Source organism: Anomalospiza imberbis, chromosome 19 (assembly GCF_031753505.1).
Source record: "Anomalospiza imberbis isolate Cuckoo-Finch-1a 21T00152 chromosome 19, ASM3175350v1, whole genome shotgun sequence".
Lineage (NCBI taxonomy): Eukaryota > Metazoa > Chordata > Aves > Passeriformes > Viduidae > Anomalospiza > Anomalospiza imberbis.
The window spans coordinates 8,511,128-8,784,334 of record NC_089699.1 but is presented as its reverse complement, the minus strand read 5'-3'; the positions used below and the strand labels follow the sequence as shown (position 1 = coordinate 8,784,334).

The following is a 273,207-nucleotide window of genomic DNA, read 5'->3' as shown; positions in this document are numbered from 1 at the left end:
GGGTCCCGGGGGGCTCGGGCGGGATGCGGCCCTCGGACGAGGTTTGGGCGCGGCCCTGTGCGGGGGCAGCGGGGGAAGCGGGCTGGGAAGGGGCTCGACGGGCGGGGGGAGGCCGAGAGAGGGTCCTGGTATGGGTGTGTGCACCGGAGCGGCGGGACCCGGGCCTGGGCAGATAGGCCGTGGGGTGAGGGGGGGGCTGCCAGGGCTGTTGGCGCTCTGTGGGGCGGGGGGAGTTCCCCCGGAGAGGACAGGGAGTGCAAGCAGTCTGGGGTACAGGCCCGGGGGGAGCCAGGCCGGGGTAAGGCCGGGGGTCCCCGGTGCCCTCGGGGGTCCCCGGTGCCCTGGCGGGACCCTGGTGCCGGTTTCCCCCGCCTAGGGTGGGGGCTTGCACGGGGACACGCTGGCCCCGGCCGCGTCCCCGAGTGTCCGTTTTCTTGTTGCTTGCTCTGTGTTTGCCAAGCTTGGCTTCAGTGTTTTGAGCCGAGGTTTGTTGTAAAAGGTGGTGTTTGATCTCTGCTCCTGAGGCTGCTCCAGTTATGACCTCAGTGAGCTATGTTGCCTGATTCTTTTCTGGCATTCAGCGTGGGTGTACAAGCTTAAAACTGGATTTTTTAGTGGAGCTCAGCTTGTGCTGATGGTTTGTCCCAGCTGGTATTGCTGAGTAGGAGCACATGTAGAAGTGTGAAGCCCTTAATTCAATTATGGCTAGTCATTGATACTGAAACCTTCCAGAAGGCTTCAGTTCCCCTATACATGTGTATTTATTTTTTTGAAACAATGCAAAGCTCCCCAAATACTTCTGCTTTGGAGTTGTCGGTGCATGAAAAGCATCTTGGTGTGTCTTTAATAGGTCCCATATTTTCACTTATCTACTTATTTCTGTACTTGAATTTAGGAGGAGAGACTTTAGGCTGGTTTTTTGATTTGTAGGAGGCACATGTTTGCAAGGAGTAGTAGCTGCATGAGAAGCAGCAGTTTGAGATCATCCTCAAGGCAGGCATTTTTCTTCTTGAGGTTTTAGTTGTCTGGAACAGCCCCTCTGGCTGTTTGGAGAAGATGAAGTTTGGTCATCACATGCTGTGAGAGGGCAGGGCCATTTGCCTTTACACCGGTTTAACAGGTTTGAGAACTTCTCACAGAGCATTGAACCACGTGGTGCTGGTGAGTGGGGTCTGTCTGAAGGGCAAGACCCTGCTGAAGTCTATTCAAATACCAGAAAGATGATGTGCCAAAGCTAACAGGCGAGTTCTTCCTTTTTCCAACAAAAATAACACATTGTTACGATGTTTCCCTAGGTTAAAGGCGACAGAAGTTGAAAACACCCTCCCAAAAATACCCTTCTGGCTTTGCTCTGGGGTTCCCCACCATCTCCAGGATGGCAGGTGGCATCACTGACACCGGAGAGCTTTACTCTCCCTATGTAAGTTCCACTGCTTGTGGGTTTGCTCACAAGGTTTTTTTGGTTTTTTTTTTTTTTTTTTTTCCAAATCCTTTTTCCTCAGCATTGTGTTTGCAAATCCTACTTCCTCATGGACATAACCCCAGCATTTCAGGAGATGGTGGAGGTCAAAGGGTGGTTAAAGATGCTTAGTGTTTGTAGTTATATGTGGGTTTTTTTACATCACAGATCACTTTTCATAAGGAAAAGGGATGCTAGAAAGAGCTTCATGTCCCGTACCAGCTCTTCATCCTTTTGCCCACTTTCTTATATTTTGTTAATTTTTTCATCAACCCAACTTGTCACTGGCATAGGCAGGGTGGACTGGGACATTGAAACTATCCCACTTTCTTCCCTTTTGTTGCTTTATGTAATATTTTCCCCTGAATTTCTCAAAGTTTACTTAGCTGCAGCTGTTGCAGTAATTTGTTTTATACCACTTCAGTGGAAGTGAGTAATTTAGAGGTTTCTTTCCTGTAATGTGGTGTCCTGTGCATCTGCAGAGCCAATTACTGCTTTCCTATACTACTGGAAATACCGGTTTTCGTAGCCACAAGTCTTCACAAAATGTCAGCTTTTAAAAACAGCGCTTTGTAAACACTTTTTTTTTTTTTTTTAAAGTGAACTCAATAAATTTAGAAGCAGCCCTGAAATCTGTGTGTTGGATTTTAAATGCTTTAAAATTTTCATCTCCATGTTAATGATTAAATCTAGGAGAAGTGGTTATTGGGCTGCAGAAATAGGTCACAACTGAGAAGAGGGAGAAGTGAGACAGTAACTGGGATGTCTGGACCCTCAAGGATTAGTGTCACCTGCTCTTACATTGTTATGCTGGTGCTGCATGAATTTCCTAGAGTAATCTCAAAGGCTGAGGCTCTCCTCTTTCCCTGAAGGTGTCTAACCCAGCTGAACGTTACAGGCACCATTCTCATTTCTGCCTGACCAAAGGAAAAATCATCGTTCTGGGATGTTCAGCAAAAGATGAATTTGCTGTGCTTATGCCAGTGAAGTGCTCTCAGGGTCACTGGAGAATCATTCTCCTGATGTTAATTGCTCCACGCCCAGAAAAGTCTGCTCATACACAGCTCCTTACTGGCTTTCCTCTGGAGAGACTCTGACCTATATTAAAAAAAAAACCACTAAAGCACGACAACTTTGGCAGTTTCTGATCTTTAATTGAGCTAAATTCTTAGCCTGGGGGGGGTCCTGTCCATGTGCAGATTTCTCTTTTGTCTCTGGACACTGAAAAAGCTCATTGCCAGAGAAGATAAAATCCTTTCCCTTCAGGAAGTAAAATCCCTTCTTCACAATATGCTCAGCTTCTTACTGGTAAAATGCCAAGCGGGCTTTGAATTAGAATTCTGTTTGGATATTTCCTGCTTGACTGAGAATAAAAAGTCCTGAAAGGTACATAACCATAACTACTTGTGTTCAGGTCAGAAAAAAAAGGGAGACCTCAACCCACAGCACAGACCTTCTGGTAGAAGGCAGTGATTTGAAAACAAACAAACAAAAAATCTCATGCAGTTTATAACTTTACAAGCAAGACAGAAAAAAAATTAATTAAAAATAATTAGAAAAATGGAGAGGAATATCTGTTTCTCCAGAAATGTGCTGACACTCAAATTGTTCTCTTTGGATTTCAGTCCCTTCCTCCAATTATTTCTCACATGGATTTTTTCCCACCCTGCTGGCTCAGGGATTGCCCTCTCCATTTTAATATGTGAGGTGTTTTGGATGATTCCTGATTCCGCTCTGATGCTGGATCATGTGGCTGATTGCAGGTTGGCCTGGTGTACATGTTCAACCTCATTGTCGGAACGGGAGCCCTGACCATGCCCAAGGCCTTTGCCACAGCAGGGTGGCTCGTCAGCCTCATCCTCCTGATGTTCCTGGGATTTATGAGGTAGGATGTGTGTGTGTCTTTAGGGGACTGGGCAGTTCAGCTGGGTGAGGACAGTGTAAAGTCTTTTGCTGTTTTCCTGTGTGCTCTGTCTCTCTGTTCCTTGAGTGCTGGTTTCTGCGATGGTGTTGCCTGTGGACCTGATTTGGAGGGATGCACTTCCTGACTCTCTGGTACATCCCATTTCCTGACTTATGTGAAGGACTTTTCCTCCAGTCCAGAGTCTTCTGGGACCTTTATCCCTGCTATGTTTTTGACATTGTCCTCACTGTGGATCCATTCCATGCTTGCCTCTGTCACAGATCAGTTCCCCAAACACCAACCAGGTTGCAGGTGGCACAGGGTCAAGTGTTTGCTTTGTGACTTGCAGATGTGTAAGCTTTCTCTTGGCTTCTGGCAATGCTCTCACAGCTGAGTGTCAGGAACACAAATTCCTGTATAGCCAGGCCTGTCTTAGCCCCTCCAGACCTTTGCTGCTCAAGACTCTGGAGATGGTCTCCTGTTTGTCATGCTGGTTCACTGTGAGCCCCTGCCCAGGTGCCTCCCTGTTGGAGCAGCAGGTGGAGCTGAAGGCTGTGGATACAGCACTGAGTTACTGCTACAATTGCCATCTTCTGGTGGGCTGGGAATCCCTGCTCGCTTCTTGTTTGGTTTTAAAATAAAATAAAACAAAATTCCCTCCTGCCATTTGTACAAATGGACTTTTGAAGTGCCAGCCTTTTCAGTAACCAGTTCTGCCAGCCTGAAAGTGCCTTTGGTTTGGAGGCAGAGCTTTTGGGATCTGTTCTGTGCTGCAGTTCAGGGTGACTGTATGGTTAAATGCTTGTGACTGCCCCACCTCAGAGCTGGGTGCTGCAAAGGCTTGGTAAAATTATATCTGTGGGGTTACCAGTAACTGGGAGCTTTAGGAGCAATTCCTTTTAGCTACATTAGTTTAAAAGCATTAATTCACCATATGGAATTCAGCAAGAGCAGACAACCCTTCAAGGTCAGCAGGAGAGCACAAACCTCCAGATCTGTGTACCAGAACTGCACTGAATTACGCTCAGAAGACACAGCTCAAAGTGCTGCATGCCTTGGGAGCTCTGTTGCTTTTGTTCTGGTACTTGTGACTTCCTCATGCCCACTGGGCACCTTTGGTGCAGGAAAAGCCTGGGCGGAAATTGCTACACAGGCCTCAGCACTTCCTTTTATTCTTGCAAAACTGATCTCGTATTTGAACTTGATAGGCAAGTCCAGTTCCTGAAGCACTGAGAAAACACTTTAAAGCCTTAAATAAGATTGATTTGAGGGGGTTTTAAAATTTATTGATTAATATTACAGGGCTGGTTTTAGCTGAGATAATGATATTCATTCCATCAGTGGCTCTTCCTGGACAGCTTTTCCATTGGCCTGCAGTATTTGCCTGTATGTGTGATGTGCTCCTCCTTCTTGTATTGCTGCTTTGCTTCTGATGCCATGTGTAAGGTTCTTTAAGGGATCAGAGTACCTTTGCCATGAGCTTCAGAGTAGAACTGGGTTTGTCCTAGGTTCTAAAAAGAGGAAGGAAGCTTGCTTTCTAGCAAAGATCAAAGTTCTCTTGCTGTCTTCAACCCACAGTAGCACCAAGAATGTGCTTTCCAAATATCTGAAGTGTCTTATTATATCTGAAGGTGTGTTATATTTTACATCATATTGTGGTCTGCTTGAACACCTGAATCTCAAGAGCAGAAGAGAGCAATAAACTGAGATGAAACACTGTCAAAACAGTGTGTGGGGTGCTGGCAAAAGGATTGTTTTGGTTTGTTTGTTTTCTCCTACAAACAGATGGGAATTATTCTCCATCTCTCTTGACTATTACTGATGATATCAATTGAATTCTTCTCTCTGTAGCTATATGACTACGACCTTTGTGGTGGAAGCCATGGCTGCTGCAAATGCCCAGCTGAGATGGAAGAGAATGGAAAAACGCAAGGTTTGTGTGGGGTTTAATTCTTCTTTTCCTCCTGTTTTATCACATAGGATTTTCCTGGCATTCCCCTGTATCTTTGCCTTGTCTCGTTACTAACTCTAAGGAAATAAATTTCTACTGTACTTAACTTTGCCATATAAAATATAGCTGTTAGTTCCCTGTGGGGTTGCTCATTAAAGACAGGATTTTCTGCTCTTGCTTTGAAAAATCTCTTGTGCTGTTCACATTTCTTACTGATTGCGCTCTCCTTGCCCAGAAGTGCTGCTCAGTGAATGTGGAGAGGTGGCAGCCAATATATTGGTGCTATTTGGAGTGTGCTGAGGAGTATAAATCCTTGCTGATCTCAGGTCATTTAACTGGGACAGGCTGGGATGTCCTTGCTGTTACTTGGGCAGTATCCCAGGTTGTGGACAGTTCTGAATTATGTCCTTGCTGTAAAACTTACTTGTGGCTTTACTGGATCAGAGGGAGGCATAATTATTTGCACTGATTTAGACCCCTGGCTTGGTGTTAGTGGGATGTAGTTAGGAGCTAGACCTGCTTGTGTTAGCTAGATATGCTTGGATTTATTTTTTTTCTCCCAGTTCTGCAACACTGCAGATCTTTCTGAAGTTTCCAACTTCTTTGTGCCACTTATTGCTACATGAATTGGGCAGTGTTGCTGTTATGTGTGTGTGTGACCTGGGGCTGGGACAGCAGAGCCTGTCATTTACTTCACCCTGCTCTGCTAGTGTCCTGTTCTGTCCTCCACAGCATCCTCTGGGTTCCCTGGTATTGCCTTTGCTTGCATGTCCTCCCCTCCTCTTTGGGACTTTACCTTTGAGTGTCTGAAAGTGACCGTGACACTGGGGGTGGCACAGCCCATACTGTGCGTAGCAGATATCCCGGCAGTGGTCTGGTCTTTTCATCCAGGAGGATGATGAAGATGAGGATTCTTCCTCTGGAGTGTCTGACAGTGATGTTCTCCTCCAAGATGGCTATGAGCGAGCAGAGACACGGCCTATCCTGTCAGTTCGTGAGTACCCAGTTCATGCTTTCACTGGTATGAGGCCTCTTCTCTGCAGACAGTGTTCCAGTGGAACTCCTCTGTCCATTTCACCCTTCCTTCCACATGCTCTCATCCCAAAGTCCTCAGCACTTGCAAGATAAGACACATTGAGAATTCAGTTTGCCTTATGCAGCCTGATAAAGATCTTTTCCCTCTGTGTCACTAAGATGAGAACATTGTATTTTCTAAACACCTTAGACTAGCTTCAACAGAGTAATTGGCCCAGTGACTCTGCAGCAGTGGAGTTTTACATACTGTCCTTCAAACTGCTACTAGAGGTTCCCAAGTATCCAGGTAATCTGGCCTTAGGGCTTATTGGAGGGACTGGTTGAAACACTTACTGTTTTTTAACTTGCAGAGAGACGTAGCTCAGCCAATATCTTTGAAATCACTGAGAGGGTAGAAATGGGCCAGATGGCTTCCATGTTCTTCAATAAAGGTAAGTGATGAACATTTTGAAAAGTCCCTTTGGGTTCTCCTGCATGTTGTGCGTATGGCTGTTCTGTAAGTTTGCATGCTTCTCAGAGTGAGTTTGCATTCTAAATTTGTGATAATTCCACCTGGATGTGCTGTTCCTTCTCTCTGTGGACTGTATTCATCCTCCTGTGTAATGTTTCTGTAAAGTATTTATGGGCCAGGTGGGCCAGAACCTCCTGTGGTGAGCATGGAACCACCAAAACACTGCAGGTTATGGGACCAGTGTCTTGATACAGGCAAGTGTAAGTCAGTGCCTTTTCTGACTGCAGTTCACCTACCTCTGAACTGCATGTATCCTCTGTCATCTCCACTTTCTGAAGCAGTAGAGCCCAGCTGTAATGTTTTCCAGTTGCATTTTGGTTGTAGCATTTGAGAATAAGACATTCAGGCTTCCCTGAGCCTTGTAGATAGCAGTCTGAAGGAGAGAGACTTCTGATAGGAGCTTCTAGGAATTGTCTGCATCTGGGCAATTATCAAGAGACCTGGGACATGAGCTGCTGAAGAGGTCCCTGCTGAGGATGTGCTAGGCAGCAGGCTTGTCTTTTTGCTTTTAAATGTCTTTTGTATGCCAGGGAACAAGCTTGTAACCCTGCTCTAATAAAGCCCCATCCATTGCTGCATGTGATAGAAACGCAAACCACAGTGATGAGGATTCTGAAACCTGTAAAGCAGGACAATGAAATTCTGCACAGAGCCAGAACATCATCAGACACCATGGCTGCGCAGTTTTGAGCCTGTCAGGCCCCATTTTTTGTGGAAAGTGATGTTCTCCCTTGTTCACTGGCCATCTTGCAAAGTGGTAATGGAAGGCTGGGTTTTTTCCTCTACATTACATCAGTGTATACCAGCATGAAGCTGTTGCCTCTCTAGGACAGCTGGGCTTAAGGACTGAATATTCTTTGAATTTTATTTTTTGCTTTTAAAGTTAATTGGAAAAAAAATTTTTAATTTTCCTGCATGCCTCTTCTGGGATTTTGTAGATTTGAATCACTTAGGACTATCAAAATAATCCACCTTGGACTAGGCTGCCACGTTTTTAGTCAGAGAAGTGAAGTGTATGAGAAACATCTCGTTCTTGGTCTTGCCTGTACCACTGAGTAGTTATGACCTAAGGCAAGTTTTCTTGCTTGTTTGCTTTGCTTTGTGTAAAATATGGTGAACACATCCCTGTCTCACGAGGCTTCTCTGAGGAATAATATTTGAGAAGTGCTTTGAGAACAATCATGTAACAGGGTTTAGCTGTATTGCTGAGGATTGGGCTGTGGAGGGATGGGGATCACAGGAGTCAGAGTGTACTCATCAAGTTTCAGGAGGCCTCTTCTTTGCATGTGCTTCATAGAGGAGCTGGAAAGGACCCCCAGGAGCCAGGCAGGTTCTGGGCCTCTCTGGTACTCAGCCAGTAGAGGGTGTTGGGAATATGTGTCTTCCCTCCATCAGCGCTGATGTAGCTTCTGAGCAGAGTGAAATAAACTGCTTAGTACTCTTAAATCTTAATCCCTCTTCTTAATGTTGCTTTAGCCAGAGTTATCTGATTTCTGTGTTAGGGATCCCTCCCCAGGGTCTACTCAGCCCATCACAAAGGGATGAATCTATCTGCAGGAAGCTGGCTGGAACAGCTACAGGCCATGGCCTGACCTACATGTGACTTCCAGGTGGGATGAGGTGCCCACAGCAAAGGACCTGGGGCAGCTGTAACTCATTGCTGCTTTCCCTATGTCAGAGCTCAGCAGTGGGGCTCTGTCCCTGTCACCGATTCAGAGACACCCCCTGGCCTGCGAGTGGCTGCAGAGACAGACAGGTGAAGGACCTCCCTCTGCAGGTCCCTGTGGAGGTGCTCCCTCCCCACAGCTGCACAGAAAGGTCTTCAGCAAGGGCAGCTGCTCAGTGACCACTTAGTGCTGAGAAACTGGGCCACACTGGGGAATTCCCAGCTCCAAGCACCAGCCTGTGAGGTTTCACAGCTGGCAAATGTCTGGGTGTTTACTGATGATACACAAAGTATGGATCCAAACCCAAGATGACGGAGGGCTTTACAGCCTCCAGAGGAAAGGCTGATGAAAGCTATGCAATAGCCCTCAAAACCCCTGATTTCTAGTGAGTTCTTTGCTCCTTTCCCTTGACTGATTTTTATTTTCAACAATCTGACAGGAGTTGAATCTGCAGTCCTAGGAGGTAAGCTGGGGATAAATCTCAATTTCAGATTGTCTGCTTTCTTAAAGGGAGCTGACTTAGGTTTAGGCTGTGAAGAGACTGTGTTCATTTGAAAGAGCTGCCTCTGAAAAACTACTTTTTTTCTTGATTTGATTTTTTTTTTAATGTTAGGTGCTTTCTTCTGGGACTGAGCAGTCATTTATTGCAGTAATAGATTCTAGGCACATCTATCACGCTGTTTCCTAACAGGAAGTCATTGCTTTTTTTTTCACCTCGTTTTGTGCCAAGTAATGAAAGTATTGATCAGGGAGGGTCAGCAGCAGTTTATAAAATAACTGATGCTAAAGTGTTCCTGTCTTGGAGCAGAGTGTCACCTCTGCTTCCTGCAGACAGAGAGGTCTGCATTGGAATGGGGGTGCTGCTGGGTACTGGCTGGTGCTGCTGTAGCTTTATTTTGTGTGTGGGGGCATTTGAGTCCTGAGACCAGTCACAGATGCCAAAACAGAATATCTGAGTCTGTCTAGTCCTCAGCTTCGTTTCTCTGCAGCTTGTGTCCTATCTCAGATATTTTTTTAAACCTTCAACCCTTCTTAATGGAAATTGGAAAAGACTGGTAGGTAGTTTGTTGCTGTCTCCAGAACAGCACAGAGACTCCCTAACTGTGAAGACATCTTTAACAGAGCAAGAAAACAATGGGAGAACTGTATAGAATGATCTGACAATTTCTGTAGTAAATCCATTTGTCTCCAGGAACAGCTCTAGAGCACTGATTTAGTGTGCTTACTGAACAGAAGCAGGGAAGCTGATACAGCCCCTTTCATGCTAAGAAGGCCCAGTATATGGAATAATTTATTTAAACAAAGGAGAATGCCTAATAATGTTTCCTGACATCCAGAGATCCAGGGGCAGTATGATGGCAAAACATGGTAAAGCTTTGGGGCACGCAAGCACTGAAGGAGTCTTTAGTCCCACAGCAGTGTTGTCCTTGTTTGATGGTTGTCACAGTTGTGGGTGTGAGGTTTACTCATGCTGCCCTGGGATTAAGCATCAGGTGGCATCACAACTTGAAAGTATGGGCAGGTTTCTTGAGCTGTTTTCCTTCAATGTCAACTTCCTAAATTAAATGAATTTGAGGCTTTTATTCTGTAACTCATTTGACTCTGAAATAAAATATCTTCCAATTTGATGGTGAGATTTATACAGACGTGCTTGCAAGAAGAGAATCCTGGAGTCTCATCAAACATTTCTTTATCCCTTTAGATTTTACCTGTTCACAGCGGTGTCGTGTGCCTCAGTGAGGCTGTTCTGTGCACCCAGTTAATTTGTGTAAGATTTTCTTATAATCTCACAGGTTAAGGCAGGGCAAGCTTTAAATTGAAAATAATTAAAAAAAAAAAAAACAGAAAAAACTTATCCCAAAAAATTGCGTAGGGGCAGGAACAGTGTATGTAGTAGCATCAGGGTAAGTGGGATGCAGAAACAGTTTTAAAGCTTTGCAGGACTGTGCCTTGGCTCAAGTTGCCAGTGGTAGGGAATCTCCCAAAGCCAGCTCCATTTCAGCCCGGTGGAATCTGAGCTCTGCAGGGCTAAATCCCTACACGTCCATATTGTGAAGGTCCTACCGGTTTGCAGTCAGAGGATTTGGAATCAGCAGAGCCTAGAAACATTCTCTCTGCATTTCACTTTGTCAGGCTGCGCTCACACTGAGTCTGAGAGCATCACCCGGATGTTTGCCTGTGGCTGTTCAGAGCTGACAGCTTCGTCTGGCAGGTGACTTATGTGAGACCTGTTGGTCTTGTCTGCAGGATGGGCTTGAACTAGAGGGTTTATTTAGTGTCAGTACCAGGTATTGAAGGAGGCAGAGTGGAACTCTGAGACCCCTCATGCCCCATCAGTTCCTGTTCCAAGCTTGGGTGGTTTGCTGCAGAAACTATGGAGGCAAATGGTGATTTAAGATCTTAAAAACTTTGTACATTTGAAATGCAGAGAACAAGAGCCTCTGTGTACTCTGCTGAATCTGGACAATATTTTCTTTTTCTGCAGTGGGTGTCAACCTCTTCTATTTCTGCATAATTATCTACCTCTATGGAGATCTGGCAATCTATGCAGCAGCGGTGCCAGTCTCCCTAATGCAGGTGACCTGGTAAGTGTGCTTACACCTGAGGGGCTGTGTGCTGCCAGGGAACAGGGCAGGCTCAGGGTTTGATGGGGTGATAAGTCTTACTAGGATCAGCTGTACTTTCCAAAGTATGGGGTGGAGAAATGACTCAAGGACAGCTCATCTCTTGTGGGTGGGTGGTGAAGTTGTTTTGTATTCCCCACCTGAGTGCCTGCTGCCTGACTGCAAAGTAGCTGACCTGGTTCCAGACAAGTGCTCAGGTGTGAAGTATTTCCAGCTTCAGCACTTTCAGACGTGAGACTTGTTGCTCCACAGTTTGATTGCAGTACTCTGCAATATGTTGCCTTCTCTCTCTCTTTGGGTAAGAGTTGAGGGGTGTGATGCTTACTAAGCCTGAGGCCAGTGAGTGGTGATGGTACATGGACTTAGCTCTGGACTGGCAGTGGTGCCTTTCTCAAAGAAACAGATAATAAGAAAGATCAGTTTGATCAAAACTGGGCTGGATTTGGACTTCAATCTTGAAAATGGAAAACCTCAGCAATCCATAAAAGATCTAAGCTCACCAGCTTGATGATTAAATGAGAAAACTTGCAAATAACTGCAGGCAATCCAAGAATTTGTCTTTAAACCTCTGGTACTCAGTGACTCGCTGTGTTACACTGTCCAGAAAATGTAAAGAAGTGAGTGTGACCAGAGACAGAGAGGAGAATTGGTGTCTGCCTATTCTTCTTTCTTGAATGCAGGAGAGGGGAAGACATCTGCTAGGAGTTAATTATTCTCTTTTGTTTCTCCCTCCTTTCCCAGCAGTGTCACTGGCAACCATTCTTGCAGTGTTGGAGACAGCACAAAGTACAACGACACAGACAAGTGCTGGGGGCCAATTCGAAGGATTGATGCCTACAGGCTGTATCTGGTGAGCTTCTGGAATTGGGGTGACCACTGTTGCTATTTAAACTCTGCTTCTAGTGCATAGGGAATTTTTTTTTTCTTGTAGAAATAATGTAGTTCGAGTGAACAACAGAATATGAAACTTTTGGTTCAGTCTGACTTTTTTGACCAAATACCCCCTCCCTATTCTTGGTGACATGGCTGTGTTTGAACTAGTTGGCCATCAGGATGATCCTTATGGTTTTGAGTTTCAATTCTGTCCATCTTGGTGTGTAGTTTTATATTGCTTAAGCAGGTGAGATATTTTTGCCAAAGGCTGGGTTTTTCTTCACTGTTTTTTTTTTTTCAGTGGCTGGCTAATTAATACTTGCTTGGAGGTAATTGTTGTCAAGATACTGAAGTATATTAAACTCACTTGAGTGCTTTAGAATATAAAATACCCAGAGTTGGAAGGGACTCACAAGGATCATTGAGTCTAGTCTTTATGTGAATAAAATTGTTAATGCTGCAGGAGAATTTGCTACTTGAAAGATGATGGAAACAACCAGCTTAGACAACATCCAATGCTATACACTGCCTTAGTAGTAGCTTTGTCAAGTTCAGGATTGTCTATTGCATCCAGTGCTGTGCTGGGGCTCTGCTCTGAACCCAGGGTTTTTCCCAGAGGATGATGAACATGGCTTCTTTAGAGCCTGGGGAGTGCTGAGCGCTCGTATTTGGAGACAGATGTTGGTAGGGCAAAATGGGAGGAGGAAAGGATGCTAGTGCTCCATAGTGTGGCTTCTGTTAAGGGTCTCAGTGAGAATTTAAAGTAAAAGGAATGAGAGTGGCTACAAGTGTACAGAGAAATCCAGAGGTAATTTTGGAGTTAGTACATTTTGGACATGCAGTGGATCACATCCAGTGTCACAGCAAAAGTAAGAGCTGGGCCTCAAAAATATTAGTGAATGTCAAAGTCTAGTTAATTATTTACGAGAAATATTATTGCTTTATTGAATCTGTCTTGGTCTGTTTCTTTAAAACTTCAAGAAGATTGAAGATTTCCTTCCTGAATTTCAATAACTCTCCCTGACCCAGCAGAAGGAGCTAGTCAGAAAAGGCAGACATGCATTCATTACTGCCCGTGTCTCTCAGATATTATGTCTATAATTCATGAAGATAATTGTTGTTAGGACTTGCAAAATTAAAAAAATTAAGACTGTGTAAGCATTAGACTTGAAGTCTGTGTACATAACTCTCAGAGGAGCTTTTCCCTCTGCTTGTCTTGTGGATTTGGAGAATAAATATCTGCAAAGTCTTTGCTAGTCGTTAATCCTTCCCTGCTCTGTAACTGGGATGAGGCTTCAGTGTTGTTCTCTACGCCCTCTTAGGTGGAGGGTGAGATTATTTGTGGGAGAACAGACCAGTCTGTAGTGGGTTACTGGTTACAGTTCTCACAATCACTATTTTCAGGATACTTTTGGGTGTTAGCATTATCTCCAAGTTTTGCTTTTCTGTTAAAAGTCTCTAATGCCTCTTACTGGGTGAGGATGGGAGTAAACTGGAACTTGTTCTGCCTCCAGCTCTTCTGGTCCCACCCTCTGCTTGACCTGTGTGATATCATGCTCCAGAAAAGAGAGGATGGTGACCTCTTCAGAGAGGGATAAGAGATGTTATATCATTTGTGAAACAGTCACACCACAGTACTGACCCTGGTTTTGAGTTTGGGGTGCCTGCAAAGTGGCTATGCTGGCGAATATATTTCACCTGCTGTCCTGGTTAGTATTTTCCCCACTGTCCTGTTTGTAGTGTGGACAACTAGTGACCAGTTGAGCCCTTAAAATTTCTGAGAGAAATATGGGGATGGGACAGCAGGGCAAGGAAGTCACTTGACTTCAAGCAAAAAAAATGAGTAGTAAACCATTGTAATCATCTCTACACATTTTGTGCGAGCTTCTTGTGTATAGAAGTAGAATTTTGAACATGCCAGAAAAGCTGAAATCTATCTGTCTGAAGGGGAAGTGTAACATGAAAGGGGAGAGATGCATCAAGAACACAGCTTCTCTTGGTCCCAGGGGATCATACCCATAGAGAACTATTCTCTTTTCTTAACTTTCTATTTTGAATTCTTGCCTGATGGAATGATTCGGGTTCCACATTTCAGTGGACAAACAAGGTCTCTTTTTGCAAACAAGTTCCCCTGTGGCAAGGGGACAGATGGACACTGTGATCCCAAAAGAAAGCAGCTGAGTTTTGGATCAGCCCTTTTGTCCTAGATGCCTGCCTCTAGTTTTCCTACCTTATCTTGGTACTGTACTTAGGTTTAAGTGACTTTTAGGAGGAAGATGTGTGGCTGTAACTGAAATATCTTGCCTGTTCCAGTGAAGCAGTTCTCTGGAAGTAGTGTTATATTTCATACTCTGTGCATGACCCTACAGAAAACCTGTTTTGGAGGAGAATAATCTATTTGAGGTTTTCTGGACAAATGGTGCCAATGGGAGCTGCTTTGTGCCAAGTCCCACCAGTCTGCCAAAGACCCGTGCTGCCTTCCTCCTGTCAACTTTTTCTCTCCCAGCACTGTGTCTTCTTTTTGACAAAAACCATTTCAAACATTGACTCTTCAAGCTGGGGATGGAGAGAGGAATAATGGCTGATGTAAAAATCCTTTTTCACGCCTTACTGTCTAAAAAGGCTTCTGGAAGCTGTCTCTGCTCTGATTACTGTGAATGGAAGCTGAAAACTATGTACATAATGAGAATATTTAGACAGATTAAATTCTTCTCTTGAGACTTGCTTGTCTGTGCAGCATCTTTATTGCTGCTCCAAGATTTCACACCTAAGTGTGTCTGCAGAGTCTTCAGAGGCCGCTAGGCCCCTATTAACCTTTGTCTGAACAAATGGTTGTCTCGCTTCTTGTTTATAAATTGCTTTGGAAAATAAAAACTTGCAAAACAAATAAGTGACTGCAAGTGCAGGAACTATGTAAATAGACTTTTGCTTCTGTCCCATCACCTGCTGCTAAAACTTGCCTCCTTTTTGGGACCATAAAAGACTCAGGAGGTTTGAAGGGTGAGCCTTGCTGTGCTGTCCCACTCCTGTGAGGGCAGCACCCTGCAGGACAAATTTTCCTCCAAGAAAGATGTGTGTTGGGCAGCCCAGCGACCTTGTTTAAGGCAGGCAGTGATCACAGTTAAAGCAGATCGATGACTTTCTATCTTTGCTTCAGACCCGTTACCACCCTGCCACGTCCTCAACAGCTGGAGTGACTGACTCCCAAGTCCCTTGGCTGTCTCTGGCAATGCTGAGGACAGGCTCACATTCTCTCAGTGCTGAATTCACACTTCAGTGCAGCTGCTTTATCATGCTCTCTGTAGGTTCCACTGGGCTGTGCTGGGGAGGTCGTGGGGAAGGGGCAGCAGATTGAAGTTTCAGATCTTTCATTGTAACACTTCCTTGTCTTTCTGTTGAAGTCATGTGTGAATGTGATACGATAGTCCCTGTTTCTAGAAAGCAGGTACTGAGATAAATAAGAGATTAAATCCTGGGGATCACGAGCCATTCGGAGTTTCTGATCCAAACTGTGTTCATGACCTGGCAAACAATGCTTCTGTTCTGCACCAAGGCAGCTGTTGAGGCTGAAGCCTCTACGCTGTTCTCAGCCCTCCTCTTCTGGCAGTCTGGGACATGGTGTCTTCCCATGATGGAAAGGAAATGGCTTAAATTCTCAAGGGGAGCCGTGTGCTTTTCAGAAGAGGCACTGGCACAGGTACTCCTGGTAGCCTGGCTCCAGTAGCGCGTCAGAGCCACCAGGTGCATCTGTTCTGTCTGAGTCTCTGATGGTTTTTTTAGCTGATTGGGAAAGGGACGTGGCATCCGGCATCCGCTTGCGCCGGTTCACAGATGCTGCAGTATCGCAGGCAGCCCAGCGGGTGCAGGCCAGGCGAGGATGGGAGCGCAGATGGTTTAATGGAGATTATCCCAGTTGGAAACGTGCTTGTGCAGTGAATAAAATGAGCGGGCTCACAGGCGCTCACTGTCCCTCTTCAGGAGGGGACAATGTCACCCTGGCCCGACACTCTGATCGGTGAGCAGAGCGGGGCCGGGCTGCAGCTGCAGGAGGCTGAGCAGGGGAGTGAGGGGGTGGTCTGAGGACACACGTGCTGTTGTACCATTGCTCATACCGGCAGAACTTAACTGGCAAATGCAAAGGCTGAACTGCTAAGTGCTGATGTGGATCCCGTCAGCCTTGGTGCTGTGCTTCCCAGCCCGCTCCGGCTGCAGGCCGGAGTGCTGGGCTTTGTGTGCCTGCTCTATGTGCTCTGCTTCCCTCCACGGCATTTCTCCTCCCTGGCTCTGCCTGTGCCGTGCTCTGGCAGATTTTTGTTGTCAAAATAGATCTTTCCAAATGCATTTAGCTGCACTGGGGCAGTTTTATCAGCTTGTTTGGTACACTATGCTCTTGTGGCCTCTCCGTCCATTGTTGGCTTCTGTTGGTTTCTCTTTTTTTTTGGTTGTTTTATATTTTGCCTCCCAGCAGTGATATGAGAGGAGCCCTCATGGCAGTACTTGAACATCCATGCTTGAGCTAAGCTGTCTGTTTCCAACTGGGAGCTGGAGCAACAGAGCTGGAGCAGTGCTGCAAGCAGAGTGCTTCTTCCAAGGGCACTTGGGCTTTCTCCACTGTTCCCTTTGCAGCAAGTGCTTTTCCTCTGCCCTGCCTTCCTCAGCTGTGCCCTGCAGCAACATTCGGTAATAAATGGGTCACAGCTGTCTCCTGGATATTTATTCTTACAGGTCTCAATGTCTAGAGACCTTAAGAACCTGTGGTGGGGAAGAAAGCTGCCTCAGTGGCAGGAGCTGGACCAGGGAGGGCTGATTTCACAGCACATCAATCTAAAAGGTTTGGTGTGCTTGTCCTGGGCTCCCAGAGTGAGCCAGTAAAAAGGAAGGAAAGCTGGTGGAAGTTTATCCTGATGGTGTGAAGTCATCATCTTGTTTAAATAAATTGCTTAAACTGTAGCATTGTTGTGTTCTAGGTTACTTCAGCTTGCAGTAAGGATGCAGCAGGACTGGGGCACTAATAACTTGTCACCCTGCATATCCTATAAGTTATTCATGGTAAGACTTTCTTGACAAAAATATTGCATTATATTCCTTACCACAAATACTTTGATGTGGTTCACTATGATACTGATATATAAATAGAAATAAATGTACAAAAAAGGCAGCTGCTACTTCTATGCATAAAGGCAGTTCTGAAAGCCTTCAGAATAAGAAAAAAGCTTTTCAAGAGTCCAGAATATCGTGCCATTTCTGTGTATACAGGCCACCTGAGTTTTGAAGCATTGCTGTGACACGAGATGAATTTGTACTGCATTAAGTGTCAATATCAGTAGGCCAAATTGTTATAGGTGCCCCTGAAATACAGCTTTGCTTGGCTAAAAGCCCTGACTCAGAGGCTGACTGGAGTCTTCTCGTGCTTCTCGTGTACTCAGCCTCCAAAAAGTAAGGTCAGTTAAGTTTTTGCTTTGGTCTGAAGTGGTTGAAGAGGGATAGGAGCCAAGTTCTGCTGAAATAAATGGTGTCTGGATGTGGGATGTGTAGGCAAGTTTCAACTCTTTTTATTGTGCAGCTAATAGGTTGAAATTGGCACACAGCCTTGTTAATATGGCATAAATCCTGCCTCCTTCATCCTGGTCTGTTCTTCTGTGGTCTTATCAATAAATCCTTTCAGTTGCTTGCTCATCATATGCCTGTGACAGATAAACTGTCTCTACTGGAGGTTGCCACACTCCTTGTGTTTCCTAATGCAAAGGGATCTTCAGATAATAACTGGCCTTGTAAAAAAGAGGTTCCTTCTGAGCTGTCAGGAGGAGAGGCAGATGAGTGTGGTGTTGTGGAAGTGAAATATAAACTTGTTGTTCCAGTGACCTAAGAGCTGGAGTTCATCTTCTGATGGGTGATTTTTCTTGCTTCCTTGGAACTGATGGCATTTTGAGTAAAAGAAATACCAGCCACAAGGCAAACACTGGTGAGAGAATCAGCCTTTGGGACCAGACTGAAGCAACTGCAAGACCACACTTTGAAGCAACTAACATTAATGGATTAGCTTGTCTCTTTACACTGGAAAATCAATAGTGCAGGGGACTGGAATGTGTTTTCTGTACAGAGCTGTCTGTTCACTTCACTATGAGAAGTGGGTTTTTCCTAAGTGGAGCTTGGGTTGTGCTTGTCGCTTGTATGCTGAGCTTTTCCAAAGGACCAATTGTGTCCCTCTGGAACTTCCAGCAGGCTGGCAAGGGCTGTCTGGAAGGGAAGGGTGCTGTGGTGCTGCTTGAATGCATGGCCAGGTGTGCTGCAGGTGCTACCAGGCCTTCAGAGAAGCAAGGTGCAAGAGATGCAGAGATCGAATGGGCAGAGGCCATCAGTGAGCTCAGACACTCTCGGCTTCCCCAAGGAAGAATATCCTGTACACTTTGGTGCTTGGTTTGACTTAGGTGGTGTTGGATGGTGGTCATGAACCTTGGAAACAAACCAGCTAAACAAACTGGGTGAAGCAGTGGCTTTACATAGATCTTTGTTTGCTTTTCTGCACATTCTGCAGTTGGGAGCTCGCCAGAGGTGATGTTGGGCTCAAACCACAGCCCTGCTGCACAGCACAGCCACCTTGCCAAGGCTGAGAGGCTGTGCTGCTGCTTTCCCTGAATAAAGCTGTCCTTTGGAGTCAGCTCACTTGGGCAGCAAGGCACCAAAGCTGACACTGTTCTCTCCTGATACTGGAGACCAATCTCTCCTGAATAGGGCAGGTGTCAAAACTAATATATGTGATCACCCACTCCCTATAGGGAGTGGCAAAGGTTTAAAAAGGGCCTTTGAAAATTCCTTTCTTGGACTAGGCTGTTCCAGCAAAGCCACAAATCTTATGTTTTCAGAACATTGGAAGAAAATAAGTAATAAATAGATTTCTCCTGTGCGGTGTTACTTTTTGCAGTGATTGTGACAGCATCCTAGGAACCAGAGCTGGAGAAGATCTGTTAAGTCAGCTAAACAATCCTCTGGGAAATGCAATATAAGCCTTTTTCTTAACAGCATATTTTCCAGTATTCTGTTTGGTGCTTTAGCACCAGCTTTGTTTTTAAACAGAGGTCTGACCTTGCTGCCTGCCTGATTCACATAATTGTTTTCATCTAGTAAGACAGCAGTCTTGATCTCTCATCCCCTGAAATTACCATTAATTCTTTAATATACAGGCAGAAAGTATCAGGACTGCAGAACTGTGCAGTTCTGCTGCTATGAACACTATCAGAAGCTGTAGAGGAAAGCTCTGGACAGATCCATATATCTTTTTATTCCTAAATAAGTCTGCAACTTAATGCCATCCTAAATTGCACCGCATGTCTGAGTGAGATCACTGACGCTCTTGTCCAAAAATGTGGATTTTTGGACTACATCAGCAAATCCCACACGTAGCTCATGCTTCTGTAAGCAGGACTATAAATACAAATAATGCAGCTGGGATTTATCTTGTAAGTTGAAGTCGTTATAATGCTCTGGGGCAGAGCTGTTCTCCCAAGCCTGTTGCACCTGCTTGGTGTGCAGTGTGCAGGGAGGAAGGCTGGAAGTGAACAGACACCTACTAGCCCCGGGCAACAAGGCTTTATCTCTTCCTTTGTGCTAAGTAGTTTTAAAGTGAGAGACTTTCCTTCCCTTCAGGCAACTCCTGCAGGACACAGTGGAAAGGATGATGCTGCCCCTGACGCTACATCCTCCAGGCAGCTGGAGAGTCCTGAGAAACTCAGCTTAGAAGTTTGTAGGGGAGAAAAGCAAAGAGGACAAATAAAGAGGCTTAGTAGTGTTGGTGTTGTGGCAGACAAGGTCTTAGTGGCCGTCAGGAACATTCATCCTTGCTGAACCCAAGTACCTCCTAACCCTGGCAGCTTGTAGCTTGATATGTTTGCAGGGCCCTCTGTGCATCCGTGTCATGCTGGTCCACATCTCCCTTGCTTTGTGCTGTCTAACCCAGGGGCTTTTGTAGTCAATATAAATATTGTTGTAGTTGCCAATGCCCTGACAGGAGAGGCTACAAATATGCAGGAATTTGGGGTTGTATTTGTGTATAAAGATGATGCCCTCACACTTTCTTGGAGGAAACTCATTAATCTCTCATACCACGGTAATGAATTGAGGAGGCAGAGAACAACTCCTCAAGGTCACTCAGTGTTAGGAAGCAGGAAAGCTCCACTTTCATATGCTATGGGAGATCAGAGCAAGCTAGTGGTGGGGGGTACAGCCAAATTTGGCTCTGCACCTCCTCTGCCGTCCTTCAAAGTATCACAACCCAAGCATTCAGCTCTCCTGCATCTATCCACTTTGCTGCTTCCCTCCTGCTTGTTCAGATGCAATTAGGAGATGCAGAATAAGGGGGAGCCAGGGGTCAAGGAGGCGGTAAAGTGATTACAAGATGCTGCAAACGGCTGTGCCATAAATACTCCAATGATGAAAAATTAGATGCCAGTCACCTCGGGGTTATTGCTGGCCCCTATCTCTCTCTTGTTGTGAAAAATGATAATGAAAGTGTATTTACCCCAGAGAGTGTAAGCTTGCCGCTGGCTGTGATCCTGCACACCCCAGGTATGCCAGGAACAGAATCCTTGCACCTAATGACTTTCCGAGAACACTTTGTGCCTGAATTCCTTCAAATTAAATGGAGAAAGAACTGGTATTTCAGGGTATTCCTTCCAAAGTGGAAAGTTCCTGGTGCTCATAGATTGACCAGCTTCAGAAACAGGCTGTGGCCCTGTGTAAGGATAGGGAGAGGAAAGGAGAGCAGCACCCTCAAGTGCTGCCTTGCTGTCCACGTGCTGCTTCTGCCTTGGCCTCCCAGAGCTGCATGTGGAGGCTGCCCAGTTCACAGCTGGTTTTTGGTGTGTTGGATGACCAGCAAGATCAGAGCTTAAGGAGCTGGGATGACTACATCTTTTTACTGGGTGGGCAGTTAGAATCAAATGCTGGTGCTGGGCTAGAGCCTTTGAAAATCTATAGATAGTAATCAGATCCACTGAAGTTGGTATCCTTGGGGATACAAGCACTTCTTTTCATCCCTTGCAGAAGGGCTTCCATTTCGGAAAAGTCCTAAGGATCACTGTGGCACAGGAACTGTGGGAGGCAGCATCCAGCTTAAAGGGTACTGTGGGTGAAAGGCATCTTTGCTTCACTGGCAAAAACCAGCCTGGCAGCATCCAAGGTCTTAATTCCTGGAGGATACCTCCTCCCTGCCTGAAGGAACTGGGGAAGAAGGTGAGGGCTCCTCGGTGCCAGGAATATGCCTGATGTGAGTTATGATTACAGAGCTCTGCCAGGTGTCCCGAGAGCAGCACGTTAATTACTGGAGCTGCTGTGGCAGCTGTACCCAAAGCATAACTGCCCTTGTTTCTTCAGCTATAAATATTCCTTGTGGATTGTCTGGTGGCTGTGGCCTCCCTCCATTGTGACTTCCTGACTCTGCCGGGGATCTGGAGGTTAAAATCCCTCTTGCCTCTCAACTTCTTTGAGCAGTCCTTGTTCTGTGGCTGGTTTATCTATTTTCAACCAGCTTTGAGCTTCATAACAGCTTGTCTGCTGATAACTTACTGCCTATCAGCATGGCCCCTGCTGCAGCCCTGCCTCTAGCCTTGAGAGGCTGTGGATTTTCAGCTTTTTTTTTTTTTTTCTTAGCTCTCTAAAAAGCTCCTTCCTGAACAATCAGACTCTTTCCATGTATTTATATTTGTACTGTCTGCTGCAAGGGGTAGAGCTTTACCAAGGGAAAGCTTGGATCGCCGCCCTTGCTGATTGGCCATCTGGCTCTGTAGCTTGAGATATGAGCTCATGTAGGACAGAAATATGGCCTTGTCACTCTCGTGAAGGGGACGAGACATGGCAGAGGGGACACCACACTCAAGATATTTTTCCCTTAAGATGTTTTAGCTGAAAAGCTCTGGGGCCCTGGCAGGAGTAACTGGAGCCCACCTTGGGGTGGGACTGCAGTAGCCACAACTTGAAGTGGGTTCAGAGGAGCTTGCAGAGGCTGGAGGTGTATGCTTGGGGGAAATGCAGGTAGGTCTGAAATGCCATGAAGCTGTTTTCTTTAGGAGTTCCAGACAAGAGTGGGGAAAGCACCATGCATTTAACATTTCTCTCCAAAGTTAGCCCTAAAAATTCCCTAAGGATGTGAACAGAACACCAGTTCCTAAGGAATTACTAAAGGTGATAGGTCTGGTTCAGCCTTCCAACCAGGAATAAAACCTCTGACCTGTGCCCATGCCAATAAATGCAGTTTTGCTTTTTGGACTTCTTTTTTCCTACATGTGACACATTCCAGTGGAAAGCACCTGAGGTGGGAACAGAGTATTCCAGTTCCCTGACATCTTGTTTGCTCTCTGTACTTGCGTAGTCTGGTTTTGTTGGATTGTTTCATCTGTCCCTTCTACTGCTCATCTGAGTTGTGAAATAGCTCTGAGCTTGGGGATGTCTTGCAGAAGCAGAGTGAGTGTCACAGTTGCCACTTCTGACAGCATGTAAGAAATGTCTGCTTTTTCCTGCCGTGCTCAAGGAGACTTTCCTTGCATCTGAGCACTGAATCAAGCAAAGCTTCCTTTGGGAAGTGCTCGTCGAGTCAAGCCTGTGTCTTATTGGTGTCAGGCTTTGCTGTGGGAATGTTGTGTACCCACAGTCCACTATCAAGCACTCAACCCTTGGCTTCCCTGCAAAAGTGTCAAAGTCTACCAAGGAGAGTGATCCATTTTATTAAACCAGTGGCTTTTTTATGAGATCTTATCTTACCCCTCTTTAGACTAGGGTTATTTGCTGTGCTGTCTTGCAGGGCAGCAGTACCATTGCTCAACAGCTGTGAAATCTAAACATCAGTATCTGCAGAGAGGGAGCTTGATACCATCCTAAAGTGAAGTTTGTCTGGGATGTTGTCACTTCTGTCAAAGGGAAGCTAGAACTCTAAGGAATGATATGGTTTGAGGTGTGTTGTGTGTTTGAATGAGGGTGTAAAAAGCAGGGAGGAGGAAAGGAAAAGGTAGGCTGGCTGGGGAGATGGATATCTGAGGAGTGAGCACTACAACACCTCTTTTCCATCTTTGCATTAAAACTGAGGAATCATTGCTCTGTTATTTGAAACTTAGTAACTTCTCATTGGTATGATAGCCCTGTGCTGCACAAATTATTTTGTTCAAAAACTCTTGCACTTTTTGCACTGCTTCTGGCACATTTGCTGCATTTAACAAACATGGTCTCACTTTGCTCAGGTACATACCCTGCTTCCATGCCATCTTTCTTAAAGTTTCAAGGCTCTGAATCAATAAGAAGCAATAGCTACTCTTTTTAATTCACTACTTGGCAAGCACCAAAACCAGATGCAATTCTTACAGATGAGTTTGTGTAGCATGAAAACAAGCAAGTTCTGATGACAGTTATGAATGAGGCTGGCTTTCAGCTGGTCCTCTTGCAAATCTATGCAGGCACTAGCCATAATGCTGTAACTACTGTATCTAATACATGAATCAGCCACGTTTTGGATGCTAATTGTGCTTCCTGAGCTGTATTGGTTGCTGCTGTAAAAGCCACATGCTGAGCAGCAGATGAAAGCTATTGAAGTGAACTGGTTCAGAGTGATAGATGGACCCTTCAGGTCAATAAAGAACCCATTTGGTCAAACAGCCCTCTGACTGGCTTAAAGCATGTTTGTATGGTCTGAAAGACTCCTGGCATTAGCTAGCCATCACTTAGTGGTTGTGAGCTGTCTTGGTGGTCCTCTTGGCTGCAACTAAGCTGATAAAAACCAACCAGATGTCCTATTAACACTTGATCTTACTCTTGCTTTTAGAAGATAATCCAATAACCAAGGTTATGTAACCAAGTTTTAACATAAGAGCTTTAATAAAATATACTTTTAGAAATATATAAATATATATAAAAATATATTTTAGGCAATGGTAAGCCCTAGTTAGTTCCCCCGTGGCAAGAAGACTCGAGTTGACCAGCCTGCTTTTTCATTTTGAAATACTGAGAGCTGACAGGTGCAGAGGCTGGGGAAGTGGTATCAGCTGAGTTGCCAGCTCAGGGAAGATCCCAAACCTTGGTGCCTGTGTTACTGTGGCTTGGCTTGGTGGGAGGAATGGATTTGAAGACCCTCCCAGGGGTTGAGCAAGCTGGTGTGCTGCTTGTGCTCCTACTAGCCTGCAGGGAAGAGTGTAATTCAGGGTGACAAGCTGCTGTTCTTTCTTCTACCCTCTGGTAGAAGAGGGTAGAGGAGAGAAACCCTACTGGTTTCTCTTTTTTTTTTTTTTTTTTTTTTTTTTTTTTTTTTTTTTCTGACTGGGAATGTCAGTAAAAGCAACAAAAACAGTCTCTTTTAGTCCTTAGTGTGCTGGATTTTCATGCTGGTTTTTAGCATGAGAAAGGAAGAAAAAAAATAAAGAATTTTGCAATATTCCACATACCCTCCACTATGAGCCTGGTGATTTACCTGGCCTTTCCCATTTAATGGAGGAGCTTGGAAGGAAATGAGGGCATCATTCCTAATAGCCAGCCCTGTGCAAAAGGACTGTAATGGTTTCTTTCTACCATCCTGTGAATTTAGACAGCGTTTAATAGATTCAGTTCTCCTCCTTATCTGAAGGAAACATTCCTTTACCTTGTTTCAATTTAGTAATGAATCAGCCCCCAATGCCTGCTTGTTTCTAATAAACTACTTCACTAGCAGAAAAATCTTAATCAGACTTTGCCAATTCTGCCTTGGGTGGGTTTATTTGCTGAATCTTAGGAAGAGAATGATAAACTCCTAGAAGATACCTGAGCTGACTCAAGAGGTGAACTGGAAACTTTGGGAGGGTTTTCTCATGTGCCAGGGCTCTGCATGTTTGACTTCTGACAGGGCTGACTGGTACAGTTTTCTATGTAGCTTTTAGATTGTTTGAATTACATGTGTAATGAAGTACTTTGTGAATTATTTCCCTCTGGGAGAGACTGGAGCTTGGAAAACATCAGATAGAAAGTTTAGGTGTATGTCTGAGGTGCTTATTTGGGCTTACTTTTTCCATAGGGAGAAGTTATGAATCTAATTAACTTAATGAGTTGGAAGACAATTGAGGTGTCTAGCACAGCGAGGTAGAGGAAGTAGACACCCTCCTGCTAAGCACTGTGGTCTTTTCTCATCCTTTTGGGGATGTGGTTTTAAATAGAGTTCCTGGCCTTGAGACTCTTGGTGGTTGATGGTGAGATTAGCTCTAATCCAGGGACTGAGTCCTTGTCCTTATGTTCTGGTTGTTGGTGAGAAACTGGCCCCTTTTTCCTGCCCTGTGCTCAATCCTGTTGAGCTGCACGCAGTTTCACTTCAAAATGATGTTGGTCTGAATCTTTAATGTTCAGTTCTGCTTAGGTTTTCTGCTTCCAAACAGTCCATTGTGTTCTGTAGCTTTCCTTCCTAACAGTAGTTGGCACAAATTCCTGCAAAGCAAGGCAACCTCATCTCATTGCACGCCTTAGTATTGTTTGTATTGATCCATGGATATTCATCTTGGATCACTAATGGGTGTCAAGTGAAGAAGGTAATAAATTTCTATTGCACTAGAATTAATCTCTCACTTGGCTCTTTTGGACCAGGATCTTGTTAAGAACAGAAGACACTGATCATCCTAAAGGATGGGGGGGACATTCAACCATTCAAGCACAACTTGTATCTCTTCCCCATGAGTTAAGCAGTAATGGCCAGACAGGAGGAGAGTTTAAAACCTTGCTGAATGGATTTGGTTATTTAAGGTGCTCTGCAAAAAGTGAAGAACACCCAGGTTCTTTCAGTGCCTGAGGATACTTTTCAGCAGCTGAGCCCCAAATCCACCTTGACATGTCTCCTTTCCTCAGTTAGTGAGACAAATCTGGGTTTCAGACCCAGCTGCTTTGGTGCTTGGTGATTTTGTGTCAGTCCTTGCTATGGTTTGAGGGACTGTTTTGCCAATTGGTTCTGGAGCATTCTCATTTGCAGCAGACACCTGTTCCTTAATTATAATATCCTTAGTCCATCTCTCTGTGTTCAGCGCTTTCTGACGCAGGAGCTATAAACTGATTTGAGGGGAGGCTGTGTAGAGCAGTGTTGGGAGAGATTGGTCCCAAACTCAAAAATACTTGTCAATAAGACAGTTGGTGTCAACTTTTGTTTGCTTTGGGCCCTGCCCTACATCACTTTTTAGTCAAAGGTTTCTTTAGTCTCTTGGGGTTTGTGCATTGCTCTAAGATGGAGTGGCAGTCCCTAGTGGGCAGATGTCATGGTTTAACATAATTTGGTTTTTTATTTAAAGAGAAAAGAGTGGAGTTAAGGTCTCAATTAGAATAAAGGAACAAGAGGGAGAAGAGTAAAAAAAGATTTGTAACTGACTGGTTTGCTTCTATGTTAAAACCTCAAGTCCCATAACTGTTAAACCTGATTTGGCTCTTAGTTTTGCCAGTTATGCCTGTGGCATTGTATTCTGTGTGATTTCAGCATTTCATCCAACAGCCATCAATTGCTTCACAAATCTGAATTCTGTGCATGCTTCCTATCCTTTTTTTTTTTTTTAATCTGAGCAGTAAAAGCAAGACTTGGTGTAAGCAATAGTCTCAGATCAGAATATATCCCCACCCAGCAACATGTTAAACCGAGGGTTCTCTCCCCTGCTCCCCTTCTGGGTTTACTTCCGTCACCTGAGAATACTTGTGATGTGAAGCATTTCCAATTTGCCTTGCAGATATTCTGAAACTGTCTCAAAAAAGGTTTCTCGGGGTTGTGCTAGTCTTAAAATAGCTTGGATTCTTTTCTGTCCTGACTCTGTTGGGGTTGACAGAGACCTTGAGGCTTGGCAGACCTGCCCCTCTGAGTCCCAGTTCTTCACTTTTGGTGACACCTTTTCTTGAACTGCTTTAAGAAGTCATGGAAAAGAGCAATGTGTAAATATTAATGTTGAATATTTGTCTTTAAAAATCTCTTTGGGATGCTCTACAAACCTATGCTGTGTGTGCTGTGGCTTTCTAAGTACTGCCTGCTTACAGCATTTGGGTCTGTTAGTGTATTGCTAGCTGGTGCCATCCCATGGAGGACAGGCAGGGCTCTCTTCTCTTAACACCCATTTTGTCTCCCTCTTATAAGTAGCTTCTCTCAATCTCAATGTTCAGACTGCAGCCAGGGTCTGTTTCTTCTTGCAGTGAAGATTTTTCTCTTCTCTCTGGGGTAGGTAAGGCTTGAGTGCTGCTCTGAGCAGAGGTGACGGTGCTGCACAGGACATGTCACCTCTGGGCATGGGCTGATAGCGTGATTGCCTTGTGTGCTCTAGGAGGTGCTAGAAGAAACTCTCATGGGAAGCTGTATAGTCCACATTCCTAGGATGGGTCTTTGTTGGATGTATTTTGCAGCCCAGCTGGAAGAGATGCAACAGACTGGTGCTGCAGTTGTACCCCAATTTAATTTTCCCTATCCCTGAAAGTCTTCAAGGCCAAATTGGACAGGGCTTTGAGCAACCTGGTCTAGAGGAAGGTTTCTCCCCATGGCAGGGGGTTGGAACAAGATCGTCTTCAAGGTCCCTTCCAACCCAAACCATTCTGTGATTCTATGAAACACTGGTCTCTTAATAGATGTCCAAGAAGGCAGTGAGGAAGTTCTTCATGGAAGAACCTTTACTTTCCACACTGAATTAAGTTCTCTGAGTATCTCTTTGATTACTTTCCCCCTCATTTTGCACAGGTTTTTGGCTTCCGAGAGCTGACTGTTACACTGTAGCTTCCCACTATCTGTTTTTATGTGTATAAAAAACCCTCTGTGTTTTACACAGGTGACGTAAAGCATGGGGGGAAAAAAGCTCCAGGCAGACTTGGCTCCATTGCTGTTGAGCCTGGGCTACCCTGAAGCCACCCCATCAATGTTAATAGAAGTAGACTGGTGAGGGCTATTGCTATTCATACCTAAACTGAGCATGTACTTGGGCAAAGAGGCCACAGTTTAATATTCAATGTTCTGTAAGGCTGCACTGAGAGCTTTTACTGAAATGTGTCAGTAAAGGGTAGCAGTGATAGCAAATGGCTGAGAGCCAAGAGGATCCTGAGCTCTACTTGTGCCCAAGGCATGTTCTCTGATACCCAACAGCTTACTTGACTGCCCGTGTCTCAGCCAACTTAGCTGTAAAATTAAGAACAAAGAAAGCTTCATGACAAACAGACGTGTCTGGAGGTGAACTTTCAATGCAAACTTTGCTCTTCTGATAAATTCATCTTGCTGGCAGAATTTCTGGGTTTTAATCTAATGTGTGATTTTGTTGTCCTTCCAGGCAGCGTTCACGCTCCTCCTGGGTCCTTTCACCTTCTTCAATGTGCAGAAGACAAAGTATCTTCAAATCATGACGTCCCTCATGAGATGGATAGGTGAGTCTTGGCAGTGGCTCGGCCATCTCTTTACCATTGATGGAACCCGAGTCACGCAACTGACACTTCTCTTTGGCAAGATCTCTTCTTGTTTGGAAGCAAGTGCTTGTCAAAACAACCTCTTTGAGGACAATTGTGCAGTCCTAATAAATCTTTGAGGAGAAAGGTTTTAGTCTAGGATTAAATTTCTGATTAAAACAAATTGCTCTCCCTCAGACATGGCTGGTAAATGAGGTTTTAGTCTGGTTTGTATGAGGGGTGGAAAAGGTTTGGCGGAGTCTCCTGTCTGGGTGCTGGCTGTGATACCCACCAGTTGGAAGTTTCTTATTCTCACACATATGCACAACAGACTTTAGACAATCTTTGTTTTGATCTAAGAAAAAAAAAGGCATTTCTTTCAGACTTTCCACCCTTAGTTTTATCATCTGCTTGCATGTATTTTCCTCAGTCTTCCTTTATAGTAAGATGTGCTGCATTGGAAACCCCCAAACCAATGTGTGCTGTCCTTGGGAAGTCCTGCTCCCATGAATTCTTTCCAAAATATTGCCAAGAACTTTTGGGAAGACAGATCATTCCCTTAAGGGAAGTAAGACATCACTCCTGGGTTTTTTTCAATGCCTTTGTCATTCAAAGATGCAGCTGCCTCATGTCTGGCTTGTGTGTGTTCATGCTGTTAAAGGCTGAGAGGTCTGTGTGGGTTGTGGAGGTTTATGTTCAGGTTTGTCTATTTTTGTGTCACCTAGACAGAGTGACTGATACTCAGGGCTAATAAAGAGCATTTCTGCAGGTTAACGATCAGCATTTCTGCAGGTTAACAGTCTCCTGGTGTATAAATCCAGACCATTCAGACACAGAATTAGCTCTGTTTATACCTATCACTGGAATAAGAAGAAAAGCTGCTTCTCTAACTATTTCCCATTACACACATATTGTTGGCCAGACTGCAGTTGGGTATTGTACTTTCTCTGTGAATTCTTCCTGTTTGGAGGTGGCTGGCAGTCCCTGCAGAGGAATAGAGATCCTCTGTTCTAGAGGATTCCTAAGATGGGGTTAAGCAGTTGACACCCAGGAAAGTTAAGCTGGGTTTTAAGCTCTCAAGTCTAAGATGTCGAACAGTTTGAGTTAATGAATCCTGACTTTGGATGGTGTGAAAATCCTGAATGCCAGTTTTTCTCCTTTGTTGTCTGAGCACATGAAAGGTTTGAAAGCCCCCCCTTCTTCAGAGAAAGAGGTTATCTCATTAAGGGGTACTAAAGGAAATGAGGAAGTTTTGCATGGGGATTTTTTGTTGGTTTTTTTTCTTTATAAGAGTGATCTCTGTTCAGCTGACTGGCCTGATTCCAATCACCCTGCCTCCTCTTTCCTGGTAAAGACATCAGTCAGACCTCATCCTGTCTCTGTGACAATCTGATGCCTGCCTCATCTGCCATTGGTTTCCCTTTAGCCAGCTCCTTCCAGTACGAGAATTGCTAAACCTTGGCATGGTGGCAAAACTGTTCCTCTCTTTCATGGCTTGATGGAGACGGATAAAGGCAGTGTTTGGAGAAGTGTAGGGGAAATTCATGCTTTGGCCTGATTGATTCCTGCATCAGCACGCTGGGGAACAGCTGCCCCAGATAATGATAGTTAATGACCCTGACAGCACCTCAGTGGCTACTTAGAAGAACGGATTCCGTATGTGTACAATGAGGGATAGATTTATTGGGAAAGACAATTTGTCAAAAAGCCATGTGATGCAGGGAACAGAGAAAAAGCTCTTGCTGCAAATCCTGGGGTAAGGATCAATCCCATACTGCTGAGATTTGTAAAACTGGCTTCTCCCATGTCCTCTCATCACTGCTGTCCCCTCCTCCAAAAGCAGGGCTGTGAGTTAAACACAGGTTGGAGTTTAGAGAGCTTAGGTCCTAAAGAATGGTCGTGGGTAGTGTTTTGTGGACTTCTGGACTTTTCCTGCCTGCATGCCAGTGGCCAGATGTGAACTCTTTGTCCTGATATAAACTGTGCCTTTCCTTCACCTTCCTTGGGTTGATTTTAGCCATGTGGTGCTAGGGGTAGTTCTGCAAAGCACTCTGAGCAGCAGAGCAACACTGCAGCTTCCCACCTGTCTGTTTATTGTGTTGGGGAAAAAACCTTCCCATGTGGACAGTGGCTTATTCAGCTTACCTGTGCTCATTGGCTTGGTGTGGATGGGAATCTGACCCATGCTTTGCATCATGATTTGAAAAAAAATCAAGCCTCTCTGAGCTGGGAGGTCAGTACAGACTTTGCAATGTGCCTCCCACAGGACCCACCACACACCCTTCTCCCCAGCCCAGTGGAAAATCCCTGGCTTTCTGAGCAGAAGAGGCTGATGTAAAGCAGCACTGCCCCAGGTGTACTGGTGATTTAGATGATAGCAGCTGAGAGGATGGTTCTTGGCAGCAGAGAGAGCTAGCTGTGTGTGAAGGTCATTTCTGCTGGTGTTTGTAACAGTGTCAGCCTTGCCTTTGAATGTTGCTTCCCCTCTTTCTCCTGATCTGAGTGATAATCAAATGTTACCAGCCTCTTCCAGAGCCTTGTGCTCAACACGAACAGCACATTGACTATCAAAGCCTACAGCAGTCTTATTCCACACCTCACAGATTAAAAAAAAATATCATTCTCTCTCTGAAAAATAGGCTTAAACACTGGGATCTGAGCTGGAAATTAAAAATGGACCAGTTCAAAGAATGTTAAGATGTTCCAGGGATCAGCCCTTTATCTGGTATTCTCCCAGGATAAGGGATTAAGCCAGGGCAGGCACCTCTGAAGCCTCTAAAAGCAGAAAGTTGAAGGAGGAGCTTGCAAGCCCAAGTGTTGTGCTAGAGAGCCCGGACAGATGGGCTCTCCCTGACTGGGCCTGTTGATCATGGACAGCTCATCTGGAAGGAAGGCTGGCATGGCAAAGCACTTCCCTGCCAGGACTGATAGGAGCACAGAGGGTGGATCTGTGTCTCCAGGTGGAGTGGGGCTGGTGGCAGAGAGGGCTTCCAGAGGAATCGAGCTGTTGCCAGTCTTCTGAAGAGTAGCAGCTTACACACTTGGCTGCAGAACTGATTGTCACTTGGCATTGGTGAGTGCCAAAGGCTAAATTCAGTGCAGCAGTTGGTGCTTGCACTGCTGGCCTGACCCTTGCTTAGAGATCTCTGTTCTCCAGGAGCTGGCAGATGAGTAAGTCTTTGCCTACCCAAGTTCTCATCCCTTTCCCAATGCAGAAGCTCTTCAGACTGCTTTGTCAGCCTTTTGCAGGTACCTAAGCTGCCTTGGGAGATGGAACAGAGGCACCTTAAGGGGTGCAACAAGGAGCCTGCCTGCTGTGCTTCCCTGGAGAAAGGGCCAGTCATGAAATATCATTTGGTTTTAACCCTGACAATGGTGCCTACAGTGAAGCCTTGTTTTGATTTGTGGTTAGAACCTTGTTGGCTCACCCAGCTCTGGAGCCACGTGAGTACAAATTGTTCCTATGGGGTGAGGAGGGTCCTTCCCCAAAATATAATTCCTGCCTTTCTTTCAGCTCTCTTCCACCTCAGCCTCAGGAAAGTGTAGAGCTGTTATTAGGCCAATTCCTTTACCAGTTTTGGAGCCTGTTTCCAGGTCCCTTTCAGAGTTATTGGAGCAGGGCTTCCTGCAGAAGGCTAAACCAACTAAGCCATCAATAAATTTAGAGCTGTTGGTATTTCCAATTCTGCTGTTTGGACTTCAGACACTTATTTCCTGGAGGGTTTCAATCTATGGTGGCAATGGATTGCTCTCTAAAGAAATTTGCTTCTCTAGCTGTTTTTTTTCCCTCTCATTTCTTCAATCCTGATCAAGTGGGTGCTTTTAGGTGTAAGCTGCTGAAGGGCACAACCCATCAAGAGAGACTGAGCCAGGCAAGTCCCATTCACCTCTCACAGCAGAGGGGATGCAGCTCACTGGGGCACAGCCCTACCTCTTTATTATTGGATAATATTGGATAATAACTGTCTAGCAGCATCATGGGATAGGATATGGATTAGGAAAGATAACAAAAGGACAGAGCTTGGTGGAGCTGAGCAGCAAACATTGGGCTATTGTGTATTAAGCAGCTAACCCGATTAATTGTAGCCTGTTGCAGCCCGAGATGTCCAGCTCTATAGGTGAGGACTGCTGGCTCTAAAGACATTGGTAGTGTGATTATTGCTGCTGTTATTAAATTGTCTCTGCCAAATGTTCCCAGACAGCTCCCACGTGGGGCCTGTGCTCTGTGTGCTGCTCATGATGCTGTATTGTAGTTATTAGAAAGTATTGTATTTTAATGAAGTGATAGTTCATAGAGTAATAAGCTTCTGGGTTTGGTTGAACAGGCTCAGTTCTCTCTCCCTGTTGGATCACACCACATCTATTCAAGTGAATGCAGCCCTTGAGACAGAGCCTTTGCAACCCTGCCCAAACAATGATCTCACAATTACATGTTCATGAATAAAATCTCTACCCCAGCTCTTTCCCCCGGCCAATAAGATAGAGGGAAAGCAAACAAGAATTTCTGGGAAGTCTGTGTTAAACCCTTCTTTTCTCCATCCCATCCCCTTCCAGGATACATGGTAGAAGGCTTCTGGGGCAGAAACTACAAAAGGGCTGTTCAGAGCATGCTGGTGGGGCTGACTTTCTGTATCTGGTGGTTTCTCTGCTAGTTCTGCTCTTTCTGCCAGAGCTCTGCTGTTTACAGCATTGCTCTGCAGAGAACTGGTCTCAGACCATCTCACCTTGCAAGCAGTCTCAGGTAACTGTCACTGCCATCCTTAACAGCAGAACTATCTGTGCTGGAGTTGACTCGCTGCAGAAACCTGGAGACAGTGTGCTACATCCCTTCAAGTACTGAGACTGAGAATTACAGAGGAGGCTGATTTAGGAGGGGGTGACAGTTATCTGAAGTCCTGCATTTCCAGTCTCCTGCTGAGAAATTAGTCTGCCAGTGCCCACAGTCCTCAAGGTGGGTGGCCTCTTTTCACATCAGAAATTGAGCTTTCTGCAAATAGCTTAAGGGAGAGATCATTGTGATCTCTGCCCCTCTCCTTTCACACTGCAGGGCATACAGGAGGATGAGGGAATTGGACTGTAAATCAGGACACTGTTGCATGTTCATTCTGACACGCTGCTTCAGCAAAGTTACTTCATGTTCTTATATCCCTTTTGGAGCAGATGAAGCTGCTGCTGGAGCCCAGGATAAATAATTCACTAAGAGAAGTGAATATATTTATGAAGAGTTAGTTAAAATGCTGTGCTTCTGTCATGCCTGCTTTTGGAATTGTTGGCTGAGGAGCTCATTTCAGTGCTGTTTGTGGAAGGCAACGGGGTGAAGCAGTGCCTGTGTGAGAGAAAGAGCCATGTGAGCTTCAGACACAGATGGAGAGTGATTTGCCGTTCTGGACGGGACCACTGAGATCCTGCCTGAGGAGTTGATGCTCCTGAAAAGAGCACTTTGTTCAGGCAGCAACAGACGCTGATGGGCCTGAGAGCTGAAGAAGGGGAGCTGGACATGTGAGGGCATATTCAACCCTGCAGAAGGGTCTGGATGACTGTGCCCAAGCAGATTTTCAGAGTAGGGCTGTGGCATGAAAAGCTGCTTTCTATTCAGAGTGGACGTTGGTGGAACAAGATGATAAAAAACTTTGCTGTGTAGGGCCCAAGGCAGGATGGGCAAGATGTAGCTAAGTCTTCAGAACATCTGGATGTTATGGGACATGGGTGCTCTGCAGCCAGTGCTTTCCATAACATGCACAGCCGTAGTTCAGGCTCATAGTGACACCAAAGTGTGTATTATTCCCTTCTCTCAGAAGAGTAAATTATGACACGGACAGAGAAGTGACTCTGAGAGCTAATAGGCCAAGCCAGCAGCAGAGCTGAGAGCAGAGTCCTGGTTGCAGAGGTTTTATGGTTCTTCTGCCAAAGGTGACCGGCAGAGAGAGGACCATAAACTATGCGGGTAATTTTCCCCCAGAACAAACAAGCCGTGCTGGCTGCTCTTTCCTTCCCTTATGTTGAGAAAAAGCATCTGTGATAAACGTCTGAGTGCAAGGCCATTTTTCTCCTGTGAACTGTTGCTGGTGTGCAGATGTCTGTGGGACCAGCTGATGTGGGCTGAGATGGGGCAGCTGCGCTGGTTTCATGGCAGGCATTGTTACCACAGTTGGGAAAGCTACTTGTAAATCTTGGTTATGGTATTGCAAGCCTGATGAAGAAAACCAGGAAAATGATGCCCTTAGAGCAGAGAAGTTCCACTGAACTGCTTTTGGTTGCCGAAAAGTCCTGGTAGTACTTTTTAAATGGAATTTCCCTTTGTGAAGTAAAGGGGCTCCACTTGGTCCAAGGCAGTAGTGTCTGAGTTTGCTGCAGCAGAAGCAAGCCAGGCCTGGAGGAGTGCAGGTGCCTGAGAAGCTTTTTCTTGCCTTCTTGTTAAGCTGTGTCACACTTCTGTGTGTAAGCAGCAGTCCCTTGCCATGTGGACCCTCCCTCAGGCTTTGGGGCAGGGAGGGTAACACTGTCCAGACAAGTCCCTGCTCTCCATTAGAGGAAGGAGCCACAGTTATGTTCCACAACTTTTTGCTCATACCTTTTTTCTGGGAAGTAATTTCCCTCCTCTTTTCTTTCTGACGCTTCTCTCCGGAGAATTGCTGTCTTCTATGAACATATCCATCTTGCTTCCCCACAGTCTCTGTACTCATAAATCCTTCATCTTCCTAGAGATGGTGTTTTAGGCTCTGTCATTGTCAAATCCGATCCTTAACTACTCCAGCTCCCACATCTAATGGAGCAAACCTGGTTTTCATGTTACCTCTTTACTGTCAATTCATATAGAAACCCCCTCTGAAGGATGGAGAAGTTAATCAGTTGCTGCTCTGGAATTTGTGGAAAACTGGAGGTCATGAACAAGTGGCAGGATATAGCTTCTGCAAGAGAAACTGGCTAAATGAGCTTTAAATTTAAAAATCAATGTCTTAATTTCAGATACTTTGTTCTGCCAGCATGTTGGACTCCAGCTGTGCTTTAATACTTCAAATGCCACAGGATCCAGAATGCCTGGTGGTTCCAGAGTTGTTGTGGGCTCTTCAGCTTTCCCACTTCACTGCTGGAAGCTAGATGTCTCTGAGAAGGGGCACTGCCATCCTAGAAAGACATCAGCAGGGAAGTAGACAGCACAAGTGTCAGGTGGGGATGCAGAAGGTAGGACTGTCTTGACGTGTTCCTCGCCCATTCAGCGTGTACAGAGCAGATGCTCCTGGTTTTGTGCCCTTTTAAGAAAAAACTGCCTAATGTTCAACTGAATGAGATCTGTTCCTCTGTTTAAGAGTGGCCTGCTGTGTTTTGACTTGGTACAGGATTGAGGTGGGGAGAAATCTTCCCCTTTCCAAAGAGACTGGGTTTAGGAAGCTCCTGAAAATGTCTTCTTCCTGGCATCCATCAGGCTGCCTAATGTATGAAAAGGGAAGCAAGCGGCATGTGTTGGGATAGGGTGATCCATTATAATTATTTCCTGGCATATTGATTCTCTGCCTGGACAGGAAAGCTCTGTCACACCGTCAGCAGTGGTGACGGATGGCCCTGCCACAAACGTGTCATGGCACCAACTCAGACAAATGGCTGGGGGTAGGGGAGCAGCCAGGCATGGGATGGCTGCACACCACTGCCTCTCTGGTCTCTGTAAAGGGTGGCAGGCAGTTGTGGTGATGTTCTCTTCAGGTTTTCCTTGTAGAAGGAGGAATGGGAGTAGCTACAGGGCTGAAGAAGATGTGAACATCTCACAAGTACTGTGTCTTGCAGGGATGTAAGGGGGGTTAAGCCAGAAGCTCATTCTGAGCATCAGTTCTTGCAGGAACATACCATGACAGGGGGAAAAAATGTGTTTGAGTCTTGGACTTATTGTCTTTTCTGCAATAGCCTTTGTGCAGAGAGATGAAACTCGTGTACGAACACCATTTTTCATTTACAGAGATGTTTTCTCTGACTCTGTAAAATGATCCTTAAACTCAGAATGGCTAAATTATCTTCTCTGCAGCTCTGTTATGTTTCTATCAAAATGCACAAAAATGTATTTCTTAATATCTCCAGACTCACATATTTCCCAAACTGTACTACTTTGGACGTCTGCTCATCCATATTCATCCTTACTTCACCTGCAAGAACCAGAGCAGAACTGCCCTCTGAATCAACATCTCCTGAGTCAAGCAGGAGAGGAGCAGTAGCTGACTGCAAGGTCTGTTTTATCTGAGAACATTTGTTCCTCAAATAGTGAGGGGAGCAAAAAGAGTGCAGGAGAGGCAGTTGGATGGCTGGGATGAGATTCATCACAATTTTCCTTTATGGTGTAGCCCCTCTTTATTTTTTTCCTCAGGCTCACTTAGATCCTTCACTAAAAATGATGCTTGAACATCTAGAAGAGATGAGACAAAAAGTGGCCTCTGTGCCTTGCTGACTGCCAAGCCTGTGGTGTGGGGGCTTGGAGTGGGTTTAACACTGTGGAAAAATCAGGACAGGCAAAACTATTCATTGCTTTTTAAGCATTTATATAAAACAAGGCTTAAGGCAAATTTTTCATGTAACCATCTAACAATCCAAGGTGCCATCTCTGTCAACCTTACTTCGTGGCTCTGGGTGCTGTTGATTGTGGTCTGAAGGTGTTTCATACCTGGAACACATGGCTTGTATCCTCTCTTCTGTGTGGACAGGAATGCATCAAGGGTTTTTTTGTGAATCTGTGTCTTCACCAGGATTCTTGTGGTGAAGGAATGCTGTTGGACAGTTGATATGACAACAGTAGGTGACATTAAATAGTGTCATGTGAGTCTGCTTTCAGCCTGCTGTCCCAGGTAGGGGATGCGATTGGGAGTTTTGTGTGTGCCTGAGGATCTTGTGCTGCCTCTTTTCTGCTCAAAGATGCCTGTCCATCAGCCTGTCATCTTCTTTTCATTTTGACTTATCATCCAAACCATATCTAGGTTTCAGAGTTGGATTTTTTGGCTCGCCTCCTCTCAGGGACAGAGATAAATTTGACATGCAAGTGTTTTAGCTCTCCAGTTCCAGGAGCGAGAAACTCTTCTGCCTCAGGGACTGAGAGAGAACAACCATGGGGCAGGGCTTTTGTTATCCTTTCTGAGGCTGGAATTGTGCAGGGGAAGTTTCCAGTTTACTCAGCACCTTTCCTCTCAAGGGTCTTGCATCTGCGGAGCACCAGTGCTCAGGAAGGGGAAGCAGAGCTTGCCTTGTTGGAAGCAAAACTAGTTTGCATCTTAGTATTGGATCCTCACTCCTTGTAATTATAATAAATTTCTGAAATGCATATTTAATGAAAAACAAATATATTAAATTCTAGTTGCTTAAGCCAAAGACCATCCATCATTTAGGGAATCCACAAGAATTCTGCTCCTTCAGTGTTCCCTGCCAGAAAAGCACATGTCAGGGCAGAGGAAAGTCTGTGGGAGATGCTTCAAGGATGGGGTGCCTGCCTGAAAGTTCTCCTGACCTGGTCCTGTTGGCACTGGTGCAGAAAGTGGGACTTTGAGCCAATGGTGAGAGTGGGTTTGGGGGATGGAAATAGATTGCTCATTACTGTGTTGAGCAGAGCATGAGGAGATCCACTGCCTAGTGTACAGGGAAAGAGGTGTGAGACTTCTGAGTCATGTCTTAGCCCGGATACAGGACCAGTTCAGGACGGGGCTGCAGAGCCTGAGCACCTCTCCCAGGCAAGAAGGAAAGGAACAGTCTCAGCACATTTCCAGAGCTGCCCAGCCTGCTTTGTCTTATTACTCGGGGCATCTTTTCCTCTTCCTTGTAGCATGTGCAACCCCAGGGAGTGCAGCCATGTTGCATCACCTGGAACACAGCTCTGTCTGGGTCTCTTGCTGAACAGATATGGCTGGCAAGCATCTCCCCTCCGGGGAGCAGTGGGGGAGGTACAACATTTTACCCCTGTTCGCAGTGTCCCTCACTTGCTGGGCTTGAGTGAAGGCAAGGGGAATTGCACACCCCCAGAGCAATGAGCTGTTGCCTTCCATAGCTCTCTGTGACTGCCCTTGGGGGAGGAAATAGAGCCTAGCACTCCCCAGATGACCCGGCCTTGCGGTATCGTGGAGGAACGGATCTGCTGCTGTCAGCGCGGTGTTCGGGGAGGGCTGGTAGACGTGCCCTGTCACTGGGAAACAGTTGGAAGCGAGAGGTTTCCTGAGGCAGCACAGGGTGAAATGCAGCATGTGGCTTGGGAAGGGTTCAGCATGGAGCTGGTGTTTGCTGCAGGGGAACGTGAATTTCTGAGAGAAGGTTTTGAAGAGTGCTGGAGATGGATGGGAGGCAGTGTTCAGTGAGAATAATCTGATCTTTCTGGGCACAAGAGAGGCAGCATTCACTAACTTGGTCTGTAACTGTTTTCCCTAGTCCCACCCCTCCAGCTGCCTGTTGTGGGGAGCAGGACTGGGCACAAGCAAGCCCGTGATCTTGTCACTGGTGAGCCTGCCCAGCTAACACTGGTGCCAACCTCCTATGGACTTGAACTATGCACTGCTCTGTTTAATTCCTCTGGATTTATGACATTCAAAGTTCTCTGTAGTAGTTGTTTCAGCATTTTGTTGATTTTTTCATTACCTGATAATTCATGGCTCTGTTCCTGTGCCTCAGACTGGTGCAAGGACAGCTCTGTGCAAGCCACAGTGGCTCACCCATTGCAGCACCAGACTGTAAATCTCACTGCTTGCTGCCCTGCCAGGCAGGTCCTTTTCTCCCCATTACTTGTTAACTCCAGCAGCTGATGATCATCTTTCCTAGGTTGATGTAATTTTTGTGACACCAGAATTAGTTTTCTGCTGCTTTTATATGCCATGGTAGGAATGAGAGTCTCACAGTAACTGCTCTGGCTCAAATTTCCACCCTCAGAGTAATAAGGGCATTAGCCCAATCTCCTCAATTCATTTTGTCCCTGGCATGTTGTTATTTGTAATAAGCTTTGTAAAATGTTGTTAGGCTTTTTCCTGACATAAGTGAAGGGTAGACAAGCAGACTTTGTGTCTAGAAATGATGAATTTTAATAGCAGTCTTTCAGTGCTGCTTTAGTCCCTTTCCAGACTGGCTTCTCCACCCTGGGATTAGCTATAGACAGCCTGTTCTCCTACCCAGGAAATGGCTGGCTAGTTCTTGCTCTATCATGCTTGACAGATCCCAGGGACAGGAAAGCTTGCTAGTAGCTGCTGCTTCTGTGCACGTAGGGGAGGTCTTGAAAACATTCATCCAGTTGTAAATGTGTAGGACTGTTACTGGGGTTGGCTGGAGCCAAGTCAGAGCTCAAACATCTTTAAGCCTTTTAGAAATGACAGTATTTAACCAGTGTGTGTGTGGCAGAAGCATCCATGGACCGAAACCCTTGAGGGCTTAGGGTTCATCAGCCCTTCTGCTTCTGAAGGGCTCAGCACAGCCCTGTGCTCTTGGGGGTGGGAGGGTGAGTCCCTGTGGGAAGGAGACTGGAGGGAGATGCCTGAGCCCATTCCCTTATCTGCTGACTGGCATTGACAGCAAATCAAGATTAAGTCCCGTGCACCTTGCCTTTAATGTAGCACCCTCAGATAAGGTGGTGCATCAAAGAGATAAGGAGATGCTCTTGCATAGCAGGAGAAAGCTGGTGCCAAGACTGACAGTGCAATGGGAGGAGGTCATGAGGAGCGTGGGCCTGGACTTGACCTGAGACCTTCTCTCTCTCTCCAGCTTTTATCCTCATGATTATTCTGGCCCTCATCCGCATCAGCAGAGGCCAAGCCGAAGGTCACCCGTCCATGGCCCAGCTGTCGGGCATCCGCAATCTCTTTGGGGTGTGCGTCTATTCCTTCATGTGCCAGCACTCCCTGCCGTCCCTCATCACCCCCATCTCGAAGAAGAAGCACGTCAACAAGCTCGTGCTGCTCGATTACATCCTGATCCTGGCGTTCTACAGCCTCCTGTCCTTCACTGCCATTTACTGCTTCCGCAACGACACCCTCATGGACATGTACACGCTCAACTTCACCAACTGTGAGATCATCAGCGTGGCCTTCATTCGGTACTTCCTGGGCCTCTTCCCGGTCTTCACCATCAGCACGAACTTCCCCATCATTGCAGTGACCCTGCGCAACAACTGGAAGACCCTTTTCCACAGAGAAGGGGGCACCTACCCATGGGTGGTGGATAGGATTGTCTTTCCTGCCATCACGCTGATTCCCCCAGTGCTGGTGGCTTTCTGCACCCACGATCTGGAGTCCTTGGTGGGGATCACGGGAGCCTATGCCGGGAATGGGATCCAGTATCTCATCCCAGCTTTCCTCGCGTACTGCAGTCGGAAAGACACTCAGCTGGTCTTCGGCAGCGGGACGGTGAACAAGCACCTCTCCCCTTTCAGGCACAGCTTCTGGATTGTGTTTGTGCTCATTTGGGGTTTCTCTTGCTTCATTTTTGTGACTGCAAACATCGTCCTGAGTGAGTCAAAGCTCTGATGAGGGTTAGCAGCACACTTGCTCTGGAGCTCCAGAGACTCCAGCATTTCACCTTCCCCTCTGGAACTGTGCAGTGAGGGGGAAAGGCAGTATGAAGGAAACTTTCCAGGCTGTTGGCTTGGTGACAGAGACTTTCTTCACTCTACTTTGGGAGTGGGTGGAGTGGACTCAGCCTTGTTACAGTTCTGGTTCTCAGACAAAGCCCTGGGGCTGAGCCCTTGGCAGCCTGCACCGTTAACCAGTGTCCAGCCACTCCTGCCTTTGGCTCTGTCAGAGCAGCACATTCTCTGTCTGTCCCTCTGTGGTTCTCTGTGTGCTGCAGGTCTCGGCACACAGGAGAGAAACAGTCGTGGCTGCATCACTAAATGTCCCTTCTCCCAAAGGCAGGAATGTGCTGTGCAGAATCCAACAGGAGTTTGGGATAACTGAGTCTCTTCTTTCTGCTGAGACTCCTTCAGACCAACCTCCTGTGCCAGCTGAAGGAAAACATAAGGATGGAAATAGACCTAATTCAGAAGGAAATAATTTTGTGCTGTTACATTTTCTTTTTCTAGAAGCATTATCATGTTTGTGTACATTGCCTGGGATGGGGGATCTTTTGCTTAGAGCTGGATTTCTCCAGCCTGGGAGTTTACAGTCACACTTCCATCCTGTTCTCCTGTGCTGTGACAGCTCAGTTGGGCAGAGCAATGCCCCTCTGCATGCAGGGATACAGCTCTTTCCACTGGCAGAGCCCTTCTCCCTTTCTCAGCTTTGCCCGGGGCTGGTACAAGCAGCCAGGCCCCGAACTCCAGCGGCCGGATCGGGATAGGTTTGGGCTGGGGAGGTGCTAATTACCCAGTCCTGACATGCCAGAGGCTTTGGCTGTGCACACTGATGCGTCCCGGCTCCCGCGTTGGGTAATTAGCCTTGAAACAAGGTGGGTGTTAACTCAGGGGAATGAGCCGCTGCCAGGAGGAAGCAGCTGTGCCCCTGCTCAGCCCTGCCTGCAGCAGCAGAGCTCCCGAAACAAGGGAGCAAAACCTGAAACCCTGCTGGAACTGGGCTTGAATTCCCCATCTTGTCGTTCTGCACAGGGTTAAGGTGGGCTTGGGGCTGCTCCTGCTCTGCTTCTTTCAGAATTGGGCTGCTCCTGCCTTAGGCAGCTCTAGGAGAGTCTCTGCGTTCGGGATGACTGTGGTCACTGTAACACCACACTTTGTCACTGGGTCCTGTGTTCGGAAGCCCTAGGGCACAGATCATACGCGGTTTCCTGACAGAAGGAAGAACTTTAAAAGTTTTCACCTGAACTGTTTTAAACCCCCTGTTACCAAAGCGGTTTCAAAGCCAGGTGCACGTCAGATCCTCCTGCCCTCTGCACTTGCTGCAGTATTAAATGTCATCGCTCGCTAAAGCAAGCTTTGAACTGCAGCTCTTTTTAATCAAGCTCTGTTTTCAAGTAGGACTTTCTGGTTTCCATATGACCTGAAGTGCTCCTCCTGGGGGAATATGCAAGTACCTGGAGCTGTATAAAACCACTTCATAGCTTTTAAAGCAAAACCCTGCACCTCTCAAACCTGAGCACCGCCACTGTGTCCTTGCCGAGCTGCCTGGAGAGAATCTGCAGAGACTGCTCATCTTCTCTCCAGCTTGATCCTAAACAGGCGTTTGCAGCCCCTGCTAGTGAGTTTAAATATCCCCAAGTGCTCCTGGAATTATGTGGTATCTTCGGTACCAAATTAAGAAGGTATTTTAGAGGTATCTGGTGCTGGTGTCTTGTTTAGGAAGCAGTAGTTTTGAGGGCAGATTCATGGGGCAGCTGAGCTGGGAACCACCTACGTGGCAGCTGGAGCTGGGCAGAGCTGGAGGGAGAATTGAATGCTGATGAAATGAGCCTTTGGAAGCTGGAGAGGCTGAGGGGGCTGTTCCTCGGCATGAGTGTGCAGGTGTCGGTTCATGGAGGGGCTGAGGGCTGTCTGCCCTGAGCTGTCCGTGTGTTGCAAGGCCCTTGGCTCAGCTCCTGCCCTCCACATGACCATTTCAGTCTCTTGCCTTCACATTTCATTGCAGCCAGGAAACAGGGCTGTTCTCTGCTATTTCATCTCTTTTTCAACCTCCCTTCCCTTCTCAGGAGGGAGGGAGTCTGGCACCCTCTTTCCTGCCATCTCTTACATTTAAAGATGTGCCTTCTCTTCCCTGGCCTGTGTGTCCCCCTCTCCCCCTCAACAATGTGTGACAGTGACTTCTGAGGGGCTGCACCTCCAAGAGCTGCTGGGATCCAGGTATTGGATGAAATGGGATGCTCAGCACTTGTGTTCCAGCTCCAGCCTTTGCCATGGTACCTTACTGAGTAGGACTGTGCTCCCCAAGGAGCATGAGTGCTTCTCAAATAAATATCCATGAATTCCCAGACACCTGCTGTCCTTGCACAGCAGCAAAACAAATATATCTGAGGAATTGGGGTGATTAACAGAAAGAAGCTCTAAACAGAGAACATTTTTCATATAAAACATGACATAGCAATGCCTTAAAAATTACTGGAGAAAGCAGGAAGGGAATGGTTCAGTGCAGCCAGCACTGGCTGAGGGGACACTGAGTGACCCCATGGTGCAGGGCATGAGCTCTCTCCTCTCACTCACTGCGAATAGTCTATTTTTATTCGGCCATTATTAGCACTAACAATTCATTATTGCAGATTCACACATGATGCTTTGTCCTGACTGTAATTCGTTTTTTAAAAATGGGATTAAAACCAATAAAATGCACATTATACATCTGGTTTAGTCTGACTTATTTTTCCATTCCTTTTCTTCCTCATGCTTAGGCACGGAGCAGCTATTCCTGGAGGGGATGGCCGTGATGGATGGGGCTTCAGGCCAAGGAGAAATGGCAAGTGGAGAGGGTAATGGAGACCCTCACCTCTTCTCTATTAGCCTACTGCAACTCTGGGTGCTAGCTGCAAACTCAATTAAAACATCTGTACTTCCCCCTTCTCAATTACGGCTCCTTACACTTAAAGCCAAACAAATTGAATTGCTCCGCTGCCTCAGGCTGCAAAGGCAGTTTCTGCCAGCAAATTTATTATCACCATAAAGCGCAGCTTGATTTATGTTAAAATATTAAAGCAGATCTTTATGATGGAAATAAACACTTTCTACTGTGATTCTCTCGAAGGACCTCACAAGCAGCAGCGAATTTTGGGGCTTGGGCTGTAAATCTCAGGCCAAACTGGCATCGGGGAGGAATTCAGTCTATTGCAGCACTTGGAATGGCCAGGGAAAGAAAAACTTTGAACCTGAGGAGAAGCTTTAGGCAAAGCTTCACCACCATTAAGGAGCCATGTGTCCCTGTGGGGGTTCAGCTGTTTGAGGGTTTGGGGAAAGTGGTCACCAGCCTTTCCCCTGGATGGATTTGGGCAGCCCAGGAACTGTCAGTGGGTCAGGGAAGGGCACCTGCTCCAGGGTCTCAGCTGGGGAAGGTTTTGTGCCATGGCTTTGCCTTGGCAGGAGGCAGGAACCAGGAGGTGGCTGCACCTGCTGCTCCCTCAGGCATCCTTGGGCACAGGCATGGCAGCTGTCCCCAGCGCCTTCTTGGCCCCATATGTGTCCTGGTTTGTGATTTAACCAGTTTCCTGTGCCCTAACCTGAGTCACCATCTCCCCCCAGCAGTACCAGTATGTCCTTGCCATTGGAACCCCTTGCCAGTGGCTGACCTGTGCTGACCTGCTTTGTTCCCCCTCTCCTCATCAGGATAGGTCTTACGATGCTGAGCAATGGGGCAGTAAAAATAGGACCTGCTACGGAGATGCCAGAGCTGGCAGAGGTGGGGGTGGGTTTGGGAGGACAGTGCCTGTCCCCCTCAGTGGGGCTGAGCCCCAGAGGTGGGTACCCAGTAGTGATCCAGCCTTATTTCTCTCTGCATAGCAGCCCACAGCCTCCCAGGGTACCAGAGCAGGCTGAATTAAAAAGTGATTGATTAGACAATTTCACCAAAAAGAAATAATATTTCTCAACGTCTGTTAAACACTAAATTACCCAGCCCCTCTTTGGAAAGCCTAGCCAGAGGGTGCTTCCAGACTGCTTCTTCCCTGAAGGCTTGTCCCTGGTGCACCATGAGCAGGGAAATTCCGCAGGAGCAGCTTAGTCCTTCCTTGGTCCTTGAAGGTCACAGATCTCACCTGCACTGGACTGGTCATGCCCCAAACACTTCCTTTCCCACCAGTGCCCAGCGCCTGGCACCAGAAATGGGAGAAAAGCTCTGCTTTACCATCCCAACTGACATGTAAAGATGATTATGCAAATGCCACCATGGTGGCTAGGGACCTGGGCATTCACATGGGGCACCCAGAATAGCCCTGGCCTTACACCAGATGCTGACACCCAACCCTGGGGCCACCTCCCCTGGGAGCACCCCCTGCACCCCATTTGCTCTGTCCCTTGCTGTCCTCAGTCTCCTGCAGCAAAGCCCTTCCATAAAACATGAAGCAGCTCCATTTGGTCTCTGCTGAGTCACCAGGGACATCACTAATTAATTTAAAACGTGGGTTGGGGATTTTTGATACTTATTTTTTTCCCTTTTCTGTTCCCCTTTGCTGTCACAGCCCCAACCTCAGCTCATGTTTGACTGCAGCTGTATATGCTGGCTTCCTTGAGCCAGAGAGCCACAATTTGATGGAAGGTTCCCAAAGCTACACTGAAGCTTCCTGGGGACCAGCCTGTCACTCCACGGGGCATCTGGGGCACTCGACTGGGAGGAGCTGCCCCGAGTGAATGGGTGCCATCACCTGGGGCAGCCTGGATGAATACCCTCCTCTTCAACCGGATTTATTTATTTATGGCTTTTATTTATACATCAGCACCTCCCACCCTCGCCAGGAGGCTTGGAGGGGCTGCCAAAGCCATTAAGAGACAATTGCAATGATAAATAAGTAAAGGGAATTAAAGCTCCGGCACCAGTGTGTGATGGCAGCCAGGCTGGGGGATGGGGGGGACTGGCTGGATTTGACCCCAGACAGATGGGTGGAGGCATTGACGGACAGATGGATGCACAGACAGATACTGCCAATTCTTTTGAGCCTGGACCACACGTGGCCGGGCCCTTCTGGACCTCCTCGGGGTTTTGCAGCCATCCCTGGGGCAGGGCTGGGTGTCCCGGAGCAGTCCCTGCCATCGTCCCCTCGCTGTTACCGGCCCCAACTGCTCGGTGGCTGCCAGCAACCCACAACAACTGTGTTTTAATAGGAAAAGAAAAGAAAAGAAAAGAAAAGAAAAGAAAAGAAAAGAAAAGAAAAGAAAAGAAAAGAAAAGAGAAAAGCAGAATAGGAAAGCTCTAGAGCAGCTTCCCGGGAAGATGTTCATGGAGGAAGGCGATGCCAAAGCTGGGAAGAGGGGCTGGGGGTTGGCATCTCCCTGGGACAGCCTGCCAGCCAGTCACGGGCAGCTCTGTGTAGTCCTGGTGGTGCTGCTCTGGGATGGGGCTGGAACCGCCCGACAAAGCCCTGGCTGCAGCCCGGGGCCCCGGAGCCTCAATTTCCATTTCACAAAGACCCTCTCCCCTGCCTGAGGCTCCTGTGAGTCACGGCCGCCTCTGCTCGCGCCCCAGCCCGGCAGGGAAAGGGCTGTGTCAGACGTACATGAAGAGAAGAATTAAACCTGGCTCATCTATCACACCTGATTTATGGCTCCATCAGCCTGGGAAGGTGGGAGGAATTTTTCCCTTTCTCATTCCCCACAGCACACCTTCCCGGGGCTGCTCTGCCGAGCTGGAGATCCCTGCCAGGCTGCCGTTTGCAGCCGTGACAGCATCACTCACTGACCCGAGCCCAGGGCCATCAGTGCCCGGCACCCCAAAGCCTGAGCAGGGGCCATGAACCCCGGCTCCAGTGCTCGGCTCCAGCCTCTGCACAGGCTGACGGCTCCTAATTAAACCCTCAGAGCAGTTGTCATTTTCCTTTTCCATCTTTCCCTTGCCGGTGGGACGAGCCTGTGCCGCGGCTCAGCAGTAACGGGACACGGACGGGGCGGGGGTGCACAGGACAACGAATATTCATGGGAATCCATGATGCCAAGGACAGCCCCGGAGGATGGAAGAAGGGTCCCCAGGCAGCTGAAAACGTCTTTTTATTGACCTGGACATGGCGTTTCGAGTCCTTCGAATGAAACAAAAACGTGACGGCGAAACGGCGGCGATGCATTTGGCGTTCCCGATGCCAGCCCCGCCTGTAGGGAGAACTTGACCCAGCATGTGCCAGCCCTTGCCAGGCTCCTCTGATTCTCCCAAAGAGCGCACCGGGACCCGCCGAGCCGCTTGGAGCATCCCGCTGCCGGCGGTGCAGGACCCCGGGAGGCCGGAGCCCGGCCGGGAGCCGCTGGCTGGCCCGTGGGGATACCCGGGCAAAGGGCAGGCAGAGGGGTGCGGACACCCCCCTGTCTCCCCATCACACCTCCGACTCCAGGCTGGAGACCCGCCGCCAGGACCCGCCGGCGCAGGGACTCGCCACCCCTCGGGCCACCAGTGGGTCCCTCCTCTCCGCCCCCACCGCCCGCAGCAAGGCCAGCTCCCCGCGCCTCCCACAGTCTCTGCAGGCGCTGTCCCAGCGCCCGGACCCCCGATCACAGGGGTGCACCCCGGGGTGCTCCCGGGACGGCGCGGAGCCCCGCGAGAGGTGTCTCGCGTAGAGGGGCAGGTTGGCGTAGGAGTTCACGCAGGCGTGGGGAGCGCACGCCGGCACGGTGAAGGTGCCACGAGGGTTTTGCCGGCAAGCCTCCCGGTAGGACGGCAGCCTGGTCACGGGCGAGCGCGGTGGCAGCCGGCCAGCGGCCTGCGGGCAGCGGGAGCCGCAGCCGTAGCCGGCCTCGGCTTCGGGGAAGAGGTCGGGCACATCGGCGCGGGCAGCCAGGCGCGGGGCCCCGCAGCGCCGCAGCCCCGCGGGTCGCCGCTTCTCGCCGCGCTCCCCGGGCGCCCTGGCCGAGCTCGCCCACCGACTCAGCTTCTCCCGCTCCATCGCCGCCGCCTCCGGCCACGCCGGCTCGCCCCTGGCTCTGCAAGTCCTGGTGACTTTCGGGAAGGCTCCGCGAGAGCAGGATGGAGGCAGGAAGGCGCTGCCCGCCTCTCGCTTCTTCTCCGCTGCCGAGAGCAGCCGGGGCAGAGACCCTGAGCCCCCGTGTGCCCCGTCCCTCTGGAGCAAGGGGTTGTTTTGCAGCCGGTCCCCCCGTCCCGACGGCCGCTTGTGCTCCCTGTAGATGTCCGGTGGTGGGAGGTCCCTGGGGGATGTGGGGGGCGGGAGGGGAGCGCCGACATGGTTCCCCACCAGCATCTGCTCCCCATAATCCCCTCCTGGGGAAGTCTTCACCAGGAGGTGGGGGAAACCTGTGAGGGCTTCATCCCCTACACAGCCACCCCGAAACTTCAGGGGGTGTAGCAGGTGGGGGTGCTGGTTTTCCCCTCTCCAGTTCTCCTCTCCGTGCAGACGGGAGTCCACGGGGATGGGCTGGGGCAGCGGCAGCCCCAGGGGAGCACCCTTGGGAGCGTAGGTTCTCCCCAGCCTCTCGGCAGGGTGTGGGCCGGAGGGGGGCCCCCGGTGTGCGCCGGTGCTGTTCTGCACCACGAGCTGAGGTGTCCTCAGGGAGAAGGTGGTCTGGAGGCGCTCGCTGTGGTTGCTCCAGTCCTCAATGGTGCGGGTGGCCTGCTCCAGTGAGCCGCCCACGCTGGCCGTTGTCACCATCTCTTTGGCCGCCTGCAGCATTTTCAGCACATTGGCCTGGGCTGAGCTGGCAGTGACATCGGGTGTGGGTGCCCGCCCGGGGCTCGATAGGGTCTGCACCCCATTGAAGCAGCTGTAGATGCCCTGTGGGGAGAAATGGGGAACCCCCCCATCGTCAGCAAGGTCAGTGGGGTCCTGCCCCCCTGAGCCCACCCTGCTGAGCTGAATTCATGCTGCTGAGTCTGGCGTAGCTTCAGAGCACTGATGCCCCCTCCCCAGGATTCCCAGAACTTGTCAACATGGGTGACACTATCCACTATCACCCCTTTCCCCGGGGTTGCTGATAAGGATGTGGGGTCATTCCCAGGATTGAGCCCTTTCCCCAAAAGCTGGCTTTTCTCACCAAGATCTCATATCAACAAGATCATCTCCAGTCCTTCCCATGCAGGTCAAAGGACAATGCCCACCAAGCCATGTTCATCTCTGTGACACCACGTGAAGACATTTGGGTCCCTCGAAAGCCCCTGTCAACATCCCTCACCCTGCTGATGGCCAGGAGGAAGTCAAGCTTGTGGGACTTCGGGACGGAATGACGCAGCTTCCAGTAGACGAGGTGCTCCCAAGCGAAGACCAGCAGGCTCAGCCCCATGGCCACCAGCAGCATGTAGAAAACCCCAGCCATGTTGTCAATGTCCAGCTTGCTGCTCATCACCTCATTCTTCTCATTCTGGCAGATCCCTGACAGCCAAACTGTCTCCAGCTTCTGGGTCTCACCTGGGACATGCATAACAGTGCAAGGGGTGAAAATCCACCCCTGGGAATTATCTTCCCAAGCACATCCCTGCCCCTTTCCACCCCACTGTGGGTGGAGGAGGATAAAGAGACCCCTGAGCTTCTGGAGCTGGAATTACCTAATGCTACTGCTGCCATAGCCCTGAGAATCCCACCAGTCATTTGTTCTTCTCCAGGGTCCTCTCCTTACTCTGTTCTCCCCCCATGTTCCAGCCAGCCATGCTTACTGTCCTCTTCCCAGGACCCTCAAATGTTGTGCACAGCCATCTCCAGGATTTTACAGCCCCAGAGGGAATGATACGCACAACATCCAGAGGATTTCATATCCCCTGAAAGGAGCTGGTGAAGTCCCTCAGTGCCATCCTGCCATGAGGATGTCAGCTGTGAAGGCTGCACAGGGTCTGAGGACCAAAGCCCTGATTCCTGGGTTAATCTGCAGGGCAGGGGTGGGGTGAGGATGGGGACAGGGCTAAGGAGGAGCTCATGCAAACACCCACCGTCTCCCAGGAACTGGAGCAGGGCCAAGTCAATGGCTCGTTTCCAGCGCGAGTCCTTCTGCAGGGCAATGCCATAGCCCGTGGTGGCAAACACCTTCCCACTGCCGATGGTCACCAGCTTGCAGCCCTCGTCCTTGCCTGCCATGTAGTTGAGCACCGCCGCATCGTAGATGAAGGCATCCAGCTTCCTGCCCCACCAACAGGAGGAAGGGTGAGGGGAGGTCTGCAAGCCCATTAGTGGGGGAGGGCTGTGCCTGTGTGGGGGGCTCTATCCCTTTCAGAAAGCTATAGCCCATCTGGAGGGGGTTCTATGTGCTCTTGGGGTCCCTGACCCATCCTGGAGTGCTGTAACTACACTTGGAGGGGAAGTACCCAACCCTGGGGGGAGTTGGGTACCACCTGGGGGAGCCATGCCCCATCTGGGGTGAGTTGCATCCTTTTTGAGGGGAGCTGTATGAAGCTGTACCCCATCTGCAGCAGGTTGTGCCATGTTTGGGGGTCCTGTACTTCATCCAGGGAAGATGCACAGTCTTACACTGTCTGGGAGAGCTGTACCCAGCCTGGGGGTCTCACATCCAACTTCTGGGGGGGTTGTACCCCAGTTGAGAAATTCCTTCTCCATCTGGGAAGTCCTGTACCCTATTCCAGGGAGCCATAGTTATTTGGGGGTGCTGGATGTCATTTGGAGGAGCTCTGAGAGCCATACCCCATCTGGGGGGCTATACCCCATCTCAGGGAGCCATACCCCATTTTGAGGCTGGTGAGGGCGTCCTCCACAGAGCGCTGGTTGTACTTCACCATGTGGGTGTGCATGTCGGGGTAGTTGCTGCGGATGTTCCTCTCGGTGCTGCCGTTGGGGACAGTGCCAAAGCGGAAGGGTGGATACTGCTCCTGTGGCCTCTGGAACTGCAATGGGGAGCCCCAGGGAGTGGCATCACACGGTGCCCATGTCTTTCCATGTCCCTAGCATGTCCCCTCCCCGCAGCCAGCCCTCTACTCATGCATTCATGCCCAGCCAGCTGGCAGTGATGTGTAGCTCCACACACATCACTGCCAGTAACTTCAAAAAGGGTCTTTTTTAGGGATTTTTTAGGGTTCCCACCCCAATGATCACCTTCCTGTCACTCAGCCCCGACACAGTGTCAATGTACTGCTCCTGGATCATGAAGGCAGCCAGGTTGGCTGTGTAGCTGGCAAGGAAGATGACAGCGAAGAAGGCCCAGATGAGCACCATGATCTTGCTGGTGGTGCCCTTGGGGTTCTCAATGGGGACTGAGTTGTTGAAGACCAGAGCCCACAGCAACCACACGGACTTGCCGATGGTGAAGGAGGGACCTCCCGGCCCTGCAGGGACAGGGAACAGTTGTCAGCCCAGCCAGGGACATGTCCCTCCCTCCCAGCTCCCACTTTCCCACTCACTCTTGCCACTGGTGAGATTCTGGTTGTAGCCAACAGGGCTGAAATACTCGAACACAAAGACGGTGATGGCCACCACAGTGAGGCACATGACAAACATCATGACCCACACAGCTGGGCTGTAAGGTTCTGCAAAGCAAGTAGAACTTTGTGAGCCTCCAAGGGCATCCCCTGGTCCTCTGAGGACTGCCAGGAGGCTTCCTGGATGGATGGGGCTCATCCTGAATATTGCCCCTTCTTGGAGAGGAGTTGGAGGTTGGCTGCACCATGGCCAAGCAGCTCCACAGGGAATAAGGAGGGAAGGGGGTAGCTGCAGAGCTAGGGGATGCAGCCATGCTTCCCTACCTAGACCAAATCCGGTTCTCACCAACAGGGAGATCTTTACAAAATACTACCCATCCCCTGGATCACTGCAGGAAGGTTTCCCATGGGATCCCAGGTTGTCCCCCATGATGGTTCTGCCCACAGAACTGTGCCTGCATCAGGCACAGAACCAGCTCCCCAGCCCTGCTCAGCTCTGGGGAGAGCCCCCCATGAGTGGCGACAGGCAATGAGCCCTTGCCTGCCCAAGATGATCTGGGATGGAGCAGCAGAAGCACGGGGGATGCATCCGAGCCGTCAACGTGCGGCCACCGAGGTCCATTTATCAGCACGTCCTTCGCTGTCAGAGAGGAGAGGCCTCCCCTGATGGGGATGTGACTCACTAGCGCAGAGGCAGGAGACACGGGGACATGGGGACAGCAGACCCCGGCCCTGCCAAGCCAGGGTAGGATGCTCCGTCTGTCCCTGGGGCTGGTGAAGGTGACCCTGCTTCCTTGGGAGTCTGGGCTTCATGGTGTGGGGGGGACAGGAGGAGGAGGATGTGCCCAGGCTGATGGTCCCACCTTCTGTGGCATCCCTAGCACCCACCTGCACCCTCCCCACACAAGAGCCCAGGGCCAGCTGAGCTGGGACATGGCTGCTGCGCCCTTGCCAAGAGCAGAGAGCCCTGGCCGAGCTGAATTTCTTGATGACATTGGCCCATCCTCCCCTTCCTGGGCTGCAGCTTTGCTGGTGTAAAACTCATTAAATAAAACTTAGCACTGGCAGTTTCCTACACTTGGCTTAACCACTGGCTCTGGTGACGGTGGCAGAGATGGGTCCCCAAAGCAGAGCTCCAAGCCAGCAAATCCTCCCACGTCCCCATCTTCCCTCCTCCATGCAAAAAATGAAGAGGAGAAAACCACTGAGCCCAGCCTCAATCTTCAGTCTCCATCTCCATAATAAAAGGATTATTCAGGCAGGGAAGAAAGAAGCCCTAAAGCTGACAGCACAATCTCCTTCCCTTATGACTTAGGCTTTTTTTCCTTGAAAGTTGTTAAAACTGAATGATAATTCCAATTTGCATTTGTAGGAAGCATGGGATGAACCTGCAGAAAGACACGGGGACACAGGGCTCACCCAGGAAAGCGGAGGGGGACACGGTGCCGTTGCTCCGGGCCACCATGACGCTGATGCCTGTCTCCACAAAGGGTACGGAGAAATCCACAATCTCGGACCGCTCCTCATTGATGGTGAGGGAGCCGATGGCCATGTCTGCACGCTTGTAGTACACCTGGAAAAGGGGCAGGTGAGCTCGGGATGGGCAGAGGGACAAGCAGAGGGACCCAGACCACTTTGCCCAGGCATTTCCTCATCTCCAGCATTTCCAGCCTCAATTTCTGCCTTAAAAAAAAATATTAGCTTCCTAAGTGAGGAGTGGCACAGACACAACCTGCTGTGGGGCTGTAAGTGTTCATCTGACAACTCCTCCAGGGAGGAGCTCATGCCAAGCTGTCCCCTGCCTACAGTCCCACCACAAATCCCATCTTCACCAGGAAAGCCCCAGGTCAAGGGTGAGTGGTGCCCTGCAGGGAGTGTCAAAGCGGGGTCTGAGCCATGCCCATCCCTACCTCACCAATCATGCCATTCCAGACCCCACGGACGATCTTGCCGTGTTTGCCATTGGTCACCAGGTAGAGGTCGTAGGAGAACTTCACTGCCTTGGCCAGCTTCTTCAGGATGTCGATGCAGAAACCTTTGCAGCACAGCTTAGTGTAGGGATCCACAAGGCCATCACCACTAGAACCACACCAGGAAAGATGGGTTGGACCAAACAGAGATGCTCTGAGCACCCTGGACACCACGTGTCAAGGGAGGGGTGGCCAGAATTGCCGAGCTCCATGTCCCTGCTCACCTCTGGGAGGAGTTGGTCTGCTTGCGGCAGGGCACGGTGTTGCGCACGCAGACCCCCGTGCTGGGGTCCGTGTTCTCCACAATGACGAAGGGTCTCTCCTCCAGGGTGGCCACTGTCAGGTGGCGGTTGTCGACCACGGGCTGCATGAAGGAGCCGTAGCGGGGCCACACCGGGTATTTCATGTGGATGATGCCTTTCTCCCACTTGCCCACCTGCCCCCAAGGCAGAGCACATGGTCACCCCAGCAAGGGGCTCTGGGGGTCACACATGATCCCATATCCATCCTCCCAGCTTTGGGGCTTATTCCTTGGGAGCCCCATCTCAGCATCCTTTCCCCACACACCCCTGGAACCATGGGGTGAGGTGTTTCCTCCTGAGCCCCAAACTTCACACTCATGTGAGCACAAACCTGGCCAAACTTTACCCAAAATATTTTCAAACTACAAAAAAAATCCCCTCCATGCGTCTTGTTTCAGGTCTAGGTGTTTGGCTGCTGTTCTCCAGAAGTGGGCACCTGCATTTCTGACTTTTTTTGAACTTATCAGCCAAATTGCAAGGAAAAACTGACAATTCCTGCCAGAGCTTTGGTGCTCATCATTGCTGCAAACCCCCACCATGGCACCATGGGTACTTTTGGGGCCAGCCATGGTACTTTTGGGTTTTGCATGGTACAATCCTCCCCTGGATGGGACCCCAGCTTGTGCATGGCCCCAAGCTCACCCTTCCCAGCCACCCTACAGTGTGCCCATTTCAGGGGGCCTGGGGGTCCTACCATCTCCCAGAGCCGGTGCTGGTTGAGTGTGATCACCACCATGGTGGGCTTGACCAAGTAGCCACCTTCATTGAAGGAGAAGTCCCTGTGCTCCCATGTCACATTGAGAAGGTGCCTGGTGGGACACAGAGCCTATAAGCCATTGGCTGTGCGGCCCTGCACTGTGCAGCCCTCCTCCTCCTCCTCCTCCACCTTCAGCCAGGCTGCCACAGGTCACATGGAGACATGTGCGGCTGAGAGCTGGGGACCAGCTTTAACCCCCGTGCAAGGGGCAGAGGGGAACTGGAGAAAGCCCTTCTAGCAAGGAGGCACCAAGGATGATGGTCACTGCAGGGCTGAGCATGCACAGACTGCCAAAGCAGCCCTGAGGTGCCACAGAGCTATGATAGCCCCCCTGAGACCCCCAGGTGTCCTGGGTCACCAAGAAACATGGGAAAAGGCAAGGGAGATGCTAGGAGATCTCTGGGGAGATGCTCCAGGAGAATCCCAGCTGAGAGACATGGACTAACAGCTGTAGCCCTCTGTGAGCACCATCCTTGCTGCTTGCCAGCTCCATCCCCCTCCTCCCCTGCCCTCTCCCTCACCTTTTCCCCACTCCTCCCCTTTTACACCCCCCCCCAGGCGGTCCCTGATCCTCACCGGTAGAAGCTTGTGTTGGTGGCAGTGGCCCTGGTGGGGGTCCAGCAGTCCCGCCCCACCTCTGGGAGGTAGCCATGGGCACGGAAGAAGCTGGCTGCCCCCATGGCAATGATGGCCACGCCATCCCGCACCTTCTGCCGCAGGCTCAGCTTCCAGCTCTCCGTCACCACGCTGATGAGGCCGACTGGGAAGGAGGAGGGTGGCACCTCCATGTTGCCCACTGTCATGCTGGGCACAATCCAGATGTATCCTGGCCCCACAAGCCCGGCTTGTTCTGCCATGGAGAAGAGATACTCGGCCTCCTCTCGGGAGCAGTAAACAATGAGGACCTGGGCATCAATCTGGCGCAAGAGCCGCTGCGTCCTGGAGCTACTCTGCTCCTGGCTCATCTCAAAGGTGATCACCTCTTGCAGCTCCCAACCAAAGTAGCTGGCATCCGTGAAGGAGCGGATGACATCCAGGAAGATGTTGTAGCCTGGGTAGAGGCTGGTGATGACAGCAAAGGAGCCCCAGTCGTATTCCTCCAGCACCTTGAAGATCACCTGGATTTGCTGCTCGATGGAGACACCCAACTGCAGGAAAGCTGATCCAGGCTCCTGAGGGAGGAGAGGGATCAGGGGCTGCTCTGGCATCATGATCCAGTTCTCATGCACCCATGCAAGCCTCCTTGAATTTGCCATCATGAAAAGTTCAAGATTGCCGTGAACCAGTGTGGTCCATGGGCTGGAGACACCCAAAATCAGACTAATACTCCTCCAAAGAACTTTACCCCATGCAAAAGGTCAACTCCTGCAGCCTCACATCCATTTCTTAGCATATTGAGCAAAAATTTCTCCATCCTCCAAAGGAGATCATCAATTTCTTCTTAAACTAGGAGAAGGAGGTGGGTGAGAGCTCTGCCAGGAGCATAAATCCCATCCCTGCTCCATCTCACTACCTGCAGCCAGAGCCTCTGTGTCTCCTTCCCTCCCGTTCCACCTCCCTGGCCATCTGGCCTCTCATCAGCAAACCTTAATTGGTCTGATTCTGTCTTAAATGATTCAGGGAACGGCAGTTGCCGAAGGTCACGTGCAGGCAGCAGGTTTTGCCACCCAGGCCCTCTCCACCTCCAGAGAAGTAGTCTGGGGTGAGCCCCAGAGAATCCTAGACAGGGAGGAGGAGATAGATCCCTCCACTGACCCCAGAATACGCAACCCCTGGAGAAAGCTGCAGATAATCACCCGGACTGCAAAGCCATGGATATTTGTCCATTACTCTGGGCTCCATCTGAGCCCTCTACCCCCACCTGAGTCCACTGCATCAACCAGAGCCCACTGCCACCCACCCACAATGAGCTTGAGGTGCTCCATGAGCACCAGTGAGTACAGGCAGGGCTGTGGGGGTGCAATCCAGGGGGATTAGACCCCAAACTGCTATGCAAGAAAAGCACAACATCTGCTCCCTGAAGGATCAGATCTCCAGCAGGATCTCCAGCCACAGGAAAGGGCAAGCACTGAAACCACTCCAGCACCCAGGCCAGTCAGGCTGGGATGAGCTGCTATGAGGAGATAACTCAGATCTCCATGCCCAGGACCCTCCAGCCTGGCTCCAGCTCTCCCTGCCACCAGCAGTTCCCAGCAGGCAGGTGACAGTAACTGACAGTGTCTGATGCCAATGAGGAGCGGAGAAGACAGAAATCCTGTGTCAGCCATGGTGCACCTGGGACCACCACCACAGCTGAGCAAGGCTTCTTCATGCTGCCCACACAGCCATGCCAGGGCTGGATCCAGCCCCAGCAGGGCAGGAGGAAGATAAGGTTGTGATAACCCTGCTGCCACCCCAGTAGCCGCAGTGCCACCAACCCAGCATCCCATGGTGGGCACAGGAAGCAGCACACCAGGGAAGGTCCTACCACTGGGCATTGAGGTCCTCTCCCATATCCCATTAACAGGGCCCCTCCTTGAAGTCCCCACCATGTCCCACTACCCCAGTCAGCCACACTGCCACAGCCACTGACCCACCATTCCTGCCCCTAATCCCAAAGCTGCAGTCCAGCAGCTCCTCTGTCCTCCAGCATTCCACATCCCTTACCTACGCCACTCTAACAGTTCCTCATTTCTCTCATCCCCCCTGGAAATCCTGAGTACCTCACCTTTGGGGTCAGGACCACTGCAGACCCACCACTGATGCTGATGATGGGGACCTGGGTCTGGGAGGAGATGAAGTCAAGGATCTGGGCCACGGCCTCCGTGCCCACGTTGTCTTCAAAAACGATGCCGTGGATCTTGTGGCTGGCAAGGATGTTGCAGATCTGGGTGAGGAGGGTGCTGGGGTTGGTGTTGTTGACGACAACAGTGATGGGGTGGATCTCCAGGGGCATGTCCAGGAAGCTCTGGGGGCTCAGGCGGGAGCGGATGTGCAGGGGGTAGGACGTGCCCCCAAACACCACAGCCACGTTGACCACCGGCTCCTCAGCACCCGGCAGCAGGATGTCCGTGAAGGCAGCCGAGCAGCCCAGCACCATCGACAGTAGCAGAGCGTGCGCCGGCGCTCTGCCCATGTCCACCAGCGTGTCCCTGCCAGCACAGCACATAGCCCCTTGCACCCAGCCTCACACCAGGACCCCCAGCCCCATTCGCCCCAGCCCTCCCCACTACCCTGGGGCATCACCATTGGGGGTTGACCCCAGGGAACGAGGGGACCCTCATCCCTTGGACACTGGATGTGCTGAAGGAATGACCACAGGGTTGTACTCACCATCCACTGTACACCTCCTCTTGTCTCCAGTCTTATCAACCACTAACCCTTTACAGCCAGTCCCTGCTTTCCACCACCACCCTGTCCTCACCATCACCATCACCATCACCATCTCCCTCCACTGCCCTCCCACCCCATCCAAAAGCCATCACTGCTACACTGGTCCATGTCATCCCTTCAACAAGGGACAGGGACAGCTGCAGGAGATGCCAGGAGGGGCTGGCAGCTCTTTGGTGCCTCTCTCTGCAGCAGACAGCCACCTTCAATATTCAAAGGCTTTGCCCTTGAGGGATGGTTCAGCTCTGCACCCTGCTTGTTGAGATTTTATAAATCACAGTCACTGAAGTAGCTGGTTCCCTGCCTCTCCTGCTGCCTGCCTGCTGCCCATCACCCTACTTCAGCCCCTTCTCTGCCACAAAATCCCAACCAATGCACCTATCTCGCTCCATATCTCCAATTTTTCCTTCCAAGTTTTCCACAGCATCCTTCATCTTTCCTTCTTCTCCTCTTTACCCTCAATTTGTGTCCCCTGCTGGCAGTGCTCACCCCGATGGGACACCCTTTACACCGTGTCTGTGCTGGCTGCACCCCAAATCCAGCCTCTCGGGACTGTTTGGGCACATCCTCCCTGCCAGGTCCCCAGTTCCCCACTGCAGCAGTTGAGGTGATAGTCCCCTGAAGCGGGACACATCCCTGCCCACGGTGATGCACCCCTGTGCTGGAGTTCACTTCTCAGAGATCACCAGCAAAACCAACCTGTGGCCAGGGGTATCCAAGCCCCTCTGAGCCCCATTTCCCCCAGAGCAGTCACCTTTGTGCCAAGCAGGGCAGCAGGGAGGGGGACAAGCAGCCCTCCACAGTGGCACCTTATGTCCCCAACACACCAGTGTTGCTTCATGCAGCAAGGTGCCAGCTGGTGCTAAGAAACGTCACTTGCAATTAAAAGCTGCTGTTTCTTAATGTGTCTCCAGCACAGCCAGATGCTCCTCTCACTGAGTCCCAGCTGGTTTTGGGGTCTGGGCTGCCCCGATGGCCTGCACCCCAACACTCCTCCATGCCGCAGTCACGGCCATTCCTTCAGCACACTGCAAAAACATTGCCAGCATGTTGGACTGAAAATGCAGGACATAAACCCAACAGCTGCTGGGATGGGCACCCTGCAAGAGCTGCTCGGTGCAGATTTGAGCACTGGGGCTATTCCCTCCAGGGAGCACAAACCACACATTTCCCTCCTGTACCCCATGGCTACCAGGAAGTCTTGGGCACCTGTCCGGGCTCTGACGCTCACCAGGCAGCATCTCTCTTAACTGGCTGAGTTTCATCAGGGAATCATCCACCCCCAGCACCCACCACCACCCAGGGAGTTCACTCTACCTGACTGCATTTCCCACCCCACTCCACATCACAGCTGGTGGAGCTGCAGGAACCACAACGGCACACCGATGGCCGCAGCCAGGGCCCGTTGGCCAGAGAGGGCAGCAGGTGAGTCATGCCATGCTGGCAGCGTCCCATGCTCCGGCACGGCCAGCTCAGTGGCAGGGCAGCCTGCACTGCCTGCTCCTCACTGTGAATTCCCAAGTATTTTTAGTCCTGTGATAAATAATTCATCGGGAATCCGGCATCAGCTACCCGAGCAGAGAGGAAGGGGAGCAACACGCCACCCAAAACAAACAGAACCACCCTGCCAGCAGCACTGCCCGTCTGAGCCCTCCTCAAGGACGTTTAAATATACTCCGGGCCCTTGTGGTGATTGATTGGGTTTGCTTGCTCCAGCCTTGGCACCTCACCTACTCCAGGACCTTATCCTCCTCTTCCTCAACTCAGCTGTTGCCTAAGCTTGGGAGCCTCTTCCAGTACTGAGTAATCCAGGCACAGACGTCCCTTGCAATGCCGATCTCTGTCACCCCCATCTCCTGGTTGTGACTGGGGACAGGGTTGAGCAATCTGGTTTCCCATGGACCAAGCCGCAGGTGGAAAATATCCCCATCCCTCACAGCTGAAATGCAATGGCAGCAGCAGAGGGGAGGTGGGCATGGGCTCATCCCATCGTTCAGCCAGTGCTGAGACAACCAGGGCAATGAATTTCCATCCTTCCCAGGAACCTGGTGCCACCATGCAGAGTCAGGCTGGCTCACCACAGCCTTTGGTGGACATGGAAGAGGGTGGAGAGGTTTAAGGCCAGAGAGCCTATGGCTGGCAAGGGCTCCATGTGCAGGTTGGAGATGGGGCTGCTCCAAAATGGCCGAATTTGGGAGGCAAAGGGCAACCAGCTCCTCCAGCCCAGCTAACACCGTGCGTTTCCAGCCCATTGTTTCTCCTACTGAGCTAGAGGGGTACAGGAGAATTTTGGGGTTTTTTGGGGGGGATGACAGATTGCAGGAAAGTGGTGGAGGCTGAGGAGAAACCGAGCCCATTCCGGAGCTACTGCCAGAGCTGGGGCTGCTCTTGGGCTCAGCACAACATAGCAAAGCTCCTGCCAACTTCAAAAATCCACATTTTCTAACCCCTTGTAGGAAACACTGCAGAATTGGTCCCTTAGGTGAAAGACTTTCCCAAAAGGAAGGTTTTCCAGGTGGGTGAAGGGCCAGTGGCCAGTCAGGGTCAGAAGGAAGGTGGCCATGGCCAGGAGCCTGGGCAAAGCAATGCCACCTCCTGGCAGCCTCCCCAAGGACCAGAGGACACCACAAAGCTGCTTGGTGGCTTTGGCACTAGTATTTTGTTGCTTTGGGGTAGTTTTGAGCAGGTTAATCACCTTCCTAGGTACAACTTCCCCCGGTGCACCAAACTCTCAAAAACCTTGTGCTAAAGGCACCAATAGAATCCTTACCTCTCACCAGACCCTGAAATGCCATTTTAATGCAACAGGGAAAGTTTGCTCCTCATTTTAAACCTCCTTTTTTGCCCTCATTCCTTTCCCTGCTCCAAGACAGTGAGAGCTCATGCAGATATTTTGACCTCGGTAATGGGAAAAATAAAATTCCAAAATGCAAAATATCGTTCAGGAAAGAGAAACCTTATGTCCCCAAAAAAAGCCTTTGGTCCTGAAATCAGAGGGAAAACGCAGCCTGTGCCGGGGGATGGGGAACTGCTGCTGATGGACGGAAAGGACAGAGCAAAGCCAAACCTGACGGGAGCCATTTGGGGAGGAGAGGGGGCACAGAGGAGGGCACTGGGATGTGCCAGGGCTTGTCATTGCCCCAGTGGTGACATCTCTGTGGAGCAAGGAGACCTCGATGAAGCCCCTCAGAAGGGGAGAAAGCAGCAAAACCTCCTCAAAGACAACTCATCACCATCCCTGTACCCATGCAGGGGGGATGACTCGGGACAGAGAAGCACTGGCAGCCCTCGGCAAGTACCTTCTCCTTTCAACCTTCATCTGTCACCACCCGGCATCACCCTCCTCTTCCTCATCACCCTCCCCTTCCTCGCCCGCACCTCCGACAGCAACAGTTGCGGGTCGGGGGCTGCGGGCCGGGGCGATGGTGAGGGCCCTACACACGCACGCACCGAAACGCAGCTTAAAAAGGTCGAATATGGATTAACCAAAAATAAACGCCAAGTGTCCTGCCTGCCGCTGGGTTATGCAAGGTGGCGGCGGGGGACACAGGGCTGGTGGCACCCAGGGAGGTCTCCTCAATTTTTCCTGCCACCCACTCCCCGCAAAACCCCCTAGAACAGCGCCCAGGATTAAGGCTCATTTCTGTCCCGTGCCCGGGATGGGGAACAGGAGCTCTGGGGATGCGGGGTGATGCTGAGGTAGGGGAAGACGGACAGGGAAAACTCCCACCCCAGAAAAAACAGCCGCCTCATCCCTAAAAGTTGCTGGCGGCGGCGGCGGGGCGGCAGCGGAGCCCGTCGGGCCCCGGATGCCCCCAGCCCGCCCGGTACTTACGGAACCGCCGCTGCTCGGTGCCTACATGCCCCGCGGCTCCGGCGGGGCTCGTCCCACCGGGGGTTCGGTCCTTCCAAAGCTTCTCCTCCTGCGGGGCAGCCCCTCGGGGCAGGGTCGGCCCCCGCCGCGGCTGGCGGGGGGCTCCGGCGGCCGCCGTCGGTCCCGGCTCGTCCTTGGCGGCGGCGGCGGCGGCGGCGGCTCTGCAGCGGCGGCTGGAGGCAGGGACGGGAGCGGAGGAAGGAGGGAGCGGGAGCGGAGCGGGTGTGCACGGGGGGGGGCCCGGTGGCAGCAGGTGTCTCGGCGACCTCCGAGCCCCGGCAGCCATCTCCCCCCGCCCCGGGACCGGCGGGGCTGCCCGGGCGGGACGGTCGGGAGGAGCGCGGGGGAGGGATGCGGGGATGGAGGCTGGGGGGAGCCCGGGGGCGGTGGAAGGACAGGACGTGTGTCCTCCCGCCTCGCCGCAACTTCGGGGCTGGCCGCCAGCCCCAGTGGAAGGGGGGGAACGGGGGACAGGCAGCCCTCCCTCCAGAAACCGGCCCGCCTCTCCTGGCACCCGGTGCCGGAGAGAGAAGGGGCTAAAACCCCCTCTTTTCCTACGCTTCTCTCCTCCATCTCCAGGAGGGAAAACCCATGGTAAAACGGCACAGACTCCCTCTCTGGGCAGTGCCCGTCCCTAGCCCCGGTGAGGGCTGGAGGAATGCGGTTGGACTCATTCCCTCCCGCCAATGTCTTCCATCCCTTTGCTGATTGAACTGGTGGATAGTGGCCAGCTGCCCACCATGGTGCCCCCCAGCCGGTGCAGGACAGCCTCAGGGTCCTCATCGGTCACAGGGAGGGGGATGACACTGAGCAAAGCCCCCGCAGGCAGCAGCATCCTCCAGCTGTCGCCAGTATTAAAGCATCAGCTGATCCCGCAGCACTGGTTTAGAGCAAGCTCGACCGGGGAACGGGATGGGGCGGGGGGGTAGAAAAGGGGAGCGATACAGTAAGGGAAGAGGGGAGACAGGCAGGGGCCCTGCTGGGGCTCCCTTGTCCCTGGGTGGTGCCCACTCTGCCCCAAAATGAGCCAGTGGTTGCAGGCAAAGGGACTATGGCTCTGGCAGGACCTGGCAGGAGTTAGAGCTCAACTCAGTCCCCACCGTGGGGGGAAAATTCTCCCAAACCTCCCCATGTCCCGGCTCAGAGCCACCAAAACACTGGGCACCACCCCAAGAGCACTTGCCCTCTCCAACGGAGCCGGGTGCCAGCAGTGCCCGTGCCCAGGCACTGCCGCCCTTCTGCCTTCCCCGGGGACAGATGCCTGGCTCAGGGACAGGGCCACCCAAATGGGCTGGGTGTTGGGCGTCTGCCACCCAGGCTGGCACTGCAGCCACTTGCAACAGCATCCTTGTGGCTGCTGGGCTTGGAGAGGCTGTTTCCAGAGAGGTTTCAACTTGCCCAAAAACCTTCTGTCTGTGCTTAGCCATGAGCTGCCTGATGCAGGACCTCCACACACCATCCCTGGTCCCTGAGACAGCCTGGCCACCTTCTGCCCAGGTGCTGTGGGTGCCTTTGGGGCACCTCGGGGGTGGAAAAGGTACCAAGAAAAAAAAAAAAAAAAAAAAAAAAAAAGACAAAAAGGAAAAATGCATCTAGGGCTACATTTATTTTAATCCCTGTAAAGCAGCACCCGCTCTCTCTGCAGGAGAGCTCAGCCAAATCTCTGAGGCTGCTGCAGTGCGAGGGCTCAGGGCAGTGGGGGATGCAGGATCTGTCCTGTCCTGGGTACCTGCCTGCCATGTCCTGCTCCCCCAGCCTCAGGCTGCTCACCTCTGCCTGATTCTCACAGCACTGTCCGCTCTCTTGCCCAAAGAGAGATTTAAGGGTTGGCAACAGGTCTTCAACACCTCAAATTCTTCTCCCACATCGACAAAAGGGCCGATCTTGGGTTTAAGGAGGCAGTGGCTGCATTTAACCCTTTCTGCTGCCTTCATGATCCAGTGTGATAGAGCCTGTGGGACCAGCTTTCCAGGGATCTGGTCTTTTGGGGCTGGCATAGAAGCACTGAGCTGTTTCCATGTCGTTATTACTCCTCCGGCAGCTCAGGGTCTTCATTTATCTCTCCCAGGACTGGCTGCTCCATGGACTGGATCCCTCAAAGGGTCTTGGCTCACAAATATTTCCCAGCAGAGCAACCCCATACCTGGGACAATACCCAGCTCCACCATCACATCCATGGCTCCCCAGCATTCCCATCCCATGGCACATTTAATCCCCATCACAGCCCAGTCCTCACAGAGATAGAGACAACCCCAAGTCTGGTCCACCACTGGGCACAGCTGGAAGGTGTCTGGAAGTGGGGACAAGCAGTGGAGGGCAAGGATTGGTGGTGACACTTTCATGCCAGGCCCCCCAGCCACACCTCCTCTCCACTGAGTCCAGTGGCTCGCAGTGAGCAACTGCCCTGAGAACCCAACTGCAGTTTTGCAGTTTTCCTGGCAAAGTCCTTCAATGTCTTAAAAAACAAAACCCCCAACATTTTTTTTCTGGGAGAAGGCAGTGAGTTTCCAAATCCAACCTGCTGCTGGGTCTGGGTCACCAGACATAATGCAGCTTGTGGGGGCTGTTCTGCATCATCAAAATAATTTATTTGTGCATTTAAACACCTGATGGCCTTTCTATATTAAAAAAAAAAAGAAAAGAAAAAAAGAAAAAAAATGCCCTGATGGCTACAAAGGTCCAGGTTGAAACAGAAGCACCACTGGCACCGCAGGATGAAGCCCACAACCCCAGGAAATGCAGCTGCACTTTTCCTCTTACTTTCCCAACTCCTTAGTGCCACTCTCTCAGGGGATGCTGTACCCTCTTTGCCCAGCTTTCGGGGCTGGGTGGGGACAACATAGGTACCAAGTGCCTTTCCCACCTTCATCCTCCCCCTTCCCACTGCTGTGGTAGTGGCCCAGTGTGCCACCCTCGGCATCCCAGCTGGTCCCTTAACCACGGCACAGTCCCAGCAAAAGGGAGCTCAGCCAGCTTCTCCAACGCCTCGTTACCTTTGCCTGGCATCTCCTCTTGCAGGAGGCTCTGTAAGCAGGTTGATAAATGCAAGGCATGGTGCTCTGACAGCTCCTGGTGTGCAGCCACCTCCTGCAGGGAAGAGCTCACTGGCAGCCAGGCTGAGGGAGCAAGGAGAATGTGGAAGGCTCATGTTGGGATCCTGATATTTGTCCAGGTTTGCACTGGCCCACCCAGGCCAACACCAGTCAGAGCCCTGGGCTCCATGCAGACTCCTCAGAGGCAACTGCAACCCCCTGGCATCTCACATCCTAAACTGGGGTAAAGCCCCACATCCTGCCCCAGCCCCCTCCATTCTGGCTCCCCAGAACTCCAGCCTTGTGTGTTGTATTGTGTTTTCATATCTTTGTAACAGTTCTGTAATGGTTTGCCCCTTCACCCCCCATTTTCTCCCAATGGTTCCACCCTGAGCTCTCCCGCCTCTTCTCCAATGCCACCCCTCCCTGGTGCCTTGTCCATCACGCAGCTCCTAATCCCACTCTCCCAGAATCTTCCACCTTGGGCATTGAGTGAGTGGACAAAGGCCACGGGTCCCTCCCTTAACCTTCCTCCATTGGCTTGTGTTTCTGTCTGTCCTTCTGCCTTCCACTCCCCTGAATTCCCCCATTGGGCAGTGGGCATCCTTTCCCCTTGTCTCTGCCCCGGTACTTAAGGTGATTACGAAAGCCACGTGGCCACTTTTGGCCATCGGACATGGAATTCAGAGTTACCCGGAGCTTGCATTAAACCTGAGACTTTTCCCCCGGCCGTGAGTCAACTCCCTCATGAGTCAAGTCCCTCATTACCTCCTCGGACACCGCCTCTCCTCCATACAAGGCAGACAGCCCAGCGCTCTGTCTTAGCTGCTCCCCGAATCTGCCATGAGAAACAGGGGAGTGTCCCTCACTGCTGACCATGCCTCTGCCGGGCAGGCGAAGCCAGGGGCTTCAGAGTGAGCACAGTGGCAGGTTTGGCGCCCAACGTGGGGCTCAAACCCACGACCCTGAGATTAAGAGTCTCATGCTCTACTGACTGAGCTAGCCGGGCTTGTCCCAGTCCTCCACACTTGCAGAGCTCCCGGGAACCCCCACCTCCAGCATAAACCTGCACCCCAGATCCTACTCAAAGCACCCACCCCCAGCCACGAGAGCAGCACACCAAGACTTCGGTATCTCCACCTCTGCGAGGCAAACCCCAGCATCAGCCTCCTGTCCCCGGGAGAAAATCAGCATAAGGTTTCTCACCCATGTGCATCCTAGACCAGTACTTGGGGAAGGAGAGGACCTGCATCTGTGCACTGCCAACACAAAGCCAGAGCTGTCCCTGGAAAGGTAGGGTGGCATCTGGGTGACACAGACTTCTTGGGCTGTCCCCACAGGCATCTGCACCCCGCTAATGGCATCTGACATCAGATGCCCACAGGTCCCTCTGCCAGAGCTGAGTCTTGCAGGTGACACTTGTGACACATGGGATTTGGCCATGGACCTACATCCATTCCCTGCCCTGCATTCATCCTGGAACTGCATTCATCTCAGTCCTTTCTGTTGGCTGCCAACCTCTCCTTCCCAAGAAGTCTGGTCAAAAATTAAGAAGGTCTGAGCCCAGGTGCTCCTATTCCTGTCCCTGTCCTGTTGGGTCACACTTAAGATGTAAACATAGGTGTAGATTATCTTCCTCCATGCTCTGCCACCTTGAGCTGCCAGGGCCACCCCTCCTTCCCCAGCTCCCCTGTCTGCTCCATCCCCCAGAGAATTCAGGGCTTCAGTGCTTAAATAATCACACAGAGCTGGCCGATCTTGGATCCCAGCTGCCATAAAAGCAATCAAGGCAGAGAGTGGCGCAAGGAGAAAGGCGGGACAGAAGTCACGGGGATGGTGCTGTGCATGGTGCATGCCTGGCACGGATCCGGTGCAGCTCCAGTCTGGCACAGCTCCGCTGCCACCATGTCCTACCCTCACAGTAATTAAGGGAGCAAAAATAAACAGGGATGGTTTTATCCCTGCAGGGTTAATTCCTCCCCCTGCGGTGGCATGTGCCTGCAGGGCTGCCCCAGAGGTTGGGAATGAGGCAGACAAAGCTGCTGGAAATGGAAATTTCCCAGGAAGGAAGGAAATCAGTTCTTTCTGGGGCGTAACCAGCCATCACCCACCAACAACTTTATTTGCCGCTGTTGTATCCCTAAATAACTCCTGGAAACAGCTGCTTGGAGTTTGCATCTCCTACACCTCTGCTCCTCTCTTGACCTTGAGAAATGGGCTCATGCAGTCCCAAAGTCATTCATCCCAACAAGCAGAGGGAAAACATCTAGACTTGCAGCACCACTGTCTGACCCTGCACAACCCTTCAACCATGAGCAAGACTTTGGCAAGTGCAGAACCCCGGCAAGGCTGGATCTGTAAGACTGGGCATGGAAACCATGAGCCTGTGGTGGGTCTGGAGTCAAGGACGTGCTTGGGGTCCTCTGGAAGAAGGGATGAACTTGTCCTTTAAGTGAAGTGGCTTCCTGGACACAGTGGGGCTGGTATCCAGCTCCAGTGACCCCAGAGCTTGGTATGCCAACGTGTTCTCCAATCCCTGCCCAGGGCTGGGGATGGATCTGGAGGGGAAGAGCACATGAGGGATGTGCCCAGGAGAGCAAGAAGTGAGGGTGGGTTAAGGCAGGGGCCGGAGCTGTGCTCAGCCAAGGCGCTGAAGTCAGCACTCTCTGGAACCATCTGTTCCCGGCGAGGCCCCGGCGCAGACGGACCCACCCGGGCTCCCGGCAGCGGGTGCTGCAATTTGGTGATTCATGCGGTGAGGGGCCGGAGCAGGACTGGACACCGCCTCTGCGCCACGCCAGCTCTGGGGATGGGGCTGGAAAATTGTGTATTAGCCACACTGGGGAAAAGCCTTTTCAACCATTTTTTCTGGTCGTGTGAGCTGGCTTTTAAACAGCAACACAGCTCCTCAGTGCCAGGCCAGAAATCCAACTCAAGCTGGTTTTCTCCTTATTCGAGAGCACAGGAAACCTCCTGCTTTGTGGGCTCTAAATGCTCATTGGAAAAGGCCAATGAGCAGCAGGCAGTCAACTAGCAAAGCCAGTGAGAGATCTGCACTTGTCTTCTGGGAGTGGTTGGAAAATGAAGCATCAACAGGAGCTTCTGGGATGTGTCAGACCTGCTACTCCAAGGCAGGAGTCCACAGGCACCCCACGAGCCTGAAGAGCTTGCCTTGACAGTCTTCAGACAGGGAAACTGAGGCACAGTAGTGCAAAGCTACAAGAGGAACTTGCAAAGACCCAAATGCAACCATGCCATCATCCCACAGTGTGACAAGCTCGGCCCCACAGCCAGCCTGGCTGCCTTGCAGAGAAGCACACAGGAGACAGCAAGGGAAGCGTGGAGCAGGGAGCTGTGTCCAGCCACTCTCCAGGCCATCGCTCACCACATGCTGACCTCCAGCAGCTTTGTGCAGCCTCATTAGAGCTAAGCTGAGCCATAATTCATCCAAGCAGTTCAAGCCACATGCAGAGCTGGCAGCGACGACTTTCAGTGTTTCAGGCCTCTTTCCAACAGCAGACGGGTGTCACTCACAGCATCGCCTTTCCAGCTCCTCACTTGTGTCAGAAAACGGCCTTGGAGCTGCTCCAGTGGCAGCTCAGGAGAGCGGAGGGCGAGGGGCATGGCTGCCCAGCCTGGCTGCCCTCTTGCACCTCCGCGGTGGGGACACACCTGGGGCAAACACAAGGTCGTTCATGCCTAAAAGCAGAACCCGGATGCGAGCCTGCAAGGGTGCACCGGGAGGGCTGGGACCCCCGGCCCGGGGGTGCCAGGTCACCCCTCTATCCCCGCCCGGCCCCTCCGCTCCCCGGTACGGCCTCCCAGCGCCACCTAACGACGCGGACCTTCCCGGTGCCCTGAGGAGGATGGAGGGCAGCGACAGCGATGGGGAGGCAGAAGAAACCCGGACACAGGGCTGGGGCTTGGGCTCCTAGGCAGCAGAGGAAAGGGAGCTGGAAGCGTTGAATAAGAATTTACATGATTGTGACCATCTTCCCTCTGCCCAGGAGGCTTAGTCCCCTGTCCCTGCCCTTCACTGACCTTCAGCATCCCATGGTTTTCTTACAGAGCAGCATTAACCCCCAGGGTTAAGCAAAGTCACGGAGCTCAGCAAGGACAGGCACTCCCGTTAATCTATTATCACAGCCCAAAAACTACCCTGAAGCATCCTCAGTTTGGGAACAGCCACGTGCCAGGCTCAGCATGAGCACAGTGGCCTTTACCACAGCTACAAAAGCATCCTGGCATCAACATTCAAGGCGATGTGAAGAAAATCCTGGGGAGGATCCATCTCCTCTCTTCCCAAAGCCTTCAGATTTGATGCAGCCACAATAACCCCTTTGCTGTCACATTCCTGGCTGGGCTGCCAACCTGAACGGCTGCTCCTCCTGGTAGGTGCAGCCCCCGTCGCCTCCACACCCTCCCCCTTCCCAAAGCTCTGATTCACCTCGGAACCCAGCATTGATGTAATCTCCTGCTCCAGAGTTCAGCATTAGGACTGCATCAGCCATGAGACGTAAGGAGAGCCACATCACACGAACAGCTGCTCCACAAAAGCTTTATTGCTCGTTTGAGTACGAGTTCCCATTATCACATTTCCTGAGTTTCTTAATGAGCTTTCAAATGAGATTTAAATAGAAAAGTATGGGAGAGAAAAAGGGAAAAATAGGGGGAAATCAGAGATCTCCATTCCTTGAGTCGAGACAGAGATGAGGTGAGAGAACAGTACCCTGTGGACAAGTCCTCTGCTGTGAGAGGCTGGGCTGAGGCTGCCCTAGCTTGATTTCCCCTCTGCTTCCATCACAGAGCCAGCACCACTGTCACCATTTCCAGAGGCCAGGGAGGAGGGGTTGCAATCCTGCAGTGCTCTGGCAGGGAACACGGGGGGGTTGGGGACAGCCAGGGAAGGGGCCCCACTGACGCTGCCCCTGTGCCACGGATAAAGAGGAGATTACAGCTCACGGCTTGTAATCTGGCTTAAAACCTGACACCGTCACCATAGGCAATCTGGGCTAAGAGAAGCATTTAATAAGCTTCAAAACACACAGACCAAAAAAAAAATAACCCCTCCAGTGAAAGGAGAGAAAGAGCTGAAGGCACTGCTTGCACCAGTCAGCACTGGCAGGTATCAATGGACACAGGATCCCCCATGATCCTGATCAAGGCAATTACATGCTTGTTATCCCAATCTACCCCATAAGACGGACTGTGGGAAGCAGAAGGCAAATTAATGCCCTTTTCTGCTTGTGGAGAGCTTACAAGTGGAGATCACCCAGAGCTGCCTTGCCTTGGGACGTTGCAGGAGCTGCAGCACTTTGGGGGCTGCTCTGAGGCTAAGGCAGTGGCAGACAAAGAACCCAGACTCAAGCTGCAGGTCCATTTTGGCTTCCCTGGAAGGGTTTATTAAAAAAAAAATATTAAAAGATGCCTGCTCTGGCATGAATGACAAGGCAACAAACACATCTGGCTTGTGGCTTAAAGGGGAGGCAGCAAGACACAGGGTAACTTCTCCATGTGACTTGCTGTGAGAGAGTGGCTGGCCAGGAGTCCCCCAGGTGCACACACACCTCCCTTCACCTGCACTGCATGATTCATTAATGCTTCAAAGACAGACAAGAATCACCCCCAGGAATGGTAGCTGGCTGCAGGGATGTGGGGCCAGCAAACAGCCTCAGGTCTTGAGACTTTGGGAACCCAAAGTTCATTGTTACCAGAGAGGCCTCAGTGTCACACACCCCTCCAGAGCCACCATCAGCCCCAGACACAAGCCCTGTGCTCCCAGGCTCTGCTCATGACGCACTGGTGTTGCCCCAGGATGGTACCACTGGAGCAGTGCCACGTTCCCACCGCTGCTGCCTTAGAGACCGATGATCTGCAGCATCTCCGCAGGATCCACAATCTTCTCCCGGGGTTTGCCAGCAGCTTTGCCTCTTGCCACTTCAGCAGCATCAATCTTCTCCCAGTCCGAAAAGGAAACAGGACGGACCCCTGGGGTGATGGTGAGAGACAGGAGAGAGAACTTAACCAAGTAAGAACAAGTTCAGCCTTAGCTCCCCATTGGCAGCAAAGCTGCCCTTTTCCAACATGGTGTCAGAGCTCAGCCTCGCAAAGGAGAAATAATTCCTAACACCAGAAGGAGAGGGGTGGCAGGTTCCAGTCGGCTCGCAACAGCGAGCACAAACCACATCAGGGGACAAAATGCTTCCAGTTCACTGTTAAACCTCAGACAGTTTAAGAGGCAAAACACACACACACTTTAATTGAATGTCTTTAAACGCAGCTACAGCAAATTACTCTCCTGGGCATTTTAATCTTTCCCCTAACTTGCTTGGAAGGATTACTAGGAAAACCACTCAAGAGCAATAGCTCACTGTCTCGGCAGCTGACACTGACATTTTACCCAAGGTCTGTGCTGCTTTTATTGGCCCTTCCCAGAGAGTGGTCATTAACCTTAGCAATGACACACATATTTGAGAGAATTCAAGCCCTGTTTTCCCTGGGCCTTGGAACATCAAAACAGCAGAAAAATCCATTCCCATGGTTCAGACTCTGCTCCCTCACAGATCCAGGAGTTTGGCTGTATTGAACCCTCCTGCTGGCTGCTACCGAGCCTCGCACTGACCTCGGCTGTGCAGGATGCTCTCCACCAGCCCAAAACCTTCTCTGGAGGGGGATATATCCAGTACACCCCCCTGGAGATCCTCCAGCACAGACTGGGCAGTGTCAAAGCTGTCGTTCATGGTGGTGATGATCACGCCTGTGGGTCCTCTCTTCACCCACCCGCTGCAGTACAGACCTGCAGGGGCACACAGAGCAGCCAGGCTCGGGTCAGCATGTGGCCTTGGACCCTTCTGGCTGCAAGTGCTTACCCTCTTCCCCACCTTGGTGATGTGAACAGACTATTAAACAGTGCTGTGGCAGGAGTTTGTGTACCTACAGATCAGCACTAAGCAGCTGCATGGGCTATGTCCCTTTAGTAACAGGATGCAGTAAAACCCCTTTGCTAAACCAGACAACTCTAAAAAGAGATGGAGGCTGGCCAGCTCTTAACCCCGACAGAGGCAGCTCATTTCCTCAGTTTCCACTCTCCAAGGTGTGCAATATCCATGCCCTTGGTGAATGAACTTCCCACCCCAAAGCCCCCAACCCACCAGCTGTGCTCAGCATGTCCCATGCAAATCCCTGTGGATACAGACCTGGGACACCCTCCACTCTGCCCGAGCTGTTGGGGATGACCCCGCGCTGGCTGTCAAAGGGCACAGCCGGGTCCAGCGGCAGGCTCCGGTAGCCAATGCTGCTGACCACGAGCCCACACTCCAGCTCCTCCACATCTCCAGTGGGAATGGCTTTGGCAGAGTCACCTGAGCCCTGAGAGAGGGAGGAAAAGGCTGACCACCACAGTCAGAGCAACAGCCCCCTCCAGCCCCCTTTTGCATCTTTGACCCCTGCGTATTTGCTAAAGGCCATTCTGCAGTAGCATCAGGGACAGAGCTCCCTTTGGAGAAACTCTTAGTGGTACCAGAAGCTCTTTTGGTACCAGATTCCCTGAGAGCCTGCCAGAGGCCACTCCAGCCAGACAGGGAACACAGAGCTCTCTTTGGGGACCAGATTCCCAAGGGATGGATGTGGCCTGCTCCATCCCAGCCTCCCAGTACCTCCAGGCGGGTCAGGGCCATGCGGATGCCCCGTGCCCTCCTCCCATCAGCACTGGGCAGCACTTCCTGGGGGCTGCGCTGGAACTTCAGCCCCCACTCCCGGGGGGCTGCTGCCCCTGCTGCTGCTGCCCGCATCTCTACTGGCTTCTCCAGGGCTGTTTTGATCATCAGCTCAGTCAGTCGCTTCCTGGGCCTGGGAGCATCTAGGAAAAGAGAGAAATCTCCACAACAGGAATCAGCAAAAACCCCTTGAGACACACCGCTGGGCCAAGGCCGTGTCAGGGCACTGTCAGTATGTGAGTCTGTCATGTCGGTGGGAGCCTGACACCTTTGAGATGACAAACTGCAAGTCAAAGTGACCAGGGGACCTCCTGAGGCTTGAGGCCAGTGGGACACACAAATCAAAGTCTGTAATTTCCTGTCTTGCTGGTGCTTGGAGGCAACAGCCCATGGAGAAGAGCAGGTCTCTGGACACCCTTGAACTCAGTGTTTTCTTTTTATGTCTACAGGAAGCTCTTAAATCAACAGCCTTGGGATCTCCCCTGCAAGGTTCCCTCAGCCCCCCTGAGCCTCCTGCCCTCATCACTCAGAGTGTAAGCACTAAGGGGCTGCACAGAGATACACAATGTTCCCTTGTCTTGGTGCCTCCTGGCACTCTGAGGACGTGGCACACCATGGTAACTGAGCCTTCATGAGCCAGGCATTAAGTACAGGACAAGAGTTTCTCTGATGTACACTCTGGACACTTGCAGATCACTCCTGGTTGCTCGCCTGCCAAGGTGAGTCCCTGTCTGGAGGAGCATGGCACACTTCCCTCACCTTTGACAGCACTTTCGAGGCCTGTGAAGTCGGCAGGGTCCAGGACAGCTCTGGTACCAGGCAGGTTTATCATCTCCCGCAGCTCCTGGGAATTGTGAGCAGGAAAATGTTACCTCCAGCAGAGAGAGGACAGCCCCACACCGCTAGGAGCCAGGAAATGGGTGCAGGAAGGAGGGTGCCTGGGATCCACAGTCACCCCCAAACCACCTCTCCCCACCAGGGATGGGCAGTTTGGGGCTCAACTCTGGGAAACAGCAGCACCTCCAGCCTCACCTTGATGGTGAAAGCGACTTGGAGAGGTCCCCTCCTCCCAACCAGCCAGACACGCTTCACCTTGCTGCAGGCAAGAGCTGCCAGGGAGCTGTCAGTGATGTCTGTCTTCTGCAAAACAGAGACGGCAGAGTGGGACGAGGGCAGATCTGGAGGGAGCTGGGGGGAAGGCACAGCCTCTGAAGGTGAAAAATCAGCAGAAAAAGCTGGCTGTGCATGCAGAGAGCCCAGGCGAGGACGGGAAACAAGTCATCTCCCTTTGCACAGAGCTATTTGCACAGCTGGTCCCTCATCACTGAATGTTCTTTCTGAGGCCATAATGCACCAGAGGTAACGAGCCAGCACCCCGTGACCGCCTCAGGGGATCCACCCAGCAGGTTCACCTTGGGGCTAACACAGCAAAGCCTTCCAGTGAGCTCCATTCTGAGGTGCCTGCAGATGCTGGGGGAACTTCTCAGCTTAGGATATACAGGCTCTGGATGAAACCTGCTGCAAACCACAGTTCAAATCACCACCTGCCTGCCCCAGGCAGCTCCAGTACAAAGCACAGGCTTGGCCAGGCCTCACCCTGGCGTTGGCACCTCACAGAAATCCTGTGCTCTGTTTCAGTCATGTGTGCTTATCTAGACTGCAAGATCTTTTCCTGAGAAAACATGACTGGTGAGACACAAGGTAACCAGGATAAACTATTCCAGACCAACATTCCTATCAGGGAACTACCTGCCCGCCCTGGCACTCATACCAGTGTCATGTCTTTTGCAGCACTGCTCCCAGTTGACTTAAGTCACTGGTTGGCAGTGTCTCCGAGTTTGGGTTTTTTTTAAATTTAATTTAGATATTAATACAGGAAGTTGCTGCACAGCTGTAACAAACCTTGTGGCATTTCTCCCAGAGGGAAAGCCTTTGCTTCCAACATCTGGGGCAGCAGCTGTATGGAGCAGCTGGTGCACACTAGCTCCCAGCTGGCTACAGGGACAAAGTCCACCAGTCTGCCCAGTGCCACCAGCTGAAACCAGGCTGCTGCCCTCAGCACCAGTAGAAAAATATAAACCTCAACAGAAGTTTCTGGCTTGGTGGCAGAGGAGAGAAAGTGCCTCCTCTTTTGCTTCTCACAGGGATGATGCTCAATTTCCAACTTTTTGGATGCCAGCAGAGAAGTCCAGAGGCCTCTGCAGCATCACCCAAGTCATGGCCACAGCCTTGCAACACTCCCTACAGACTGCGAATCCATGGGTGCACCTGACAGGCAGCAGCCTTCCCTAGGGAAAGATCCTGAAGACAGAGGAGTTCGAGGTTTTGTCTGAGATGGGTGGGAGCCAGCAGCCAGCCAGCAGGGAGGGAATTTAGGGCCTGGGCTGCCCTCATGGGGCAGAGCACCCATCACTCACCCTGAGGAGCTGCAGTGGGGACAGCAGGATGCGGGCAATGTCCAGTGCCACATTGCCGTGACCCAGAATCAGCGCTGTCTCACAGCTCAGGTCAGGCTTTAGCTGTGGGGAGAGACCCAGCTGTGACTGAATCCATATGGCCTCCACAATGTCTAAAGCAGCCCTTTAGACCTGTTCCTACCACCCAAACTCCCTTCCACCCTGCTTTGCCCAAAAAAGAGGTGATGCAGATTGGGAAACTCCACACCAGCCTCCTCCCCAAGCACACGCAGCAACACAGCTGCTCCAGGCACCCCAGATGATTCCTGTCCCCACCTTTCCTGCTCTCCTGGAAGCAGGAGCTGTTTTGGCCAAAAAGCCTCCTTAGGAAGCAGAGCATCACCCCTACAGGTTCCCATCTGGCCCTGCCAAAATGTGCTGCCAGCTTGCAGAGCCAGCTAATCCACTCTCACTGATGTGCAAATTGTTCACATTTCTACCATCTAAGAAGGATTTAACATGTCTCCTGCTAATCTTTTCCAATTGCAGGCCTTTCAGGACTTAATCTTTCAGGAGCTGAATGCCTGCCTTGGGATGGAAAGCAGGACTGGAGGAAGGGCAGAGAAGCACAGGGCCGTACTCACATCCTGGTTCTCGGGCAGCCCGTTGTACCAGCCCACGAAGGCTCGGGCTGAGTAAACACCAGGGAGGTTCTCCCCTGGGATCCCCAGGACCCGGCTGTCTTCAGCACCGTAACTCTGAGGAGGTAGCAGACACAGTCAGAGATGTCACTATGTGCAGGGTTTGACACCAAAACACAGATCTCCCCTTCCAGCTGCTGCCAGGGTCACTGCATGGCTGTGATATCCCCTCTCAAAGGCTGAGATACTCAGTGGAAGGGCTAAACACAGCCCAAGCACAGGGGCTTCATCCACCTCATCATCCTTAGCTCCAGAGCCAAATTCGACGTCCTTGGTCCAAGGCAGAGCATGACAAGCTGAGGACTGAGCAGCAAGGACAAATCCATGGCAGGCTAAAATAAGCATTGGCCAGCACAGGGGGAGGTTTCAGAGACCTGCACTTGATGTCAAGCTCCAGAAAATGCCCCCTGCAAGGGCTTTGGACAAGCCTGGGAGCATCTGAGCTGTCCCAAGGCTGGGAAGAGTTTCCCATGGTAACAAGGCACCCAGAAATACCTCACCTAAATACTCCTCCCAACAGCCCAGTGGAGAATAACCCTGCAGACCTTTCCCAGGACTCCTGGGACACCAAGGCTTTGGTACCCACCAGCACCACGGCGTGGTACGCCTGCTGCAGCTCCGGCACTGTCACGTCCCTTCCTACGGTGACGTTCCCGTAGTAGGCGCAGCGCTCCGAGCGCGCCGTCTGCGTGAAGGTGTTGATCACATTCTGCAGAGATCACAGACCTGGAGTTACATCCCACAGCCAGGGCCAAGGCCTGCTGTTGACAGGAGCTCCCTGTGCCCGTCCCCTCCAGCCTTGAGACGCTTCACCGCCTCATCCCAATCAAGTTATTCTGAGACTGTTATCTACCAACAGCCAGAGATAACTCACAGGGAGATAAGCACAGCTGTGACTTGGCACTCTCTCCACCACCCCTTGTGAAAGGAAAATTCATATTTTGCACCCACCTGGGGACGACAAGACCTTCCCAGTACATTCAGCCCCTCAGAACAAACCCCACTTCAGGGGAAAACTCCTTCCCAAAAGTGATGTCTGCAGCCCACCTGGCCCCCTCTGCTGGCATCTCATCTCAACCCTCCTGAAAGCCACTTCCTCGAGAGAGGATGCAGGGCAGGATGCCATCCAGACCTTTTTCTCCTGAGTGATCAGGGCTATACGGCAAAACCACCACTCCCACCCCTGCAGCCCCACATGGACTCAGCCTGGGGACAGGACAGATACCACCATAACAGCTGGGGCAGCATCTGCAGTATGTCCATTCCTCCCCTCCCACACAAAAGGATCCAGGCATTTTGGTCTTTGGATCTCCAGGGACTAGAGGAAATCATTGCAAGATATCGCCGTGTCTGGATCTCCTGTGTCCTACACTTCCAACCACCTCCACTCCAGCTCAGATACAGCAGATACTCCTGTGTACAACTCACTGCCAGGCAAAGGAAAATGGCTGGGAAATCCTTGGGTTAACTTTTCCTTGTCCAGGAGAGCACCTACAGCCCAACTCCACGGAGCCCATGAGGAGATCTGTGTGTTCCCAGAACGGGCACTGCTTGAGGGGCAAGCGGCAGCAGCAATGAGCAGCCCAGGGACACAGAAACCCATCTGTGCTCCTTGGCCTTGCTCTAGGCCAGGCTGAGCAGCACTGGGAGCAGCACTTCCCATCACAAGCCCCTGGTTCTGGCCCGCTGTCCTGAGCCCTTATGCCAGGTGTGCCATGCCACCTGCCCATGGCCTTAGCACGGACAAGTAGATCTGGACCTCTCTGGCCTGACAGCTCCATGTCACAGCGAGCCTGGGGCACCAGGGAGGACAGTGACCAACTCAGCTGCACCCACCACTGTCACCACACTTGACCACACAGGCAAGGACAGGGAGCCAGCACCAACCTTCACCTCAGGGTGGTCTGGGGCCACTCCAAAACGGACGAGGCCGAAGGGAACGGGCAGCTTCTCGTAGATGTCCACCAGGGCCCCGCCATGGTGCTGCGGGAGAAGAAAGTCACAGCTGGGATGAGGACAGAAAGGTCACAGGAGCCTAGCAACACTCGTCTGCAGCTGGGGGAAACACAGGGCAGGAGGATGGGCTGCAGCAAGCCAGGAACAGCCTCTTCCAGACTTTTCCATGAGCAGGATGATGCTGCACCTGGTACTGCCAGCTCAGACTACAAGATGTAGCACAGTGACCCCAACCACCACTGAGTCCATCTTGTGGGGCTCCATCTCCCTACCCAGGCCCGAGCTCCTTTTCCACACTAACCTGGGGGGCTGATCGAGCTCCTTTTCCACACTATCCAGTACCTGGGGGGCTGATCACAGAGCCCCCACACCAGCTGGGAAGCAGCCAGTACAGCACCCTGGGTGCTGGGGGACCTGCCAGACATCTGCCAGTCCCCAGCAGATGCCCATGCCCTGAGATGGCCTGGGCTGAGTCACCTCAGGGCCAGAGCCTTAGACAGATGCTTGGCTGCAAGGCTTTTGTTATCTTGTATTTTGAGTCAGCCTCTTCCCGAGATTAAGCAGCCCTGAAATTTGTCCCTGAGGCTTAGTAACAGCTATTTTCCAACACATTTCAGAGACAACACAGCATGGTTTAATGATGGGGTTAAGCTGCTGTATCTCTGCAGGGTGCCATTAGCCCAGTTCTGTGTTCAGGTCTCATTTCCCAACAGACCTGACTGCCCAGAGCACTGAAATTTGTAGACACAAGGTAAAGCATCACCCACGTGTCTTAATTCTGCTGGGGAAGGAGGAAGGAGGAGAGCAGGTCCCACGCATCCACTTTAAACACACAGTTTATGTCATTCCTGCTGGGTGACAACAGCTTTGAGCAAGACAGATTCCTGCTGATTATTTGATTCTAGAAGAATCACTTGGGATGAACTCACAGCAACCAACCTAAGTCCTGAAGGGATGACCCAGGCACAGAGCAGGGAGGACAGCAGCGGTACCAACCCCAACCAAAGAGCCCCAGAAGGACCTTGTGGGGTCTGGGCAGGCCCAAGCAGCCCCCCAACAACACCGACCTGGCTGAAGCAGGGCCAGGAGCCCACTAAACCACCCCAGAACCTGCTGAGAGCCAGGCAGGGCAGAGATGCCCCCCTCGGGCCGGTCCCTGCCCGCCCCCGCGGTACCTTCAGGATGTGCTGAGCCGTGTAGAAGCCGGCGGGGCCGCTGCCCACCACGCAGACCCGAGGCGCCGGGGCAGCCGAGGACAGCCACCGCCGCAGACCTGCAGGGGAGAACGACGGGCAAGGCGTGAGGCCACACGAGCGGCCACCTGCCGGGGGCGGCACGGCCCCTCCCCGAGCCCGGCACCCACCCAGCGGGGCTCGGCCCCCCGCGCCGGCCATGGCCGCAGCGGAGCAGAGCGGGGCCGGGGGTTATGTACCGCACCCGGGGAGGCGGGAACGCCTCGAGGTCAGGGACAGCGGCCTTGGCTCTTATAGGGCCGGGCCGGGGCCGGGGCCGGGGCCGGCGGGGTGTCAACTGCCCCACAGCCCCAGAACCGAGACCTGCGAAGCCGCGCACCGGGGTCCCGGGGGGCCCCGCGCCTCTCACAGCCGCAGGGGCGGAGCAGGGGCCTGCCGGGCGCGGTGCCCGCAGCCCCTCGGCCCGCAGCCCCTCGGCCCGCAGCCCCGGCCGCGCCGCCCGTCCCGCTCCGGCCCCGCGGCCCCGGACACGCGTCCCCCGGGCCGGGTTCCGCTGCAGCCGCCGGGCCCCGCCCCTCCTCCTCGCCGGCCAATCGTGAGGCGGCACAGCACCTTGCTTAGCATAACCCCTCCTCCCGCCACGGCCTGGCCCCGCCCCCGCACCGGCAGCCAATGGCAGCTCGCCGTTCCCACCGCGGCTGACCGGAAACGCGGTGATACCATAGAGAGGCGGGGAAGGAAGAGCCGCCTGGCGGCCGCTCGCGCCGCCGCTCTCCATGGTGAGACGTCCGCGGTACCCGGCGCGCTCTCGCAGCATCAGCATCATCATCATCATCATCATCATCATCATCGCTGATGCTGCTAATTGCCTGAGCCCCTTTGTCGCCCAAAAAGCGACCAGCTGCCGAGGTCTACCGGGGAAAGCGAACCTCAGACTGATTTTAACCATGCGCTGCGCAGTGACCTTGCCCTCCAGGAGAGAACCCCAGCGTCCTTTGATAAAGAGTAAAACATTAATGCCAGAGAGAGTGGATAATTTATGCTGACAGAACTCCTGCCCCAGCGTCCCCATGGTCTCTGCTTTATTTCCTCCTTCATCCCCATCACTCAGCGCATTTGAAATGCCGGTGCTCTCACCTCCCATGCAGGAGCACCACATCCCATCTTGGTTCAGCCCCTGCACAACACACCAGACACAAAAATCATCTCAGCGGGCCCAGCAGACATTTAAAAGTTGGCCAGATGCCAGAGCACGCAGGCAAGTGCTTGACGGGGCTTTTTAAATGCAATTAAGACCATGAGGAGTTTACAGCCAGGAGCTGGTTGTAATATGGATCATAAAATTCACACACTTTCTCTCCTGGTCTTAGAAATTAGTTAATGGCTTTCTGCAAAGGCACGCTGAAAATGGCAGCTGGCTCTGTGCCTCCTTCTGCACCCATTCCTTCAGAGGGGTCGTGGCGAGGACCAGGAATTCCGACAGCTCCAAACCTTCATCCTCAGGTCAGCACAGCACTCACTGAGCCCCTGCCCAGAGAGGCAAGGCTGAAGGCTCCGAATATCACCATAGAGGTCATCCACAAAAGCAGTTGGTTTAAATTTGGAGGGTTCCAAGCACATGAGTCAGAATCCTCCTTTTTCCCCAGAATTCTCCATTTCTCCCATTAACTTCTGTATCCACCAGTTCTGGCAGGGAATAATCCATCTATTTCCCAAATCACAGGCTGTCTCCCACTGGCTGAGGGACCTGCAAACACTTGCCTTCAGATGGCATTGCTTTGAACAACAGCCATAAAACCCAGCTGGGAAAAGAGCCGTTGCTCCGACCAACGCCTGGGAACATTCTGGGGCTGATCTTTTTGCCGCAGGAGAGGGCAAAAGAGCATTTTGTGCCCACAAACAGGAACATGCGAGGTTAAGATTACCCTGCCTGGACCAAAAGCACCTCGAATGCTCCCTCATCCCCTTCCTGGAGCTGGGAATGCCAATAATTTTTTACATTTATCTTATCTCTGGTGCTCAATTGAGAAATGAATTGGGGGGGGCGGGGGGGAAGGGGGAGGGTCTTAGACCCCCAGAGCATTCAGGCCATTTGCTCAGGCCATACCCCTCCAGCTGCTCCCCTACCTACAGTCCCAGCCTAAGCCCTGCTCAAAGGATGGGAATTTGCCCTTTGGGTGTTCCATAATGTCCTGGATCAATGACCCACATGGGCCTGGATAGAGGTGGCAATGCCACCAGATCAGTGCATCAGCAGCCCCTGGGCCCCAGCCCAGGACAAATCAATAATTCAACATTTCTGATGCCAAAGGGGTCACACTGGATGCACCCAGGGCCACTCTTCCTTGTCCTGAGTCCGGATCATCTGCACAGGGATGCCACAGCCATCCCAGCTCCAGCCTCACATCACAGGGACAATTCTCCAGTGCATCTGAGGATGCTCCTGGACTTGGTGGAGGAAAAGCCGAGTAAAACACCATGGATTGCCTGCTGTAACAATCTCCCTGCCACGGGCCAGGACCAGGGCAGAGCATCCTTGAGCCTTGGGACACATTTGTCTGTGAAGACTTATAAATCCACAATGTGGCACTGCGGGGGTCCAGCCTGGATGGGAGGACAACTCAAATCAGAGAGCAAAACCCCAGGCTGAGAGCAAAGCCACACTGCTCCCAGTTTGGCCATCGGCCTTTTCTGCTGCCAGCTCCCCACCGTGACACTGGGGTGGACTTTGCCATCGGTCTTGCAGGTCTGGGACAGCACAGCACCCTGGTAAAGACAGACACAGCTTCCCATAGGTGGCTTGAACCGGGCACGTGAGCATCCCAGCCCCTGGCAGCAGCACAGGGGGCAGAGTTCACCCTCCTTAAACAGGGAAAGCCTCCCGAGCCCTGGACACCTGCCTGCATCATCTGGCAGATGATTTCCTAGATAAATTCTTGCCATAGCAATGACCAGGTCTGCAGCCACCTCTGGCACCCCAACACGGACACCCCCCATGGGGTGAGGGTCTTTCCCCCACTCCTACCCTGGGCACCACAGGATACCAGTAAGACTTCCTCCAACAAAAAACAAACAAACAAACAAACAATGATAAAGGAAATCCACCCCAAAGTGTTAAGGCTGAACTTGCCAAATCTTTGTTCCTAGAAGGGACTGATTTAGCCCAAAGTCAGGCAAAGCACAAGCAGTAGTGACACAGCCCCCTCCCCACATCCACCCCTTCCCTGAGACCCCGACCAAACAGCTGCAGCTCCATCCTACAGATCCTGGTGCTTCTCAGTTCTGGATGTCCTGGACGTAGGTGCCATATCCCCCACGGATGGGGCGGTTTCCTCTCCCCAGGTGTGAAAGCAGAGTGGATAAAACGAAGCCCTGGCTGGGAATAACTGTGGGGGAACCCCGATTTTTCTGTCCCTGGTGTTACACCACCTGGCTCTGCCCCTGCAATGGCTCTGTGCACCATTTTCTAGCCAAAAGCAAGACTTCAGGGAGGGATGTTTCCTACACCGTGACTTCACGGAGGTGTTGGTCCTGCTAAAACCATCCCTCTGAATGTCCCTGTGGGAAACAGCCCCCCGAGTGCTGCAGCCCCCGTGGTCCTCACTGGATGCCAACCAGCTCTGTTATGGGGGGAGCATGGACCATCAGCTCCTCATATCTCTGGAGGAAGAGCCAGAGCCTGGAGCTGTAGGTGTCCTCGTTGTAGGGCAGCTTCTTCTGCTTCAGGTACTGGGAGACGATGGGTTTGATCTGCAAAGGCAAAGGTAACGTCACTGCTGTGCAGGATGCCCTGGTGTTTGCACAAGATGCCTGAAACGTGCCCAGAAAACCCATCCTACATGCCCAAAGCTGGGCTGGAGCAGGCAGGTAGTATCTTTACTGTGAATGTAAGAGGAAGGTGGTTTCCAATTGCAGCATCACAGGGAGTTCACCCTGGCAAAACGCCTTTGGAGGGCTCCAAATTAGGAGAGATGCATAATGAGGCTTCTAATGAGAGCCAGCCATGAATGCTCGTGGTTCACACCCATCGTTATTCCCTCGTGCCCACACAGCCAGCTTGGTGACAGGACTGGGAGGTTGCCACAGACTTAATTATCTCCTTCCCTGCAACACCTCTTTGAGGGAGGAAGGTCCTGGCAGCCCCGTGAGCTCAAGCAAAGGCCACTGAAAAGAAGGGCACAGCACTAAGCGAGCGGCGATCCTGTGCTGAAGGGTGGTGTACAGACTTGCCTTGGGATCCCCTCCAGCCGGGGCAGTGCTCAGAGCCCATGTTTTGAACGCACGCCGCACCTCAGAGCAGCAAGCAAGGGCATGACGAGAGCAACAGGAGGTTTGCCTGGATGTTGTCTGAACAAAAACCTGACTGTGCAATGCTGGGGACACTTTCCCAATGGAATAACTGGGAGGATCCTGGACTTGGAAGGCTGCTGCAGGCTGGAATTGGGACCAGGGGAAGGAGCAGGGAGCAGAAACCCAGGAGAAATCAGAATGGGATGGCAGGAGATGGGTTAGGTACTGTTGCAAAGCAGTGAGTGGTTTCCAACGTGAGAAGGAGCAGCACAGACAGGTCTGGCTGTGGGGGCGGGAGGGGGTGGGAAGATGGATTTCTCGTCCCCATGTCACCTCCCAGTCACCCTGTGGAGACATCTCACCTTCAGGCACATGTTGTCAGAGAGGCTGGGGAAGAGGTGATGCTCCACATGGCAGCTGATGAGTGAGTGGCCGAAGGACCAGTCAAGGAGGGGGTTGCGGGGCAGGTTGAGGACACCCAGGCTCATGAGGTGGATCCGCTTGGGTTTGCGGTCGGCCGCGAACATGGGGAGGCCAATGTGCTGTGGGAGAGGCAGGGTGGGCACCCTGTGGCACCTGTCACCTCCCCAGTCTCTTCTCAGCAGAGCCAATGGCAGCTCTGCCTGTGTATGGGCGCAAAGAGCACATTTTGGGGTCTCTCTGTCAGCCCAAGAGCTGGGTTTGTCTCTAAAGTCACCCCATCTTGTGTTTGTCCATGGAGCCACCAAGGAACTCCCAGGCTCTGTTCCCCCAGTATATCCACACTTAGAGCCACCAGCCTCTCCCCATCCCAGGGCCTGTAACACCACCTGAAACACATCAGCCCTCCCAATCCTGCCAGCCACTGCAGAGGACATCATCCTCACACCCTTTGCACTCATCTGCCCTGACATTTTCCAAGGGCCACCACTTTCCACCCAGCACCACCAGCCTGATCCTCCTGGTGACAACATCAGCACAAGGGAGGTGACAACTGAACCCACATGCCTTAAGGTGACACAAGCTCCAGCTAGCAGCATCAGAGCACTGCGTGGTGGCTTGCCTGTCTTCAGCACTGTTGGGATAACTTTAAGCTTCAGGTCTCTACCTGGAATATGTTGACATGGATGTAGGGATGGGCCAGGAGGGAGCGGGTGACCAGCATGCAGAGCAGGGCGGACCACGGTGACTGGAAGCCCGAGACGTGGAGCAGGAGCCAGTAATGGCAGTAAAACCCCAGAAACATACAGCAGAGGGTCCGGAGAGCTGCCTTCCGCTCCACGTTCCTCAATAAATCTGCACAAGGAAGAGAAGGCAGCACATGGGTGAGGTGTTGATGTTTCCCTACCACCACTGCTGCTCCAGCAGTCAGGCTGCCCAGCCCAGCCCATGAACTCACTTTCCCCATCCTCCTCCAGGTTGGCCCAAACCCTATAAAACTGCTGGGGTGTGGGTCTGAGAGACTCCTCAGAGCAGCAGATCCAGCTGTGTAACATCACTCAGGGGATTTGGATGCACCTTCCTTTCTTACAATTTACCAAGTCATGGTCTGTGCATTTGGCACTGCCCAGAGCTGGGTCATGCAGCCTGCAGAGCTTTGCTTCCCCAGCCTCTTACTGCTTTCTGGGCTCTTCTCCCTGATTGTTTTCTGGCACCATTATTTCCCTGGAGCACCACATCTCCTGCCCAAGCTCTTTGTGTCTGACCTCTGCAGCCCCCAAACCACCCCATACACGGCCACCAAACACCTTGTGTGATGCTCTGATCAACCTGGGACCCACGTGTGAGACTGACCCCATTATGGCCACAGATCTGAGTTAAAGGAAAATGGATTTGGGGTGCTGCAGGATCACGATGGCTTTTGCCAGAGATTTCAACATCCAGCACAGGAAAAGGTGAAGTGTTTTCTCAGCATCAGCAGAAAGTAGGTGCAGAAGATGTGGTTCCCAGGGCAAGTGCAGCATCTCCTGTGCTTCCTGCAGTGTCCCACCAGGAACTGGTGTAGTTAATGTGATGCCTCCAAACAAAGCAGGACCCTTGGGTGGGGTGAGACCTGGGCAGTCACAAGCTTCCCGCACCCAGCACCCTGTCCCAAGGCACCTGGAATGCGTACCAAGTGCAACCAGAGGGGTTAGGATGGGCACTGCAAGAGGAGCGATGAACATGTAAACATAGCGGTTCAGGAAAGGAAGTTTCCACGTGCTGGAGTCCCCCAGGCCAATGACATTGGTGTAGCCGTGGTGGATCTTCACATGGTTGTAGGTGGCCTCCTCGACTGTGAAAGCTGAGCACAGCTGGGAGGGAAAAGAGAGAAGTTGTGGTGCCAGAGTTGGGCACTGTCTGGCTTGGGCTTGTGTGGGAAGAGCCTGGGGAGATGCTCTGCACCCCACAGCCCCAAACCAGTCTGGAAATGGACTTTTAAGAGTTAAGCACTAAAAACCTTTCCCACCATTCCAAACATTCCCCACCACCACAAGGTGCTGATGGGGTGTTTTTGGGGGCTGCCCCACTCACCTCGATGAAGAAGATAGCCCACACTTTGCCCCAGGACTTGGACTCAGTCAAGGCATTGTGGCTGGCCAGGTGGCTGCCCTTTACAGTCAGGGTATGATGCACCACGCCAAGGGTGAGGACACCCGCCAGGAAAGGGATGGCCTGGGCCGACCGCAGGCACAGGAACCCTGTGGAGAAACCAGCTGGGCAGGAGCTCGGCCATGCACATGTCCTGCAGCCCTCTGAGCCAGGCTGGAGGTGTTGCTACACTTAAACACGCCAGCCACTGCCCTAAACCTGTTCTTCAGCCGTAGTTACAGGTATTTAAACCACGCAAGTCAGAGATTGCCTCCTCATCATCCTCATGACTGGAACAGCCACACTCACCCTTGTGCTGAAGATTTGGCCACTTCCAGCCTCGACGGCAACAAGTGCTGCAGGTGCCTGATCCCACCCCACAGTTCTGGGATATGGGATTCCACTGGTGTCATAATTCTGCCAGGATTTCAGCATCCCCAGGAGTTCAACAGCAAGAGAAGGTCCCAGCTTTCCAGCCATGCCACCAGAGACCCATGCTCAACTGTTTTCCCTTGCACCCACCACAGCCAGGGCCACTGCCACCAAAACCACCACGTCCCATGGTGGGACACTTCACCCACTGTCCTACCCTGTGAACATCTGCCTGGGCACCATCCCCTCAGGCTGTACCCCAGATACCACTGTCCCCTCAGCCCAGGCTGTACCCCAGGTGTCATCGTCACCTGCTGTGGGGTCAGAGTGCACCAAGTCACGGGGTGAAGGTGTTATTGTGGCTTTGTTACAACCTCAGCAGGTGCCAACAGGCCCCCAACACAAAGCAGTCATGAGGAGGCAGTGGGACCCCGGGGGACCCCCCGGCCATGGTTTTGAGGGGCTGAGCCAGATTACCTGCTGGGAGCAGGAGGAAGCTGCAGGCAAGGATGCTGATGTCCACGCCGTGCCGTTCCCACCAGCTGCTGCTCTTCACCACCTTCTGCACCAGCTCCGAAAGCTCGGTCATCAGGGCTTCCTCGGGCTGCCGTGCTCGCTGTGGGGCTCCCTCGGGGGTCACGTCCCCGTCACCCAGTGCTGGCCCCGGCTCCCAGCCCTCTGCCATCACGTCTGTCCTGCTGCCACCAGGTGCTGTCGTGCTCCGGAGCGAGGGGTCCCCCATCCCCCTGAGCCGGGGGACACGGCTGACCTCACCGTTGAGCTGCCGTCCCCTCGGCCTCAGCGGGTCCCCATCCTCCAGCGGCATCTCCCTGCTGAGCAGAGGCCCCGCAGGGTGTCACCCCCAGGGGATCAACCCCAGCCCCGCGAGCCACCGCGGACGGGCTCACCGGCTCCTGCTGCCGCCGAAGGACACGGGAAGGGCAGCGATGGAAAAAAATAAACAATCCAAGGAGGACGCAGCCAGCGGAGACGGCCGGAGAGCCGCCCAGCCTCCCACCACAGGGACAGCACAGCCGCCACAGCCCCCTGCTCACGCCAGCCCCGGCTCGGTGGCTGTCCCGGCGCTGGCCATTCCAGCCGCAGCCCCGCGCACCGGGCGAGCTGCGATTGGGAGGAGGAGGAGCAGGGGAGGACTGGGAGGAGGGCGAATGCAGATGAGCGGTGGCAATAATCCGCCTTCGTGGCCCATTTAGGGGAGCAGCCGTGGCAGCGGGGGCCATAAGGAGGACGCTCGGCGAGGGCAGAGGGAAGCGACAGCAGCAGAGGAGGGAAGGAGCGGAAAAAAAACAGAGAGAGGCAATGGAAATGTTGGAGGCGAAGGAGCCAAGTGCCAGGAAGAGCCCTGAGAAACCCAAGCGGAGCACTGAGGACAGGGATAGGGTTTCCCTTTTGCCAGGGAGAGGGAGCAAACCTTGCCTGTCCTACGTGGGAGCCGTTTTGGGGAGAAAAGCGGCCTTTTCCAGAGCGAGGAGCAGGCTGCAGCAAGGAGGGGCTGCATGTGCCCGCCCGTCCAAACTGCTGCTGCCGCGGAGCCTCCCAGCACCTCCACTCTGCCGGAGGGCACCCGCCAGGGACCAGGTCACCCCAAGTCTGTCCCTCGCAGCTCTGACCCCCACAGGGTCTCTCTTCTCTTTTGACCTGATTCTCTATGAATTTCCCCCATTTTCCATCACTTCCTCCTGACTCATCAGCCAGACACTGGCATCCAAAAGCTTTGGGGATGCCCCTGCACAGAACAGGGCCTCCAAAGCTCTATTTCTTTATGAAGGAAAGCTAAAAACACATTGTTCCTGCTGTAGCACTGGATTTCTTCTTGCTTAGTCATTTCTCCTTACCAAACCTCAAATCAGCTCAACAGATCCACCAAAACCTTAATGAACATCGACATCCATCAAATCCATATGGATTTGCAATAAGGCTGGTTTGCTACACCCATCACTAGCCCCAGAGTAGGATGGGCTCAGCACCTCCAGTAACATCACATCACTGCCGTGATTTGCAGGGAAGCAAACCTCACACCCAAGTTACACCAAGCCCCAGGGAACCGTCATCATCCTCTGGAAAAAAAAAAAAAATTAATAACAATTTTTAAAAATCCAAGCTGCTGCAAAGGGGGCAGAGCTGAGAGTGCCTCAGAGACCTGCTGAGGTTTCATTTCCACTGTAAGAGCGTGCATTAGGAAAGACCATTTCTAGAGCCACAGGCACTGAGGAATCACAGTGGTGTGTGAAGCCCAGCCAGTGATTCATTCTGATGAGCAGAATGGCTTTTGCCACCTGCCCACAGCTGGGAGAGCACCCATGGGTGCTGCCAGGCCAGGGGAGGTGGGTGTCAGGCCCAAAGGCACATCGGGTGGGGCTGCTCCTGAGATAGACACACCTTCATTGTCACCACAAGGGACAGTGGCAGGAGGGTGACAGCCCTGCTCCAAGGGTGCCATTTGACAGGAGCAAGGGTGAGCTGTGCTGGAACTGCCATTGCACAACGGAGCAGAACCAGTTATGTGGGGGCAGCTGAGGAGGAGGAGGGGGTGGGGATCAGCCACACATCCAAGACCAACATGATCCATGAGGATCCCACTGCAGCTGGCACAGGGAGAGGCAGGCGCATGAAGAAACTTCATTCAGTTTCAGCCACCAGGACCAGAGACCACCTGGGAGAAGAGAACAAATAGTGGGTTGAAAACTACGTGAGAGAGGCTGAAATTTGATTTCTGAGGAAAAGTGCTGAACTCAAAAGAGGTACAGCCAAGACAGGAGTCACAATGCTGACAGCAGACCAGCAACTGTAAGAAGAGTCTGCAGAGCCATAAGGACAGTCAGCAGGTTCAGGATGGTAGCCCTAAATCTGCCACCTTACAGAGCTCCATTTCCAAAAGAAACTTTTAAACATCTGATTTCCCACCACACACAGGCCAAGTCACACAATTCCCCTGACCCAGCTGAGATCTTAGGGATCAAAGCAAACGCTGACCTGGCCCTTGCACTGTGGACATAAACACCTCCAATTTAGCAGGGAAAACATGTGTAAGACTCAGAAATCCTTCAGCACACAGCAGGGCAGCTGGAGCGGATCAACGTAATCCCTGAAGCAGCGAGCTAGGGCCAGCAGCTGCTGACCCTGTGGCTGTCCCTTGCCCTGGGCACCACGAGGGTCCCGCAGGCAGCCCCCACTGCCTCCCCAGGCATCTGCCATCCTGAGGGAGCCACGGGAATCAGACCCCGGCTCTGTCCTCATCTGACCCACTCTGCCCCTAGAACTGAGCTCAGCCCCTAGAAAGGCCAAATCTGGCTCCCAGCAAGATCCTCCCATGTCCCTGCTCCCCAAAGAGGAGAAAACGGGCCACTTTTAGCCTGCCACAAGGACACACGTGTCAAGCCATCAGGACCCAGCAGGTACAAGTGCTTCCTTGCTGAGCCCTCCCAGGGTGCCCCCAGCCCCTGGGACAGCACGTGCTGCAGCCCAAGAAGTGCAGTTTCCAGCCCAAACCCAGGAGTGTGGAATAGCTGCAGGGTAGCTGCACCGCAGGGTTGTGGTGAGGAGGCAGAGTTCCCTCAGCAGCCCTCCCCTCCCTACGGCCCGCCTTGCACACCCTCCTCCTCCTCCCTGGGGGAGGAAGGCTCAGGCTGCAGGCACTGGCGGTGGGACACCACCAGATCCCCTGGCTGCCTCAGCCAGACGCTCCCAAAAGCACCGCCACCCCTTCCCCTGACACCGATGGCTGGGTCTGCAGAGATGCACTTCTGTAATACCCGGCTTTGGGCGCACTTCCTCCCACCGCTTTCAGACCAAACGCTTTTGGGTAATTAACTTAATCAGGGATTAATTACCACCATCCCCATCAGGGAGACCTTAAGCACCGCCTCTCTTTGTCTTTTGGGGTCTGGCAGAACTGTGGGGTCCTCACGAAGGAGAAATTCTCCGGATTCATCACCCTGAGCCCAGCGGCCAAGCGAGGAGCTCCATCTTCAGGCAGATCTCTGCCTCCATCACCCCGAAAGCAGCTCCCTCCCCCCCCAAATTCGGGCCCTGGCACACGGGTGTTTGGAACATCCCGAGTTTCACAGCCAAGCAGCTCCCACAGCTGCTGCCCAGGTACGAGTTTAGCTCCGGTCCCCACTCACCCATCCACTCCGGGGCTGCCCCAAGGCCAGCTGGGGCACCCCAAACCTCCCCTCCTGTGGAACGGGGAAAGGGAGAAGAACGAGCTCAGGACCACGGGGCAGGCACCAGAGGGAGTCACAGCTCTGTGCAGCGTCTGCCCGGATTGTCTTTTGGTCAAAGTGCAGGAAACTGAGCTGATGGGCTCCCAAGGGATGCTTAGCCCTGAGCTCGTGGGCTTCCAAAATGTGAGACCCAGCCTGATTTGTGCGGCAGGGAAACAAGCTCTCCGTGGACGCCAGAACTGCCATAGCCAGCAAGCCCTCTCCTGTGGGATGCAAATTCTCCTTCCAGGGACCAAAACCTTGGATGCTGGGGGCACAAAGCCACTGACCCCATCCCATGGGTTGCTAAGTCCTCTCCTAGGGATCAAGACCTTGGGTGCAGCCGCAGTCTCTCTGAGAGCTCCATTGGTGCCAGGCTGGGACAGAGCTGGCGTGGGGGTGAGATTCCAGATCTATCAAGGTCTGTTTTTTGGTCCACATCCTCCCAGCCCTATGAGACTTAGCAAGGTCATGCTTTTAACCTTAAATAAATACCCTTCCCAGGATATCTCACTGTTTGCATGGCCCAAATGGCCACTTCAGGCCACAGAAAACTTCCCGCTCGTGCTCAGCAGCTCCGGGAAGAGGCAGGATCCTGGTGCTGGCTAATCTGGCCGATCTGTTTGCATGGCACAGGCCGGACGACGGCGAGACGGGGCGGGCAGAGCCCTGGGTCATGCACTGGCTGCGGGGGAGGCATTGTGGACAATGCCTGGTCTTATCCAGGCTCTCTGTTGGTCTAGTGCTGCCCTGCACTGCCCCAGCACCTCCGCATGGAAGTGGCTGAATGGCAAAACCCCTCAAATTGTCCAAACAGAAAGGGGTTGGAGGCTCCACACCCTCAGTGTCATTCTCACCATCTTTTTCATTGCTGCTGGTTTTTTTTTTCATCCATTTGACCCTAAGATAGGTGCTGGAGGGGTTGTAGGTGGGGAATTGCTCTGCCAAACCTCAGTGATGTTCACCCCGGCGTGAGAACAGCTGGGATTTACCTGCCAGCAGCAGCCAGGTATGGAGACATCAACCTAACTCCTCACTCTGGCAAGCTTGAGGGGCTACGTAGCATTGTAGAGCCTGAACCCTCCTGGCTTCGGGGTTGGGACAATGGTCCTCCGGGTCCTGGCTAGGCCAGAGTGCTGCTGTGCTGCAGGGATAGACCATGAATAACCCTACACTTGCAGGGTGGGGACAGACACTTGGGACAGCCTGACATAGTGGGAGATTCTTCTCTGCATGGAGTTAAACACAGGCCTGGTATCAGCTGTGCCATGGGTCCAATGGCACAGCTGACACGTGGGCCCCCTCTTCCCTTTCTAGTAGCCACCTGCAAACACAAGAATCCCGAAGCTCAGGGATAAGCACCCTGGGATAAGGTGTAATTTTTTTACTTCCCAAGGCTGCATGAGACTCACAGCAGTGGCTGGTGAAGGGAGGTTTATTCAAAGTACATGGAAACCAAACCAAACACAAAGTCCTGCCCCAAGCCCTTGGACATCTCAGCCCAGGGCTCAAAGGCACAGCACCAAAACCCACCTTTCCCCGTGAGCAGCCCCAAAGCCCCTGGGGACTGGCTGCATATCCACCACTAGCATATCCTGATACCGTACCTAGGCTGTGTTTTCAGTTTATTCACTGCTTTATTCACTGTATCAGCAGTGAATAAAGCAGTTGTCATCCACCCCTGTTCCAGACCAGCTTCAAATCCAAAGCCTGGCTGGAGGTGTCAACTAATCACAGACTTCCTCCACTTAGCAGCTCAGGGCCACGGTAATCACTGGTTTGGGTGCCTCTGCTCTTGCCCCGACCGAAACTGCTTGCCCCCACCCCTGTGTCCCTGGCGTCACCGCCTGGCCAGGTGTTACCCAACGCAGGTGCGCGGTGGAGGTGCCGTGGGCTCCGTCCTTCTCAGCTGCCATAATGCTGAGCCTGCCACTAACAGTGTCACCAAGGGATGGTCGACTCTTCTCTCCTGCCAGCCTGGCAGGTCTTCTGTATTGCTGAAGTTCTGTGGGGTCCTGTTCTGGCAAGGATCAGCCCTGAGGAAGGAACCAGCCATGGCTCCAGTTCCAGTCAGCAGCCAGCGACTGGAATGATGCTCCTGGACACAACTCTACACTTCCAGTCCTCAAAATTTAAATATCTTTCTCCTTGTAAATATGGCACTACCCAACCCCAGCCTTCCCAGCTTCCAGGTGCCCTTCTGGTCCCCAACCAGAGCCACTGGGGCTGGCCACACACATGTCCCCGCAGGCAGGCACCCGTGCTGGCAGCTCCCTATCAGACGCCCACACAACATTTTTACCACTCGGTGCAGGCAGTGTAACTCCAGGCTCCATCCTCTGCCCTCTCGAGGAAAGAGGGACATTTCCAGCCTCCTCAGTGTGCAGAAGGACCTCAGGATGGCATTAGCTGGCATTTGCCACCTTGGGCTGATCTGTGACCAAGCAAGGATGGTTTGCCAGGGTGGCTGAGTGTTACTACCCGCAGCTGCTTTTGGGGGACAGTTCTCCCTGCCAGCTTCCACTGCTGGCTTCACATACAAGAAGGAAAGGGACCCGGGAGGGAGTGCAGGGCTCAAGGCCAAGTGCCTCTTCCTTTCTCCCCCAGGAGTTTTTGAACAGGCTCTGCTGGGGCTGTTGCATTTGCCCAGTTTAAGAAACCAGAGCTAAGGTGGGTACTGACCAGTATCTGTGTCCTTACTCTGTTCCTGCTCTTTGTGGTATCAGGATACCTTGAAATCATGGAAACCAGGAATTCCTGCAAGACAGAAAGCTCCCTGCTCATTAAGAAGCCCAAGTACAGCTTTAACTGGCAAGAGGAGAGATTGCACAAGGAGAGATGCAGCCCCTGCACCTGAGATGGGCACTGCCCTCCTCTGGGCATGTGTCCATGCTTTTCCCTGGCATGGCAGGTGGGTGCCACCCTGGGTGCAAACAGCAATTAGGTGCCATGGTCCCTGGGCAGGTGCCCTATCCCACGCTGCTCCAGCCGCAGGGTAGGTGAGGGCAGCCAGGGCCATGATGTAACCGGCTGTGCCCGGGAGGCAGTGCTGGAAGGGAGCGAGCCGCCCGCCCAGGCTGGGAATCCAGTGTGCTGCGTCACTCATGCGGGCTGGAAAGTTGGTTGGGAGCCAAAGGGCTGCCCAAATCCAGCTGGACTCCAAGAATGCATCCCCACCTTGCTGGTCTCGCGTGGCTGGAACCTATTTTCCCACTTTTGGCTGCTGCGGAGAGGTTATAGTTGAGGTGAGGGGATGAGAAGAGGGTCTGTCTCAGCTCCATCTTCCTGCCAGGCCTAGGGACACATCCAGCCAGCACCCAATGCGTCCACTTTGTCCATTACATCCTTCCCAGTCGGCACTGGCAGCCCACCAGAGCCCTGCTGAACTAGGCACTCACCAAGGGCAGTTTTTGTTTCTTCTTCCCAGTGAGAGCCCAATGCTCCCTGCCATCCAGAGGGATAACTCACATGCTGCCTGGTAGCTATTTCATCAGCACAGCCAGACCCATACAACCAGTTAGCTCGGAAAAACACGATTCTTCTAATGATACCTTTGGAGAAGTGGTGCTCTGGATCCCAGTCGACCAAGGGAATATCTGGAGGAGCCCTGAGGAGGTTGTGGGTCAGGTCTGGCTGGCACATGGCTTCAAACCCAGCCCTGCAAGCAGCACTGGGTGAAGAAGCTGCCTTCCATCCCCAGCGCCTTAAAAATGGCATTTTTCAGCCCACTAAGAAAACACAAGCACCAGGAAAGCTGTTAATCCTCCAACTGGTTTTCCCATGAAAGAAAAGTCTCCCTGGCCCCATTCCTCCTGCTTTTCCCCTCCCACCATAAGCCATTGCAGGTAAATCCAATGTGTTGCTTTTTAATCCCAGCCTGGGGAAGCAGGAGCCACCCTGACCCAAGCAACCTCACCTCACTGGTGCATTTTATTACTGACTTCAGCCAGGTCCTGCTGGGATCAGGGTCAGCAGCAGCCAGAGCTCACTGGCGGGAGGGCAAAGTGGGACACAGCAAAAGAGGGAGGAGGCCCACAAAAAAAAAAAAAAAAAAAAAAAAAAAAAAAAAAAAAAAGGTAGGGAATAGAAACCAGGTTAGGGCTAAACTGTGGGTGTAGAGGCTGTTGTGGCAGGTAGAGCTGGCTGCTCTGCCAGCCTAGGGGACCAGAGGGCCTCTAAGATATCCTCAGCATCCTCACCAGATTTCCAGGTTTTTCCATCCTCTGGCTCTGGGAGTTGCTGTGCTGGAGGACTCAGGGAGAGCAGGACTACAGGGATGAGGCTGAGTGCAAAATGAACAAGAGCTCAGTCCTAAAGCCATTGCTTCACCCTGCAAGGTCTCTTCTGATCCATCAGATGGCCATGTGCCTCCAGAGGGTCCTTGCTGCCCCAGAAGTGTCAGACCTGGGCAGTGGCACATCAGGAATGGAGACTCAGAGAGCAGTTCTGCAGAAAAAGTAGGGTTTGTTTTTACCTTTCTTCCCTATTAGGAAGAGAACAATCAACAATGAGCCAAGCTTGGCACAAGGTAAGATAAGACTGGCCTCCTGCAGCGCCTGCAGTGGTACCATGAGCGTCATGGGGCCTTGGCACAGCCCAGAGAGTTCCTCTGAAACACACACAGGGCTCACAAGGTGCCACCAGCACCACCCTGGCACCTGCCAGCCCAGGAGGCTCAAGGGCAGCTGGATCCACTGGAAAACACAGAAGGCATCTTGTAGCCACATCCCTGGCTGGGCCATGGCCAGCTGGAGCCAGGCAGGGAGCTGATAGCAGAATTTACCAAGAGAGGCCAGAGGCAGTTCTGGGAATAGCCCTGCTGCCCAGCCTGAGTCCACTTCCAAGAAGAATGTTTCTTTCTAGCATGTGGCAAAAGTGATATCCTCAGAAAACTGGGAAAATTGCTGGAAGAAAGGTGACTAAAACTCATGTTTTGTTGGAAAAAGAGGTGGAACCAGCCTCCTTGAAGCTCATGGGAAATCTCAGGTTCAGCCTGAACATGGATTGATGGCTTTTCCCAATCCCACGGGACAACTTGTCACCTAGGAATGCACTCCATCTACTCCAGAGTGGAGAAAACCTGCTGTCAGACATGGAAAAATATCCCTATAAGCTCTGCTTTCCCCTAGCAGTAGGTCTCCCTTTCCCATAGTAAAAAGTCCTCTGGGCAACAAAGTTACCTTTCCAACAGACAAGTCCACAGTGATATTGTGAGTGGGTTCCCGTGCCCATTCCCTGTCCCATGGGAGTGCAGGGCAGATTGCCCTCGGTCCCTTGGGAAGGCATTGCTGGTGGCAGGGCTGATGGGAATCCAGGGTGGGGAGGACGTGTGAGAAGAGAGAGTCAGGGCTGTCAGCTCCCACCTCTTCTTTGCATACATAATAATTTTGGGAAGAAACAGTGTAAAAAGGTAATTCTTTTAGCCTCCAGTCCCATCACAGCCTTATCCTGCTGTCAGGGCTGGCACAGTCCTTGGCATCACCTGTCCCTGGGGTGGTGAGAACGCGAGCTTGTGGTACCCTTCAGAGAAGAATACACCCATTCCGTGTCACCTCCTCCAGCCCCTGGTGTCTGTAGGATGCCTGGGGAGGGCTGGGGACCTGCTCATACCCCCTGGCATGGAAAGCCACCCAGGAGGCACTGGCTGTTCTTCCCTTGGGAAAGGAGGTTTGAGCACGTGGCACCTCTGCCCGGCCGAGCGGAGCAGCCCGGGGCCAGGTGAGTAACACCTTCAGCCGCCTGCCTCGAATACCGGGGGCTGATCTCTCACCTGGTGCCAGCAGCAGGGAGGAGCCACGCTGCTCCGCTGGCACCAGGGATCCTATCTTAGCACCTCCAAAATGCCTCCTGGGGAGGGTCAGGGAGCCCTCAGTGCCATGCCGGGTTTTCATGAGGGATGCCCAGCACAGGGCAGGGCTCTCCCCATTCCCGTAGGTGTTATCCTGGAGCCGGAGCAGGGCTCTGGTCACAGACATGCCAATGTTGCTCCCAGCACCCTGCCTGCACTGCATTGTATAACCTCTTACGTCAGGCCACGGCTGGGCCCGCTCCTGTCCCAACGCATCCTGGCCTGGCACTGCATCCAGTCCTGGGACACAAAGCTCCAGGGTCCCACTCCCTGGAGATCCCTGCATCTTCTGAGTACCCTGGGGGCCCTCCATCCTGCAGCCTTCCTGCAGGGATGCTGGCAGGTGCTGTCACCTGATCCCCACTGTGACCCAAGGATGCTTATCCTCCACCTCGGGACCTTTTGGGGCACAGTCCTGGTTCACACAAAGCAGCACTTGTCACTGTTTGTGAAAGCAACTGGGTGGGGGGAGGGAGGCAAAAAAAGGGAAAAAAAATGTGTGCTTTTATTCTTTTCCCAGGTGAGAGGAGAAGGGGCAGGATGTGGCCAGAACTGCTCCCTGAGCAGCAGTGGAGATGAGTCCAGCACATCCCATCACAGTCTGACAGGTGCCCATAAAGCCTCCACCTCCTCAGCCATCTCTGGCCTGCTTTCCAAACCCAACTGCCCAGGTTTCAGGGTAGTGGAGGGGTGCCAAAGCACCAGTTCAGTGGGGTGAAGGCATTCCCTGGCACCAAAGCAGGCAGGACACCATGCCAAGAACAGCATCTGCTGCTCACCTCCCCTTCCCTGCCCCCAAAACGCAAGCAAAGCCCCTGGGGAGATGCTGTGCGTGCGTGTCAGCGAGTGCCCTCGAGGGCTGTGCAGCACCCATGAAACCAGAGCCGGGGTCCACTTCCCTGGGCACGGGCGGCCGAGCCCCTGCCCCGCCAGCTAGCACCCACTGTCGCCCCTCGAGCATCCCTTGAGAGTGTCCCAGTGCCGCAGGGTTTGGTTTGGAATCGGGTGCTGTTATGTAAAGGAGCAGGAGAGTGGCGGGGACGAGCCGGGCTTTGTAGGTCAGAAAATGGAAGTGCGGGGCAGTTCGGGGATTGGGCTGGGTCAGCTCGTGAGTCAGTGGCAAAGGAGGGACCGGCGCGGCGGAGGCTTTATTAGCGGATGAGGGGTGGAGCGAGGCTCCGCAGGCAGGCGAGCAGCCGCGCCGAGGTTCGGCACCGACGGAGCGGGGGCTCGTCCTCCCGCCCGCCCGACGCGCCCCCCGCGCCCCGGCCCGCCGGCGATGCGGCCCCAGCCCCGCTCCTCCTCCTCCTCCTCGCCGTGCCCCTGAGGGGCCGCCGCAGGCTCGCCCCCCGCCGCAGCCCCAAACGCCCACGGCGCAGCCAGAAGGCGGTGATGGAGCAAGGTCAGTGAAACAGGTTTCTCCTCCCGGATCTCTGGAGCAGGCGTCCTTCCTGCGCCGGCTGGGGAGCTGCGGACTTGTTGACAGCGGCTCTCGTTAGCTTGGTTATTGAGCGGGGCCGAGCGCTGGGCTCCCCGCTCCTCCGCAGGTAGCGGCTCCGACGGGGTCATGGATGCCCTGTGCAGCTCCCCGTCCCTCCCCAAGTGGGCAGCCGTGCTGCTCAGCCTTCCCTGGCCTCGTGGGACCCCAAGGGATCTCCCTGCCCCGGGAAGTCCGCTCCAAAACACTAGTGGGGTCAAGGTGCTGAAATAAGGGGTGTTGGTATGGGAGGTCTGCAGTGCCAGGGATGTAGAAAGGTTTGGGGGTGGCGTCCCCATCTGACTCGGGTGCTGTGACCTGCAGCCACCCCGGGTCAGCCGAGCCTCAGTGCCACGCTCAGGGGTTGTTTGTGGCTGTGGAGAAGGACCGGGCTGTGGGTTTATCACCGCAGACATAAAAGGTGGCACCAGGCTGGCTTCCAGAATCCGCCTTCTGCCCTGTGCAGGCCTTTTGGCATTCTGGAATTCCCGCACATTCCTCTACGCTGGTCACCAGCACTGCCCACAGGCGATGGCACTGCACTCCAGGGAAGGGGATGTGTGAAGTCCGGCCATCCCAGACACGGGTGCATTTCCAAAACACAGCCAGAGAGCCCAGGGCAGTGTCCTGGGGGGATGAGCATGGGTGAGGGTCCCAGGCTCTGCCTGGACATGGTCATGCCTGCCCAGTTTTGTTGTTTCCTGGGGCAGAGATAATGGATGGGAACAAATGGATGTTGTGGCAGACAGATCTGTCGCCGGCGCCTCCTGCGAGGGCAGAGCCCGTCCTTGGACCGGAGCAGCGTCGTGCTGAGCCTGCTGCTACCTCTGCCCAGGCAGCGGTGGCTGCAGCCTCAACAGAGAGGAGATGGGACTCTTAGGAAGTCCATCCATGCTTGCTTACTGTCTGGGCTTAGGTGGTTTCTGGGCTGGATACCACCCTGGCAGCCCTGCCCTTGCTGCTCCAGCCAGTGCAGTTCCATGAGGAACTGGGTGGCCCAGCCTTCACCCAGGTGTCTCCTTTGGTGATGGCTGCTCCTGGTCCCACCAGGACTTTCTGGGCTGGGTGTCTCGGTTGGCTGTGTAGCGTGCTGATGTGTTAGAGCTTGGTGTCCTGCAACAGGAGTATATAGTTGTTGTCAAAGTACAGTCAGAAAGGTTAAAGCTTAGAGATCAGGAGCAGCAGGAAGCTTGTCTCTGTCACTCCAAGAAAGTGAGAGACAATGATGAAAGCTGGGATCACCACAGCCCTCAGAGCCACCCCGGAGCTCAGGTTCTGTGAGCAAAGATCCCTGGTGCCTGGGCAGGCAGTGCCACAGTACATGTAGTGACAGTCATTGGCCTGGCCCCACACCAGCCAAGGGCTCCAGAGCACCCTCAGTGCCTTTGCCCCTCAGCAAAGTGTCCAGAGCAGGATGTGTAGGTCATCCAGAGCATCGGTCCTGCAGTGCAGGTGTTTGCCCCAGGGACAGCATGGTCACAGCTACCAGCACTGCTGAGGAGCCACTGTTGGTATTGTCCCAGCTTCTGAGGGTTTCCCACCTGCCATCACCCCTGGGATGTAGATGTCTCTGCTGAGCTGAACCTTTGTTCACACAGGGGATGTTGTGGTGCTGGGGCTGTGCCTGACTGCTCAGTGTTCTCACCCCAGCACGTGGAATGGCACAGATCCAGCTCCATCACTGGGCTCCAGTCAAATCCTCCTAAAATAGTTCCCCAGTTTCAGTTTCCCTGCAGCAGTGTTTCTGTGAGCCCATCCTCACTGCTGGTTTCAGGGCTGTGCCAGAGCCCGGGTTTCATAGGGGACCAGGGATGTTCAGCAGCTGGGGATGATGATGTCCTGGGTGATGACCTGGAATGATCAGGTGGTGCCTGTGCTCCAAGCATACTTTTTCCCAGCAGTACTGTCTGTGCCCATTGGGACAGATCCAGAATGGGCCCAGGGCACTGGTGATGCCTCACACCTTTCTCTGCCCTGGCTCCCCCCTGGGACGCTCAGTGCTATCTGCAGGTGTGTCCCTGTGCTCCTTCCTGGGGGCAAGCCAGGATGATAGGTACCAGGACAATGGGTACCAGGGAGTTCACTCCAGCCCTGAAAAAACTGGTGTCAGAATCCATGGCATTGCTTGATATTTTGATAGTACTTATGAATTGCATTAAGTAGAAAATTTATGAATTGCAAATGTAGACAATTGTTTTCCCTGTTAATATCTGAAGTCAGAATTTAAATAAAATGGCTCTCAGCTTTTCCCACCTTCCCAGCCCACTCAGCAACTGTCACTGGGAAGACATCTGAGCTGTGTCCATGCTCCTGCCTTTTGGGGCACTTTAGTTTTGGGAATAGCCATGGAGACTCCCAAAAGCAGTTTCAAGGCCCCCGTGAGGTGCTGCATCCAACCCAGGCCATATCAGCGCCACATCCATCCCTGTGCTGGGCTGCCAGGGAACACCATGCAAGGCTTGGCAAATCCAGAGCATGCAGGAGGTGCTCTGCAACAATTCCCTTGCCTCCATCCTGGCCATGCACCTTCCTGCAGCCATGCATTACTCAGCTGCTGGGCCAGGAAGTGAATCCTTGGTGGGATGGGCAGGAAATAGTTAAGCAAGAGGGGTGAAATGGCCCATGCTGGCCTGGCAGGTCCTGGACCCCAGAATCATCCTCCGGTGTGGGCACTGTGGCTGTCACCAACTCCAGGTGAACCTGGGGAAAAGAAGCACCAGGCAGGGCTGAGGGCAAGATGCTCCAGCCCAAGTGAAATGCCTCCCCCTGGTCCTCTCTGCCTCTAGGACCTCTCTGGTGTCCTGTGGGTTCTACCTGGTGTCCTGTGGATGATGTCCTTTCTCAGTTCCCATGTCAGTCCCACATGGCAAGGCCGAGCACATGTGCCATGCAAGGGCAGCAGCCAATAACCGGGTGCTGCCAGAAGTCTGGAGAAGCAGCCAAGTCCCCATGGGCCAGCAGTGGTACCCAGCAGCCAAGCAGAAATGCTGCAATGGTGCCTGCAAACCCACATCTCCAACACCACCTCTGTATGACCTCTGTCACCCCCAAAACCCTCCCCTGCTCTCTCCCCACTCCAGACCGTGGTCTGGAGCACCTGAGTGCTAATGAGTGCCACCACATCCCCCCTTGCAGTAGCTGCCTGGAGATAAAGGCAGGGCCTGGGAATCAGCATCACTTTCGTGAACAATGCTCCTTCAGTAGAGGAGCTGAGGCTGTCCAGCTCAGCTGAGGCTGAGCTCAAGGATGAAGTGTCCATGCCACACCTGGACCACTGGCATGGCCCACTGGCCTTTCTCCGCTCCCTACACACCACCTCTAATACAGACAGGGACAAGGAAACACATGTCCAAGCTAAACCCAGGGGACTGGTTTTGCTGGAAAGCCCCATTTAACACAGACACAGGGTGGTTTGGGGTTTGTGGCTTGGGGTGTTACAGGACAACCATCCCCAGGATCGCTGGTTCCCTGATGGGGACATTCTGCCATCCACTGCAGGACTTGCCCTGTGTCTGACTGCTCTGGTGCCACAGGCAGGGACAGTGCTTGCTCCTTGGCAGCAGCGGGTCAGGGAAACCTGCTGCCTGGCTGGGTTTCTGTTTGGGAGGGTATTTAAGGGTGTTCTCCAGGGTGTGCCAGCCCTGGCCTCCACCCTGCTTTCACAAGCGCCCTCTCCAAAAGGAGCTTGTTGTTCTCGGTCATGGAGTGTAATGAGCACCATGAAGTTTCTCCGTGGAAGCTCCGACGGTCAGATCAGCCACAGGGCAAGCTGAGCTCTGAGAACACGGGGACAGCAACCTTCCTGTCTCATGCTCCATCGTGAGCCCAACTGGACAGAGTGGGTTGGAATGCAGGAAACATCTCTTTGGCCAGGGCTTTGGATGTTGTGTCCTGCAAGGGTTGTGGCCCCACACTTTGTGGGACAAACTTGGTTGGAAACCATGGACCAAACCTCGAGACAGAGAACATGCATGAGATCCAAACGCAGGTGCTTGTTCTGGGGTTTTTGGTGCCAATGACAGCCCACCCCCATGTCCACAGACCACCCTTCTCATCCCACAGACCCCATCTCTTGGGCTCTGCCACACTGCATTGATGCCACAGCTCAGTTTTGGTCTCTTCCTGTGTCACGGAGGTGACCACATTGATCTCAGGGCTTGGTGATCCCAAGTGGCATTTCTAGGCTTGGTCTTAGCTATGCAGGGACATGTCCCATGGCACTTGGGTACTGTCATGTCACCAGACCTTTCACTGGCTCTTTGAAGGAAAGACAAGTTGGGAGAAAGGATCTCTGTCCACATCAGCTCAACATCAGCAACTGCTTGGGTGCTCCTGAGCAAAACGGCAAAAGTCAGGGAGTGTGCACACCCCGGGTGCCTAGACCTCTGAAATACCCTCCACATCCCAGTGCCTGGCCTGCTAAAGTCTCCAGTGGGTGCCAAGCCAATAGATCCACTTCTCTTTGTCATCTGCTGGGATAAACTTGTTCCCATTGCACGGGAGTGGCAATGGAGTGAGCCATAGCAAATCACTGCTCTCCCGCACGCAGCACAGACCCAGAGGCACAATCCATCCCGGGGAAATTGGGGCTGGAGACTGGTTCATGGTGGGCAGCTGATACTCTGGCAGTTACCCAGAGAAGGGGCAGAGGGCTTGGATGAGGGTCACATGTTCATGAGGAAGAGGGTGAGTTTAGTGATCACGGCCTCACCTGAAAACTGGCCCAAGGGTGCAGGTCCTGCTGGCAGCAGTGGATCCCAGTGGGCTGTAGGTCCTATCCTGCTCTCCCAGATCCGGCCCCGGCAGAGGGAGCTGTGACATCAGCCAAGCCATCGCTCTCCCTGCTGGGACACCAGCCTCAGGATTTGGAAAGGGACCAAAGAAAACAGTGCTGGGGCCGGGGTAGTGCAGCCTGCTTGGAGAACTCACTGACTCAGCACATCTGATCGCTCACCCTTTTGCCTGTACATTGAGCCAAGAGTTATTCAGAATTTGTAATTTCAAATATAAATGCACTGTTAGGTCTTAAAAATGCTTTAAAAAACTGAATCAGTTTACATCTGTGCAGAAAGATCTCAGACCCTCAGTGCAGTGATGGTGTTTAGGGGATGCCAGAGCATCTCTGTGTGCAGTGGCTTGAGGCTGGGACCCCACACTCTCCTGGCAGGGATTCAGCCACTGGGGGAGCAGCAGGGCAGAGAAACATCAGAGTATTTCTAACTTGAAAAGAGTAATTTTCCTCCCCTACACCCACACACCGAGGGCAAGCACAGGCAGGGAGCAGCACAGCTGCTTCACACCAAACAAATCCCCATCTTCCAACTAGCATAATCACAGCCTCTGGAGTTCCAAAGGGACTAAGTGTGGTCCAAATCCCAGCCTGGCCTGGGATGAGCACACACAGGTAATTCCTTGCCATTTGCATTCCTGAGATAAAGTGAGATAAGCAACACCAGTAACGTGTGCAGCATTTTTCTGATTTGGCAGTCTGCATCACAGCCTGAACAGGCACTTTGCCAACACCCCATGTCACAGGCTGCTGACTCTCCCTCAGTAGGATATGTCACTGCCCATCCTGCTGCTGCACCCCAGAAACTCCTGCAACCCAGGAGCCATTCATAGATCACATGTAAAATGGCACAGTGGTGCTGGGAGTGCACTGGTCAGTGGGATGGGTCTGTGGAAACACCTGACACTGCGGTTCAGAGCTGTGCTTAGAGCACTGATACATCAGGGATGCTCAGAAGAGGCCTGGGCTGCAGCCTGGTGCTGTGCTCAGTCCTGGGAAATTGCTGGATTTCAGAGACAAGGTCCTTCGCACACAAACTGCTGACACAGCTCCGTGCCCTGGAGAGATGGGACAGAAACATTGCATTTGTGAAACAACCATTTGACCAGTTGGAAGGCAACTACCAACATGTTTGAAACATCATCTTCATTCTTGATTTTGCCCTCAAGACAGCACAGACTGAACTCACAGACTTGTTGGGCACCAGCTGGCCAAAGTCACAGCTGGCACATCTCAAACTGAGACCATGGCCATCAGAACTCCCTTCCAAAAACATAGCACCAGACAAGATGATGCTTCTCACCACATGAGAACCAGAAGAGAGAGCAGAATTCCCGAACCCTCTGCTCCTCAAGCCCAAACCCCAAAACAACCACTTGCTCAGGGAAGAATAGCTTGTAATTATTTATTTTGTATCCCTTTGAAAATATCATGTTATCTCCTTCTGTTCATGGCTTGGTGTGGTCTCACAGCCTGTGACAGCAGCGTCCCAGCCATCTGTGCAGCTCACTCCTTCCTCCAGCGAGTGGGAGACCATGGTCCCTTGAAGGTTGGCAGGTTGGACCTGCCTGGTCCAATCTCTGCTGTCATCCCTCCGTGCCAGGAACTGCCCAGGAGCATCACACAGACAGGGAGCAGAGTGAGGGAGCAGTCCCGTGGGACTGGTGGGGATGGCTGTAGCATTCAGCTGCCCCAGAAAGGGAGTCTCTGGCTTGTGTTTTCTGGCAACTTAGAACTGGGTTTGTTTCTTAAGAATTAAAAAAAAAAATGCTGCTGCTATCTGCAAAGGAAAAGAGAAAAATTTATCAGCACTGTGAGGGTCCAAGAACAAGCTGTTCTGAAAGGCTGTAAAAGCAGCACACAGATATCTGAAGGTTGGGAAGCCCAAACAACACAGTGAATTGGGGTGTCAGTGCATGTGGCCTTCCCTTCACCTCTCTGACAGGTACACAGTCCTTTAAGCCTACCAACCAAACCCTGGAAACACCATAAAACAGCAACAACTCCAACCCAGATATGCAACATCCAGAGGCCTGAGTAAGATCTCAAGCATTTGGGGAAGGATTCCCAAAGCCACCTGGCACTGCTGTCAGCCTGCTCCCACCGGGAATTGCGGTTGATTTCCTAATGTCTTCAAAAGGTGAAGAGTCAAGTCAAGCCTGAGCGTGGTTGAAAATCTCAGCTACATGGACTGAGAAGCATCAGACCACAAAGCAGTCTGCATTCAAATGGGTAACAAAACAAAACAAGGGCCTAATGTCCTGCCCAGTTACATTAAGGTTGTTGAGTAATGAACTAATGCTACTGCCACCTCTCCAAACTCTCATCCTTTCCACATGAGCAGGAATTTGCCCACACACAGAAGTGCTGAGGTTATCTGGACTTTTACTCTTCCAATGCAGGTTGAAAACAAGACCTTACATTATCCGTATCTCCACCTGCTGAAGGGTTTAACCCCTAAGACACCCCATCTCCCACTTACAGTTCAGTGTCTACAATGACATCTGGCTTCTCCAGCGTTTGTCGTCTCCTCTGGATGGCATCCACAATCTTTTTCCTGGGGCCCAAAGGGATATTTATGCTTTTCAGGTCATTGTCTGAACACAGCATGAGGGCCTCCAAGTCAATCTTTTCCTTCTTCAGGATGGAGATGAATTCAAACATGTGCAGGGAAGCCAGAAAAGTTTCCAAGGGGCTTGTGTCTGGTTCATCGTCATCATCTAAGCCCAGCTCCACCTCATCCCAGGGCAGCTCCTCCGCGTTCCTCTCCTGCAGGCTGTTGGCACTGCCAATGCTGTCGTTGAGACTTGGCGAGCGCTGCAGGCGGCTCCGCAGTCTGATGCCCATCCCATCGGCACTGTCCTCCCCCAGCGCGCCCCCGTCCTCCCGGCCGATCCCGAAGAGCCCGCTGCTCACGTAGTTGCGCCGGAACACCATGGTGCCCAGCCCGGGGCGGTTGAACAAGGAGTCGTGTCCAGAGTCAGTGCTGACCTCTGAGTGGGCCGAGTCCATGTGCAAACCTGGGTCGCTTATGGCACGGGAGACAGTGTCTTCATCTGTGAGGAACATGTCTCGGATATTGCGGCGAGTCCACTCCTTCGGGCTGGCGTATGTGCCCTGCTTCACAAACATGACGTCATTGCCCAGCTGCAGACCAGACAGAGACCGCACGCTTTTCCTGCCATCCTCGTAGATCTTGAATGTCCCGTCCACCTGCTTTTTCTTCTCTAATTTCTTTTGTATTTTCGTCTTTCCCTTGGCTGTGCCATGGATGGTGGCTTGTGAGTATGGCAAGGAAGTCACCATAGACATGTGCTGGAACTTCTTGCTTAAGGTGCTGCTTGAATAGCTGGAAAAGCTCATGGTATCCGAATTATCTGACATCTCCTTTCTGTACCGTTTCTCCATCCTTTCGTGGTGCTTCTTCTGCAGCTTCACGCAGTCCTTAATCCTCCGCTCTGCATCCCGAAAGGCCTTGTCCTTCAGTTTGCTCACCAGCTTGGGGTTGAGGTTGCTCTGCTTGGCAGCAATCGAGTCCAGGTACCGCACACACTCCATGTGCCCCTTCATGGCTGCCATGTCCAGTGGGGTGTGGTAGTCATTGTCCAGGCACCAGATGTTGGCCCCAAAGGAGATGAGGAAGGAGAGGCAGTTCAGGTGGCCATTGGCTGCTGCCAGGTGGAGGGGGGTGTTCCCCCAGATGTCACATTTGTCTGGATCACCCCTAGGCAGCAAGAAAATCAACTGTTTAGCATGCAGGGATTGATGACAGACTTCACTGAGATATTCCCAGCTGTGCAGGGGAAAATCAGCACCATGAAGTGCTGACTCCTTGAAATATCAAGCTATGCACCTATGGTTCTTGCAACTTAATTTTGAAGGGGTCTTCTGGAGGGGAGTACTACTGACATGGAATCACATGCCCCACATGCAAGTCTGTGACAATGTGACTTGAATTTAGGTCTCAAGAAAAATGTGTTCCCACATCAAACCAACTTCTGGAGAAAGGCAAGCCAGGTTCTGGATAGCCCAGAACTGAGATACAGGTCTAATTCCATCTCAGACCTTAAGCTTGCTGTAAAATTTCAAATCTCAAATATCCCATTAAATTCTAGTCAGATTCTGTCTTCAGAACTTGGCTTCATTCAGACTCTGTGAGGGGGCATGCCAAAATGCCTCTCTCTATGCCACAAACTGGGCTGGACACCTTGGGATCTCACCATGAAACATCCATTCTCAGCAATGGTTCTGAAACCCCCCAGCTGCCGTACCTTCCCACCCACCTGATCCTTGGCACATGGGGAAATCTGCAGCACAAAGAGGAATGTTGGCAGGAGAGAATAAGAGTGATTTTGCTGTCATTGGCCTCGGCATTGGGGTTTTGTGGGGGATTTTGCTGTACCATGCTTGGTCTCGATAGCGTGGCTAGAAGCACATTGGTATTAGCACATCCTGAGAATCCAGTTTCAGAGAAAGAGCAGATTAGGTTTCTGCTCTCCTCAGGAGCTGGACACTGCCAGTAGCATCTCCATTCGCACTGTGCCAGCCCCTGCCCCAGCAAGCTGCTGTTGGGACACAACCACTTGCCCACATCTCCTGCCTCCTGTGCCAGGACGAACACAAACCTGGGATTCAAGGGAAGTCTGTCCTCCTGACATTCTTCTGTATTTGTGCTCAGGTGAAACGAGAGAGAGTTCACACCCCTGCTGGCACCAGCCCTCTCTCGAGCTGTGTGCTAATGATATGCAGCCAGCAGCAGTATCTGTCAACAGGGCGCTCTCCCCCCCGTGCACATGGATAGGCAAAGCCTTTTATTAAGGTTGGGCAGCTCCACCACCCTCAGGAGCAACTCCTCGTGGGCAGCAGGGCTCTGGCAGAGCTCTGCCTCAGCACAGCTCCTGCCTGTTCCCACACCACCCTTTCAGTGAGCTCCAGAGGAACCCAGCACTGTTCCTCCTCCACACAGACCTCAGCTCCACTCCATGGTGACACCAGGAGTGCAGAAAGCAAATCACAGAATACAGAGGGATGAAAGTGACCCATCAAGGATCATCAGGTCCAACTTCTTAAATGCACACTTGAGACCTTCAGCCAGGGTTACTTAACTCCTCACTGCTTTAGGGTCTGTGATGACAAAAGCTGGGAGCAGTTGAGCCCAGAACCCTCCCCCAAATCCCACGTGCTCTGAGCTATGGCTTGTTTGACTTCAAAGAGTCCAAAAACTACTCAAGGGAAAGAGCAGGAGATCACAGAAGCAGAGGGACTTCTTTGCCCTGCTGCTTTGCACCTTCATCACGTTGTGCTAATGCACAAACCCCAGATACAGCCTCATCCAGCATATTCATCCCCACACAGGGACCCCGCAGCCTGCGTGGAACACTGTCCAAGGGGCAGCAGAGACAGAGGAACTGCCCAGTCAGTGTAATGCCAAGTTTGCAATCCTTAGGCTTTAGAAAAGCAATAAAGCCTGTCCAGAGGTTAAGCTGGAGATTATTTGCACCCAGAGCATGAACTTACTAACTTCACTCCCTGAAAGCTGCTATGAGGTGCACTCAGCTTTCTCTGTGGGAGCAAGAACAGGAACTCCATCATAAACATATTTTCACTAAATTTACAGAAACATAATAAATACAACCTTGATTTAATTGGCAAATTCAGCAAGTTAATCAATAGGTTTGAAACTCTGTAAGGCCAAAAAAAACCACAAACCCTTCAGGACTTCTGAGCCAGAGCCTTTGACATCTTGCATAGAAGGAGAAAAAGGTTTCAAAGATGGGTGATGAGGAGGGGGAAGGCAGGCGATCACAGGGTTGAGGAGCCATGAAGCTAAGAAAAGGAGAGAAGGGATCTGATAGTACTCTGGCAATGCCCAGTTTCCAGGAGCAGTATTTCCCCAGCCCCTGCTTCTACCCTCGTAGTGACATGTCCAGGCTGGGAAATGCATGGGGAGGATAAATATTTGATGAATTGCAAGAGAGGAGTAAATTATTGATGGAGCTGGATTTAAAGAGCCAGTGAACCTGTTCCACATGGAACTGCTGGTGCTGCTGGAGAGACTCCAGTGCATGAAGGGCTGTTGGTTTGTTTTGTGTGCTCTGAAAGGGCACTTGTGTGCCTGGCATGTGTGGGCAGGTGAGCCAGGGCACCCCAAGGATCCCAGTGTGTATGTGGACTCATGATGTGGACAGGGACTGAGCAGTGGACTCCCTGGAAACAGTCTTGCTCCCAAAACCAAGTGTGTGGATGCTCAATCCATCAAGTACCTTTTGGAGCCTATTCTCAGGTCTGTCTGGTTCAGGGGGCAGAGGGTAAAGCCAGGGACGTCTTGGGGGTTTCATATGTGAAGATCTACTTTCCTCAGAGAGTGAGGTGAAAGAACATCAAAACCAGCTTTCCCTGGTCATTTCCACTGTCGAGAAAGAAGAGTATTAAGGCAAAATTAGATATCTCAGGCCCTCTGCCCTATAAACGGCTGCCGCAGGCACTAAAAATGCATCAGAAGGAAAGAAGAATGGTGACTTGCAAAGTAGAGACGTTTGATTCAACTCAGATAATAAACATGAGGCCCTCCCTCTGGCAGGTGTCTGTCTGAGCAAAACTTCTCCTCCGGGGTGCTGCACATGAGGAGATGCTGACTGCAGGGTCCACTAAGTGGGAACATATTTTAATAACAGGTGTAAAGTACAGCACTTCTCGGCTTCAAAGCGTTTTTGAGCACTTAGTCAACTCCTGTAATAATAATTATTAAAACACTGTTAATTGGTCCCCTTAGGTGGACATGTGCATCTCTTGAGTCACTCTGTTTGCACCATGACATGCATGCTCACTCCCTTCCTGCTGGTTTTTCCCCTCTGCTTCTCCCATAGGATCCCAATTAGCCAGAGAATCCAGTGGCACTTACATATGTTCTTCCCTGGCTGCATGTGTGAAGTTCCTTCGATAGCAAAGGGCTGGCTCACCCTTGGCTCATGGGTGTGTGTGAGGAATTGGACCCTCCGACCAGGAGCCAACTGGGTGCAGAGTGTCTCTGCTCCCATAAAATGGTTTTGGATGGAGGAAGAGTGAAAAACATAATTTATGGTTTGAGGAACAATCCTCACTACCTTCAGCATAGTCAGTCAGGGCAATGACCCAAGCAAAGCCTAGAAAAGAGCAGAAGAGATGAGGTTTTGGTCTCAGAGCAGAGCTTTGGGTCCTGTACACCAAGTTTTCCCCAGGTGGTGGTAGCCCGAGGATTCAATTGTCCTCCAGGTTCAAATCCCCAAAACTCCAGCAGAGATGCTGTAGATGAGGGTCATGCCAGGGCTCTCTGCCTCTTGTCCCATGCTGGGGCAGTGCCTGGGGCCATGTCTCCTGGTTCAGCACCTCATCGTGCTCAGGGCTCACCCTCACTCCCAGCAGCTAGCTCAGGTGCCGGAAGCCACGAAGCTGCAACAGTGCTCCACCCTGCTCCTTCTCCTTTCCGGCTGGTCATCACCCAGGGAAGGTCCCCACCAACGCAGCCAGGCTGCCCTGGCTCCCACGTGGCCTCCAGCCCTGTGGCGTGCGCAGGGTGCACATCACCTTCACGTGCCTTTGCTGCAACCTCCGCTGCAACCCTGCCCCGGCTGGGGTGATGTGATGCCCTCGAGCAGCCTGGCTGATGTCAGGAGCCACCGTCAGCTCCAAACCATGGCTGAGCCTCTTGTCCCCTCTGCCACTGACATCCAAAGTATCTGTGCCCCCTGTTTTTGTAAGAGAAAACGAGGACCAGCTCTCCTGGGTGACAAAGCTGAGTGAGGACCTGCAGACACATCCTCACTTCTCCTGCTGTCCACTCCAAGGAAGTCTGGGCTGATCCCAGCCAAGGCCCCCAGACCTGCCTATAACCGGAGCTGGACCGGTGCCTGCCGCTGCCACAGCAGCCTAACGAACCACACTGGAGAATTACTGTGTCTGAAAAGCTGCAATGCTAAATGCCAGCTTGCCTGCCTCTTCCCAGCCGTCATGTTAATTGAGTTTGTTTTCCTCACTGGAGCCCAGCCAGTGGGAAGAAAAAGGCTTTTTGTGTGGCAAACAAGAAGGGATGAGCCACTGCTGATCCCTCCATCCCAAACCCTCTCTCTGTCTGTTGCAAAGGGTGCACAGAGGCACAGACACATCAGCAGCTGGTAAGGGCAGTACAATAAGCCTATTTTGTTACCCCTTCCATGTGGGATGGGGCAACAAGCTTCCCTCAAGGATCTACCAAAGGATTTCTTTCCCCCTCCTGATTCCAGCCTGACACCACAATCTGCTGAACACATGTGGGTGAGGCTCCTTCACTGATGACAGAGCCTAGATGTGTCCATTGGCCTGGCATGACCATTAGAGCCATGATTTTGGCCCCCAGAAGTCCTCTCCCACAGCCCTGCTTTCTCAGGGTTCCTCTGGCCACCCTAACTAAGGCATTTCATAGCACTCAGTGTCCCATCTTGTTTGAGCACCGGTGCCACTGCCCAGCACTGGCAAGGGATTTTGGTGTTTCTTGCTGTCCCAGGACTCCCCATCATCCTCTGTGCTTTGACATCCCTATGCAACCCAGATGGAGGCTCACCAGCTCCCTCAGACCCTGAAGATGCCCCCCACCCCATCCCTGCATGGAGCCAGCCCAGCCCCAAAGCCTCCACTCCCCCAGACGCTGCTCCATGCCATAGCCCCACACTCCCATCTTGTAGTGCAGGGCTCTCTGAACCAGAGGAATATTTTGGCAGCAGAGGCCAGAGAGCAGTTGTCTGACATTTTGGGATACTCAGGGGCCTCCCCTCTTGCCTCACAGTGGTTATAGTGCAGGTGTAATAGTAACATATATAACACAGCATTGAGTTTCATCTCTGAACAAAGCTTAAATACTGTGGCACATCATCCTGGGCACTGGCAAAAAATTACAGGGTCTGCCCTCAGGCTCTCCTGGCTCTTGCACTATTCCACGTCTCTGGCACCCTTGTCCCCAGGCTGGGGCTTTCCTGCCTTAGGCAGACCCAAAGCCAGCTCCAAGGGGCAGAGGTGCGCCTGCCTCCATGCCAAGCACGTTGCTGGTGTCTCTGTGGCCCTGGGCAAGGATCTGACACATGGAGATGAATGCACAAATACAAACACATCCTGCAGTCCCACAGCCACACACCTCGCTCCACCATCCATCATGTAAAGGGCACTGGGCTTTTGCCAGGCTATTTTCCTTGTCAGGAACAAATGTATATTAGGTTGTTAATTAAACAGCAGCCAAGCTGCACTCGAACACAATTTGAGCCCACAAGGACCTTTTAATCCAATGTGAGTTTATGAAAGCAGCCCTTGGGCTTTGTGGAGAGGCAGAAACTGCTGGCTTGGATGGGGGTTGGCAGGGCAGGCAGTGGTGCTGCAGGGTGCCCTGTGATGGAGATGAGCAATATGAGGCGATACAGTGATAAAAGGGATTATAAAGTAAGTCCAAAAGGCTTTGCCTTTTTGGAGGGGCATTCATCCACCACTTCGGCCTTCCAGGTTAGCTTTTTGGCCATCAGAGTCTTTGGAACATTTTTAACTTCAGGCTCTCATCCCTGAGCATTCCTCCCATGTCTCTCTGGCCCTGGCTAGCAATTCCTGTCCTGACAGGAACTCTGGACAGGTTTTTGCTGGGCACAGTCTTTCCTGGAATACACAGGGAGTCAGAGAGCCCCACCCAGGGAAACATCACAGGGCTCAGCCCAGGGCCATGTCAGGATGCTCCACTCGGAGCACTGTCTTGCTCTCTCCCTTCCAGACTCAGAAATAATCTTTTCCTGAACACACTCCTACTGCATCAGGACTTCTCAAAGCCACTCTGTACACAGCCTTCAGTTCAGGATCTGAAAGGAAATTATTTACAATGAAAGGACAACAATGGATGGAGGAGCTCTGCCTGTGAGCACAGCTGAGGTACTGCCTGAATGTTTTGTACAAGCAAACCCGAGTATCAGAAGATGGCAAGAGCCCAGGAACAGGTGCAGTGGCAATGTGGCTGGTCAGGTATAAGAGCTGCTAACACAGCCCAGGGTGCCCGAAAAATCCCTGCATGGGAGCCCACCAAGCCCAGTGTGGAGAAGTAAAGCCCTTCCAAGGACGTGTGATGTCCATCCAGGCTGCTGACCTCAGTACCCTCCCGCAATATTAGAAATACATAAATCAAAATCAGCACCACCAATCTCTCAACACAAGGCAGAAGCCACTCCAGCTTGAATGGCTTTAAAAGAGGTGCTCAGAAGAGCTGCTGGAGCAGAAGGAAGCACTGGGACGTGTCTTTGGAGGGTTGGTAAGAACTGGAGAGCCACAGACTGCCTCAGAGGGAGCTAGGAATGGCAGGTCATGCTTTAGCACAGACCTTGTGTGGTTCCCCCAACACCAAGGTGTAAATCCCTCCAGTCTGACAAGTCCCCTTAATCCCACTCCCACCTTTCCACCATATCCACATTTAGGAAGCCAGAAACTTTAAGATTTGGCAGCCCAGGGTGAGGTACAGAGAGACAGACCAGTATGGAGCAGGCCCTGTGGGGGAGACTGCTCTTGGAAAACCTGAATTTCCCAGGCTCTAAGTGCACAACAAGCTGCCCAGGGGTCACATACTGAGACCTTGCTTTGGGTAAAGCAGACAAGTGCCACCCACTGCCAGCTGGCACTGCACACATCCTTCTGCAAGCACTCTTGGGACAGAGAGGGCAGTTATTTTCTCTGCCCCTCACTTAAAAGGGCTTTTTTCATGTCAGCAACATAATGTGTTTAACTTTACAGGACCTGTAAAAGATCACAAAGCACTTGGAAAGGGGAACTCATCCCTACCAAGGGTGCTGCAAGCAGGCTGGGGGCAGGAGCACTTATAGGGTCAGAGGAGCTGGGAAAGCGCAGAGCAGTTACCAGGAGTGTTGGATTAGATTCAAAGCACCACAAGCAAAGAAAACTAACGGCAGGGAGGACAGGAGTAGGGGTCTTACAGAGCGAAGCCACAACTTTGTGGGGCACACTGACCTGCAAGCAGAGAAGGGGGAAGAAGGGGGTCCCATCTACTCTGTTCCACAGACCAGCACCGTGCCCTGGCCAACACTCACCCTCTGCTGACAATGAGGCGCAGGGCGTCCAGGTTGCCGTGGTAGGCAGCCCATAGGGTCGGGGTCATGCCATCCTCATCTGGAGAGTTCAGGTCCTTCTTGGTGGCTTCCTTCAGCAGGTCCAGGTAGCCGTCCCGGGCGGCTCGGTGGTACTGGTCATTCATGGTGCGAAGGGGTCCCCGGGCCAGCACATGGGTGCCCAGGGGGTCCAGAGCATGGGTACGGCCGTGGGGCAGGGGCAGCTGCCAGGAGGGCCCCGCTCGCCTCGCACAGCTCCGCGTACCGGGACACCTGAGAAGTCCTGGCCGCGGAGGCAGGAGTCGTTCCAAGCCCAGCCAGCCAGGCTCTACAGCGCTTCCCCTGGGTCCTAAGCATCCTCCGGCCCCGGCGGCTCCTTGTTACACGCACCAGCTCCACGGCACATTAAAAGCTCCAATTAAGCAGCAGCGCTCTGTTGGGCTCAGCACGGGGTCACACAGCAGCAATTCACCAGGTTTACGTGTCCCCAAAGCAGAGCAGGCTGTCAGACAGGCTGCTGGGTTGTATCCCGCTCAGCACGCCTCTATTCCATAACTACCCCATCTCAAACAAGGGGCGGCAGTAGCCAGAGGAGGGAGAGTGGGTCAGAAGAGCACAAACCCCCACGGCCTCCACTCACAGCCCTGTCAGAGCGGCGACCTGGATGGATAATCCTGCTCTGTGTGGAGTTGGCTGACAGCAGTTTGGTGACTGATTTAAAAGTAATACCAGGGGTGTTCACTGCTCAGCTTTTCCTCGCTAAAAAATCCTCCAAGCATTTATTTATTTATTTATTTATTTATGTCTATATTCATGTATATATTTATTTATTAATTTATTTATTTATCTCCCTAGTGTCACTAGGAAGACAACAGCAGACCCAGTCACCATACCTATCCCCCATCTACCCTGCCTGCCTATACCCACAGAATTCTGCTTTCCAAGGAATTGCACAACAAACTGTGCAACGGGAATCTGATAAGCCAAGGAAACTCATAAGAGCTGGAAACATTCCCTTCCTCACCTCTTTTCCCTCTCTGGAGACTCAAAAAATAACCCCAGACACTGTGTGTAACTCGGTACTTCGCTGCGGTGTGCATGGGTGCAGTGTCGGGCCTCGGGTGTCTTTTATGCTGACAGAATTCCCGGCTGCGTGAGAGCCTCGGGGGTTGGAGAGCCCCAGGCAATGTCTCCAGCACAGCGTTCCCGGTTCCCGGGCACCCTCTGCTGTCGGAAAGATGGAGCCAAGCCTGGATGTTGACAGAAGCACGAAGCTGTCCCAATACGTTACACCCAAGGGTGAATCGGTGGATTGTATCCCCTGGGACATGCTGACATGGAGGAGGAATTTCCTGCTGCTTTCTTGTTCATTTTACCTGTACTGCCCTGACTCTGGGCATGGCGATCTCCAGGGCGGGACTCTGTGTGTGTCACCATGGGACAGGCACAGGGTTTAGAGAGGGTGAAGACAGAGCCATTAGATGGGTGAGAAATGGGAGGAGAGTGGAAAACTGGGGAAAGACTGTAAGACAGCCTCAGGGGAGCTTGGAAGCAATGAGCAGAGAGGAACTAAATGAGAAAAGCAGCTTATTTTTGTAAAGAAAAAAAAAAAAACTAAACCACAAGACAGGAGGGTGGCCCTAAAGCAGTGCCAGGTGCACCCACGCAAGCTGCAGTGATTAATCCCTGGGTGGCTGACACGGCGTCAGCGTCCCGGCTGCCCGGGGACACCTGGAAGTGCATCAGAGCCAGAGTCTGCTCCCTGCGTGGTTTGTTCACCTCAACAGGTTCATTTGCACCAGCTCAGCCTCCCTTGGGCAAGTCCTGGTGGGATGTAGTAGCCACTGAGGCTTTTGTTGCTGGGATCCTTGCAGGTGAAAAGCAGCACAGTAACGTCTGCAATTCATTACTAACGTTTTTTAATGATTCTTGTATCGTTACTAATTAAATTTGTTGTGCCGTACGGTGGCTGCCAGGGAGACTGGGAGCATTGCCCGAGGCAGTAAACACTCTTTCCTCTATTGCTGGCTGGGAAGGACGAAAGAGGCACGTTAAACCAGCACGTTTAGCCCGAGGGGCCTCTGAACCTCTGGCCTCTGCAAAACATCATTATCAGCTCGGATTTGCTTCTGGGAGGCCTGGGCTCCCCCTGGGAAAGGCTGCAGACTGAGAAGAGCCCAACCACTCCCCACAAAAGGAATCCCTATGGCTCAGCAGAGGCCAGGCAGGGCAGACCTGGTGCAGCTGGTGGCAGCACGGGAGGGACACACCGGGCTCTCCCTGGGCTGTGCAGTGGATCCTGAGCTCTCCTTCCCCATCGCGCACAATTCAGTTTGCTGTCCCTGCAGTGCGGCAAGGAGGACACAAGCGGGCAGGAATGGGACTGAGAAAACACACAGCAAATGGCCCCAGCTCTGTGCTTGCCATGAAGGGGGAAAGCAGCAGAGACATCTCCAAAAGAGGCATTTCAAGGACTAAAACTTGTCCCCATCCACCCAGAACTGCCGTGGAACTCCTATAGCTCCCCCAAAAAACATAGCTGGGTGAAAGGGACCTTGAGCAGAAACTGTCCCCTTACCAGACAAATGTTTAAATCATACCTGCCCTGTGGTTTCTGACGTGGTTACTCCTTGGAGGGAGATGAGTTAAGGTCCTGAGGTCCAGAGAAAGGTGATCCCACCCTGAAAAATCAAAGGCAGTGCGTCAGCAAAGGAGAACACAAATTCTGGTCCCTAATTCTTGCCCTTCTCTAGTGCTAAACCTTCCTCGTTGATGACACCTTGGGTGGGAAAGGATTGAGTTCCCCGTGGCACTGAACAGGTACAAATGCAAATTTCTTCCTTTTCCTCAAGAACCTTCGAGTCATGGAGAGGACTGATCTGAACAGCACAGGGTGGGGCACAGTGCTTATTGTGCTCCGGTAAGCAGAAAGCCAAGCACAAAATCATCGCCAAAGATAAGTTCATCATCTAAACCATCTCCTCTCAAGGAAGAGACCTCATGCATGTAGGGAGATGGATTTGGTGGGGTGGCCGTGCTCTGTGGTGGCCATGACCCTGTGACCGAGCATTCCATGCCATGCTTAGCTGTGTTGTCAACTCATGCTCTTGCTGGGTAAATAACCCTTATCTCCTCATCTCTTTCCAGCTTCCCCAAAATCAGCTATTGCATAAAATGGATCACATGAGTTTCTCTGAGAAACCCACGAAGCCCTGCTGTCAGCTTCAGATATGGTATAAATTACAGAGACGTCCCAACAGGTATAAATTCTTCAACTGACCAAGCTGCAGCAACGGGGAAACTTCTCAGCGTGGCAGGAGCAGAGATTTGGATCCCAGGCAGCAAAACAGGTCGGTGGAATGGCTTTGTTTGGATGGTTAATTCACTTTGTTTCAGGCTTTTTACTGAGAATGAATGAAATGGCAAACTTGGCACAGGCAAGGGGCTTTACAGGGTGTGGCAACTCAGGTAGTTCACACCCTCCCTGCAGGAACTGCTACAAATTACGTGATAGTCCAAAGATTCCCCGAGGGTTTCTTACCTTTTGGTGGCTTGTTCTTCAGCAAGGAAGTATAACAATTTCTCAGAATATTTTGTGTTTGACATTTAGAATTTAAACCACACTGGCTGTTTGCCCCAGGATATTTGATCCTGTGAGTGCTTTTTAGTGCTTTTCCAAATCTTGCATCAATAAATAACGTAAATGTTGTGTGACCAATTAGACACACTTCATTAAACTGACCTGGGATTTCCCGAGCAAGAGCATCTTAAGTAAAGAAAGCCATCAGGGAACCAGGAAAGGAAAGTTTTAAAATGAGCTCACCCTTCTTCTTGCGCTGTCTCAGCCTTCCCTGTTCCTGTGATATATCCTGTGCTCCTCATCACATGTCTTGCTTTGGCCCAGTCCTGGGCTGTTCCAAATGCACCTCTCACTCATGGACCTCTCTTCCTAACAGAACTGACCCTCAGGCAGAGCCTTGGCTGAGCCATGACCGAGGAGCCCAGACGGAAGGACAGCGAGCTCGGACACCCCCACTGCAGCATGGGCTGCGGACACAAGGACGACAAAGCCAGCCTGGCTTCGAGCCAGATAGCATCTTTCAGCCACCAGCCCCCCTCCACTCCTGCCTCCAAGGAAGTGTGGAAAAAGGGTGGCCGCATGTTCTCCATCCTGCTGGCCGTGCACTTGGCCCTGCTGGCCTGCACGCTGGTAAGCAGCGGGGCTTTTGAGAAGATTGCTGTGCACGACTACGACGTCTTCTTCCTGCTGACAGTCATGATGCTGATTGTCATCATCTGGATCATCTTCTACCTTGCCGGCACCTCCCGGTGCCCAGGTGCCATCCCCAGCAAGGACTCCCATGCCGGGCCCATCTGGCTGAGAGGTAGGTGCTGGGGCTGGAGGGGAGATACAGGATGGACAGTTCATGGGAGCATCAGTTATTACAAGGGAAGCAGCAAAGATCTGGGCACAGCCTCTTCCTGCTGATGGACTGGGGCATGACACCATGCCCTGCTTCAGGTCAGCTCCTGGCCCCTGCACTGGATTCACTGCCAGGTCTCCCTGAATCCACAAAGGCTCTTGGTAACCACCAGGGTCTTACAGCAGGGTCTCTCAGGCTGCTTTTGCAAGAGCTGTCACCCCCAGCATACCAGGCTGAATGAAAATAATTACCAGCCAAAATTACTGTATGATTTTGTTGCTGCCAAGATATTTTGGGTGCTGAGAGAGGAAAAACAGCAGTAGTAGCAAAGCCTCTTCATGACAACATCTCCTCTTCTTCCTCTCATCCATCTGCATTAGCCCATGTGTGCACACATCTGTCCAACCACCGATATTTTTGTTCCCCAACAGGAGGCCTGATCCTATTTGCCATTTTCAGCCTTGTCATGGATGTGTTCAAAATAGGATATTACTCGAGCTTCTACAGCTGCCTGTCTGCAATCAAAATCATCTACCCCATTGTGCAGGCAATATTTGTGGTTGTCCAGGTGAGATGGCTGTGCTCTGTCTTGGGGAGCAGTGGAGAGACACAGGCAGCAGTGGAAGGAGCTCTGATCTCTTGGATTTAATTCAACTGCCCTCACAGCAAATGCGAGGGGTTAACTCAGCCCCCACCCAGCCCACATCTTCTCGCTCCAACCACAACAGCTTCCATCTATAGCAGCTCAACTCACTCTAAGTCAGTGATTTAAACTTGTTACCATCCCGTGACATTTTTGTCACAAACTCTGAACAGCCCCCAGCCAGCCAGGCCCCCTTTCCCATAAAGAACACAGGAGCAGAAGGACAGTCAAGGCAGGGGCTACCTTGCAGTTTGAGGGCCCACACGGAAGACCTCCTGCTCTGGGACAATGCCAAGGAGGGAAGAGATCAGAGAGGGACAATTCAGACAGAACAAAGAGTGGCCATGGGCAGAGCAATGTCAGTGGGAGCAAAGAAAGAACATCCAGCAGAGGGCCAGTGTTATGAACTAGGCTGAGCCCAGATGGACCCAAGCAAAAGAGGCTCCAGCTTGCTCTCTGTGCTGCAGGGAGATCCCTCCTTCAGAGGGATGTCCTTTGTTTTTTTTGTTTTGGTGGAAATAACAACTTTTTTTTTTCCTTGCAGACATATTTCCTGTGGGTCTCTGCCAAAGACTGCATCCACGTGCACCTGAACGTTACCAGGTAAGCACTGATGCTCCTTGCAGACCAAAGGCCTTGCTCCCCAAAAGCATTCTGTACTCTCTCACACAGCTAAGATGTAACCAGGGGATAATGCCTTAATGCTGTCCAAAACGAAACCTGCTCAATCTCCACCTAAACTTAGATCCCAGCTCAAGCAGCTGTGGTTAATGACCTGTGGATCTATCAGGGTTGGGATTCAATTAAAGAATACAAGCATTACTCAAAGCAGATAGTATTAAATAAATAATTATCATTAAATAATGATTCATAGTTGACTTTTTCTTCCCTGGGGAAGATAACTATGCAGTAGGCAAGCCTCAGGCTAAAATAAGATTTTGTCCACTTTTGCAAGACTGGATCCAGAGACCAATTCAGATCTTTTCATTTATTCACTATTGAGAAGCTCTTTCAAAAGCAACAATGGGAATCAAGCCTTGCTAATTCTCATGAGCATGGACAAAAAATAGGAAAAGAGTAAAGGCAGCAAAGAAAGGATCAAGATATCAAGATTTCTAGCATGGGCCATTGGAGTCCTCACACCACTTCAGGCAGATGCCAGAATCCCTCTGAGCACACCTAAACCATGGATGGGAGAAACATGGCCTAGAGCCACTGCTTTAATGTCACAAACCTTCTCCTCCTCCTGCAGATGTGGCTTGATGCTAACGCTGACTACAAACCTGGCTGTGTGGATGTCAGCAGTGACAGATGAGTCTGTCCACAAGGCACATTCAAAGCTGAAGAAAAACATGACAGAGGAAATCTTCAGGTGGCTCCTGAAAGGTAATCTGCCTCTTTGCAAAGCCATCTGGTCCAGGGAGAGATCCCATCAGGTAGAATTGTTCCCCAGCAAGTCAGATTTCATGCCTTTTCAGAAGTCTGTTTAGAGCTGGAGGTACCTTTGTCAGGGCTGGTTTGTTAAAAGCCAAATATGGATGTTCATTTCCTACCCTCTGTCAGAAAGGCGTCAGAGAGGTGGAAGATTCTTTACAAATGGGATGGGATTGAAGAAGGGAAGGAAAAGGAAAGATTTACCCTGACAGCTGATGTTTTAAGAAATAACCTGGGCACAAGAAAGCTGAGGGTGAAGTGTCCTTGTTTTCAAAGTGGTCACATATTCTTTTGTTCTTTGTTTTGATTTTCACTGACCCCAAATATCCAGTTCTTCTGGGAGAAGTGTTGCCCCTTGTTTTAATACCATGGCATCTGTCTGGTTTTGTCTTGTTTCAGTGGGAATGAGAAGCAGCTCAGTTGAAGAATGCAACTGCAACAGCCAAATCTGCCAGATCTTCAAAAATGGCTACTTTTGGCTGTACCCCTTTAACATTGAGTACAGTCTTTTTGCCTCTGCCATGGTCTATGTCATGTGGAAGAACGTTGGACGCTTCATAGACCACCACTCCCACCACATTCAGCGCCTGAAGTTCAGGCTCTTCCGAAGGACCTTCTTCGTAGGCATTATGTTGGGCCTCATCATCCTCGTGAGTGGTTTGGGAGTCCTCATCCTGTACGAGGTGCAGGTAAACTCCAGCACTGAATCCAGCAAGAAGAGCCAAGCACTCACCATGTACTACATCTTCAACATTGTTTGTCTGAGCCTGATGTCTCTTGTCTGCATTGGTGGCTCCGTCATCTACCGGTTTGACAAGAGGGACATGGACCGGCACAAGAACCCCACCAGGACCCTGGACGTGGCCCTGCTGATGGGGGCAGCCTTGGGCCAATATGCCATTTCCTACTACTCCATTGTGGCCATCGTGGCCAGCACACCAAGGGACACTATCAGTGCGCTCAACCTCACCTACGCCCTCCTAATGATCGCCCAGCATACCTTCCAGAACGTCTTCATCATCGAGGGCCTCCACCGGCAGCCCCCCAAGGAGGACTACAAGCACGAGTCTCACCAGAAGGACCTCTACGGGCTCACCTTTGTAAACATCAACGCAGTGTCCCTGCGGGTGCCCGACACTGGCAGCGCCTTGGCTGCCGGTGCGGCATCTGGCACGGAAGCCATGCACGCTTCTGACCTTGTGAGGTCCCTCGCTGCCCCCAAGAAGATGAACTGGAGGAGGAAGTTCTTGAGGGAGATCTCCATGTTCCTGCTGCTGAGCAATATCATAGTGAGTACATGCAGGGAGAAGAGTTTGTGGGGGAAGGAGAGGGCTACAAGCACAAGGGAGAAGGGTCTGTAAAGGAAAGGGTGTGGCCTATGGGAAAACAGTCCTTTCTGTGCCTCTGCTGTACAGAAAGTACAGTAGTTATATTTATTAATGCAGAATTCTGATTCCCTTGTCCCCTAAAAATACCCCAGCAACTACCCTGAAGTTAAGACATTTCAGCCTACATCAACAGGTCTGTCACTTATCACCAGAATATCAGACACAAGAGATGGATGCAAGAGAATAATCCATTTCAGTATTTTTATTGTGTATTAATGGATGTGTGGGATAAATTACATTAATAAATTACATTAAACCATTCCCTTCACCCCCCAAAGAAGGGATGTAAAGTGACAAATATCTGGGGTGAAGTCTGGGTTTCCTTGAGACATGGCAGCACATCTCTTCTCGAAACCATGGCCTAGGAGGTTGCTCCTTTCCTGGGAAGCTGTGACTGCAGGTCCCTGATGTACCACACACCTTTCTCACTGCAGTGCTGTTCTCCCATTTCCTCCCACAGCTCTGGATCATGCCAGCGTTTGGTGCCCGGCCCCAGTTTGACAATGACACAGAACTGAACTTCTATGGCGATTCCATGTGGCCGGCCATCGTGGACATTTGCCTGCCCTTTGGGATCTTCTACCGAATGCATGCTGTGGCCAGTTTGCTGGAGGTCTACATCATGTCCTAAAGAGCTCCCTTGCAAGGGAGATGAGCTCCTTCTCAAGTAATCCACCTTCTTCCTACCCCAGGGCTGGGAAGCTGCCCAGATGTCCCCAGAGGTCTCCAACGCTGCCTGAATCACATCCAGTGTTGGGGCATTTATGAACTGTCAGTGAAGATGATCCAAACCTAGTCCAGATTTTATTTTTGCTACTTGTGTGTGGATGTGCCTGTGTGCGTCTGAAGTTCTTAAAGCTTAAAAGAGAGCAGATTTTTAAAAAGGAAGTTATCTAGGGTGAGATCATGATGATTACCCTTGGTTCATGCAGAGACTCACCTTCCTTGTAAAGCCTGTTCACTCCATGCCACTGATGGACTCTCCAGAGTGTTCTCAGCACCCCAGGGCAGTCAGAGCCTCCCTGCACAGAGAGAGCTGGAGAGTGCAAGGGGCTGATAAAGGCCTGGAAGGACAGAAAGGGAAACCACTTCACCTCCTCGTACGGCCAGTCGGAAATCACTCCCCTGCAGAGATGTGAAAAACAAACTGGTGACCACCAAAAGCTCTGGGAAACATTTTAATCTTTCCTCTCTGTATTGCCCACGTGTATGGGCCCTCTCAACACTTCCTTGTGCCAGCCCCTGCCTTCATCTCCAGGAAGCTTCACTGCAGCCTCCTCTTCCCAAGGAGGGAGAGCTGTGCATGTGGTCGTGGGCTAGCCCTCATATGGGATGGCTCTAGCACACTTTTTTCTCAGCTTTCCTGAATCAGGGCTCAAGAATCATAAAGATGATGTGGGCCATACAGTCTGGGGGATAATAAAGAGATTTTTCTTTTTTCTTTTTTCAATACATAATGATTTTTTAAAAAAAATATATGAACATTTTTGTATGCAAAGTTATTTATTGGTTTTCACTGCAACTGAACTCCTGAAGGGACCCTGTGACACAGAAATCAATGCAATGCTGTGGCCAGTTTGATCTCCAGCCCTCTGAAGGGATGCTGGTGCTGCATCCTCAAGCCTGTGTGTGCTTTGAGGCTTAGAGCACAGCCCTGCACCCAGACCCTGTGGCCCTGACTCAGGTTTCTGGGTGCCTGCAGCTCTCCATGAACCACTGAATGATTGAGGGGGCTTTCAGAGCAGGAGTCCTGGGCTGCAGGAGGTAGAAACGGGCCCCTCAGCTGTACCCAGCATCCAAGCAGAGCCTCAGAAAGCCTTCTCTGCCAGGACAGGAGGGTGCATGTCAGACTGGCACAGCTGAGCTCTCTTTGCATCCTGAGAAATCAGGGTTTAACCATTCTAATAAAGGCTTTATTATTCCATCAGGGTTTATCGTTCCAATAAAAAACACTGCAGAGGTGGCAGAAATCATCAAGCCTTTTCCTATTGATGTTTGTGCATCTGCCAAAGAAAAAATAATAAATGGAAATCATGGGACTTGAAATGGAGTGATGCAATTTTCCACTCCACAGCCCAGGCTGACGTGTTTCCAGCCACCTTCCCCTCCAAGTCCAGATCACCAAACCTGCATGGACCAGTGCCTCTGGCTGGTCTGACACCAGTGTTCTTGTGTGCCAGCAGCCTTTCTCTGAACTGGGTAGAACGTGGGGGAAACCCCAATTTCCCCTGCCCTCAGAGGGCTGCACTGATCCAGCATCTCCACTTGGGTCAATCCTTTCTCTCACCAGCCTGGGAGTCTTTCCAAGCCTGACTGACACTGCAAAGGCCTGGTTCTATTTTTACTGTTGATCTGGTAGAGATAAAAATCTTCCTCTAGAAACCTTACCTTCTCTAAAACAAAAGCCTCATTATTCTGTGGCTCCTGCAGTTGAAATTAAGTCAAAAAAGAGACGCAAACAGTGCAGACGTCAGTCCTACTTACAGCTCCACAGATTGTTTGAGCCCAAGCTGCTGAGCACACACAGGGGCAGAAAACACTTTTAATCACCCAATTTGTTCCTGGGGGAGCACTAGGTTTCATCCTACGTGCTCTTGCTGGTTCCTGCCCCTAGGTTTCCAGGAATGGGTGCACTGGGTCAAACAGGGCACACTTTGAACTGCTCTTTTCTTCTGGACAGCTGTTGTAGGGGCACTTCTGGGGCCAAATAGATTCAGGATGGATGTCAGGAGAACCCCCCAACAACTCAAGCAGCTCTGATACAGGCAATAAACACAAATCAACTTCCCCAGGCTGGTGGGTCAGCTGGAACCACAACATGCAACCACAGTCCTGTTGGGATAAACCAAAACACTCTGGGGATAGTAGAGGCTCCACAAGGACCCCTGGCTAACCTAAGGTATCACCAGGCTGCAAGCACAGGGATGACAGGGGCTTCCAACCAGAGGTTGAATTCTTCTTCTGCCCTCCAGCCACAAACACATATCTTGGGAAAAGCAGTAGATTGGGAAAGAGATAGCGAACCCCAGCTATATACCAAAAATATGGGTGTATAAATATAGGGGGGTATATATATATATAGCCAGAGGGAAAGTGAGCACAAATGCAAAGAAGAAAAAAAAAGAAGCCTAAAAATCCAAACCTCGGCTGTAAAACCTCTTGTGTGCTCAAGGATACTAGAAGGTATCAGCTCACAGTCAGTTACTGTGCAAAGGGGTGTGCTCCAAGGCTGATGGAGAATCATCCAAATGCTCCTGGGCGACTCCTTGGCACATTCAGTCTCCCAGGTGTGTCACCCAAACCCAGGCACAGCCCTGGAGCAGGCACTGCCACAACCTAAGTGCACAAATCCATGCCTTTCCTTGGGATTCCCCTCAGGCAGGTGATGCAGCTGACTGCCACTGGCTGCTCCATCGCTGCCCCTTTCCCCTCAGAGCTGGGACACAGCTCCTCACAGCCCAGTTAAAGAGCAGGGTGCAGCTTCTTGATGGAGGATTTGGTGCAAGGGGAGGACACCACAAACACACAGTACCCAAGTTATGCAAAGTACTCAGGTTATGCTCAGCCCTTTGTACACACATCTTCGTGTCAGATCCCTGCAGAAAAGCACTGCTGGTAACTCTGTCTTCCGTGCCTGGAAGGAGGGAAACTGAGGCACGGGAGCTGGGTGAGCAGAGAGCCTGTCAGAGCAGTGAATGAGGCTGCGTCCCAAGGCTACCAGCAGCATCTTGCTGACTTCTCCTGCCAGAGCATCCTTATGGAGCAGGGATTCCATTCCCATTAAGGGAGGGGGAGCCAGGACAGAGATGTGCCTCAGGGTGACTGTCTAAATGGCAGCCACTGCAAATGAAGCAATGGGCTGCCCTGGGGCGCACCAGGTCCTCCCAGGGGCTTCCAGATTCGCCCACTTTGGTATAAAGTCCACTTTGGCCTCCCAGGGGTTTGAGCACCTGCTGTGCTGCAGAGGTTTGGTGGAACTCCAAACCCCACCAACAAAAATCACTCCCCAGGGGTTGGCAGGGTTAAGAGCTCAGCACTGCTCGAGCTCAGGAGCTCCAGTCTCAAGACCTGAGACACTGTGCGAGAGTCAAAAATATCTCAATTCAGACCCTGGCCTGAGGGGTGCCAGAGCCAGCAAGGGCGAGCAGCAAAAGAGGGAAGAGACGAAGAGGAGATTAGAAATCATTGCTCAGAAAAGAGCAGGGAAGGCCATAGCCAGGGTCAGGCCTGAGGCATCATCCCACCCCTACCTGGGTTTTGCATCCCTTCCTCAGCTTCTTAATCATCTGTTATTTGAGGGTGAGATTTGTTTTATTAGGGGAAAAAACCAAAACAAAACACCATTTATCTGGGTGGTTTGCTCTGAGGTGTGTCCGAGACAGGAGGAATCCAAGTTAATTATTATCTGTCAGTGCAGTAGATGGAAAGTGGATGGATTGAAAAGGTCCCAAGGCTGGAGATGAGGGATGGGATTGCAGCACAAGGTGCCTGTGAGCAGGATCGGCTCCAGCAGTGTGCTGAGACCCAAGTCAGGAGGTGGTGGCAGAGGAGGCATTTCCCAGTGGTCCTTAGCAGTGAGGAGGAGCTCAGTGCTGGCAGGAGGTCAAAGGGACCTGTACCAAGAACCAGGGGGGAAGATAGAGACACACTCAAGTGGAGCCAGGCCGCACCCCTAGAACCCATCGGAGAGGATGGAGGGACAGAGCTGGGCAGTGCAGCACAGCTCATGCTCGCCCACGCTGGATGAAGCTGCTCTTTGCAGTCACTCCAGAAGTCTCTCAGTCCCAGCCCCAAGGAGACGTCACCACCACGGTTATCAGTGCCAAAGGAAGGGCGTGGGCCAGCCGGGGAGATGTGAGGAGCCTCGCGTTCCTCAGGTGGCCTTTGGGCAAACACAGCGGCTGGGCACGGAGCTCCTTCTCCCCGGGCCCTGTTTACAGACCTGCTGGGCCTGGCCTGGCTGTTATCACTGCTGAGTGCACAGATAGCACCATTAATAAGCACACTGCTGATAGCAGAGGGGCAAACATTGCTCCTAACGTTTACCAGCTTTCTCCCAACCTGACAGTAAAGGCAGCTTCTCTGGGGCAGAGATTCCTGTGATTGATCCAGTGAGTTGGACTCACCTTCTCCTTTCCTGCACGCTTGCTTACTTAATGATTTAGTTAAACTTGTGTCAATACATTCCAGTAAAACAGCTGCTTTTCTTCAAATTAAGGACCAAATAAGGAGGATTAACCCATCTCCCAGGGCTTTAAAAGACCTCTGGGTTCAATTTCAGCTCCAAAGCCAAGATAGTGCAAGTCAGGGTGGGAAGGATGCCTCATCTTTGCAACACAGATGCCCAGTCCCATTGACAAAACTACTGAAGCACAGCAGGCACCAGCATTTTATTTCAGACCCATCTTTGAAGGAAAAACCTCCAATTTCAGCCAAACTTTAGGATACATTCAGACTCATGGCCTCCATTTCTCACTTCTGTATGGCTACCCCAATTTAGGATCTCAGCGCTGAAAAAGAGCAGGTTTGTTAATGCCTTGCACAGAAATAGTTGGCTTTGGCCAACAGAGGCCACCAAATGGCTCTTGGGATATCCCAGTTCCCTGCTGATCTCTGGAACAGAGTCTGGAAAAGAGCCAGGCCCCTGAAAGAGCTCAGTTGCCCTCAGGGGATCTCAAAACAAGGAGCAAGGACATCCAAGCAGGCTATGCAGACAGCTTGGAGATGCTGATGCTTTGGGGGAAGGCAGAACAAATCCAGCCATGGGTATTCATGAACACCTGCCCAGACTGGAGCACCTGGGCTCCACCACAGCAGGGCAAGGGCTTGGTCAGACATTAAACATGACCTTCTGCAGGCAGACATCAATCAATGGCTGCACCAGCACACACTGGGTGTTCTCACCCAGGAGAAATGGGGCCCTTTCAGTCTTGTTTTCCATCCCTTTCGTCACATCCCCACACACGATAACCTGTGCTCCCCCAACCACTCCTACCCCTAATCAGCTTCTTGGGAATTATTTCATGGCTCTGAACTCCCAGCCCTTGTGTTTGCCAGCTCTAAGGACCTCAGGGCTTGGGGAGTTCATCCTGGGACACACAAATAAGTCCTCTCCTTCCAAGGAGAGGTCCATCCTCTCCTGATGGACCCTCAAACCTCACAGCTCAGAAATGCTGAATCCCTCCTGCCAGCCACAAAACCTGGGGCATCAGCTCACCACGGAGTCCCAAGCGAGAATCAGTTTGTCCTGCAAAAGGAGGGGGATCAAAAGCAGCATAGCTTGGACCTAAAGCACCCCTGACCACACATGGCCAAGACTGTGGGGCTGGTACATGTGGGTCTCCCTCTGGAGTCAGCATTAGTAGGTTGTAGTTATTACCCTCAAAAGCAGCACCTTTCTGCCAAAAAAGGCAACAAACTGGTGTCATTCCTGCACCAGTGCAGGGGTGGACTGCTAGCTTTTACCTTTTGGGTAAGATTTGTGCCCTGGATAAAAGCAAAAAGAAATGGTACATGTGAGAAAAAAAATCTTAGGATCTACCTAAAAACAAGGGAGTGGGGAACTCAAGTGGATTTTGGCCAAGGCAGTGTGGGTAAGCACTCCCTGCACAAGCCTGTGCCAGGAGATTAGCTCTACACCTGCCTGAGCCATGGCACAAATTAGTCACCACCATTTGTGGTTTTACCAGTTGGCACATCCTGCACCAAGCCTGTTGGTGTGAGGCAACCCAGCAGGTGCATAAAGGAGCTGTTCACCATTGGCTGCCTGTGGCAGATCTGAGAGCTTCCCACTGAGTAATTAATGTAATGACAATAATAGACACAAAGTAAACAAGGTGGAAAGAAAATAAATCAATGGGCTGGGAGCAGAGGCTGCATTTAGTGAGGAGCAGCCCTGACGGCTCCTGTCTGCACCTTGGGCTGTTGGAGTCTCCCGTGCATCCTGGTGGCATTCCAGCCACCCATTTGAGATCGGCTGCATCCGAGGCTGTGCTGGCTCCTCAGGCAGCAGAGGCTGCAGGCAGGTAAGGGCTGCATTTGACTGCTCCCCACAGCACAGCTATGGGGTCAAGGGCTTGGGTCCCTCTGTGTGCAGTCCTGTCTGGGCACTTGGGTACCTCCTGGTGCAGCCTGAATGGGCTTCCTGATGATTTTATAGCCTCTAAGCTCCCTTTGGAGCAGAAGAGTTATGGCCCTAGAAGAGAGGAGGGAGTTTGCCCCTTTGCTACCAAGTTAGGAGAATTTTGGAGAAAAATGGGGAAGATTTTAGGATCAATCTCCACCAGGACAAGTGCCAAGGATCTCAGGGCTTCGGGGTTCATCCTGGAACACACAAATTAATCTTCTCCTTCCATGGAGAGGTCCATCCTCTCCTAATGGACTCTCTAAACTCACCAATTTAGAGAGAAATGCTGAATCCCTGCTGCCAGCCACAAAACCCAGGGGATCAGCTCACCTCATAGTCCCAGAGGCAAGGGCAGATAGTGCACCTCTGTGCACATGGAGAAGAAAAGGGAAACACTAAATTTCAATCCCTCCTCAAACAATTTCTCCCCAAGACTACCTATCACAGAATGTTTAAGGTTCCCTCCTCTCTCAAACACATCTCAGGGGGCTTTTGTTTCACTCCAGCCACCCTTCACTACAATCAGAGCCACGCCCTGGAATTAAAGCATCTTTCCATGTGCCAAATCTATAGAGAGGTTGATGCTGCCTGATTGCTTTATGTGAGCAAGATTTCCCTTCCAATAGCAATACAGTCCTACCAAGATTTCACCAAAAGATGGATGGAAAAGCTCCCAGACTCTGAATGTCTACCTGGGCCAATCCCTCCAGCTCCTCTGTGTCAGTGTCTTCACAGCCTTGTGCTACAAGAGGAAAAAGAAAGAAAAACAGGTACTAATTGTTTCCCAGTCTCAGCCCATCTGGGTGGTAGTTTGGATCTTCTCCCAGCAGCTTATTCCAAGCTTTTCAGACCCTTTGTTTATTCTCTCCAACTCTGCCACAATTTGTGTGACCATTCAAGGAGCCTGTAACTCTCAGAGCCCAAAAACAAAAGGAAGAGGTTGGACCCATTAACTGAAAATCAAACAGCTCTGATTTTCACAGCAGGTCTAAGCTTGCTCTCCATTTCCACCTAATCCTTATGGCAACAAAGGGAAAGAAGAAAACCTGAACCCAGGGCTGGAGAAGCTGTGAAAGGTGAGGGTGGGAACGGTTTGAGCACCTCTGGTCCCAGCAGCTCCTGGTACTGGTAGGGCAGGGCAGAGATATCAAACACCCACTTTAATCCCGTGTCTCTGGACAGGTTTTGGCAGAAGGGCCTTTCCCCAGTGCCCTGCAATGATTCTGTCCACTGGGAAATTTTTAATGTCTAACCTGGGCTAAAAAACAATCTTCTTTTCCCCTTCATCCAGCTTCTGGAGAAGGAAGGAGAAGCTGCAAAGCAAGGAAGGGAGGTCACCACACAAGTGGCCTTCACAGCAGAGCACAAAACCTCCCATCTCAGCACACCCCCCCTTTAAACCTCCCCTATTTTCAATGCAGTGATCCCCAGGCAGATGAGCCATGTCTGACAAGAAAGTCTCCAGGCCCTGCCATCACTGCAAGAGCAGGTCAGCCTCAGCCCCAACAGACACCACCAAGATCCACTATGAGAAGTTCTGGCTGTACCGTCACTGCTCTTCAGTGCAGCAGAGGGACCGGCAAGCTCAGAAGGCTGGGCAGCTCTTCTCAGGGCTGCTGGCCATGAACGTGGTGTTTCTGGGCAGCGCCTTCATCAGCAGCATGATCTTCAACAAGGTGGCCATCACTCTGGCAGACGTCTGGATCCTACTCTCCATCCTCAAGGTCTTGTGCCTCTTCTGGATTATTTACTACCTGCTGGGCACCAGCCGGCAGCCACACGCGGTGCTCTACCGAGACTCCCATGCCGGAGCCATCTGGATTAGGGGTAAGTTCTGCTTTTATTTCTTCTCTCCTGCCTCCTTCCGAAGACTTGGAAGGCAAAGAAATTCTTCCCCTGTTACTAGAGGAGCTAGAAGCCATAGGATATGCAGTTAGGGCATTGGGAATCTCCCAGTTCCTGTCAGGCTGACAGGTACAGTGGGTGCCACGGAGTGGAACCAGAGCAGCCGGGAAAGCCTGAAACTTAGCTCCCTTCAGCCTCAAACTTCACTCTCTGGTCCCTTCACAAAGAGAAATCCAGGCATAACCCCTTTCCAGGACAGCAACTGAACACTGTGGGAAAACCATAGGAAAAGTTTTAGGCAGGAGCGCTTTGAAAAGTGAGAGGAGAATCACTGTGTTTATCCTCCAAGAGCACCAGTGGCCCTATGTCACCATCATCCTCATTTAACATCACCGCAGCCTTGTTGCCAGGGAAGGATTCTTACCCATTGAGTCACATCCCAGTGACACCCAGGCTTTCCTGGGAGATTTTCCCTTCAGTGTTTGCCCCACTTTGAGAAATTACCCTTCTCTCAGCAGCCCTGCCTCTAGTCTATCATGGAGTTTTTAATTAAGCACTGTCTTGTTAACTAAGATGGAGACTCAGCTGAAGGAAGCTGCAAGGTACTTGAGTACCTAAAGTTGCAGAGACATGTCCAAGGCAAAAGGGAGAAACAATCAAAGGATCCCAACTCCTGAAGATGGGGTTGCTACAAGCCTTAGCAGACCTGTGGTCATCTCAGGTTTCCTCCACAAGGCAGAAAGCATGTCCACCATTAACTTACCCCTGTCATTCCAGATTGTACAGAAAAGCCCCAAAACCCCATCCCCACCTTGTATCCAAGCACAAGAAAATACCTTTTACCTAACACCTTTAACCAGTCAAAACACACAATCAGGTTCAGGAATAAGGCTCTCCTTTGTCCTCTTCTCCTAAAATTATGATAATTCCAGGAGAAAGACTGCCAGCTCCACACAAATCCAAGGAGCACAAGGCTTCCTATGCTCAGTCAAGCTCCGATGCTCCACAGACATGTCTGTGTTTATTTACTGGTCCTTTGCTCTTTGTGCAGGGTCAGTCCTGCTGTTTGGCAGTTGCAGCATCCTCCTGAATGTGTTTCAGATTGGCTACAGCACAATCCTCGTCCACTGCAAATCCAAGGTGGAAATTTTGTTCCCCAGCATTGGAATCCTTTTTATTTGCACCCAGGTACTACACATTACCCTTCTGTAAGCTTGTTTATTCTCTCTGTCCCATTCCTGGGAGCCCCAGGGCTGGGGAAAGCTGGGAGATGGGGAAAGTGAATGAACACGGGGCATTCTCCTGAGCATTGAAAGCATTAAAGCATCACACATTACTTCAAATGCTACCTGCACTCCCTGTGTGCCACATTGAGAGACAAGGGAGAAAGATTCAAAAATTACCCTAGAAATACCTGACATACCATAGGATCCAGAGGGATTAGCTTTGAAGCAGAGTAAGGAGAGAGGAGAGGAAATTTCCCATTTTGCCAGAGATGTCTTTGCACCAGTCTGAGCCCCAGCCCCTCTTTGTATTTGCCAATCCATCCGCCCAACAAAATCCTTTGCACACAAAGATATCTCACACCATTTTCACCTTATTATTCAACATCAGCCTTCATCTTTACAGACCAAAAGCCATATTTGAAAAGTAAACTAATTCCCACCTCAGCAGCAAATACCCACATGAACAGGACAGAGTAACAGGGAGCTCCAGGATGTGCATTCAGTGCAGTCACACATAAATGCTGCCCTTACCCAAGGATGCCAGCACCTGCCTCAGCACTGGGGTGCAGGTGCACACATGTCCCTGCACCTTTGCACAGAGGCAGGTTTGCTCCTGCTTGGACCTGTACCTTCTTGTCTACCTGTTCCTTTCCATCATGTGTGCAGCCAGCTGCCAACGTCACTCTGCTCACAGTGTTATTGTTCTCCACTTGCAGGCTTACTTTCTGTGGCATCATTCTAAGGACTGCATTCAAGTCCAGCACAACTTCACCAGGTAAAAAATGAGGACAAAAATGCCTTCTACTGCTCTGAAGAAACTTTTCCTTTCTGCCGTGATGTCCATTACGATTCCTGCTAGAAATGTGTTCATCTGATCCTACATAGATCCTATATTTTGGGTGATACAAGAACCAAACTGCATTGTTCAGACCCATCCTCCCTCCTCCAAACTGGGCTCACTAGCTCCCTTCAGTTTTCCTTTGTGCCTTGGAGTGCTCCTAAGCTTATTCCTTCCTCCCAAACATCTTCCTGCTGCCTGTCTCAGGGACCAGCTCACAGACTGGAGGATGGAGGAGGGTGGTTTCCCCGTGGTCTCCCCATTCCTATTAGTGGGAGATGTCTTAGCTTAGGCCAGTTTCACCAGGCACTGCCCACTCCTTTGTAAATGGCAAGTGGGAATATGCTCAGGTGTTTTTATACAGAGCCACACCCCACAGGCCTCAGGCAGAGCAGGCACAAACCCCCTCTGTGTGCTCAAATCTGTGCATGGGCCAGCGAGAGGGGAAGGACACGCTGGCTGTGAATCATCTCCAAACATTGTACAAGTCCTATGTCTCCTCCCAGGTGTGGGCTGATGGTCACCATAGCCACCAACCTTCTTCTCTGGCTCCTGGCCGTGACCAACGACACCCTGCACATGGAGATCGAGTCTCAGCTGCGCGAGGTGGAGCAGCGATTCGCAGGCAAGGCTCCTCCTTCACATCCCCACTGGTGTTAGGCTGACACAGGTGACTTCTAGGGAAACATTTCACAGAACCACAGAATATACTGAGGTGGAAGGGACCCATAAAGATCAGCAAGTCCAAATCTTGGCCATGTACAAGATCATCCCCAAGTAGTCCACCATTGTCCAAATGTCTCCTGAACTCTGTCAGGCTTGGTGCTGGTGCACTTCTCTGGGGAACCTCTGTGTCTCAGGGATTCAGATATCTCCAGCTCCCCCAAATGCTACAACTTCCCTATTATTGGAAGTTGTCTCAAGGAAATGGTCTGCAAGGGGAGATCTTCACCTGGAGGGAGGGGATCTGCTATGAAACCTTGAAACTGAGGGCTAGGAAAGGAAAAGCACACCATAAATTACATTTTTTGCTCACTTTTCCCTATTGACTGCAAGCACAAGATTGCCAGACTAGAAGAGGCTAATGTAATTGCTTTGGTCTTCTTTCTGAGGATCTAGAGGAACAAAGGGAAATCTAATATTCCAGAGGGAGAAAGAGAGAAGGCTTTGTTGTGAAGGAAGAGGAGTCTCTCACCCAGCACCTATGGTGTTGACCATAGGTAGGAAAAGACATTAGCTAAGCTGTGTTATTCTGAATCCTCATATCCTTTAGGACTGAGCAGTAGCCATTTAACTTCCTTCTGATCCCTGTTTCTGAGGGACAGACACACACATGTTGTGCCTGCACACATGAAACTCCCAAAGACAGCCGTGACATCCAGGTCATCTCCCTCTTAATTGTCACCTTCCTCTTCTCATGCTCCAGGCAACGAGACTACCTTGTGCACATGCCCAAACACGACCATCTGCAAAGTCTTCCAGAAGGGCTACATCCTGCTCTACCCCTTCAACACTGAGTACTGCCTGGTCTGCTGCTCTGTGCTCTACGTCATGTGGAAGAACGTGGGGAGACGCATCAGCCACGACCACATCCCCAACACCAAGCCCAAATTCAAGCTCCAGGGGGTGGTCTTTGGGCCACTGCTGGGCACCAGTGCTGTAATCATCGGGGCTTGTGTCTTTATGATGTACCAGATCCAGGCCACCAGCTTGGTCCCCAGCCGCCAGGTCTTTGTGATCTATTATTCCTACTACATTGTGCTCCTGCCCCTAATGAGTGTGGGTGCTGTGATTGGGACAATCATCCATGCCTTAGAAAAAAAGGAGCTGGACACGCTGAAGAACCCAACCCGCAGCCTGGATGTGGTCCTGCTGATGGGGGCAGCCCTTGGCCAAATTGGCATGTCCTACTTCTCCATTGTGGCCCTGGTGGCCACTGACCCCAGGGACCTTCTGAACAGCCTTGCCCTGTCCTACTCTGTCCTCCTCATCTTTCAGAACATCACCCAAAATGTTTTTGTCATCGATGGGCTCCACCGGCGGCATGTTGTAGCAGCAGCTGAGGCCAAACATGCCGGACACTCTGGGCAGCACACAGTGGCTGCAGAGCTGCCTGGGGAAGAGGAGACCACGCTGAGCAGCAAACCAGAGCACAGCCAGACACCTCCTGGCAAGGAGGAAGACACTAAAGAAGAGCAGAATCGTGAAGCCTACAGCCAGAGACGAGTGAGCGTGCTGGAGCTGGGACAGGAGATCCGGAAAGCTTCCCTGTCCTACATCCATACCTACTCTCACCTGAGCTGGAAGAGAAGAGTATTGAGGGAGATCTCATTCTTCTTGGTTTTGTGCAACATCATAGTAAGTATTGTGCTCTCTGCTCCGTCACAGCTCTGGCTGAGCCACGGTCACCTGTGACACAGGCGTAACCTCTTTGTCTTTCTCTTGTATTCCAGACAAAAAAACCTTGCCCACCAAGTTTCAACTGGTGAGGCGAGTCAAGACTGGTTTTGCTGTTAATACCTCACCCTCATAATCAGAAAGTCTCTCTTTTATCCTTAGAGTCAAGTATTACTGGGTTTCATGGGTGCAGGAAGGAGACAGTTAATAAATCCTTTCTTGCCAAGATTTTAGCCTCTGAAAAAAAAACCCACTAGGCTCTTAAGGGTGTTTCATGAGAAACGTGAAAGAAAATGTGAGGCACCAGCATTAAATCTCTGTAAACATGAGTCTCCAGGCTCAAAACTCACCCAGTAAAGTACACTGTGGTCTGGGATCTTGAATCAATGCTGCAGCCTTAATCCAGTGAAAACCCATTGCCCAGGGAAACAATGAAACCCTGTAGAAAGACGAAGCAGGCTAGGGCAGAATGGAACTGTCTTTAGATTTCCAGGGATTCAAAAGGATTTGATTTACAGCAAGGAGTCAACAGCATAACTATGGAATTTTCCTTCTCCTCCCTGGCAAGGAGACTTCTGTGATACTCCTGAAATATTCCTACAACTCTTGAGCCAGTGCTGAGATTAGGGTGCAAGTAGGGGACAGTTTGTCATCCTCTGACTTATGTTTCTTTCCCTCACATCTCTCCAGCTATGGGTCATGCCCACATTTGGGGGTCACCCCACCTTCGAGAATGGAATGGAAAGGTCATTTTACGGCTACTCCACCTGGTTTGTGATTGTGAACTTCGGACTCCCCTTGGGTGTGTTTTACCGCATGCACTCAGTCGGGGGGCTCCTGGAGGTCTATGTGACAGCCTGAGCCAAGCTGGACCCCCACCCCAGGGGCTGGGGACAATCAGTGATGCTGAACAAAGATGCAGTAAGCAGCAGATACGCACGTGGAAACTTCTAAGATTTTTTCTCTCCAGCTTCTGCTTGGACTTCTTGTACAACATCACCATGAATTTCAGAAGAGGTTCTTTCTTATTATCATTTTCCACCATAGAGAATAGACTCAAAGCCCATAAACAAACTCTCACTGCTCTCAGGAATCATGCATGCAGTCAGCAGTCTGGCAGTGGATGCTGTTTGGCAGCAAATGGGACTTTAATGACTCCTATTGAGATCTTCCAGATAAAAGAATGCAAGGGCAGCCTTCAGCAAAAGCAACGAAGACCAGCCTGCACCAATTCAGAAAATCAAAAGCAATCAAAAAATAAAAGCTATAACATAACCTTGCCTTACTGAGAATAAACACTACTTCTTCCTACAGGCACTCCCAGAGCCTCAAGTGGGAATCACTAGGGAAGCACTGTGGGTGATCTTTACTCACCATGGATGATGTTATCACTGGTGTGGACTAGCCAAGGTCCCATCCTTGCATACAGGGCTAGTTCAAGAGCTAGCCACAGCCACATCCGCTGTGAATTTCTCCCCACCCAAACATGCTGGCCGTTGCTGCTGCCTTGCACATCCACAAACCTTTCTTGAGGTCACCATGCACAAAAGAAGGCAGCTGCAGCGAGATGCCTGTTTAAAGACCCATTAGGATGTGTTCCATAGGGATGCCTGCTTTGAAAGCACGTGGGAGAGCAAGGGGCTTGTGACTATGGGTCCCAAATCCAGAGCCTGATGAACGGAAATAAAGAGATTGAATTTTCATGCGTGTCTTGTGAAATCTCTGGGCCTGCTCTGCACTTAGTGGGCTCAAGGTCAACTCACTTAAATTGCTCTTGCATTCAGAGGTTGTATGGGGCTCTGAGCAACTTGGCCTAGAGGAGGAAATTCCTGCCCACAGCAGATGAGCTTTATGGTTCCTTCCAACTCAAATCATTCTGGGATTCTATGAGATTTAAGAGCAGGCCTGCTCTATAATCAATCAAAATCTGTCCTGACCCTTACCCAAGCATGGCACAAAAGGCATTCTCGTTATTGCTTCTGTTCCTTTGTAAATGAATCCCAGGATCAGTGTGGGTTTAGGATTAAAGCTTATTTATGGGGTTTTTTTTGGGATTGCCTACTCAAAAGCAATCCCAGTAAAGCAAACTCTCCCAAGAGAGAAACAGTGAGGATTCAGCATTCAGGCAGTGACAGCACCTTTCTGTAAAACTCTAAGTGAGACTGATTGCATGAGCATGAACTTTGCCCAATAAGTGTTTGTATTTGGGCCCTTGTCAACAGAAATATGTCATGAGAAATAACAGCTGGATAAATTAGGCTCTGATAAAGTTAATTATTATTCTCATGTCAGTGTTTGTACCATGGGATCCACAGGACATACATGCTAAGGTGTGACCTCAAACCTTCATAGTGATTGACAGCCTGGGGACAAGGAAAGATGGCATTTTGTGGGCAAACCATGACTTGGATTTTATCCAGTTTAATGGATAAAACACTGGTTTAAGTTACTGAGCTTTCACAGAGCAGGTGACTTTGGAATGAACACTGAATACATGACTGAAGACATGATTAGCATGGATAGGAATGAAGCCCACCAGCTCCAACTCTCACCTACAGCCACCACAGATCAGATAAACAGTCAAGGACCTCCATGTCCTTTCCTAACAACCCCCAGGGCCAGGGTGCCTGTTTTACAGGTCTCAACTGCACAAAGGTTTTAGCACATGGTTCACTACTCAGGAGACTTGATCCTGTTTGATCTTTGATGATGCTATGAACACAGAAACGGCCAAACCCACACAATTCAGGCTCATTTCCCAGAGTCAAATCTTCATTTTTGATTATAAAAAAAATTACCACTGCAGAGGAAGCCAGTCCATGGTGCCCTAGTGGCACAAATCACCTCAACATAAGACAAACAAGATTATAAACCTCCCTCTGTGGAAGGAGAAAAAAAAAGTACCCAAGTGAATGTTTCAGTTAATCTTTATCTTTCTGTCCGTAAGTAAGCAAAGAGTTTACAGTGCAAGTTGATTTCCACAGAACAAGGATCAAGACTCCAAACACCAAGAAACAAACAAAAAGGCTTCCAGAGGAACTCACAAAGAAACAAAGCAGAAAAGAGAGGACGGAAGAGATCATGAGAACCAGCAGATCCATGGGAGGGAAGAGGCAAAGCACGCGGGACACAGGAGGCCCCGTTCCAGCTGTGAGGTGCGAGTGCCATACAGAGTCTGGCCCCCCCAAATCACATTCTTGTACATGAGATTCTCCAAGTGAAACAGAGCCCTCACCCTGTTTACACCTGAACAGAGGCGGGGTCAGGATGGGAGTAGTGCTGGGTGGCAAAGTGGGTTGGAGATGGGAGGCAGGTGGGGGAATAACCTCTCTCTATTTCACATATTTTTTATCCTTCAGAAAACCATTTCAATTTTATTTCACTTTCTACTGGCCTGGCACTCCATTTTCTTTCAGTGCCCAGAGGAGGAAACCACCAGACTACAGGCCAGTGGGAGCCAGCAGCACACTGGAGCAGCTCTCTGGGAGACAATGGTCATGCTGTTACCACTGCAGCTGCAAAGCTCAGGCCACCAGTGTGTGTCACACTGTCCCTGTACTTAATGTGACAGACCTGTTTCCATGCAGTGATGCCACTGGGTCTAACCTGTGGCAAACAGCTCACAGCCAGCAATCCTCCCAGGAGCCTGAATAAAAGAGCACCAAGGATTATGCTTTGATGGAAAGGTCTGTTCATGACAGGACGCCTCACATTTCATTGCCGAAAGACCACGTGGGTCTAAGACAGCAGCCCCTCCCAGCAGAGCATAAAATTTGACTCAAACCCCAGGGTGTCCCCAGTCACCAATGAGTAACCCCACAATGCTGAACCAAGCCAGCAACAGCGGATCTCCCACCAATTTCCATTCTGGCTTCCCAAAATTTACATGTGCTTGGGACCCAATACATTCAAGATCCAATAACTTGGTCAATAAGCAAAATGCCCTGAAGAATTAAACTTTGCCTCAGCACTCTCCACTCCCTACTGACATGGAGATGCTTTTCCTCCTACAACTTCCAAATTCCTCCTAGAACTTCCCTGAGTGCCTCCCTCAAACCCTTGCCTTAACAGTAGTGTGCAAAAGACCCTTCTGCTCCCTGCATTGCATCAGCCTGCCAGGCAAAGATGGAAGGATATGGTTCCTTTCAAACCCAGGTGACGGTGTCCTTTCAGCCAGTGGGAGAAGACTTAAAAGAGTTTAAGTCAGGTCCCTTCTCCTTGCTCTCACTGAGCCAGTCCCTTCCTCCCTGTGTGCTCACATGGATTAAAGAAGACCTTTAAAAGTAAGACAGGCTCCTTTGCAACAGACCACCATGAAGGACAGGCTGCTGGGCCTGGAAGCCAAGGAAAAACTTCTGAGCCACACCAACAAAACTTCTCAACCAGCTTTCCAGGAAAGGACTAGAGAGATTCAGAACTGAGACACAAAGTTTTCCTTCAACATCTTCTCCTTTCATTCAGGTGGGAAAGACTTCCCTCTATGCAACTGAGACACCAGGGAGACACCTGCAGCCAGAAGGGATGCCCTGGAAACTTTAGGGAGCTACATGGAAGTAACTGCAGTTTCCAAACCCTCTCTCCTGCAGGAATAGCAGCTTCTCCCTTTGCATCCAATTTACAGCTAGTCTTTTTCAATTAAATGCTGACTCTGACCAGGGCAAGGACAGGGTCAGATTGGTTTCCAAACCACATCCTGAAGCAAAAGAGTAACAGAGGAGCTAAGAACAGTCTCACTTCTAGTGCAACCACAACAATGGACAATCCCTTAGATATCTTTAACTCAAGATTCGTGGTGAAGGGTGAGGGAAAAGAAGTGAGCTGGGGGGAGGGATGCCCAAGCATGTCCCGATTAAAGCTTTAAATGACAGGGAGGTAAATGAAGTGATTGTCCTTTTGGTCTCTCAGCTGGATGTGAAATGCAGGAATAGCTGTGATGAAGCAGCACGCCACAGTCCTTAGATCCAGTGTATTTCTCTCAGTAGAGGTAAGTGCTCTCTTCAGACCCGTTGAATTTCAAACAGCTTAACATCTGTGTCATACCAGATCGGGGGATCCACGTTCCTGAGAGAGAAAGACAAGAGCCACTTTATTCCCTGTGGCCAGTTACATAGAATTCAAATCTCACAGCCACAATTACAGGAGCTGGCTGCACAGCGTGCCTTCAGCTTTGCATAAAAAGGAAATCACTGGCTGAGAGACAATGCACCCTACAGGGATGACAGTATCTACAACACCCCACAAAGCCAGAGTTTCGCATAAAATCTCTGCACCAGACCCTCTGGGCAGCTTTTCTATTCCCTGCTGCTGCCTGTTCCCAAACAAGCAGCACTCTCAGAACAATGTCCTTCATGTCATCCACTCAAAGTTTTGGAGCAGCTGATACACCCCAGTCTCTTCCAAGGGAACAACATCTTTCTACCCTGTAAATATGAGAAAACCCAGGGCTGGCCGAGTGCATGCAATTCTCTCTGTAGGCCTCCCAAAAGTCTGGAAAAGACCAAGCCAGGCTGCACCCAGCTGCCTTACCTCAAATAAATAACTCCCCACATGTAGGTGCGGAACCACATGGCAGTGCCCGAGTTTGCCTGGTACTTGCGGATGAGGATGGGGTGAGGCACTGGCAGCAGCCCCACCAAGGTGCCATGCTGCAGGAACTTCAGGATCTCCGACTCATCCGTGAGACCCCTGCCAAGATACAGACCAGGAACATCCTTAGCATGTCCCACAGACACCTCCAAAAGTGCTGCAGCAGGAAGGACCAGCCTAAACAAATACAGATACTGAGCCATGGCCCAGGAGAACACACCTCCTCTCCTCTGTAAATAGAGTGGAGAAGGGATCAGACAAACAAGATGTTTGGCAAGGAAAGTAAAAACTCTGCTGAGCCCAGGATGCTTTCAATTAAACTTTACAAGGTTTCCTTTAGAGGGCCTCCAAATTCAAACTCTGCCAACCTCCTTAAATACCACACAGTACTTCCTTTTCAAAAATCTCCTTACTTGTCAATGCAGATCTTCTCCACCTGAGGGACCAGCACCTGTAAGAGCCGCATGATTGTCTGCAGGGGAAGCTTTGACTTCCAAGACATCACCTGTAGGTAGGGAAATAGCAGGGAAATCAGTACACTGCATTAGCAGGTTTTTACAGCTGTCTCCACAATCTCTGCAACAAATGAAGTATACAGTAATCCCAAAGATGGTGGGTGGACTGCGTGCACAGGAGCAATACAATAAAACCTGGAGCACTAGAATTATGAGGCACCCAATAAGACCAGTGGGGCATTGGTTTGAAACAGGTAAATAAAATATTTATTTTCAGATGTCAGTAAATTAAACTTCTGAAGCTTTGACCTGAAGTGCCTGTGAGGAAGTGCTGCTCTGGGAAAGCCTCTGATGGCAGGGAAGGGGCAGGGAGTATGAGGCATTTCTGCCACGACTCTCTCATTATTTATTTCCTCCATCCAGATGTCCTTACCCAGTCAGGAGTTGGAGTCCACTGTCCACTGGAGGATGCACTAGAAAGACGCCTTCGTTCCCGCTGGGAATGTGACGCCTCCTATCAATAAACATTATTTTTAAAAAATAAAAACAAATGCAAATCACACTTAAGAGTAAGAAATACAATCCATTTTCTGCTGATATACTCCCCAGATTTTCTAGATCGCTACTGGGAAAGACAATTCAGCCTGTCTCTAGAACATGTCAAATCCACCTGACCTCCATTCACCAAACCCATGTGCTCTGACCCAGAGAATGGCAATATTGATGAAGTTGGAGGACCCTGTGGAAGGTCACAGCTCCAGTCACCACCGTTGACACTCTGCTGGAACAATCCACAGTGGCAGAGTTAAAACAGGACTGACAAGATTCTGTTCATGCTTCTTTCTTTTGGCACAGAGATTAAATAGCTGAGGGCCACAGATTTTTCAGCCTCTGTCTCCTGAGTATCTCTGGGATTTTTTGTGCCCATTCTGGAATATCTTAAATCACATTTTTCCAAGGGTAGGCTCCCAGCAACTCGTATCTAATAACTCTTGCCTCTTGAGGAATGACACACTCAACCTAGTTTTCCATATTCATGGTGGGAAGGAGGGAAGGAAATAACCCTCTAAAATCACTGTAAATCTCTGCACAAGGTGAAAGCAGAGAGGCTTTTTCCTTTAGCAATGCTCCCTGACCATTCACTGCTACAGCACAGAGCTGACTTTTCTACAAAAAAAAAAATGGGCACAGCAGTTCCTTCCAACAGCCATCCTGCACCTCCACATGAATGGACTCATTCACTCGTCACCTCCACAACCAGAAACAGCCAGCTTGAGGTAGAGCTGTGCTAGTGCTTTTCTGGCTGGGAAACAGCTTGAGCCAGCTGCTGGACACAAATGGAAAGCCTCGTGATTATGTTTCATGGGCTGCTGGAAGAAGAAAACCTTCCAGAAGTTCTCAGTCAAGATCTCATTTAATGACAACATAATTAATTGTGTGTTTAAGATATCTCGCTGGCCACAGGCTTCACCTGGTACCAGGCAAGGCCAGGAAGGGTAAGTAAAATTGGTCCTGGACTATTTGGGATTTCTGTACATTCCAATTTATTCAAGGCCACTCTGAGGGCAGCACCTCAGCCCAGCCTTCATGGGAACACAATGTTCACAGCACCAGCCAGCTAAAAGATTCTGGTAGAGCTCTCCATCCCAAGGGAGATGAAAAAGAAGCAGCAGTAAGAACTTGAGTTGGAAACATCAGGATGAGGAGGTTCCATGGACATCCTCTGGCAATTCTGCACTCACTGCTCTGTCACAGTCTTCATGTTCACTCAAGTGCTCCAGCTCTTGTGCCATAGCACAAACATGAAACACCCAAGATGATGCAACAGCCCTTCTGAACCACGTTGTGTCCCAGCACCCTGCACGTGTGCATACTGCCTTTAACGCGATGCCTTTCTTCAATGGGCCAACAGACCTCCTCTTCTAAACCCTCATTTTTGTTCACTTCACACCTAGACCTTCCCTGTACACCAGTGTCTGGCCTTACCCCACTCCAGGGCTCCCCATCACTCAGGGCTGCAGGTGGGTTTCCCTCTGGTGACAGTTGGGAAGCCTCAGGCTCCAGTGAACGCATGGTTCCATCCTCTGACACCTGTGACTTCTCCGTGAGCTTGTCAATCCCTGTGTTCAAAAGAGGAAAAGCTCAGAAACACAAGTTAATTTAATATGTTTAAAAGCAGAGGGCTCTACTCTGCCCCACTATGCACAGACACCCTGTGTCTCTGCTGCTATTGGAAAAGCTCCCCTTTCAACAGGAGAAGCAAGATTTAGCTTTGGTTTCACAAACCCAAAGGACTTTTTCTCTACGAAAATGCTCCCTGAGGAGGAGGAGGAACACAGGTTCACATGGATAGAACTAACCTGAGGCAACAGGTCAAGATTAAGACAAATGGTCATGTGGACACTAAGTCTGAGAGGACAGAAACTCAAGGCAGTTTGTTTGTGATCAGCTTGGGCCAACTGATCTGAAACTCAGACTGAAAGGCAGTTAAGTTATTCACAAATGTAAACTCTTAATCTCTCCACACCCAGTGAAAGGGTGAGTCCACACTATATCCCACAGAGAAAACAAACCTCTCCTGTCCCAAAGGTAAACTAAAGCTCACCTGGAGTAGCCACCAGACTGGTCTTCAGCGTCCCTGGCTCAGCAGGGGCAGCAGGACGTGACCCTTCCATGGAGACCCCGTCCTGGGAGTTGGTGCGAGAAATGGGTTCAGGGGTTTTCTTCTTGCGCTGCAGCCCCTTCTGGATGGACTGGGAGTCCGTGGGCAGGTTGGCCAGCTGGTGAAAGACATTTCGCTTGCGGATAACAGCATAGACCAAATTGGAGTTCCCTGGGAATCACAGCAATAAAACAAGCAGAGAAGTAAGGCTCAAAGAGCTCTGCCAACCCAGCACAGCTCGCTGGATACACAAAGCCTGACTGCTCCCACCCCAAAGGCAGTGGCGCAGGGAAGAAAGAGCAGAGCTCAATATCCTCTTATTCCTTACAAAGCAGTACAGAAAATTCAGTGAAATCCTTCCTAGGCTGGAAAGCTAACAAGAAATGGCTTGGTGAGGTATATTCAAACAGCTGAGAAGAAAAAGGACAGTTTAAACCACATATTAGCATCTATTTTGGAAGAAAAGGTTACTAGCCACGGTTCAACTTTCTTCCATCTTCAAAAGAACTCACAAAACAAATCAAGGCATTTAATTTGAGGAGACACAGGCCTGAAATAGCAAAGCCAAAAGGCCACAATTCTTACTGCCTGCAAGATGGCACAGAACAGAATGAAACCATCCTCTAATACAAAACACAAATTACACCCACAAAGGCTGCTTTTGGATTTGGCAATTGCCACATGCAAGATTCCCATCAGGGAACAGAATGGCCGTTCTCGATTTGCAAGTTTAAAGCAAAAGACTAAATTTTGACCAGGTTAGGGACCTTACTTTATTATTTATTAGGTAAAAGACTGCCATGCTATTAACAGGGAAAGCATAAGGCATTTCCTGGAAACTAGCAAATATCAGAACTTTCTTTGGATGAGGTGGTTTGGTCTTCAGCCCCCAGAGACCTGTCAAAGCAGAACTGAGAGGCACTTGAAAGTTGTTTTGTCCCATCACCTATATTGCTGAGCAACATAAGCACTTTCACAGCAACATCCAGCCAGTCACAACTTACATGTTGCACACTCACTTTATGTTTCTTTTCCTCTCTGTGCATCTCACCTTCTGCAGGAGGGCTGAGGTTATGCTAATAATTAGCTGCCATCTCATTTTGTTCTAACCAAATTTGCCTGTGCCAGGACCTAATGCTGATTATCTACTAACCCAATTTCTCAGTCCTATGTAGCTCATTTCTACGCTTCTCACCTCCTCTCATCTCCTTGGACTTCCTCTGAACTTCCATCTGACATTCTCTTGGACTAAACTAGTGCAAACCCACTAAATAAAGCAGTCTGTTACCATCAAACTGATACTGAATGATGTTGTTGAAAACTTCCAGCAAGAAGAAAACAAGATGATGGTTCTGGACAGCAGAGAATAGGAACCAGGTGGTGGAAAAAGCCTCCAAGAGATGTAGTAACTTGTTAGCAGCCACCATGGAGAGAGACTTCAGGTATGGAGACACTGTGGAAGGCAAAGCAAATAAAAACTAGAGAAAGAACCAAGGTGTAGATATTCTGAAAAATATACCACTAATACACCATGTTGCTTTTATGACCTGTCCACCCTTGCACTTCTGAGAAAGCCTCATGGAATAGCTGAGCCAAACAGTTCCACAGAAACATTTCCAAATACAAAACAAATGAAACAGAGATATTGCCTAGTAAAATGAAGCACTGGTGCTATTAGAGGGTTTTGTTTAGTCTTACACTAATAACAGCACGTCTGCTGTGTCTCCTGAAAAGCTTCACAACTGGAGCCACCTGGGCACTCACTATGTCCAAAGGGAAGCACCGCCACCGTGAGGAGGTGACACTCCCTGCTGGAAAGGGATAGTACTGCCAACTACCCTCACCAGACCTGCTGGCAAATGTCCTGTTGCCACCCCAAGGGAGCTCCAGGACTCTGCTGTCCCTCTTTCTGCCCCATCTGACCATGCAGGCAGATCTTATTTGCACTGGCTAGTGCCCTCCAGCAGCAGGCACTGGCCAGTGTTAGGGAACACAGGTAGGGGCACGGGGAGAGGGGAGTGGGAGCACTGTGGGCTGTGGTTTTCCCCCCCACACGGTGCTCACCGTTCACCACGATGGTGAGCAGGCAGTCAAAGAGGGGCTGCAGCCGCTGGTGCCCGCTGGTGATGATCTTGTGAAAGACCTGTGGAAGGAAGGAGCTCTTGAGCAACGTAGCACCTTACTGAAAGCACCCTCTCAACCAAAACCAGTGCCACCCCCACATTCATCGCTTCCTGACACCATTCCTTCCTAGGCAGGGCCCTGCACACTCCACAATTACACAGGTGGGGAAGGCTGCTCTCACTGCAGACTTGCGCTCCAGGAGTACAAGCTTTCATCTACAAGGAATCCTTTGGGAACGTGACTAGGGCCCTACAACACCGCAAACAGAAACTGACTGTGAGCTGTTCAACAATGTTCAGGCAGCCTGGGACAAAACTAAACCACCAGGAAGCAGAGACATCTTCACCTCCAATAGACTTTGACTCTGAACCTTTATGATAGCTACTTGAAATGCCACAGAACTAATAATTTTACATTTGATTTTAGTGCAGATTTCTAACTCAAATGTTTGTCCTATTTTAACTATATCCTCAGACATGGAAAGATTCAAGTGCCTTGTAACCGTTCAGACATTTGCAATCTTGACCTTCCCACCTTTAGCTGGCATGTCTGCAGAGAAGTCCTAAGCATAATTAAAACAAAGAGATGATCTGAGATTAATGGAATGCAAGAGCAAAACACATGGCATCAAGAGCAGTTATGGTGGGCAGGTTTCTTCCTACTCCTTTTAATAGGAATCTCCTCTTGGAGGTTTATCAGAAGCTGCTGACAACTTCTTCTCTGGCAAATGAGAACATGACAGAAGGGAAGCACATGAGGCTTGTATTGCAAAGCACACAGCTGCTCATAGGCAGTGTTGTGGGCAGACTGAAAGGTCAGTGGAACTTGCAGCAACCCAAAGTTGTAGGGCTGAGCTTGGTATCACTGTTGTCCCCACTGACAGATGTGCTCCACACACCTCTGGTTGCCTGGGACAGAGCCAGATCTCCTGCCTTCCCTAGCAGTAGAGTAGAGGGCATGCACCCACCTCCTCATGACAGCAGTGCAGCACCATAAGGAGTCCTGTTCTTTGGGATCATATCATGCAGATGGAATTGCACCTCATGCATATGCACCTTGCCAGACACATCACCTCAGGTTAACAGTGTGCATCCCCCACACTTCCTAGCTATTCGGTAGGCTTCCAGTCTAGGGAGGGTGAGTATATGGAAGGTGGACAATTATTTGTGGAGCTAGGAGGGTTCAAGAAGTGCTGTAACTGTACTCACTATGATGAGCAGATCTGCATGTGTCCCTGTGAAGACAGGGATGTCCATAGGCACTCGTACAGAATACGGCTTGTTCAGTCGCACCCCAAAGTTACGCTCCCCACTGAGGAGCAGGAGGATAAAGACCCCAATGTGCATCAAGCCCACTCGTGCTGCAAGGAGAAAAAAACAACAGAAAAACATGTCACAGTGAGGCCAGTGGAATTCTGTGAGGGGCAGTGAGGAGAGAGGAGAAACACTATGGGACTGATAAAAACCTGCACAGACTAAACCATCCTGATAAGGGACATCCCACACAGAGCTCCCTCCATAGTCAGTACCAGTGTCCTTCCCAAGCACATCTGTGTTAAGTTTTATCAGTGTTAAGTCTTGGAGGCTTTTCTTCATTATGTTCTTAATGTAAACCCATCGTCATAGTAGTAAAGATCTGACTACTTCTCTCCACTACACAATGATGGAGTTATGCCTGATTTACTCCCATAGCAAGAGCAGATTGCTCATTTTTCCCTCTTCAATGTATTAGGGACACAATTTTAATCAAGAGGACTCAAAATGGAAGGAAGGCTCTCCCTTCCCTGTATTGCAGGATAGATGGTGTCCTGCTTCTAGCCTCTTACAAACATTAAAACCCAATTAACTGGACTCCACTCCATGTCTGTAGAAGGTCAGGAACATGCATTCAAGATGCTGTCAACTGGTAGGGAGGAAGCATCTCAAAAACATTCTAGCTCAACTGTCAAGCATAAATTGTTCCAAATATTGAAAATAACCAACTTACACTGGTCTGCTCTGGCATCATTGAGAAAATACAAGATTGGGACAAGAATGTCCAGAACATCGCTGCTCTTCAGCACAAAGAAGAGGAATTTCTGGAAGAAAAGGGAGGATTTCAGACTATGATAAGCATATACCCTGCACCATCCACAGGACTCAGGACAGGCAGTCTCAAGTTAATTAATCTCTCAAGGACATTAGAAAGGCTTGTGTATGCACTACCTCATCAACTCCAGTGTTACTAGTAGAGTTACTATAATATCTGCTGCAGAACCTGCTTCCAGCACAGACCTTCAGGAGCTGCAGCCCCTCTCCCAGGCTGTCTCTACAGCCAGACCCCCAGCCCCTGCATCAGTGGGGCTGATGAGCACAGCACCCCAGAGCCACTGCCAACTACCCACCACAGCCCTTCACTAGGGCTTGGTCCAGCCAGAGTCACAACAGCCAAGCTGGGGAGAAGCTCAACAAGAAGTAGATCCACACCTTGTTGAAGTCACAGAGTTTCCAGAAGAGGACAAGGAGTTCCTGATGGAATTGTATCTTCTTGGCAGAGTTTGGCAGGTAGGTCTGGACCAGCGGGTTTGATAACAAGCGAGCCACTCCTTTCAGGATGAACTGGAAATCCTGCCAACAGATCAGGAAAGAGACAGTGGTGGGCCCAGGGCTAATGCAATCAGCATGAAATCAGGGAGCAGTACAGGATGGGAGTATGTTACCTCCTCCCGGTGTATCCTTGAGAGGTAATTCACAAACAGATTGTCTGGTCCAGGAGGCTGCGTTCAAAGAAAAGGAGGGAAATGCTTACTGGCAAGAAGGTATATTCAGGAAGTTGAAGTATAACCACCAATGTTTCTCACTTCAGCTTTCTGCTCTGAATAATCCAGTTTTAAATGCAAAGAGACAGAGCACTGCATGGAATAGTAAAGTCAGGGGCTTTTCACATACATGCTTCTGATTTAAGTCAGTGATCATAATCTAGAATTTTGGTCATATATAGGTCTTTAGTGACCACAGGACTGAAGCAGGATTGGAACAGAGAGAGCAGACTGCAAGGGGAGCAGCAGTGCTACTCAACAAGCAGTGCTGTGTCCTACAGCTCAAGATTCAATACAAGCTGGTGTGAGAGGACCCCAGTGAGTTCAGGAGAGCAGCAAATACAGATTCCAGTATCACTCACATCCACATCATCCATGGCTGTGCCAGTGGTTGTGCCATCCACAGTGGGACTTGAACTGGTGGAGCTGTCATAGTCCAAGGTGACAATCAGCACCTGGGCTGCCTCCTCCACCAGCGGCTCACGGTAGTCAGAGAAAAGCAGGTGATTGTAAGGAATCCCGTAACCCACGGGGTCGTAGGCACAGACGACATTCAGGAGCGAGGTGAAGAGTGGGAGTGCATGTCTGAGGAGAGAAAATGCTCTCAGAAGGCAGCAGCAGAAAACAAAAGGCACTGCTTTGGAGAGGGACAGGCATATCTCTCCCCAGGAGCCTGGGACCATGAAAAAACACAATCATTTTCTCTAACCTGTGACAACAGTCCACAACTGAGCAGCTCAGACCCAAGAGCTGAGCTCCCAGCTGGGCTCCTGGACTACAGCTGAGAGGGGAGGGGAGGTGGAAAAGGCCACGTGGGCTCCCAGAGGAGTCATGTGCAAAATGTGAAAACGAGAAAGGACGTCAAAGCTCTCTAGCCTCTGGAAAGACAAAACTATATTTCTTCAGCCTCCAGCCAGGTTTGTACTCCCCTACAGCGAGTGAGCGCCACCTGAGGAGCTGGAATTCCCAGAGGTACAATGTCACTAGAGGGCGGCATTCATCCGCCACCAACACCACATCCCCTTCCCAAGGGAACAGGGTCTACAGCAGGGAACGGGACCTGCCATTTCCCACAGGCCAGGGATCAGTCCTGGAGCAAACTCCAGTGGTACCATGCTCAGACTCTCCTTTCGCTGCTGAGGAACACTTCCCACTAAGCAGAAATACTAATGGGGTGTACATGAGACAGGGACAAAGCAAAAGAACAGTCCCTGGATGTTGGAGGTAACAAGTCCTATGGTTACCCATTACCAAAACACTCCATGGAACAGATTTGAAGATATTTCTTCCCCTGGCACCCAGGCCCCCACCCTTTACTCTCACCTGTTCTCTGTAGAGCAGAAAAACTGTACCCAGGGGTTGGTGTTGCTGCTGTCTGAGGAGGGAGGCAGATACATGGCCTCAGAGAAACAGGTCAGCAGCAGCTTCAGCAGCTCTGTCCTGGAATGAGAAGTAAAGGCCTGGAGCCATTCAGGAGCAGGGACTGGTCATAGGAGGCACAATCACCACAACAACACGTAAAGAAGGCTCAGCCCCGTCTAGAAAGTCCTTCTGAGGGAGAGCTAAGCCCATTTCATTTCCTAAGCCATACTTCTGTCACTGGCACAAAACTAAACAGAATTGCTGCCTTACAAAAAAAGAAATCCAGTACAGAGCTCCTTGGCATTTCCAGAACAGCAGTGTTTACCCAGTTCCTGCTGCAGAGAGTCTGACTCCCACCTTATACTACAAAAAGCTACTCAAAAGGTCAGCTGGGTTTTTTGCTGTGTTGCCAGTCCTGTTACCTCAGAAAGGAGCAAGCAGAAAGCTCCTGGGGAATCATGGATGCTCAAGGAGGCAAAGAGAGCTCATCTCCCCCAGATCTCCCTCTCCTGAGCCCAGTTTCTTTCCATTCTGCCTTTGCAGAAGCTCTTACCTGTTCAAGTCATGGATGTAGTTGGGCTGTGGAGAATGAGCAAAGCCCACTCCTGCCTCCCAGATGTACTCACAGCTGTCAATGGAGTGGATATCTTCTGCTGTGTCCTGTGGGAGAAACAAGAGGTTGAGTCACAGAAGGCAGGAGCCAGACTGGCAGCAATGGTGGCGCATCCAAGGCAGTTCAGCCTCTCTCTCTAGGAAAAAAAAAACAAAACAGCAGAGAAGCACCCAGACACAGTTCACCCAGTTGAACTGTACAAAAGCACCCCCCCACCCAGGCCTGAAAAAGCAGGTGCTGATGTCTTCAAAGAGCTCAGCCTTTGCAAGCAAGGGATAAAACACAGAGATAAAAGTACTGAGCATGATGGAGGGAGCCCACATTTCCAGCCGTAATTTTAGGGCCGACTTCAGTGGGAGTATGGGTCAGTCCTGTGTCTCCGTTGCCCATTGTCTCAGTTCTTCCTCTTTACTCAGTGGTACTTCAGCCAACAGCCACCATGACCTGTATGTCTGGGGCCACATGCTGCTCTGCCATGAACATAAGATGGTGGTACCCATCTCTGCTCTTAAGCTGCAGTCAGACCAAGCCCAGAGAGGAAAAGTCAGCTCAGCAAAGACTACAGAGGCTGCAGGCAGCAGACGGGCAGCCAGCAGCAAGAAACATAAATCTTTCACAATCTCAGTGTCTAATTCCAGTTGCCCAGAATCCTGAAAAACCAGTCTGGCTGCTGCCAAGGGAAAAATCACAGGTGCAGGTGGTGGGGGGAGGCTCTCCCAGGAAAACCCATTCTCACCCTGATTTGTGCAATCCATCCCAGGTGACAGCACTGGACAGGAAGTCCATCTCTTTCAGAACCACTTATCATAGCACATGGGTAGCTCTGATCCAGCCTTGCCCCTTGAGCCCCAGATGACAGATTACAACTCTCTTTCTACTACTCAGAAACCCCAAGCAATCAATTTAGTATTCAGATTTGTCACAGAATTTTGCAGCCATCAAACACACCATGGTTTAGCATGCTCATTTTTAGTTTGTGTCAGATCTATCCCAAAAAGGAGCACTGTTTGGTTTTTTTTTGTTGTTGTTTTTTTTTTAATAGACTGAGCCTACAAAAAACATGAGAGTCACTTGCAGGGAGAAAGAAGGAGGAAGATGCACCACAATCTGTTCTCTGTTCTTAGCACACCTGGTAGGATATCCCTGCTTCAGGAAACTCCTCTGAGGTACAGACAGTCACCACAAGGATCAGAACATATTTAAATGTCTTTGCTACCACGATACAAAGAGGGAGAAGAGGTGGAAAGACACAGGCCATCTACTCATTCAGATCACAGCACATGTGAGCAGGCAAACAGCTGCTTCCTGCCCTGGAATGCACGGAACTGCCAGAGAGAGGAACAAGGTGCTAAAGGTCTCCGCTCTGCTGGAAACAACAGAAGAGCAACTGTTTGCCAGCACAACCACCTCTTCCTGAGGGGTAAGCTGTAGTGTGGGGGTAGTTGCCAGCCACTCCATTTGAGACTCCTCCCCAGAACATCTGTTTTAGAAGGCACAAACACCATACCATGAACCCAAAGTGATGATCAATATTACTCACTGTGGGGTCAAGCTCAGCAAATCTGTGTTTTCCTGCTGCAGGCTAGTAGGAAGCTGCTGGGGTTTCCCAGGGTCCCCCCCACCATGCAGCTAATCTGCCTCTATGCACATAATCTCATGATTCAGCTTCCAACTCACCACCGTGCTCCTCCGGTGGCTCTGCACAGTGAAGTCAGGACAAAAGAGCAGATCTGTGACAGCAAGGAGCAAGGACTCGGCCAGTGGCCGGGCATTTTCATCATCTTCATCTCCCTGAAGTGACAAACAGGAGAGCATTGTCAGTTCAGGGTGAGCAAAGAGCACACAGTAACACCAGTATGTCACAGCACAAGAAGATACACTCCCCAAAAACACACAGGGAGGCAAGACATTACACAGGAACAGGAGGGAACAAAAGGAACAAAGCAACAAAAACCCAGACTACAGGAAAGAAATTTTCCCCCGGATGGTGATGACTGAACAGGAACAAGCTCTTTAATGACAGCAAACTGAGCAGACAAAGGCCTGGAGATGTCAGGGAAAAAGAAGAGTAGCACTGGGTACGCCTTGCTATGTGGTTTGGCTTACTGAAGACAAAAGGAAAGAGAAGCATTGACAGAGAAGAGGGTTTTACATTCATAAAGGAGGGTGATTTGGATGGTGCATGGAGACAGCAACAGGGAGAAGCCATCCAGCAGCAATAAGGTATAAAACCCCTCAAAGTTCTTTCTGCATGGGCTGCCCAAAACTGGAGGTGACAGAACAGGGTGAGGCTGTGTGCATCAGGCAAGGGGCTGCCCCAGCCTGCCACGGCAGAGCGAGCACAACAGTAGAGAGGATTGTGCCATCTCCAGCATTCAAAGAATCTCTCCAAGCACGCATGGCTACTCCTCTGCAGCTGTTGCCACGGGAAACCTTGCCAGATCCTGCCTGTCAAAGAGCATCCTGCCTGGGAGGCCTTCCCACCACACACCGGTGCTGGAGGGAAAGGCAGAGAGCAGGAATGGCAGGAGCTTATCTACCTCAGCCAGGCCTCTGTCAGCCTGAGCACAAGACACAGCTCTTCAATCACAGCAGGCAGCTATGGAGATAATGGTCTGTGTGGCTCTGGATCTGTCTTGGTGACAGCAGGGAGGATACCACAAAAAGAGCCCGGATGTAAGAACAGGCCCAGAGAGGATGGATGGAGCCAGTGAAGATGCTTTGACTTGTGCTCACAGTCAGAGGTGAAATGACAACCATTAGTGTCTAAGGGGATTTCTTTTCCAAGAGTGATCTTTACTAAGAGTATCTCAACTGCCAGAAAAAATGTCCCTGCAGGCTGCAGGTACCATCATATCCAAAATGGTGACACACAACAAACCAGTAGATCTGAACACAATACAGACTCCCATAGAGGAGGGAAGAGCCATGGCTCCAGGAAGCCCTGCCATCCATCACTCCACCATGAAGCAGGTGAAGGATAATCACAGAGAGATTTACTAAGAGTCCAGGCATACCATCATCTTCAGTTCCCAGACAGAAATCAGCCACCAGACAGCAAAGCTGTTGCCCCAGACTAGATGTGATCCCAGCTTCCCTGACACCTCAGGGATGTATTTGTTATCCCAGCCTTACAGGTTAAATGCACGTGGTTAAATGATTGAGCACACCAAACCACAACAGCTCCACCCACACTCAGGAGGGTTCCCCAACACAGTACACATGGACTAGGCTGGATCACCTTGGGGTGACTCCACCACTCTGAGGCTGAGAAACTCTTTTCTAGGTGCTGAACAAAGTGGAAAAACAGGAGTAACAGCAGCCTGGCTGGATCAGATCACCAGGCTCCCCTGCATGCTCCTTCCCAAAACAAATTCCTCCATTGTTAAGCCTCTCCAGCACTCCCTGGCCCCTGCAGGGATGAAAGGACTGACAACCACCAACCTCCCAACCGCACAAATCACAAAGCAAGACTAGCAAAGACTTCCCTTTTCATCACCTAAAACTTCCTTTTGATGTGCCCTCAGGTAAAAGCAGATTAGAGGTGACAGGCAGAGACAACAAGAGGTACCAGTTTAAACTGTAACAACCACTTCCAACCCTTCATAACTGTCCCCAAAGACACTGCACTGCACTTAGACTCAGGAGAACCACATACTTCAGTACAGACCTTCACCACAGTACTTCACACAGACCTGCAGATCAGAAACTCATAGGAGAGGGCTCCCTATGCAAAGAGCACCTGCTGAGGCAGGAAGCAGGCAAATACATACTCCTGGTATAACTCAGTTGTGCTCTCAGTGCTGCTATTCCTCCTATTTGCAGAAGATGTTAAAGCACTTTCACCCCATTCCTCTGAGAGATGCAAAAGAGCACTATTGTGCTTGCCCTCCAGACAAAGAAATGTGGGGAGGCTGAGATACTCCCCAGAGTTATGTATTTCATTGACAGAGCCAGAAAGAGAACCACTCTTTAACCACTCTTGCTCAGCTGCGGGCTTCATCTCCCAGGTTAGGCCCCTGGCTAAAACTGTATCACTCAGCTCATAAGCAGGGTATTGAGTCATGATGCCAAGAGCTTCTCTGGCACTGTTCACTTATAAATGTGACATTGTAAAATCAGTGCAAACAACACCCTGTCACATTTTGATTTGAAACTTAAATCAACTGTAATTAATGGAACAAGGACATTTCAGTCTAAGTAAGTCATACAGCCTTCAGTACAGCTCTCATATTCACTAAGAGTCATACCTCCAGTTGTACTGGAGAAGCTTTTCCTCACATATCAGTGCTCTTCTACAGCTACACACACAAGTGAAACATCCAGAAGAAGCAGCAAGAACCAAAGGAAGGGAAAGAATTTAGAAAGTGACACCTAATTTCTGACCACATAGAAATAACTGGAATAAAGTTGCCCCCAAATACACATGGTGTCTCCTCACTGCAGCCTCCCCATCACCCTCCAGAAAGAAGAATAAGTGACAAGAGACAGACCCCTCCTCGGCCAGCCCCAGGGACAGTTGACCAAAAGAAACCTCTCCAGTCTGGGTCCTCAAAGATGTAAGGCAGGATACGGGTGAGGAGTCGACAGCAGTTCAAGACAATTTGTCTTTCCTTCTCCGTGTGGCAGCCACTCTCTGCTCCCTGCACCAGCTTCTCCACAGCCTGAAGGAAACAAAACCAAGGAAGGCAGCATTAGCCTGGGCACAAGTTAGCAAGAGCTAGGCAGGGTGGTCCTGCTAGTGATACCCTCACACAGGCTTATAAACAGTTCTTGGAAGTCCATTTGTTCTCAGTTTAATGGCACAGTTGCTGTTTGAAACTCTGTAAAAAACAGGGTTAATGATTTTAAACAGACCTTCTTGAATTTCTGCTGTTCCACTGCAAGAGACCTCAAATGCCAGGGCTAATCCATGCAGCACATGTGTGGTGCCACGTGAGACAGAGAGCCAAAGCACCAGAAGGCTCCTTCCAGCACTGTTCCATGACACCATGCACTGCAAAGGGCAGATGAGATTAATCAGCTGCAGCAAGTACATGAGATGCAGGCAGGAAGGACCAAGGCAGCAGCACCGTGCTGCATCGAGTGAGGCGCTGGCAGGGGATGATCACACAGAAACACACAGTCTGACAGTTCTGTCTGTGTGATTACAGTAGGGACCTCTCCTGACTCAGGAGGTGGCAGCTAAGCTGCTGCCTGTGTTATGTGTAGGGATACAGCCTCCAGCAGCATCTGTCAAGGTCTTGCTGCAGAAGAGGGTAATAGCCCAGGTTTCCCCAGTGCCTCAGTGAACAGGACTGCTGCTCTGGAAAGACCATCTGGGCCGAGACTCTGTAGCCCATCCAGTGGCTGCTGCAACTGCCAGTGGAGGGTCACTGGGCTTTTCAGAATAGATGTGGGTCTCACCAGGCAGCAACTACAGCCACAGGAGGCAGTGAAAGGAGGTTTTACCCACAGATAGAAAAAAGCAGTCTCTTCCCTCCACAGCTGCCCCCACTTGCTCTTACTGCCTGATCCCAAGGAGAAACAGAGGGGAAATGAAAGCCAAAACATTCAACAAGGATTCACCTTGCTGCTTTTTAATTCATGAGGTCATGTGTCCCTGCTTATTTTCATGGCAGACTGCCTGGGTCACTGACTCTGCCAGCCTGCGTCACTGCATTAATGGGTATTTAAGTGCTGTTTGACCCAGCCTGTCACACACTAGCTGAGCTGAACGATTTCTTCAGGCACACTTATGACTGCACAGCCTGAATCTCCAACCATGACTGTAAATGACATTTCTTCACAAACACACAGTACTGCTAAGTCCAGTGGCACATTGCACATGGCACAAGTCAGGGCTCTCAGACTGGCAAAAGCGCTGCTGGAGTGGGCTCCTATGACACTGACATCCCACGATCTACGGCTCATGCATAAACAGTCCTGCAGTGACAAGGCCTCCCAACACACCTGTTTCCAGTAGGGAGAAGAGATCACATTTTAGTCTTGGTTTTGGAAGAACGAAGACACAGAGTCAAAGGGGTTACAGATCTTCTAAGCCCTTCTCAACTCCCAAACTGCTCATTGCCAGAAGCCAATACCAGGGAAAAAACATTGCAGTTTTCCTCATGTTTGTATTTTTTCTCAAGAATCCTCTACATGCATCTGTCTGCAATTCACAGTCAGAGGTACCTTCACTATGATTCAGTAAGTCTCATTCATATATTGCAGAGGAGGAAAGAAAAATAGGATGGCAGCAACTATTTAAAACTGGAAAAGTGCCATTCCAAATGTTTTCAACTACAAATTCAAGGCTAGTCTTGGCATGGCTCAAATCAGGAGCATTGTTAACACCTGCACTTTCCCAGGCAGAGTAAGTCTCAGGCTGTTGCTCACCAGCTTGACAATTTGCCAAACCTGTCAGGGTAGGAAATGCTGGTCAATGTCCCTGTGCTCCATACAAGGACGTGATAACAGCAGAAGCAGCATCAGGAATGTTCCGTTATCACAGCAGAATGAGGAAAAGTCTTAAGATCTTCCTCAAACTTTATCCAGGCATTTGCACAGTGACAGTCTGCACATCCCTCTGGGATCTCTCAGCTTGAAGCTAGACTGGTGCATGGTGAGGTACAATTAGGTACAGACAAGGAACAGGATGTTTCAGCCTCACCACAAATATTCAGCCTTGCTACAAAGTCCCCTTAGCAAGAAGCAGCTTATAGAGCAGGTAAGACCCAAGAGGACAGAGTGAAACACAGGAAGGGGATAAGATGAAAAAGGCTCCAAACTGATCAAACACCATAGCACAGCTATGGTCTGTGCTAACCTATGAGAGGAACGTTGAGAATTACCCTCAGGAGGAGACGGGACAAGCAAGCACATTGTGCAGCACAAGATACCTGTTATCCCTTGGAAACCACAGTGGTGTTGATCCAGGGACACCCCTGCTAGCACAGCTCCAAGGAATAAAACAGCACCAAACTTACCTTGTAACACAAAGTTGCCAAATTTGAAGGCGATTCTTCTCTCACTGCTCGGATCTCTGCAGCTGGTACAAGAGCAAAGACATCCTGCACTGAAGTGGCTGTGTCTGCCCAGAACTGGTCCCAAAAGGCATTATCCGTGGCCTCCACAGGCTGTGGAGAGACAAATGTTGTTATAGATGTGGAACTACCATTCCATACGATCCGATCATCAGCAATTACGCCTGGCTTGGGGATGGGATGAGGCAAGAAGAGGTTCAATAAAACATACTAGCACTGGTTTTATATGTTAGCCTCTGTTTCCAGGGCTTTGGATGATTTATCTCCCAAACTGAACATTCCTTCAGACATACAGAAGGCTTTGTGCTTGTCTGCAACTGCTGCCAGTAATCCAAGATCTTCACCACTGCACATGGGCCAGGCTCTCCTTGTGCACTCTGCCACCTTCAGAGCAAGTCAAGGAAGCCCTGAGTGTGCACTGGAATTACTTCTGTTGTAACCAAAATCTCGAGGAAGTAATCAGGGACATCTCATTAGGGCATGAACAGACCCACGGAACTGACAGACCTCAAAGCATAGATAAAATGCAATTGATCTTTCTGAATCAAATATTTATAGAGAACTCGACTCAGTGCAGCTGGTCGCTGCCAAGGCTTTGTTCTTAAAAAGCACTAAGTGTGCCATTCAAAGAGGAGATGGAAGAAGGAGACCAAAGAAAACAATCCATTTCAAACCTCTGGTCTCAGAAGCTCAGCCCCCAACCCAGCCCAGCCTCTTTCCACTACATTTTCTGCTAATACTTGCCAAGAGATAGGCACTGCCCAAACACAGCTGCAAGTGCTCATCCCATCCAGGGGTCCAGCTACAGGGGCAGGATAAATACATGCCTGTTTATGACAAGCAGTGTGAAAGAGATGGATCCATGATTGCAGTCAGAAGAGGAAAATGTGAGCTTTCCCAGGAGTTTCACCAGCCATGGTGTGGGCATGCTTGGCAGGTCAGAAGAGCTGCTCACATGAGCAGTCCCAGCCCTTGGCTTGGGCAAGGAGGAGCCTCCTGCCTGCGACCAGCACCAGCTCCAGAGCAAACAGTAGCGCTCGCTAAGGGCAATAATCAGCACCATTGGGTGGGTCTTGCATGTCAGATATGAAAGGGGAAAAAATATGACTGTGTGTTTAATTTAAACAAGTCCTGCCCACTCTCAGATCTGCTGTAGAAGGCAGAAAATTTGTCCAGCTCTATGCTGTGTCTAAATGCAGCTCAGATGCCACTTGGGGGAGAATAGGTCATTCACAACTCTGACACAGAAGTGCTGCTGTTTGCCCTGTTTGCTGTCACCTCCTGAACTAACAGCCCCAGCCCAAGGGCATGTGATGTGTCACCACCACCGCAGGCCAAAAAGTGAGAGGGGCCAGCCACCTCAGACTGGTACAGCAGGTTATTGCCCTGCAGCTCTTTGCCTTAATGCTTCAGTGCTGCTGGTCCTAGTCCTTCCAGTCATACAATGAACCAGCCCAAGCAACTCCCCAGTCTTTAAACACAAAACCAGAAAAAAAACCCTGTGTGTTCAGACATCTTATTAAACTCAGCCCTAGTGTTGAAAACCTAATTTTTTTTTCACCTGGACACCAAAGCAAGACCCCACCAAACTTCTTCCCAAGGGAAGAGCAACTTTTCCCAAATGGTTCAAGACCACAGCTCCTAGAAGGGATCTGTAGGAACAATCCAAACCAATATTCACAGCCTGGCTTTCAGCTGAGCACGTGAAAGAGCTGAGCTCTTTGTAACCTGGGCATGAAATGCTTAAATGGAAGGAAAGCTATTTTGCACATCTCATCTCTAATTGTACTCCTCAAAAAGAGCCAAGTATTTGGAAATCTGATCTACGTAATGCATGAAATACCCTACAAATCCTGCACCTCATTTCAAACCACACACCACAACCTCATGTAGAACTGCCACATGTACATCCTGGCTGCCTGCCACACAGCCACTCCCACTGACAACAGCAAGCAGCAATTGCTGCTAATTGGGCATCATGCATAAATAATGCCTTCACTCTCATCCAGAGGGGGAGCAGAAAACCATTTCCCTCTAGTAGACACTGATCCCTTTACTTCCCACTAGCCTGAGGCCTCCTCAGAGGTTGAACACAGCCTGTGTTTTACAGATGGCAGCCCAACACGGAGCAGGGAAGCATGGGGGCAATTCCCTGAGCTGCAGTGTTGGACGTACAGCAGTGTTCAAGTCTCCGCTGCCATGTAGGCAACCAGATAACACTAAAACACCAGTACCTTGCATTTTTAATAGCTGCAGCAAGTCAGCTCTTCATCAACAGATGGTATCCCGTGTACAATCCTGGGACATGGATGCAGTACTGAGTCACTCACATCCCCACTGCCCCCCTGTTTTAATTACCAGCCTGGCATCATGAAGCTACTCAATCCACATAATATTCATCTCCTTGACAGAACATTACTGGCTGTTTTTAAGCTGATTGTTTTCTGCATGCAGCATCTCTGGAGATCTACATATCCATTTCCTCAGCTGAGCTCATTCAACAAACTGTATCCAGCCTCACAGAGAAGAGAAATACAGAGACCTAGATCAGCCTTGTTCACCAGCCAGGGATATCTTCATTTGGAAATGTCAAGATTTAGGTACAAGTGTTGGTACAGCACACACTGCAATCACAAATCCCAGAGCACTCCTAGCCTTGACAGTGCTTCAGTCAAAGAGCACATGAGGAGCTGAATCCTCAGCACAGGCAAGAAAGAGCCTAATGTTCCTCCGGCACAGTGCAGACAATCAGCTCTGCACCAGCAGAGCAATGAGGGTAAGAATTGAGGAATCAGTAGCTTGACTCTACTCTGGAAACACAACTGGCACATCTGGAGAGCAAAGGAACCTCCTGACTCACACACATCTCATGGCAGAGGCTGCTGAAGGTACAGAGCTGACGGGCAGAGAGAGACTGTGATGCCCACGCCAAGCTCCACACCACAGGGGTGAAGTAACTGGAGAGCAGAGTGTTGCTGAGGACACAGTGGGCAGATCCAAGGTGGTGTGACAGAGCAGGCAAGGAGGGAGACTCCTGCCTTCAATTAAGACCTCTCACCTGCACACTGGCTAAACAAAGGTAAAACCAGTCATTCTGGACACCTCCATTCTTTGTTTTCTACTAGTTGTAAATGTTGTGTTTCAGATTCTTTGAAGCACACCACACACACGCTGCAGAAGTTAGGAAAGGAAGACATTCGGTTTGCAAGCCTCATGCCAGTTACTGAGCAGAGAATTACAGCCTGAGCAGGCAATCCCCAGACAAACAGGATACCTCACAGGAAACAGGAAAACAGAGAGGGCCTGACCATGTCCTAAAACCAGGAAAAGCTCCCAAAGCACAGTCTCGCCTATTTGTTACTGTCCTCAGCCTGACACCAGCACCACCTTCACTTTCTCTTTTAGACACAGCTCCTCACAAACTCTGGCAGCCTGTGTGTGTGTGTTTGTACCTCCTCCCAACCAAGAGCTCTCTGCGCTTATGACTTAAAACAAATGTCCCTTCCTAACAATTCCTCCAACAAGCCCTCAGTGGAGGACTGTCCTAAAACTAATTCTAAGATTGCTGTAGATCATCAGCAGAGAACCAAGGGACAAGCAGCCACTAGCCTTGCTCAGTGTGTTCTCATTTTTCTTCTTGCCAACATGCCAACTAAGCATCCCCCAGCTATGGCAGCAATCCTTTGGAGCAAGGGCTCTCTTTTTTCTTGGGCTCAACAGCAGAGCAAGTCCCTCGTCCCTGCCCCACGTTTCCAGCCAGTGCTGCACAAGCTCAGGTCATGTTACAGCAGTTGCTCCTTTCCACCCCAAATGTGGCACAACTGTGGTGTGTAATCACCATTCACGCAGCACCTGACTGAGCTTTTGATCAGGAAACCCTGCAGGACCAGGGATTAGTTTGAGGCAATTCACACATCTTTGTGTCACCTGTTTCTGAGCCACTGTACAAAAGGAAAGCCTGTGGACAGACTTATTCTAAATATAAATAACTACTAAGATTTTATCCCTCCAGCCAAGGACAGCACCTCTACACAGGCTTCAGAACAATAATAATTTTTTTCTATAGGATCTTTGCAGTCAACAAATGAAACTTCAATTCTATCACCAATTCTCTGCTCTCACAGCAGAAACAGTGTTGCAAAGCAAACTGGAAAATGGGATTTGTAGAAGTCTGGCAGGGAAAGACAGAACAAAAGTCAACTGTGTGAAGTGTTAGTTACAACTTTGCTTTTAAGACAACTTTGCTTTTGATCAACCTGAGACTCTTGGACAGCTGAATCAAGCTTGAATATTTTAAGACATGGTCTGCCAGGGACCAACCTTTCTCCAAGCACAAAATGTGCTTTTATCAGATCCAAGCTAACAGCCCATTGTACTCCTGGATTTCCACATCACGGAAAAGGAAAGGACTGGGGTTTGTCCCTCATGTTTGATTCTTCCTATCTCTTTAAAAGCAGAGGCATAGCTCCCATTAAAATCTAACAAGCTTGTACACAAGATCAAAATTTCTTTTCTTCCGGCTGGTTGCTGGCAGGAACCCCAACTGATTGGGAAAAGAAAAGGTAGTTCCCCAGCAGTTAAAGCTCCCAGACCTGCAATTGACCAGCCCTGATGAACTGTCATATCCACAATCCATGTTCCCTTCATCTGTTAAATAGGCAGCACTTTTATGGGCAATCTGGGAGGGCTCACACATTCTCTATTATGAAGCACATCTGTTTTATTATCAAAGGGATGGGCCCTACCAGTATAATGTGTGCAGGGTAATATAATATATACATATCATATAAAAATCCTAAAGACCATTTCTCCATGTGTGACTATAAATATACATCTGTAGCATAAGTTAATTTCTTCCTTCTGGTAATACTGCCCTTTTTAATCACTGAAATAATTCTGAAATGATTTTTCTTTTTCTTACACCTTTAGAGTTTCTCTTTGGCAGTTAAAAAATCAATTAAGTCAATTCCATTTGCGTCCAGACTTAGTTCCACTTTCAAGTTTTGGGCTCCACGTGTGCTTGTAAGCATTCAAGTATTATGTTCCTTACAGATTTATTTACTTTTTTTTTTTTTAATGCTCACATGGGAACACTCGTTTTTTAATTAAGAAAAGCCTGGAGATTATAAAAACTTATTTTTAAGAAAAATTAACTTCTATGCCAACTCTAAACCTTCACCAATGAATGAACAGTGACTTTGGCTCAACCACTTCTTCCCACCAGAGCCTTAGGAAGTCCTCACAGTGCATTCTGAGCTCAGAGTTTCCCGTTACAGATGATTTGATGAAAATCTCTTTGTCCAGCTCCCTAATGTCAGAGGAGAAGGCTGCAAAACAGAGACAGGCTGCTGAGGCAGCAAAGCATGTTGTGAACCAATAGCTTGGAAGGATTTGGCTCTGTCCATTACTGCAGCCTGGTTTTGGGTCCAGGATCTCACGGACGAGGAGGTTTTGCTGCTGGTAAGAGATCAGAAGGCTCCAGGAGAGCCCAGTCACGCGTTCTGCACAAGCAAACACTGGTGCCCTTCTACAGAATGTAAATATGGGAGTGCCAACACCCCACCCTTTTCCACATGCAGTCAGTCTCACCTAGATCACCGAGACGTGAAATGAATCCAGCCAAGAATGAAGCTTTTACTCCTTCCTTTTTATTCCAGGCCCCAGTGAACCTTCTTCCCTTACACAGGCCGATAAACCAGGGGAGGGCAGCGCTCTTGCCTGGGCTGTTGATCCAAGGGATTGCCTCACAAGATTTTCTTTGTGAACAGCAGACTGGGCAGAGCCCTGTAGGCCTGATTTACCACCCCTCAATCTCACTTTATAAGCACATTTCCCCACAAAGGAAGGACAGCTCGAAGCTGAGGATACTATGAACTGTTTGGCATGCAGCAGAGACTTTGGAAGAATCCCTTAAACATTAATTCTCCCACTTCTCTCTTTACCTGCACTCACAACTAGTGGCTTTTAAGAATATATTCACAAAAGCCATTCTTTACCAATGCAGATAAATGTGATACTGCTTTAGAAAGTATAAACATGTTTTTTCCAGTCTCTTCCACAGCCTTATGCATCTATAATTCAATTCCCAGTAGTAGCCTCTGTCTCTTGAGTTTTCAGATTTCCTCCTACCACCCTTTACGTCCATACCCTTTTCATGTTAATTCATTCCTTAACATTAACTATCTTTCTGCCATCACCCCCACGTTTTCTTAGCAGCTGTTATTGCCTTACTTCTAAAGGTGGATCATAACAGCTGTTCTCCATTGTAGCTCAGAAGAACAAGAGATGTGACTTCTCAATAGAGCAAAATCCCTCTGCTCCTTAGACAGAAGGACAGGCTACTAATATTCTGCCAGTGTGCTGCTGCTACTGGGCACTTCACTTAAAACAAAAATCAAGTAAGCTCCCAGGACAGGCACAACATATGTTAGACCTCTAGACAGCGAGCCTCCCTTCACACAGCCCTTTCACTTAACTCCTTCTCCACCTCAGCCTGCAGAAATAAAGTATTAATTCACAGGTCAGAGATGGAAATCTCTGCTGCCAACAGCACAGCTGCCCAACAGCCCTTTCCATCAGATATTACCTAAAAACAGGGCAAGGTTCTCCACCCATTATGCGCGGGGGTGGGGGAAAGGATACAGAAAAGGGAGCAGTGGCAAACCGTGTGATGTAAACCAGCAAGCGGAATACATTAGGAGCTGTGGACATCCCTTATGACAGCAGCGTCTGCTCTGTTAGCACAAGACGCTGTTCAGCAAGGCACAATGTCACCAGAGGCGGTGACAGGGCCCGGCCACGTCTGGCAGTGGCCCTCCACAGGCCGGTGACACGGTGATGGGCGCAGCCTGGCCTGAGCCCCACCGGCCCCCGGCCTTCGGGCACGGCCTCGCTGGGAGAACCTGGCCGGGGCCGGCCGTGACTGCAGCCCCGGCCCCGCGGGTCCCCCAGCCTCGGCCCCACACGCAGGGAGCCGCTCGGGGACTGCGCACGGGAGCGCCGGCGGCGTCTCGGGCAGGGCCAGGTGTGAGGGGCTCCTCGGGGCGGCGGTTCCCGAGATGGCGCGGGCCCCCTCGCCCCCCGCCCGAGATGGCGGCCCTCACCTGGGTCTTGGTGGTGAGCTGGATCACCGCCTTCCTGAAGTTGAGCTTGGAGTCGGCGCTGCCCATGGTGCGGGCAGGGCCGGGCAGGGCTGTCCCCTCACGCCGCCGCTCCTCGGGCCGCCGCTGACGCCATCCCCGTGCCCGCGCCGGCGGCTCCCGCTGCCTCCCTCCCTCCTCCTGTCAAACCGGGGCTCGCCGGTCCCGGCCCTCCCCCGTCTCCGCCCGAGGCTCCTCCTCCGCCAGCTCTCCATCCCTACATCCCGCCCCGCCGCCTCCCCTCTTTTCCCACCTCCGCCTGTCGTCCGTCCGCCACTTCACCCTTTCGCTCTCGCTCCCCCTCTGGCAGCCCCTTCCCTCCCACACTTTGCTCCCCACGGACCCTGCCTCGTCTCCACTCACGGCAGAGCACGGCTTTTCTCATTTCTCCTTCTTCGCTATCCCCTCCTGCCTACGCTCCCTCCGCCTTCTCTGCTCTGCGCTTTCCTTTACAGCCCTTCTCTTCTGCTCCATCCTTTGCCTTATCCCTGCATCAAGTTCCTCTGCTCTCATGTCACCGCTCTTCCCCTTTCTTGCCCTTTTTCCCACTCCTCTGCCCGCAGCCTTTGTCCCCTGAAGCTTCTTTGCCAGGCTCGGGCACAAGCCCAGTGACAACTCTGTCAAGCCATCAGCGGCCGCTCTCAGAGCCTGGTCCCAAGCCCAGATGATCCAGAGGTGCAAGCAGGATGCCAGGACAACAGCCAGCTCCAGTCTGTCCCTAGCCCTGGGTTGAAAGGAGCCAGGAACAAACACACTTATAACACAGACCCTGTTTGAGTACCTTATGAGGAGCTCATTGCATGTGGTGTCCCATTAACCCTAATGAAATTCCACCCACACACAAGGAAAGGATGTTTTATAACGCTGGGTGCTGCGAATTCAGGATTTGGCACTCACTGAACACCTCAAAACAGCTGTTTGAAGGCATTCATTGTTGCCTTTGAAGCCACCGTCGCTGTTTTCTGCTCTGAGCAGCTCTGTGAACTGCAAGCAGGTCTTTTTGGTGTCCCTAAGTTACATTTCACATGCTCAGCTCTACAAACCTTTCTTCAGAAAAAGTGAGGTAATTCCAATCGTTCTGCAAAAGAAAGCAGTGTGCTGACTCTCCAGCTGGGGCAGACTGTGGGAATTCTCATTTTTTGGCATATAACCTGCACAGGAGTGATGTTTGATTCGATTGAGTGACATATCAGATCTGAGACATTCCGGTAAAACCTACAGGAAAAAAATATTTTCACAAAATCATGTAATCTGGCTTTTGCTGCCAAACAGCCTGGGGCTTTGCATCCAAGTACTCAATATGGCTACAAAAAAAAAAAATTGTTAAGAACAGAATACTTCTGAAAAGCAATTATTTCTCACAAATAATAGAAGAACTCTAGTCCAACTGCCTGACCACTTCAGGGCTGACCAAAAGTTGAGGTATGTCATTAAGTCCACATGACTCTTCAATAGGCACAACAAAGTTAAGATTTTCCCATTTCTGTATTAAAATTGCTTAGAAAAAGATCTAAGACCTAGAGATGGCTTTCTCCCAGATATACCACAAGTGCTTGATTATGTTTGCTGAGTTACAAATGCCAAGTTTAAAAGATTCCTTGATTCTGGTCTGTGACTGTATTAAAGCAGATGACTTCCAGGCAGGCACTGAATTTTCAGAATGTGTATATGTGATGGAGATGTCTATGAGGAGAAAAGGGGAGAGGAATAGTCTATAATTCCTCTCTTATTCCCATCTTCATCCCCCTCCTCTGCTGCGGTACACAAGAGCTGAGTACTAGCCCTTGCTTTAGTCATTCGGGGCACCCAGCTGCCTGTCACTGCTGGATTGGATAGTTTTCTGACACAAATCCCATCTTTTCTGGATGCACAGTCTGCTGCTCTTGCATAGACACTTTATATTGCCTTTTCTGTAGGCACCACTGCAAGGTAATGCAATCAAATTTAAATCTTTGGAGTTCCATCACACAGAAGGGGAAAAAAAAAAACCAACCACAAAAAAATCCCACCACCACCACCACCAAAAAAACACATTATCTAAACACACTGTTACTGTCACAGAAGTTGATTTGGATCTTAGAACCTCTGACAGATTCCAGGGCTGACAAGCACAAATAAATTCCGTTATGCCAAACTCCAAGCTAGGAGAAAGACCACCATCTCAAACCCTTATTCCATTAAGGTGGAAAGCAAGCACCAAAATCCAAGATTTTTTCCTGAATTTATTTATATGTAACAGACTAATTTCCTCCTCAGGACTCTATAAATCCTGATTTCCCTGCATTTTAACTTCATTCCATCCTTCACAAAGATAAGAAAAATGAAAGAGAAACCTGCATCAGAGGCACTGATTTCCCATCAGAGTGCAAAACAACACAGGGTTGGAGGAAGACACCACACTGAAGAAATGCTGTGGGGCTGTTTGTATGGGGTGTCCCCTTTTGCAGCCCCAGCTAAGGGGCAATGGATGATCTTCTTGAAGAACAACCCACACAAACCCAGCAGGGCAGAGAAGGCACTGAAAGCCCCACTGAGAGGTCCCCAGGTCACATTGAAGCCCATGGCAAGGACGAGACACGGCATTCCAGCCGCAAGCCCCGCTCCTGGCAGATCTCCCATCCGGGAGGGACAGAGCAGGGGGACTGCGGGACAGCTCCCCTTCCTCGCAGCCCGGGTGAGCCCCACCCTGGCACCCCGCGCTCCGCTCCCCGCGGCAGGGCTGGGCGGAGAGGAGGAGGCGGAGAAGAAGGAGGCGAAGGAGGCCGGTCTCGCCTCGCCTCCCCCTTCCCTCTCGCCGGTTTTCTTTGCAGCATTTCCATGCTAGAGGTCCCCACCGAGCTGCGGAGCGAGGATCTGCCTGGCTGCGCCGGGCCCTCTTCCTTCCTTTGTGCATCCCCCAGCCCTGTGCAAGCCGTGCCCCCCCGCCCCGGCCGCCACGTCCCCGCTGCATTCCCTCCTCCGGAGCCCCCCCCGGCCTTGGAGGCAGGAGGAAGCCGTCCCCCCGGGCACGCAGAGCCGGGGCAGCGGCCAGGCACCGGCTGCCACGTCGTGCCACCTCCTCCTTCCCGGCCCGGCCGGGGCACCGAGGCCGCATCCCCGCCCGCATCCCTGCCCGTATCCCCGCATCCATCCCGCTCCGCGGTTCGGAGGAGCCAGGGCCCCCTTCGGCGGATGCTGCGCGTCTCCCCGGGCCGCTGGTGCTAAATGCTGAGCGCCGACAGGATGGAGGAGTTTCAGAGCGAGGAAGAGGAGCCCTGGTACGACCAGCAGGACCTGGAGCAGGGTAAGGATGGGGGCACGCCGCAAGCTGCCAGGGATGGTGGGCCAGAGGATGCGCAGGCAAGAAAACGGGCAAACCCCGGGACGGGAGGCTGGGATACCTTCTCTCTGGACTGCTGTTTGGTTGGCAAAGCCAGCGCCTCATCCTGCAGCGGCAAATCTCGGCTCCGCTGCTCCAAACCACTGTCCTGGCTGAGGAAAGTTTAAAGCTGATGGATAGAGGCAGGGAGCCCAGAGCTGTCCTAAACACTAGGGCACTAAATAATTTTTTGTGTTACATCTTCAAGGAAGCTGGTTCCCCACAAAACTTGCTGCAGGCAGAATCAAACAGGGGTAGTTATGATGCTGCTTTTATTTCAGAATCGTCCAAGGTAGAGTAACCAGGCACTTTAGTTAGAAATTAATATATGGGAAATAATGTATTGCTAAGGATGCTGAAAGTCTGTCTCAAAAACTCTTGCTGTCCAAGCCCAAATCCAAAGGGATCATCAGCTTCTTAGTCACCTAATTGTTTCTGGCGATTTTTCCAATCAGCCATAATATCAGGAGAAATATGGGAGGAGAAGAAAAAAAAAAATCAAGGCCAAGTTTTGAACAGCAAAAGAAGCATTGTTAGAAGATAAACGTTCACTTTTGTAGTTTGCTTTGAAGTAACTATTCCTAGTTCAATGGAATGTTTATCCTAAGACTGGACGGTTGGTGTCTGTGAGTATTTGGAGCTTTTTTTTTTTTTTTTTCCTTATCTTAATATTTTGAGTCAACACACAGTAAGTAAATAACTGGAAGAAGTCCCATTTCAGGCCAGTGGCCCAGGAATGAACGGGACTGAGATGGCAATGCATAGCAAAAAATTATTCCTACCTGAACACAGTTCCCCTCCGGCATGTTGTGCTATAGGTACAGTTTTATATTTGCTTTTCCCAGCTGACTGTCAGCAGGGATGTGCAGTCCAGCCGCAGTGCCTCAGCCCACCATCTCTCCAGTACATTATGTCATGATTTGAAGTTTATACAACTTCAGCTGCAGGACAGGGGCCCAGCAAGGAATGATAACCAGCCCCCCAGGGGTTGTCACAGCTGGGCTTTAACCCAAATTTCTCAATTAACAGGAAGCAGTGGGATACTGGGCCCTGTTCTTTGAAACACAACACTCAAACAAAGCCAAGAGCATGGAGATGAAGCTATCAGCTGGATAAACAGTGCAGCCTTTGAATGCTCAGAAATTCACATTTCTGGGTGACGTCTTCCCATGGCTCACAAGGGGCCTGGGCACTGGTCCAGGGGTGGGATGTAGACTGAGGAACCGCAGAACTAGGGATGAATACAGGGAGTGTTGAACAACGTGGGACCAATTGATTTTTAGCGTTATCCCTGGTGTCAGGTTCATGAGTCAGCACTGGCACCGTACAGCTGGCTCACAACAATAAGAGCACCTTCCCACTGCAGGCCAGGTTCCCAGCTCTGTCCCAGCAGCCTAAAAACAGAATGACTGTCTCCAGATGATGGACTGAGGCTGGGTACAGGCTCCACTTTTGAGCACATACAGAACTGGAGGAAAACACACACTCAAAACAAAGCCCAGCTGTGGGTTTGCAGCCTCCTGTATATAAATAGGGTCTGCACAGGCTTGCACAAACTCAAGGAGAGATGTGGGAAGGCTTTAACTGGAATCAGCCAAATGGAAAGGTTCTACAGGGTAATTACAGCCGTAATTAATTTGCATGATGCACAAAGCATCACAAAGGACAGTGCTAGACTTTGTCCACATGCACTGTGCCTTTGCATGACACCCAGAGGTCTTTGGTGGCGGCACAGCCGTGGAGCCGTTGGTTTGGGAATGGGGGGTGGAAGCGCAGCACAAGACATCCAGTGTGGCACGATTAGAGGCATTACTAAGAGCACTGGCATGCCAAGAGCCCAGGGTCGCACAGAAACCCACGCCTGGCAGCAGTACCAAGAGGGCAGAGGACAAAAGCAGAGGCTTAAAGACCATTCCTTAGGAGCAAGGGTGGGAGAAACAAGAAACAATCCAAGCTAGGAGAGCAGAGAAGGTTCTTCCATGAACCAATTGGTTGCTGGGCCTTTATCATCATTTCACAGCATCATCAAATATTTATTACATTTACATCCAAAACTGTTTGCTAAGCAACAGATGGCTTAACTGGGAGCTCTGTGATGATTATGTTAATTAACCATTTTAGCACCAGAGTGGAAATCATGCCTCCAGCTCCACACCAAGCACCTGTTACTTTCTTCTTCATCCTCCATGAGCTTCACCTTGCCAAAGTAACTATTTTTTTCAAAATAATACATCCCAATCACTCATTCTTTCCCCTGAAGTGTCCACAGCAACAGAGTGCATCTACTACATGCTTTGGAAGCAGCAAGATCTGTTCCCTAGTCTCGAGGCCCTTCTAGCCTTGTTCAGATTAAGCCAGTGCCTTTCAGATGCCTTTACCTGTTTCCTGCACACTGTAACACTCTGTGGCTCAAGGCATTGTACCAGGATGCCTTAGCACACAGAAGCAGAGACTCAAGTCCCAGCCAGGACCCAGCAATGACATGGTAACAGCAGTGGTGTCCTGTGAGGTATCCTTTGCAATGATGTTCCCTCTGGGAAGGCTTTATGATTTGAGAAAAGTGGTAAAAATGGAGCTGCATTTCCCTCATACCATGACTTAACTTTTTGCTTTGTAAGCATGAAGAGATATCAGTGCTGCTTTGGTCCAGCCACCTTCTGTGGGCCAGGGAGTCTGTGCCTTTAAGTGTTAAAACCAGGATAAAATTCTGGTGAACCTTTCTCCAGCCATTGTGAATTGATGATGTGGCTACAGTTGCATCACATCCTGTGCACAGGGCTTACGTGCAGCCAGACCCCAAGAGAATGAATGAGCTAAAATTAGAGAGTCTGAGCTGTGGATAAGTGGAGGCACCTTTCCTGTTCATCAGGAGCATTTGTGTTTGGGAGGGCTGTGTGCCAACTCAGTTGCATCTGGATCCAAACAGACCCAGCAGCTCTGCCAGCCACTTCCAGCCTTCATCTCACCCGCAGCAATCTCACAAGATGAATCCTCCTTGCAGTCATGCCACTGCATTCCCTGATCTTCCCAGCCTCCCTATCCCCCTGCCAGCATTCAGGTCTCAGAGCAGAGTGCAACCCAAGAGGAGGCCTCTCAAAGCCACCCTTCTTATGGACCTAACCATAGCTTAAGGCACATGGGGGTTTCTCGGGGGTCCTGCATGGGGTCAGGAGTTGGACTTGATGATCCTGATGGGTGCCTTCTAACTCAGCACATGCTAGGATTCTATGTGTGGGATGATTTCTCCCATGTCAATGAACAGCCTCTCGCTGCTCTGAGATAGGCAGCAGGACCAGAGGGAGTGCAAAAACCAGCACATCACCTCATTGCCACTGAGAGACCAATTGTCCTCCAGGGCAGCCACAGAAACGTTTGGGCCAAACCATCTGCAATGCAGGCTTAGGACATTACACCTGTGACCTCTAAAGGTCTCCAGATTTAAGGATCTTTTTTAATTCCTCCTCCTCTTGCCAAGCATCTGATTGCTTGAGTACTAAGAAGGAAAATTACACAAGGTGCTGAGCTTGCACCACTCCCAACTCATCCGTGTAAAGACACAGGGTCACCAGTGCTCCAGTGACCAGATCCTGGCATTGGGGTAAGCCCAGGGGATCCATGCTGGCACCCACAAGCACCCACACCTGCACCACCCAGTCCAGAGCACTGCAATCCACTGTCAGCTTGCCCAAAGCATTCACTGCACAGGGGAGCTGGTGAAACTCATATTCTGTCCCTCATGAGGCAGGTATCCCAGCAGTCCAGGGACAAGGCACACACCTTGCCTGTCCTCCAGGAGCACAGCAGTTATCTACCCTCCCTCCCTCCCTCCATCCCTCCCTCCCCAGAGGCAAGCCAGAAGGACAGAGCTTTGCCTGCAGTAGCTGAGCCACTTATTTATTTAGCAGTGCAGTACAGCAGGTAGCTTATGGAAGTGGAAAGTTTTCAGTGGCTAATTGCTGAGCTGCTTAGGAATGACAAGAGGGACTAGAAAAGTCACAGGAGACAAGGAAATAAGATGACAGGTTAGTTTAAAGAAGTGATGAGAGATTCCAAATATGGTGGGGGGGAGGGAAGATTATATATAGATGTATTTTCCTAGAGTGAAAATTCCCCCGTTACATGAAGGCAGCAAGAAAAAAGGGCGCAAGAAAGCCAAAAAGGGGCCCAAGAAAGCACCACACAGCAACTTTCAGTGAGAGACTAGAAGCTCCTCTCCACATCTGCTGAGCCCAGGCACATAGTTCCAGCTGTGGGAGGGAGCAGAATTAGAGGAACTGCTGGAAAGGGAAAAGGGAAACAAAAAAAAAACTGAAAAAAAACCCACAAAAACAAAACAACAACAACAAAAAAAAAACCCCAAACAAAAAAAATCAGAGTTTTCCATATCTTCCATCCTGAAACAATTAGCTAACAGTGGCAATTCTCCTGGGCAAGGCCATGCACAAAGGATTTATGGTCTGGATCCTGAAGGACGTTTTCCCCCAGCAGCTCTGAGCCTGAGGGACTGTGAGCCAAGGCACCTGCCACCAACACCCTGCATGTGGAGCCTGTCCCCCCACCCCAGCATTTTCCAATCCTCTTTCTTTGCTCCTGTACCAGGCAGGGCTGGCTGGTGCCAGGGTGGATGCACTGACTCAGTGTGACAGGAAGGGACTACTTAGAGCAGTGACAGCACCAGGGTCCCATCCTGCTGAAAGCAGTGCCAGCACTCAGGATAAGGCACTGCTCACTCACTCCCGCACTCACACACTCTCTCCTTTCCCAAAAGGCTTTCCCAGAGCAGCACAGTGCTAAATTCCCACCTCATCTCGCTACAACAGATCTGTGTGCACGCATTAAACACAATTTCAGGGTTTCCAAAGCTTCTACTTAATCTGCCCAAAAATACTGTGTGATATGTGGGCCAAGAATTTAGGAAAATATCTCCAATACAAAATACCCCAAAGGAAGGAGACCAGATGTTACACAACTGCTGCTTTTTGCACAGCTGGGAATTTCAAAGGGATTTTATGTTGCAGTTTGTTTTTTGGTTTTTTTCCATGTGTATTTAACAAACAGTTATAAATCATCTCTCCAAAAAGTGACAGTTCTAATGGTTAAAACAGACTGTTCCTCTGCAGCTTTCTGGGAAGTTTCTGTAGTCTGTGCAGCTGCCCTGGCCCTGCTCACTTAATTTGCTTCCTCTCTAAAGAATTCAGACCTTCAAGTGTGTAATATCCAGGTCCATGCTTCTTGGCCCCTTCCAAATATGCAGCTGCAGCACCAGCAGTTGGAGCAAGGATGTGATCATGCCATCCTCCAAGTTTTCTTGGTCCACAAGGAAGCGTTGAGTCCTGGGAAGGCACCTGAACTGGGAGGCGGTGGCCAAGCACTAGTGTCTGCAGGAGGAGGCAGAGCAAGGAGCAGCACAGCACACCCCACGAGCCTGGGTCTTTGAAGCACAACTGTGTCAGGGACACTGGATTTGGTGTTGGGCCCCCAAAAGAAGAATTGCTCTGCGTCCTGCTCAGGCCTAGTGGTGGACCCAACATCATTTTGAGAGTACATCAAGTATTTCATCACTCCCTTTCCCTGCAAACTCAGACTGGAAGGCTACAGCCCTGTGTTCTTCCTGTGCAGCAGCACTGATCACTCATCTGAGGTCAGGATCTCTTCCCACACGGGCAGCATCTGCAGCCTGTGCCAATAGCCAGGCACAAGGCAGCTGGGCTGTGAGCTGAGCACCTGGAGGAACAGGGCTTCCTAAACTCCCCAGCTGCAGATGGGAAGGGAGCAGAAGTGGGGCAGCACCCTGCAAGGTGATACACTTTTCTTCAAAGTCAAGAAAAAGGGCTGCTGGAGAAGAGGTGGGCAGGTTTTTGGCGTTGCTGCAGAGGGTCAGGCTGTTCCCGCATTTAGCTGTAACACATGGGAGAAAGGTCTCTATACTGGTATGCCTCTGGACATAGGAGGTAGCAGACAGGAGTAACCAGCAGTGGCAGTGCTGGCAGGGTTCCTGGGGGCTGCTACAGCTGCAAACTGACAGTTGTGCTGGAATTGTTGCTCCCTGAGTGTCCTGAGTGTCCAAATCACTCAGAATCAGTGGTTCCACCTGCCTCCCTGTAGCAAGAGGGGAGCAAGGGCATCCGAGTCAGCTGGGAACAGCTCAGAGTAGGGGAATATGTTGTGTGAGCAGGAGCAGGACAGGAGAACTGACATGGTTGTGGCAGCCCTGCACTGTGGGAACCATCCCCTGCCACGTGAGCACGGTGACCTGTCCTTCACAGGGCGCCTTTGCTCGGGGCTTTGCACGTGCACAGCACTGTGCTGAGCACCCTGGTGCTCATCCTCCTTGTCCATCCTGGGTCACTTACAACCTCCTGTCACCAAAATACACAGGGTAGAGGAGTTTTGCCACATGGCAGCCATCCACATGCCTGTGTCTTTAGCTTTATAAAAGTAGAAGCCTTTATTCACAGTTTTCTGCAACCCAACATAATTAATTAGTTGGAGATTTGGTGCCCGGGGGAAGAGCGCACGCGGGAAAGCTCTGGCTCCCTTTCTCCCTCCTCTTTCTTTACTCCTTCTCTTCAATAGCCCTACTTGTATATATTTATTTAGGACATTCTGATCCAGGTGCACTATCAGAGCCTTGGAGCCACCAGTCACCAAGCTCATTCAAGCCATTTTAGCCTATAAGGCAAACACAGGCACTGAGGCCGTTTAGATAAGAGAACAGCAGGAAAAGATGCAGATGGGCCCTCAGCCATGGTCTAATAACATCCTCTGTGTTCTCATGCTCTAAGAACTTGGCAAAAGGCACAGCAATTGCTGTGGGCACAGGGATGGGACTGCTCTGTGTGTGTTTGTAGAGACACAGCTCATAAGCAGAGGTGACCATCCTGGCTCTCAAGTATTAATATACAGGGGAGAATTTGGAGTGCAGGATGATAAGAGGGAAGAAAGATAAGGCATAAATTAAAAAGTCTGGTGAGCATCTGAGAAGAATAAAGAAGAGCTGATAGGGGAAATATCAAATAGAACTGAAAAATATAGAAGGTAAAGAATGGAGCAGTAGGTGCTGAAAGAGCTGGAGGACAGCACAGTACAGACAGTGTGTCCCTGAGCCCTCTGTCAGGGATTTCCACTCCTTGGTGATGCCACTTTTGCCATGGGGGGCTCAAGATACCATGGAAGGAGCTGTTCTCAGTGCACTGGGCTTGCCTTGACCCACTGCCAAACACCCCTCTGCCACCACCTGAGCTCCCCCACCAGAGACACTTGCACAGCCAAAGGCAGTACAGGAGCACGTAATAGATTACACAAGAGAAAGAAAAGGGGAAAAAAAACCCAAACCAAGCAGGAAATCCAGCAAATCTCATTAGGGTAACAAAAATGCTAGTGTGACCAACATGTGCTCAGCCAAGCAAGAGCCACAGTTCAAAAGGAGAAGGAAGAGGAGGAGGAGGAGGCGGCTGTGCTGCCAGGGGCTTAGCCACCCTGACTGCTCTCACCCAGCCCTAACAGAGGCTTTTCCCCACCTGCTTCACTGGGGCTATTTTACAAAGTAAGCCCTGCCTTTGTGGAACACACCACTAGACCAAAATAGAAGATCCTCCCCAAAAACACACAGAACACCAAGTGCAAAGCTGAACTGAGCAGCAATGTCTGGGTTACATCAGTGTAAAAGCAATGAGGAATTCACATTTCAGCAGTAACACTGGTGACTCTCTGGAAGCTCTGGCTGGCAGTAAGTGATATACAAAAGCTGATCTTCATTGTAATATACCCAGACAGCACAATGCCTTGCAACTATGAAGAAAAATAAATGAGTAGCAAGTATACCCTATCCCAGGGTAAACCAGCAGAGCATCATTCATTTAGACTTTGAAAGGAATAATTGCACCCACCCTTGACTTTAAGTACCCATGTGTAATGGAGCAGACAGCAAATGCCATTAAATTAAACGTCAACAGCATTAAACATCAGTTCTTAACTCTCAATGTACCCCATCCATCAACTCACAAGCACCCTGAGCTTCCTCCAGAGACCTCCCCACCCTCCTCCCTGCTCTTCAGCAGATGCATTCACCATGTGCAGCACAGGACACAGCAGCCCTTTCCACAGCCCCACATTTAGGAAGGGGCCACAAGTGATTCCTTTATACATGCTCAGCTGAAAAGGACCTGCAAATCCATAAACACTTGCTCATCTATGTCACACAGCAAAGGACTTCTGTGCCCCCTGCAAGCTGCTGGCTTTGCAGGACAGGGACAGGGCTGGTTTATTAAAGGTGAGGAACCAAGTGCAGCAGACCCAGTGTGTTCTGTCACAGCCTAAACATGAGAATCCTTCACTGCAAGAGAGATCACAGGGGGAAGTCCAAAGCAGCTGCACCAGATGGTGGCTTCCTCCAGAAAGCTGCATTTATGAAGAGCATCTGAACAGCTACCAGATCATCATCGAGCCAAGAGCAGCCAAAACCTGCCTGGCACCAGGCTCTCCCAGAGTCACAACCAGGAGATGCTGAAGGGAAGAAACTCCTCCAGAGGGCTGTGGCAGAGTACTCTGCTCAAACAGATGCAGGCCAGCACTGGAAAGACAGAAACAGCTCCAAATCCTCTTTGAGCCTCGCTGCAAGGCTGGGGAAGCATCCAGCTCTGCCACAGCCCCATGCAGGGAATATTTGCCTGTGCCAGCACTGCCCACAGGATGCTGCCATGAGGGAATAGCCTGCAGTTTGTCCCTCAGCCTCTTTCCATCAAAGGCAACCTGCTACAGCTTTTGGATCGGGATGGGTTTTTTTCAAGTTTCCTCAGTGGCACAGAGGTAGCAGAATTATTGCTGGGCTGCTATTGCTGATCTCTGCAGCTCCAGGATGGTGGCTCCTTGATGTTCTGCCCAGCTCTGCTCCTCTGCTTGGATTCAGCTCCTGTTCCCTTCCCACCATATGGTCTCTCTTCTCATCCACACCCTCCTTGCTAAGAGGCCTTTCCCATCGAAGCTTTCAGAGAAATGCAGCCTCCAACACTCCCTCCCCTGCTTCACAGACACAGCCCTTTGTCTGGGGACACGGCATGTCTCGTTGGCTGGTGTTAATTAGAAGGGTCACGTCAGTGCTTGCAGTACAGGGAGCCAGAGGGCGCCAGGCTGGTGCTGCCCGGGACAGTTTGCATCCATACTTCTCTCCTGATAGGATTTGGCAGCATTAAGACCCCATTTTTGAAGCTGAGCATTGGCCATTTCACAGTGGTGCCTTCAGCACAGGCAGGATGTGGAGGGATGGGCACATCGAGCAGACACACAGCACTTTATTTCTCCTCCTGCATCCAGAGGGGAGGGGGAAGGGAGGCATCAGCATGTCTGCTAAATTAGGGCAAGTCCTTCAGCACTGGCTGGCTGATCTGACAGTGGAGAAGCAAAGAGGAATACAAAAAATTGTGGGAAAACCATAGTACTATATAGAAAGGATTCCTGAATTCCTAAATAGTTATTTTTCTCCCTCAAACAAGTTGGTGAAATTTCACATTCAACCTCAGGTTTCCAAGGCCCCTGTGGAGAGGAGCTGTGTGCTCCCTCAGCCTATGCAGAGCCACAGTTACTACAAAGATCAAGAGGGATCTGGTCTAAAGACGACATTAAAGCACTTCCACAGCATCCCCCCCTCCCCCCAGCCCCATAAGCTGGGGGGACCAACAGGTGGGGAAGAGGACTCAGGCACAAGGGGGTGAATGAGACAGGATTACCAAGGATGCTTTGGCTGGCAGGCAGAGAGTGAGGGAGTGTGTGTGACAATGACTGGGACAGTTAAAAGACACTGAAAGAAGCAATTCCCCCATGTCCTTCAAGCCTGGAGTCTCCCAGGCCCTTATGCTCAAAATGGAAAGGCACCATTTCCTCCTCAGAGCCAAGCCCCATTCTTTCCTCTTTCCCACTCATCCCCAAACACTGCCCATTTCCCCCATTAAATTATTGCTGACAGAGCCCTTTAAATTACAATGCAGGATCTTGCACTGCCTAATCCACTTAACTCAACCCCAGCTGATTAAATTGGATGCCATATGGTGGGAGAGCACTGGTGTAATCCACAGGGACGGGGACACACTTGACTCATTACCTGGAGCACAGCACGGAGCCCTCTCACTCCACACCTCCACATCGGGGCCCTGCTTGCTGCCAGGGATGTGATCTCCAAGGTGCCACTCTCCAGGAACATCACAGACTCTGGCAAGGTGGTGCTGACATTAAACACAGTTCCAAGCAGCTTAAAGGCACAAATTATCCTTCATCTCTGCTGGCATCTGGCTGTTCCCCCAGCCCCAGCTGGTGTAGCAAACACTCGGGTCTCCCAAGGGCACTTTATAAACTAGGGAAATTTGGTGCTTGGAAAAACCCAAAGAGGTGGAGGAGGTCTGTCCACGGGGAAACGTGCCAATAACTTGATTGCAGGGAGAGCTGCGACTGCAGCCCTCAGACTGGGTCACTGTGCAACGAAGAGGATTATAATTAAAAAGGTCACAGCCCTTTTAATAATAACACCCTGCAATGCAGGGCACAGCTGGAGAGCACATTCCCATGGAAAGGGGAGATTCGAGGACATACTGAGCAGCTGTTAGCACCACCACATCTGGGGAGCCAGCAGAAAGAAACACAGGCAACACACAAACTGGTAACATATCAGCACATCTCACAGCACAGCATCATCCATCAGGAAAGCCCCATCCCAGGCACTGACAGCACTGCTGCTCACCCCCTGGCAAGGAGGGTGTTGACCTCGTGTTCAAGGTCAGCGTGAGCCTCATTTTGTGATGTGTGAGAGGTCAGGGCTTTCCCAGGCTCAGAATGCATCTCAAGAGTCCTGGTTCCCCTTCTTCTTGTCTTAGTGACCAAACGTCCCTCTTTCCCAATCAACTGCATGACCAAATGAACCACTGAAGAAAATTATAGCTACTCTGAGTCCTGGCAAAGCCTTTTCAGAACACATCATTAGATGCAGACTAGAGGGGAGCATTACAACAGGCTAAGGAAATGCCAGGGCAGGAGACCCAGGTCCCCTCACACCCTGCAGGATTGTCACTCCTCAATTACCTACAGCTGCATGATAATCACACCAAAGAAAGAAAGAGCAGTAATGCACACCAGGACCTGTTTCCTTACCTTTTGGAAGGATTAGGGTCAGATTTTCACTCTACCATTCTAAGAGCTGCTACCTCTAGAAGCACCAAGAAAAATGAAACCCACCTGCTCATAGTCAGGTTTTAAGAAGACAACCAATTCCTGTGAAAGCAAAGGGATGTTCTCAGAGCCAACTGTGCTGTCTCAGCCTCACAAACAGCATCACCTGTGTGCTCAAGCTTTGGCCAACACAGGATTCACAGGGCCTGGAGGCTTTTCCTTTTCCCAGCAGCAAAACTAGCATTTTCAACTGACCACACTCTCAACATCTATTTTCCCTGCATTTCTCCTAAAGTCCAACTATTTCAGTAGCTTCCTAAGGGCGTTTAGAGGTGGCAGAGAGTGAACACGAAGTAGCTTGTCCTTTCCCTGGAGCTGCCCCAAGGAAAGAGCCTTGGATTTAGCTACTGCAGTGCTGCCAGGGCAGCACATCTGGGAGGTGCCCCCAGCCCCCTCGGGCCACGCTGGGTTTTATTACTCCTGTCAGTCTATTAGTGGGTGATGGATGGAGGCTGACAGGGAAGGCAAGGCACTCCCTTCGTTAGAGATAATAATGTAATTTAGAGAGAATCCCCAAGGCCCTGCAGAGCTTTACCAACCCTTTGCTCCATTCTGACGGGTGCTGAGCCCTTCTCAGCGATAGGGGATGGAGATGCTGAGCACCTGCCACAGCCCAGATCCTGGGCTGATGCTGGTTATAGGGTGCAGGGGGTGCAGGAGGGTTTTGCAGCCAGCAAAGCACTAAATTGTCTTTGCATGGAGGAGCTGCAGAGTCCTGAGCTCGGCCTCCCCTTGCTCCTGCAGCCCAGCAAGACAAGAGGCCAGATCCTGTATGTTCTGTGAACATACATCCAGGTCAAAACGTGCCAGTAAAACCAATGCCATGAAAAATGTGCTGCTGTGCTCGGTGTGGGGTCATTTTTTGGGGTGGGGGGAGATCCCACCACACCCAGACATGGAGCTGTGAGAACTGCAGCAGCTTTGTCCCTCTGCTTTTCAGACTTACACTTGGCTGCAGAGCTGGGGAAGACACTGCTGGAGCGAAACAAAGAGCTGGAGGACTCCCTGCAGCAGATGTATGCCACCAACGAGGAGCAAGTGCAGGAGATTGAGGTAGGGACACAGTCGGGACAGGGGTGGGGACAGGGGCTGCTTGGCCACCGCTGTCACCCAAGGGCGAAGGTGGGAAAGGGGCACTTCCAGCAGTGCCAGCAGCTCAGATGCCAGCAGAAAGGCAGGGATGTACCGTGGGGCATGGAAGTTGAAGTATCTTCTGGAAGTGCCTGAGGCAGGACAGATTAAGGTTTGTTTGAGTTTTAAAGTCTGTTGATGGATTAAAGCTCATCCCAGCCCTGGAGAGGGTCTCATTCCTTTATTAACTGGCATTTCCCCTTTTCTCACATCCTCACTCCCTGACCAGATATGCACACCAGATTTTGGCACCAGGCTGCATCTGGGTCACGTTTGGCCTTCCCCTGCACATCCATCAGCCTTCACACTCGCTTCTCTCTGTTCTCTGCAGCTTTTCCTTGATCCCAGAGATTCAGAATTGCATTTGCTCCCAGCTGGCCCCTCGGCACCCCCATAACACAGCCCCTTTGTTAGAGGCATAAAATAGCTCTTTCTCCAAGAGCTGCAATCTAAACCCCCATTTCAAGCATCCTGTGGGGTCAGGGCAGTATTTCTGAGAGCTCACAGAACTGATCTTAGAGGCTTAAACCTGCTGTGCCTGGGAGGGTTTTCATCCACTGGAAACCTTCTAGGGATCTGTGAGTTTAAAAAGACTGGACACCCTCGACATAAAGGGACACAGGGCAGAGGAGGTCTGCCAGTTCACAAGAGCATCACATGATGCTGCAGGGATCAGACAGCTGATGTTTGAGAGAACTAGTGGGTGGATTTAGCCATTCCCTCTCCAGCAGCCCATCAGAAGCACATCCACCATAGGATCTGGAATCTGGCCCCAGCTGAGAGTGAGCACCTGAGTAGATGCCCCTCTCCTAGTCCTCCCAGGATAAGATTTTGCAATAGCAAACTTACAGAAAAGGGTGTGCAAATCCACAGAAACCACAGGTCTCCTCATATTTCATGGACTCAGAGTTTTAGCCTGAATCCCAAGGCAACACAGCTTCTGCAATCGATCGGTCAGACGATCCAGTAACCAAGTGGCCAATTTCAGTCAACTTTCAGTCCCAGGGATATCAGCTTTCTTTGGTACTGGGAATTAAAAAGCAGCTGAATAGAGAGAGATAGAGTTTAGTGCCCTTCACAGAGGGCAGAGGAAGTTCAATTGTATTTTAGACACAAAAATATTTACACTGGTCGGGGGGATGAATATTTTATCTCTGGAAGAGGCTTCAACCAGGCAGAGCCACAGAACACATTGTCAGAGGAAGCAAAGGCTGTAGGAATTTCTGCTTGTGAAAAAAACTGTTTTTTGGATGTGGAGTGTTCATGCTTCACTTTTCCTTGCAGTACCTGACCAAGCAGCTGGAGATGCTGCGGCAGATGAACGAACAGCACGCGAAAGTCTACGAGCAGTTGGACCTGACAGCGCGGGACCTGGAGCTGGCTAACCAGAAGCTCGTGATGGAAAGCAAGACTTCCCAACAGAAGATCCAGTGGTACAGCCCCCCCTGGATCTTCAAGATCCAAGAGCCTTCAGCTCACCTTTCCCCTGCCCCTAAGTGCAGCCTCTCATTGCTATTTGAGCCATTCTCTTTTGTATCAGCCAACTTTTGCAGATGTTTAGAACACAAGTGTGTTGCAATAATGCTAGTTAGCAGGGATCAGCCACAGCACAGACATCCCTAGGATGGGGGCTGGATAAAGGAGTGTCTGAAGCTACCTGGAGAGAGGCACAGCAGCCTCTCCTCAGATGCTTTTCCTTGGAGATAAGGCACATAATCCTATCAGGGAGATCCCCAGCACACAGCCCTGAAGAAACACTAGGCACAGATCCAGCAACTCATGAAACCCTGGCTAGTCCATGCTGAAACACCAGTTTATCAATATTATTTCTTTTCTAAAACAAGCCCATGATCAAGGTCATCCCTGGAAACAACAGCCTAAGCCATGTCCTTGTAATGCAGCATCACAAACAACTGTGTGGAGAAGGAATTTCTGAGTGGAGTGTTTTACAAACTATCTGTAGACAGAACAAAACAAAATCTCTGCCCAGTCCCTGTGTTTCTCTACAAGATAAACAAAAGGAATAGATGCTTGTTTTAAGTGCAGAGATGTTTCAGGAGAGTGTTTATGTCCCAGAGATGACTTTTTCAGCCAACTGATTTGAGGACAGAAGGACTCAAATCAATCCCCCTGTCCCTTTTTCATAACCAACCCCATTCAAGAGTGACCACACAGAGAAAGACCAACAAAAAATAAGTGCTGTCATGATCCCAGGGCACATGCTAGAAACTGAAAGCACCTTCCCTAGACTGGATTTCTCTGTAGAAAACAAACACCTTTTAGGAACCTGTAGCACCTGATTTCTCACCTGTGCTCCCTCCTCTCTCTGCAGCTTGACAGAAACCATCGAGGGGCTGCAGAACCAGGTGGAGGAGCTGCAGAAGCAGGTGGAGGAAATGCGGAGCTTGGAGCAGCTCCGCATCCGGAGGGAGAAGAGGGAGCGGCGCCGAACCATCCACACCTTCCCCTGCCTTAAAGAGCTGTGCTCCAGCCCCAGGTACAGAGTCTTAGCTGTGGCAACCCCTCCAAACTGCTCCCCACAAACAGGGGAGGCAGTGGGTGAGCCCCTCTGGGGGTGCACAGAAACCTCTCAGACACAGAGGTTGGGCATCAGAGCCTGAAACCCCCAGCTGGAGCTGAAGGGAGGATGTTCCTCTCACCAACCCACCTGCCTACGGTGGTGTTGGCAAGGCAGAGCCTTCATGATCTCAGCACAGTGATACTTCCCTTCCCAAACCAGCACAGCCCATTTTCCCTTTCCAGCTGCCTTCCAGCACAGCACCAGCACCTCTGGCTCACTGAAACCTGTTGAGATGGTGCATTTTGTGCTGCATGACTCCAGCACTCCCTAGGAACACCAGTCACACACGCAGATACACCATGTGCTGCCAGGTTCTGTACAAACACCTTCAGCACTACTGCAGCCTTAATCCTCTCAAAACCCGGCCACTGTGTTAATTCACTGACCTCACGAGGACATTTCTTGCTCAGCTTTGTCCACAAAAGAGGGTTCTTTAAATAGATAAGCAATCAATAAACTTTGTAACTGAAAGCATCCTCTGCCAGAGGATATGAACCAAAGACATTTTCACTGCAGCAGCAATGTTAATCAGGCCATAACGTGACCCCCAGCAAAATCCACTTAATGTCCGTGTGGTTCTTTTCCCCCCAGTCCCCCAATCCCACTCTCCCCCCTACCACAGGACCTTGGGCCCCCTTGCAGCTCCACAGCTGGCTCTGAAGGTCAGGCTGCCCTTCAGTGCCTTGAAATCTGTTCAATACCCCCCACCACAGCCGTGCCTCCCAGGGGAAGCCATGGAGCTTGCACTTTTCCAATCTGTTCTAAACAAAGAGGATGCCATGGGTGCTTCACTGAGGAGGAAAACCCAAATTCCTGAAGAGAAGGAAGAAGTGCTTGTTATCACTTCCCAGGCAATGAAGGAGAGGCCCCTCTATCAAAAATCTCTCTCTGCCTTGCCATGTAAATCTTCCCTCACTCCCTCTAGAGCACCTCCCGGACACATGTGCTTCAGAGTTTTGGCTGGGTGGGTCTGGGGTTGTTGTCATATGCAGTGGGTAGTTGGTGAACTCCATGGTGCAGAGAGCAGCTGATGGATCTAGCAGGAAAAATCCAAAGCCACCTACTTTCAGCTCAGACTGGTAGCACTTGAGCATTCATTCTTGCTTCACCTGCAATGCTGGTGGCTTGTCTGTTAACCAGATGTGTCTTTTACCTTTTAGGATCCCATTGTCCTCCTGTCTTTTATTGCTGCTGTCCAATAAAACTGCAAGTTCTGTGGGACAGAGATTTGCCTGTGTGTCCAGAAGAGACACCTTGTGGTCTCCTGGCACATGGAGAAGGCACATCTCACTCCATGAGCTCATGTCCTTTTTGGACATCAGTGGAACTATTTACATAACAATAAAACACAAATCCCTCATGGGTCACACTGCTTGGTCAGACTCTCTCAAGCATCTTTCTCCTCTTTCAGGTATGAGGATGCGTTCCAGGTCCACAGCTCTTCCACAGAATTCAACCAGAAGCCGCTGGAGAGGGAGAACGAGCGTCTCCAAGCCATGGTGAACTCTCTAAGATCCCAGGTGAACCAGGAGAAGCAGCGGAAAGAGAGGGTGGAGCGCGAGTACACCTCGGTTATCCAGGAGTACTCGGACCTGGAGCAGCGGGTGTGCGAGATGGAGAACTGCAAACTGCGCATCAAGGAGCTGGAGGCAGAGCTCCTGGAGCTGCAGCAGATGAAACAAGTCAAGAAGTACCTGCTCAGCAGAGAGGACAACCTGTCCGAAGCCCTCCTTGAGCCGCTGAACAATGCCCCAGAAGCAGATTACATCGACCTGTCTGAGGAGGAGGGAGGGAAAAGCCACGGAACATCCATGACCCCTTCCCCAAACCACCCGGTGCGGAAAAGCTGCAGCGACACGGCCCTGAACGCCATCGTGACCAAGGACGCCGTGAGCCGGCACGAGGGCAATTACACCTTGCACGCCAACAACGTGCGCAAGCGGGGCATGTCCATCCTGCGCGAGGTGGACGAGCAGTACCACGCCCTGCTGGAGAAGTACGAGGAGCTCCTCAGCAAGTGCCGGCAGCACAAGGACAGCGTGCGCCACACGGGAGTCCAGACCTCCCGGCCCATCTCCCGCGACAGCTCCTTCAGGGACTTCCGAGGAGAGGGGCACGAGCTGGAAGAGCGGAAAACCATGGAAAAGACCATCAGCAAACACGTGGAGGCTGTGGACAAGCGACTGGAGCAGAGCCAGCCAGAGTACAAGGCTCTTTTTAAGGAGATCTTCTCCCGCATCCAGAAAACAAAAGCAGACATCAACGCCACAAAGGTGAAAAACAAGAGCAGCAAATGAGTCCTGGCTCTCCGCAGCTCCCACGTGCAATTGCAACGGCCACGTCTTCTCTTGAGCCCCAGGAAATGCCACGTGGCCCCTCTGTTTGAAGGCTCGAGAGGTCTGCAAGCAAGAGAATGTCACAGGGACCCAACTCACTTTCTTAAGCTTAGGCTCTGGACAACCCATTGGGACAATTGTACATTGTAGTTAGAGGATTCAGAAACCACATGACGGATCTCTGCATGAGTTACTGCCGCTGCCAGACATCACAACAGAAATGTAAACCCTACCATGAAAGAAAAGAAACCAGTCTCCCTCTCCACCCTTTTTCAGCTTGTCCTACAGCCCAATTATCTGCAAGCAAAAGCCTGGATGTCCTCCAGCATCCTGCCACAGCTGGAGTACAGCGCCTCAAAGTAAAACAGAAAGCCATCACAACTTTAGGGCTGCCCCAGCACAGCAGCCCAGTCCTCCAGTTAGGTTTTATGGCTGAGAACCTATGCTTGAACCCAAGAGACTTCTATCTCTGCCTTCCCCAAAGGGCAGCATGGTCTTGCTATTTAAGCCATTCTCTAATCAGTCAGGTTTTTCAGCTCTTTACAATGCAAGCTTATTGCAACTGGAAAAACTTGAAGAGAAACATAAGACTGATTGTTCCATCTCCATCAGCGTCACTCAGTGTTTCAGTCCACACTCTTCAGACCTTGCAGGCATATGGGATTTACTCGCTTTAAGTCTGCCCTGGTATTTCAGCCCAGGTGAAGCACCATGCCTGGTAGGAACTTGGTGCCCAGGGCTTTCCCATAGCGAGACAAGAAGTGCTATTACAGTATCAGAGACACACTTTCATCTCACGGTCTGGGTACCAGCTCTCTATGCTGAGCTCTTCAAGAGGTCATTGTCCCATTGTAGCAAATTCCTTAAAAACAGCTTGCATGGGCTTAAAACTGACTCCCAGGGACTCGCACACAAGCCAGGGGATGCAGCATCTCCCAGGTCAGGAGTCTGGCCCTGGCAGTAGCACGGATCACACATCACCCCTCACTCCTGCTCCAAACATCTCCCCAGCCACAAGGACAGATTTCAGCTTCCTGTTGAAAATAATTTTTCTTGGCTGAGACACTGTCGCCTCTCATGTTCCAGTTCCCTTTCCAGCACTGAAATCTCCTCACTTTGGCTTCCACAGACATGCAAACACGCAGCCAAAAGGCCACTGCAGTCTCAGGAATCACCAGTTTCCAGCTTCCAGCTTCCATGAACTAGATGATGACCTTGTACAGTCAGATGCATTTTAGGCAGAGAAGCAGCATCTCACTACAGCTTAGGCAACACCCTGAGCATTGAGCCACAAAACCCAGCAGTTCAGTGTAAGCAACCTGCTCTGTACCCGCCTGGAGCAACCATCAGCTACATCTGGATTCTCTTTTCACCAGCTTACATCCCAGAATCTTGAGTCAACAGCTGGAACCTTTGCAACATTGAGAGAAAGAAATGCGAATATGGCTTTGGAAGGGGAAGACTGTTCAAATGGAATTATCCCCTACATCCAGGGCTTTGATGCTACAAGGAGCAACCTTTCTTTCACTCCCCGTGGAATTAATGCAGAAAACCCCCCAAAAACACCCTGTTTTGTTAAGCTGAGTACCACAGAGGTAAGTTGGCAGGAGTGTGATGTGCAAACCACCCCTGCTCCAGAGGTCTCCTCCTCAAAACCACCAACTGCTCTTCTCTTCCACACTCTGCATTCCAGGTGCCCCACAGCCCCGGACGCATCAGGAGCTGCATGCACAGCTGTGGCTACCAGCTCTGTAACAGTATGGAGAACCTTCATGCCTTATTTATTTATAATGGAAAGCAGTTGTCTAATAAAATAAAATAAATAAAAATGAACAACAACAGCAAGAGAAGCATTGTTGATTTCCTGGGAGTGTTCATCACCCGTTGACTTGGCACTTGCAGCGGTGTTGGTTTAAGCCAGGCGGTGTTTGCCCTACGGTGTGGGAAGGGAATCACCCTCACTCTCTGTTTTAAACAATCCCATGTGGATCAGCATCACAGTTAAGTGCACAACACATTAAATATATTTTTTAATGCTCTATTCTCCTCTAAATACAGAGAAACACCAATTTTCTCACAGCACTTACAGTTCTTTTTACTTTTAACAACAGCACAGGAGTTAATTCTTTGATTTTCATGTACAATTTGGGTCGAGAAAGTGCTTCAGGCACCCTTGCAGAAAGGAAAGAGAATATGCTGAACTATTCTGCTGCATTATTTATATAACACACATTTTTGTGCACTTGGACTGCCAATGCTGCCATGCGATCAAACCTCTCTTTTGTCAGCGCTGAAGTCTCTGTAAAACCACACAATTTCTAAGCTCCCAATTCAAATCCTATTTTTCTTTTGACCTTTTTTGCAAACCACAAATCCAAAAATGACTGATGTAAGTAACATGATCTTAGTACTTGGCTTGACAAAGGCACAGCTGCCATGTATCAGCAGCATGTTCAGCAAAGTGCTGAGGGCAATTTTCTTCTGCCTCCAAAAATATTAGTGGCCATATATACATGTCCTGATTGACTGTGTGAGTCAGAGTCACTTGATTCCTGCCTTAAGTGAGGCTTTCCGTGATAAGAGGAGGAGAAAATAAGCATCTTCTGGCCTTTTGTGCCACCTTTGATCTAAACTTTTCCAATTGCTTTTGGAACACCAAGGAAAGCTGTAAAACTCCACTGAGAGGGAACAGGAGAGTGCTGAGCAACCACTCTGCCAGAGAAGCTGGTGTAACAGAGAGCAGCAGCTGCTTAACAGCACACCCTCATGGTTCATGACAGAAAGGAAAATTCCTGCATGCAATCAAAATGGATGAGGAAAAGTATGATGTCACAGGAAATAATTCCTAATTTCAGAATTTGGCAAAGTCAGTGACCGTGTTCAGCTCACAGCATTAAGATCAATAAGGGCACAGCTTGTCAACTGTCTGGTTCCATGCTGAATTTGAAAGCTGGCATTTAGACACGTGCAGTTCCATCAGATCTGGCCTGGCTTCTCACCAGCTGGAATAACACTTCAGAAGGGCACCTGTTGTTATAAACAGGGAGGGGCCACTGGAAGCACAAATTCAAGGGATTTACAGAGCGTGAGCTCCCCACAGGAAGGATTTGGCATCTTCCCTCCCTTACAGCAACTGAGACCCTCTGGAAGGCCCCTCAAAGCCCTGAGGGACTTTGCTCATACATTAACAGCCTGTTCCCTCACTCACACAAGGAGTGACTGCATCCTTGGACTCCTCAGCCTTTCCCTCAGGTTTCTGGGATGGCTCTTGACAGCTTTTGCTCACCAGTGACCACCAAGGGGCTGAGGTGGCTTCCTCAGCCAGGACCAGTGACATAGCAGTTCATTTCTCCAGCAGGAATGCCAAAGGTTTGGCTCTCTTGGCTCACACCAAAGTCAGACCTTGCCATCCCAAGCCCTGCCTGACAGGGAGAGCAGTTTCCAACCATCCAAGCAGAGATCACCCAGCTTTTTACCAAGGTTCTAAGGACCAACGATGAAGCAAAACCAGACAAATGTCCTTTTAGATTGGTCTGGTTTCACCTGTGTGACCTTCCAGCTCCTTTCCCAGCCCCTCTGTGGCACTGTCCTTGGAGGGTGTTCCTGCACAACAACCCGCAGACACGTTTGACAACAGCTGGTAAATGAGTATTGTACCCATCCCTCTGGCTACAAATCCCAAATATTTACCTGTTCCCTGTTAGAAATTAAGGTCACCAGATGGCACGGTTCGCCTCTGACAGCTCTGGGCTTCTTCCTTAGAGCATTTTGTTTTCAGCTGAGTTTGGACAAGGGCAGTGGAGCCAAACAAGGACTCTGAAGTTCGATTAAAGCAAAGTGAGCAGCCCTCGGTGGCCCTGAGCTGCTCAGCTGCAGCCAGGGCAGAGAACCATCCATGTTCAGGACCTGCTCCCTCCACAGGACTTTAAAAAGCATTGTCTGGATGGAACTCGGCTCAGATCAGCCACACAGTCTGCATCGGCTTCTGAACACCCATTTTGGCTTCACCCACAGTTTTAAATAAGAGATTGTCAGCTCCTGTCAAAACACCAGAGCAAATGACAGCCCGGCCCTGCCTATGCATTTTCCTGCTGCCAGGAATAGCAATCCCTGCCCCTCTGGAACACACACCCTTCTTGTCAAGCCAGCCTGACAGCTCCAACAAGAGTAAAAGCTGAAGGATTTCCACAACTGCTTCACTCCCCTGCATCCCACATCCACCGCTGCTGTATCAGCATTCAAAGAAATAACTGTGTATCTATACGTGTGTGTTTGTATGTAACTCGTTAGCGCTCTTGAGAGGATAAACATGTGAAACCTGAAGCACTCCAGGCGCAAAAACGACACAAGACATTAAAAAAGCTGTTTGTATTTTCACTTTCAGCACTGGCCACCACGCAGGCCTGGGACGCACAGGAGCCCTGACCTCCCTCATGCCCCAGTGCCCCCGGGACGCCCCGCGTGCCCCTCTCTTGGCACCTGCCATTATCGCTGCAGACACCTCCCCGCCCCACAGACCCCCAGCACGGGCACCACACGCTCAAGATCCATCCCCACATCCCAAAAAGAGCCCCTCTACCCGCCTAAACCGCGCCCTTGCTCCCGCCGCCCCGCCCCGGAACGCGGCGCGCGGCCGCCGTTTCCGCGGGGACGCCTGGCGAGAGAGCACCACGGGGGCCAACATGGCGGCGCACACGCTGCGGGGCCTGTGTCGGCCGCGGCCGGGGCTGGCGCTTCTGTGCGCCCGGTTCTCGCAGCGGGCCGCCGCCGGCACCGAATACCGGAGCTCTCACAGCCTGGACAAGCTGTACCCTCCGCGGCAGGACGGAGCCGCCGCCCGCACGCCGGTCAGAGGGGCGGGGGGAAAGAGGAAGACGGCGAGGGATGGTGTCTGGGCGTGGTTTATTGAATGATTGACAGCGGGGCGGGGGGGTTATGGCATGGGGCTGGTGGGCGGAGTCATAGCGAGGGGCGGTGCCAGTTGGGTGGGCGGGGTCACGGGGCGGGGCTTGGCGTTGCTTTGGCTGTGGTGGGCGTGGCGCCGCGGAAGGGGCGGGGCTGCCGCTGGTGGGCGGGGCTGGCGCTGGTGGGCGGGGCCGGGGCCGGGGCCGGGGCCGGGGCCGGGGCCGGGGCCGGGGCCGGGGCCGGGGCCGGGGCCGGGGCCGGGGCCGGGGGCCGGGGCCGGGGGCCGGTCCGTGCTCCCGGTCGGGCGGGACCCCAGGGACCCCCCAGCCTCCGGGGCGCCCCGACACCGCCCTCGATGTGTCTTCCAGGAGGAGCTGCAGCCGCCCGCCCTCGACATCCCCATGGGTGAGGCCCCCCCGCCCAGCACACCCGTGCCGGGAGCCGAGCAGCCTCCCCGGGCGCCGAGTCCGTGCTCCGCGCTCGGCCCCGTCCCGGCTCGGCCCCGTCCCGGCTCAGCCCCTGCCCCTCTCTTCCAGCTCGCCTGACCGTGTCCTACAGCCGGAGCAGCGGGCCCGGCGGGCAGAACGTTAATAAAGGTGAGGAACAGCTTCTCCCTTGGAAAAATCACCATTTTCGGTTGTTTTTCTCTACCATGTGGCAAAATATTGAGAACCTGAAGTTCATTGAAGCTTACTTTTCATTGTCACCACCCTGCATTTTAACACAAGTTCTGAGTGTTCAGAGTCTCTATCGCTGGAGACCAGCGATCACACGTGTGATGCTCCTAGGAACACTTACAGGGATCATTCCTGCTACAGGTGCCACAAGGAACACCACCTCTATCCATAGATCAAATATAACAGAGCCTACTGGATTCTGAAAGTTCACTCTGCAATAAATTCTCAGCTTAACTCAAATAAAATTAAAATACTGCCTGTTCTGCCATTAAAAATGAGGTAGGCAATGGCTGGCAATAAATTCGGTGGTGTCTAGAAAGGCAAATACCACGACAGGTACAAGTTTGTCTTGTAGAGTGGTGTGTAAAAATGCAGCGAGAAAAGAATTGTGACCTTTCAGGAAATTCATCATGGAATCATCCCATGTTGAAAGCCAGCAGGGATCAGGCTGAATTGTCTCATAAATCTGGGGAAGGCAGGCTGTGACATGGAAACAAGGACCCTGTTTTTCCTCCCAGTGAATTCCAAGGCAGAGGTTCGGTTCCACCTGGCATCGGCCGACTGGATTCCCGAAGCTGTGAGACAAAAAATGGCTCTGATGGTACCAACCCTCCCCTTCCAGCCACGGTTTCAGTGTCTCAGTGTCGGAACATGACAGTTCCAACGAGGTTTCAGTGGTCATGTCATGCTTTCCCATCCCTTCAGCACAGGAATAAGATCAACCGGGCTGGTGAGTTGATTGTGACCTCGGAGGAGAGTCGCTACCAAATGAGGAATCTGGCGATTTGTCTGGAAAAAATCCGGACCATGGTCACGGAGGCCATCGAGAAACCCAAGGTGGTGTCTAAGGAGACAGCGCAGAAACTCATAGAGAGGTATCTTCATTAAAACGCTCTTCATTTGGGTTCAGGCTGTCACGTTACACAATTTAGTTTGCAGCATTTTTAAACAACTTTGGTCATACTCCTTGAAATTTCCTTTTTTAAGGAGTGTCACTGATCCAATAGATTTTAGCTGCTTTGCTGGGTAATATCCCCAGAACAAGGACTGTTTTTTTCTATCTGAGGATATTTGTTAGTTCATCACATCTCAAAAGTTGAATATTTAAATGCTTTCTTTGTACACTGAGGGATCTTTTGATTTTGTTTTAGGGTGGAAAAAATGAACCGTGAACGGCTAAGACAGAAAAAAATACACTCAACTATAAAACAGAGCAGGAAGGCAGATTTCGACTGAGAACAGCAGGGATCCGAGCCCTTGGCATTCCATCTTCCTAAAGAAGTGGTGTTGGCAGCTGTTGATGATGCTAAACTCATGAGCTGTATTGAATAAAAACAGCCTGAACGTGTAAATAAAAATATTTAACATCTTCTTCTGTAGCCAGTGATACACTGTGATGGCCTGCCAATCATTTTCAGAATAATTATTGTTCCCATTTGAGAGGAACTAAAACTTCTCATTTTTGTCAGTCACTCCTTTTTTTTTAATGTTCTTTGTGTTCTTCAAGCAGCTTTGCTCCATCAGAGCACCCTCTTCTGCTGAACACAAAGCTATTGTAGATTTTTGGGGAAAGAAAGGGAAGAGTAAAAGCAGTCTCAACAACACATCTAAGCAGAAAATAGAATCTTAAAGCATTAAGTTTGGAAAATACCTCAAGGATCATCAAGTCCATCCACTGTATCTTTCCTTCCATTGTTTCCACTGTTTCCTTCCACAGTATCCACTGTTTCCTTCCTTCTATTTCCTTCCTTTCAGCTTTATTCCTTTTGTTGATTTTTTATCTAACCAAAGCACATAATTTAGTTAAGCTAAAGCCACATTAGGAATTTGGCAGAAATCTCAACAGCAGGAGACAGCGCCCACCCTGGAGTGCAGGAGGCTTCCAGCCTTTCAAGTGGGACACCAGAATCCTTTGGATGAATCCTCCAGGCTCCTTCCTTAGTGGACCCTGTTTAAGGAGAATGAAGCTCTGTGGTGTGATGTGTTTCACCACTGCCAAGTGGGGCTCAAAGAAATCAAAATTACCCGTTTTTTGCTGTTTGGCAGGGCCCCAGTGGCCTAATGGATAAGGCACTGGCCTTCTGAGTCAGGGATTGTGGGTTTCAGTCCCACCTGGGGTGGGGAGAGGTGGATCTGTTTTAGGAAAACCCAAATAAGAAAGAGAAGTCATCCCTGGGGTTTATTTTGGGGCACATGGAGATATCAGGGCTCTGCTCCAAAGCTCCTTTGGAAGTGGAGCTTTGAGCTCCCCCCTGACAGAATATTTCCATCTGCAAAAACAGCGTTCAAAGCCCACATCCTCCCCAAATGGAATGCTGGGGGGATGCAGGAGCACTCCAGTGCATCCTGACATCCCACAAAGCCCGCCCTGGCCTCTGCACCTGGCTCAGCACCAGGAGCAGACACCTCATTTCACATTTTCCTCCACCGCAAGCTTTTCTGCAAGGAGTCACTGAATCATTCAGGGTGGAAAAGACCTCTAAGATTTGTCAAGTCCAACCCGGGACTGCCATGCTCACCATCAAACCGTGTCCCCAAATACCACATCCACACACGTTTTGAACACTCCCAGGGATGGTGAATCCCCTTCTTCCCTGAGCATGGGAGGGGAGTCCCTGCCAGCCCCCCTCTCACAGCTGCAGGTGTCTGCACAGCTCCATGCTGAGTCCTGGCCTTTTCAAACAAGGGGATGTCGCTGCTTCCGATGTTTTCGTGACACTGAACATCCACCATCACCATCCAGGACAGCACCAGCCTCAGCCGAGCCTCTCCATCCCCGTGAAATCTCGCTGCCAGGATCACCCGCTGCTCGCGGCTCCTGCCCCTCAGATCTGAAGAGCTTTGGTTCAAGCAAAGGTGCAAAGCCTGGGACGAGGGCGTGACGCGGACATAGAGGAGCTGGGAATTTCAGGGATTAAAAGCAGAGTCCGAGGTCGCGCCGTGTTTAACACCACGAAGGATGTCTGCGAGCCGGAGAGCCACTCGGCGGTGCGAGACTCGGCGAGCGCGGACCCCGCACGGGGCTGATCGCGTTGATCGCGTTCCCCACCGGCGAACAGAACGGAACAGAACGGAACGACCCGGAGCTTCTGCGGGGCGCCCCGGCAGGGAAAAGATTTACCACCCCAGATGGGACTCGAACCCACAATCCCTGGCTTAGGAGGCCAGTGCCTTATCCATTAGGCCACTGGGGCCGCGCACCGACGCTACCCAGGCACTGTCACTTAACTCTCTGCTGGCCAGGCGGGTGCGTGCCTGCTGCGGGTGAGGATGGGGGTCCCGTTCGGTATTCCCGAGACCACCCCGCTCCGAACGGTCCGGTGCCTGCTGCGGGTGAGGATGGGGGTCCCGTTCGGTATTCCCGAGACCACCCCGCTCCGAACGGTCCGGTGCCTGCTGCGGGTGAGGATGGGGGTCCTGTTCGGTATTCCCGAGACCACCCCGGTCCGAACGGTCCCCGAGCGAGGCCCCGCTCGCCACCCCCTCCACCTCCCGCACCTCCCGGCGCAGCTCAGAAGCGCCAGCGCGAAGTGGGGATGTGTGTGGCGGGGGGAGGCCGGGGACGGGGGAAGAGTAGCTGCGGCCCTGGTGGCCGAGGGGAGAAAGCATCTGCTCACCTGAGTAGAAGGTGGAGAGTTCGAGTCCCACTTGTGGTAACTGAGCTCTAAAACAGCCGCTGCACCGGCTGGATCCAGCAGCGCCCCGCACACAGCGGGGCGGTGGATCGATGTTCCCCACCGAAACACGGCAAACTGGACCCCAGCCCCAGTAACTCTCCTGGTGCTACGGGAAATCGCAGCTGCTTTGTCTCGACTCTTTCGTTTTCCGAAGAACCGGCTCCAGCTGGAGCCCTGACCCCACCGCCGCCGGTTCCGAGATCCGCTTCACCCGCTGCTGTAGGGTATGGATTAGCCCCTCATTAACAGAGACCTTGGGGCAAAACCCACCCTAAATCACCTTAATCTGCCTCGGGCATGCACGTTCCCTGCACCTTTAGCCGAATCCCCGCCTACAGGGAGCTCTAACCCCGCAAAGAACGCCCGCCGACGGGAAATTGAACGCCTCGAGCACTTCCCGTATATAAAACAACCACCAGCGGACTCGAACCCTCCGGCTTCTGACCCGTAGGCAGACGCCTTATCCATTAGGCCACGCGGTCACCCGCACAGGGGGGGCTGGGGAGTGCCAGAGACCCCCTACACCCCGGGGGTCCCCCACGTTCACTCTGGGCATCCCCCACTCGCCATCCTCCCTCCTGCAACTGTGGCTGGCTTTGGGGACTCTCCATCCTCCTCCAAGTGTGGCTGGCTCCGGGGACTCTCCATCCTCCTCCAAGTGTGGCTGGCTCCGGGGACTCTCCATCCTCCTCCAAGTGTGGCTGGCTCCGGGGACTCTCCATCCTCCTCCAAGTGTGGCTGGCTTTGGGGATCCCCCACGTTCACTCCGGCCATCCCCCACTCGCCATCCTCCCTCCTGCAAGTGTGGCTGGCTCCGGGGACTCTCCATCCTCCTGCAAGTGTGGCTGGCTCCGGGGACTCTCCATCCTCCTGCAAGTGTGGCTGGCTTTGGGGGTCCCCCACGTTCATGCCAGGCATCCCCCACTCGCCATCCTCCCTCCTGCAACTGTGGCTGGCTTTGGGGACTCTCCATCCTCCTGCAACTGTGGCTGGCTCCGGGGACTCTCCATCCTCCTGCAACTGTGGCTGGCTTTGGGGGTCCCCCACGTTCATGCCAGGCATCCCCCACTCTCCATCCTCCTGCAACTGTGGCTGGCTCTGGGGACTCTCCATCCTCCTGCAAGTGTGGCTGGCTCCGGGGACTCTCCATCCTCCTGCAAGTGTGGCTGGCTTTGGGGGTCCCCCACGTTCACTCCGGCCATCCCCCACTCTCCATCCTCCCTCCTGCAAGTGTGGCTGGCTTTGGGGGTCCCCCACGTTCACTCCAGCCATCCCCCACTCTCCATCCTCCTGCAAATGTGGCTGGCTTTTGGGGATCCTCCACGTTCACTCCGGCCATCCCCCGCTCTCCATCCTCCCTCCTGCAAGTGTGGCTGGCTTTTGGGGATCCCCACGTTCACTCCGGCCATCCCCCGCTCTCCATCCTCCTGCAAGTGTTGCTGGCTTTGGGGGTCCCCCACGTTCACTCCGGCCATCCCCCGCTCTCCATCCTCCTGGAAGTGTGGCTGGCTTTGCCGACCCAGCCCCGGTGAGGAGGTCCCCCCTCCCTGGGAGCCTGTGTGCCGCTAGGTCACTGTAGATGTGACCGTCACAGCGTCACTGTGCCATCAGTGGTAGGCACGGCTGCGGCAGAATGCTGTAACGCTACTGGAAAAACAGCAAGGGCCTCGTTAACCCCCTCTTTGTTCTCCTCCTGCTGCAGCCACTCTCCCCAAAACCCGTGTTTCTCATCTAATCCCAAAAAAAGTTTCCCCAAAGCCCACCCCAGGACGGTATTTTAATCAGTCGTCCAGTGCCAAGGGCTTGGGTAGGTTCGTTGCCTTCCAGGCCGCAGAGCCTCCCACACCTAAGAGAGAAAAACGACTTTAAAAGAAACTTCACTCTGCGTTTTACTGGTATGGCATTACCCTGACCACAGCTGCCTTTACCGTCCATTAACTCCGCAGCGAAAGACCCTCCAGGCAGCTTTTTAATGCAACGAATCTGAGAGGGCGTTATCCCATTATCCCAAAGGCACTTACGGGGAGGACTTTGGTCCAGGGCGGCACAGCCGAGCTCTGTGACCCCGCTGACCAGCCCTCACGGAGGTGTGGTTTCTGGTGGAGTAAAGCTTCCCGACCATCCCAGCTTCTCCTGCTCTGGGCAGAGGTCCCCCAGGCAAGGTGGACATGAACCAGCATCAATGAGCTTTTTGTTGGGGCTTGGGTGCAGCTGATAATATAGGGAGCACCTGGAAGGAGAGAAAAATGCAGCTGAAATTCCCTGAAAAACAGGGAAAATGCAGCTGAAAATCAAGAAAAACCCAGCTCTGCCCAGACAAGGGCAGTTAAACAACTGCAACTGCTCTGCTTTGGTGCCTTCTGGGACACCTTGAAGGATGTCCATGACCTGGCCAGAGCCATCCTTTCACTGACATCCCTCCAAAAATCAGCCTTTCATTTACACCTCTCCTCTGATGCTCAGGTCCCAAAGCAAAGCTGGTTGTTATCCCCTCCATCACAGCCTCACCTGAACTCTGGGACCACACAATTTATTGCACCAAACATCCACCTTTGCACCCAAGCCTGGGGCAGTTTGTAGCAGCTCCTCGTTGTTTCCCTTTTCCATGAAATCTAAACAGGGACCACCAGCCGGGAGCAGGCAGTCTCATCATCCATCAACAGCGGCTCTTGGCTCATGGAGAGAGCCTGGAGCTGCCATGGGGACTTCACTGTCCCAAAACACATCATGGACCACCCCGACCTTGCTCTTTGGTTTTGCCCACATCAGGCCTGTGTCCAGTGCTCAGACAGGGCGCTGGTCTCTCCACACCTCTGAGTTCTCCCTGGGAATCAGCCTCCTCACCTGGCATCTCCCACACCGGATGAGGAATATCTTCCCACTAAGCAGCAATAGCCGGCAGCGGCAGGAAGAGGAGGAGGAGGAGGAGACCCGGTGGCACTGAAACGGGGAGAAAGAGCATGGGAACGGGGCTGGCGGAGGCAAAACGGACGGCTCACCCCAGGTGGGACTCGAACCCACAATCCCTGGCTTAGGAGGCCAGTGCCTTATCCATTAGGCCACTGGGGCTGCGCAGGGCGCGCGCCCCGGCCCGCGGGAACGGCCCCGACCCCGCGCTGTGGGGGCGCCGCGGGGCCCCGCGGGACGGGACGGGACGGGACGGGACGGGACGGGACGGGACGGGACGGGGCCGCGCCGCCACCCAGCGCGGGCTGGCGTCTTCCCCGCACCCCGCGGAGGGGCAGAGACCTCTCTCCGCGAGGGGAGAACCGGGAAAAGATTACTCAAAAGCCGGGGGGGAGGGGGGCGCGAAAAGACCGACCACGAAGGGACTCGAACCCTCAATCTTCTGATCCGAAGTCAGACGCCTTATCCATTAGGCCACGCGGTCGCTGTGCTGCCAGCCCCCGGTGATGCTGCCAACCGCCGGCATCACCCCCACGCCCCTCCCGGGCACGGCCGCAGCCCCGGGCAGCGACCGCGCCGGAGACACGCGGCCGGGGAGCACGCGGGGACACGGGCAGGCGTGGGGGACACCGGAGACCGTGGGGGACAGGGGGCATGGCAACGGGACACCGGAGGCCATGGGGGACACGGGGCATGCCAATGGGACACCGGAGGCCGTGGGGGACAGGGGGCATGCCAATGGGACACCGGAGACTGTGGGGGACAGGGAGGATGCCAACGGGACACCGGAGGCCGTGGGGGACAGGGAGGATGCCAGTGGGACACCAGAGACCGTGGGGGACAGGGGGCATGGCAACGGGACACCGGAGGCCATGGGGGACAGGGAGGATGCCAACGGGACACCGGAGGCCGTGGGGGACAGGGAGGATGCCAACGGGACACCGGAGGCCGTGGGGGACAGGGAGGATGCCAACAGGACACTGGAGACCGTGGGGGACAGGGGGGATGCCAATAGGACACCGGAGGCTGTGGGGGACAGGGAGGATGCCAACGGGACACCGGAGGCCGTGGGGGACAGGGGGCATGCCAGTGGGACACGGGAGACCGTGGGGGACAGGGAGGATGCCAACGGGACACGGGAGACCGTGGGGGACAGGGAGGATGCCAATGGGACACGGGAGACCGTGGGGGACAGGGGGCATGGCAATGGGACACCGGAGGCCGTGGGGGACAGGGAGGATGCCAATGGGACACCGGAGACTGTGGGGGACAGGGAGGATGCCAACGGGACACCGGAGGCCATGGGGGACAGGGGGCATGCCAATGGGACACCGGAGACTGTGGGGGACAGGGGGGATGCCAGTGGGACACCGGAGACTGTGGGGGACAGGGAGGATGCCAACGGGACACCGGAGGCCGTGGGGGACAGGGGGCATGGCAATGGGACACCGGAGGCCGTGGGGGACAGGGAGGATGCCAATAGGACACCGGAGGCCGTGGGGGACAGGGGGCATGCCAATGGGACACCGGAGACTGTGGGGGACAGGGAGGATGCCAACGGGACACCGGAGGCCATGGGGGACAGGGAGGATGCCAACGGGACACCGGAGGCCGTGGGGGACAGGGAGGATGCCTGTGGGACACCGGAGGCCGTGGGGGACAGGGAGGATGCCTGTGGGACACCGGAGGCCGTGGGGGACAGGGAGGATGCCAACGGGACACCGGAGGCCGTGGGGGACAGGGAGGATGCCTGTGGGACACCGGAGGCCGTGGGGGACAGGGAGGATGCCTGTGGGACACCGGAGGCCGTGGGGGACAGGGAGGATGCCAACGGGACACCGGAGGCCGTGGGGGACAGGGAGGATGCCAGTGGGACACCGGAGGCCGTGGGGGACAGGGGGGATGCCAACGGGACACCGGAGGCCGTGGGGGACAGGGGGCATGCCAACGGGACACCGGAGGCCGTGGGGGACAGGGGGGATGCCAACGGGACACCGGAGGCCGTGGGGGACAGGGAGGATGCCAGTGGGACACCGGAGGCCGTGGGGGACAGGGGGGATGCCAATGGGACACCAGAGGCCGTGGGGGACAGGGGGCATGGCAGGGGACACGGCTGGGGAAGGACCATCCGCTGCCATGGGAAATTCTGCTGCCGGAGGGGGAATCAACTGTGGAACTTGCTGACTGCAATTGTTGCCCTGGAGCCATTCACAGAATCAGAGAATCATGGAATATCCTGGTTTGGAAGGGAGCCACAAGGATCACTGGGATGACAGCAGAAATAAAAAAAGGCAGAGCTGGAGAGGAGGGCAGCAGAGGAAAACACAGACAGATCAAAAAAAAACCCAGAAGTCTCCGAACCTTTCATCTTAACTGTGAGGACTCAGAAAAGAACATAAGGAACATGGGATATCAGCAAGGAGGCAGAACCAGAAAATCCATGGGTGCGTGGAGGGCTCAGTGGGAAATGACACAGTGTGGTCTGCTGGGAAGCAGGACGGGGCTCCAGGGAGAGCAGCCTCCTCCACAGCCCTCAGTCACACAAGCACTAATTCCTGATCCTTTTCACTGGGGTTGCAGCAAACTCGCAGCCCTGTAAATGAGACTAAATTTGCTACCGAGTAGCTCTGGTTCTTTGCCTCTTCTCTGTGGGGATGGGCCCTTTCTTTTCCTCTCCTTCAAATTGCTGGATTTTTTTTTTAATGACCTTATTTTTCCTTGACCACAACTAAAGGCTACTCCCAAGAGCCAGCTGAGTGCATCAAACCATTAGCAAATTCTTCCTCCTGAGAGCTAAAATGTCTGTTTACAAAAATTCATCCCTCATTAATAAATATCAAATCAACTTCCACATAACAAATGACGTGTTCTGGACCGGTTCATAAGACACACGGTACCATTCTCCTCCTTATTTGGAAGCAGGAGATGATGCAGAGAGTTTTTGTAGCCATCCTCACCTTTTCTCTTGGGACAGGTAAGTGCAAGGGGGATAGAAAACCTTTGAGGAATTCTGTTCTCATCCGTGTGAGAAGGGATTTTTGTGTGTCAATGATGTTTTTCACATCCACAGCTCCACGTCCTTTCTTTTTTGATGCATCTCTCGAAAGCTGCCTGATGTTTTTGTGTTTCAAGTGGAATTCTCTTTCCAGCAGGGGCTGCTCCAAAGTACCTCTGCACCTACTATGACATTGTTGACTACCTGAACATCTCCTCTCATGACAAGCTGCACACGTACATTCTGCCCAAGAAAGGCTTGAAGGAGCCTGTGGAAGTGACGATGGACTTTTTTCTCGTGGCAATTCTCTCTGTGGTAAGGACCCAAAATGAATCTTTACAACAGGAAACTGGGCTATTACTAGGCCAGAGTTTGAGTCTTCTGACAGCAAGTCCACAGGGGTGAGAATCAGCCCCTTCCACTTCAGCTTTCTGCTGTTGGAAAGCAGTTTTGGAAGATCTGGGGTATTTTCTCCCATTCCTTCCAGAAGTCACATCCAGACAAGCAGCCTGCTTTGTAGGAGGCTCCAAACACCCTGCAGAGTGCCTGAACTGGGCAGTGCATTTGCAGGACACTGCCATGGAAATAATCTAGTGTTTTTCCTAACCACTGGACTGTGTGCTCCCACTCTTCAGCCGTAGGATCAAGAGCCATGAGCTCTCTTCCCAAGCCCCATTACTGCAGTCTGTGCTCAGGGAAGAGCCTCTATGTTGGATACAGCTAAGAAAATCAGCTAAATATCTTTGTTTCTCCAGGTGGAAAAGCTCCAGACAGTCAGTTTTTACTTCGTCCTGAACATGGTAGGTCCCTCAAGAGTGTTTCTCTCCTGATGCCCAACACAAAGTCTGGTGCCTAGCCCAGAGCTCATCTCGCTCCTGCAACTTCTTCCCTCAGGAATGGCAGAACCCTTTTGCAACCTGGAACCCACGGGATTTCTGTAACATCTCTGAAATTGTTCTGCCCATGGATACGTATTGGTCGCCCCCCATCTTCTTCTTAGAGCGGTACGTTCCCCTTTCATTTTTATCCGCTGGCTTCTGTTAGAAGCACAAAGGCTGCAAACTGTTGGTTATATTATAGGAAATGGGACAAACTCAGATGGCTAAAAGTTGTTCCCTTGAGCTCTCTGTAACCGAGAGCCTCCTAATTTAGATTAATGGTGACCACAGTTTATACAAAGCACTTAGTGGCTATGTAATACTGTAACAGCTCCTGGAATATCCTGTCTGGGCTGTAGCTAAAGCCGAGGAAGAAGCATAAACCAGCACTACTGTGGAATAAAGCCACCTTTAGTAGTGTGTGGAAAGATACAGGGCAGAGCACTGAGGGTCTGACAGAGGGATGGGCACCTCCACCAGCTCTCCAGAGGGAGAAAGGAGTGGGAGGCAGAGCCAGGAATGAGCCCCTGCCCTGGTGAGGGCAGGAAGCAGAGGGCAGAGAGGCAGGAGGTGCTCACGAGGTGCAGAGCTACAGCAAAAATTGATCCCAAAAGGCTCATGAGCCCTTCTCCCAGACCTGGTTTCCTCTCTTCTTGCTGCCTCCCATGGCTGGGTGATGGCTAAGAGCCCCCCAAAAGGGTGTTCACAGCCTGGTTTTATGGGACTGAGGCACAGGCAGCATCTCAGGCTCAGTTACTCTCCCTGTCTGTTCCCTCCAGAGTGAACGGGCAAAACCCAGAGCTGAATTACGTGGTCCTCATGCACAACGGCAGCTTCAACTCCACCCGGCCCTACCAGGTCACCCTGACGTGCAGTTTGATAATCCTCAAGTTCCCCTTCGACACCCAGATGTGCAACTTGAGCATAGCTTCATTCCTCTACCCAGGTACAGCTGCAGGCTGAGCTTTGCCACCTCTGGGCTGACTTTGGAGAAGGACTAGATGAAATGGGCCCTGGTAACTCCTGGGCTCCTGAGCAGCCCCACATGCTCACAGCAGGGTTGAGGTCATATGAGACCAGGGAAAATGAGTTAAAATGCTGCCATTCTGTCCTGGCACATTTCCCAGCAATATCTCTGGAACAATCCAGATGTTCTGTGGCAAGCCCCTCCCAGGACTGGTTTCTGCAAACCAAGAGACCCGAGACCAGGAGGCTTCCTGCAAAACTGCTACTTGTTCACATAGAATTTTGCAGGACTGATCTTTAAACACACCTGAAAGCCATAGAAATGGGAGGAAATTAATCATAGAATCCTAAGGTTGGAAAAGATTTCCAAGGGCATCAAATACAACCATTAAAAGGACAGTTTCAGGGATTCAAACTGCAGTTAGAGTTCACCCCTACAGGAAGGGCTGAAATATAAGCAGAGGTGACACAAAATCTCCCTAGTCCCATCCACAAAGGACAACTGCCCTATTTCAACAGATGTTTCCCCTCTGATCCATGATCCCAGAGGTCCAGCCAAGCCTCTTCACAGAGACCTTTTTAATTTCTCCCTCATGGGCTGAGAAACCTGAGCAGTGCATGAACCTTCCCACTTCCTTTCTGCATACACCCTCAGCTGGGTGGGAAAGGGAGAGGAATAACTGACCTCTAACAAATTCCTAAATTCTTCCACTTCCCTCTCCCCTCTGCCTCCTGCCCAAGCAGTAACAGACTTTGTCATGAAGACGAGACGGACACCAGCTGAGATCATGAAAGACAGCAAGAGTTTAATCCTAACTGATGGAGAATGGAAGTTTACCAACCTGAGCATCATGGAATTCACAGCAGTGATGGATGACAAAGGATTTTCTGTGGTCACCTATGTGGTATGGCGGCATTTCCATATTATATTGCACTGATTTGGCACCAAAAAAAAAAACCCAGAATAAAACAAGATAATTTTTCACATTAGGGGACTAGCATTTGTCAACACATTGAGTCATCTCCTCCTCATCAAATTTTGCCCATCTTCCTCAACAGATTTCCATGGAGAGACGACCCACTCTCTACATTCTGAACTTGATCCTCCCAACGTGTGCCCTGTACTTGCTGGACATGGCTGTGTTGTTTGGTCCCAGCTCTCTCGAGGAGAAAATCAACTTCCAGATTGCCATCATCCTCGGCAGCTCCATGCTGGCTGTGATTCTCAACAACAGCCTCCCAACTTCCTCCAACAAGCCACCTATAATAGGTACCCACCTTTATTCAATAAACCCTGATTTTCACCCAGGTACCAGCCCTAAGGAAGGTTTTTGGGTGTTTATAGACACATTCATGAACACTGAAGTCATGAACAGCTAAGCTTGATTAGCTTGCTGGAGCTAGACTTTCTCTGTTCCCCAACAGGCAATGGAATGTAAGAAAATGCCAATTATCCAGAGCTTTCTCTGTTTTCCTGTTGTTCTGCAGTGGTGTTTTTCCTGGGCACCTTCCTGCTCATGATCATGGCTGTGTTAGACACCTTCTTCCTGTTGTACCAGCAGCGCAAATCCCTGCGCCTGGACAAGGTCCTCAGAAGCTTCCAGCAAGGTAAAACAACCCATAACACCTGTAACAGAGCAGGCCTGGGGCATTTTCCTGCACGGTCAGTGGAGCCAGGGTGGGCTTCCTCAGGGGCAAACAGTGGCCCAGGCAGTGTGGGCCGTGGTGGCCCCACTGCGCTGACGCTGCCCTTTGCTCCCTGCAGACCCACAGGAGCTGCCCAAGAGACCCACGGGCACTCTGGCCCAGGGGAGTCCCCAGCTGCTGCACCCTCCCAAGAAGGCCCAGGGACAAGGGCAGCCTACCAAGCGCCTCTGGCAGCTGCAGGAGCTGGACCCGTTTCTTCCAGTTCTGGAGAAGGTGCTTCTCTTCAGCCACCTCTTCCTGTCCCTGTTCTTTTTCACTGTGATTTCTATAAAATGGAGCAGCTGAACATCAGCTCTGCCCAGTGCCAGCTCAGTTGTTCTCTACTGTGTTGCTTCTGACCCCCTGCTGTAATTTGCTCCTGGTCAATTCATAGAGCTGCAGTTCAGTTTCCTGAATAAAATAAAATTAAATTCCAAAGCCACAGGACCCAAGATCTGCATGCATAGTGCTTTGTACTCTGGTTCAGTAGAACTACAGATGTTCTTGAAGTATTCTGTGGGCTACTAATGTATTTGAATAAAATAGCTGTAAAATCTGAGGATAACACCTTCATTCTACATATCTGTAATTCTGACCTCAAACATGACCACGAAGAAAGGGAGATGACTGCCTTCTCTTAGAGGAGCTTCCATCTTGAGGGAAGGTGTTTAAAACTTCCACCTCAGATTATTAAATAAAATAATGCAAGTCGTTACTATTGTTTGTGTGACTTCCAGTGAGATCAGGAGCATGCAAAAATCCAGGGCAGAGAAAAGAAGCACCATGTTTAAGTGTTTTTAAAAATGACTAAAAAAGTAACTTTTTTATGTGCATCTCAACACACCAACACTCCTTCAATTCCTTTTGCAATAGGCTTTTCCTAAACAATCACAATCAGCCCAGGAAACAGCCCCAGACCTGTGCCTGCAGAAGTTCTGAGACACTCCAGACACACACAAATCACTGCCAAATACACTCCAGCATCTCAAAGGGCTACACACGTTCAACTTCTGAGCAAAGGTCTGCCTGCAAGGGCAGGAGAACTCCATTCCCTGCACCTCGTGGTTACAGAGAGGGACAGGAGGTTTATTTGCATTTCACAGGGCTCACCTTGATCAGCAGGACAGGGTGCTTGGTCCCCTGCTACCAAAACAAGCTCATGAGTAGAAAACACAAAATCCAGAAAAAGTGGAATGTTTGTGAGTTACTGTATTGCTCCACGTTACTCAGAACTCATGTCTAAGACCTAAACCACAGACAGAGAAAGCTCTTTATTTAGAAGATCATGAAGTCTGACAGTCATTAAACTGCTCCCTGACCAGTTTACAGATCAGCAATTGGCTTGTGGGGCCAGTATGGATATTTCTCCTTGTTCACTTTGCTTTCAGGGAAGGCTTCATTCAAGTCTTCAAATGTCATCTGTTCAAAGGGAATCATGTTCTTGAGCTTCTGGAGCTGTGGAAGCAGGGACAGACAGATCACAAGTCAGTGGTCAGCAGGAAGGAGCAAAGCACACCCAGGAGAGCAAGGGGTGTGGTCCAGAGAGGGGTTCCCTAAGCAAAGTCCAGCCTCACCTCCTGCTCGTACTGGACGATGCGGGCTTTGGAAGCCTGGATGTACTCAGCAGTGCTCTTGGCCTGGAGAGAGCAGAGGACGTGGGGAGAGTGGTTATGATAAAGACACTGACCCAGAGTGAACCTGCACACACCTCCCCCCACCATATTTTCAGCTGGAATTAAAATCCATCATTGTTAGACTGGGTAACTGATGGAATCTCCAGCAGACCCCAAACAGCCAAAATCTTCCCTGTGCAGGGATCCCCTTGCTCAGAAAGCCAGGGACGTGTGTGAAGGGCAGAGCTGTGCCCTGGCTCAGACTGCCCTTCCTGTGCAGGGGCACATCCAGAACATCCCCTCCCTCTCACCCCTTCCCGTGCCCACAGAAGGCAGGGAATGGTTCACTTACAGATTCCTTCTCCTGGGCATCAATCTTGGCAGTTTGTGTATCCACTGGCTCAGGAACCTTTAGCGCACTGAACTGTAAATTGAAAGACAAATTTTTTTAATGTTTGTTTGAATTAAACAATCCCTCACATCGAGGGAGGGAGCATTCCCTCCTGTCTTCCTAGGATTTGCTCACAACCATGTATGTTAATGAGCTAAAAGTGATCAGTGCAGCTGTCCCTGTCCCTCCCAAGCAGCAGTTGCTCACCCAGGAGCTTCCAGACATCTCCTCTGTCCTGTCTACCACCCCCAGGACACACACCACCACCCATTCCTCACAGCACTGTAAGAAAGCTGGGAGGTCCAACACCACAGACTTACCCTATCACAGAGTTATTGCCCCAACACAAAGCTCCCAGACCCACCTGAGCTCAGTGGGTGCCTCCAGTCTTGGGAGGCAAGTTTTCATAGTGACACAACCAACCTCCTCTGCTGATCCTGGTGTTTTCCTCTCAATGCCCCACTTAAACTCTAAAGAGCAATACCCATCTGGCAAGGAGACTGACCTTCTTCTGGAACTCATCCACCATTCCAGCTTTGGCAACATTAGCTTTGTAGAAATCCCAGTCGATGGCTGGCGGCTTCTCTGGCAGGGCAGCCAACCTGAAAGGATGGAGCACAGCACACATGAGCAGCAACCTGAGCATCAGCACAGCCTGCTGTGTTTAATTTAGGTGTTCCCAGGTTTGAAATATGCCATTTCTGCAAATCCCTCTGCCCTTGGAACAGGCTCCTCTGGACAGACAGGCAGAGCTCAGCCTGCAGCTCTGCCCCGTTTCACTCAGCCCCTCTGGGTGCAGCCCTTGAGGAAGGATGAGGCTGTTTCACAACACTGAGCCAGAGGCAATCAGCAAGATTCCCTGCGACAGCCAGCACTTGTATCTAAAGGATGCTAAAGGATTTGAGAACCCCAGATGAATTTGCAGAGCATTTAACAGTGACAAAGCTTGAGCCAAAGCAAGGTGCGCTCACAGAACCGCAGCTACGGGTTTACTCTGGGGAAGATTAAGTAAGGTGACTTGCCAAAAAAAGCCACCCGCTGCCTCAAGGTGACCCGCTTTAATACCTGCGAGGCCACTCCTGCGGGACCGCAGAGAGCGGCAGGCAGCAGCACTCACAGCGGGCTGCGGGCTGAGCGGGCCCGCCGGAGCGGGGCGGGCACTCACCGGGCCGTCAGCGCATCGTTGCGGGTCTTCAGCGCGTTGAACATGGCTCGCTGGCTCGGGGGCACTCGCTCGGCGAAGGCCGCCCAGTCCACGGCCTTCAGGGCAGCTCTGCGTCCCGCCATGGCCCCGCCTGGCCCGGGAGACACCGGTGGGTCACAGCGCCGGCGGGGGCCGCGGAGCGGGGCTGGGGAGGGCGGCTCCGCTCGGGAACGCGGCACCGAGGGGGCGGGACACGGGGGACGGGGACACGGAAGGGGTCGGGGACACGGGGGGATCGGGACACGGGGGGATCGGGACACGGGGGGATCGGGACACGAGGGTCGCTCCTGAGCTCGGCCGCCACCTCACGCTGGCCCCCGTCCTCTCCCACCAGGCTCCCAACAGCGAGGACGTCCCCAAGCTGTGCCGTCCGCCAGCCTCGGGATCCCGGATCCCCCTCCCCGGCTCCCTGGCCGCTCCCCGTGCCCGGGGCCCGTCCCGCTCCCCGGCCCCGCTCTCACCTTCACTGACCGACACCGCAGTCCCCGCCGCCGGAAGTTCCGCCCCCTCGGCTTCCGGCGCCCAATCAGAGCGCGGATTCGCCGGACGTCATCACCCCCGGAAGCGGCGCGGGCCGGAAGCGGCGCGGGCGGCGATGGCGGCGGCCGGGCGCTGAGGCTCCGCCATGGCCGAGGGGCCGCCGAGGGGCCGCACGCCCAGCCCGGGCCCCGGGGGGGCACCGGGGCCGCCCAGCCCCCGCGCGGCCGGAGCGGCGGCGGGGTCCGCCGGGGCGCTGTCCCCGCCCGCCGCCGCCGCCTCCAAGTGGGTGCGGCTGAACGTGGGCGGCACGTACTTCGTGAGCACCCGGCAAACGCTGTGCCGGGAGCCCAAGTCCTTCCTGTGCCGTCTTTGCTGCCAGGACGGGCCCGAGCTCGGCTCCGACAAGGTGAGGCCGCGGCGGGGCCGGGACCCCCCCATACCGGGACAGCCCCTCCCTGGGTCGCCATGGCGGCCGGTGTCACCAGGGTGCCCAGACGCGTCCCACGGGCGGGGGGACACTCCCGGCTGCCGCTGTCCTCCAGCCTCCTGTACGGCCCCGGGCCCAGGCTGTGGAGGGGCCGGTGTCCCAGGCTTTGGGGCACGTCACTGCCACATCATCGGCTTGTCCCTCGTGTCCCACGGTCGGGGAGGTGGTGGCACCCCCAAGAACAGGACCTGGCTGTGCCCTCGCGCCTGTGACACCCAGGCGCCACAGGTTCTGATCCCTCCACCTCGCACGGACTGCGCTCCAGGAGCAGCCCACGTTCTAGGAAGGAAACTCCTAGAAACAGCAATGTTACAATTTCTCACCCTGAGCATGTTTGCTGTTGGTTTGGTTTTTAATATATTTCACTTCAGTCACGTAAAAGATCATGGTGCGCATTCCTTGCATGGCTGGACAGTTTTGAAGTCACTGCAGTTTATTGTAAGGATTTTGCAAACAATTTTTCTCGCAATTGCAGGTTTTCCATAGGACCAGCTGCACAAGGTGTTGTAAATATGCTGGGAGTGGGTCAGCCAGAGTTAGTCGAGTCTGTTGCTGCTTCATTCAGAGTTTATTCACAAGATAAATCCTGGTTATGATTGAAATATCAGTCAGTAGCATCAGGGAGGAGAGGAGATGTTTCAGAGTGGGTTTACAGAGTTTCTTATTGCTTTAGAGTAGATTGGCAGGAGAAACAATGCTTCAAAGCCCTTAAGAGAAGGATGTGAGAGTTCTGCGGAGGGCTTGTGCTTCAAAGCTGCTCAAGAGATGCTTTTGGCTGTCAGCTGATGGTTATTTACTGCCAGTAGTTGTTGTATTCCTGAACACATGGCTGGACAATTGCAATGAGTGTTGGCAGTAGTAGAAAGGGAAAAACAAAAGAACTGTTTTGGCTGTCAGGTGCCTTTAGCTAGAACTTGAGATCCCATTTTCCCCCAGAGCCTCCTTGTTAAACTAGTCTGGAGAACAGGCTTAGCCAGAACACAACTGCCAGATTTTGGTTCTTACTGCAGTGAAAAAGCCCTCCTAATCCCAGCTTTTTTCTCCAGGTCCATAAACTGTGTGTACAAGGGCTTCACGTAAGGCATCTGCCAACCTTACTGGGGCTGCAATGTTCGTAGATCAGATACTGGAAAAGAAAAATGGCTTAAATGTAGCATCATTTGTACACCTCCCACAGGCAAATGAATCCAGGTTCTCAAAGAGAAACTGTTCGATTTATTGTGTTAGACTGGAATTATTTTTCCCTGGTACCACTGAGCCATCCCTGTTTTGCTCTCAGGATGAGACCGGGGCCTATCTCATTGACAGAGACCCCACGTACTTTGGTCCAATACTGAACTACCTCCGGCACGGGAAGCTCATCATAAACAAGGAGCTTGCAGAGGAAGGTAAGACAAAAACAGCAGGAAAGGCTGGAAGTGCTGTTTGATAGCACATGCAGGAGCCCTCACCATAAACTGGTGTGAGAGTGTGAGCACGTTTCCCAGGAGTGCTGTTAGTACTGTTAATTGCTCATTAGCAGGGATTAACTCATCAGATTCTGTGTCTTCCCGAAAGCAGAGGCTGCAGCTCACAGCACACCCTGTCACTGTTCTGAGCCCGAGGTCTGTTACAGCCCATCTGCCCCTCACAGACCATGGTTCTCCCCAAACAGGCAGCTCAGGGCTTTCCCTTGATGGGGCTGGGTGAAGAAATAGACATTGTACCATGAGATTTCTGATAATGCCAGGGAAAGGGGGATAATCTTTCTTAAAGATCCTCTTTCTTAAAGATCCTCCTCACAAAAGGAGGTGACAGCTAGTCAGGCATTTTCTCCTAGCCTGAGAGCAGGAGGTGGGTGGCACACTTGGGATTCTGACATCTGGGCTAGATATGGAGTCAGCAGCAGGTTTGCATCCTTGTGACAGAATCATCTTCATTCTATCCTGTGCAAAGTAACAGAATCTGTGCTTTGGGTTCCTCTTCAGGGGTGCTGGAAGAGGCTGAGTTTTACAACATCGCGTCCCTCGTGCGGCTGGTGAAGGAGCGGATACGGGACAACGAGAACAGAACCTCTCAAGTAATGCACCTCTGGCTGATGGAGTCAGTTCTGTGGCACAGGAGGACAAGCATGGCTGCAGGCCCTTGCAGTAGCACTTCTTTGGTTCAGCAGTAACAGGGGGAATCAATGCTTTTAGGTGGATGCAGGGCATGGCTAGCAAAGAGTCCTCAGTGTGGCTTTATAAAGCACAGACCACTGAGTCATCTCAGCACTGTAGGGAAAGGCAAGGGACACTTACAGGAGAGGAGCCAGGAGCAGAAATGGGTGGTTATAAAGGAAAACATACTGCTTTGGCAAAGAACAGCTCAAACTCTTCCTTCTCTAAACCATTTCTTCCCTTTGTCTCTCTGTGACATGTTTCCTGTTGATGCTGAGCTGATATCAGCACATCCAGTAGATTCAATTTCAGAAATGTTTTCAAAAAGCAGCAAATGGCTTTGAAAGCTAAAGAAGTTTTGCTTTCACTGTAGCTTAGACAACTAGAAAGCTTTTAAGAGAAGAGTGCCAGGCATATGGTTCTGTTTTGGAATCGGTGAGATAAAAAAGCCCTTAGAATGCCTGTGGGGCTCTGACTTCCTAAGATGCCAGCAGGAGCTGCTTGTTAATTTTCTACTAAACTCCACTTAACAATTGTTCTCTGTGCTGCAGGGACCTGTGAAACATGTGTACAGAGTGCTGCAGTGCCAAGAGGAAGAGCTCACACAGATGGTGTCCACCATGTCCGACGGATGGAAATTTGAACAGGTACCATTACCAAAGAATGGCAGAATTCCCTTGAAAACTGGATGTGGAGTAATCAGAGTTGCCTGTTGAGTTACTCTTCACACTGCTCTGCTCTTCTGAATAAGCAGCCTGGCCTGAGCAGCAATCCACTTGTGTCCAGTTACCTACAGGGGAGAGCAGAAGTCACTCAAGCTGCCAGAGAGATTTCATTTTCTCTCGGGGCTTCTTCCCAGAGCAGTTCTTCCCTTCTCCTGCATTTCATCACATACACCATGCCACAGCATAACAGTTATATCCAGGAAAATTACCAGAACCATGAAAAAACACAGCACAACTTTCTTGGAACCTCAAAGCCACGACTGCTGCATTTGCTAAAGAGGCTCTGAGTGACATGAGAACTTTCTGCAGATGTCTTTGCAGCACAGCTGGTTCCAGGGCTGGGTGTCACTGCAGTTGCATATGGCATTAGTTCCACGTTTGGTTTCTGGAATCAAACACAATTGTCTTATTCCTGAGGAGGGAGAACTGGAGCCAGCTGGCCTGTGTGTTATGTTATGTTATAATAAGAAACTACAGAATAGGGTCTGTGGATTACAGCAGTGTCTTCCTATTTAGTCCAGCTTCAGTACAGGTGGATGCTGTGGGAAGTGTGCTGACATGAAGTGAGGCAGAGGATTAGGAACAGCACTTCCCATCAGTTGTTCCTATGGACCTGTTCTGTAATGCCTGAAAACTATCTCAGAGTGGAGAGGCGGCCAAAAACCTGCCCCTGTAAGGAAATAGTGAAATCTTGTGACCAAGAACCACTCTTTGCTACATGAAAATGCAGTTCTCCAACACCCAGGTTTTGCTGTCCAACAATTTACAGAATCTGCCTTTCACACATCCATATCTACACCCCCAAAACCTTGAGGCTACAGGCAGTGCCTTTCATGGGAACCTGCACCTTTAGATCTTTCCTAATCTTCCTTTTCAAATCTATAAATATGGAGCTGGCTCTACCAAAATCTTTTTGGACGTGGAAGTTAAGGTGCACGCTGTACATTAAAGTTTCCTGGACACACACAGTTGGTAAAAGTCACCATGCTTTCTTCAGATTACTTGGATTTATTTTCTGGAAAGCAGAACTGAGTTGTAAATGACAAATTAGCTCTGTACTCCAGGATGTCCTTTTAATGTAATAATGATGAATGAGACAAATGGGATTTCTTGGACTGAATCCAGACCCCCTCAGCACAACAGTAATAGAATATAATCCCATTGACACAGATACCAGACTCCATCTTGGCAGTATCCAAATAAAGGACAGTGTCTGTTTGCCACATGTCCCCAGTTAATCCAACATCTGCCTGGGGTAAAGAATTCCCATTTCCACATCAGTCACAAGGCAGTTGAGAGATGAGTACATCAAGGACCAGGCAACTCGCAATGCCTGCCCACGTCTGAGTGAACTGGATATTATATATTGCACAATCTGTTTTCCCTTTTTCCACCCTCAGAAACTGAGCAATGTTCTGCTGTGTTCAGCATTAGTTTTAAGCTGGAATTCCTTCCCGGGGCTCCAGGTGCCACTAGAGGGCTGTGGAGCTCAGATGTGTCCCTGCCTTACACACACACAGAGGAGGCTGCAGGGGATACCTAGTCCAGAACAGATCTCCCGGGACAGTCCTATCTCAAAGCAACTGTAGGAATAAAATCAAGACTTACTGATAGTTACCTTGGCTGTCTCCTGTTGCACAGCTGATCAGCATTGGATCTTCCTATAACTATGGAAACGAAGACCAGGCAGAATTCCTCTGTGTTGTGTCCAGGGAGCTCAACAATTCTACCAATGGCATTGTCAAGGAGCCAAGTGAGAAAGCCAAGGTAAGGCACCTGCTCAGATGTATCAATTTGAATTCCCCTAGATAGAAAAACCTTTCCTGCACCAAGCTGTAGCAGTAGTTCTGTGGATCAGCTTTCCCATTGCCTTCTCTATCCCCTCTTGAAAGATTTCATGATTTACTGAAGGAAAGAGTAACTTGAAGAGGGAGAACAGATTAGCAAGGAGCTTGGAGGTTAGGATTTGTGGTTGAAGGATGTTGCAGGGAGAAACAAGATTTTTGTTCTCTTTCAATCCTCCCCATCCCTGGAAGTGGTTAAGGCCAGGTTGGATGGGGCTCTGAGCAGCCTGGTCTAGTGGAAGGTGTCCTTGCCTATGGCAGAGGGATGGAACAAAATAAGTTTTAAGGTCTCTTCCATACCAAACTATTCTGTGAATTCACTTTTTTTTTTCCCCAGAATAAAAACAAAAGGCAACATCTTTACCTCCTGGCAAGCAGCTGAGCAGGACTTCTAGAGAAGGTGCTCACTTATCCTTAACCAGCCTATCAGTTGTTGTGGTGGCATAAAAGCCTGCAAGCTGTTCTCACATTAGTCCATGCTTCCTTTCTCTGCAAAAAACAAGGACTCTGAACAGGAACTTTTGCATTTAAATTTGTCTGAGGTTTTCATAGAAGGTTTCTTCTGTTTCAGATTCTTCAGGAGCGAGGATCCCGGATGTAATTCAAGTGTCCACTCCATTAAACTCCCAGATGTCACAGGGCAGTCCAGCTGGGCAGAGCATCTCTCCACAGAGCAACCCAGCCCTTGTACAGTAACCAAGCTAATGCAAAGCAAAGCCAAGCCTGTCCTGCCAATGGCAAATAATTCTGGTCATAACCAAAGGCTTTTCTCTTACCCTGGAAACCAAGAAAGGAAAAGACTCTTCCAGTTGGACAGTCCTTTCCACAAGTATTTGTTTTATTTACTTGGCCAGCGCTGTATTGAATTTTTCCGACAATGGCTGGGCTGGATTCCCAGTCGGAGCCTTTGTGAAGGTTGCTCAGGTCCCCAGGCCCTTGTAATCAATCCCACCTTCCACAGGCTGCTGTGGGTGGGAAGGTCCATATTTGAGCTGTGCCATTGCTTGCACCCAGGTCTGCCACCAGAAAAGTGTAGGGACCTTGCAGGGCTCCCCCCCTTCTCCCCCAAATCTGAAGAACAGGGCTTTAAAAGGAGGAACAAAACAACCACTCCTTAAAAACCCTCAAAAACTTTTCTGTCCTTGCTTTGTATCTGTTCCTTGTTCAATTCCTAAGAGCTGAGTTTAGATGGGAGGGGAGTTGTGTGTCCATCTGACACAGGTCTCACTGGTAACACAATTCCACATGGGCTCCTGGTATTTTCCAAAGCCCGTTACTTTGTATGCATAAACAAAGAGGCCTGTGATCATCCAAAATAGTGATAGAGTTATAATCCCATCCTTTACACTTCTCCACAGAGGAAGAGTGTGACATCTTCCCCCCCAGTACCCTGCCATGGCCATATCTTAGCCTGGTGCAAAGTCACAAGGTTTAGGGACTTGCTGCTGCCAAGTTCAGCTTTGCCTTGTTTGTCTCCACCAGTGTGGGCTCTGTCTCCTTCCCTCTCACCAGGGAGGGCCTCAGGCAGAATTTCTTTAGTACTGTTCCAAGCAGGTAGGTTTGTCTGACCCCACGAGGTCCTTTGTGGAGGAGATCCCCTATTTACACACAGTGATTTACCTGCAGCCCCCTCATGTCCCCACCTTTAAGAGATCACCTCAAATTACAGAGGGACATCACAGAGCTGGGGAGGGGGGGGTTTGGTGAAAAGTTGCCAAACTATTGTAATGTTTCTTGTCCAAAGTGATGTGTCAACTTTTGTGACTTTTCTTTCCTTTTTTTTTTTTTTTTTTTTTTTTTTGGAATGCCTTGGATGGATGTGCAAAATGTTTGTTTGTGCCTCTCTTGAATTCTAATCTTAGCCAAACTGCAGTCACTGGTTCCCCTCTGTTACTCTGTGCCACCCCTAACCAAGGGCATGTCCCTCCTAGTCTGGTAAATGGAATTTTGTAGGAATTTGCTGCATGTTTTTCCCCTTTCATCCTGGCTTTGTTCTTTGTAGCCTGAGTGTCCCAGCACTTGGGTCATTTTCAGTCAAGTCCTAAACTGACATTACAGCAAAGCTTCGGAGATGCTGGAATTCAGACATTGACAAGCTCAGAGCAGATGTTTCTCAATAAGCTACCAGAAGATTCCTCACCTGGACTGAGGGGTTGGGCTCCTTTCTGGAGGGCTTCAGCTACCCATGTTCTCCTGAAAGTTTTGACACAGAATTAGGCAGGTTTTCCATCTTAACCACTTGTTGCTGAGAGGGTCCTACCAACAGTCCAACAACCAGTTCAGCGACCAAGATGTGCAGCAAAGACACTGAGTGGCACCGCTGTGCTCTGCCTCTCTCCAGTCCTTCTGCATGTCCTCTTGCCTGTCCTCCATCCTGCTTTGCCAGCGTACCTCCTCCGGTGGAGCCCTTGCCTCATTCTCAAGACAGACTGGTTAATTGTCTGTGCTAGATTAGTCCTGGTAACAACAGACTGTGCCAAATGTCTTTGAATTCATACTGTGTCAGTGACAGGCTGTTGAATCACAGCTGGCTTTCCATCACACTGAAAAACCCAGCTCTGCTTCCCTCCATCTGCCCTGTTTATAACATGGTGAGCTGGTGTTGGTGTGATCAGACTACACACCTTGGCTGGGCCTGAACAACACTGTGATGTGTACAGATCTCCCTCCTCTGTCCCTATGCTGTAGCCTCAGCCACTGTCTGTGCTCATAGCTAAGAAATCAAGCACATGTATGCAAGTTAGCAACCTGAAAAGCCCTTTAACACTCTCATTTGTCTTATTCCCCTTCCTGAGAGGAGGGAGTTTTTGGGAACTGGTCAAGAAATACCAAACTAAAGGCAACAGGAACAGGTCGGGCTGTGTTTGTCACCTTGATGCCAGCTGAACACCTTGTTAAACCATAGAGCTCAAAGCAACACTGGCTGCAGAGGGAGACTTTCTGGCCAGTACAGCTCAAGTAGACAAGAATGACAGAATAACACACACTTCCCTGGCTTCTTTGTGTCACCAAAAATGCCACACGTGGTGAAGCCCACTGGAGGGTTTGCCTATGCAGTGATGCCATCGTTCTCCCCTCTGAGCCACAGAGAGCCTAAAAGTGACCATTAGCAGATGAATGGCACAGCTGCTTAACTGATGAGCACAAGAAAGATCACAGTTGCATCTTGATTTTCCCTTTTGTGCTGCTTTTGGCAGTGAGAAGGTGCCAGGGGACCACGGACTCTGGGCTCCATTGCAGGGTCCTTTGAAGTTCAGCAGAACAAGTTTATGGTAGAAAACCAATCATTGGTACTGGATGCTCAAGTTTTTGAGTGATATTTAGGACCAGGCATGAAGTCCATCCAGAGCAGGTACATTCCCAGTGAAGGATTTCTCCTTCCCTGACTGTGCTAAGTCACCTTTACCCCGAGACAGGGCTGGTGTCAGCATTATGCACCAGTTGCATCCCTTCCGTGCTCAAACAGGGCTTTTCCTTCCATTGCCTTTCACTCAGTCACAACTATATCAAAATTAGTGCTGAATTAGGATGAAATTTGTTCCGTTCACTCTAAAAAAGTGTAGCGTGTTGTGGTGAGTAGAGTAGGAGAGCAGGGGTAGATCTACTGGCTGTCCAAGAGTGCTTATGCCTCTTGGGAAGGTTCACTTTAAAGCATTAATTCTAGGAATGGAGTGTATGACACTTTTGGTTTTTTTTTTTAAACTTTCCCAGTGGCCTAAATTGTTCCATTATGGCAAGACTGGAAATAACCTCTTGAAGTGTCTTTGTTTCTGCACATTTTTAAAAACTGATTTTTCTCAGGGGTGACTGAGTGGGCTGAGGCGAAGGGGGCCTGGTTGGCTGTGGGGCAGGGGCCGGAGTAGCTGGGCCATGGGCTCCTACCCGGAGGTTTTGTACAGTTTGTCACATGTCAGTGCCCTTTGCTACTGTTTCTCTTTGTTTATTAAATGTGTTTGAATAACAGTTGAGATGCAGTGATTTTTTTTCCCCAATAAAGATTCTGAAATGGGTTTGAAAAGTTTGAAGCGCAGTCTGCAGCCTGCTGCTTTGCCTGCACCACACAGATACTGCATTATGGTGGATGAAATGTGCAGATTGGGCACTTGCTTCTGGCTTCAGTTCACCTCTAACAATCATTTGCCAAAAGGAGAATCTGGAGTCCTCCCAGGCTGCTTTCAGGAAAAAAAAGTACAACTGAAGCTTGTTTCTGATGTTTTCATCTATAAAATAATCTCAAATTCCACATTTATCCTAACCATTTCCACTGATAACCACAAGCAAGTAGATCATTAATACAGCCACTAAATGTGAGTAGCTAAAACAGGAAGAGGATGTCAGCTGTCATTTGCTAAACCCCTACTCGACACTGGACCACATGGAGGAAGGGTCTTACTGTTTGAGCTTAGGTGCTGCCAGAAGTTGGATGACATTGACAATTCAGGCCCAACACAATGAAAAGGCAGAGCAAGGATGCAGGAAGGGGAAGTCTTGGATTGAGTTAATCCTACTCTTGAATACAAGTGGCTGTTGCCTCCTGTGGGTACTCTGAAAGCTGCCAGTCTCCATCCTCACTGCCACAAGACCCTCAAAGCCACAGAGCAGGGATGGGCTGACACATCCCCAAACCAGGGTTTAACACCGGCACAGTGGAAGAGGATGAGACCCTCCCCACACAGGGAGCTCACCAGAAACCATAGCTAAGCCAAGTCACCACACAGCATGAGTTGATTTAAGACAGTATTTTCAAACCTCTTGACCCATTTCTCTATTCCAGACCTGACTGCAGGTCTGCACTGCCAGTGAATTTGCCCAGAGCAAAGCCACACTTCAAGTGCTAGCAGAGTCTTGGGCAGAGGTGGAAACTGCAGGGCTGGCAGTGCTGACACCACACACATATTTGTTCATCAGGGAGGGCTTGTCAGCAGAAATTCAGGTTACAGCCAGCATTTACATAATGCCATAACCTCCCTGCTACTCAACCTTAGGGCTGTCTGATAAGGCCACATAATCTGGAAAGACTTTGCAGGACCTTTAAACAGCTCCAGGTCTGCCAGGCTGGTGGCTCCTCTAACACAATGCTATGTCACCACACGAGACACATGCATTACTCAGTGGTTCTTACAGGAACTGCAAGCTGGAGCTGCCAGGTCTTTGCACCATCCCTCACTTTCCCATCCAAGGCTGTGAAACCCATTAACTCCTTTAAAAATTAATTTCTTTACTTGCTACAGGAAACAGGTGATGCCTCAGCATTACCAAGTGATGAGAGGTTGTGCAGGATTGGCAGCGTGTGTTAACTTACCCAAAATAAAAATCAACCCCGTACATCAGTTCTTAATGTGCTGGTCCTGCTGCTGCCAGGAGCCCAAAGCTCAGCTCTCCCTGTTGCCAAACCCAGGCTGCTCTAGAGCTGCTGCAGCAGCAGAAGGGAAAGGGGGCATGGTTTGCAGCAGAACTGACCTCAGCAGAGGGTTATGGCCCTGACTCTTGTCTGGGTTGATCGGAGCACCCCAGGCTGCCTCTCAACACTGTTGCCCCAAGAAGATGGGGGATATCCAGTGAAGGCACATCCCCAGGGACAAGGAGCTCCTATGAGTGAGGGGCTCTGTCCATGGGGCTGTGCCACCACCAAGGCAGGAGGCGAATGGCACCACAAAAACACCCAAGGGATTTCATACCTGCGCATAGCAAGATTTGGTCTCTCCTACCCCCAGAGACAACTGGGAGAAAAAATTCTCCAGGTGGCTTTGCCAGGTGCTTGGGGGAAAGATGAGTGACAAAACATCACAGATTTTATGATAGCCAGAGGAAAGTCAGTACGTAGTGCGTGCACCAAGCTATGGCAGAGGGACTTGAAAATCCCCTCATCAGACTTTTCTGCATTGGAAAACATATAAGGAGCCATTTTACATCCTCCTCTGGAAAGAGAGGCTCAGGCCCCCTCTTGTCCCCCAGGCTGTGTCCAGGGCCCACCAGGCTCCCTGGGGCTGGTGCTCACCTGCCCACAACACTCCCATTAGTCACCCCAGCTGGCAGCTCACCTTGCCCCTGACAGTTTTGCCTGAACACAATTCATTAATTGGTTTTTCTGGCCTGCCTGCTCGTGTCTGTGGACAAAGAAGAAATAGTAATTGACATTAAAGATAGGAAAGGGATTTAGCAGTGTCAGGCACCTATCAGCATCCAACTGCTTGGCCTGGGGCTCCAGCAAAATTCAGTGGAAACTGAGGCTGCACTGCTTCTCTGCATACATGGGAGGGTGAAATGCAGCGGTGCAGAGGTCCTGCCACAGCCACATGTGCATCTTGCACAACCCCTCCACATGCTTTTCTGCTCTGCCTCAGGCTCTCACACACAGCCGAAGGTCAATTCCTCACTTACCCGCCCACCCTCACCCGGAACAAAGTAATCAAGCCAGATCTGTCTGCAGACAGGAAGCCTGCAGATATTTTCAACTCGGCTTACTAACTTGTTTGGGAAACAAGGACCTTGGCCATGTCCTTCCACATAGATCTGGCTTTGAGGCAGTTATTGACGGTTTAACCCAACTTTCACGTGGTAAATAACTGCCACATACCCTCTTGCTTTCCAGGCTGGAGAAACACGTTGGTTACTCCAAACCACAGTAAAGAAAGAGTTGCAATGCCCTAGTAATTACCTTCAGATTGTGGTGCAACAGAAGAGCAAAAGCTTATCTCAAAAGATATTTGACCTTCTGGTAATATATCCTGTTAGAGGCCTCCATCTCTCCTAGGTGTTTCCCAGATTTCAGCAGACAGGAGTCTGACCCAAGTCCATCAGCAGTGTGAAGTGCATACAGTCCTCAAGTTTCATCAGTGAGCTGAGACCTCCACTGGTCTCTGTGTCACCAAGAATATCCTTGAGCTCATGGCCATCTAGGCAGCAGGTCCTTTACCACAGCCAGGAAAACATGCACCAGTGAGCTTGATGAATTCAAATGACAGCATCTAAAAATGAGGAAAACCATTTGGGCAACCAAGCAAGGAGACAGGCCTTTAACCTGGGCACTGAGTTCAAGATGTCTTAGAAAAGCAGGCAGATTAGACACTAAACAGATAGAAAACACTAATAAATGGTCATCCTCAACCCAATGTTCCAGTGTGTTTTTACCTAAAAATTTAATACAAAGAAAAATGTAAAAAAGTAAGAAGAGTCATATTTGCCAAACTAAAGGGGATTTGCCCATGAAACAAAGTCTCAAGGCCACATTTTGCTGTTTCCATACCCCTCCGAAAATATGACACTAAGGCGCACAGGGACCTGCACTTCCCACTGGGATAAAGAGTTCCTGCCTTTCCTTTTCCAGAAATCACAAAACTGAACATTGTGATCCCTCTGAGTATGAGCAGGAAGAGCCTCAGTGTCAGCACTAAGTTGCTATATCTTCTCTTCTACCCTGTTGTGACCTCTAAGCAACACCCATATCTTCCTCAGAGGAGGACATCTTCCTTGGACAGGAGATCTGGGCAGGGCCTGGCTGGAATGGCAGAGCATCTGCTGAGAGCTATAGAGCCAAAGCTGAATAGCTGGAGCCCAAAAACCCGCTCACTTCCTAAAAAAACGTGCTCCAAAATTTCTGGCTGAACACCTTCAAACCCGCACAACTTCCTCCACCCGCTCCACAGATCCAGCAGTCAGCCACAAGGAAGCACTTATTTTGATCCTACTCCCAATGAGTCCCTTATTCCTTATTAATAAAAGCCAACTTAAATCATAATTAAAAGCTTGTTCAAGGAAACCTTCAGCCACTGCTCAGGATCAAAATATCAATCTATGAAAGAGATGCCCTGCAGCAGTGCTATGCTACCCACAGCTGCATCACATCCCATTTCTCTCTTCCTCTACCACATCCTCACCTACTGCAGGAGTTTTCTTGCAGCTAATGACAAGATAACTTCATTTCTTGGAAAGCCTGATTTTCCCAGGAATGTGCCCCCCCTCCTCCATCTTCCCAAATGCAGACAATTGCTGGAAGAAAAGCACCAGCAGCTTCCAGATATCCTCAGTAACCTCAGCCAGGTTCCTAGCAAGGACCTCCATCTGTTCAGATACTCCATGCCACCATTGGTCCCTCTCTCTGTCCACTCCCAGGGCAGGCCAGGGCAGTGTGACAGGTTAGAGTGTCACACAGCATGAGCCAGAGTTCTTCCCAAAGCCACCTTCATCATGAGTTTATACAAAGTCTTCCTCAGACTCATCTCTAGATCCCCATTGCCTCAGGGGATGCTGTCCTTCTTGGCACCACACTTTGTACACAAAGCACAGGCTCTGGGACAGCTGGGACCAGAGGGAATGCTGGCAGTCAGGAGGGCAAGGGCCAGCATGCACACAAACCATCTGCAGTCACCCACCAGCCAGAGTTCCACCACTGGGATAAAGAGCAGAGACAAGCCACAACTTGCTGGATTCCTGCAGGCCAGTGGGAGCTGTCAGTGCATACTCTGGTGCCAGCTGCCTCCTCAGCTCTCATTTCCCATCTCCAGGCTAAGCCGTGTTATCCCAGCACTGGCTAATGGCCATTAAACCTAGTCCCAAAAGGGGGATTTCTCACCTAGTCTTATACCCACATTGTCAGTGAGTAATGAGCGCAAAGCAGCCAGGCAGACCCCAAGTCAACCCAGGAGAGCAGAAAGCAGCAGTGAAACTGAGCAAAAAGTGATTCATACAAGGATCTGGACTTAAATGCAGCTGGGAAACAAACAGAATGGAGGGGGTGTGGGAGGAGGACACAGATGAGGCTGGTCGGGCTAATTAAGACCAGTTAGTGCAGGCAGGACCCTGATCCCTTTTGCAGAGGGAGGATGTGGGAGTGATGCTATGGGAACTGCTTGGGAAAGTCGGGATAAACAGCACTTCCTCCATCCTTGGCACAGCACCATTTTCTCAGTACTAGCAGAGCTGGTCTGAAGGGGTTTTGCCAGGGTTGTTCAGGTCCTCTCCCAGCCTCAGGAACCTGTTTTGAGGTGCTCTGAGACCTCAGTTTCTGTTGGGTCTGTCTACGTTCCAGGGATGGATCAGAGCAAGAGTTTGTGACTGAACCTGGGGAACGAACAGCTCCCTGCCACAAAGCGCTCTGCAATCCCATAGCTGAAATGTCTCTTCATTTTCTTTGCTTTAGACAAAAAACAAAACCCAAAACCAAACAACCACCCACACTTCCTCTGCAAGAATTAATCTGCCAGAGGATTTGCTAATCTGGATCTCTGGAACAAATTCAACTGGTCTTTCTCAAGTGTGATTTGCAAGCTCTGAGGCGTTTGCACTTTGGTATCCAGCCACAAAGAATCACAGAACCATTTCTAACAAAAGGTTGGAAAATACCTTTAAGATTATTGAGTCCAGCCATTAACCCAGCACTGCCAAGGCCACTGCTAAACCCAGTTTTTAAGTCCCAAAGCTGCTGCTGAGGCTCCTGAGCATGGGGCTGGTTTACCAAGCTGTAACATGCTGGTAAAGACAGGGAGAGAGCAAGGGACTTGCAGCCACCTCCACAGTGCCCCAGGCACAGCCTGTCCCCTGAGGGCTGCAACCAACTGCTAACAAGTGACATCCAGCAGAGACAAGCCCATAGCACTGGGCCAGACTGCACCACTCAGGCTGATGCTTTAATCAGAGCTAAATCTGGATTCTCTGCTATCACCTCACTGGATGACCTTGGAAAAGTCAGCTGGGATATAATATAAGCTAAATGGGGGAGGATGGCAAAGCAAGCCATGGTCTCAGGATGAAAAGGTACTTAAAAAGTCACTTATAAAGGTATTTACCAAGACAAGTGCTTGGCTTTCCTACCCTCCTACCCTGAGAGACCCCAAAAAGCAATTTATCACCCCACTCAGTTTACCCAGTAAACATCTTGCTTCTGTACATGCAGCTTATTTTACACATTCATAAAATATGTGTCCAGCTCATGCCAGGGCTGAGCATAATGGCAGAAAGGTGCAAGAAACCTTCTTCTCCATTCCCACTCCTGTTCTCAAGCTGCAGGCATTGTCCAGTCTCTGAACACCCCACCAAGCCCATTGCTTTGGGCAGTAGTTCTGTGTCCCCCCAGCCACACTTCTGACTTTCCTGCTGGACCCTGTGGGTGGGTCTCCCTCCTCAGTGACTCCGGAGTAGTAGTGGGCTGCTCATCTCCCTGCAGAGGTGCCCCAGCTACAAGCTCTTACTGAAGACTATAAATATCATTATTTGCATAACATAAACCTGAATTTGTGAAATAGAAACCTCTTCCTTTGAGGTGATCTACATAAATGCTGCAGGTTGTTGTGTCTCTTGGCATAAAGGGCTCCCTGTTCTTGCAGGGAGCAGCCAGGAACCCTCATGCCAGCAGCTGTTTGTCCCCCATCAGAGCTGAGAGAAACTGAGGCACAGAAGAAGGGCGAGTCACTGTGTGAGCACTCCTGGTCTGCTGCTATAAACAACAGCTACCAGGGCTGCTCCACAACAGCTAGGGAAATCCAAGGTTTGGATGCTGATATCTTGGGGAATCACTGGAAGAAGAAACAACATGAAACAACATTCAAACATGAACAGGAGATGATTGGCTTATCAGGGCAGACAGTGACTGCCAGAGAGTGACTGGAGAGAAAGACTGAAACAGGCAATTGTTCCCTGTGTCCCATCCAGGGCACTCATGTGTCCCCAGGTGCTCCACAGGCTGGTAGAGAGAAGCACCTTTGCGCTCTTCACCTGCTCCCAACAAAAGCACACTGTTTGCAGTAGGCACCCAGGTGTGGCTACTGCTGTGAACTCCGATCCTATTCCCAACCCTACTAATATGGAATGATCACGTGCGTGTGAAAATCTGCCCGTGTTTCGCAGGTGTCGCAGTCCTGTCATGTTCACTGCTCAGCACCAGGGGCAGGTTGCCTGAGAGCACCAAGCCCATAGGAACAGGACAACACACACCAGCCCTCCACTTTCACACTGTCCATCCTATCTGGATACCTTGGAAGGGTTAATCCGAGGGTTTGCGGCACCGCTGTTGCTCGGTGTGGCGCAGACGGCTAAGCCAGAGCTGGAAAAAACTTGTTCCTTTACCTTTGTAAAGGAGGCAGAGAGGAGGCAGTGAGGAGGTCGTGTGGCACCTGCAGCACATCCCCAGGTCCTTGCAGTGACTGCGCAGGTCGGGCTGTCCAGGGGAAAAGGTGTCCTGCAGCCTGGGGCAGAAGGTGGACAAAAGCCATGGGGTCTGCAGTCGCACTGGAGAGTCCTCCCCCGTAAGCAGGCACCCAGGGAGATGTGAGGGGAGCCAGGAATCTGCTGGACAAACTCAAAAGTTGGACAGGGCAGCTGGGAACAGAGAAGAGCTGTGCTTCTGCCTTTTTTTGCAGGTTTGCTGTTGCCGGGGAGAGGTTTTAGGCTGTTAGCCAGCTAATTCACACCACGGAGACAAGCACTTGAATTAGTTGCATTATCTGCGCCCAGCTAAATTGGACAAAGGATTAAAGTGTGCTGAGCACCACCACCGTGATTTGCATCTCAGAGCCCCTTCCCACGGGCCCCCTCTGCTCCCAGCCTTTTTTTATTTTGTTTCCTGGCTGTGAGCCAGCCAGCATAAGAGCCCTGTTTACAGAAATGATGCCTAGGTTAATATTGCAAAAGACTTCATCAAAGCCTGTAGTCGCTACTGAAGCAGAAGGGTCTGACCGTGGGCCATAAGCTGACCGGGCTGCGCACACAGGGGATGAGCCGCAGCCACGCGGCACCGCCTTTCGTTTGACAAATTCTGGTCTCAGCCTGAGGTACGAAACTAACTTTCTGCCACATGGCATATTTGAAATAATAAGCAAAATCAAACTATTATTCATTTCTAAAGCTGGACACAAAACCTCAGTGCAGCTGTTGTTTTAGGGAAAAAACACTATCTGAGTGCTAAGTAAATATTGCGCTGTGCAGTGACCTTATGGGCACTTTTTCTGAGCTCATCCAGCTGCCAGAGATTATTATTTTATGCATGTTTATTCATGTGGAGAGGATGCAGAATGCTAGTGCTATACGTTTCTGTCAGTCTCAGAGAAATCCAAACTGGGATCTCTCAGAAGCAGCTCCAGATCTAGAGAGGCAAAGCAAAAGCCTATCTGCCAGCACTGGATTCTAATTAATTAATGGCTTTTAAAATGTTTTTTCACCACCAGTACTTTGTACATAGGTGTAGTTTTCCTGAAAGGTTCACACTGAGCTCTGCCGTGACACACAACCTTTATAGGTTTCTATTTTACTTGGCATTTGCAGTTTTTCCTCCTCAGCACGGGGACTGAGTGACCTTAGCTATTGCCAGCAAGGGGACTCCATACGATGAAAGCAGGTGAAAGGGAAAATAAGGGCGGAACTAGGTAAAGCCAATTCATACCTCAGAGGAGGTGTGGTCTTGTCCTCTACCTGGCTGTGGTCACAGTCTTGTGAAATATAAAAGGAGAAGGCAGTGGTTTCTTAAACAATCTGGTGCCAGGATCCTGTAGTGAGAAGGAAGGGAGGTGCTGGAAGAAATGCAGAGCAAGAAGTCAAGAGTGTCAGCCGGGAAAGGTGTGGGACTCACCGGTGCTCTGAGCCTCAGGAACATCATCAGCTCTTCCCTGAAGGCCTGTTCACTGGGCTGAGGGTTGCATGGTAGCTGCACTCCCTTCCCCAGCAGGCTGGCTTAGAGGAGAACAGAGCTATCATGTCCCAAGGAGAAGCAGCAGGACGCGGCGCTGCCAAGCCCCAGGACCAGGGATGGGCATGGATGGTCCTGCTGGCTGCAGTGGTGCTGCAGGGGCTGACGCTGGGCTTCCCCTGCTGCATTGGTGTCTTCTTCACGGACCTCCAGCACGAGTTCCAGGCCAGCAACAGCGAGACGTCATGGTTCCCGTCCATCATGGTGGCCGTGCTGCACGGAGGAGGTGAGTGATGGCAGGTAATGGTCTCCTCCACATCCTGTCTTGTGCTGTTGGTGGGATGAAGTAATGAGGATACTTTCGGCATTTCATTAAGGCAGGTGGTGGAAGGGACTAGCTGTTTGGCAGCACACAGCATTTCCAAGCCACTTGGATCCCACAGTCCAAAGCTAAATGTCCACAGATTCCATGCTCCCTTTTGTCACTCTCAGAGTCAGCCAAGACCCTTGGTCAAAGAAGACAAATCCCTTTCTCAGCCCAGTTTTTCCCAATCAGCAAGACCATAGTTATTTCTCACAGAAGCTCTTTGAATAAGCCAGCACAAAGTGCTGGAGCTCTGGTGCTTTCTTGGTTCATCTTGTCCACGAGAGCACATCTCCTTCCAAGTGCCACATGACAGCTCTGTTCATTGTAGCTGAAGAGATGCCAAAAGCTGGGCTCCTCAGTGCTGCCAGCTGAGGCAAAGCCTTAAAAGCAGCTCCTTGGGCGGTGGCATGGCACACACACCTACACAGGCTTCAGGGTGGATGTGAGCAGGGCTGGATCAGTGCAGAATGTGGGTCAGGCAGCACCCTCCGGCTGCAGAGGTGGAAGGAACATTGTGCTCTGTGGATAGCAGAGTGAATCACTGGTTTTCCCCTAAAAAAATATATGGGAGCAGCACAGGGCAGTGGTCCCAGATTCCACACACAGATGTGGGGATTCTTTTTTCTTTCTGCAGACAGAAAACCAAATCTCCAGCAGCTCAAGGACTTCCCAATGAGTGGTCTGTGCTTTGTGACCCATACAAATCCTGTGCTTATTTGATAAACAGACAACCCAAACCCTACCGGGCAACAGAAGGAAACTTCCCAGTGTTGCCCATGTGTCCAAGCTTCTCTCTGAGTTCATTCCTGCTCCCTTCCAATGCTAGTGAAAGTTGATACTACATTATAAAGCAAAAAAACAACCCCAGAGCCCCGAGTCACACTGATGCGAAGGCTATGGCAGGTTCAGTCTGTACCATGCAGGATATGGCTGGCAGCCACCTGCATGGAATTGAGTTTGCACCTTAGCAGAAACAGCTGGGTCCAGAATATCAAGATGCAGATGGAAAGAGATGTCAAGGGAAGTGACAAGGGGAGGAATCACCACTGAGAGACAGCAGAAATAAAGCAGTATCCTCAGGGCTTGGAATTTGGAAGCTGTTGGGCATTCCCAGTCCTGCTTTCCAGCCCCTGTGATCCTTCTGTGATTAATGGGAAGGATCCAACTGGGACCTGCTGGCTCTGGGAAATGGTCTCAGAAGCAGCTTGGTCCCAGCATGTCCAGGAAGGACAACTCTGTCAGTATCCAGAAGAATGTCAATTATCCTGTCATTTTTAATGAAGTAATTGTTGTATAGGAGGCTAGAACCACTGTAAAAGGTAATACAAAGACAGCCAGTACATAGATCCAAAAGTTATACATTAGATAAGGAAAGAATAGCCTTGTGTTGATATTCACAATAGAATTTGTCAGGGCACAGCCAGAGAGTTGTACTTTGCTTGCCAGTTATGTCTCCTGTTGCAGAGTGTTACAGCACAGGAGGGCTTATTCTTTCCCCCAGTAGCAGGAGGCAGCAGTAACAAAAAACAGAAGGAACAAAAAAACAAAATAAACAGAGATCAAAGCTTCCCTCTCAGGCCAAGCACATATGGCTTTTGCTGCAACTTCTGACCTCCTTTGGAGGGGGCCAGTCTTTACTTGATTCAGGTTTTCTGATTACATTTCAGCACTTAAATCTTTCCCAGAATTGCTTGCTGCTGTCACCAGTATCTCTTAAAGGCGCCACTCTCTTTTCTTCACTTTTATTCTTTTTAATTAAGGAGGGGGGGGGGGGAAATTATATATTGCAAAAATTGGGAGAGGAAGGGAAATGGGCAGAGCAGCCTGTTCTCAGAGCAGCCAGTACTGAGAGAAGGTTCCATGCAGGAGAGCTATGTAAGGAAATGGGGAAGGGCACAGGGCAAACAGTAACTCACAACTCAGCCAAACATACCCCATTATCAGTGTTACGTTCCTAGGTAAAAGCCATTAATGATTATTTTGTTATAATTTGAGAGACTTAGGGTCCTACATCTGTCTGCAAAGGGGATTTCAGGCTGTTACAGGTTCCTGCTCCTAGATATCCATGCACACAGAACACTCTGCACTAACTCATACAAATGCAGCACTTTTGTTGATATTACTCTTGCAAAAGAAAGCACAAAAGCCCCAGGCAAGTGAGAAATAACATTTGAAACCCAGACAACAAGTAACCAGGAACTAATAATGAAAAATACTTATGGTTTTTAGAGCCAATCTCATTATTTTATAGTGTTCAATTTATGCCTTCTTGGCATAAATCTAGTTAAACAGGAGTACCATCCTTAATGTCTTCAGCAGGAAGAAAATAATCCAGTCACATTTGCTGGACACTTTTTCAAAGGCCGGTGAAGTCTGAGGTGAAAATCTCCCAAGCAGATCAAAATACAGACAGCTGCACTCCTAATTTTAATAATGTTCCACTGTTCACTTGACTGTGTGGATTTTATTTCAAACCAGATGTTGATTTAGGTCACAAATATGCCACAGGTTATATTCCCTACACTGACTGACTCCTAATTCTGCAGCTTACAGTCATTTTGCATTTGTTTACATAACCTTGAGTGTTCAGAATTGGGAAAAAAATTAATAAAACCTGGAAAACCTTGAGGATCCTCAAGGGAACAAGAAAAGAAACTCTACCTTCAGATCTTCTTCTCCCAGAGCATGCAGAGAGAAGCACATTCCCACTGGTGGGCTGCACATGTGAACTAATCTTTCCCTGCCCCAAAATGAAGGATGTTAAATGTCATAATCAAACAAGTAATTTATCATAATCTCATGGAATTCACCAGAAGTCCATTTCCAGGGATTTTAATGAAAATCCATCACATCCTACTCGATGGTCAAAATCCCAGCAGATCACAGATTTCACCTCAGCCAAAAAGCTGCCCATGCACTTGGGAGGATCACAGAATATATTTTCTCTTCCTGTCTCCCCCACTACATTAAGCTGCCTGGAAAACCTTCAGGGTCTCTAGACTATATCACTTGTTAATTGCAGCAATCCAGCAGGTACAAAACACTTCCTTTCTCCCTAACTGCTTCCCTTTTCCTTCTCTACTTCCAGGGCCCCTCTGCAGCATCCTGGTGAAGCGGTTTGGCTGCAGGTTTGTGGTGATGCTGGGTGGGCTGCTCAGTGGGCTGGGAATGGTGTCCAGCTCCTTCTGCAAGTCCATCAGTCAGCTGTACCTCACAGCAGGCCTCATCACTGGTACGTACTACAGAGCAGGAAATCTCAGCTGCTGTGCTGGAGATGGGAAATGGGAGAGCCCTAACTAAGTGGTCACATTTTTCCACTCATCTGTGAAAAAGGAGAACTCAACAGCCTCCCAGCACAGCAGAAATCCTACAGCCACTAGACTTGGCCTCCACACCCCTTTAGCACACACCTCACCTACTCAAGCTCGCTGGGAAGTGCTTCTCTCTGGAAAAAGCTACAGGTCTCCAGAGGAGAAAAAGGATGTCTGTTCTTTTTAGTAGCTTCTCAGCCTTTTGTCTTTCAAGAAGGGAGGGTTTTTGTTGTTTTTCCAATCTTGGAACATAATGTGTTGAGATAATGTCCTTCTCAGGTTCCCTGAGCTTTTAATTCACCACTTCCAAATTGGGGGAGAATGGAGACATCTTTTTCTAACAAAAGACCCTGTTGGTTTTGAATAGAAATAACAGATGGGAACTTTTCCTTTCCAAATATTTATCCTATGTAACTGACGTTCAACTCTTGGTTTTTAATAAAACAGAGAAATTAATTCCTTACTCTGGAACCATTCCTGCTGGATCTTGCAAGTTAAGCAGTGGCCACTGCATAGAGAGAAAAACAAGCAACTCCCTGAGCCCTGATGAAAGCATCAGGAGGGCAGCACTGCTCATTGCATGTGGTATAAAACCCAAGCTTTTAATGAACAATTCCATAGCAACTTTAGGAATTGCACTGTGTCCCAGAAAAATGCCAGTTTAGATCAGTATATTTACCATACCCAAGACAAATAGTTTAATTTACACACAATGTCCTTTTTCATCCCTGGTGTCAGATTTCTGAGTATTACTCAATCCCTGGGGGCTGTGTGGCCTTGTGAGTCAGAAAATGCTTCAATGGCAGATGAAGTAATCAGTGGGTACACCCTGAATTTGGGCTCTTTTCACCCTTTAAGACAATAAAGAAGAGTCATTTATTTTCATCTTTAGGTCTGGGATCATGTTTCAGCTTCCAGGCAGGAGTGACTGTGCTGGGCTACTACTTTGTACGGTGGCGAACACTGGCCAATGCCGTGGCCTCCACCGGTGTCTCCCTCGGTTTCACGCTGTGGCCGCTGCTGTCTCAATACTTGCTGGATGAGATGGGTTGGAGAAACACCTTCCTCATCTTTGGAGGAATACTACTGAACTGCTGTGTTTGTGGAGCCATCATGAGACCCATTCAGCTGGCATCAGGGTCACTTCCACAATCTACCAAGCCCAAAGAGGAGCCAGGGAGCAGAGCAGAAGAGACACAGCTGTCCAATGGAGCATCTCCTCATCACCCCACACTCCAGAAGCACACTAAAAGGACAAAATGCTTCCAGATGCTGCAGAAGTACCTGGCTTTTGACATCTTCTGTCAAAACAAAGGTTACCAGATTTACACTATTGGAGTAACCTGGATGATGATGGGGTTTGCCTTACCCCATGTCTACCTTGTGCCTTACGCTATCCACAGTGGGGTGGAGGAACGCAAGGCAGCCCTCCTCATCTCCATCATCGGGTTCATCAACATCTTCATCCGCCCTTTCACAGGGCTCCTCTCAGGACACAGAGTCTTCACAGGAAGACGCATCTACCTGTTCAGCCTGGCCGTGCTCCTCTGCGGGCTCAGCAATTTCATCTGTGTCATTTCAGCTGAGTTCAGTGTGCTCATCCTCTACTGCATCATCCTCAGCATAGCCATGAGTGGCGTTGGGGCGCTCACCTTCCAGGTACTGATGGATGTGGTAGAGATGGACAGGTTCTCCAGCGCTCTAGGGCTCTTCACCATCCTAGAGAGCATCACCCTCCTCATCGGGCCCCCGCTCACAGGTGAGAGAGGCTATGAAAGCTGCCTGGGGGAAAGATGGTGGTTTGGAAACTGGTGACAAGTGTTTGAGAGCATCAAGAAGAGGAATTATGGAGTTTCCAGACCCATGGTGTAGGTGAGTCATGCAAAGAGAGCAGTATAAAAGGTAGGGTTGGAGAGGAATCATCAGCCTCTTCTGACAGCTGGAAAGAAATTTCTACAGCTGCATCAAAAGCACACTGAAAAAATTACTCACTTGGTAAGTGATCTGATAGATATGGGAGCAATGACAGCTTTTTCCAGTGGCAAAAGGCTGACAGGAATAACTATGAACTTTTTCACCTTTTTACTAGTTTGCACTGTTTTATCCATGAAGTCTCAAGAAATTGCGAACATCCCATTAAACAAATTATTTGTGTTCACAATTATTCCCGGTCCTACATTATTCAAAAGACCCATAGTAAAAGCTTCTGTTCAATCTTCTTTCCAAGTTCTGGAGCATATTAATTTTTCTCTGGAGACAAGAAAGAGCTAGTTATGACTCTCAGTCCACTAAATTATTCACAGTTCACTCCAAATGCCACTAACTGACCTGTCCAAGACACACCTGCTCCTGCAGTAAATTCAAAGGACCAACAAACAACAAATGTCAACCTGAGCATGTCAACCTCATTTCAGGCTTTAGTTGTCTTCTCCAGACAATGAATTGTGGCTACTCATCAGGAAAGTTATGTCTGGTTTGATAATGCAATGGTAACATGCAGTGTATTTCATGGTACTCCCTGGCATTAGCGTGTCAGTCACTTTTCTCAGAGAGTAAAAAAGGTCCCTTCTTGGTCATCTCTGACAGGAGCAGCAGATGGGCATAAAAAAAGCACAGTAAAAGCAGCTCCATTTCTGATTGTAGTCCTAAAATCTGATACAGAAAAGTACACCATGGAAAGAAACATCACCAATCTTGACTGAAAAATACAAGCAAATAAACATTATTCCAGTACTTCCACATTGATAAGCAGCCTATGGAAGGCATCATGTATTTGGCCTAAGTATCACTTTTCCATCTCTAATATTAGTGATAAATTACTTCCTTGATATCTCACGTTTCTAAATGGTTTATATTGAGGTCACTTAATGTTAGTCATAATCTTGCTGTGCTGTGAATTTCCTTATCCTTCATTAAATAGGATTAGAGACAAATGTTCAGTTTAAAGATCTTACTATGTAAATTTCTGAGCTATTTCTCTATCTAGTTGTTCTATTTTCTGCCCTAGGATGTAATAGGGTCACTCATTTCAAAAGCCATTGAGTGGCAGTGGCACAAGGGTCTTCTGCTGAGCAAACAAAATGAAGCAGCAGGTTGAGGAAAATTACAATTTCATTTCTTTCCTGATCTCTCTGTGTATTGAGAAATACTTTCTAGTATTTCTAGAAGTATCACCTGACTTGGGACTACAAATAAAAAACTAAACAACCACTAGAATCCAGAGAAGAGGAGAGAACTTAACTCATTACAGCATGCTTGTCTTTTGTATATGGCAGTTTGCTGAATGATTCAGGTTTAACGTTCATGTAAATGAATGCCTTTAGTGTGCCTCTTCTCTTTGGCTAAGCTATGACTTCTATTTCAGGTCTCCTGGTAGACATAACCAGTGATTTCCACTACGTCTTCTACAACTCCAGCTTCTTCCTGATATCAGCTGCGGTATTTATGGGGCTCAGCTTCTGTGCTCTGGAAAAAAAAAACAAATTGAGAGAGGCTTCCAAAGCACATTTGGACAATCCCTCCAGATACCAGTACAATGAAACGTCAACAGAAACAAAGGCTGAAAGTCAATCCCCTCCAGCAGTTGAGTACATCACGAGCATATGAAAATAAGAAGGGGGAAAAAGAGCAACACCATGACGTGGTCTGTACAAAGCAACACATGGCCCAACACTGATGGCAGATCAGAAAAAAAAACAGTCTGCTTTCCACTACTGTCATCTTCCCTTTGTACTTGCACTCCATAGGGCCTTGTCAGACTCCAAGACAGTGATCCAGACCACAGGCCCAGCCCAGAACCCAGCACCAGCCAAGGAGATGAAGCACAAAGAGATCTGAGTTCTCCTAAAGCAAACCATGGGGTAACAGCCATGGGACCCAGCGCCAGGAGACAAAAGCTGGGACAGTTCAATTGGGTTAAGTCACCATCTTTAAGAAGTCACTGGAATTTCACAAGCACATTCCAGTTGGTAGTGCCGGATAACACATACTAATGGGCAGTTCTTCACAAATAAATATTGTTGCCTCATCTGAATATGCAATTTTGGTGCACAGGCTTCCTGGTTTTTTTCCCATGTTGGGGGTGGCAAGACAAACACTTTCCACAGGAAGTGTGTTATTATTTTCCACATCTCTAAATATTATACAAAAGCAGCTGCATGGGTTGTAGAACTCAGACAAATCTCTAGTAAGATCAACTATTTTCTCCTGTGAAGCATACACAGTAGTTCTTCATGCCAAGGACACTTTCAAAGCCTCAAAATTCAACTCCAGAGCCTCAAAAAAACCCCAAAAAACAACCCACCATGCCTTGGAGGGCCTACTTTGTATAACTATTGATATCTCAAGTGCAGTTTAATATATCATAAAAGAGGATCCATGGCTCATGTAAACACACTTCAGCATCAAGTGGAACCCTTTTGGGCAGGGAGGGTAATATCAGACCTAAGAATAAGGATAAGCATCTTTTTATAGGGCAAAATACAAAGCAACTGTAGTTCCTCTTTGTAGAGATCAGTTCAGCTCTTTAGTCTTGGACTTTTGAACGTAATTACACCAGCATTCTCATTATGAAGAACTCTGTACAAACATAACTTATATTTCTTATTAGCAGAAGCAGAACTTACAAAGAAATCTGTGGGGAAAGCATACTGAAAAAAGCCAGTGTCGCTGACTTTCTATCCATACAGCCTTGGCTGTAAGTGGCTTTCTCTGCCACATTCCCAGGATTTAGGCTTGTCTCTGCTCAGACAATAGCTGCAGCAGCCTCAGCATCAGCTCAAGATGCAAACTGTTCATATTCTGTGTCATCCCTGATCCAACAGACACGGACAACAGCTCATGAAGCACGCAGATAAAGATAACCCAACACATCAGAACAATCAAAAAGATGGAAGCACAAAATGGGAGTGAAAAGGAAGAAGTAACAGCTTTCAATGGAACTGCAGTGCCTAAGAACTGTTATAACTCAGATGCAGTGCTTATCTGGAGAACTGTCCTATCACCTTCCTAGTGACAAACCCACAGCTTTCATTAGAGCTCCCCAGACAAAACAAACAAACCAATTAAAAAAAACCCACTTTGGATGAAACCATTCGAAAACTGACTCCAAGTTCTTCGGAGACTACAATGGCTTAACAGGTAGCTTTTACACAGAAGGGGCGTCAGCCCTTCAGACAGGCTCCCGCTCCCACAGCTCAGTATCTTCTCCAATACTGTCCTGGGATTACAGACCCAGGAGGATTTGCATTTCCTGATCAAACCTATAGTTAAATAAGATAGTTAGGGGGAGACATACATATCTGATCTCTCATCACATGTGCTTATTAACTAATGTAATGCTTACACGGTCCATAACTATGAAGTAAACAGGGACTGGTGCTTCTCAGCTTACCAAAAGAGACTTCTGTACATTCCTAGGAAAATGAAGGGGCTTTCTCACAAAAAAACAATAAAACGGGATAAAGTCCCAAATTTCTTCTAGCTATTGCAAATAAACAGCTAAGCAGCTGAACAGGTTGCCATTTTCTCTGTGTGTAATTCTTAAATTTTAAATTTTGTTCACCTTCCTACATTCCCTGTTTTCTTACAGAAATATGAGGTTATGTGGCCCCAGATCCTCCCACTGCTACAAATGTCCTGGACAAAACAGGCACGATATGGTGTAAGCTACAATCCACCAAAATTTCTGACAGGAAACAAAGGTTAGGTGAAGGAGCAATGGAAGGCACCTCCTGCATGGAGCCAGTTGATCCACCTGTAATGCTTTTGCCTTGGCTGCTTCATAAAAAAGGAAATGTACAGGGCAAAACCAAAAAATCTTCACCAACTGAAGCGGACACAGAGATCAGCTTCTCCTACACCAAGGCAAAGATACCTGTTTTGATCATTTCTTGATTGTGCAAGATAATTTAGGATGAAAGGCAAGGTGAGTGCTTTTCAGAAGTGCTTTTTGATACTCCCAGACTTATCACTGGGGTCACTGGGACTTATTCGCAGGTGCAGAGAGAAGTTTCTGGGAAGAAAAACAACCAATTCACAAACTTGTTATTTTAACATTTCTCAAGTTGCTGACTGGAACCTTTGTAATAGAACTTAAGCCTGAAAACAGGGTTGTCTCCTCTGGTTACTTTCCACAGACCCTTTAAAAGTAATCCACAACCCACAGGTTTGAAGCAAATCCTCAGCAGACAAGAAGTAACATTTTATGCTGTGTTTCCACAAGTGAATATGATGCCTTAGCTCCCGTAACAGAGAAAACAACCCCCCTCCTCTCCTTTCCACAGGTCTCCTCTCCCGTGTGTGTTTCCAACCTGGACTCCAAGCTGCCTTGAGCAGGAGCTTGGCAAAGGATAACAGCAGAGACCTGAGCATGCTACAGAATAATAAATATTCCCCCTCAGAGGGATCCTACAGGTGCAGCAACACTCAGTCCTTAGGAATCTTGGGGACCAGAAGGAAAAGAAAGTGATAAAAGTTCCCCTCATTAGTTTAAGGTCAGCCCTTTACACAAGGCAACCGCAGGCTCACTGAAGCAGTTCCTTTAACACCTGCAGACAGTAAAACAACCCTGGCTTTAATTTGGGACAAACGCTAATAACTCAGACAGGTTACAAATCTCTGAGAAATAGCAGAGCCACAAAAATTGAGCCATGTCCCCTCTTGCTCCTCCCCTGCACCCTTTATCATTGAAGATATTCTCACTATTGCAAGATAAGCATTTTGGCTAGAAGCACCTTTCCTCACTGAAATGAAACATTCACTCTGGGAAATTCACTCTGAAGTATTGCAAGATTATGACCCTTAAAAGCCTAAGATTCTTTGCCAGGGTAATACTTGGGAAAGTTTAATACTAATTATTTATATTTAATAGCAATAAACCCCAAATAAAGATTACGGCAATCTTACACACTCTAAGACACCTCTGAAGTGCAGAATCACTTAATTTAAGAGCTTGTCTTGCTGTTTGCAGACATAGCTAGTAGATATGAGAAAATAAACTACTAGAAATTAAAATTTCCTGAATTCTGGCTTTGGTGTGCTATGGAAGTCACCAGAATAGCCCCTGGAGCTGTGGCTACCGTGGCTAGACCAGCCCCTGCTCTGGGAACTGCTCTGGCAAACAGCCAGTGCTTGGAGCACAGACCATTAAACTATACAGCCAATACTGGGTGGGTAAATGCAGTTCTTACAAACAGAAGTAATTGCATTTTTCCTTTTTAAACACAGTCCCCCCCCTTACTTGTCAATCCCAGCAGCGCTCTGTTTGTATGGACTAGCTCCCTGTGTTTGCTTTCTCTGCTCCTGCTTTCCCACATTTCTCATTCACCTTCTATTTAATGATAGATGAGGCTTTAAAGTATAGCAACACTTACCACTTATAAAGGCACACATTAGAAGAGATTTCTTACTACAGTAGCAAAACATTCTAATATAGACACAGTTTGTAGCACCTTTGCTGATCATTTTCAGATAGATATACTCAAATATGCAGATAAAAACACATGTATATATTTAGACATATACATAAATACATACTGACCTCCGTTGATAATCACACTAAGAGCTGAAGCTGTTAGCATTTAGCCTGGCTTTTATACCACGTAGAAATAAATGTTTTGTGTTTCATGTTTTGTATCTTCCCACACCATTACAATGTTAAAATATTTAGCATTACAGCATTCAGTGAAGCTTCTTTGCTCATCCTTCTATTCAATGTAGTCATGGGCAGATATTTCAGTGCCCTCAGCTGTGTGGGTTATCAGCCCACCACCCTTGTCACTGGTGCCATGTGGATCAGTCCGTGACTAAGTAGCTTGATAGGAAAATCAATTGCATTTGAGATAACATAAAAGACAACATATTCTCACGGCTTGTTCCTTGCCTTATCCACAGAAGAACAGCCATGCATGTAATTGCTTCAATAAAAGCAGTACAGATTTCTGCAGAGTCCACTCCCACAGTTTATGATCTACATTAACCTTTACCTTGTATATTTACACAACATGAACCATAATTGAACCCTCTTGCAGCACGTAAAATTGTGGTGTTTTCACTGAGCTGTGTTACTTCAAGACAAGGGAACTGCTTTGCTCTGTGCCCAAACCTTTGTACAACCAAGATGGAATCACCTGCTGCTCTTTAATTCACTCCCTGGCTTTGTTTCTTTTTTTTTTTTTCACAGATAATTTCCCGCACTGTGCCCTGTTTTTACCTTTTCTCCCTCAGCGTCATGAATTGCAATCCCGTTATTTAAACTGGAACTGATCCAGGAGCAGCACTACCACAAGGACAACAGCATTAGGATGGAATAGCACAACAAACACAGAGGTGAAAATTGAGTAAGTAATCAGTGGGAAAAGGTTAGCTGCTTTGCAAAACCACGCGTTTAAACAGCAAAGCTCTGCTATATAACGAGGCAGTCGAATACCTCAACACAGGCTCATTTATTTTTCTATAAAATATATAATTTTATATAGAATGTATTTAGCGAGACACGGAGCACTGACCACACCCACCCCTCAGAGGCGCGGACCTTCCCCACCCCGCCCACAAAATGGCGGCCGCTGCCACCGCCCCTGAGGGGAGCTGGCACCGCCCTGTCCCGCCCACAAAATGGCGGCCGCTCCTGCTGCGCCTGAGGGGAGCTGGCACCGCCCTGTCCCGCCCACAAAATGGCGGCCGCTGCCACCGCCCCTGAGGGGAGCTGGCACCGCCCTGTCCCGCCCACAAAATGGCGGCCGCTCCTGCTGCCCCTGAGAGGAGCTGGCACCGCCCTGTCCCGCCCACAAAATGGCGGCCGCTCCTGCTGCGCCTGAGGGGAGCTGGCACCGCCCTGTCCCGCCCACAAAATGGCGGCCGCTGCCACCGCCCCTGAGGGGAGCTGGCACCGCCCTGTCCCGCCCACAAAATGGCGGCACGCGGGCTGCTCCCGCCGCGCTGAGGCGGCCGGTTCGGGTTCGTCTCCATTCTTCGGCACAGCCGGTCCCTGAGCCGACGCTGCCCGGGGGAACAGGCAGCCCGGTGCGGCGTTCTCCGATGGAACTGGGCCGGCTGGAGTACCTGCAGGCGCTCGTCACCGAGTTCCAGGTGACGGACAGCACAGGTAACAAACGCGGCTGCTCGCTCGCCCTCTCCGTGTCGAGCGTTTCCTCACACACCCGGCCCTTTTCCCTTGCAGAGGCCAAGGAGCAGGTGCTGGCGAACCTGGCCAACTTCGCCTACGATCCCGGCAACTATGAGTATCTCCGGCAGCTCCAGGTGCTGGACCTGTTCCTGGATATGCTTACCGAGGACAACGAGACCCTCGTGGAGTTTGCCATGGGTAAGGGCTGCCCCGAGCACCCTCAGCTGTCCCCTGGGCGGGGGACACCGGGCTCGGCTTGGTCGTTAACCCGCCCCAAATTCACACAGGGCTCCAAAAACAAACCCACGCTTTGCTGATAAAGCCGCGTTTAGTGCAGAATGGGAGAGAAGCCAAAAGGCAGGCGTGTCTTCCATGTCCTTACAGAGGTTAATGAAGACACTATCTGGAAAGGATTTTGTTTGGTTTTTTTCCCTAAACACTACCTGATTAACTTTTTACTGAAATCTCTCCTGTAGAGAAGCAGTCGCTAATACATAGATTTTGCTAGGTACATTGTACAGATCCATGTAACCATTCTGATATTGGCAACTGGTCTTCTAGCTAGCTCACTTGACAATTTTAATAAATCTTTTGAGGAACTGCCTTACCACGATTGTTCATGGTCTGAACATAAGGTAAAAGGCCAGATGCTGTGAGTGGCTCTGTGAGATGATACTAAATGGATTTGATTTTTAAGGTTTGTGGCTGCATCTCAAAGTTTCAAGTTTCAAACATTCTGTGCTTCTTGACTACTAACTCTGTTACCTCATTCTGGCTTTCTGTAGCACCTGCAGTAAACTGCTGGCTTGTGTCTTCCATTAGGGATGAGCGAGCATTCCTGGAATCCTTGTGTGGAAGCAGTTATGTGCAGCAATAACACTGCCCTCTAATGACACGCAGGAAGAGTGTGCTGGTGGAAAATCCTTGGAAACAATCGGAAACACATGGCCTAGGGAATCGTTAAGAATTTTCCATCCATACAGAAGATCAGGATGATAGAAACAGGATGAGCTGTGAATTTGCATCACCTCGGACACTTTCTTCTTGCCGTTCCAGGTGGTCTTTGCAACCTGTGCTTGGATAAAACAAACAAAGAGTACATCCTGGAGGCCAACGGGGTGGAGCCCATCATCAACTGCCTGTCCAGCTCCAACGAGGAGACCGTGGTGTCAGCTGTGACCACGCTGATGTTCCTGACGACACCGCGGTCGCGCGCGCAGATCACGGCGCTGCCCGTGGTGGAATGCATGCTCCGCTTCTCGCTCTCGGCCAACACGCGCCTCAGTAACCTGGCATCCATCTTCCTGCAGGATTACTGCAGCCCTCCACAGGTGGAGGAGGCCAGGAACCTCAGCAAGCATACGGCAGTGGGCATTCCTCTGCCCAAGGACTGAGCAGGGCTGTGGAGAGGAGAACCTCCTGTTGTTCTCACTTTCTGTTCAGCAGGTCAAGAGCAGCATTAAAGAGAGGAGTTGGTCGCATCAGTGCTGGTGTTTAATTAATAAACAGGATGGAACAGCACTACCACAGCAGCTGGGCCAAGCACACAGCCAAGCCTGCAAATATTTAAAATAAAGCAGGTCATGGCTGCACACTGCAAAGTGCTTTGCCAAGTGCAGCTCAGCACCCAGCTTGTACAAATAACCCTTCCCAGTAATGAGGGGAGTTCTGCTCAGGTTGTTGAGCAGAATTATATCCACTCCGGTTCCTGGCTGGTTGTGCCACACCTCTCCCCTTCAGTATCCGTGACAAGTGACACCAAGTGTCAAGTCAAGTCACTGAAATGTCACAGAAAGGTATTCCTCCTGCAGAGAAAGGAGTTTCCCTGCCCTGGCAGTTCACAATCTCTCCATCCCTGTGGCACTAGTTCTGCCATCCTCTAATCACGGCACAGGCAGCCAGCTAGGGAATCACTACATAGGGCAGGCTGTAGCTGCCCTATAAATGAAGAAGTGGTAAGTTTGGCTTTATTACCACTGGTGAGAAAGGTGAAGTAAAAATTTAAAAAGGGGCTCATGTCGGGCTTATGAGAACAGCTCTCTTGTAAAAGCTTCTGTTAATAAAACATTAACTTAAATGCTGTGTAATCAGTTCTGTGTGAGCTCATGAATATTTTTCTCCAGCACTTGCAGCCTTTGCCCACTCTTACTCAAGCACACAGGCCAAGAAATCGAAGCCAGCCTAGTCTCTTTTCATTATCAGCCATGAGGCAAGAGAAAACCCAATAACCAGAGTGGCTAAATACATAAAATTTAAAAGGTTTGACTGCTGAGCCCAGTGCTTCCTGACAGACACCCACACTGGATCTGCTCACGTTTGAGAGCCTTCTTCCTCTCTTTCTCTCCCCTCTGACCCCAGGCAGCACAAACCAAACAGGAGTGAGGTCAAACACACACAAAAATCCAACCGCAGCTGCTTGTAGTTTATAGTTTCTCTTCTCCAACAGCAAACATCCAAAATGCTACAGATTACAAGTGCAGAGCAATCTTCCAGAACTGTGTCTGACAGGAGCAGCTCGTTTCTTCTGCGGCTGATCCCTGCAGTGACAGTGCCTCCTGGGCGTGGTAGGGGGTGGGCTGGCTGTTTCCCGGCAGTGGGAAGAGCGCAGCATCCCCCTCCTGACTACTGTCTGCGCTTGCTTTCTAGGATGGCCTTCCAGTCGTCGGCCCAGGAGCGCAGGCGCCGGCGCGAGGCCGGCAGCTGGACGTGCCTGTTGTGGCAGCAGGTGAACAAGATGTGCTCCCAGCTCGGGTTCGGCTCCACACCTGTGGGAAGGGGGGAAAAGCTGGAATCAGCTGTGGGGTGGCTCCCCAGCCAGCAGCCAGCCATGGAAAAGCTATTCAAACCTTGGATGGTGTCCTTGTCATCAAACAGCAGGTCAGCAGCCACCACGGTCTTGTCTCGGGTCAGGATAATCCGCTCCACAAACTCAGGTCCCAAGTGTTTCTCCACCCACTTATACTGCAGAGACAAGGAATAGGAGAAAATCCTGCTGTGCTCTCAGTTTGCACATCACTCCTGTCAGACCAGCCCTAATGGAGCAATTTCTTTCCTCTGTAAACCTTCATCTGTGTCTAGGAATCCCCACATGGAGACTGGCTCCGGCCCAGGATGCTGATTAAACCTGTTTGTGTGACAGCCTTCACTCAGCACTGCCCTGGCTGTGGCCCAGCTGTGGAGTTTGTGAGAAGCACTGTCTGCTTGCCCAGAGCACGTGGGTTGTACCCATCTAAGTCATTCCAGTGATCAAAGTCCCTCCCTTCCATTCTTGTACCACAGGCAAAAAGGATTTATTCCAACTCTACAGCCTCCTCAACACAGCACTGACCTCTTTTGGGACACCTCAGGCTCCAGATTTAGACTGAAGTAGGTTTTGTTGGTTGGTGGTTCTCCAGAGTAGAATCCCCTGGGGATACCCCATCCCTGTGGGTAACACTACAGCAGTTCCTTTGCTGTCACCTGCTGACACAGCTGGTCCCAGCCCAGCTCCAGAGCCCCGGGCTCACGTGCTCCACAGTAATTCTGGCACCATGTGGCACTTGGAGATTCCCTGTCCTGAGTTACTGCTCCGTGTGTGGGAATCTAGCCCTCAGACAGGGACTGAGGGAAGCCTGGCAGCTGTTGTGTTGCACCAAGTGGTTTGTTCCCTAACTCCCCTCCCCAGAGCCTTGTGTTGCTGCTCTTAGCCCGGGTTAGTTCCTCCCCTCGCCCCCCATCACTTGTAACCCATTGGCTGTGGTCCCTCGCCGCCACCTCCTTCCCCCTGCATTTAAAATCTCCCACGGCGACACCCTCGACCTCTTTTCCTCTCTTTGCCTCCCTTGGACTTCCCTGGACTGGTTCCACAATGAAGTGGAACTGTGGTCCCGAGAGGAAAGAGCGTCTCCAGTCTTTTACTTTTGTCCTTGTGAGACTGAGAGGGGCCGGGGGTCCAGAGCTAGCCGGATCGGACCCCAAAGGCCCTGGGATCAATCTTACAGAGCAGCCACTGTCTTTAAAAAGGAGCAGCTCCAGCTCGGGTAGTATGAAACAGCAAGGCCTTGCAAAAGCAGCATTAAACCAAATAAAAACAATTCTCTCCCACCTTTTCCACAATGCAGTGCTCGTATTTCCGGAGAGGGCTCGTGCAAATGAAGACTTCAGTACTGAAAAGAAACAGCCTTTGTTAGCAGTCAGGGGAAAGAAAGATCCTGGAAAAGGGCTACAGGATGCAAAGTGTCCTTACTCCTGCATGTGGAGCATCTCCTGCACAGCTTCCAGGGCTCCTGGAATTGGATCCAAGCCTAGGAAGAAGCCAGGCGACTCATAGACACTGGCTACCTTGGCCTGCAGGAGACAGGGGACAATGAGCAGTGGCTGTGCTGTCGCAGCACTCTCCAGTCACCCCCTGAGTAACAGCCTGGTGCTTCCCCCCAGGAGGGAATTATAAAATTTCTCACCTTTGGGTTCTGGGAAAGGTCCGGCTTGGCACACAAGAAGGAGAAGTCACTTTCTGGTGGCTCGTGAGGAGGCAGAGCTGCCCCTGGCCGGGCTTTGCTCCCACAACCAGCCCTAACCCACTGGAGTGTCTGGGGGGGCTGAGGGAGGCAGAGCTCCCACCCCACCCCTTCCCAGCAGGTGTCTTTCAGCTGACTCTGGTGAAAACCAAAGGAACAAACTGGAGGCTTCTCCTCCTCTGTCACATTTGGCTGAGATTAGCTCAGGGCTCAGGAATTCACCAGGGATGGGCGGGCAGACACAGGCACTGCCCATCAACCTCCTTTTTCTTCAGAGCAAACAGGGTACAGAGGTGACTGTGCCAATGGCCAGGCCAGCACAGCCACACCTGGGGGGAATCCCTTCAGCAAGAGGGAAGGATGAGGATGAGAGTGCTGGGAAAGCTCCATGTCTTTGCTGCTTTTTGATTTTCAACCACTCACTTCAAATATTGTTGAAGGAGCAGGCGGTCTTGACTCCAGCCTGGATGGAGCTGCTCCCCTGAGGTCATGGACTGGTGCAAAGTCTGCTCCAAAGAGTCTGAGACTTCAGCAGGAAGTTCAGAGGTGATCCCTGTGCTTCCCCAGGAACATGTGGCTCTGTAAGAGGTGAACTGTGCACCCCATGAACCCCATCTGGGCTGGGTTTGAGGGTGCTGTGGGACACTGCTCCCCTCACCTGACACTGGGCTGAGCTCTGAGATTAAGGGCTTGATCCCTTTTGTGTCTGCACCTATGTACACCCACCTTCCATACAGGCAGATGGGATGCCACACCAACCAGAGAGGAAATTAATGATAAGCAAGTGGTGAAGGAGGTTAGCTCAAAAGGTAGAATCATTGTTAAGTGAGTGTAAATAGGAAAGAAACAAGATTTCTGGAGGAGCAATGTTATCCCAGGTTAATGTAGCCAAAAATGGGACAAAAAAGGTATTTAATATGATACAGTACAGTGGCATCTTTAATCTCTGAAAGGAAGAGAACTATTTCCAGGACAATTTCCAGGTGGCACTGTCCTACCAGTCCTTTTTCTTCTTAATTTACTGGTAAGACATTTTCACACCTTTTATTATTAGGAAATTTACTGGTTTGAATCCAGCTCTGGTTAGTTAATTTTAAGAATTGCTCCCTGGTGACTATTCAGTGGCCTGTGTTAAATGAGTGCTTCACAGTAGGTCACAGCTGATGGGTTTTCCCATTCCTTATCCCACATCCCATCATGGCAAAGGACCCACAGCAGCACCAAGGGCTGAGGCCCCTTCCAGGCCTAACTTTCACCTTCAGACAGAGAGGTTAAGCTTCCAATATCTCTTTACCCTGATACACACAAATCTTAACTTCCTTGGGGTCACATAGTGAACTTCAGAGGTGTCAAAGCAGCATTTTTCCACAGGCATCAAGGTCATACATTCCCATGCCACTGAACAGTTTGGGAAACTTAATTCTTCTTTAGTATTCTTCAAAGGCAGGCTGCAGCCTTTGCTTAGAAGAGTCCAGCTCTTTGGACTCCAGCTGAAGGTCTGCTTGCTCTACATCACCAGTGGAACATCAACAAAAACCCATTTCAATTCAGCAGCAGCGACGAAGAGTCAGCATTAAACCAGACTCCCAGATCCTGAAGCTCACTCAGTTATCACCACCTACAAATACTCATAAATCAACAGCCAGAAAGTTGGAAGCACTGCCTGCTTTCACACGCAGATCAGAGGAGGTGAAGGAGCCTGTCTAGGTTCAGACATGGCAATCAGATCTGTTTCCATGCAAAGCCTCCCTGATCCCAGCAACAATTCCCTGGAGCTCTTCCCAAGGAGACTGAATTACAGACCTGGGGCTCATGTCTGAAAGCTTTTTTATCTTACAGCAAGACACCAGCAAGCAAGTTTCCACCACATCACAAAAAAGTCTGGCTTTGTTAGAGAAAGAAATTTGATTTGATGACTCTTGGAACCAGAAGCCATTTCCTCTCATAAAAAAGTGACTAGAAAAAGAAAGTAAAACTATTTTCTTTCCACGTCTTCATGCCACCAATGCTGAATGTTTCCTTTTAACTTCCCTTAGTAAGATGATAATTTGGATACAAAACTGGAGGGACTACATCTGTCCCTGTGCTTTCTTATTTGCAGGACTTCAAAGTAATTCTAGAAATTTTTATCACTGGTGGGGATGTTGAATCCTTTTATTGAAACTGCCTGGGGCCAGGAAACATGGGGATAAATCCCCACCAACAAAATGGCCACACACTCAGGAGGGCAGGTAGGCAAGTGCAGTGAAAAAATCTTCAACAAAATAAAATTGATTAGAAGTCCTTGTAAATAAAATGGATTTACAGTGTGAAATTAATGATCAACTTGCAATCAAAACAGAAACAAAAACAAAGTAATGGCTAAAGTTTCAAAGGGCAGCTGCTCAGCACCAACTAAGCACGAACACCACTCAGGAAGAGGTGATAAATCATCACCACAGCACTTCCCAGGCCCTGCCACGAGAATATCCCACACCCTGGAAGTTCATGGACAGACACAGCTGACACCTGCCACAAAGAGCCTGGTGTCCAGCTGACCCCCTGGTGTCCAGCTGACCCCCTCCTTTCAGCACTGACAAACTGCAGGCTCAGTTTCCCTGCGTGGACACACAAACTGCCCTGTGCAGGCTGCTGGTTCCTGCCAAAGCTTTCCCTGCAAATGGAGCCAAGGAGAGACTTTCCACAGGGATTCTCCTGTCCCACAGACACTCTATAGAGCCACAGCAGAACAAACAAGGACTCTGTTTTTAAACTAATGGATAGCATTTACATAAAACCCAAGGGAGCCTCAGATCTTTAAAACTATAACTTTATTGTTCTGCCAAACATACCTAAACCAGCCCAAAGCTCCAGAGACTACTGAAGGAGACAGACACACAGCACAGCTCCATAAAGCTTATTTCCTTAGGAAGTCATGCTAGAACAGCAAGATAAGAGCTTTCTGCCACTGCTGGTGTGCTGAGATCCAAACCAGTTATCTGGTTATTTCATTGCCACACCTAAGGTCTGGGGAGGAACAGGATGAGCATGAAGCAAATTAGGGAATGAGGCTTCCAGAAATAGAACAAAGGGTAATTTTTCTCATAGATCAGATTGTAGACCTTCCAGAAAAGGGAAAAAAAAAAAAGTCATGACCCCTTGAATTACCTGCAACTTTTTTTTTTGTGTTCATTTGTTTAAGGAATACTCCTTTAAACAAAATATCATGTTTGTTTATGCAATGTAATAGGCAAATTTATGTCTACTGACTATATTTACAGGTTTCTGCTTCCAGGAACTTTTGACCATCAATAGTCATTGATCTGAACTCCAGCAGTTGGAGCCTGTGGAAATGCTGACTGGATCCAGCACTCTTGCCCCTTACTCTGATGCAGGAGCCTGTACCTCACTATGGAACAGGAGTGAAATGAATGTGAATTGTCATTTCTTAGCAGTAAAAAACTCCCAGGCCCAGTACAGGATCTTAAAATGAGCAATGAACTTCTCAGGGAAAGTGTTCAGCACAGCCTGGATCAGCAGTTTCCTTACAGAGTCCTGTAAGGAACTTGACTGTCCTGTGGTGACCATAAGGGTGAAGTCTGGATTCACAGTATTTCTACTTTTGTGTTTCATGCAGCCTTAATTTGTGTACTGATAACCAGTGACTTCTTCCAGGATAGCCAGCCCTTTACAGAGGGATGTGTGGGTGAGAATTCTGCCATGAAACCATTCACTAAACCATCTTCTTCTTTACCTACTCATGTTCTTGCTCTTGCTTTGCAGCAGAACAATAACTTACTCAAAGCTCCCTGAGCACTCTGCACGTGCTCACATGGCTCCACAGCAGGACAAGAACTATATATGTTCCATCTGAGTTTGTACAGAATGAAATCCTGTATCCATACTCCCTCTGCATGCCCTGACAAGCCGAGTGCACAGCAGGTAAGAGATCAGGAACAGCAGGAGAAAGCTGGTGGAACACCCTCTGATCATGCAAAATGCTGCCATTTTTAATGTTTGCTAATTGCTGAATGAGTGACAGAGAGGTCTGCAAGACAAAATTACAAATACTGTAAATCCAGACTTTACCCTTCCTTCTGGTCACCACAGGACAGTTGAGGACTCTAAGGAAATGGAACAGATGCTGATCCAGGCTGTGCTGAACACTTTCCCTAGAAGTTTATTGCTCATTTTAAGATCATGTACTGAGCCTGGGGTTTTTTTACTGCTAAGAAATGACAATTTCATTTCCCTCCTGTCCTATAGAGAAGTACAGGCTCCTGCCACTGGCTGACAGACAGGAATATGAATCCAGTCAGCATTTCCACAGGCTCCAAACTGCCAGATTTCTGATCCATGACTAGTGATGGTCAAAAGTTCCTGGAAGCAGAAACCTATAAATATAGTCAGTAGGCATGAATTTGGTTATTATCTTACTTAAACAAACATGACTTATTGTTTGAATATTCTTTGAACGAATCCCATCTAGGTATATATGGACAAAAAAAAAAAAAAAAAAAAAAAAAAAAAAAAAAAAAAAAAAAAAAGCAAGCAGGTAATTTAAGGGGTTTTTTTAAAGACACTGGTCCCAGGCCGAGCTTTGCACAGCCCGGCAGGCAGGGAGAGCTTTCCCAGCGGGGCGGGGAGGTGTGTTGGCCCCGCAGCCGCACTCACCGCCAGGTCCTCCCGCAGGCTGCGGTACTGCTCCCGCACCGAGAAGCCCCTGCGCTCCGCCAGCTCCACGCGCGGCTCCGCCGGGAAGCGGGCGCGGAATTCCCGCAGCACCGCGCCCTCGAAGTCGGCCAGGACCCCGTCCATGTCCAGCAGCACCCGCAGCGGAGCAGCCGCGCTGCCCATCCCGATCCCAGGTCCCGGCTCGCCGCTCCCAGCACACGCGGCCGCAGCGCCCCCGGCTCCGGCACACGCGAGAACGCTCATGCATATGTATTAGCTGTATGAATACGCATGCCAGGGCGGGGCGGAGCGCCTCCAGGGAACAGGGCTGGGCTCCAGCAGGAATAGAGCAAAAGCCCGCAAAAGCCCGCAAAAGCCGCCCCCGCCACCCCTCGGGACCCCGCGGCTGCCGGGTCCCCGCCCCGAGGAGAAAGCAGCACAGTGGAGCCTCAGCAGCCACCAAGGAGCATGAACAAGTTCCCCTGGGCACGAGGCTTGCAAAGGAAATATTAATTTATGGGTTGCTCCCCATGCTCTCTATGCAGTCCGTGCAGGGCACGGTGCACATCAGCTACAGGGAACCCCCCGGATGGAGGGCAGGAGGAACATGTCACAGCAAATCCAGTTCGGTAGGTTCAGCAGCCCGGGGCAGGGCTTCTCCAGCGGTGATCTGCAAAGCCAGGGTGCTTTCAGGCACCGCTTCTTCCTGGAGAAGGGTGGAAAAGGCACCAGCAGACACAGCAGCCCCACAGAGATCCTCTGCTGTGGCTTATTGGGCAGCAGAGCCCTTCCAGAACAGCAGAGAATGTCATGGTTTGGTCTCAAGTCCACCCTCTCCCTTTTTAGGGTCCTCTGTTTCTTTTTAATGAGGAAAATAAACTTTTCTCAGTTTTCTTGAGAAAAAAACGTGTTTTGGATAAACCATAACATATATCAAGCCATATTCCAGAGTTCCCTGATCTAGAAGCCAAAAATGAAGAGATAAGTCAGATTCTCTCTTCAGGGGAAGCTGGCACATGGTGGTGACCTCAAGCCAGGTGTAACAACTCTCCTCTGTTAGAGCAGAGAAGGCTGACTGAGGCAAGGACAACTGAGAACAAAGCAAAACCAAACCCGTGAAATAAAACCCACACAGGAAACACTGAATTCAAAATTTCTATATTATTTACTTTTAAGCAACAATCCAGCTTTGTGAAATTACAACACACACTTTTAAAGGATGAGATTTTCACCTCATGGTCAAGCACCAGCATGATCATGCACAGCATTGAGTCAGTTGTAAAAAAAAAAAATGCCCTGTAATTCTTATTTATATGATCCACTCCACCTTTACTGAATAAAGTCTGAATCAGCCCCTTTCCCAGCACTAGGCCAGGTGGCTCTGGTCATCAGCCCTCTATTTGGCACAGACCCTGTGTCATAGTAGTCCAGTATCAGGATTTATTTTGTTTTTAAAGGCAGCATGGTGTACATTAACCACTTAATGATTTATATGGCACAGCAGGGCTCAAGGCATATACCACATGCAGTCAATGAAACCTTTTAGATACCTAAATCCCACATGTGGAGAAGGGACTGCTCTTGCTGATTGTTTGCTGGCCTGGTTAACCAGGATTCTAGACCCTTGTAAAGCTAAGAGGTTCTAAAAAAAAATCTCAGTACAAAAACCCTCTAAGCACACTTAGAACCAAGCTACTCTCCTTTGAATTACATTACAATACTTCATAAAGCTTTCCCTCAAGTCTATCACTAGAAAACACTCATGTCACTTCCAGCAGATCTGGGGGAAACACAGGACAGAAGTGGAAAAAAAACCCTTAATTTCAAAAAAAGATGGAGTACATAAAGTGCTTCTTTTTAATGAAAGAAATTTGAGATGTACAGTCAGGCTCAAGTTGTGCAGTTCACAAGCATGGGGGAAAGAAAACAGACACGAGTTCAAAACAGTCAGGAAGGGAAAGGTTTAACCGAGCACTAGGCTGGACTTGCCACCGGGTGGATTTCTCCTGGAGGGTGCAGGTGCTGGTGCTACTGGGCTAGGAACAGGTGCAGCAGGCAGGGACTTTTCTTCACTCTGACCTGGGGCAGCTTCTACATCAGCCTCAGTGTTTTCTAGAAGAAAAGAAGCTTTTAAAGTGTTTGATGTGGATGATGAGAGCCAGAGGTTTGGCTGGCTCAGTCGGAAGCTCAGCTCCTGTCAGTTTTGTCCAGGGGTACAGACACACTCCAGTGCTGTCACCCACTGGCAGGGCAGACTCAGCCCTCAGAAGTGTTTCTCAGATCATTTCTGAGGCCTTACAGCTCAGTCTCAGGCCTCCAGCAAGAGCCACATTTATCCAGCTGCTATTAAGGGACACCAGCAATTCATTTTTTTTAATGACAAGCAGCTTAAGCTTAAGTCTTCTACGTATAATCAGTCAGTGTTGTGACTGTGGCTTTGTCACTCAGGTCTGAGCAGGTGCTGGGAGCCACAGCAGCACCAGCAGGAGCTCAAACTGCATCCCCAATTTCCTAACTGGAGGGAAAAGGATCTGACACACTTCTGAGGCTCCACACAAGACACACCAGGGAACAGCCATGCATGGGGAGGCTCTGATTGTACACTCCCTGGAGAGCACGCGATAGTTTATTTTAAATCCTTCTGAGCAAACCGCAAGTGAAGACAGGGCACAGAAGGAATTCCTCACAGGAAGCACTTTAGATACTGGAGCAAACAACTAAAGTATCTGCATTGCTGACAACTGAGTACAGCAAGTACATCAGCATCTCACCTTTTTACAGATTAGCATGACCAGTTCTGAGCCAAAGGCCTAAATCAGCACCAAGCAGCCCTTGATACTGGGGGTGAAGATGAACATCACCTATTTTCAACAGACCCCTTTGTTTCCTCTCATAATCACTAATTCTGGGTTGGCAGAATTCAAAGAGCTGCTGCACATTCAGCTTAAGTTTCAAGATTTAGTAGATCTTGATCAATTTTCCTCCCCCAGCCTTCTCTTCAAACTGAACAGGCACAACTATTGCAATCTCCCCTGACAGAACAGCCACTACACCCCTTCATCTTCCCTGTCACCTCCACTACAGCCCCCTGCTCTTCGTGTGTGAAAGACTGTACACAATTCAAGATATGGGGGTATTACAACTGTTTACAGAAAAAATTATGTAATTTTCCATCCTCTCCCTGATGACATTCCGTATTTTGCTGGCACCTCCAAACACCTCAAAGAATTTCAAGGGGAAGGACTCAAGGCAGATCTGGGAGCACCACAGCACAGAGCTGAACACAAGGCTGCCACGGTTTAGTTTTTTGGGGTTTTCCCCCCCAGATGCATTACTTTACACTTGCTCACACAGGGATTATCCTGCCTTTATACCTGCCTGCCTCATTTAGCAGAGTCCTTCTGGCAGTGAGATTTTCCCACCATCAGCACAATTTGACTACTTGAAAGAGGTAATATCACCAACAAAACTGGAGACTTCACTGTTCATTACCTTTTCCAGGTCACAGACAAAGGCACTGAATAAAACCACCTCCCGCATCATCTCCCATAGCTCATTTTTCCAACCTGAAAGGTAATTACTAAGTCCTACCCTTTGCCTCCTATTCTTCCTACCCCCAGCAGCAGTTTTCCTCACATCCTGTGTCAACTCAGTTTATTTTTTTTTCAATGCAAAATGTTACCAGAAACATCAAAACCCAACTTGTGCCCACTGAACCCCCCCTATATCCATGCTTATAATAATCTCAAAGAACCCCAGCATCTGAGCACAGTCCTCATGCAATCAGGAATAATCTCCACTAGAGATCCTCTGCTGTGCTCATTAACTGTTTGTTTCAGCTGTGCTGGGTTAACACCACATTTTAAGCCTGAAGCTCCTGTAGGTGCTGTGTCCCAGTGTCTGCTGACTCAGCAAGTGCTGAATGTCCCTGCCTGGGGACAGCCCCAGCACTGTGCAGGATCCAGGCTCCACCTTCCTGTGGGTCATGCACAGCCAGGCCCTGCTGACACTCAATCGGGCACTGCCTGATTCTCCTCAGCTGCTCACATTCATTCAGCTCACACTGCCCCTGAACCACAAAAGAAACAAGAATTACCAGCACAGGAGGCTTTGGGGGAAGTTTCTGGAGCTGCTTGTGTAGCTGATATATGTTAGCACTTCCCACATAATCAAGGTAAGTTTGCCAAGCTAATGAGTGAAGTGGTAAAACCAACAGGATCAGAATTAAAGCCCCTCCCTTCTCTGAAAGGGTCTGATCCCTGAAGCAGCTCCCTGCTGAGTGCACTGCAAGCCACTGGAAACTCATGCCCAGAAAGGAACTACAGCTCCCAAAGAGGAAACAAGAGCACTGCTGCAAAAGAAATGTGGTTTTTTACCCTAGACAGGCTTGATTAATAAATATACACATCCCACCTGACACATGCTTGGGGTTTTATAATCAGTTACATGCAGAAAATAACTTCCACATTCAAAATATTAAACATTTTTAATGACAGAAACCCATTAAGAATGTGATTGTGCTGTGAACTTGTCAGCAGACAGCTTTTGCTTGGAGGTGTGTTCATTGCTCCTTTCCTAACCCCAGAGACAGCTCTACAAGGCCAGCACCAACTCCCAGGTGTGCCAGTGCGATGCTCAGCAGCCCAGGTGTGCCATCCCACAGCAGGAAAATCCAGGGGAGGAGGGACAGCCAGATCAGTGAGACTGGGCTCCACTGAGCTACAACAGCCAAAGCAACCGGTGGTAGGAATTCATTTAACAATCCATCAGGATGTTCAGGTATCTGCCACAGACACCATTTCCAGGAGGCATTAATTTCTACTCCTTCCTAAGTACCATCAGTGAAAGTTTAACACTCAAACCTTTGCCTGCCGTTTTTATTTTATCTTGGCCACCTTCAAAAATTTAATTTTCAGTGATGGCCACAACAAGAAACAATCCCAGTTATCTTCCTAACACTTGTTTTTTAACCACCTCTCAGCATAGATTCACCTGACCCTTGATAAGAACTTCCTTCACTGTCACTTGCCAAAAAAAACCCAAAAGACAAATACAACACCTGTGAAAATGTGAACTTTTTAAAACAACTCAGGAATACCACTTTGCACTCTGAATTTCAGCCAGCTGTCCTGATCCCAGGCAGCCCTATTTCTGCTTCCTGGCATCTCAGCCCTTCTCGCCTCCCTGCTGTCTGTGGGATCTCCTCTGCCCTGTGGGGAGCTGGTTTAAACAAGCACCAGGAAAAGCAGCAGAGCCCTTAGAGCAGTTTTCTTCTATTAGCAAACCACATCCTCCTACTCAAGGTATAAACACTAGATGCCTACAGTGCTAATTAAGACCAGACAGACATGGGAAAGAAATCCTAGAGCCTGTGCAGTTGGATTAGAAGCAGCCTGCTAGAGAGGCAACACTTATTTTAGGCACAGATACCACTCAGAGGTAGTGGAAATGTTCTGGAAAAGCTCTCCCCCCTCCCAGCAAAAGTCTTTTCAGGACATGGAGGTGCTAATGGCCTCAGGGATGTCCCACCACCCTTAGGTGTTAAAAGTAGCACTTGGAAAGCAGCAGTCAACACATGCATTCCTGTCATCAGGAAGTCAGATATTCTTAAAGTGAATCTTGCAAAGGAGGCATTTCCAGCCTCAGAGCTAGAAAAAGCACTTCAAGGGGAAATGCCTGTTTACAGGAGATTTGCAGTATGCAGATCAACTTCCTTGGCAAAAATCAGCATTTAAAAAGCAACAGGAAGTCAAGAGCTGGTTAACACAGACACTTGCAGCAGCAGTAGCTGGGTTTAATTCTTCCTGTGAAAATGGAGTTTGCTGTATCAGAAGACAGTGGGAAAGAAGGAAACTGCTAAACTAAAATCAATCACCTTGACTGTCTTATTTAATTTTAAGCAACTCTTAACAGCAGCATGGCCTTGCAATCACTGAACTCTTTGCAGGAGTCTCCACTTTACCTTCCAGTACTCAGACAAACCTTGACACCAACAGCTGCTAGCAAAATAAACCAACAGGACAGCTCTCCTTTTTACCCTGATGAGCATCAGCACTCCACCATTTCACTCCATACCCACACTCCACTGAAGCAGTTGGTCACTTTGTTCATTTGATGGGTTCCAGGGACAACCCCAGGCTGCCTCTCTAATAAATGACCATTTATAGATCCTACATCCTTCTCTACTGCAAAGCCACCTGCAACAGGCTTTTACTAGAGGAGTCCAAGGAAGTTACTCACCAAAAGTGTCACCACCAACATCTCCTCCCTAGAAAAGAGAGAGGAACATGTTACATCTCGTGTTTCATAAAGCATTTTCCTATTCCACGGAGTGGGTACTCCTCCATGGTGTGACCATGGTGACTGGGCACCCTGCTCTATGTGGCACCTCATTCTGAGGCACTTTTGGAGCAGCAACAGGCTCCGAGGGACAGAACCCAGAGTGGCACAGTGGGCTCTGCACTCCTAATTCTGCAGATTGAAATCATGGGTTTGTAAGCACCATTTCTTACAGACTGATTTATAATTTAACCAGTTCTTTATTTGCCTAACATACTGCTAGAAGTTGAAACAGATATTGGGAGTAATCCTGATGACACATGGCACATTTGTTATTCCCATGGTGAAGGACAGAGGTGGGTAAGAACACTTTATTGTACAGAGCATCCCACATCAAGCAGCACTGACAGGATCCAGAATATTCCCACTGCCCAGCCAGAAGGGCAAAAAAATTACACTGACAACAACAAGCAAGAGATGAGCATCCTGTGCTTCCTACTGAGCAACTCTGCATTTATCTGTTGGCAAGGCCAAGAGCATTTGCTCTTTCCAGGGTATTTAACTTCATTTGTGAAACACAGATCAGCTTTTTTTTTTTTTTCCCTGATTAAGTTTCCTTCACTACATAAACAGTTCAACATTCTTTACATGCTGAATCTGTTTGCAGGCTGCAGCTTGACACAAAGATAGGGAGTCTCCCAGCAGCAGCCAAGGCTCTTCAATGACATCAGGTTTATCAACTTTCATAGATTTAACATTGTGAATTACACAGTGAAACTACAGAAATTGGAATTTAAAAAAAAATCAGAAACTGACACAAATGTATCACCTTAAGTGTCAGGCTGTTTGCAGCTGAATTACTGCATAGAAGTATTCCACATGGGAAGAACCTGTTTGCAAAGCTGAGAACCACAGTATTTAAAACAATTTAGAAAGAATTAGACTAAACAGTTAAATTTAAAGTTGAAAATATACCATAGAAAATAAACTTGCTTATATTTGCTAAATTGAAACAGGGCTTTTTTTTGTAACAAAGAACAGTACAGTTTTGTGACTTGAAAGCTACAACTAATAACAAAAATGGGTTGTGATGCTTGATGCCAATTACCAAAATAAAACCTAAGATAAAAAGTGCCTGCTACAACATTCGAGATAATTCTTTATCTACCCAGTTATTTTCAGAAAACCTAAGGCTGGAGAGTTTTAAACAAGGTTTCTTTTTTCTTTGTTCATGCAAATACAGGCTACCCTACATTCCTAGGGATCCAAGTTCAGACAAATTACTAGTTTTTTACTGAATTTACTGTGATTCAAAAGCACCCTGTTTTTTCCCATTAAGTGTAATTACACATCTAGCAAATTTTACTTAACACCATTAACACTATAAATTATGCTCCATATTGCTACTAGGTAAAGAGTTTATATAGAAAATAACACACCTGATGGTATTATTAAAACAAAAAAATCCCACTAAAACTACTGAGGTGAGAATTTGCTGAGATGTGAACCCAAGTTTGTTGTCAGACCCACGCAGAATGTGCTGTAGTTACTATTGTTTGTGAGATGTTTAAACCCACAATCACACACCGAGCTGAAATTAGATTTCACATCACTTCATTACTGTCTCAGCAATGAGATGGGTTAAGAGCTCGACAAAGTGGTCCTTGTGAAAAATCCAGCCCTTCCTTTCTCACCATACTGGAAGAGTATCAGATGGAAAGGGGAACCTTCATGAAAAAAAAACAAATTTGAGAGAAAGGATTCAAATCCTACAATGCTTCCAACTGTGTGAACATCCGTGATAAATCAATCCCACACAGAGTGTGAATTGTCCATTATCAGGTTCTTTGTAGTCAGGTACTGACCTTGGGATCTACGAAGTCTCCACAGTTTGCCTCAGTTGAGTTTGTTCTTTGTGGTCCAGAGGATTCACAGCTGTCTCTGGTTTCACCTGGCTTAGCCCCTACAACCAGAGATTGAGTCTAATCAGGTTGCACGGTAAACTTAATGTGGCAGTAGATCATAATTAGTCACAGGTCTGGGTACTTTGGGAGAGGCTTTTCCTTGAAATTAGAGCTTTACCATTCTAAGAAGTCCTGGTCCTTTAGATAATACCTCACAAATTATTGTCTTAGAGCAGCACCCCATGCAGTGAGAGTGTCATTTAAACAGATGGGGTTTGGGGTCCCAAGGCCACCCATACTGGCAGTGCTCTGCAGAAAGGGAAACTTAAATCCAGCTGTGAGAACACGAGGCTGAACTTCCTCCGAATAATCGAGACCAATCAGTAAGACACAAGTCCACTTGTGTGACTTGGGAAAAACTGCATTCAAAATACAACCCTCTGCTTGCAACATGCCCAACACTTGCATAAAATAAACCCTTCTGGAAGAAATGAATGAGAAATAAACAATTCTCTGCTACCAGACATCACTTATAACCCCAGAGCACCAAGTAGAAAGGGAACTCTGGTTTCCACATCAGCCACCAGCAGCATCAGGCTGAGCTACAAAATGAATCAATGCCCGTCAGCAGATGTGGAAACAAAGCACTACAGCCTTACCTGATGCTTTAGCCCAGGAAGGTGGGTTCTCCTCAGGAGTTCCAAAGATGCTGGATGCCATTTTATTCCTCCTCACAGGCTGTTCTGTGGGCTCATCAAAGCCCAGGGAGAAGTTGGAGCCGCCGCCAGGAGGACGCAGCACTCTGTGGAGAGAGGCAGCTTTACACCCTGTGCCAGCCCCCAGCTGCACTCCCAGCACATCACTTCACCCATCCAGGTACCCTCCTGCCAGAATTCCATCCTGGCACTGCATCTCCACCGCTCTTCAGTGGCACTCACAAAAATAAAATGCTCTCGTGCTCTATTTGTGCCCTTGTTCCATCCAGTATCACACCAAGGGCTGCTCCCACCAGTCTGAGCCAAATAAAAAACAAAAATAACTATGTGGGCATGTCAAATTCCAGCTTTTTTTAAGAGTACCCTGGGAAGGTTCATTTTTAATCATCAAACTGGCTGCACAGCAAAGACTGAAGCTTGAACCAAAGGACTGGCTGCACCACTGATGGCTGGGTGCTGCAGCCTTTATTTAGATTTGTTTCCTCAGGAAAAAACCCTCAAGTCTGCAGCATGCTGCTGGTCTAGAAGTAAAAGTTGAAATTAAACAGCTTGGAGTTGACTATTATTAGGAGAGACACGTGTACCAAGCTCCAGATATGTAACCTAAATCTAACAATCTGCTCTTAGACACGAGAGAAGCCTGCTCAGTACTTCAAGAGCTTGATTGCAGTCTGCTTTCCAACCTGCAGAACCCTACCAAAATGAACAGCTGCAGCAAAATAAATCTTGAAACATAAATTCCTCCTGATCTTATTTTCCTAAGCAGGAGATCTTCTGTTAGCTGGAGAAGCCAGACAAAAGCCAGGAGAACAAAACTGTGTGTGAGACCTTTCAAAGCTGTCAGAGAGATGTGAGGACACCAACAGAACCTGGGGCTCCTTGGGCTTTCAAGACCTCCAATACTCCAAAATTAACACCAGGACACACTAAGGATGGTGCACACGTCCTCTTCTTAACAAATAATTTAATAAATCAGAGTTAGCACAGGAAACAGTACTCAGTGTTAATGTTCCAAACCTTGGAATTCAACACAAAGAACGTGTTCAATTGTACAGCTCACATCTTGGGAGAATTTGTGCCTGTTACATTCCAGATGCAACACAAAAACGCTTCTCCAGCCTACAGAGCTCAAGCACCCCAAGGGCAAGGGAAATTCCTAAAGGTGTGTGACATGGATATTTACTGTTACATAACCAGAAAAATACTTTTCCTAACAAAATTATTTTTCTATGAATTACTAATGCTCAGCTGCTAATGGGAGGATCCCAGCAGGCTGGAGAGTATCTTTTATTATGACTTGTTTTGTCTCCTTTCTGAATCAAGATGTCGTGCAATGGTCTTGAATCACTCCTGTATCTTTTTTTCTCTGAGGAAATGTATAGAAGGTTTATTTTCATAGTTATAGCTGCTGCAGTTACTAATCTGAAGAACAGTCTGTTCAAAGCAGGGCTTGTTCCCAAACCTTAGATCCCCTCTTTTTACCACAGCAGTGAAACCAGTACTCTCTTAAGGGCACAAAAGTTTCCACTGACAGACTTAATGACATTAACAGAATAGGCAACTGAAGGGGGGAAAAAATATCCATCACTCAAACTGTTAAAAATGAATAATCCCTTCTACCAACGTCAGGTAAAGGCTGACAGATTTTACTAGAAGCCTCTCACAGCCTCAAAATGCTGCAACCTGCTTTATGAAAGCCACGTTTAACACTTCAAGCAATGAAATGCTGTTATATTTCCACCTGATACCCAGTGATGTCCAGCGATAATCCACACAGAGCTCCAGGAAGAGCTCTGGTAAAAGGTTTGGAAACAGGCTTTGTAAAGATTTTTTTTTTTCGCTTTAAAAAGAACCCTGAAAAGCCATAGGGGAACAGGAAGCATCCGCTTTGTCAGACCAAAACCTTTCTGAAAAAGGCCACCACGACAGCGTGGAAAACGACACGATCCTCTCCATCTGTGACTCCTGAGACCGCGGGTGCCCGACCTAGCGCTGTGCATCTCCTCCAGGCCAACCTGCCAAGTTTTCTTTGTTTGCAGACAGGCTCCGCTTCCCTCCCGCCCCTTCTAGCGCCGGGAGCGGGGCCGCGGCCGCAGGGAACGGACGATGGCCCCGGCCCCGAGCAGCGGCAGCCCGCGGACCGAAGGGGCCGCCCCGGGCGGAGCGGAGCGGAGCGGGGCGGGCGGCGCAGACAATGGAGCCCGCCCGGCCCCACCCAGCCCGCGGCGGCTTCGCGGGGCCGAGGGGCGCGGGGGCCGCGGCGATGGGGGGAAGACGGGCGGGCGGAGGGGCGCGGTGCCCCCCGCCCCCGCGCCGTGGCTGCGCGGCGAGGCGGGGAGTCGCCTCCCTTCTTTGTTCGGCGGCGGCGGCGGGGCCGCACCGAGCGGCCCGGGCGGGTCTCGGCAGCTCCCGCACCTCCCTCCCCCGGGCACGGCGCGGCCCCGGGATGCCCCCACAGCCCACCCGGGTGGGCGCGGCCGCTCCCGCCTCCAGCCAGCCCGGGAGAGGCCGGGAGGAACCGCAGAGCCACAGCCCCGGCCCGGCCGGAGCCTCCGCCCCGGCACCGCGCCCTAGCACCGCTCCGGACATGCCCTCCCTGGGACCCCCAGCCCTACTGCCCTCTGGGGCCCAGCGGGCCGCGAGCCCCCCGCAGACCTGGAGCTGTTCCTGCCATTGGGGTCCATGCCCGAGAACGTGGCCGTGGTGGTCATGGCGGCGGGGCCGGAGCGAGGGAAGGGCTCTGTACAGGGACGGTCCCAGGGACACAGCGGCCGCTGCCCACCGCCCCTGCCGCCACCGGTGACAACTGCGGCCGCCGCCCGCCCCGCCGCACCTTTTATACACACCGCAAGCCTCGCCCACCTCCGGCCTTCTCATTGGGCGGTTCAAACGCAGTCGCGAGCTCTTATTGGACAGCGCCCTGCCATTCTCCCACTTGCCCCGCCTCTCTGTCTATTCCGAGGCGCCCTGCCTCACCGCTAAGAGCCCATTGGTGAAGCACTACGCCTGCTCTGCGGTGATTGGCTGTGGGCCGTGGCACCTGTTGTTGATGATTGGCGGAAGAGCTGTCGCTCAGCGCCGGCGAGCTGTGATTGGCTCAGCCGCACCTGAGGCCAGACAAAAGTCCCCGCGGCGCTGTCCCTGTGACGGGCCCCGGGAGGGGCTGGGCCGTGAGGGAGGGTCCGCTGCCCCGCCGCCGGTTCTGCTGCCCGCCGCCGGTTCTGCTGCCCCCCGCACGGCTCCTGTCCCCACAGACACCGCCCAGGACACGGCACTAAAGCGGCCATCGCGCCACCAAACCCACCCCTGGTGCCCCCTTGGCCGCGCAAGGCCCGGCTCCCTCACACACGCTGCCGTGCGCGGGCCGGGCAAGCCCCGGGGGTGCCTCAGAGGTGCCACGGAGCGGCTCCAAGGTACAGGGAAGAACCGCAGCCAGGCCACGGCGGTGCGGGAGGTGTTGGCTCCAGGCTGTTGTGGCCTTAGGTGTTGGAGCCGACGAGGGCTGGGACACAGCCAAGGGCCTGCAGGGCCACAGGCCTGGTGGGGAACGTCAGCACCTCAAAAATCACGGCAGAATAAAAGAATTGGCAGTTTATTATTTTAGATTATTGCATGAAAATTGAGCTCCAGCACGGCTATTGCAGCTGGAGTACAGGGCCCAGCAATGCCGCTCACCTGGCTGTGCTTGGGTCGTGCATGTCCCTCCAGCACAAAACCCCCAGGACAGACCTTAAATCACCAGATGTTGGCCACTGACCCTTCTGCCACATCCACCTTTGATTTGGTGACTGGGGGCTCCCTGAAACTTCCACAGACACAGATGCCTCCCTGATCACAATTTTTACTCCAAAACCTATGCATCAGCAATATTGTTTCAATGAGAACTTGCATAAAGGAGGGAGAAAGGGGAAAGAAAATCCATCTTTTCCAGCTACCCCTCCCAGTTTCCACTAATAACAGCCCTTAATATCCCCAAAACACTTTCTAGAGAAAAGTTTTTTTTTGGTCTGGAAAACACAAGGGTTGTGTTACATCCCTCTATGCATGAGTTGTCCAGCATCTGAATTAAACACCAGCCTTAGTATTAACACAGATCATGAAAGATAAGAACTGTTAAATGTACACAAACAAGACCAATGTATTATTTTTTCTAATCTAGGATCCATTTTAAAAAATCCTGTTTTGTGTTTTTTTTTTTTTTTAAGCTCCAACAACTATTTAGATCCCCAGGGAATTCTCTGTAGCATCACATTTTTTAGAGGTAGATTAAAGGGAAAATTTAAGTAACATGACACAGTTGTTTTAATTCTATTATCCCTTAGGCTTGGGCATTAAGAAGTCAAATGATACCCTACCTGCACACAGGTAAACATCTGCTCTCCCAGGAACTTGCAGAAATATTTTGTCATCTAAATGCTTCTTATTCAAACCCACAGGATTTTATTCTTTAATTTGTACCCCTGAGACACACACAGAGCCACTTTTTAAAGTCAAGGTGAAGAAAAACCCGTTCCCTATGACACAGCCCATCTTCACACGGAGCTTTAGAATTCTAAACCTTATGTGTTTCCAAGGGGCCCCACTGACCTCTCACAGACCTGGCCTGCAGGGTGGACCTTAAATAAAAGCTGCTTTTCTGATTATTCATCCATTACAAGATGAAGGGCTTTATGAAGATGGCTACAGAAACTGGGCTTACAATCCATCTCAGGATGATGACACTTGACCAGAACAATTCTCAGCAGCTGTCTGGAAGACACACCAAACAACTCCACCTGTTGTCGAAATTCCACCAGCAAGGAATGCACAATGCATTGTGCATTCTGGAAGTCTGAACAAGACTCCAGGAAATGCAAGGGTTAGGCAAGGAGAGATACCACTGGTTTGAGAAAAGCCTCAGCTTGGTCATCCTTCTGTGAACGAGGGTTTCTTCATGCCAGTCTCTGCTACTTATGGCTGTCACAGAGAGCATCCCTTCTTTATTCCAAGCACAAGGCACAAAAAACAGAGGGTTTGGCTCAGTTTTCTCTTGCCCCATTTAATTCACAGCTGAAGTGCCAGCTAATGAACAATCCTAGCCACAGCTGGATTTGCCCCTGTCAGATTTTTGCATCTGGAGCGATGCATGGAAGTTCAATGGAACGTGGATCCTACAGATCCAATGGTTTGTCCCACAGAGCTGATGCTGTTGTTTGCAAGAGTTGTGAAAGTTGCACTGGTACCTCTCTACATCTTCAGGAAAGGTTCCTAACAGCCTGTCACTGTTTGGGAAGCAGAATTGCACCACAGTGCCCAGACTCCTCTCAGAGCTGCAGAGACGTAGCTCTGAAGAACACAAAAAGCAGAGTGGCCAACTCATGTTCTTGTCTGGACATCCAACACCACCAAGCCTGGTCATGCACTCCAAAGTGTTCCTCCTTACTGGGAAAAGGCAGGGATTGCTGGAAGGGGAAGTCAGTGTCTCAGTCTTGTTCTGTTTCAGTTTTCTTAAACAGTGAAGTTTTTTTATTCAAGTGATCCTTCAAGAGCCCCTGCAGGGCATCAGATGTGCTTGATGGGATCCATGTACTGGGTGCTGAAAGAGGGAGATCTAAGTCACCAAAACCAGCACGAAATTCACCACAAAGGGTATCTTTTGCATCCATATTTCCCTGAAGAATATTCCTTTCCAAAGGAGGAACTCTATTTGCTAGTTGAGCTTCTCCCACTTTAGCCTTTCTCCAGTACTCCAAAGCCATCATCATACAGGGATTGTTTAAACCTACAGCTCGTCCCACAGTCCCCATTCCCACTGCAGCTCCTCGCTGACTCACACACATCCCTTGTCCTTCTCCAGCACCTGCTGACCTTCCCTTCTGGGATCTCTGCTGACACCCAGCCAGTCCTTTCACAGCACCACCCGCCCCACCTCACCCCTCCCATGTACACGGAAATCCTTCCAGGATAAGGAAAAACTTTTCCCTTAAAGAGACTTCAACCATTCCATAAACACCACGTGGGGGTCCCAACACCTCCATGTTACAGTAGGATCACCTTCCCATGCTGCTAGGGAGAAACCAGGAAACCCCTGGAATTAAGCATCTTGGAGGCCAATCAAAAACTGAGAACAGGGGATCAAAATTCCATCTTCAATTTATCCTCGCACTCCTACATCCTAATCACCCAGGAGAAGTGCTGTACCACCAACTCCTTCTGCCACTAAGTACTAAAAAAGCAAGACAAACTAAAGGATTGGTAATTCCCTATCAGAACACGTTGTCTGGAAACTCATTACAGGCAGAATGAACAAACCTCAATAAGCCAGAGAATTAAATGCATTATTTATGCTGGTAATATAATTAATAATAATGCAAGTTATTTAAATACTTTTAGATTAATACTCCACAAGAGTCCATCAGAGCACCTGACACTCATGTACTGAGAAGAGGCCACTACCTAAAATTCTAAGAAAAATACTTGGATTTATTGTTCACATGATGACCAAGGAGGCATCTTTTCATCTTTAGTTTTGAAAACAAATTGCTATTCCTTAGAAATTCAGTTACTTCCAGCTGGCCGAAGCCTAGGAAGTCTCCTCTCTTTGAGCCAGTCACATTATGCCTTTTCATTAATGTTGCAGTAAGAGACACAATAGAACCAGCACCCACCGGGCAAACGACAGCACTTCCATTACACTGACTCGGAAGTAATGAAGTGAAGGTACTCAAAAGGAAAATTCCTGCTGGAAAACCAACTTGCTTTGACCTTAACCCTTGCAGAAATGCTGTCTCTGACACTGCAGTTATCTTGAAGCAGCAATTATCTTAGTATTACTTCAGGGATTTTTCTTTTGTTAGGAATACCTCCATATGCCAGTACAAGAATCTCTCTCATGTTACCACTTGGAGTATTTCCTTACAGTCCTGGCAGCTTGGAAGATTCCATGTCAGAGCAGCCTTGCCCTCCTCACCCCCTTTTGAATCAGCACCTCTGGCCAGTTACCACTGACACCCACAGGAGCCCCCTGGGGTGGCTGTGATCCCCACTCTGCAGATAAAAAATGGCATCGATTTTCAGGTATCAACCACCCAAACCAGCTGTGATTTAGATCTGTCATTATCTCCCCTGCACTTGAATAAAAATGCCTCACTTAAGGTACCTGACAGAATTTTGGTTACCTATTTTTAAATAACCGGTCATGTCCTTAACTCCTTTGAGAGACTAAAACCCCAGCACAGGCTGAAGGCAGGGTCCACCCATCCACCAGAACTCACCAGGGGACTGTATCCAATTATAACTTACTCCATCCTTTTTCATTTTAAAACCATGGGAGAAATATTAACTAAATTGCATGGCAATCACTTTAGAACACATTATTTGAAAATTGTGGGTAATAATGTAATTTTCCCAGGCTCTTGAGAGATCCCAGCTGTTTAATAAAACATGAAGAACTTACCTCCCAACTAGCCTGACAAGACCTCTTTGCCCAGTTTTCCTTTATCCTCTGACAAGTGGACTCCCTGAAGTCCGTGTGGCTACCAGTTTAAACCTAGGAACTGCCACAAACCAAGCCAAGCAGCAAAGTGAACTCCAAATAAATTGATTCAAATTGTCCATATCCTTGTACTCCATACCGCTTCCAAATCATCACTCCCAGCAGCAGCTTCCTTAAAAGAGGCAGTCAAACCACTGAGGGTTCCAGCAGTCAGGAATCCACAGGTAAATCTGTAGCACCACAAGAGCAGTACAGACAAAAACAAGTTCTGACATAAAGAGAGTTATTTACAAGACCACCAAGAAAGAGTGCTAATTTTCTTTTTCTAAAAAAGGACTGTATTTCTGCATTACTGTTACACCAACACGTTATAGATCAGAACCAGAAATCAACCCATGTTTGCTACACTAATGGAAACTCAACATTTGAGGCTCTTGAGGAACGAAGTCACTGAAGTTGATTTAAAAAAAACAAAGAAACTATCTCAGAAAAGACTATTTAACACTCTTTGACTGGAGTCTCCACCTAACATAACACCAGTCTGCATTGTTAGAGGAATCATTTCAGGAACATGAGTGAGCCCAGGTAACAGCAAAATGATGAAAAATGGAGGAATGTAGGTGAATGCTGCACATAAGTTCACGACAGATGAAGTAACACTGGACTAATTCAGGAAATGAAGACATTGTTTTTAAAAGCTCTTCAGTACCTGTCACTTGACTTCTGTTGCCTCAGGAAATAAAAAGTACAAGGCAAGATACAACAGGGAGCTTTGAGCTTCACAATCTTTAGTTGAACTGAAAAAAACCCTGTATTTAAGGAGACCTCACCCTTTCTTCAGAAACTAAAGCAAGTCCAAACACCTTTTTTGGCTAAACAAGATAAAGACAGCTTTCTCCTGGGAAAAGTCTTGGCACGACATCAAGTTGGAAGAATTTTATACACTGATATCAGAAGTTTAGCCAGCTTAAAAGCCAGGGATTCTAAAGCCAAAGAGCAATGTAGTCCATGTGTAACCTAGGAAAGATGCTGAAATATATTTCCCCACCACCCTCTTCTTTTCCTCAAAGTAGATTTTTCTAGGCCTTTTAGAGTTTGGATCTGTAAACATTTGTTCACAAGAAGGGATTTCAATCCTGCAAAACCCCACAGAAGTCTACAAGATACATCCCACAATGAGAAGTAATCTGCTTGGCAGTAGCATTTCCTTGAATTAAAACAAAGGCACATAGAAGATTACATTCTTCAGCTACAGACTCAAAAGCAACTGCAAAAACAGATGTTAATTTTCCCTGTATCTCCATTAGATGGAACTAATGTAGCATCAAATGCGTTATTCCTGACAGAAGACAAATAGATCACAACTCATCAGCTAAATGCACACACCCATCATTCTGCCACAAAACTTTCAGCTCAAGCAGGCACAGGCTCCACATGTAATCATCACTCCTTGAATTGACTGTTACAAAAACTATCACCAAAGAGTGGCCTCTTCTAAGAAATTTATACTTTAAAAAGCATTAACTTACTGCAAACACTATAAAATATTGGAACATTCCTAGGACATCAGAGAATGCTGTGGGGCTGTGGGTTTGACAGGTATATAATCTTCCACGAACATCCATGGATTTCACTCAAACCTCTAAACTTCCCCCAAAAAGTTCCCCAAGAACTCAAGCACTGTGGAAAAGACATGTGAAAAACACCACCATCACTGTATCTCCCTTCAGTACCTCCAGCCTCTTTCCCTCTTCCAAGCAGAACAGCAGTGGGGTAAAGCAGAGCTTGCAATCTCCACCACCATAGCTAAATACACCCAAAAACAGAACTCAATTTTTTATTTTTGCTTTACATTTCCAAGCAGCTCCCATTTGATACCATGGTAAACTGAAGGTTAATGAAATTATTTGCTCTCTTTAACTTGATGTTTACATCAATAAGCATTCAAATACAGAGTCTTAAATAAACTACTGCAACAACAATATTGATGCTTCTATTAAAGACTGACAAGAAGAGCTCAACCCAAAGGCATTACTAAGTAGTTCAGTATTTTGCAGTTTACCTAATCAAACAGTTTTGGCTTAGCAGAACATTCACAACAAAATGAAAATAAATCAAAATAAGAGAAAACAAGACTTCTCTTTCCAGTTCAACTGCTGACTGACAGACCTCAAGGAAGCCTTTCCTTTTTTAACAGTCTTCTACCTAGACAGGGGGGGATTATGCTTACTTACCAACAGAGAAGGCTGAGATTTGAGAAGCATAAAGTGCAGCAGAGAAAGAAATAGAGGTGCTGAGTACTATTACTCCACAGAAAAAGAAAGAAAACTGGTTATTTTAAACAAGAAGTTTATTTAAACAACAAGACGTTTTACTTGAAGGGAAAACTATCTAGGACTTTTTTTTTTCCTTTTTTTTTAAAGAGTAATTTACCCCTACTTAGACAGAGATTGCTCTACATGTAACAGCTACGTACAAAAAAGTTATAAAATTGCCCTTGGTTTTACAATGATAAAAGAAAAACATTGAAATTATCCAATCAAACAAGTTATGCAAGGTTTTTGTTTTTGAACAGTGAGAGCAAAATAACTTACTGGAATATAAAGATAACTCGGCTTATTCTGTGATTCTGTAAAAGTAGAAGGAGCATGCCACTAACGGAGAGAGGGGCATTTTCACAGAACCAGTTTGTTTTCCCACCCCATCTCCATTAAATGTTGATCAAAACATACCATTGGCCATTTAGTTAAAAAAAAAAATATGCATTATGTCTGTGCACATCACCAGTTACTTTATGTACAATAAAAGGAATAAGAAAAAAAAATCAGAGAGAAGAGAGAAAACTATACTGCAGTAGTCAGGATGTGGCTGAACCAAGTCTCATTTTTCTAATTGTGAAGTGTCGCCTGTGGGAGCACAGTTCTGGAGAGGAAAGTAGCAGGTTCTTTTTTGTGTGTTTGTTTTAGTAAACTCCTCCTGTTTGCTGCTGGAACACATCAATTGTATCTTCATCCTCCATTTCCAACTATAGCAGAAAAAGAAGAAAAAAGGGCTTTCAACTCTTCTCACATCTCTACAGCAGTCTGGGTTGTTCTTACAGTTCCTAACTTTATGATAACTTTTTATGGAACTTAACCAGAGAAGCCCCACTCCCCTCCACCACCACCCTTTTGTACATTTAACAAAACTCACTAACTCAAAAGCAAAGAAACTGCACAGAAAAAAAAAAAGCCAATTGATAACTGTTGACCTAGAATGAATTCTAGTACTAACTTCAGGGTACACTGTGTGACTCCTAAGAAACAGATTTATAAGATTTGATTTCTGTTGCCTGCTTTGCCATTGCACCTTTGTTCTCCTATTTACTCCCTCAGTTTATCTTAAAACATTGCCACAATTCCAGTTGGCTGCTGCTGCTCAAATGGCTACAGCACTGGGGAAGCAGACTGGGATTAAAGCCTCTGCCCAACCAGGCAGTAAAACCAAGGATCAGCAAGCACAAAAAAATTAAAAACACTTGGCATGTAACAATTGCCAGTGAAGAACAGCAATACTTCATTATTATAATTCTCTTTTTTCACCCTAAGTTTTACAGTTGATATTCCTGGGATGTTAATGGCACCTACTGACAAAATCTGTACCAAAACTGGAGGAGCTGCTGTAACTAATTCAAGTTATACTTCTGAACAGACTCAATTGCTGCTCAGGAAATCAAACTGATCTATGCCATTTACCAAAGCTATACAGAGACTGGTCTGAGCTTCAGCAAAACACGGATGGAAAAGAAAAACCATCCTGTTGCCTCAATTATCAGTAATGCAAATTAAGAAGTTGCATAGATTGGGGTCACAAGAGGCACAATCTTTGAAGCGACACCTTGGAAAATTCAGAACCGCAAACCAAAGTCCGTTACTTCTTCTACAAGCGGTTCTGAACAGCAGATAAAACTATCACTTGGTCAGGCTGATTAAACACAGCTCCGTGGAGCAGGACAGAAAAATGATCCAGGGCCACAGGGAGCCATTCTGTTCTTGGAATGGCCTTCATTCAAACACTTACAGACAACCCAAACTTCACTGTAGTCATTAATTCCATGCTAATGAAACTGCTTCAGATTACAAACAGAAATTATACTTTTGTATTACAAATGCAAGCTTGCAAACAGGATCTCTCTGATCACATCCTGGCAAGCTTTTATGTAAAAAATAAAGCCACTGCTTCAAGAAAAACTCAATTCTTAACTTACCATCCTTATCTCAGAGCCATGAATCAATAAAGCAAAAGTTTTACAGGACTCATCATCTGTACACTGTACTTAATTTCTCTGTTTTATTATTGCAGTGATACAGATTTATTATTCAAAACATCAAAAGTCCTGGATTCCATTTCTAATTATCCTAAAGTAGTTATGCCAAAATAATGGTAAAAAAAGATCCAGTTCTATCAGTAATATACATATTTACACAAGTATTTGATAGGAAACAGAAGCATCAACTCCTGCAGCAAATTTCAAATAGTTCTTTAGCCTTGCTTGTGCTGTTTACCTGTGCAGGTGTGTCTGTTTCATTAATTGGCTGCCCATCGAACCGGAATCTGATTTGCCTCATTGACAACCCCTGGACAAAGAGAAATAACACAAAGGGAAATAAACCTGGTGTAAAAGTACTCAATAGTTTATTCTTGAATTTGTCACTGAATTGCAGCACCATCATTAAAAGCCACCAGAGATTCCATCCCTCCCTCATGCCCTGACTTTTAGGCATTTCACTCCAAATCCCTGCAATCTGTTTTGTATTAAGCACTGCAATGTGTCCAACAACTCATGAAAAGCAACAGTGCCCCCACTGACTAAGTTAAAATAAAGCCATTTCTGCTACACCCCAAAGGCCAGCAGGTTTATTGTGCTTTTGAGTAATTCACTTAAAAAATAGGTGCAACACTCCAGGTAATAAATGTCCAACAATGACACTCAACGCTCCTTTTTGCTCTTCTCCAAAAACAAAGGTATTCTAAAATATTTCGTCCACAAATGCAACAACAAAATTAGTCTGCAGCAGCAAAGAGTAAAAAAGGGGAACGTTTTGACCTCCAATTCCTATTAAAAAGAAATCAATGTATCAAGTTTTTCCATGCAAAGATGGAAAAAATAAAGGAATTATCTACTTGCAAAAATTAGCCAGTACTTTGGATAAGCATAGCTACCACACAACACTCATTTTACTGACCTCTTCCAACCCTACAACAATATCTCTCATCCTCACCTGAGTCAACAGACTGAAATATGTAACTTGGGCATAACAACCAACCCCTCCTACTACATCAGCTCCAAAATCACCAGTGAGTTTTCCAAGGTATTTTACAACACCACACATTCTGCAAAGGCAGGTCAGTGACATTTGGGGTTACAAACTTCCTTTCCAGTTCTAGCCATTCTCTCCAGGGTATCTATCCATCCTAGAGCCCAATCTGGTTTTGAAGCCAATCCAATGGATTGCAGCATCGTGCTTTGGCATCTCTGAGTTAGAAGAGAAGCCTTCATTCGGCCTGGCAAGAGCAGATGTCACACACAAGAGAAAACAATGTAGTAATTATTTCTGAGGAGTAGATTTGTCAGGAAAAATATTTTAATAAATGTGAGTAAACTTTTTTTATTAACTTTATGGTTCACAGTAAAATGCCTCCTCCAGCATGATCAAGACACTGCAGTATTCACTCAGGACATCATCTGGTCTAAGGAAGTGTGTGGCTCAGTCTCATGGCAGCGACACATTTCTGCACAGCAACATTTGGTTTGAGCCCTTTTCTCTGACATTGTGTTTCTCAAAACATGTATTTCCTATTCCCAGAGCATTGTTTTTGTCCAGGTTCATGACAACTTTATGGGCTAAATAAATGCTAGCTGAAAACATACTGAAAAACTGTCCTTTGGTGAGCTTAGTGTGCACAAAACATGAAGTATGGTCCATGGATGATTTTTTCACCACTTAATCACAAATAGTCTTGATCTTCTCAACAGGTCACTCAAATTTAGTTACTTCCATTTTAGATCTACTACACACAACACATGATTATCGTCCTTTATAGCTGCTAAGTTCCCTTTCACCTCTCCAAAATTAAGGATTTAAGCTGGGGTGTAGCTAGTTAGGTAAATAAATACATGAATAAAATCTAACTTTTAGAGACATGTAGAACAAATGTTTTTTGTTCAACAACATTCCGCAAAATTTCAGAAGTAAGCACCTAAAGATAAATCCACATCCACAAAAATATTCTTTGGATACTTACTAGCTTAAAACTAAGATCAGAAAAAAGTCTCCCATTCTCAGGATTTACTGATGTTTTTCCTCCAGGTGATACCTGTGGTTTTTTTTTTGCCGGCTTTGGCTTTGTTTTCCTTTAAGCAGAGTAAACATTTTGGCAATCTAAGACAATTTGGAATATTACTTTTGCTTACTTCAAAGTAACTAAGAATGAATGACACTTTAAAAATTTTATATGCCAGGACTTTATAGACAAAAAACCAATCCTCAAATTCCCTGAAACACAGCTATAACTGCACTCTATGACTGGAAAAAGCAACACAGTGATTTGCAAAATATAACAAGAGTTTGTGTGACTGAGGTAGGAAAAACAAACTCACAGCTTCCAACATTCCCTAATTTCTCCACAGAACACTCCTACAAGAACACATTCACATGTTCAGCAAGAGCTAATTTTCCCTGTCCCTACTCTTATTCTGTTGTGGCACAGGGCAAACTGAAGAGGTTTTACCACTCTCTATGTGAATCACAGGCTCTTTTTCCTGGTGATCAAATAGCTGCACCAATATCTTACACTGACTTTACTGTATGCAAGAGCATCCTTGAATATTTACGTTTAAAAAAATTTAAAATTCACAAATTCTGAACACTTTTGTAGAGCTGGAACTTTTTCAAGGCAGACAGTCACTAAAAAATATCTTGGATAACAGAGACAAAATTTCCCCATTCAAGAGCTTCAGAAGGAAGAGTTCTATAGCTCTACTCAAACAGGCATTTTTAAAACTTGCAATAGCTGCCTGCAGTCTCACAGACTGGCTGCAGCTGCCACCACATCAGCAAATGCATGGGGTGTGTGTCTCTCAGAAGATTCATTTGTCAACCAGGACACAAGAGAAAAGACAAAGCTCATCACTAAATGTACTAGCTCCTTCTCAAGCTATCTTCTCATCTCAGTACAATTAAGCTAATAAATCAGAAGCCAATGAGCAGTCCAAGAAGTCAATCAGAGCTATAAAAATCCCTCATTATCACTTAACTCTCTCTCTGCTAAGTTCATCCCAAATCCACCCTTTCCATATGAATATTTCTGAGCATTAGAGCAGCAGTTACCTCCCAGAAGTCTCCACCTATAAATGCAGATTTCATAGATGACAACAGATCTTTATTTCACCCATTTCCTGCCACAACCCTCTCAGTCCACCCTGTAACAGACCCCAAGGACTATACACTCCCCACAGCACAGTTAGTTTCTGTTCTATCTCTATCATTTTGTGTATTTATTAAAGTTTTAAGACTTTAACTATCCTCCCCTATCCCTGTGAAGAGCAGCTCTCCCCCAGACACCGTTCTCCTGAGATCATACCTGTCGTTCACAATAGGCTTTCATTAGTTTACTAAGTGGTGTGTGCCTCTTAATCTTAAATTGCACCACAGACCCATCTTGCCCTGCCACCTTCAGATTAATGTGGTCATTGTTTTCAGTCTTCACTCCTTCCTGTGGAGGAAATAAAAGAAAAAAAAAATAACCAACACTTTTTAAAAAAGGTGTGAAACTAGAAGTTAACATTTTACCGAAGAGCAACAGGTTATTGAAAAGGAGGAAATAAAGATATTAAAGCTGCTTACTGACTTGAAACCTTGAATTAGGGAATAAAGGTCAGCACTTTTCAGTTGAAAATTTAAAGACAAAAAGCCACATACAAAAAAAAAAAATTCTGATATTAGCTGTCATTCTGCAGACTGGAAATTTAGCAATGAAGAATTACCAGAACAGGCATTCAAAACAGATTAAAAAAAAAAAAAAAAGATATTTCTATCAAAAGCACAACAATATGCAACACCAGCGTTCGCACTGAATGGAATTAAGTTACCTATGTTGTAACTATAATCTGTTATGGCTGATTTGTGTTATAACTGTGATCCCAACCAGCAGTAAGGCTCTTGCTCATTGCACCTCAAACTTTTTCCTACCGTTTGATGTCCTTATTAAAAAAAAAAAAAAAAAACTTTGCAGATACTTTAAAGGGCTGTGTTTCAAACGGTGATAAAACATGAAACGGCCCAGGTCTTCTCCTTCAGAAAATGTTTAAAAAAACTCCCCATCAAGCAGCCCGATCCTCTGGGAGCGGAAAACTGCGGAGGATCAACTTCCAGCTCGGCCCCTCGTGCTCTGGCCGGGGCTCAGGGCAGAGGGACGGGGATCGGGGCTGTCCGGCACCCCCAGTTCCAGCTTTGTTTTCCCTCTTTTCGGGGAGCTGGGTCCCGCCATGTGTCAGCCCGCGCGCGGCCCCGCGCCCTCCGCCACTTCCAACTCGGTTTGAAAATAGTGTGGGGGAGGAGAGGAAAAAAGGAAGGAAGGGTGAGGAGAGAAAAAAAAAATTAAAAAAAAAAAAAAAAAAAAAAGAAAAAAAAAAAAGAAAAAAAAAAAAGTCAACCCCCCGGCGGCGGCCTCTGTTAATTCCTGCCCTGCGGAGCGGAGCCCCCGCGGCCCCCCCGGCCCCGAGCGGGGCCAGAGGCGGCACAAAGGGGCCGGAGCCGTGCGGAGACCGTGAGGGCAGCGGCTGCCGAGGCAGACGGCGGGGATGCTGCGGCCGCGGAGGAGGAGGAGGAGGAGGAGGAGGAGGAGGAGGAGGAGGAGGAGGAGGAAGGCAGCAACAACCGCCTCCAGACCTGCCTCTCTCCCCGCGGAGGGCGGGAAGGCGGCCCGGGCTCGCTCCCCCTCTCCCCGGGGATCCCCCGCCCGCCCCGGGAGCCGCGGCCTCGGCCCCCCCCACCCGCGCAGGAAAATGGCGCGCAAAGGCGGCGCGGGGGCTGCGGGCCGGGGCCGCCGCCTGAGGGGCCGAGCGCAGCGGCGGGAGCTGCGGAGCGCGCCGGCCTCACCTTGGGCTTCTCGTCGGCCATGGCGAGTCGGCGATGCGGGGGCGGCTCGGAGCGCGCACAAAGGGGGGGCAGAGCCGGCCGAGCGCGGCGGAGAGAGGGAGAGAGAGGGACACAGAGAGAGGGGAAGGCGGGGGGGGCCCGGGAGCGCGCACGCACGGGGCAAGGCGCGGCCCCGCGGCTGTGCGTGCGCGCACCCGCCGCGCTCTCCCCTCCCCCTCGGGCGCGTTCCCGCCGCCCATTGGGTCCCGGCGCGCGGGGTGGGGGCGGGGCTAGGCCCGGGCTGGGGGGCGAGGCGGGAGGGGGGGGGGAAGGGGCGGCGGAGGGAGCGCGCGCGCGCCCCGCGGCCGTTACATAACGCGGCGGCGGCGGCGGCGGCGGGAGGGGAGGGGCGCGCGCGCCCGCCCGCCCGCCCGCCGCCGCGCTGCCCGCGCGCTGCGTGCGCGCGCCCCCGCCCCCGCCCCGCCCCGCCCCGCGCGGCGGGCATTGTCCTTCGCAAAATGGCCGCCGGGCCGCCCTCAGCGCCCCGCGCCGCGCCCTCCCCGAACAGAAGTTCGCCCGGCCGTCCCCAGCATCCTTGGCCCCCTCAGATCTTAAATCTCCTCGAAGCTGCTGGGCCGGCTGCCACAGCCCCCTGAGTGCCCCCTCAGTGCCCCCTCAGTGCCC

At 50.1% G+C, this 273,207-nt stretch overlaps 18 protein-coding genes, 4 long non-coding RNA genes and 4 other non-coding genes across 37 annotated transcripts in view; 10 read left to right on the top strand and 16 right to left on the bottom strand.

The window, feature by feature from the left end:
- The window catches only part of TMEM104 (transmembrane protein 104), a 43,736-nt gene extending 118 nt beyond the window's left edge, over positions 1–43,618 (top strand). Inside the window, exons 2-10 of one of the 2 annotated variants that reach the window (XM_068209555.1) lie at positions 1,296–1,420; positions 3,223–3,344; positions 5,214–5,295; positions 6,205–6,307; positions 6,699–6,779; positions 11,012–11,111; positions 11,892–12,000; positions 28,292–28,385; positions 40,107–43,618. In XM_068209555.1, coding sequence (XP_068065656.1) covers positions 1,376–1,420; positions 3,223–3,344; positions 5,214–5,295; positions 6,205–6,307; positions 6,699–6,779; positions 11,012–11,111; positions 11,892–12,000; positions 28,292–28,385; positions 40,107–40,867 — 1,497 coding nt within the window. In that variant the 5' untranslated portion in view covers positions 1,296–1,375 and the 3' untranslated portion in view covers positions 40,868–43,618. The remainder of the gene's footprint in view (positions 1–1,295; positions 1,421–3,222; positions 3,345–5,213; positions 5,296–6,204; positions 6,308–6,698; positions 6,780–11,011; positions 11,112–11,891; positions 12,001–28,291; positions 28,386–40,106) is intronic. The other variant, XM_068209556.1, reaches the window with a different exon arrangement.
- Positions 43,048–61,885, bottom strand: GRIN2C (glutamate ionotropic receptor NMDA type subunit 2C). Of its 2 annotated transcripts, XM_068209553.1 has the most exons (13): positions 61,508–61,885; positions 57,011–57,434; positions 54,880–55,475; positions 54,241–54,355; positions 53,469–53,680; positions 53,185–53,353; positions 52,694–52,847; positions 51,257–51,382; positions 50,952–51,181; positions 50,583–50,743; positions 49,838–50,025; positions 49,090–49,322; positions 43,048–48,692 (listed from the first exon to the last, which is right to left on the bottom strand). In XM_068209553.1, exons 2-13 carry the CDS (start codon positions 57,416–57,418, stop codon positions 47,283–47,285), a joined length of 4,002 nt encoding a protein of 1,333 aa, XP_068065654.1. In that variant the 5' UTR covers positions 57,419–57,434; positions 61,508–61,885; the 3' UTR covers positions 43,048–47,282. The 2 variants fall into 2 exon arrangements, with proteins under 2 accessions (XP_068065654.1, XP_068065655.1); XM_068209554.1 differs by lacking the exon at positions 51,257–51,382 and having other exon boundaries at positions 61,508–61,636.
- A 3,629-nt stretch (positions 61,886–65,514) lies between these two features.
- On the bottom strand, positions 65,515–65,587 carry TRNAK-CUU (transfer RNA lysine (anticodon CUU)). The gene has a single exon. It is a non-coding gene; the product is annotated as a tRNA-Lys (tRNA).
- Positions 65,588–66,060: 473 nt separating this feature from the next.
- Positions 66,061–66,741, top strand: LOC137485324 (uncharacterized). The gene is made up of 2 exons (XR_011005274.1): positions 66,061–66,112; positions 66,526–66,741. It is a non-coding gene; the product is annotated as an uncharacterized lncRNA (long non-coding RNA).
- Positions 66,742–69,122: 2,381 nt separating this feature from the next.
- FDXR (ferredoxin reductase) lies at positions 69,123–78,755 on the bottom strand. Of its 2 annotated transcripts, none has more exons than XM_068209550.1 (12): positions 78,710–78,755; positions 78,522–78,619; positions 77,278–77,373; positions 75,977–76,099; positions 75,334–75,447; positions 74,711–74,812; positions 73,326–73,433; positions 73,053–73,137; positions 72,234–72,454; positions 71,775–71,946; positions 71,201–71,374; positions 69,123–70,566 (listed from the first exon to the last, which is right to left on the bottom strand). In XM_068209550.1, the coding sequence occupies exons 1-12, from the start codon at positions 78,738–78,740 to the stop codon at positions 70,436–70,438; spliced, it is 1,455 nt and encodes a 484-aa protein (XP_068065651.1). In that variant the 5' UTR covers positions 78,741–78,755; the 3' UTR covers positions 69,123–70,435. The 2 variants fall into 2 exon arrangements, with proteins under 2 accessions (XP_068065651.1, XP_068065653.1); XM_068209552.1 differs by having other exon boundaries at positions 72,234–72,436.
- Positions 78,756–81,675: 2,920 nt separating this feature from the next.
- On the bottom strand, positions 81,676–86,592 carry FADS6 (fatty acid desaturase 6). Its single transcript, XM_068209549.1, has 6 exons — positions 86,229–86,592; positions 85,323–85,489; positions 84,922–85,102; positions 83,917–84,104; positions 83,192–83,371; positions 81,676–82,289 (listed from the first exon to the last, which is right to left on the bottom strand). Exons 1-6 carry the CDS (start codon positions 86,575–86,577, stop codon positions 82,140–82,142), a joined length of 1,215 nt encoding a protein of 404 aa, XP_068065650.1. The 5' UTR covers positions 86,578–86,592; the 3' UTR covers positions 81,676–82,139.
- Positions 86,593–103,482: 16,890 nt separating this feature from the next.
- USH1G (USH1 protein network component sans) lies at positions 103,483–113,676 on the bottom strand. Of its 2 annotated transcripts, none has more exons than XM_068209547.1 (3): positions 113,170–113,676; positions 104,558–105,815; positions 103,483–103,861 (listed from the first exon to the last, which is right to left on the bottom strand). In XM_068209547.1, the coding sequence occupies exons 1-2, from the start codon at positions 113,331–113,333 to the stop codon at positions 104,570–104,572; spliced, it is 1,410 nt and encodes a 469-aa protein (XP_068065648.1). In that variant the 5' UTR covers positions 113,334–113,676; the 3' UTR covers positions 103,483–103,861; positions 104,558–104,569. The 2 variants fall into 2 exon arrangements, with proteins under 2 accessions (XP_068065648.1, XP_068065649.1); XM_068209548.1 differs by having other exon boundaries at positions 103,483–103,871; positions 104,570–105,815.
- A 2,610-nt stretch (positions 113,677–116,286) lies between these two features.
- OTOP2 (otopetrin 2) lies at positions 116,287–121,951 on the top strand. The gene is made up of 7 exons (XM_068209546.1): positions 116,287–116,537; positions 117,144–117,572; positions 118,043–118,179; positions 118,799–118,857; positions 119,507–119,640; positions 120,088–120,977; positions 121,537–121,951. Exons 2-7 carry the CDS (start codon positions 117,176–117,178, stop codon positions 121,705–121,707), a joined length of 1,788 nt encoding a protein of 595 aa, XP_068065647.1. The 5' UTR covers positions 116,287–116,537; positions 117,144–117,175; the 3' UTR covers positions 121,708–121,951.
- Positions 121,952–126,225: 4,274 nt separating this feature from the next.
- Positions 126,226–128,908, bottom strand: LOC137485195 (uncharacterized). Its single transcript, XR_011005218.1, has 2 exons — positions 127,992–128,908; positions 126,226–127,323 (listed from the first exon to the last, which is right to left on the bottom strand). It is a non-coding gene; the product is annotated as an uncharacterized lncRNA (long non-coding RNA).
- A 5-nt stretch (positions 128,909–128,913) lies between these two features.
- On the top strand, positions 128,914–136,214 carry OTOP3 (otopetrin 3). Of its 2 annotated transcripts, XM_068209545.1 has the most exons (7): positions 128,914–130,029; positions 131,099–131,235; positions 131,990–132,048; positions 132,618–132,764; positions 133,354–133,382; positions 133,535–134,469; positions 135,199–136,214. In XM_068209545.1, exons 1-7 carry the CDS (start codon positions 129,645–129,647, stop codon positions 135,367–135,369), a joined length of 1,863 nt encoding a protein of 620 aa, XP_068065646.1. In that variant the 5' UTR covers positions 128,914–129,644; the 3' UTR covers positions 135,370–136,214. The 2 variants fall into 2 exon arrangements, with proteins under 2 accessions (XP_068065646.1, XP_068065645.1); XM_068209544.1 differs by lacking the exon at positions 133,354–133,382 and having other exon boundaries at positions 132,618–132,736; positions 133,538–134,469.
- A 1,206-nt stretch (positions 136,215–137,420) lies between these two features.
- On the bottom strand, positions 137,421–164,442 carry HID1 (HID1 domain containing). Its single transcript, XM_068209542.1, has 19 exons — positions 164,236–164,442; positions 157,076–157,225; positions 154,601–154,771; positions 151,785–151,898; positions 150,048–150,154; positions 149,456–149,572; positions 148,495–148,717; positions 148,034–148,090; positions 147,801–147,941; positions 147,322–147,412; positions 146,544–146,695; positions 145,276–145,354; positions 144,500–144,664; positions 143,155–143,382; positions 142,536–142,669; positions 140,983–141,063; positions 140,508–140,599; positions 140,035–140,193; positions 137,421–139,569 (listed from the first exon to the last, which is right to left on the bottom strand). Exons 1-19 carry the CDS (start codon positions 164,299–164,301, stop codon positions 139,506–139,508), a joined length of 2,391 nt encoding a protein of 796 aa, XP_068065643.1. The 5' UTR covers positions 164,302–164,442; the 3' UTR covers positions 137,421–139,505.
- Positions 164,443–167,052: 2,610 nt separating this feature from the next.
- On the top strand, positions 167,053–186,730 carry CDR2L (cerebellar degeneration related protein 2 like). The gene is made up of 5 exons (XM_068209527.1): positions 167,053–167,554; positions 179,784–179,896; positions 181,259–181,407; positions 182,307–182,471; positions 183,967–186,730. Exons 1-5 carry the CDS (start codon positions 167,476–167,478, stop codon positions 184,850–184,852), a joined length of 1,392 nt encoding a protein of 463 aa, XP_068065628.1. The 5' UTR covers positions 167,053–167,475; the 3' UTR covers positions 184,853–186,730.
- A 2,817-nt stretch (positions 186,731–189,547) lies between these two features.
- MRPL58 (mitochondrial ribosomal protein L58) lies at positions 189,548–191,843 on the top strand. Its single transcript, XM_068209535.1, has 6 exons — positions 189,548–189,738; positions 190,165–190,201; positions 190,333–190,392; positions 190,992–191,074; positions 191,179–191,348; positions 191,625–191,843. The coding sequence occupies exons 1-6, from the start codon at positions 189,574–189,576 to the stop codon at positions 191,707–191,709; spliced, it is 600 nt and encodes a 199-aa protein (XP_068065636.1). The 5' UTR covers positions 189,548–189,573; the 3' UTR covers positions 191,710–191,843.
- A 1,751-nt stretch (positions 191,844–193,594) lies between these two features.
- On the bottom strand, positions 193,595–193,667 carry TRNAR-CCU (transfer RNA arginine (anticodon CCU)). The gene has a single exon. It is a non-coding gene; the product is annotated as a tRNA-Arg (tRNA).
- A 3,479-nt stretch (positions 193,668–197,146) lies between these two features.
- TRNAR-CCU (transfer RNA arginine (anticodon CCU)) lies at positions 197,147–197,219 on the bottom strand. The gene has a single exon. It is a non-coding gene; the product is annotated as a tRNA-Arg (tRNA).
- Positions 197,220–197,468: 249 nt separating this feature from the next.
- Positions 197,469–197,541, bottom strand: TRNAR-UCG (transfer RNA arginine (anticodon UCG)). The gene has a single exon. It is a non-coding gene; the product is annotated as a tRNA-Arg (tRNA).
- Positions 197,542–199,546: 2,005 nt separating this feature from the next.
- LOC137485181 (5-hydroxytryptamine receptor 3A-like) lies at positions 199,547–204,015 on the top strand. Of its 3 annotated transcripts, none has more exons than XM_068209530.1 (9): positions 199,547–200,031; positions 200,210–200,367; positions 200,808–200,852; positions 200,947–201,056; positions 201,710–201,876; positions 202,638–202,801; positions 202,956–203,166; positions 203,385–203,504; positions 203,662–204,015. In XM_068209530.1, exons 1-9 carry the CDS (start codon positions 199,917–199,919, stop codon positions 203,886–203,888), a joined length of 1,317 nt encoding a protein of 438 aa, XP_068065631.1. In that variant the 5' UTR covers positions 199,547–199,916; the 3' UTR covers positions 203,889–204,015. The 3 variants fall into 3 exon arrangements, with proteins under 3 accessions (XP_068065631.1, XP_068065629.1, XP_068065630.1); XM_068209528.1 differs by having other exon boundaries at positions 200,207–200,367; XM_068209529.1 differs by having other exon boundaries at positions 199,551–200,031; positions 200,207–200,367; positions 202,641–202,801.
- Positions 204,016–204,829: 814 nt separating this feature from the next.
- ATP5PD (ATP synthase peripheral stalk subunit d) lies at positions 204,830–207,311 on the bottom strand. The gene is made up of 6 exons (XM_068209540.1): positions 207,252–207,311; positions 206,752–206,881; positions 206,092–206,188; positions 205,548–205,619; positions 205,157–205,219; positions 204,830–205,037 (listed from the first exon to the last, which is right to left on the bottom strand). Exons 2-6 carry the CDS (start codon positions 206,871–206,873, stop codon positions 204,906–204,908), a joined length of 486 nt encoding a protein of 161 aa, XP_068065641.1. The 5' UTR covers positions 206,874–206,881; positions 207,252–207,311; the 3' UTR covers positions 204,830–204,905.
- Positions 207,312–207,362: 51 nt separating this feature from the next.
- KCTD2 (potassium channel tetramerization domain containing 2) lies at positions 207,363–216,427 on the top strand. The gene is made up of 6 exons (XM_068209537.1): positions 207,363–207,676; positions 209,037–209,145; positions 209,725–209,816; positions 210,447–210,542; positions 212,262–212,387; positions 213,036–216,427. The coding sequence occupies exons 1-6, from the start codon at positions 207,416–207,418 to the stop codon at positions 213,063–213,065; spliced, it is 714 nt and encodes a 237-aa protein (XP_068065638.1). The 5' UTR covers positions 207,363–207,415; the 3' UTR covers positions 213,066–216,427.
- LOC137485191 (uncharacterized) lies at positions 212,239–237,279 on the bottom strand. 4 transcript variants are annotated; one of them, XR_011005215.1, is made up of 4 exons: positions 234,634–237,279; positions 225,024–232,223; positions 223,526–224,940; positions 212,239–212,953 (listed from the first exon to the last, which is right to left on the bottom strand). It is a non-coding gene; the product is annotated as an uncharacterized lncRNA (long non-coding RNA). The 4 variants fall into 4 exon arrangements; XR_011005216.1 differs by lacking the exon at positions 212,239–212,953 and adding an exon at positions 222,090–223,525 and having other exon boundaries at positions 224,838–224,940; positions 234,634–237,275; XR_011005213.1 differs by having other exon boundaries at positions 223,526–232,223.
- Positions 225,147–234,275, top strand: SLC16A5 (solute carrier family 16 member 5). The gene is made up of 4 exons (XM_068209526.1): positions 225,147–225,366; positions 228,536–228,679; positions 229,651–230,517; positions 232,123–234,275. The coding sequence occupies exons 1-4, from the start codon at positions 225,147–225,149 to the stop codon at positions 232,362–232,364; spliced, it is 1,473 nt and encodes a 490-aa protein (XP_068065627.1). The 3' UTR covers positions 232,365–234,275.
- A 361-nt stretch (positions 237,280–237,640) lies between the features above and the next one.
- Positions 237,641–239,890, top strand: ARMC7 (armadillo repeat containing 7). The gene is made up of 3 exons (XM_068209520.1): positions 237,641–237,861; positions 237,937–238,080; positions 238,939–239,890. Exons 1-3 carry the CDS (start codon positions 237,795–237,797, stop codon positions 239,274–239,276), a joined length of 549 nt encoding a protein of 182 aa, XP_068065621.1. The 5' UTR covers positions 237,641–237,794; the 3' UTR covers positions 239,277–239,890.
- On the bottom strand, positions 239,599–247,263 carry NT5C (5', 3'-nucleotidase, cytosolic). The gene is made up of 5 exons (XM_068209519.1): positions 247,032–247,263; positions 242,108–242,208; positions 241,967–242,027; positions 240,729–240,843; positions 239,599–240,647 (listed from the first exon to the last, which is right to left on the bottom strand). Exons 1-5 carry the CDS (start codon positions 247,212–247,214, stop codon positions 240,505–240,507), a joined length of 603 nt encoding a protein of 200 aa, XP_068065620.1. The 5' UTR covers positions 247,215–247,263; the 3' UTR covers positions 239,599–240,504.
- A 914-nt stretch (positions 247,264–248,177) lies between these two features.
- Positions 248,178–258,747, bottom strand: JPT1 (Jupiter microtubule associated homolog 1). The gene is made up of 5 exons (XM_068209521.1): positions 258,586–258,747; positions 255,874–256,016; positions 255,176–255,273; positions 253,272–253,299; positions 248,178–249,143 (listed from the first exon to the last, which is right to left on the bottom strand). The coding sequence occupies exons 1-5, from the start codon at positions 258,639–258,641 to the stop codon at positions 248,995–248,997; spliced, it is 474 nt and encodes a 157-aa protein (XP_068065622.1). The 5' UTR covers positions 258,642–258,747; the 3' UTR covers positions 248,178–248,994.
- Positions 258,748–259,650: 903 nt separating this feature from the next.
- Positions 259,651–261,843, bottom strand: LOC137485323 (uncharacterized). 2 transcript variants are annotated; one of them, XR_011005272.1, is made up of 3 exons: positions 261,778–261,843; positions 260,286–261,351; positions 259,651–259,735 (listed from the first exon to the last, which is right to left on the bottom strand). It is a non-coding gene; the product is annotated as an uncharacterized lncRNA (long non-coding RNA). The 2 variants fall into 2 exon arrangements; XR_011005273.1 differs by having other exon boundaries at positions 261,770–261,838.
- A 3,893-nt stretch (positions 261,844–265,736) lies between these two features.
- On the bottom strand, positions 265,737–272,808 carry SUMO2 (small ubiquitin like modifier 2). Its single transcript, XM_068209541.1, has 4 exons — positions 272,545–272,808; positions 271,028–271,159; positions 267,949–268,020; positions 265,737–266,429 (listed from the first exon to the last, which is right to left on the bottom strand). Exons 1-4 carry the CDS (start codon positions 272,563–272,565, stop codon positions 266,367–266,369), a joined length of 288 nt encoding a protein of 95 aa, XP_068065642.1. The 5' UTR covers positions 272,566–272,808; the 3' UTR covers positions 265,737–266,366.
- Between the last annotated feature and the right edge of the window lie 399 nt (positions 272,809–273,207).

What these genes read in the sequence shown, in the direction of transcription:
- USH1G (XM_068209547.1), bottom strand. Translation starts at nt 113,333, where the DNA reads ATGAATGACCAGTACCACCGAGCCGCCCGGGACGGCTACCTGGACCTG. An exon ending in CGCCTCATTGTCAGCAGAGG is followed by an intron (nt 105,816 to 113,169) that starts GTGAGTGTTGGC and finishes CTTGCTGCCTAG; the next exon opens with GGGTGATCCAGACAAATGTG.
- OTOP3 (XM_068209545.1), top strand. Translation starts at nt 129,645, where the DNA reads ATGTCTGACAAGAAAGTCTCCAGGCCCTGCCATCACTGCAAGAGCAGG. An exon ending in TCCTTTTTATTTGCACCCAG is followed by an intron (nt 131,236 to 131,989) that starts GTACTACACATT and finishes CTCCACTTGCAG; the next exon opens with GCTTACTTTCTGTGGCATCA. An exon ending in TCTGAATCCTCATATCCTTT is followed by an intron (nt 133,383 to 133,534) that starts AGGACTGAGCAG and finishes CTTCTCATGCTC; the next exon opens with CAGGCAACGAGACTACCTTG.
- FADS6 (XM_068209549.1), bottom strand. Translation starts at nt 86,577, where the DNA reads ATGCCGCTGGAGGATGGGGACCCGCTGAGGCCGAGGGGACGGCAGCTC. An exon ending in CTTCCTCCTGCTCCCAGCAG is followed by an intron (nt 85,490 to 86,228) that starts GTAATCTGGCTC and finishes GTTTCTCCACAG; the next exon opens with GGTTCCTGTGCCTGCGGTCG. An exon ending in TCCATGTCAACATATTCCAG is followed by an intron (nt 83,372 to 83,916) that starts GTAGAGACCTGA and finishes CCTCTCCCACAG; the next exon opens with CACATTGGCCTCCCCATGTT.
- GRIN2C (XM_068209553.1), bottom strand. Translation starts at nt 57,418, where the DNA reads ATGGGCAGAGCGCCGGCGCACGCTCTGCTACTGTCGATGGTGCTGGGC. An exon ending in CGGGGCTGAGTGACAGGAAG is followed by an intron (nt 50,744 to 50,951) that starts GTGATCATTGGG and finishes TCCCCATTGCAG; the next exon opens with TTCCAGAGGCCACAGGAGCA. An exon ending in TCCTCCTGGCCATCAGCAGG is followed by an intron (nt 48,693 to 49,089) that starts GTGAGGGATGTT and finishes TTCTCCCCACAG; the next exon opens with GGCATCTACAGCTGCTTCAA.
- JPT1 (XM_068209521.1), bottom strand. Translation starts at nt 258,641, where the DNA reads ATGACCACCACGGCCACGTTCTCGGGCATGGACCCCAATGGCAGGAAC. An exon ending in TTCCTGGGCTAAAGCATCAG is followed by an intron (nt 255,274 to 255,873) that starts GTAAGGCTGTAG and finishes CTCTGGTTGTAG; the next exon opens with GGGCTAAGCCAGGTGAAACC. An exon ending in TGTTGGTGGTGACACTTTTG is followed by an intron (nt 249,144 to 253,271) that starts GTGAGTAACTTC and finishes CTTTTCTTCTAG; the next exon opens with AAAACACTGAGGCTGATGTA.
- MRPL58 (XM_068209535.1), top strand. Translation starts at nt 189,574, where the DNA reads ATGGCGGCGCACACGCTGCGGGGCCTGTGTCGGCCGCGGCCGGGGCTG. An exon ending in CGGGCAGAACGTTAATAAAG is followed by an intron (nt 190,393 to 190,991) that starts GTGAGGAACAGC and finishes TTTTCCTCCCAG; the next exon opens with TGAATTCCAAGGCAGAGGTT. An exon ending in GCGCAGAAACTCATAGAGAG is followed by an intron (nt 191,349 to 191,624) that starts GTATCTTCATTA and finishes ATTTTGTTTTAG; the next exon opens with GGTGGAAAAAATGAACCGTG.
- LOC137485181 (XM_068209528.1), top strand. Translation starts at nt 199,917, where the DNA reads ATGACGTGTTCTGGACCGGTTCATAAGACACACGGTACCATTCTCCTC. An exon ending in AGCTTCATTCCTCTACCCAG is followed by an intron (nt 201,877 to 202,637) that starts GTACAGCTGCAG and finishes CTCCTGCCCAAG; the next exon opens with CAGTAACAGACTTTGTCATG. An exon ending in CAACAAGCCACCTATAATAG is followed by an intron (nt 203,167 to 203,384) that starts GTACCCACCTTT and finishes GTTGTTCTGCAG; the next exon opens with TGGTGTTTTTCCTGGGCACC.
- NT5C (XM_068209519.1), bottom strand. Translation starts at nt 247,214, where the DNA reads ATGGGCAGCGCGGCTGCTCCGCTGCGGGTGCTGCTGGACATGGACGGG. An exon ending in GAGATGCTCCACATGCAGGA is followed by an intron (nt 242,028 to 242,107) that starts GTAAGGACACTT and finishes GTTTCTTTTCAG; the next exon opens with TACTGAAGTCTTCATTTGCA. An exon ending in AGCACTGCATTGTGGAAAAG is followed by an intron (nt 240,844 to 241,966) that starts GTGGGAGAGAAT and finishes TTGTCTCTGCAG; the next exon opens with TATAAGTGGGTGGAGAAACA.
- FDXR (XM_068209550.1), bottom strand. Translation starts at nt 78,740, where the DNA reads ATGGCCGGCGCGGGGGGCCGAGCCCCGCTGG. An exon ending in GGCTGCCCGAGAACCAGGAT is followed by an intron (nt 74,813 to 75,333) that starts GTGAGTACGGCC and finishes CTCTCCCCACAG; the next exon opens with CTAAAGCCTGACCTGAGCTG. An exon ending in CCCCACTGCAGCTCCTCAGG is followed by an intron (nt 73,434 to 74,710) that starts GTGAGTGATGGG and finishes TCTGTTTTGCAG; the next exon opens with AAGACAGACATCACTGACAG.
- ATP5PD (XM_068209540.1), bottom strand. Translation starts at nt 206,873, where the DNA reads ATGGCGGGACGCAGAGCTGCCCTGAAGGCCGTGGACTGGGCGGCCTTC. An exon ending in AACGATGCGCTGACGGCCCG is followed by an intron (nt 206,189 to 206,751) that starts GTGAGTGCCCGC and finishes CCATCCTTTCAG; the next exon opens with GTTGGCTGCCCTGCCAGAGA. An exon ending in ATGCCCAGGAGAAGGAATCT is followed by an intron (nt 205,220 to 205,547) that starts GTAAGTGAACCA and finishes TGCTCTCTCCAG; the next exon opens with GCCAAGAGCACTGCTGAGTA.
- ARMC7 (XM_068209520.1), top strand. Translation starts at nt 237,795, where the DNA reads ATGGAACTGGGCCGGCTGGAGTACCTGCAGGCGCTCGTCACCGAGTTC. An exon ending in CCAGGTGACGGACAGCACAG is followed by an intron (nt 237,862 to 237,936) that starts GTAACAAACGCG and finishes TTTCCCTTGCAG; the next exon opens with AGGCCAAGGAGCAGGTGCTG. An exon ending in CCTCGTGGAGTTTGCCATGG is followed by an intron (nt 238,081 to 238,938) that starts GTAAGGGCTGCC and finishes TTGCCGTTCCAG; the next exon opens with GTGGTCTTTGCAACCTGTGC.
- HID1 (XM_068209542.1), bottom strand. Translation starts at nt 164,301, where the DNA reads ATGGGCAGCGCCGACTCCAAGCTCAACTTCAGGAAGGCGGTGATCCAG. An exon ending in TGGCAACTTTGTGTTACAAG is followed by an intron (nt 154,772 to 157,075) that starts GTAAGTTTGGTG and finishes TGTTTCCTTCAG; the next exon opens with GCTGTGGAGAAGCTGGTGCA. An exon ending in GAGAAGATCTGCATTGACAA is followed by an intron (nt 140,194 to 140,507) that starts GTAAGGAGATTT and finishes GTATCTTGGCAG; the next exon opens with GGGTCTCACGGATGAGTCGG.
- SUMO2 (XM_068209541.1), bottom strand. Translation starts at nt 272,565, where the DNA reads ATGGCCGACGAGAAGCCCAAG. An exon ending in TGGCCGACGAGAAGCCCAAG is followed by an intron (nt 271,160 to 272,544) that starts GTGAGGCCGGCG and finishes TTTCCTCCACAG; the next exon opens with GAAGGAGTGAAGACTGAAAA. An exon ending in AAACAGACACACCTGCACAG is followed by an intron (nt 266,430 to 267,948) that starts GTAAACAGCACA and finishes TTTCTGCTATAG; the next exon opens with TTGGAAATGGAGGATGAAGA.
- KCTD2 (XM_068209537.1), top strand. Translation starts at nt 207,416, where the DNA reads ATGGCCGAGGGGCCGCCGAGGGGCCGCACGCCCAGCCCGGGCCCCGGG. An exon ending in CCGAGCTCGGCTCCGACAAG is followed by an intron (nt 207,677 to 209,036) that starts GTGAGGCCGCGG and finishes TTTTGCTCTCAG; the next exon opens with GATGAGACCGGGGCCTATCT. An exon ending in CAAGGAGCTTGCAGAGGAAG is followed by an intron (nt 209,146 to 209,724) that starts GTAAGACAAAAA and finishes GTTCCTCTTCAG; the next exon opens with GGGTGCTGGAAGAGGCTGAG.
- OTOP2 (XM_068209546.1), top strand. Translation starts at nt 117,176, where the DNA reads ATGACCGAGGAGCCCAGACGGAAGGACAGCGAGCTCGGACACCCCCAC. An exon ending in CGGGCCCATCTGGCTGAGAG is followed by an intron (nt 117,573 to 118,042) that starts GTAGGTGCTGGG and finishes GTTCCCCAACAG; the next exon opens with GAGGCCTGATCCTATTTGCC. An exon ending in CAATATTTGTGGTTGTCCAG is followed by an intron (nt 118,180 to 118,798) that starts GTGAGATGGCTG and finishes TTTTCCTTGCAG; the next exon opens with ACATATTTCCTGTGGGTCTC.
- CDR2L (XM_068209527.1), top strand. Translation starts at nt 167,476, where the DNA reads ATGCTGAGCGCCGACAGGATGGAGGAGTTTCAGAGCGAGGAAGAGGAG. An exon ending in AGCAAGTGCAGGAGATTGAG is followed by an intron (nt 179,897 to 181,258) that starts GTAGGGACACAG and finishes TTTTCCTTGCAG; the next exon opens with TACCTGACCAAGCAGCTGGA. An exon ending in GAGCTGTGCTCCAGCCCCAG is followed by an intron (nt 182,472 to 183,966) that starts GTACAGAGTCTT and finishes CTCCTCTTTCAG; the next exon opens with GTATGAGGATGCGTTCCAGG.
- SLC16A5 (XM_068209526.1), top strand. Translation starts at nt 225,147, where the DNA reads ATGTCCCAAGGAGAAGCAGCAGGACGCGGCGCTGCCAAGCCCCAGGAC. An exon ending in GGCCGTGCTGCACGGAGGAG is followed by an intron (nt 225,367 to 228,535) that starts GTGAGTGATGGC and finishes CTCTACTTCCAG; the next exon opens with GGCCCCTCTGCAGCATCCTG. An exon ending in CATCGGGCCCCCGCTCACAG is followed by an intron (nt 230,518 to 232,122) that starts GTGAGAGAGGCT and finishes CTTCTATTTCAG; the next exon opens with GTCTCCTGGTAGACATAACC.